Below are 231,952 nucleotides of genomic sequence, written 5' to 3' on the forward strand. Positions count from 1 at the left end.
CATGTTTGTCGCGTGTGTCGAGCTGAAGGTCTTGGCGCAGTGACAGGCTTGGATGGCCGTGTGTTCCTGTGTAGCTGTAGCTCGTAAACGCGAAAAAAAGTGGCGCCCTGGGTCATTAATAGGCTCTTTGCTAAAATGAGACGCATCCTGGAGTGCCCTCTCTCGTGGCTAATAGTGACAGGAGAAACATTAGAGTTCCATCCTGGTTGAGCGAGAGTTGACGTTCCAGAGAGCAGGAATTTAGCATGGAAAAACTGGCCCGGCTGCCCAGGTTGGGATGATGTAATCCGCCTTTCAGGGCGAGGAGAGGAGGACTGAGGAACACCTGAGCGCAGGGAGAACCTCCCCGCAGAGTGGAAGCTTCGGTGCTGTGCTCTACGGGCGAGAACTCACTGCAGGCCTTGCGGTCCTTTTGGAATACGGGAGAGCCCAGAGCGCCATACAGAAGAAGCAGGGCCCCTCCCTGCCGCCAAAATCGAAGTACCGGTGTCCAAAATTGAAGGAGAGTGAAGCCAGCCCCAACCCTACGCTGCCTCTTCCTTGCACCTTCTTTTCATGTGCCTTACACCCTTCCTTCTGTCTCTCCCCATCTGTCTTTATACTTTCCTCTTCCTCTTCTTTTCTGTAGTTTAAATAATCATCCTACTGCCCAGCCATTCTCAGTGTGTTTCACCGCGGCAAAAGCACACCTAGCATGTCATGGCTGCATAGTTGAACCTGATAGGCTGGTTCAACCTAATACAGGAGAAAACCCTGAGACATCTGGAAACGGATTGAGAGAGAAGTAAAAACTACATTTTTACACCCTGCCACCACCCCCCAAAATGTTTGTGTATTAAAATGTGATTAAAATAGGTCTTTGAGGCAGTTAGTTAGGGTCATCATATTTCAGTCTCCCATTTTTAAAAGGCTTGGCTTGCATTCTTTCTTCCCAGCCACCCGTAAAGCTTCAGTACTGAAAAAATACTTGTCTTCTTTAATACTCCTCGCCCTTCAGTTTGTTTCTGTGATTGCTCTTGTCACTTAAACCTTATCCTCTATGGATCATTTTTTCTCCAGTTGGGGGTGTCTTAAGATAATACCAACAATTTTAATATAAGCTAGCTATGCAAATCAAAATGAGCTATGGTCAGTGCTACACAGGTTTGTCCTCAATTGAGGCATTACATTGAGCACCTCAGGGAATCTTCAGTGTTAGCATGATTTTCCCGTTCAAAATAAATTTGATTATGGGGGGCGCCTGGGTGGCACAGCGGTTAAGCATCTGCCTTCGGCTCAGGGTGTGATGCCGGCGATCTGGGATCGAGACCCACATCAGGCTCTTCTGCTATGAGCCTGCTTCTTCCTCTCCCACTCCCCCTGCTTGTGTTCCCTCTCTCGCTGGCTGTCTCTATCTCTGTCGAATAAATAAATAAAATCTTTTTAAAAAAAAATAAAAAATAAATTTGATTATGGGGCACCTGGGTGGCTCACTCATTAAGCATCTGCCTTCAGTTCAGCTCAGTCCTGGGATGGAGCCCCACATCTGCTTCTCCCTCTGCCCCTGCCCCTGTTCGTGCTCTCTCTTGTTCACTCAATCTCAAATAAATAAATAAAATTTTTTAAAAAAGCAAAAAAAAAAAAAAAGTTTGATTAACTCAAGTCCCAGTATTGTAAAGCATTTTCAAATGTTATGGTTTTTAAATGTAGAAAGCCTAATTAATTCCACTACATAAATTTTGGGAATTAGGGCAGCTAAATATGGAAAATAAATTTTAAAAACTATGCTTTATCCCAGTTGTTTCGAGCAGTTACATCAATGAGAGCCTTTCCTCCATGAGCTCCATATTCTGAAACCTTAGGAGTTAATTACACTTATTAAGAAATTTTATTTATTATTGGGTCAAGATCATAGAATTTTAGAGTTTTCATATCCTTTTTTGAAGATTTATTTATTTATTTGAGGGAGAGAAAGAGAGCATGCAGGGGGGCAGGGGCAGAATCCCAAGCAGACTCTGCTGAGCTCAGGGTGCAGTGCGACAAGGGGCTCGATCCCACAACCCTGAGATTACAACCTGACCCAAAACCAAGAGTCAGATGCCCAACCAGCTGTGCCACCCAGGTATCCCAAGCTTTCGTATCTTTAAATCATAATTCAACTCCTGCACGTAATTTACAGATAAATCTAAGGCTTAAAGAGGTTAGAGACTTGGCAGAGGTCACACCGTGAGTAGCAGAGCCAGCACTATATGCAAGGGAAAAGGGAAGAAAACCTCTACAGGACATCACACTGCATGGAGGTGGAATTGGGAGGCTCAGCCAGTACTTAATGTTTGGCTTCTATAAAGTTAATTGAAAGTTTTGCCAGAGTAAGACATAAGCATCAAGCTGTATCCACCACTGAAAGTGCCTGGAATGATCAAGGCATGAAAGATCTCTGACTCTAGGGGAAAAAAAGAATAAAATGGGGGTCTATGTAGGCCTAAAAGGTAAATCTAGTGTTGCAAAGTAGTATTTGATAAATGCTAAAACTTAGTGAAAGAAAATGCCAATTCAGTACGAGCTTAGGATTTATGCCTTTTAAAACATCGCTCTGTAAAGACTCTAACCCAAATATTTGCAAAGCCAAGAAAGAAAATAGGTATATTTATATATTCGTATTATTAGTTAAGGTATTTTTTCTGTATTTTTCTAGGAAACACACAGCTGACCAAAGTCATGTTTTCAGTCTTTAGCTTCAACTTTCAGGACCTGCCTCTAAAGCTACAAGAAATCCCTGCCTCAGGGCACCTGGCTGGCTCAGTCTGAGGAACGTGTGACTCTTGATCTTCGAGTCCGGAGTTTGAGCTCCACGTTGAATGTAGAGATTTACTTAAATACATAAATACATAAACTTTAAAAAAAATCCCTGCTTCAAAAGATATTGACTCAGGATCATCTTTACTCACCTTCCTGCATATATTTTCCAATCTCTATACCTGATTTCTTCCTCTCGTTTCTCCCCCCCACCCCTTGCTCTCTCTGTTCTCCTTGAAAATGGGAGTTCTTCCCTTGAATGGCAGTCCCACTGCTATGTCATCGCCTTGCTGTCAAAACTACCACTCCAATCTCAGGGATTTTGCCCATTCGATACTGCCTATTTCCTGTGTTCATGCTCCCAATCTTGCAGGGACATCCAGGAGGAAGGTCTTTGTTAGACATCCCTGATGCTGAGTGCCGATTGCCCAGAGGCTGCAGCTGTTCTTATCACCATCACCTGCCAAAATTCTGCTCTGCCTACATATCTTGACTGAATCCTACCACATGTTAGAGAATGATTGCCCCATGAGCCTTCCCCAGCCCATTGGATGTGTTTGTTCTAATCTTCTCCAGGGATACCTCAGTTCTGAAATACCGGACTCCTGAGCCGGCACTTAAGGGCAGGCTTTATTTCCTAGCCAGTGAGCTTTATTTCCTATCCTAGCTTCCACAGACTAGTCTCCAGACAAGCTGAACTAGTCATCTTTTCTGCAGTTCCTATGCATCTTCTTGATTTCATGCTTAGTTTAATGTGGTTCTCCTCATGTGAAATGCATCCTCTCCTCACCCCCCCCCCATATCCCTTCAGCATTCAGCTTAAATGCCCTCCCCATAGCCTCTTCCCCAACCCTTTTACTGGGAGGAATTTGTTTCTCTTTTGAACTCCCATAGCACTTTCTTTTTTTAAGATTTTATTTATTTATTTGACAGAGAGAAAGACAGCCAGCGAGAGAGGGAACAGAGGCAGGGCGAGTGGGAGAGGAAGAAGCAGGCTCCCAGCGGAGGAGCCTGATGTGGGGCCTGATCCCAGGACTCTGGGATCACGCCCTGAGCCAAAGGCAGACGCTTAACGACTGAGCCCCCCAGGCACCCCTCCCATAGCACTTTTATTCTTTTTTCTATTTTATTTATTTGCCAGAGAGAGGGAGAAGGAGGGAGAGAACACAAGCAGGGGGAGCAGCAGGCAGAGGGAGAAGCAGGCTCCCTACTGAGCAAGGAGCTGGACTCCATCCCAGGACCCTGGAATCGTGATCTGAGCTGAAGACAGATGCTTAACCCACTGTGCCACCAAGGCATCCCTCCCATAGTACTTTTAAAAATCAATTGTTTCGGGGCGCCTGGGTGGCACAGCGGTTAAGCGCCTGCCTTCGGCTCAGGGCGTGATCCCGGCATTACGGGATCGAGCCCCACATCAGGCTCCTCCGCTATGAGCCTGCTTCTTCCTCTCCCACTCCCCCTGCTTGTGTTCCCTCTCTCGCTGGCTGTCTCTAACACTGTCGAATAAATAAATAAAAAATCTTTAAAAAAAAAAATCAATTGTTTCCCCTTTCTTATTTCACAAGTAATACATAGTTATTTTTAGAAACTTAGAACTGTAGATAAGCAAAACAAAAAATATTAATTATTAAAAATTTTACCTCTGGGGCTCCTGGCTGGCTCAGTTCATAGAACATGTGACTCTTGATCTCAGGGGTGTGAGTTTGAGCCCCATGTGGAGCACAGAGCTTACTTAAAAAGGAAAAAGTCTGGGTGCTTGGCTGGCTCAGTCGGTAGAGCATGCAACCCTTGATCTCAAGATTATAAATTCAAGTCCCACGTTGGGTATGGAGATTACTTAAAAATAAAAATATTTAAAATAAAATCTACCTCCAGAGATAACCACTATTAGTATTTTGGTGAATAACCACGTCTCCTTCCCATTGCTCTTTATTTAAACATTTCTTGTGATACATTTTCCACATTTTATAGAGGTATTTATGTACATATTTTATTTTCTCCAATTAAACTCTCCTTGAGAGATGTGACTATTATATGCATCACTTTGCACAGGTCTTAAATAGATCAGAAAGTCAAAACATGTTTATTGAAGGAAAAAGAAAATGAAACTCAGAGGTTCACTTTTTTCCCCCTAGAAAACAATACTAATTTGGAGAAATTTTCCGTGTTGGGGAAAAAATTGAAAACTCAGAACAAGTAAATGCAAAGATAATACCTTTGTAGCAGATTTTATTAATTTTAGCAAATACGTGAAGAACTCCTCTAACTCCGTTACAGAATTTATGTTAGTAAACAAGAAATACTATGAAGGCTAATAGAGCAACTGCCATGTGGACAGTGGAATGAACACTAAACTTGGAGCCAGATAATGTAGACTCAGGGGCAACTCAACTACTGACTAGCTCTGTGACAATGGATTCATTTAACCTCATGCCTATTTTGCCCGTATGTCAAAAGGGTGTGGTACTTCATGAGATTGTTTAAAAATTAAATAAGAGAATGCAAGTAAATGCACTTTGTATAGCATAAAACACTATGTAAATATAAGTTATTACTATTACTCATAATAGGTAAGGGTGAAGAATTGCACCATAAGTAAAAAGAAAGAAAAATTACAAGTTAAGTTAGAATACTTAGAAATAAAGCAATAAGCCATCATGGAAGAAATATGGTGCTAAAAGAATTGAACTAAGAACAGAAATAGGTCAGAAAAGGGAGAAATGAAGGATTAAAATTGGGAGAAGCAAGAATCAGAACTGACTTCAGCTGCAAAGTTTTAATGATATCATCAAAAGGAATAATGGGACAAGAAGGAAAGGAGAAAAGGAAGGAAGGAAAGAAAAAAGAAAAGAAAAAGAAAGAAAGAAAGAAAGAAAGAAAGAAAGAAGAGAAAGAAAGAAAGAGAAAGAAAGAAAGTGAGAAAGAAAGAAAGTGAGAAAGAGAGGGCGGGAGGAAGGAAGAAAGAAAGGGAGGAAGAAAGAAGGAGGGAGGGAGAAAGGAAGAAAGAAAATCTAATGGCTGAAGACAGCAGATTCCCCCTTCCCTCCACCCCAGCAAAACAAAAACAAAAACAACAAAAAAACCCCACCATCAACTCCAGGAGGTGAACCCACCCATCTATGTTGGAACAATTGGTCCCGCACAGTGATTTAAAATATGGACCTTGAGTTGGCTAGATCTAAGGTTCTATATCTGTCCCTTTGTTCAAAAGAGACCTTGGGTGAGTTACTTACCATCTCTAAATCTGTTTTCTCATCTGTAAAGTAATAATTAGATAGAAACTACCATAAGGTTGTGTGAGGATTAAATGAGGCTCAGTGTTTGGCCTTCAGTTAAGCCTCAGCAATGTTATTACCACTACCAGAACTGAGAAAACTTTTTCCAGTTGAGGATCATTGACTTGTTGAAAAAAGCAAACCGAGAGGGACATAAATCTTAACAAATCACATATTTTGAGACATGAAATGTGTTCTGTTAATCCATGGGGACATCCTAGAAGGGAAGGGACTTCCCCTAAATCCATCTTTGCAACTTTATGCCTCTTTTTTTTTTTTAAAGATTTTATTTATTTATTTGACAGAGATAGGGACAGCCAGCGAGAGAGGGAACACAAGCAGGGGGAGTGGGAGAGGAAGAAGCAGGCTCCCAGCGGAGGAGCCTGATGTGGGGCTCGATCCCATAACACCGGGATCACGCCCTGAGCCGACGCTTAACCGCTGTGCCACCCAGGCGCCCCACAACTTTATGCCTCTTCTAAAGTGATTGTGGATCCAGTGGGAACCCTAACCAGTTTAGGGGTTGTATATTTACATATAAAAATGTAAAATATGTAAGTTAACTTTTTTTTAAGGTTTAAAGAAAAACAAAAAAATCATTCAAGGCAAACGATGATTTTCAAATAACTGGCTATTCAACTAGGTATTAAAGTAATAACTGCTCAATTCAGACCACTTAGAAAATGAAAGCAGCAAGAAATGAACAAACGTAGTGGTTCTCTTTTAACATGAAGACATGCAGAGTAACCCCTTGAGTGCATCAGTGCAAAACAGGGCTATAAGGCACACTTTGTCCATCACAGGAACTAGAATTTTTATAGCGGCAAAAATCAGAGCTCTGAAGAGCAAAGAAGGCTATAGATAAATTGAGAGAGAGACAGGAGGGGAAAGAACAGGGTATGACAACTTGACCTGCATGAGATGGTCGAAAAACTGATAGAAGCACCAAAAGTCGGAAGAGAGAAAAGGCACTTTCAAGTGCCTGGGGACAGGAATGCTTTAACCCTTTTCCAAGCCGAGAAATCTGAAGCTACACTTGTGACTTACGAGTTCATAGACTCATGGCGTGGTACGATGGAGTCACAGTGATCCGATCTTAAATCCCTGTTCCATCTCACTTAGCTGGGTCATCTTAGACAATTACTAATCATCCTGAACTTCAGTGTCTTCACCTGGCAAGTGGGGTTATCAGCTGCTAAAACCAGCTATGGTGAAGATTAAAATAATCCATGTCAAGAACTGGCAGTGGGACTAGCAGTCAGTGGAAGGATTCTCTTAAACATTGATTCTCTTCCGCCTGAAAGACGTAAACCATGTAAGGAACCACTGTTGCATCTTCTATAATACCCAGACCAGTGTCCTGCATGTAATAGGGGCTCTCATGTAGATGAGATTGAATCACGTCTGCATTAGAGGAAATCTTGGAAGGCATCTAAACTGATTTCCTGCTCCATGCAGCAATGCTCTAAGCAACCAGTGGCCAGTCCAGTGTCTGAATGGGTCCAGTGCGTTTGCTGATGCCAAGAGGACTGATTCCAGTGCTGGGTGTTTCTGACAGAAAAGCGTTCCACACACTGTGTCTAAGTGAGCTTCCTCCCATTCACACGCAGCTCTTCAACTACTTGAAGACAGCATTGGTGTTTTCCTTTAAGCTGCGCCAAGCTAACTCTCTTCAGTCAGATGACCCTCTGGTAACTATCAGCACTATCGTTTTGGTTTGCATACGTCCCTCCAGGGGAATGTGGCACTCAGAACTGAACATTATTTGAGTTGAGGATCTAAACCTATGAGAATGCCCAAATCAGGCTACCACTGTTAGGTTATAGAAATCAGGGCCAAATGGGACACTCCCTAAGACTGAGGTGATTTGGTACTTGATTGACAAGAGTCTCCCTTCCAGGTGAACCTTGTAACCATTCTTTAAGTTACTAAAGCTATTCAATAAATTATAATAAAAATTACCTCTTATATATGCAAATTTGAAATAAACAAAGGAAAGAAATGGTAATTCACAGGAGTATAAGAAGAATGTATGAAGAAATGTTCAAATTCACTTGTAATCAGAGGAATTCAAATAAGATAGTATTTTCTGCCCGTCAGAATGACAAAAATTAAAAAGATGGATAATACCAAGTGTTGGCGAGGATGTGGATGGACAAGAACTCTCATGCATAGCTGGTGGGAGTGCAGTCTGGTCCAGCCATTCTGGAAAACAATTAGGCAATATATAATAAACAATGTACATGCCTATGACCTAGTAATACCACTCCTGGGTGTGTCCATGAGAAATCTTCATATAGGTTCATCATGGTTTTGTTTGTGGCAGCTAGATGGAATCAGTCTAAGCATCTGTTACTAGTGGAATGAGTAAATAAAATGTGGAGGATGCATATTAAGTTAATCCAGATCACAAAGGGTTGGCTTGTGGTTGAAAATCAGCTAATATCAGGCACGCGGGTAACCCAATTGGTTAAGCATCTGCTGTCAACTCAGGTCATGATCCCAGGGTCCTGGGATCGAGTCAGTGGGGAGTCTGCTCCTCCCTCTCCTTCTGCCCCTCCCCTGGCTTGTGCTCTCTCTCTCAAATACATAAAAAAAATTTTTTTATTTGGCTAATATATTGGGGTGCCTGAGTGGCTCAGTCAGTTAAGCATCTGACTCTTGATTTCAACTCAGGTCCTGATCTCAGTGTCGTGGGATCGAACCGCCCGTTGGGCTCCATGCTCAGCACGGATCTGTTTGTACCTCTCCCTCTGCTCCTCCTCCTGCTCACTCGCTTAGCCCGCTCTCTCTCAAATAAATAAATAAATAAAATCTTTTAAAAAAAGAAAAGAAAACTGGCTAACATGACACCTCAGACCCAAGGCTACATTGTTATCACTTTAGTTCGCTAATATACTAGCGACCGAGTAAAGCAAAGAACAAAGCCTTCCAAGTTCCTCGCATTCACATGCCCAAATTCTGATGATCGGTGCAGGCCATTTAGAGGGAGAAAGTTTTGGAGATAGATGAAATCAATACTGATACGCCTCATAGATGTGAGTGATAGCAAAGTGAGAAAAAAAAAACCTAAATAATTTGGTTTGGTTTGAAAAAAGAATAGATTCTTGCTGCTTGTTTTTATGCCTAATTACCAAATAACATAACAGTTATTCAAATTTTAGAATTGGTGACAGATTTCTTTGATCACATCGATTGATTACGGAAGCTCAGACTTCATGGAATTGTCCACTCATGAAGCTGGGAGCTCAGCTCTCAGCTGTCACCTGTCAGCCCTTACCCAGTCCTGCTTCCAGGGCTTTGGACTAAGCACCCAGTTATTTGCAGGCTGTCCCACCTCCTTCCTGGAGCCCGAGAGAGGATGGAAGCATGGGGTATCCAAAGCCTCCACGCTACATACAATTGAGTTAGACACTGCCAAGATAATATCTGAGGGCAGCCATCTCAACTGTCCAAACTACTCCGAGAGGAAACCAGGCCTTTGCCACGTAGCTTGTACAACCAGCATTCCACTACCTTTTGCCCTGCTGTGAGCAATGGCATCCGTGACAGCCATGTAGAAATCCTCCGTGGATTTCTTTGCCTTGTTTCCATCACTGCCAGTCCCCCAGCCCTCACCCATATTCACACTCACTTCCTTGTGGAACAGACATTTGTCAGGTGTTTGGCTGCCCAACATTGAACCCCCTTCCTTTGACAAGCAAACCTCCACGGCAAGCTGCCGGGATGCAGAGCCCTCCTCCCACTGTATTTGCCTTCCCCAGCACCCATGCCCCCTCCCCCAAACACACATCTGCCAGCCTGAAGCCCCAGCCTAAAGCTTTGGTACAGGGGCTGAGGACACAGAGCAGAAGGCACAGTGGGGCATGTCCTGAACAGGCAGTGGGGTGCAGCAGCAGTACTTGGTTCCCAGCGCCCCTGTGAGCCACAGAGCCGGACGGCATCCCAGGCCCAGTGCTGTCCACCCTGGCACTGCAGGCTGTATCTCTTTGGTGTGCACGGAGCAGTGATGGCCTCATGCAACCCCTGCATGTGCAACCTGCTTGTGCCCTAATTCCTTGGCCTGTTTCTCCAGCTTCAGTAATTCTGAGAGCTTCCCAATAACCCTTCAATAAACTTAGTGTCTGCTTCTATTTACCAAAGTCGGTTTGTGTTGCAACCAAGATCCCAGACTATCACACTTATTTCCAGTAGAACTCCTATGGTGGGGGTGCCTGGGTGGCTCAGTCGTTAAGCGTCTGCCTTCGGCTCAGGGCGTGATCCCAGCATTCTGGGATCAAGCCCCGCATCGGGCTCCTCCGCTGGGAGCCTGCTTCTTTCTCTCCCACTCTCCCTGCTTGTGTTCCCTCTCTAGCTGGCTGTCTCTTTCTGTCAAATAAATAAATAAAATCTTTAAAAAAAAAAAAAAAGAACTTCTACAGTGACTCCAATTTTGCCTGATGTTCCTGCCACGTTCACTTTCCCCATCTCATTTTCTGCTGACCTTGCTGCGAGGACCTGCCACACCTCTGCTCACACTTGGCCTGTGTCTGCCAGTCTCTCTCATAAGGCTGCTGTACCTTTGATCTCTCTTTCCCATGACTCCATGGCCTCCCTCTAGCCCCCTCCCTAGGACTCAGGCACCCTGTGCTCCCAGCCCATCCTGAGGCCGGGAGAGCTGGGCAGTCATCTAACCCTGTCGCAATGTCAGCACTGGACTTAGTGCTGAGAGGCGAGAGAGTCCTTAGATACTACAAGGAGGGGCCTCTAGGAGGACAGAGGAGGGCCGGCAGGGAGATGGGAGGATAGCTAGACTTTTCCTATTGTTATTATTTTATTTAATAATGCAGGTTTTCATTTACTAAGTTCCTGCACTGTGCTGTCCCTTTATATGCATGATCTCATGTTAATACCTCAAGGTAGGGACTAGGATAATCCCCATTTTCAGATGAGGAAACAACAGTTTGAAGAAATTGGGGTGCCTGGCTGGCTCAGTCTGTGTGAGTACGCCACTCTTGATCTCGGGGCCTTAAGTTCAAGACCCATGTTGGGTGTAGAGATTACTGTAAAATTCAAAAAAAAAAAAAAAAGAGTTTGAAGAAGTTTAGAGGGATGGGAAAGATGATACCCGGTATCTCCTTCAAAATAATTGGAGGGAGGGGAGACAAAGCAAGGTGTGATGGAACAAGACTGTCCTCAGGTTGGTAATTGTTCAAGCTGGATAATAGATATACGGAAATTCATCACACTATTATGTCTAATTTCTCCATATTCGAAATTTTCCATAATTAAAATTATGTGTTGTTTTCTTTGAAATTAAGAAACTTGATCAAAGTTATAAAAATAATAAATGATAAAGTTGGGTCTTGATTCCAGACCCTCCAGACTTCAACACCCGCTCCCTTAACCTCCACACTGGAGTCTTGACAAGGTACCTAAAAAGATCTAAGAGGAAAAACTTGGTGATTTTTCAGAGGATTCAAAGGGGATTCAGAGGCCTCTTGGCTAATTTCTGCTCCTGTTTTCCAGGTAAATTTTGGCAAGGATCAACAGAGTATGGCCAGATATTAATCCCCCATGCCTAGAGCTTATTAAAGAAGATGTCCTCATTTCCTCTGCCTGTTTCTGAGGAGATGCAGAAGCAGCCCATGAGGCTCTGGCAGCCAAAGTCTTCTAAAAACACCCAGGCAACAGCTGTCCTTGGACTGTCACCTGACTTGCCAGGCCCTGAGTCAGCGCCACTCCCCCGGCCCAGCCCCCACTCCTGAGCCAGATCTGACTTGCCCTTTCCTGGCTGGACTGAACCGGTTGGGCCAGCCCAGCCCTGCCCTGTCCCAGCATCCTCCTCAGTGGGTTCCTCTTGCTCCCTTACTCTCACCTAGGGTGCCCACCTTTGCACCTCTCTTGTCATCCAGGACAGCAAACTCATGCCTGAAACCTGAACTCTGAAGGGAGCCAAAAGACCCCCTCCCAAATGTTGGAGACTTGGACAGGGCCCTGGAATCTGTCCTTGGACAGAAAAAATGAACTGCGTGCCAGCATCTCCTACTATCTGCAAAGGAAGTCTTCCTTCTCTGGGTGACTCTAGGATTTGCTTTAGGAGAAAAGCAGAAAAAAAAAAAAAAATATATATATATATATATATATATATATATATAAAATATTTATGTATAAAAATCATCGATATAATTTATAAATATATAAATATATAATTCATATATGATTTATTAATTAGATAAATTTACTTAATTAAAATAAATTAAATACAATTTATAAGTATATAAATTTATAATATATAAATAAATATATATACAAATATTTTTGTATATATATATTTTGTGTATATATATATATATATATATATAAAGACACTGCTCCTCTGCTGTAGAGGAGGATTCCACCCCTAGGCTCAAACCCAGAAGAGTCTGGGTCTGGGGAAATATGGAGACCATATTTTTGGTCTGTGTTTCTGTGGAGAAACTTCTGTGGGTCCTCCCATCACTGCCTTTTTTTGGTCTAGACATAAAGCCAAAGGAAGTGCTCATATGACATACTCCCCAGGTGTTGACGCTCATTAAGCCCGGCACTGGGCGACTGGACAATGCAGACACTGGCCGCCCTGCTAGGTCACCAGAGTTAGCTTTCTCCCTGATGTCAGCTCCGTCCCTCAGGCCTCCAGGCCAGCCTGCTCTGAATCCTGGCTGTGCCACTTAGGCATGTGTGACCCTAGGATAATAACTAACCTCTCTGAGCCTCAGTTTTCATCATCAGTAAAATAGGAATAAAATACCTACCTTGCAGGTTTGTTGTGAAGGTCAAACAAAGTCGCATATGTAAAGCACTCAGTAGGTACACAGCACACGTTGGTTTCCTTCACCTAGCCTTGGAATTGCCTTCATCTTGCCTTTCCTGTTCAAATTAGACTGATAGCAAAGGTTTCAGGCCTGAGATCAAGCACTGCTCTCATGTCTTAATACTGGACATTCACACCAACCTTCCCGTGGATTCCCACACGGGCCAGCTGTTTCTGATCATCAAAATGCAAAATTCCAAGCATTATTTTCTTAAATTAAGAGTTTTGATCCATTTGTCCATGTCAATTAATGTTGGTTCCAAGTACCCATCTTTTTTCCCCCAAGCACCCAAAGGTCATTTATTTTATTTTTTCTTTTTTTAAAAGATTTTATTTATTTATTTGACAGAGATAGAGACAGCCAGCGAGAGAGGGAACACAAGCAGGGGGAGTGGGAGAGGAAGAAGCAGGCTCTGACGTGGGGTTCGATCCCAGAACGCCGGGATCACGCCCTGAGCCGAAGGCAGACGCTTAACCGCTGTGCCACCCAGGCGCCCCAAAAGGTCATTTATTTTAAACAACCCAATGTTGAAATGTATAGCATCAACAAAAACTCACTATAGTTTGTTTCCTAACATGAAGCTGGGCCAATCACACTCCATGGCCGCACACATGACCCAGGCCATGACAGTGAAAATCTAATTCTGAATTTTAGTTGGAAAGGCAAAACTTGCTAACTTGGAAGGTTGTAATCTTGTAGACATTGGTGGCCATTTACTACCACTTGGGGAGAGTCTGCCTGAGAATGAAACCAACATAGAGGATAGCAGAGCTGAGAGATGGAAAGAAAGGGGTTCTTGGATGACATCATTTGAGCCTCTAGACTCAGCTTTCCCTAAAGCCAACCAACCCCTGTAGCTTTTGGCTATGTGAGCCAATGCATTGTATTCTTTTTATAAACCGGTTTAAGCTGGATTTTTGTTGCTTGCAAAAGAAGTCCTGACTAATACACTATGAGTGTTGTTAGTTGAGCAATAGAATATATCATCTAAAATGTTGTGTTTTAAAGTTTTTTTATTTTTATTTTTTTAAGTAGGCTCCACACCTGGCATGGAGCCCAACACAGGGCTTGAACTCACAACCCTGCGATCAAGACCTGAGCTGAGATCAAAAGTCGGTTGCTCAACCGACTGAGCCACTCAGGTGTCCCTAAAATGTTGTGTTGTTTTATTTTATTTTATTTTATTTATTTATTTGACAGAGAAAGACACAGCCAGCGAGAGAGGGAACACAAGCAGGGGGAGTGGGAGAGGAAGAAGCAGGCTCCAAGCGGAGTAGCCTGACTCAGGGCTCAATCCCAGAACGCCGGGATCATGCCCTGAGCCAAAGGCAGACGATTAACAACTGAGCCACCCAAGTGCCCCAAATTCTTTTGTTTTTTAAATATGGTGTGAGGTAGGGGTCCAAATTCTTTTTTTTTTTTCTCACATGTGGATATCTTGTTGTCCCAGCACCATTTGTTGTACTTTTCACCCACCGACACAACATTATTTTTGTAAGCATGTTACAGAAAATATTAATGTGAATTTACATTCTCTGAACATACCCTAGTTGCTTCTGTCAGCAATGTTGCATGGTAGGGACTGGGAGAAGGGTGATTCTCTGTGGGCAATTAAACATTTGGCCAGAGAATATTATAAGTATGTGTACAATGATGTCCAAAATTTGGTGCATATCACAATCATCTGGGGAAATTTTTTTAAGTGGGAATCCCCAAGCCCCACCCTAACCTACTGCATCAGAATTTCCTGGAGGCAAGGTGGGGAGATAGGCAAAATAGGTGAAGGGGATTAGGAGGTACATACTTCCTGGGGCACCTGGCTCATTCAGTCAGCCAGCATTCAACTCTTGATCTTGGCGTTGTGAGTTCAAGCCCTGCATTGGGTGTAAAGCTTATATTTTAAATAAATAAATAAAAATAAAGGAAAGAAAGAAAAAGAGAGAGAGAGACGCACTTCCAGTTATAAAATAAATAAGTCATGGGGATGAAAAGTATAGGATAGGGAATATAGTCAATAATATTATAATAACTGTGGTGACAGGTGCTAAGTACATCATCATGGTGAACACACCATAATGTATATAATTCTCAAATCAGTATGTTGCAAACCTGAAACTATACATTATATGTCAACTATAATTAATTTTTTTTAATTTTTAAAAAGAAGTTTAAAAAGTCAGTTAATAAAATCTGAAAAGATCATAGTTCAGAAACAAACAAAAGAGGAATTTCCTGGCAACAGTCTATTCCATATATCAAATCATAAAATATTAGGGCTGCAAGACCCCATAAGACTACATATCATCTCTTCATTTTTAAATTGATTATATAACTGGAAGATGATTGAATTTTGCCCTCACTCCCTGTACACATCATCCACGTCAAAGCCAGACTGAGCACTCTGTTTGCATCCCCCTAATACATTCCAATTCCAACGTATTTAGGACTAATGAGATTTTACTGAAGACTTCATGGGAAGATGGAGAAGAAGATTACATCACATACCACAAAGCAAAACTTAATTAGATCCCTCCATTTGACCAGTTAGACCTGTTCTTCCTTCAGAAGTTTTCTCCGGGGGCACCTGGGTGGCTCAGTTGGTTAAGCATCTGCCTTCGGCTTGGCTCATGATCTCAGGGTCCCGGGATCAAGCCCTATGTCATCAAGTTCCCTGCTTGGCAGGGAGCCTGCTTCTCCCTCTTCCTCTGCCTGCCACTCCCCTGCTTGTGCTCTCTCTCTCTCTCTCTCTCTCTCTCTCTGTGTCAGATAAATAAATAAAATCTTTAAAAAAAAAAAGTTTTCTCCATTACCAGGTCTTTTCTCTCCACCCCTCCTACTACATAACTTCTGGAATTCCCTTTTCTTCCCCAAACCATTTAGCTATGGTATCAAGTTTCTTTTTTTTTTTTTTAAGTTTGTTTATTTATATATTTATCCTTAGTAAGCTCTACATCCAACATGGGGCTCAAACTCACAACCCTGAGATCAAGAGTCACATGCTCCTCTGACGCTTCTGACGGAGCCAGCCAGGCGCTCCCGGTCTCAAGTTTATATACCATGCTCCACAAAGTAAAAGCACACTAGTTGCCTAAAAAAGCAACTGACTCTCTTTCCTCAAGCATGCTCCTTGGGAAGGTGGGGAGGTGTCTCTGGTCATTCTATGGTCATAGGGCCATATCAAGATTTCCTGCTTATTAAGAACAAGACGCTGGGCTAAGTATCAGACAAAATGGCTTACTTAATGTCACTGTAGCTCCTTAGTGGCAAACTGAGTGTGGAACTTTCATTATAAGGGTTGAAGCACAAACTCTGAACCACCTGTATTCATCATCTTCAGGTTTTTTTGCTCCATAGCCTGTGGGACATATGGAAAAGGTGTTATTCCTTCATTTTCTAAAGACAGAGAGGTAGAGTGATAATGAGTGACTTTGCAACTCAGATAGAAGATGGTCTCGGTCGGAGGTCTAGGATTGTTCATCTGTAGCAGGATATATGAATTGTAGCTGAAATCTCACTGGGAAGCCACAGCGGGAAATGTAACCAGGAAGGGACACTGTGTAATCCTGGGCACAGTAATTTGAGGGAAAGTCTAAAAAACCCAGAGCATTAAGGCTGATAAGACGCACTGAGAAAGGGGAATGGGGGCAGACTGTCAGTGTTTCTCCCACAGTGACAGGAAAGAGATGGCAGCGTTGGGCAAGGCAGGATCCTGTTTGGCAAGGAACATCTGTCCTCATGTAGGAAAGCATGACTCATCAGGGTGCCCCAGCTCAGTGACACAGTCTAAGATCTTCCAAGTCCCCTTAGTCCAACTCTGTATTTACCAAGCAACTCTCAGATCCACTTTTGGCTTCCGCAGCACGCCTTCCCACAGAGTAAAGAATGTGCTGACTGGGGTTTCTTCAGCCCTATTGTCAATTATGTTTTACAGGATGAATGAATAATGCTGCATCTGGGCTCTGTCTCGTGGGCCTGCTGGAGAGTGAGTTTATTCATTTAACATTAATTCAACAAATATTTATTGAGTGCCATCTACGTGTGCTCTTGTGATACAAGATAAGGACCTATCCTCACGGAGTGCACTCGCTAATGAGGAGTGACACAGAACAAAACAAACAAATCAATAGGTGACTTCAAACTGTGATACTCCACACCTATGTTTATTGAATTCCTTCCAACAGGCTCAGCTGGACCCCAGGTTCTGCAACCCTCCCCCTCTCATCTTCCCCAGGATGACTTAGGAAGTTTTAGCCCAATCTCAGAAGACTCACCATGAAATTTCCCCTCTGGTCTGGCCTGGACCCTGAGAAGCTGTTTCAGTAACTAAGCTTAAGACCCATGGCATTCTTCATCACCATAGCTCTGGCCCCTGGGCCACCGTCTCGTTTCCTACCCACGACTTGATAACCGCGTCCATTTGTTCATCCCACAGACACTTTCTGAGCTCTTACTGAACACTAAGCAGTTTGCTTGGGGCTGGAGATTCGGAAATGAGTAAGACATGGTCCCCGCCTTCTAGTTCACAGTCCAAGGAAAGAGATACACATTAATGGTTCCCCTGCTTCTCCTATGGGCTCGGAGGGACGGAAGTGCGGGGTGACTATGTGGACAGAAGGAAATCCCAGAGTCATACTGGAGAGTGGTGTGGTCAGGGAAAGTTTCCCTGAGGAGAGGATCTTTAAATTGAGGTTTTGGAGGGTTTTTTCCTAATTAAGTTCTATTTTCTTTACAAAAATAACAAATGTTGAAACTTTAGAAAATACAGAAAATGAAGGGCACTTAGAGCCAACCCATAGAGCCACCATTGATAACACTCTGGTGGCATGGACCTAAGGGTCTCGTCACTATTTGAGCCTCATTTGCTGTTTTGTTTTGTTTTTAAAGATGTATTTATTAATTTTTAGAAAGAGTGTGAGTGGGGAGGAGGGACAGAGGGAGAGGGAAAGAGAGAGAATCTCGAGCAGACTCCCTACTAAGCAGACTCCCTACTGAGCGTGGAGCCGGATACAGGGCTCAATCTCACAACCGCAAGACCCTGAGATCATCTGACCTGAGCCAAAATCAAGAGTCAGACACTCAACTAACTGAGCCACCCAGTCAGCCCGTATTTGAGCTTAGTTTGGTGGTGCAAAACTTTGGAAGCAGGGAGGAGAAAGTATATGGTGAAGGCAATTGTCTTTAGGTTGCGTCTAAGAACCAGACGTAATAGATAAAGGTAAGAAATATATATATTTGCTTTGTTCCCTGCAATATTGCTGGCACCTAGCCAGTACAGGGCAGAAGGTAGTTGTTCAACATGTACTGGTCCATTAAAAAAAAAAAAAGAAAGAACAAGATGTAATGGAAAGATGAGCCTTTGGATATTAAAGCGTAAGAATGTAATTCCTTTGGGATGTGTGGGTGGCTCAGTCAATTAAACGTCTGCCTTTGGCTCAGGTCATGATTCCAGGGGATTAAGTACCACATTGGGCTCCTTGTTCAGCGGCGAGTCTGCTTCTCTCTCTGCCTACCACTCCCCCTGCTTGTGCTCTCTCTCAGACAAATAAATAAATTCTTAAAAAAAAAAAAATGTAATTCCTTCTCTGAGGCCCAACATCTGCAAAATCGAAAAGAGAAGGTCCTGGGGTACCTGGCTGGCTCAGTCAATAGAGCATACGACTCTTGATCTCAGGGTTGTAAGTTCCAGCTCCACGTCGGGTGCAGAGATTACTTAAAAATAAAAAAAAAAAATTATGGGTGCCTGGGTGGTTCAGTCCGTTAAGTGTCTGACTCTTGGTTTTGGCTCAGATCATGATCTCAGGATTGTGAGACTAAGCCCCACATTTCGCAGTCTGCTTAAGATTCTTTCTCTGTCTCTCCACCCCCTTCAAAACAAACAACTAAATAAATAATAAAAATAAATTTAAAAAATAAAAAATGTTCAAAAATTATGAAAAGGAAAAGAGACAGTCCTGAAAAAAGGCCATGCGAGGCCAGGGTCTCTTGTCATTTGTTACCAAATTTTTATTTTATAATTTGTGGTTTTGTTATCATGTTCTTTGCCTAATCAAATGTCACAAAATGTTCCTTTCATACGTTCTTCTAGAAGGTTAACAGTTTTAGGTCTATGATCCATTTTGAGTTCAGCCTTATACCTGGTATGAGGTATGTGTCAAGGTTCATTTTTTTTTCCATACAGATATCCTGTCTCTACAGCACCATCTGTTTGAAAGAATATCCTTTCACAGTGGCACTTTCGTAAAAAAATCAATTGATTTGATGAATAGGAGTTTATTTCTGGACTCTGCGCTGTTCCTTTGATCTGTATCCTGCCAACTCCTGTTTTTTTTAAATAAAGTTTTATTGTAACACAGCCACACTATGCATTTCTGTGTTGTGTGTGGCTGCTTTCATGCCACAATGGCAGTTGGGTAGTTGTTACAGAGACCATATGGACTGCAAACCTAAAATATGTTCTATCTGGCCTTTTAAAGAAAAAATTTGATGACCCCTAGTCTATATGTTTATCCTTAGGGAGATACCACACTCTCTCGACTACTGAAGCTTTATAGTAAGTCTTTTTTTTTTTAATTTTTTATTTAAATTCAATTTAGTTAACATATACTGTATTATTAGTTTCAGGGGTAAAATTTAGTGATTCATCAGTTGCATATAACACCCAGTGCTCATTACATCACGTGCCCTCTTTAATGGCCATCACCCAGTTACCCCATCCCCCTACCCACCTCCCCTCCAGCAGCCCTAAGTTTGTTCCCTATAGTTCAGAGTCTCTGATGGTTTGTCTCCCTCTCTGTTTTCCTCTTATTTTATATAGCAAGTCTTGATCAGACAGTGTAAGTCCTCTAGCTTTATTTGTCTTTTTCAATATATTTTAGCTCTTCTAAGCCCTTTGCCTTTCCATATAAACAGATTTTGATTGGGACCACATTAAATCTAAAGAACAAACGTGGGAGGATTGCTATCTTAACAATACCAAGTCTTCTTTTTTTTTTTTCAGTTTATTTAACTATCATCTCTACACCCAATGTGAGCTCGAACTCATATGACCCCAAGATCAAGAGTCACATTTTCCACTTACTGAGCCAACAGGTGCCCAACAAGATCCAGTCTTCCAAACTATAACATTACATTCCGTTTATCTAGTTCTTCGTTAATTTCCCTTTACAATGTTTTGTTGTTTTCAGTGTACAGATCTTTTTCGAGATGTATTCCTAAGTCGGCTTTTTTAATGGTATTATGAGTGGAGTTGATTTTTAAATTTTGATTTTCTGGTTATTTGTTGCTGGTGTATAGAAATACCATCAATTTTTACATATTGACTGTGTGCCCCGTCTAACTGGTAAGTTTTATTTATTGTAGTCGGTTCTTCTTGGTAAATTCTTTTTTTTTTTTTTTAAAGATTTTATTTATTTATTTGACAGAGACAGCCAGCGAGAGAGGGAACACAGAAGGGGGAGTGGGAGAGGAAGAAGCAGGCTCCCAGCGGAGGAGCCCGATGTGGGACTCGATCCCATAACGCCGGGATCACGCCCTGAGCCGAAGGCAGACGCTTTAACGACTGCGCTACCCAGGCGTCCCCTTCTTGGTAAATTCTTAAGGGTTTTTTTTCCCCCCCACACAGCAAGGTCATCTACAAATAAAGACAGTTTTACCAAACACAGAACTATTTGAGCTTTCTATATCTTTACTCATTTTATCAATTGTCAAAAGGGAGAGTTTAAACTTCCAACTATGATTACGGGATTGTATGTTTCTCCTTTTAATTCTATCAATTTTGCTTCAGTTTTGATTTTTCTCTTGAGAATATGTTTTATTGCAGCACCTGGGTGGCTCAGTTGGTTAAGCAACTGCCTTCGGCTTGGGTTGTGGTCCCAGGGTCCTGGGATCAAGCCCCGCATTGGTCTACCTGCTCAGTGGGGAGCCTGCTTCTCCCTCTCCCTCTGCCTGTCACTTCTCCTGCTTGTGCGTGCTCTCCCTCTGTCAAATAAATAAGTAAAATCTTAAAAAAAAAAAAAAAGATTAACATTGAAATCGGCGGACTTTGAATAAAGTAGGTTGTCCTCTACAATGTGGGTGGGCCTTGTGTAATCAGTTGAAGGTCTTACTAGAACAAAGACTGACCTCCCCTGAGCAAAAAGGAATTTTGCCAGCAGAGCTACTTCCTTAAAATCAATTTATTTCTCCCTCTCTCCCCATGTCCACACACAGACACACAGACACACAGATCTGACTCTGTTTCCCTGGAGAACCCTGACTAATACAGCTATGTTTCACCAATGAGTATTATTTCCTTTGTTTTAGCAGGAAATTTTCCTGGCTAGGCTGGAATGGCAAATCCCACTTCTTGTGCAGCCTCTTCATTCTCTGTCTGTTCCATGCATGAGTGGTTCAAGCATCAGTCAGAGATATGTGTAGAGGCTGCTTTTAGGCAACAGGCTTGAGCACTGGAAACTTGAGCAAAGCAAAAGGGTCCACAGCAACCACCCAGCTGACTGCAAACAGGTTCATTAAGTGAACCACCTTAAAATAGCCATGGACCCTAACTGACCAACCACAGCCAGGCACAGTTCCTAAGGTTACCAAAGAAGGGAAAATTCCATGCGTCCCCATACTCCCTCACTCTGCCCTATAACTGTGGCCCCTCACTACCACTTCGTAGCAGATAGTCTCTCCTTTGCTGTCCTGCACCACCACCCCCCCAGCTCCCTTCTGGTGCACTCAATAGACTTCTATCTCCTTCGTTCTCCCTTGTGTGAATTCTTTCACCACCCAATTGCCGATCTCCACCCAATTGGGAACATCCACAACATGGCTAGATAGTTAGGAGATCTCCTCTCTGGTTCTTTCTTTTTCCTTTCTTCTTTTTTTTTTCTTTAAGTTTGTTTGTTTGTTTTAGTGATCTCTACACATAAGGTGGGGCTCGAAAAGACCAAGAGTCACGCTCTTCCCACTGAGTCAGCCAACCGCCCCTGCCTCTCTCCTCTCCAAGGTTCCACTCTCGTCGGTCTTCACTGTTTTCCTGGCTCCTTTTTTTCTGGTTTCCCACATCAGAAGGACTATGTATTTTTCTCTGTGAAGCCGAGGCCTTTTGTGTGCAACGTGGGATGCACTCCTCCCTGAGCTAAGAGAACATCTCCGTCTGACTCTGCCCACCTGCTTCTACTCCCTGATCACCCTGTGCCAGCCCCAGCCTCACTTCGGTTTGCCTTTGGCTGAGCCTGCATTGTGTCTGCCCCGTGCACGAGTCAGCGAGGTGGGTCAGAGGTAGAGACAGAGTGGATCGGATTCTGTTCACTCTCCAGCATCTTCAGGTAGTTCCTTTTTGTATTAAGCCCAGGAGCGATCACTGTTTTCTGCAGGGAAGAGTCACATGGTAAAATCTTTATCCCATTCGGAAGCAGAGTCTCAGCTTTTGTATTTCTGAAAAAGTTTATTTCACCTTTATTATTGAAAGCTATTTCTGTTCTGAGTTGGCAGTTTTTTTCTTTCAGTGCCCTTAGGGATGTGTCTCCATTATCTTCTGGCTTGCACGTGGCCAACAAGACGGCTGCTACCATTCTTATCTTTGCTCCTCTGCACAAGCTGTGTTTGTCCTTCTGGCTGCTTTTAACGTTTTCTCTTGATCATTGTGTTTTAGCCATGTGACTATGCTGCGCCTTGATGTGGTTTTTCTTCACGTTTTCTCTGTGTGGGGTTTGTTGAGTTTTTCTAATTTGTGGGTTTGTAGTTTTTGCCAAATTTAAGCAATTTTCAGCCATTATTACTTGCAATATGTTTTCTGTCCTCTCCTCACCTCATTGCCTTTTTCTGGGATTCCAGTTACGTGCATGTAAGGCTGCTGAATGCTGCCACCACTCACTGATGTTCTTCTTCTTTTCTTTTCTTTTCTTTTCTTTTCTTTTCTTTTCTTTTCTTTTCTTTTCTTTTCTATTTTTAAATAGACTCCACACCCAGCATGGAGCCCAATGAGGCTTGAACTCATGACCTTGAGATCAAGACCTGAGCTGATATCAAGAGTCCGAAGCTTAGGGGTGCCTGGGTGGCTCAGTCGTTGGGCATCTGCCTTCAGCTCAGGGCGTGATCCTGGAGTCCTGGGGTCAAGCCCCACATCAGGCTCCTCCGCTGGGAGGAGGAGCTCCTCTCCCACTCACCCTGCTTGTGTTCCCTCTCTCCCTGGCTGTCTCTCTCTCCGTCAAATACATTTTAAAAATATTAAAAAAAAAAAAAAAAAAGAGTCAGAAGCTTGACCAACTGAGCCATGCAGGTACCCGCTTATTTTGAAAATCAGTCTTTTATCCCATCAGTGTTGTATTTTGGATTTTCTGCTGCTATGTTTTCATAGTCAAGAATGTTTTCTTATTTAATGTCTGATCTGCTATTCATTCCATTCACTATATTTCTCATCTCTAGGATTTTGATATCTCTTTTGTACCTTCTATTCACTCCTCCTGATGCTTACGCTTTCCTGTACCTTCTGGAATATATGGGATATATTTGTAATGGCTGTTTCAGTGCCCTTGTCTACTATTAGCCGTGTCATTTCTGGATCTGTTTCTATCGATTGATTTTTTTCCTACTTTTTTGAATGACAGGTAATTTTTTATTAGATACCAAATATTTGTGGGGTTTTTTCTAGTTTTATTGAGATACAATTAACATACAATATTGTATAAGTTTAAGGTGTACAACACAATCATTTGATACATTTGTATGTTTTGAAATAATTACAAGTTTAGTTAACGGGGCGCCTGGTTTGCCCAGTTGGTTAAGCATCTGCTTCGGCTCAGGTCATGATCCCAGGGTCCTGGGATAGAGCCCCATGTGGGGCTCTCTGCTCATCAGGGAGTCTGCTTCTCCCTCTCCCTCTGCCCCTCCCCACCCCCCAGCTGGTGCACATTCTCTCTCTCTCAAATAAATGAAATCTTTTTAAAAAGAAAAAGTTTGGTTAACATCCAAGAACTACTTTAAAAAAATTTTTTAAATATTTTATTTATTTATTTGTCAGAGAGAGAAAGAGAGAGAGAGAGCACAAGCAGGGGGAGCAGCAGGCAGAGAGAGAAGCAGGCTCCCTGCTGAGCAAGGAGCCTGGTATGGGACTTGATCCCAGGACCTTAGGATCATGACTCAAGCCGAAGGCAGCCGCTTAACCAACTGAGCCACCCAGGGAGCCCAGAACTACTTTGTTTAAACAGCATAGTGACTGGACAAGCCTACACGTTATGCTATGCCTGCTACAAGTGTAGCTGCCCTCTGTCACCACACAACACTAGTACAATCCCATTGACCAGATTCCCTGTGCTGTGGCTTTCATCCCCGTGACTTACTCATCCCATACCTAAAAGCCTGTATCTCCCACTCCCCTTTTCCCATTTTGCGCATCCCCCCACCACACTCCCCTGTGGCAACCACCAGTTTGTTCTATTTATGGATCTGTTTCTGGTTTTGGGGGGGTTTTGTTTGTTCATTTGTTTTTGCTTTTTTTAGATTCCATATACGTGAAATCATATGATACCAGATACTTTGAAATTTATATTGTTGGGTACTAGACTTTTTAAAAACTCTTTTAAATATTTGGTGACTTTAGTATAGGATGCAATTAAGCTACTTGGAAACAGTTTAATCCTTGCAAGGCTTGCTTTTCAGCTTTGTTAGGTGGGTCCAGAACAACTCCTAGAATGGGACTAATCTGGCATTCACAACTGGGGTCATTTTTTTCTGAGGACTCTCTGCCCAAGGTGCTGGGAGGTCTTCCTGCTCCGGCTGGTGGGAACACCAGCTCTTCCCAGCCTTGCATAGCTGTGCTGGCTCTCCCATCTCCTCATCCTCTACAGGAGGAAATGGCCCAGTGGCGGCCATTTCTACACACACATGTACTGTTTGGTACCCAAGCAAAAATTCAAGGAGACTCCTCTGCGGATCTCCAAGAGTTCTCTCTCTCTCTCTCTCTCTCTCTCTCTCTCTCTCTCTCTCTCCCTGTGTGCAGTAGCCTGGAAGCTCTCTCTAGGCAGTGAACTGAGACACCGGTAGGACTCATCCCATTTGTTTCCCTTTACATAGGGATCACTGTCCTGAGGTGCCTGTTGTCCAACGTCTTCAAACCATTGCTTCACATATTTTGTTCAATCTTATAATTGACTAAGGCAGAGGATACATCTAGATTCTGTGACTTCATCATTGCCAAAAGTAGATATTACTTTAACTCTTTGAAGCAATCTTTTTTTATTGAAGTGTAGCATCCACACATAAAAGTGTCCAAATCCTAAGTGTCCAGCTCAACAAATTCACAAAGTAAACTCATCCGTGTGACTATCCTGTGTTAATAAATTCATGTTCTTTTCCAATCATCTCCTGTCCTCCCAGAGTAAACTTCATTCTCCTTTCTAGCACCACAGTGCTTCTTTTATATAAATGGAACCATGTAGCATGTATATTCTCTTATGTCTGGCTTCTTTTGCTCAACATTATGTTTGTCAGATTCACCCATGTTGTTATGTGAAGCAATAATTAATGCATTTTAATTGCTGTGCAATATTCTATTTTACGAATATACCACATTATTCCTCTATTCTCCCATTGGTGGGCATTTGAGTTATTTCTAGTTTGGACCTATTATGAATAGTGCTGCTATGATCATGTTTGCACGTGTGTGTGTGTGTGTGTGTGTGTGTGTGTGTGTGTATACGTATGTATGTATTTCTACCAGAACTGCTAAGTCATAGGCTAGGCATCTCTTCCATGTTAGTAGATACCCCCAAATAGTTATCCCAAATTTACACTCCTACTAGCATTGTATGTGCGTTCTAGTTGCTCCATATCCTCACCAACACTTGTTATTATGTCTTTTTCATTTTAACCATCTTGATGGATTTTACTTACATTGCCTTTCAGAACACCCCATGGGCACAATAAAACTACCAAGCGGAATGAATATACAGTGTGCCAGTTTGAGACTCCTGTATATATGGTGTTTCTTCCCAATGTCTGTGAGCATTTCCCAAAGCATTCCATTATTACTTTTGTGTTCATCAACATTATTTGAGCAGAATTTGAAAGCTATGTTAGATGATTTACCAAGTGAATATATGGTGAGAGGAAGGACCAACAGGGCCATTCTTGGCAGTGGAAGTAATATATGGGAAGGAAGTCATAAAAGGACCTGGCTCAGGGCTGCCTGGTAAAATTGGCATGATTCTTTCCTTTGTCTATGGAAATGGCACCTCCAAGAATTGCACAGTGCACAACCCATGAATCTGTACACAGCAGCCATGCCTTTCATGGTCAGGAATGATAAGAAATTTGTTACAACTGGAGGGCAAAGTGGGTAGGGTAGAGAAGCAGAAGAAGATATACCCAGAGTTGGGGCAACATAACCGACTTGGATTTTGCCAGAGGCTTACTTTAAAAGTCACCCCACCCCCACCGCTACTAGATGAAGGATTGTATAGACTTCTTCCTCTTGGATCCCTCAGCCCCCTGAACCAACAGGGCTGCCACTGAACTGGGGCTAAGGTGAAACCCAATCAGGAAGGAGAAATGCTGAGCACACTCCAGTTTGTCTTGCTACACAACTCTGGTCTCAACAAGTCGAGGAACCAACGCCCTGTCCTTCCTCTATTTTGGGCTTCCTCTCTTGCCTACAGCCTCAGCACACTCCTCTGCCTGGTAAAACTGGGTAAACCTGGATGGGAAGTTGTGCCCCACCTACCTGACCTTTAGGTTTATGTTACTGAGTCACTGGGGGTGGATTCTGGGAGCACAAGAAAGTGAAAGGAAAATCCCAGGGTGCCCACATATCTTCCCTATGGCCTGCCAGAATGAAAGGTATCCCTCCAAAAGAAAGAGATTCTTTGGGTTGACATTCTTTGTCCCTAAGTCCTCCTTACACTTTGTACATATGTGTGTCTTGTACACTTGTTCAGGGCATTAGATGATTGAAGTAGACCCCCCATCAGGCTGGAAGGAAGGGACTATCTACTGTGGACTAGAGAAAGCAGGGTGTCTTTCAGAAGGTGAGGTTCATGTTGGAGCTCTGCCTTCCTTCCAGTTACTTGAACAACGTGTATTCCATAAAGTAGAAACTGGGACTGATGGAAGAGTCCCAAGGAATGTCAGAAGGAGACTCTCTCTTGGCTCTGGTTACAAAGGGAGTAACTCTGGAGAAATAAGTGGTAAGAGGGCACATCCCCAAGGAGGAGACAAAAGCCAGGACATGGAACCCAGGAAAAGGGCCCGGAGTAACACCAGGATTCTGAGACCAGAGTAAATATCATGAGACCAGAAGTCAGTGGGAGATTTGCAGGCCCTGAGACTAAGTTAACTATGACATAAGTAGAAACCCTTCCAACCTGGCTTTTTTCTTGCCTACTTTTCTCCTTCTTCGCAAGATCAGCTTTTTAAAAATTCTTTTTTGGGGCGCCTGGATGGCACAGTGGTTAAGCGTCTGCCTTTGGCTCAGGGCGTGATCCCGGCATTATGGGATCGAGCCCCACATCAGGCTCCTCCGCTGTGAGCCTGCTTCTTCCTCTCCCACTCCCCCTGCTTGGGTTCCCTCTCTCGCTGGCTGTCTCTATCTCTGTCAAATAAATAAATAAAATCTTTAAAAAAATAAAAATAAAAATTCTTTTGTTTTATGTTTTAAAGGTTTTTTAAATATATTTTAAAGAAATCTCTACACCCAGCATGGGGCTTGAACTCACAACTGAGAGATCAAGAGTTCCATGCTCCACTGAATGAACCAGGCAGGTGCCCACAGGATCAACTTTTTTTTTTTTTTTTAAGATTTTACTCATTTATTTGGAAGAGAGAGAGCGTGCGGGAGTAAAAGTAGGAGCAGGAGGGAGAGGGAGAGCAGGCTCCCCACTGAGCAGGGAGCCCGACTTGGGGGGGGGGGTCAATCCCAGGACTCTGGGATCATGACCTAAGCCAAAGGCAGATGCTTAACTGACTGAGCCACCCAGGCACCCCAAGATCAACTTTTTTTTTTTTTTTAACAGAGATAGAGACAGCCAGTAAGAGAGGGAACACAAGCAGGGGGAGTGGGAGAGGAAGAAGCAAGCTCCCAGTGGAGGAGCCTGATGTGGGGCTCGATCCCACAATGCCGGGATCACGCCCGAGCCAAAGGCAGACGCCCAACGACTGCGCCACCCAGGCACCCCCCAAGATCAACTTTTAAATCGACTAACAGAGATACACAGTACACTGAAAATGTGTTCAGTGTGGCTTGGTCTTAGGAGGTGAAGTAGAGAACAAAGACACAGTTTCTCCCCTCAAGGAGGCTACTAAGTAACTGGAGAGAGAAGAACAAGGCCTGTGAAACTCCTAAGCAACAGTGCAACTGATAGGATTTTTTTGTTTCTCTTCTAAGCCAAAATTAAAATTATCATGAACTCCAGGAGCACACACCAGCTAGGCAACAGTAAGAGAGTTAAGCATCCCAGGCAGAGAGGAGGAGCTATCCTGGGACCCAGAATTGTCTCCTGTTCATCCGTAAGCGTTGATGATCCTTGTGTGAACTGTCAAATAAACTGTAATATTCCTAAGAAACAAATAAACAAGACAACGAAGACCACATCTAGTTAAATATTAAACGACGTGGGTTGAGGGGTTCCACAGGCACCCAAGAGGTTCTAGGTGCTGAAGAAGTTCCCTTGTCCCTGGGGGTGGGGGGGAGCGGAAAGGAGGGCAGGCTTTGGATAACCAAGCAAAGGGCATTCTCAACAGGGGAACAGTGTGGGGGAAAGGCAAAGAAATCATCACCTTCAAAATCACTCCCATTTCTCTTGAATTTTTAAGTTTTCATACAGTTTTCATAGCCCTGATGTATTTTTGATTTTCCCAGTAGCTTTGAGCATTTGGCAGAACAGAGATTCCCATCACAAGGGAAGTGAGAACTGGAGAGTACCTGTTGATCTTGTTTGCTGTCTCTCATCTTCTGCAACAGGGACCCCGCTTTTCCTTGGAAAGCACCTTCTCCACTCTCAGACTCCAACCAGAGCTGGCCCACCACTTTCCACAGTAGTTCAGGGATGGGCACGTGACCCAAGCAGACCAATGAGACACATCCAGAACCTTTGCTAGAACTGAAGAAGAAAATAAATATCCTAAGATTTTTCAGAAAAGTGAGCCATTACATTTCTTTCTTGATTTAAGCCAGTTCGAATTTAGTTTTTGTTACTCACTATTGAAAGAGTTCTGATTGAGGGGCCCCTGGGTAGTAGTTGGTTAAGCATCCAACTCTTGGTTTCTGCTCAGGTTATGATCTCAGGATTGGGAGATCCAGCCCGCTTTGGGGCTCCAAAGTGTGTGGAGTCTGCCTGGAATTCTCTTCCTTGCCTTATGCCCCTCCCCCCACTCACGAGTGCTCTCTCTCAAATAAATAAGTAAAATCTTTAAAAAAAATAATAAAGGGTCCTGATTCAGAAAGCTTAGCAGTATTTTTAAAATCAGACAGTCAATAAATGACAGGGAACTAGAACTAGGTTATAGATTTTGTGTTTCTGATCCTATGCTCTTAGACAAAGTGTAATGCTTAGAGTCAATTAGTGTGGAAGGCAATTATTAGGCCCTATGGGGCCAGCCTGATGGGGCCTGGCTAAAAGACATGTTAGGGAAATTGGACAAAGAGTAGGAGGCCTCAGAAGGTTCTGGAACAATTTAAGAGACATTTAAAGAAGATAATGGCACAAACAGTGTTCTGTTTCCTAACATGGGGGATGGTTACAGCCCACATACATTCGTGCTAAATTAGGCATATATGTTTTGTAAGTTTTTCTGAATACATGGTATACTGAATACTTTTTAAAAAGATTTATTTACTCATTTATTTGAGAGAGAGAGCGCGCACAAACGCACATGAGTCGGGGAAGCGGCAGAGGGAGAGGGAGAAGCAGACTCTGCACTGAGCAAAGAGCCTGCTGCAGGACTTGATCCCAGGACCCCGAGATAATGACCTGAGCTGAAGTCAGACAGCAAACTGACTGAGCCACCCAGGCCCCCTCCCAATAATTTTTTTAAACAAAAAAGAAAACAAATAATGTGGTGGGACTGGTCTATAGAATGGGGTGGAAGGGAGACACTCTGGCATCAGACACGCAGGAAGGAAGCTGGTTCCAAGGGGGAGGCTTGGGGTAAGGAAGGGATGGAGTAGAAGGGGGGCGGATAGGGATGGAGGAGGATGGAAAGGTCAGAGCCGCTTCCTCGGTGAATGAGAGCATTAGAAAAATGAACTCCAAATACTGGTCATGATGGTGGAGACAGGGCAGCTGAGAGGGAAAGACTTGGCTGGAGATGTTAAAGGGCAGCGTGGGAAGGTGGTTTCATTTGGAATCCACTCAGGTGGGAATTTCCAAGCTGTCCATAGTATTCGGTTGGAAGGAATGGAAGCCTCCTCGGTCCAGCTCAACTGGGGAACTGGAACGTCAAAAAAAGAAAAGGCTCTTCCCTCTGCCCTTCTCTGCCCCTACAGACCACTTTCTTCTGTTTACTGGGAGGGAGGGCACACCTGGCAGAAGCTGGAGCGCCCTGGGAGCCCCACAGGCAAGCAAGGTTACTATCAAAGCAGCCAAGCAGATGTGCCAGCTAGAAAGGCTATTAAAAGTGTGTAGAGGTGACCAACTGGGTGACAAACAGTCCTGGTGTGGGCAAGTTCTAAGGTCTGCGTTCGAAGAAAGCAGGAGAAAAGAGAGACTGGCTTCAGTCTGGGAAGGAGAGGCAGGCGAAGACCTGAAGATGAGGGTGCGAGAGGGTCTGTAGCCAGTGACATTCTCTCCAGGATTCTTGTTTTCCCATCCGCCCGCCACCCCCACCCCCTCCCACTGCCCTGCAGCCTCCAGACTCCTTAAAAGCTGCCCCCGCTCCCTTGCAGCCTGCTTACTGCTGGGACTCCTTAGCGATGGGTTAGCGAGGTCTCCAACTTTCTGGCTGCCATAGCCAGGCCCTAGACACCCTCCAGTTCATTCACTGTTCGTTCATTCATTTACTCAGAGAATATTCGTTAGGTGCCAACTACTTGCCCGGGGTGGGGCCGTGATGTTGAGCAACATGAATGAGGCAGAGGTTCTCCGTGGAGACAGCGTGAACCTACCTCTTCCTCCCAAGACGCCACACGCGCCTCACGCACGCACATGCACGCATGCGCGGCGATCGGGCTTGCCTTCTGGGTGTGGATCCTCCCCAAAGCCTCTGACTGGGAACCCAGCTGCGGGGCACGTGGTCTCTGTGGGACACACGCAAATGGAGAGGAAGTTAGGCCTGTAACTTAAGGCAGCTGGGGAGGAAGAGGGTTCAGACATCCTGGAGGGGCCACCCCAGATGTACACATCCGCCACCTGGCCATTTGCTGGTGGCCCGGGGAGCGCGTAACCCTGAGTGGCAGGCACACCCTGGGAGAAGAGCACCCTGCCGCGATCTCGGGTTCTGGGCCACTTCAGGCAGTTCTGCAGGCAAGCCTCTTTCCAGAAGGCCAGGGAGGGACCCAGGGACCCGGTTCGAGCCTGTACATGCCTGCTACATTGTATTCCTTCGCCGAATCCTGGCCTGGCTCCCGGAGCATGAAGCTCCCCTCCTGGAGAGGAGAGTCTCTGGGCGGGACCCTGTGTCCTATAAATGCAAGGAGCCAGTCAGTTAGGGCTCCAGCTGGTTGAATACCCAAGGGTTTTGGTGATGGAAGGTCCCGGAATTTTCTTTTCTTTCTCTTACTGGGGAATTATACAAAGTAAATGAAGAATAAAGAGGAGAAGGAGAAAGAAGAGGGGAGAAGGAGAAAAGGAGCAGATAAGGAAGGAACAGGTGGAGAATTCTGAAAAGCGTTTTTTTAACAAAACACAGCTCTGATCACAGTATTTCCCCTGCTTTTAGTAACTTCCCATTGCTCATGAGATAACCACAGCCTTCTTTACTCTCTCCCTGACCTCCCCATCCCTTCCAGTCATATGGGGGTTCTGGGGCCTGCTAGGATGTGTTCACACGTCTTATGGGAAATTGCCCCATGGGGTTGCAGCAACTGAAACAGGGAGTATCATAATGGGGCCCATCCTAAGAAGCAGAGAGAGCAACAGAAAGGGGGTTTTAGTCCTGGTTCTGTGACTGTAGGACCATGGGAAAATCATGGTCTCTAAGCCTCCCTCTCTTCACCTTCTCAGTGGTCAGGGCGAATAATCCCTGCCCTGCTTCGCTGGTTATTGTGGGGCTCAGGTGAGATAAAGAGCCTAGAAACCCTTTGTGAATTCTCAAGTACTGAACAAATAAAGGATTGTTCCTACCACTGAGTAAAGTACCTCGAGAAGTGTCAGCGGCCCACCCCTTTCCGATGTCAGCGCTCTACTGTCTAATAATCCTCATGTCATTACAACACTTTCAGCTGTTCCAAGTACTTTTGTATACATGTGCTCCTTGTTCTGACTCGGTCACGGTGCGGGGCCTGGGCAGGGCTGCCCCTTGCTGGGCCTATCCGGGCACCAGCTCACAGGGGTGAAGTCACCAGGAGGCCCAGTGTCACGGGGCACCAGGTGACCGAGCCAGGCTGGAGCTCAGGTTTCCTGACTCCAGCTCAGAGCCTGCTCCCAGCTCCTGGGGCCACTCTGCTCCCTGCTCATACCAGCTGTTGTTCTCTTTCGATTCTAAACCTTCGGAGGGTACAGACAGGATCTTCTCAGGGGATTAACTTCCCCTTGGCAGTTAGCATGGCCTTTGGGTGGAAATATCACAGAGAACACCTGAGCCTTTACTGGAGACACAGGCTTGGGTTTTGAAAATCTACTTGCCCTGGCCCATGGGAGTTTGTCCCAGCTCCTTTGTCGCTCCTCTGTGACAGCAGTCAGCCAGCACTCAGGCCAGAGATGTGCATTTTGGACCACCACGGAATCCTTCCTCCAAACACCATTTGATGGCTCCCTCTCACAGCTAGAGGGTGTATTCCGTGTCAGGCTGCGGGGCTGGGGAGAGGCAGAGAAACACACGCATGCTCCCTGACTCGCAGCAGGAGAAACAGCATCGCCTGAGAAACAGCAAAGAGGATGGTGTGAGCGCCCTTTCGGGGGGGGGGGGGGGACACGATGACCCTCCAGGATGAGAGACGCTATGAGCTCAGAAGGTCAGAGATCCCCCGGGTACATGGGGAGGCAGCGAGGAAGCTTTCTGGCTGAGGACACCCTCGTCCCCCTCCCCCAAGTCAGTGTCTGTGTCAGACTGAAACATTCCTGCAGTGTGTGAATCACACCAGGAAACCGCCCCTGCAACATTCCAGGACACAACAGCCAAGACCTTGGTCTGACTGCCGATTGGTGGTGGGGGACCAGGGGAAAGGGCACCAGACTGGGCAGTCTGCAGATGCAGGATTCTGTGCCTTGATCTCCAGACAAGTCAAAGAGAGTCGAGTGCTTTTCCTGTCAAGGTCAAATGCCAGGGTGGCTGGAGTTTTGTCTCAACCCAGGTCTCTTGACTTTCCCCTATAGGCACCCCCCACTTCGGTGATGATGGCAAACGTGGCTGACAGGCATCAGGAGAACCATCTGGAATTCAGGAGCAGAGCAAGGCTAGAAGGTTAGCGGGCAATGCCTCCCACCCCCACCTCACCCTTGCTTCCTTTTCCTGAGTCCCAGAGGGCTTGCATGAGGTTGTTCCCACAACATTTAAAGTAGTATTTGAAAAAACAAAAAGGTCACGCTAAATGTGCAACAATAGGGAGAATGGTCTGAAATAAATTATGATCTGAAATAAATTATAAAGTTAAGTTGCCATCTAAAACAATAATGCTTTTAGAGTCTAGATGACAGTTGAGACTTCACTGCCAAGCTGGAAACAGGGCAGATGGCCGAGGCTGACCCCAGCACCCACAGGATCTCACCTTGGTCGTGCAGACACTCCTGCAATAGATGCAAGATAAATGTCAGACTACGTCCGACCAGATCATGGGAAGAATTGAGGACATGAGTTGTCCCATTGATGACCTGGAGAAAAACATTGCAGACCTCGTGACACAGGCTGGGATGGAAGACCTGGCAGGTGAAGACAAGATACCTGCCACAACAAAGAGTTGAAGGTTGCTAATTTACATGGAAATCCGGAATACCATTTTTACAAGCCAAGAGAAGACCGAATAGCTTTTTGAAGCAACTACTATGTGTAGACAGGTTTTCTCTGATAAAATGTGCATTCTTCTTCTTCTTTTTTTTAAAGATTTTATTTATTTATTTGACAGAGAGAGAGAGAGTCAGTGAGAGAGGGAACACAAGCAGGGGGAGTGGGAGAGGAAGAAGCAGGCTCACAGCGGAGGAGCCTGATGTGGGGCTCGATCCCAGGACCCCGAGATCACGCCCTGAGCCGAAGGCAGATGCTTAACGACTGTGCCCCCCAGGCGCCCCTGGAGTGTGCATTCTTCTTATCACATACTGTCCAGTGAGTTTATAGGGTGATTCTCCCAGTTTCTTGAACATGGTAACTTCACATCTTGGACCTTGGTCAGTTATGCTTCTAAATATTAAACACTCAAACCTGACAGTTTCTATATAAAATTGTCAAACTTTTTAGTGTAAAAAAAAAACACAACAGTTTTAAAAAATAATATAGGAATATATCTTTGGGACCACGGGTAGAGGAAGAGTTTTAAAGCAAAACAGGAAAAGTGCTAATCAAAGAAAAAGATGGAGAAGTATGTCTGCATTCAATTTAAGGAATCCTGGATGTAAAATGGCACCACGGAAAGAATGAAATATCAGGCCACAGAGATGTTTGCAACACATCTAAGAAACAGAAGGTTCAAAGCCAAAATATGAAAGAACTCCTATGAGACAATAACAAGACAGGTAACTCAGCAGAAAAATGGGCAAGAGGGGCGTCTGGCTGGCTAGTCGGAAGAGCATGAGACTCTTGATCTCGGGGCTGTGAGTTTGAGCCCCACGTTGGGCATAGAGATTACTTGAAAAAATGAGCAAGAGATATGAAGAGGCAATTCACAAAAGAAGATATGAAACATCAGCAGGCATATGAAAAGATGTTTAATTTTATTTGCCATCAGGGAAATCCAGATTAAAGTCACAATCCAAAACTAAGAATGCCCATATTAAGTGTTGGTTCTGATGGGCAGCACCTGGGACGCTCATAGAGCGTCAGTGCAGCATGTTACACCCAGTTTGGCAAACAGTTTGACATCATCAACTGCAGTTGAAACTTGCATGCTCTATGACCCAGCAATTCCACTCCCAAGGATACGTGAAACAGGAATGGGTTCAATGCGCACAGGAGACACAAACAAGAGTGCTCATAGCAGTATAACCTGTAATAATCCCACATTGGAAACAACCCAAATGTCCATCAAGAGTAGATGATAATTTGGGGGTGCTGGGTGGCTCACTCGGTTTGGCATCTGGCTCTCGACTTTGGCTCAGATCATGATCTCAAGGTCCTGGGATCGGCCCCACACATCAGGTTCCTTTTTCAGTGGGGAGTGTGCTTGAGGATTCTCTCTCCCTCTCCCCCTACGCTCTCGCCCCTCTCTTGCTCTCTCATTCCCTTGCTCTAAAATAAATAAATAAATCTTAAAAAAAAGAGTAGGTGATAGGTGGTATAGTCATACAATGAAATACTATACAGTAATAACACTATACACAACAGACACAGCATGGATGGATCTATCAAATAAAAGAAACAAGAAAAAAAGCCAGGTACAAAAGAATACACACTGTATGAATTATAAAACCTCAAAAATGGGCAAAACTGGGGCACCTGGCTGGCTCAGTTGGTAGAACATGTGATTCTCAATCTCCGGGTCATGAGTTCAAGTTCCACACTGGGCGTAGAGTTTACTTTAAAAAATGGGCAAAACAGGGGCACCTGGGTGGCACAGCGGTTAAGCGTCTGCCTTCGGCTCAGGGCGTGATCCCGGCGTTACGGGATCAAGCCCCACATCAGGCTCCTCCACTGTGAGCCTGCTTCTTCCTCTCCCACTCCCCCTGCTGTGTTCCCTCTCTCGCTGGCTGTCTCTATCTCTGTTAAATAAATAAATAAAATCTTTAAAAAAAATAAAAATAGAAAAAATAAAAAAAAATGGGCAAAACAAAACTATATCTTTAGATGGTAAAAGAACAAAGAAAACAAGCAAATGAATATCATAAAATCAGGAGTGGCTACCTTAGACGGGAAGGAGAGAACTGCGACTCAGAGGGTCCTGCAGGGGACTTCCGGGATGCTGGTAATGTTCTGTGTTTAGCCTGGGTGGCTGGTACAGGAATGTTGGGTTTTTTGGGGGGGGGGTTGTTGTTTTTGGGGGGTAGAAATTATTGTTTTATAATAATTCTTTAAGTGGTATATTCATGCAATGCAACTTTCTGAGTGTGTTTTTTTCAACCAAACTATGTGAAATTGCCAATATCAACCATTTTTAACCTACAAAATGTCAATTTCAGATGGATCAACCTAGTATTTCACAATAAAACCCAGTTTACATTAAGATAAGCTGCCTTCAAACTGATGATTGTAAAGGCCATTAATAACTACATTTCCTTAATTACTTTATTTAAATATTTATTTATTTGAGAGAGAGAAGTGCATGTGAGCGAGTGAGGGGAGGGGCAGAGGGAGAGAATCCTCAAGCAGACTCCCGGCTGAGCAGGGGCTCGATCCCATGACCCCGAGATCACGACCTGAACCAAAACCAAGAGTCGGAGGCTCAACTGACCGAACCCCCCAGGGGCCCGTCATTTATTTATTCAACAAATGTTTCCCGAGGGCTTCTGATGAATCAGGCATACTTCTAGGCACTGGACTAGAGACTCGAATTCTGTCATGGTGCTCTCAGTCTAATGGATTTGAAAACGCAAGTGAATGAAGTGGAGGAAAGAGGCCACGTGAAGCCACGGGAGGAAAACCCCGTGGCAGAAGGAAGAGCGGGTGCACAGGCCCCATGACTGGAATGTGCTCGGCAGGACTGAAGAACAAGGAGGCCAGTGTCACAAATTCAAAGCGCACCATGGGGAGAGTCTGAACACAGGAAACGGGAGAAGGACTCAGGGAACCATCACGAAGGCCCACGTGTCCAGCCAAGGGACTCTGGATTTTATTCTGAGAGCGCAGAGAGGCCATTGGAAGGTTGAGAGCAGGAAGTGGTATGATTTGATTTATAGCGTAGAAGGAAGAGTCTGGCTGTTCTACGGACAAGGGGAAGTAGGGGGTGGAGGCAGGGATTCCTGTCAAAATGCTGCTGCAGTGTCCAGGTAAGGGATGAAGGTGGCATGGACCAGGGTGGCCGTGGTGGCAGCCCACAGTGTGTGGGAGTCAGGACTGGTAGGTTTTATAGGTAGAACCCAGGTAGGATTTGTTGATGGGTTGCATGGACAGTAAGCAGAAAAATAGTTGATAATATATATAAATATATATTTTAAGATTTATTCTAGTGAGAGAGAGAAGAGTGAAGAGGGGAGGGACCGAGGAAGAGAGAGAAACTCAAGCAGACTGTCCGCTGAGTGTGGAGCCCGCCCGATGCAGAGCTTGATCTCATCACCCTGAGATCACGACCTGAGCCAAAACCAAGCGTCGGACGCTTAACTGACTGTACCACCCAGGTGCCCTGATAATGTGTATATTTTTTTAAAAATTAGGACGCACAATTTTATATATGGTATGGTGAAAACTCTTCAAAACATGCTCTTGGGGCACCTGGATGACTCAGTCGGATCTTCTTGATCTCGGGGTTGTAAGTGCAGGCCCAACGTTGGGTATAGAGATTACTTAAAAATAAAATCTTCAGGGGAGGGGGGTGGGGGAATGGGATAGGCCGGTGATGGGTAGTAAGGAGGGCACATATTGCATGGTGCACTGGGTGTTATACACAACCAATGAATCATTGAGCCTTGCATCGAAAACTGGGGATGTACTGTATGGTGACTAACATAAATATAATAAAAAATCATTATAAAAATAAATAAATAAATAAATAAATAAATAAATAAATAAATAAATAAAAATAAAATCTTCAGGGGCGCCTGGGTGGTTCATTCAGTTAAGTGACTGACTCTTGATTTTGATTCAGGTCATGATCTCGGGGTGGTGAGACGCAGCGCCACATTCGGCGCTGCACTCAACACGGAGTCTACCTGATTCTCTCTCTCTCCCTCTCCCTCTGCCCCCCCCCACTTGCACACTCACCCTCTCTCCCTCTCTAAATAAATAAATAAAATCTTTAAATAAAATAAAATAATAAAAATAAAATCTTAAAAAAAAAAACAAAATATGTTCTTAAAGCATTTTCCTAACAAGAAGCTCAAGTATGGAGAAGTAGAAGAAATCCGTTGGGGAGACAAAATATTTTCATCAATGGATGGATAACACGATTAAAAAGCCAATGCTAATTAGACATAGTCCCAATGGCCATAAGAGGGAAGGAAAGAAAGAGACACCCCCTCCCCCACTGCCCTGCCCAGGCCTGGAGAAGGCAGGAAAGTGTTTACTGGGGAGGCAGGATTTGATATGGGTGTTGAAAGAAGGTAGAGCTGGTCCAGGTAGGGGACGGACTGAAAGCAGAGCCTCTGGGCTGAGTGATAGAAAGAGCACCACCCACTTTGGAGTCCGAGACCTTCAGCTCAAGTCCCAGGACTGCCAGGAACCACCCGGATGAATGTGAAAGTTAGATAAAACGTCTGTAATCCACCTATTAGGTGCCCAATAAAGGGTAGCTACTAAGACAGTGTTTTCTAATATTCAGATTTTTTTTAATTTTCAGATTTTTCTATATTTTGAGTGGAGGGGATGAGGAGTTGACTCATCTCCCATTTACCAGAAAATATAGCAGAGAAAGGAGAAAATAAACTGTTGGGAAAAGAAGAGCTGCTAGCAATCTAGACTTGGACAGAGCCGGGGGTCTCCAGTTAGATAATCTCACAGCGGTGGATAGTCCAGACTAGGAGCTCAGCCGGTGCTTCTGTCACATAGTCATGTCTCCCTCTGCTGGCAGAAGTTGGTTTTGCAGGGTAACCCCAAATCCTGAATAATTTGCGTCTGAAAATTTGCAGGCCCCTGGATTACTAAAGAGCTAACACGTTTTCTTGGTATAATCTCACCCTGACTGGTTCCTGGGACTGCACTGGAAGAAGATGCTTTTATGGGAATCCCCTGGGAAAGAACTGTCATTGTCACAGAAAACACAGGGAAGGGAGTTTCTTCCTCTCACCAAGCCAATAATGGGTCTGGGCTCCTATGAAACCGTTATTCAAACCAGTACTGAGAAGCAAGCATCCTGCCACGTCCACACGAAGCTCGCCTTGTGGCATAGGAGACAGACCACCAGGGTTGAATGTTTGGAGTCTGAAGACTGACTGTGCCACCTGATGGTGGGCTGTCCTTCCCTAGTCACTTAGACTGAAGCTTGGAGTCCTCCTCTTAATGGGATATTAATATTTGCCCCTCTCCTGGGGTGACGTGGGAATTAAGTGAGAAATACATGTGATAACACTTTATTAACTGTAAATCATTCTACAGATGTAAGGATTTTTTTTTTTTTAATCATTGCTTCTTTGTCTTGCTTCCCCATTTCCTTCCCTGAAGGTCTTGGAACATTCATTCATTCATTTGCTTAACAACTGATTTTGATTACCTAACGTGAATATAGTATCATGCTAGGTATGGGGAAAGGAGACACAGAGACAAAGAGGATAGCTCCTGTCTTCAGGGGGCACACGTTATGGGGGGGATGGGAGAGACTCAGGTAACCATAGTACAAGGCAGACTGATGAGTACTATAAGGCTAATTACACAAGGAGCTATAGAATTACGAGGAAAGGGAAGATTAATTAGAATAGATAGAATTAGGGGAGTCAAAGTAGACTTCCCAGAGGAGCTGATATTCATACAGGGCTTTCATTTATTTCATTTATTTATAAAATATTCCCTGAGCACATGCTGTGTGCCAGGAACTGGACTAGTCATTGTGGATACAAGATGAACAAAACAGAGGCACCTGACTCGCTCAATTGATGCAGCAGGCCGCTCTTGGTCTCAGGGTCGTGAGTTTGAACCCCATGTTGGGCATAGAGTTTGCTTGGAAAAAAAGAAAAAAGAAAATGAATGAAACAGTCATGTTATATCTTCACAGAACAACAAAGTGGTCAAATAATTATTTAATTACAATTATGCTATGAGAGAAAGTACAGGGAACAATAAGAACATATTACAAAGGGATATTAACTACGTGGGAAAGTCAAGAGATATACCCTTAGGAATTGACATTCAAACTGAGAACTAAAGCATGAAGACTGGTGTCTAGGTAAAGTTGGTGAGGATAAACATCCTATGGAGCAGAAACAGATCCTGTGTAAAGGCCCTGTGGTAGGAAGTTGGAAGGGAGATAAAGAAGGCCATTGTAACTAGAGCCCAGGGAGCAAGGTGAAGAGTGCCATGAGATGTGACAGGAGATCTGGCAGGTACCAGACTGTATAGGTCTTTGGGGGCTACATACATGATTTGGACTTTAACTTAAGAGCAGTGAAGTTCAGACGTCTATTTTTAAAAGATTACTTTGTAAAGAATGGATGAGTAGAGGCGAGAGCATACCTAGGGAAACCAGACTGGAAGCCATTGAGGGACGCCAGGCCAGACAAGATGGTGGCTTGGGTCATGATATTGGCTGTGGAAGTGGAGAAGAAGTTGATAGATCTGACAAATATTAAGAAAGTTGAATTGAAAGGATTTGGTGTTTGGAGAGATATATGGAGGGCGGAAGAGCTGTTTACAGAGCTAGGGACCATTCTTGGAGGACAAAGTTTAGAAGGGAGGATGATGAGTTCAGTGTGAACAAGTAGAATTTCAAACACACGGGAGCCATCCAAGTGGCTATGTTCATCAGAGAACTGGATATATAGATTTGGAGCTCAGAAAAGTCTGGGCTGGAATATGAATTTAGAAATCACTTAGACATTAATCAAAGCCATGAGCTATAGTGATCATTATAGGGTGACATTGAAAGAAAAAGAGGGCTTAGGACCTTAATGAACACCATGTAATGTTGGAGTTGAATGAGGTCAATTGGTTAGGGAGACTGAAACTGAGCAACCAGAACTCATGAGAGCTGGAGGAGGAAACCCAGAAAAGCGTAGGGTCATGAAAACCACAGGAAGTGAGTGAGAGTTTGCTGAAGAAGGAAGAAGTGAGTTATGTCAAAGGCTCCTATTGAAAGGAGCCTTCTAGAACGGCACCACGGGGTTACTGATACCCTTGGCAAGAGGAATCTCTATTGAGCAGTGGTAGGAGAAGCTATAATGAGTTGCAAAACAAATAGGAGGTGAGGCTGTGTGGGCAGAAACAAAGTTAGGAGAACATTGCAGAGATGCAGCATGAGCAAAGTCATATGGAGGCCCCCAAATTATGGTGTGTTTGGAGGACTTCAAGCAAACCCAAGTGTCCAGAGACTTGAGTGTAGAACAGGGAGAGTGAAGGAAGAATGGCTGACAAAGATGATGCAAAGGGAAACACAAGATGTGAACAACCTTGAATACGAAGGACAAAAGGAGGGAAGACTACGGTTTCTTGAACGCCTTCTACATCCTCGGAATTCTACATGGTCTCACTTAGTACTCGTGTAAACCCTGTGAGTAACGGCAGAAGTCTTATCTTCACTTTTCCCACTGAGAAAATAAGCTATTCAGAGAGGTGTTACTTTACTCAGGATCCCACATCTTGTGGGCAACAGGATTCCAGTGTCCCTCCCATGTAAGAGGATCTGGGCAAGTACAGTGCCAGGTGGTGGGATCAAGTGGGGACAACGGGGCCAGAATCCCTTTCATCCAGCAGTGCCATAGTGTCAGGTGAGTTAGAAAGAGCAGAGAAAGGGTAGTCCAAAAACCAAAGCCAAGTGCAACAAGAAAATAGTCCAAGAGCCAAATGGTTGGTCCATCTAGAACTCAGGTTGCCAGAGCCAAGAGAGGTTAGCCTGCAAAGCCAAAACCCCACCCAGTCATTGATCCAAAAGCCAAGGTAGTCACAACATGTAGAGCTTGATCAAAGAGAGGGTTGGGGAAATCCAGGACGCTTCACAAGTAGGCAAGCCAGCAGCTCAACCTCAAACTTCCGGTCAAACTGCCATTCAGGTCCTGGGGATTTGAAGATGGGGAGGAGGTAGAGAACTAAACGAATAGGTCCTCTAGAGAATAACATGATTGGAAATGTTTTGTGCAAAGATCCTTCTGGTGTCTCTGTGGAGAGCAGCCTTGAGGTTTCAGATAACACTACCTCCTCAATCTGGATCTCAGAGAGGAAGGACAACTCGGGCTCAGTCCACAGAGGCAACTGCCCTCTGCAGAGTAGAACATGGGAAGGACAGTGGCTCAGTCCTCGGACTTGAGGAATTATACCTAATTTGTACCCTAGAACAAAAATACCAAACCTGGACCTGGTCTATCGAGGATACTCAAGAAAGCGAGAGCTGTCAGGCAAACCAAGCAGGCCACAAGTTTGTGTTAAGGACTTGCTTCAAAATAAGTCTTCTCAGGGACGCGTGGGTGGCTCAGTCAGTGAAGTGTCTGCCTTTGGCTCAGGCCATGATCCCAGGGTCCCGGAATCGAGCCCCTGCTCTGTGGGGAGCTTGCTTCTCCCTCTCCCTCCGCCTGCCGCTCTGCCTGCTTGTGCTCTTGCATTCTCTCTCTCTGTCAAATAAACAAAATAAAATCTTAAAAAAAAAAAAAAGTCTTCTCAGGGGCGCCTGGCTGGCTCCATGGGTGGGGCATGTGGCTCTTGATCTTCACTAGTGAGTTTGAATCCTATGTTGGGTGTAGAGATTACTCAAAACTAAAATCTTAAAATAAAAGTCTTCTCATTGGCAGAATAGTTTATTCATTGTTTCATTGTTTCACTACATAGAGTATTATTGGTCTTCCCCTCTCCAACTGTTTTATTTTTTAAAAAGATTTTATTTATTTATTTATTTGTTTATTTATTTATTTATTTTACTTAGGGAGGGGAGGAGCAGAGGGAGACGGACAAGCAGACTCCCCGCTGAGCCCCCCCCCGGGGGGGGGGGGCTTGATCCAAAGACCCTGAGGTCATGACCTGAGCCAAATCAAGAGTTGGAGCCTTAACTGACTGAGCCACCCAGGTGCCCTCTAATTGTTTCAAACAGATGAGGAAATTGAGGCTAGGGCAAGGTAAGCGATTTCCCAAAGTCACACCATTGGATGGAGTTCAGAAGTGCAAGTCGAACCCAAGCTTTGTTTTATGCAAATTCTGCCTCTGCTACGGAATAGAAATTGATCAGGGAAGGCGTCCAGGAGGAGAAGTGCCTGGACTGCGCCAATGGCATGCCACCAAGTATAGAAGGGTGACAGCGCCCTCTGGGCAAGGCGCAAGGATGCAACACAGCACAGCCAGTTAAGAAAACAAAACACGGTTCTCAGAATGTGATCTCCTTGTGGACAAGAAGGTCCAGCTCCTAGAATGGGGCCTGGGGCTCAGCAGGCACCGGGTAACTGTTTGAAGGAATGAATGTCTGGAACGTAGATTCTCTGTGGGAGAGTACCTGGAGGTGAGGCTGGGAAATCAGGCCTGGGGTCAGAAGATGGAGGGGCTTGTATACAATATGGAAGGCTAGAGGAGGAGGAGGGAAGGGGACCTGGGTGCATGTGCAGAGAAGACGCGAGGAGAGAATCAGCTGGAAGGTGGTTCCAGGAGACAAGAGGAAGGCCAGAAGTGAACCAGGCTAGGGAAAGGGAAGGGCAGAGTCAAGAAACATTCAGGAGCCAAAGTGCCTAGCAACACTGAAGCGAAGGAGTGACATGTACACGTCTGCAGGCTGAAAGGCAGGAGCAGTGGAGAGATGGAGGATGGTGCCTTTGGGGGGAACAAGTGTGGGGGATGGATACCCCCCGTCCCAGGTAGGCTGCCACCTCAGCGGTTCCCCGTAGGTTGCGTGCCAGGGAGGGAGGGGCCTCCCGGACTGGTGAAGGCATCAGCAACCTGCCAGAACCGGGTTAACAAAGGCGGGACTACAATTCCCAGCATGCTCGGGCACAGTGGGGTGACGGCGGGCGGTGGCTGCGCCGCACCCGCCTGGTGGGCGCGGGACCTGGGTCGGCACCCGAGCCTGTCATTCCGGAGGGGTCTGCGGGGGTGCGAGCGGGAGATGCACCCCTGTCCCCCGCGCACGGGCCGCGCAGGGCTCGCGCCTCCCACCCCGCGGCCCCGCCCCTTGCCCCACCCCAGCCGGGCGGCTTAGCTGGGGCCGCAGCGCGGCGGCAACATCACTCTCGCCGCCGCTGCTCCGCCCCATCCCCTTCTGTTTTTCTCTCTCATTCTCCGGTGGCAGCGGCGGGGAAGGTGGAGGCAGGGGCAGCAGCAGCCGCGCTGGCTGCAATGAATGATCCCCCAGCGCGGGGGGAGGACTCCAGGTGAGCCTCTGCCCTCGGGAGGGCCGGGACCCCCGGCCGCCCAGGACCAGCAGCCCCCGCCATGGATCCCTAGAAGAGGAGGAGGAGGAGGAGAAGACAGCTTCGCCGCCCACCCCCATCCCATTTTCCTCTTCCTTTATCTCATTGTTGCCGTAGCTGTTTACGGCAGCGCTCCCTCTGCCCCAGCATGGGGCGGGCTCCGGGCACTGCCATTCGGCCGGCGCGGCTCCCGCGGCTGCCGGGGGATTCTGCCTAATTATCCCCTGCCCGGCCGGTGCAGCGAGGACCGGAGAGCGGTGGAGGCCCGGACTGCAGCAGCGGCGGGGCCACCTCCCAGCATCCCCACCCTAGGAGGCTGCATGCGGATTGAAGAGCGGTGCCTGGGGGCTGGGCTGGCCCCGCTGATCCAGACCTAGGGAGGATAGCAGGACCGCCCAGGCTGCGGAGGGGCCCTGGGGGCAGGAAGCACAGAGCGGCAAGATGGCCAGTAAAACCAAGGCCAGCGAGGCCCTGAAGGTGGTGGCCCGGTGCCGCCCCCTCAGCCGGAAGGAGGAGGCTGCTGGTCACGAGCAGATCCTGACCATGGACGTGAAACTGGGCCAGGTGACCCTGCGGAACCCCCGCGCTGCCCCAGGGGAGCTGCCCAAGTCCTTCACCTTTGATGCCGTGTATGATGCCAGCTCCAAGCAGGCGGACTTATATGACGAAACCGTGAGGCCCCTGGTAGACTCAGTGCTTCAGGGTTTCAATGGCACGGTGTTTGCCTATGGCCAGACGGGCACCGGCAAGACCTACACCATGCAGGGGACCTGGGTGGAGCCCGAGCTGCGCGGGGTCATCCCCAATGCCTTTGAGCATATCTTCACCCACATCTCTCGCTCCCAGAACCAGCAGTACCTGGTCCGGGCCTCCTACCTGGAGATCTACCAGGAGGAGATCAGGGACCTGCTGTCCAAGGAGCCTGGCAAGAGGCTAGAACTGAAGGAGAACCCGGAGACCGGTGTCTACATCAAGGACCTCTCCTCCTTCGTCACCAAGAATGTCAAGGAGATTGAGCATGTGATGAACCTGGGGAACCAGACCCGGGCCGTGGGCAGCACACACATGAATGAGGTCAGCTCCCGCTCCCATGCCATCTTCGTCATCACTGTGGAGTGCAGCGAGCGGGGCTCAGATGGCCAGGACCACATCCGTGTGGGCAAGCTCAACCTGGTGGACCTGGCTGGCAGTGAGAGGCAGAACAAGGCAGGCCCTAACACAGCTGGAGGGACGGTCACACAGTCCACAGGGAGTGGCGGTGGTGGAGGTGGTGGTGGTGGTGGTGGAGAGAGGCCGAAGGAAGCCTCCAAAATCAACCTCTCGCTCTCTGCCCTGGGCAATGTGATCGCTGCTCTGGCGGGCAACAGGAGCACCCACATCCCCTACCGGGACTCCAAGCTGACCCGGCTGCTCCAAGACTCTCTGGGGGGGAACGCCAAGACCATCATGGTAGCCACTCTGGGGCCAGCTTCTCACAGTTACGACGAGAGCCTCTCCACCCTGCGCTTTGCCAACAGGGCCAAGAACATCAAGAACAAGCCCCGGGTGAATGAGGACCCCAAGGACACGCTGCTGCGGGAATTCCAGGAGGAGATTGCCCGCCTGAAGGCCCAGCTGGAGAAGAAGGGGATGCTGGGAAAGCGGCTCCGGAGGAAGAGCAGCCGCAGGAAGAAGGCTGTGTCAGCGCCCGCTGGGTACCCTGAGGGGCCAGTGATAGAGGCCTGGGTGGCTGAAGAGGAGGATGACAACAACAACAACCACCGCCCGCCCCAGCCCATCCTGGAGTCAGCCTTGGATAAGAACATGGAGAACTACCTGCAGGAGCAGAAGGAGCGCCTGGAGGAGGAGAAGGCGGCCATCCAGGATGACCGCAACCTGGTGAGCGAGGAGAAGCAGAAGCTGCTGGAGGAAAAGGAGAAGATGCTAGAAGACCTAAGGCGGGAGCAGCAGGCCACAGAGCTGCTCGCGGCCAAGTACAAGGTAAGGGCCCCAGACAGCTGGGGTACTCCAGAGGTGCCCAGGGGGATCTGGGCTGGCGGGCTTTTCTTGGAGGGTCTCTGATCTGACCTGAGGGGAGGTGCCCTCCCTCAGCAAAACACACTTGCCCTCCTGCCAAATACTGCCCTGGAGCAGCCAGGCAAATTCCTGCAATTCTGGGCTGCAGGGCAGAGCCTCCCAGGAGCATGTAGGACAGACAAACCACACACACACACACACACACACACACACACACACACACGAAGCAAAGCAGGCAGGTGGTCTTTCAAGCCAACGAGCCTGGGCTGGTCTGACCGACTGCCTGTCAGTCTCTGCTGGCGGGCTTCTGTATCAGTCAGGTCCACGGGATGACCACGCAGGTCCTGGCCTCATTTGGGTGTGGGTTCTCGTGCATAGCCGTCTCCCCTGGGACCTCCTCCCTCTGCAGCACCTGCACACCTCACACCATTTTAATAACGTCTGACATTTGGATAGCACTTGCCAATCTACCCAATGCCCCTACAGACATGATCTCATTTGATCCTTAGCCATCCAGGGTCCTGGTTCTTAAATCTCCATGTTATAGGTGAGGAATTAAGACTCAGAGGTGACATGGCCAAGGTTCCATCCTACCAAGTGGCAGAGCTGAGCTGCAACACATGGACCTTGTGCTCTCTCGGTACTTGGACGGCAGGGCAGGACTAGGAACGGACCCTGCTGCCCACGAAGGCAGTCCGTGGGACCCATGCAGTGCAGGGCCCAGTGCTTGGTAGCATCAGGAAGGAGATTCAGAGATCGCGGAGAGGGTAGGAGAGAGCACTGGGCTCTACCCCGGAGAACTGGAGTCTAGGCCTCGCTATTCTATCGCTCATCGAGTGACCTTGTGTAAGTTGCCTCCTCCTTTCCTGAAGCCTCAGTTTCCCTTTTTGTAAAATTGAGGTTGCCTGGGTGATCTCTGAAGCTCTTCCAACCTGAGACACAAACTGGCCCCCACACCCAAGCCTCATCCCAGCAAGATCTTAAGTTCCCATTGCCCTGAGAGCTACCCGGGCTTTCCTGAGCTGTTCCCCTACTGATGGGGACCTCCAGGACCACGGTGGGGCTACGCTACAGAGGCCCCTGCCAGGCACAGCCACAGACCTGTTAAATTTCATTGCTGCAGATGCCACAACTCAATGTTCCAGGCATTTCCAGGTCCCTGGATTCCTTAACGCTGAGGGCTGGAGGAAAGACACAGGGAACCAGGAGCTGATTGCTTGCCGGAGAGAACAAAACATTGCTATTTTTTATGCCCTCTCAAGATTGTGGGCTGAGGAGCAGGGAACCCAGCCCGGGGAGGGAGAGCGGCTGCTGCTGGGAAGCCGGGCACATGAGCTGTATGCCATTGTCTGTGTTATGGGAATGTGCTGCTGCACCAGGGGCTCCGGCCTGGCATCGTTAATATTTAATTCATCTCCCTGAGCTCAGCAAGGGTTCTGCTGAGGTGCTTCCTCCAAGAATGGCTCAGGGGCCTGGCACCTTTGGGGCCATCTGGGGAGAAGCAAGATGTTACCCGAGTAGTTAGACTCAGCCCTCCCTAGGAGGAAAGGAATCCAGACAATCTGGTGCTTTCCACTGGGAGATCTTACATGGGCAATCTGTCGTTAGTTTCATTACCAAGGGTTCCCCCTTCCCCCTTACTTCCCTTCTCCACCCTCATTCCCCTTAAAGCTGGGAGGTAGTGGAGGCTAAGACAGTACAAAAGCACATTTCAGCCCTGAGGAAATGGGTAGAGGGGTTAGTCTGAAGGATCCAGTGGATCCTTGCCATTGGGAACAATGGGATCTCCCATTGTTGGCAACTGCCTGGCTCCCTCAGTAAAATTCTTGGATCTAAGATGGTGGGGAGCACAGTTAATAGGACAGTCAAGAGGTCAGGGCAGCCAGCGCCAGAATTCTTGCACTAGAGACACGGTCCACAGAACCCTCCTTCTTAGAGCTGGCAGAGGCCTTGGGAAACTGAGGCCTGGACTTGCCCAGGGCCACACAGGTGAGTTAAGAGATCCCAGACTCTTTATGCTTGATCCAACCTCTTTCCATTACACCAGAGTCCTGATGTTACTTGTGCTACTTGATAATCAGAATAATTCATTTTTATGTAACACTTTGACATCCTCATCTCAAGCAACCCCAAGAGATGGGTATTCCTGTTCCCATTTGACAGTTAGGAAAACCAAGACTGGGGAGCTTGGGTGACTATCTCCATGCTCCTGGCTGAGAAGTGGTGAGTCCAGGACCGGGACCCAGGTCTCCTCATGCTCCCAGACCTATGCTCTTCCCCAAGTCATCACCATCCCTCCATATTTGCTCACTGTGTGACTCAGGGTGAAGGCCTTTGCCTCTCTAGGCCTCAGGTTTCTATTCTCCTAATGAGGGGAAGTCTGACATATCTCCCTGGGGACTGGGTGAAATGGTCATTATGTGCCAGGCTTTCAGACATTAGTGAAGGGGGCAGGGTGGCTGGGAAATTCCAGGAGGAGAATGAGTCGGTATCCTGTGACTTCTTGTCACACCCAGCCCAGGACAAACAGCAACAAGCAGCTCAGAGTGGAGCCCAGACAGAGGACCCCAGCCTCTTTGTACCTCCAAGGCACTGCCTGGTTCGGTGTTGGATCTTTCTAGGATGGAGGAAACAATTTGAGGGCTTTTGAGGGATCACTAAAGAGGGGAGGAGCACATTAGAGATAATCCCAGGCCTGCCTATTTCACAGGTTTGTGCCCAAGATGAAATGAAATCATTAGTGGGAGAGCATTTGAAATAAGTTGAAAGTACCAAATAAATGGAGGGCATTAGCAGGCACGGGGTGGCCTCTGTCAATCCAGCAGGGGTCCAGTGATCTGGGGGATGACATCTTTGTTGTTAGCTTGACTGTTTTCTCCCCAGCCCTGGCCAATCCCAGCAGCCTCGCCATAACCCTACAGCTCTGGAAGCAGAGCCAGGCAAGAAAGATCTAGGAGAACTCAGAAGACTGGAGCTTGGGTCCCTCCTGGAAAGGAACTGAGCTTTTGCTCCCCATCTGCGATACACTCCTCGGGTTCCCACTTCTGAGTTCGACATCGGCTTCCCAAATCGCCTCCCCCCCATTCCCTTCTTCCAGTTCACACCACCCTCTGGGGGCAACTAAGCCGTAGCCGATACGACCTACTGCCCTCATTCACTCTCTGACTCATCTTACAGTCTGGCTCGCCTGCTTCCCCTGCCTGCCACCTCCAGGCTCCCCATTTCCTTTGTTCTCCCCTCACTGTGTACAAACACCATGCCTGTCTCCTTGGAGTCTCCTTTCATCTCTCCTTCCATATTCACCGTGGGCCCCAGGGGATGTGAGGGTGTGCAAATGTGTGAGGGCTTGTGATTGTGATCAGTGCCCGGTTTCTCACTCATCATTAGCAACCCTTCCTTACGTAGTATCCCCCAGGGCTTGATAGCATGCTCGGCCTAGGAGGAAGGGGGTGCGGGGAAAGTCACGGACCCACAACTACGGCTGTGGCTCGAATGTTCGTGCACAGTGCACGGACCTCAGTGAGGACGGGTGAAAGCGTGTGGATTGGTTGAGAGAAGGTCCACTTTACTCACATTGCATTGTGCGAGATTTTTTTTTTTTTTAAATGACTGCTTTAATTTTGAACTCAATTTTCTGAGGGATTGGACCAGGTGAACTTTGATCCTAGGTACTTCGTAGGAAAGAAGAGTGGCTGGGGGAGGTCAGGGCTGTAGAGGACACAAAATGCAGGTTCTAGAGAGAGGAGTGGAAGAGGCATTGCTTGTTGATCCCCGCGTAAGCAGGTCTGGAGGGAGAAGAGCAGGCAGATCTTGGCTGGAGCCCAGCTCTGTCTGTGGTGGGCGTAGAAAAGAGACCCTGCAGAAGCAGCCCCCACAGCCGAAGGGATGAGCTCATCGCAGAGAATACAAACTGCCCTGAATGTTTACCGTCCATTCTGTGGCTCCCTCTTTTCCCCCACCTCTCAGCACTGGCATTAACCATAAAAAGGTATGCCAGGAGGGAGTTTCAACCCCAGAAGCAGCAGTAATCACAAAAATAATGCTGTTTCCTTAACACCTGCTATGTGCTGAGCACTATGCTACGTGTTATGTACAAATGATCAAATTTCATCCACACAAGCACCTTCCAAGAACGGTGTTGTTACTCTTCCCATTTTGTAGCTGAGAAAACTGAGGCCTGTAGAGGTTAAGTAACTTGCCCAAGGCCTCATAGTTTGTATGTGGCAAATCCAGTTGAGCCCAGGTTGGTTTAACACAAAATGTGCTCTTCTTTTACCCTTCAAGATTTGGAATGTCGGTTTGGGAGCTGGTTGCTAGGAAGGTGGTGAAAATTGGCAGAAGCTTGTGCCTGGAATTGGAGGTGACAAAATCCAATGGGCAGCTGGAAATGCACCAGTGGAGTCTAAGCGCAAGCACGAGACTAGCAGTGGAGATTGGGGCCCCGTCTGTAGAAGAGAGCTCAAATGAGACCCGTGGCCTCTGTCCTTGACACTCTCTCTGTCTAGTAAATGACTTGCAGATCAGGGTCTCCCATCCTGGTCTCTCTGCTGACCTTACTTGCTAGAGTGCAGTATTCAGATCACGCGCATCAGACACGGCCAGGCCTGGGTTGCGTGACTTACTAGCTCAGTTACCTCATCTATAAAATGAAATAATAACAGTGCCGACATTGGTGTTATTGAGAGGATTAAATGAGATAATGTTAAAGCACTCTGCACACTTCCTGGCATGTAAGCACAGCTGTTTATTACTGCCTACTGGACAGTTTCACTTGGCTTCACCTTGAAAAGTCAAACACACCACATTCTAGACTGGCATTCAAGACCTACCAGAGACTGGCCGCCATATATCTCCTCCATCTTGCCCACCCAGTAGGAGAACCTCACAGCCAGCTGATCTACCCCTATCTTTTGACCCTAATATGCACCTCACTGCCTTTCTGCTGACGGCACTGTTTTTATATCCTATGTTGTCCTGGTAGCCGGGGGTAGGAATTATAGGAGCAGACTAACCTTGATATAAAGAACTCCTTGACACCTAGAAATGGGCCACTTCTAGAGGTAGCAGGCTCCAAATCCTGGAAGTGCTCAAGGAGAAATGGAGTGTCAGGGATTCATGTATCAGCAAAGCCATTGAACTAGATGGTATTTAAAGCCCTTTTCTCCTAAAAGTCCTTAATTGTTAAAAATGCTATTTTTAAAAAACTATTGTATTTATTTATTTGAGGGAGAAAGAGAGAAAACACGAGTGGGGGAAAGCAGAGGAGAGGAAAGAGCAGGGAGCAGATGTGGGGCTCGATCCCAGGACCCCGGGATCATGACCTGAGCTGAAGGCAGATGCTTAACCGACTGAGCCACCCAAGCACCCCCAAAATACTATTTTTTTAGAGCAAAATATAAAATGCTCAGTTTATCTTCTTGAAAATTAAGATCAGAGGGTTTAGATTCTAATATATGAGTTCAATCAATAAAAAATAATTTTCAGCTCTCTCTCATGGCCAATTAGAGAAAGACAATGAGACGAAGAAGAGAGAAGAGAAGGGGGAGAAAAACAGGGAAGAAATAGAAAGGGATGGGGAAGACGGGAAAGAGAAGTGGAGTCATAAAGGCAGGGAGGAGGGGGGAGAGAGTGGGTAGAGGGGTGAACAGCAGGGCATCTGGGGAGAAGCCCCAATAGGAGAGAAGGTGCTGTAGAGGATAGGTAAATACCCATCGCTGGCAGTGTGACCATTTAACAGAGCTATCACGAGCTGGGGCATTTTGTAATGTAAGGATTTGACTGCCAGGAAGCATTTAAAACTAATAGATTTCCATCAGAGGTTTGGGGCTTCAACTTACATGGAGGCTCTGCCGGCCTTTTGGTCCAGTGTTGGGTTTCTCCCAATGTGCGTTGGCCAGAGGAGCGTATTATACATTGCCCTTAGAAATTTCCAGCCCCCAGATAGCACGAGACTGGATGAAGTGGCGGTGATAATGTTTCCTTTGTGCTCTGAGGGCTAGAGGAAGGGCCTGGAATTCAGCTGGAGAAGGGCACCCTTCTCTGGCCATGCCCTGCTAGCCGGTTGCACCTGGCCAGTCTTGCATACTTCTGGAGCCTTCTGGGCCTGAGAGCTGCTGAACCTGGTGGCCTCAGAAGATAAGCAAATGGTCCCTGTTTGCATAAATGCAGCCCTTCAGCCCTGCACACTGCGCAAGGCTCACCCCTGTGCTCAGAGTTCACAGGGCACCAGCTCTTGTGGTTTGGCGGATCTAGAATTTTTAATATCCTGAGAAATTCCTGGGCATTAACCCCTGGTCAGACTAAAGAGTTTCTTCTTAGTTGTCCCCCTTTCCTGCCAGAGGTACTCGGCAGAGGAGGACCAGGCCCTGGGCTGGTCTGTCTCTGTAGCACTAGGTAATGGACCAGCAGGCTTTCTCCTTTCTCGAGGTGAGCCTGCAGAATGATAATGGCAGCAACAGTAATGATGATGACTGCTACCATTTCTTTATTATTATTTTTTTAACTTTAAAGATATTTATTTATTTATTTGAGAGAGAGAGAGAGAGAGAGCACGAAAGTAAGAGCACAAGCAGGGGGAGTGGCAGAGGGAGCCGCAGAGGCAGAGGGAGAAGCAGACTCCCCACCAAGCAGGGAGCCCGACGTGGAGCTCCATCCCAGGACCCCGGGATCATGACCTGAGCCAAAGCCCATTGCTTAACCAACCGGGCCACCCAGGCGCCCCAACAGCTACCATTTCTTGAGTGCATGTCTAATGCCCAGCATGCTGCTGTTTTCTTCTTTCTTTAATCCTCACAACAGCACCACGAAGTAGTACTATTTTAATCTCCATGTGACAAATGAGGATACTGAGCCTCCTTGAGGAAGGAACAACCCAAGGTCACATGCCTAGGAAGTGGCAGGGCCAGAATAGGAGCTTCTGTCTGCCTGACTCCAGCACCCATGATCTTTCCCTCCGCGCCGTAATACCAACTTCGGAAATGAAGGATTCATGCCAGACCCCTGGCTAATAGGCCCCAGGGGGAGCTCTTGTCTGCTGAGATGCTTAACTCAACCATCCCTGTCCTTATGATGCAACCCCCCAGCCTCTAACTCACCTGGCTCCATGTATTCATGTAATCAACAGATCTTTTTGAGTACCCCTGGCCAAGAACATAAATCAGTAGGTACAGTTAACAAAGTCTTCAAATTATTTAGATTTCTGGGAGGAATCATGAGAATTCACTAATAGTGGTTATTTCTAGGAATTTTAATGGGGAAGGGGGGCTTTTATTTTTTCACTTTATACTTTTTTTTATTTTCACTGCAGGCATGTATTACTTCGTTAAATAAAAACTAATCTAAAAAGTTTAGGGGAGGGGCGCCTGGGTGGCTCAGTCGTTAAGCGTCTGCCTTCCGCCCAGGGCGTGATTCCGGAGTCCTGGGATCGAGCCCTTCATCGGGGCTCCTTGCTCCACTGGGAGCCTGCTGCTTCTTCTCCCACTCCCCCTGCTTGTGTTCCCTCTCTCACTGGCTGTCTCTGTCAAATAAATAAGTAAAATCTTTTAAAAGTTTAGGGGAGAAAAAATAGAAAAGAAATGTTAACACCTGGTTGGAAGGTTGGCTTAAAAATAATGAGTAACTCAGGCGCCGGGATGGTTTAGCCGGTTGAGCATCCAACTCTTGAATTTGGCTCAGGTTATGATCTCAGGGTCTTGGGATTGAGCTCTCTGCTCAGCAGGGAGTCTGCTTCTTCCTCCCCCTCTGTGTTCTCTCTCTCTCTCAAATAAATAGAATCTTAAAAAATAATAAATAAAAATAAAAATTAATAAATAATAAAAAAGTGAATAATTGAGGGAGATCCAGGGTTGATAATAATTCTCAGCGGTACCTGGTTATTGGCAATCCTGTGACCTTAGACAAGTCCTTGACCCTCCCAGGGACTGTAAGAAATGACCAGTAGATGACTCCTTGCTTCCTGTATCCTTTGCTGATTCACCTCAGAAGCAGCGGGTCAGGAGGCCAGGGTTAGAGGTCAGCCTGAATGACGGGCAGTGGCAACTGGGGAGGAATGACCAAACGTTGCCCAGGAGCTGCAGGCCACATGACCCCGGATGACCCACCTAAGCCCTTGGGCCCTGTGCCGAGGCTGTCAAATGCTGAGTCTGCCCTTGATGCCTCCCTAGGTCTCAACCAGTTCTGACACTGTAGCATTCTGTTGTCTGGACGGAGGGAAATAGGGGAGAAGGAGGAAGGTGGGGATCAGGTCTGAGGTGCTCGTGGATTCTCACTGAAGTGGATGGGCCGATCTTTTTCTTCCTGGTTTTCTCTGAGGGGCATCGAAGCACGAGTACACCCAGACCCTGTCCAGGACAAGGTTGCGAGTGGAGCCCAGCTCACCTCACTCCCCAGCCAATACGGTTCCTGATCCCAAAGTGTTTCCTTCTTGATGAGAGAATTCCTAGCATTTGAGAGACCCACCATTCCTGTTGTGTTTTGAGCCATCCAAGGAGACTCAAGGTGGGAAACAGACTGGGGTCTCCTGATTTCTATTCCCCAGGGCAGAGAATCACTGAAAATAGCACTGTTCTTCCGTTTACTGTTGTCTCTTTTGTTTCTTTTCCCTTACTGCCGGCTCCTTGAGATCTATCACCAGGGAGCCCCAAAAGGCGAAATAGGTCTGTGACAGTCAGAGTGGCTGTAATAAGAGATAGAAGCAAAGACCAGTCCACTAATTGGGTTTTTTTGTTCTTTGTGATGAGTCGTGAGTACCGGTTAATCAGATACTGATTGACAAGTAACCGCTGACCTGTGATTGTACTTTATAACTTACCAAGTACTTTCACGTCTGTTATCCAACTTTCCATTCTTACCCACGCCTTCAAGGTTGGTGGGTATTCTCTTCCGTTTTACAGATAAGAAAACTGAAGTCCAGGGGCGCCTGGGTGGCACAGCGGTTGGGCATCTGCCTTCGGCTCAGGGCATGATCCCGGCGTTATGGGATCGAGCCCCACATCAGGCTCTTCCGCTATGAGCCTGCTTCTTCCTCTCCCACTCCCCCTGCCTGTGTTCCCTCTCTCGCTGGCTGTCTCTATCTCTGTCGAATAAATAAATAAAATCTTTAAAAAAAAAAAAAAAAAACAAAACTGAAGTCCAGGGGCTGACGCCCTAGATTTCAGAGCAAATAGGTGGCAGAGTGTGTGCCAGCCTCCAGGCTGCCTGACGTGCCCAGTGCTCCGTACATCGTCCCTCTACGAAACCTGGGAGGTGGCCTTTCTCATGAGCATCCCAGGACTTAGCCTCTCTCCCAGATGCCAGCGATCCTGACAACCTCCTCCAAGCCCGTGATTAACACTCTAACCCACTCATCTCGAGGCCCCCATAAGACGCCTCAGGCAGAAGCATTTTCAGCAGAGACCTGCCTGCTTGAGCTCGCAGAGAAGGGAATGGTGCCCTGAGCTTTCCTGGTGGTTCCTGAGTTGGCAAAGGTGCAGACACCACATGCCACTGCTGGCTCTCCAAGGCTCCTTCCTGCCTGAACCCAGGAGACAGCTGTGGCACAGGGACAGGGCCACCAGTGGGATTAGGAGGCTGCCGTTTCCTGGCTCCGTAACCTGGAGGGAGTCAGTTCACCTGTCTGAATCTTAGTTTTCTTTTAAGGCGAATGGGGATCATACTTGTTATCTCGCGTGGTTCTTACGGTGGTTAAATAGGATGATTGATTTAAAAGGACCCAGCCCAGCTACAGGCGCATGTCAGGCTGCATCTGAGACCCGTGTCTCCTGCGGCATGGGAGAGATTAGCTGGCAGCGGCCGAGCAGAGCCTGTCTGGCTTCTCTGTGAAATCGTACCTGATGGTATCTTCTGAGAGGCTGGCTGGGCCCGGCTGTCTCCACTCCGGCTTTCCAGATCAGTCCTTCATGAGTACTGGGGCCTCCTCCCTCCTCCTTCTGGTCTTGCACCCCAGTTACTCCTGGAATAGGAAGGGGTGAGCCTCTGAATATCCTGGGCTGGGTCTGTAGACTTGCATGGTCCGTGTAATGAGCTTGACTGTTCATTGTCCCGGCCGCTGACCTGCCTCTAATACCTGGAACCAAGACTCTGATCAAATTGGGAAATTATTCGGAAAGAACATAGTCAATGTAGGAGCAGATACACATAAAAATTCCTTAATTATGAGACTCCAGGCTTAGACTACTCCATCTCTGGGCCTCAGTTTCCTACTCTGTAAAGTGAAGGGGCTCGGGGTCGAGGATTGCTGAGGTCGCCTTAGTTACGCTGTGCTTTGTAGCAGTCTCTCAAGAGTCAGACCACGGCCCTGGAGCTCCCCGCCCTCCCTCTTCCAGCCCCTCAGCGGCTGCTGGCCTTTTAGTTACACTGGACTGATTGAGAACCAGTAGGACCAAACCCAGTCCTGTCTGCTGGCCCCACCCACCTATCTTTTGCCTTGAGGGATCACAAAGGCAGCATTAACTCTGGGGGCTAAGAACTCCAGGGAACTTTTCCTGGGGACTAGGACCCCTGTATTCCCAGCCCCTCTGTTTAGGATCCCCCAGCCCGAAGGGGACCTAGGGATTTGAGACCTCCCTGTCCCTCCCTGCCCTCCATAGATGATAGTAAGAGCAGAGATCTGAGGAAAAAGAGCAGATGGCCACTGGTATCCTCAGAAAAATGGAGGAAAATTAAAAGCAAAAGCAAACAAAGCAAAACCAAACCCTGTTTCTAAGCAAAGAACCGAAGTTGTGCATGGTGTATTTCAGAACGTGAGGGTGATGCTGACAGCATGGGCTGAGCCTGGGGAGAGGGTGGGGGCTGAGACCTTGCACCTGGATTGGGGCCTACCCACAGATTTTGTGCCAGGACCAACCCCCTCTTCTAGCACAAGACAGGCTCTGTCAGGCAGGCTTGGCCGATAGTGTGGGCTAGGCAAGTGGGCAAGCCTTGGCGAGTCACCAGAAAGGCAAATTCAGTTGTCATGCAGACCACGTCTGTGCTGGGTCTCAGCGGGACCAGCAGAGAAGCACAGGGGCAGTGGGCGAATGGAATGGGGTGATAATGGACAGTCAGACATATCCAGAATTCTCTTCGTGGAGCCCAGGACCCAGCCGGAAGGAGAGATCTTGAAGCAGAGTTTCAGGTCCAAGGAGGAGAACTAACCTGAAAGCCGACGAGCAAGATCCAACAGAGAGAAGCCTGTCCTGGGCATCACATCGCGGGGGTGGGGACAGGCTGAGAATTTGGGGTCCCTGGTAGTCTTGGCTGATACATCAGATTCGAGGCCTGATTGGCAGCTCAAATTCCTCCTGACAATGTCCAGATGGGTTTCTCGAATCCAGAATTTTGAATGAGAAGAACATGGGACTAGGTGTGGGTAGCTGGAGAAGGTGAAGGCTGAACAAAGAATTGTTTGGAATCAGAGGTCTTTCTCCTTCCTTAAAAATCACCAAGAGGGGCGCCTGGGTGGCTCAGTCAGTTGAGCGTCAAATCTGTAAAAAAAAAAAAATCACCAAGGAAGAAAAGTAATTAAAAAAAAAAAACACATAAAGGGGTTTGTCGTGAAAGGAGAGATCAGACCTCCACAAGTCCACCTCAAAGGTATAGAAAATATAAAATCAATGGGGAAGGGTGCCTGGGTGGCTCAGTCAGTTAAGCATCTGCCTTCGGCTCAGGTCATGTCTCGGGGTCCTGGGATGGAGCCCCGCGTCAGGCTCCCTGTTCACTGGGGGTCTGCTTCTCCCTCTCCCTCTGCCCTTCCCCTGCTTGTGCTCCTTTGCTCTCTCTTTCAAATAAATAAAATCTTTAAAAATTTTTTTAAATTTTAAAAATAAAATCAATGGGGAGGCTCAATTTTATATCTATAATTAGAGCAAATTTTTAAAATAATGATAATCATGCCTATGATACTATAGTAAAAGTTGATCCATTATTTATTGCTGGCGGTAATTTAAGTGGTATAATCTTTTTTTATTATTATGAACATTTTGTCTGTCTTAGAACATACTGCCAGGTTACCTTTCTAACAGATTATACCGCTTAGGGGCGCCTGGGTGGCTCAGTTGGTCAGGCGGCTGCCTTCAGCTTGGGTCATGATCTCAGGGTCTTGGGATCGAGCCCCACATTGGGCTCCCTACTCCGTGGGGAGCCTGCTTTTCCCTCTCCCTCTGCCTGCCGCTTGCCCTGCTGTGCTCTCTCTCTCTGTCAAATAAATAAGTAAAATCTTAAAAAAAAAAAAAAAAAAGTCCCTGCTGGGGCTCCTGGCTGGCTCAGTCCGTAGAGCATGCAACTCTTGATCTCGGGGTCCTGAATTCAAGCCCCACGTTGGGCATAGAGCTCACTTTAAAAGAAAAAAAATGCATCCCTAGAATCCCTTAATAGACTCTTAGATATTTAATACAGTCCTCCTGAGATAACAAATTCCATAAATTTATTACCTTCTGTAAACAGTAGAACTTCCCTTTATTTATTTTTATTTTTTTAAGATTTTATTTATTTATTTGACAGAGAGAGACAGCCAGCTAGAGAGGGAACACAAGCAGGAGGAGTGGGAGAGGAAGAAGCAGGCTCCCAGCAGAGGAGCCTGATGCGGGGTTCGATCCCAGGACTCTGGGATCACGCCGGAGCCGAAGGCAGACGCTTAACAACTGAGCCACCCAGGCACCCCAGAACTTCCCTTTATTTGTCCTAAAAGTCCAAAGTATAAGCTCTCCCTCTATGTACCAGGATTGATTGGAAAAGTCTGGATCATTCCTTTTCACACCTATTTTATTTTATTTTTTTTAATTAACTGAGCTGTATGCCCAACCTGGAGCTCGAACTCACTACCCTGAGATTAAGAGTCGCACGCTCTGCAGACTGAGTCAGCCAGGGGTCCCCACACCTATTTTGATCATGTAGTTTCCACGTCTATCCTCTTAACCTTTCTTTGTCTTTGCACACCAAAGAGTCCTATTTTTTAATAGCCCTTGGATGGTTTTAGCCGTCCTTCTCTGGATCTCTCTCTCCTGCCTGTCCCCAGAGACGCACTGAGGGAACTACACACAGCACTCCAGATCCAGCTGCATCACCATTTTATATTAGGGTAGGATGATTTTTGTTTTGTTTCCAAAAAGCCTTCATGATGGTGGCTGGCCAGATGCTAGTGGCTTTTTTAGCTCTGGCAGCATATTAAGCCAATGTCTTCTGGGAACAATAATTACTCCCCCACCTCCTGCCTTTCTTTTTCTTTTTTCTTTTTATATTTCATTTTATTTTATTTATTTATTTTTTATTTAAAAAAAAATTTTTTTTTAGCTTATCACTGACGGCGCTCCCAGCTATCATTTAATGAGCAGAGCTAGGATTCCTTTTTCCCAGAACGTAAAACTGTAATTGAAGCTCATCTGACATTTTTTGTCAGCTCAGTGGCCTAGAATGCTCTCGAACATTACCACTTAGGAGGATCTGGGGGCATCTGTGGAGCTGGGTGTCTGGCCAGTGCTCTCTTTCTTGCATGATTTCGAATGGAGATCAGTCCTGTCTTTTCATATCTGAACATTTTTCCATCCAGAGACGTGCCTGTTTCTGTTTCCTTTCCCTAATCCACCCCCACCCCTGCGTTATGAGAAAGTACTTCCCTTTCTCTGCCTCCTCCCCTTCCCCCCCCACCCCCCATCTAACTTTGACTAATCTCTGATCTAGAACCATGCCATTTTAACCTCTAAAGGGCTGGCCACTGGCTTCCCCGAGTACCGGAATAACCGTGGAGATTAGTCAGACATGATTTCCTCCTGCTGGAAACATGTCGCTTTTCTTATAGCAGGTTTTGCTCCCTAAAACATTGAACAGAACAAATGTCTGGAGTAGAAACAGCATGGGCTTTGGAGCCAGGCCGACCTGGACCTGGATTCTCCATTTAAATTGAATGGCCATGATGCGACCTTGCATGGATTCCTTACCCTGTCTGAGCTTACATGAGGAAAATGACGGTGCCTTAGTGTGCCCCTTAAAGCGTGTCCCACAGGCCACCTGGGGATCTCATTACAAAGCAGATTCTGATTCACTAGGTCTGTGTAGGGCCTGAGATCCTGCATTTCTTTTTTTTTAAGATTTTTATTGAGAGAGCGAGCACAGGTAGGGGGGAGGGGAGAGGCAGAGGGAGAGGGAGAAGCAGGCTCACCACTGAGCAGGGAGCCCGATGCCGGGCTCGATCCCAGGACCCTGGGATCATGACCTGAGCCGAAGGCAGACATTTAACTGACTGAGCCACCCAGGCGCCCCTGAAATCCTGCATTTCTAACAAGTCCCCAGGTAACACTGATTCTGGGGGATCTCAAAAAGCCCTGATTCTTTAATGTGAACTTTTAAAGACCACTGATGCCTGGGCCTCATCACAGGCTCCCCAGCCCCTTTGCAGTTTGATTGGCCGTGGGGTGTAGTCTGGGCGCTGGGCCTGGGAAAAGCTCCCCAGGTGAGTCTACTATATATCCGAGTTTGAGACCCACTTCTTTTTTTTTTTTTTTTGCTATAAGGTAACTGAATTTCTTTTTATTTATTTATTTATTTATTTAATGATTTTTTTATTATATTATGTTAGTCACCATACAGTACATCCCCGGTTTCCGATGTAAGGCTCGATGATTCATTAGTTGCGTGAGACCCACTTCTTAAAGGGTTATTAGAAGTCAATGTGGAACACCCGACATGCAAAGACAACGATGGTTTTTCTTCCTCCTTGTTCTTTGCCCTGTTCTCTCTCCACCCTAGTCCCCAGCCCTTCAGTCAGTCAGTCAGTCAGGAAAACCAGGGCATCAGCAGTTGCCCTGTGCCTTCCTCACTAGACCCCTCCCCGGAGCACCTGGCGTGGGAGTTTCTACAGCCACTCATGAGGGGAAGGGCCCAAGACAATAACGCGACGTGGCCCGGCCGTGGGAATTTTAAAAGCTCCCCAGTGATTCTAATACAGCAACCAAGTTTGAGAAGTCATGCCTTTATGCGGTGGCAAAGAGTGACGAATGCTAGAATGCTGTAAGTTACCAAGGGGAGTGCAAGGACTCAGGGCTGGAGTGTCCCAAAATAGGAAGCCAGGCCAGGCACCAGGTCCCTAAGATCTCATGACCCGGTAGTTAAAGGGATCAGTTATCCATGGCTCCAGCAGGAGGGGGTTTCCTGCCTTGTCTCCTTCCTCCCCCATCTCCACCCTCCTGCCAGGTTTCCCAGATGCTCAGACCCTGCTGCTCTGCCCCTTTGCCCTGCAACAGTGAGTGTGGGTTGGTCCATTGATGGAGGAGAAGCTGGGATCAAGGGTCAGTTTTTTTTGTTTTGTTTTCAAAGATTTTATTTATTTGATAGAGAGAGACAGCCAGCGAACGAGGGAACACAAGCAGGGGGAGAGAGAGAGGAAGAAGCAGGCTCCTAGCGGAGGAGCCTCATGTGGGGCTCGATCCCAGAACGCCGTGATCACGCCTTGAGCTGAAGGCAGATGCTTAACGACTGTGCCACCCAGGCGCCCCGTCAAGGGTCAGTTCTATTCTGGATAAGAGAGCCCAGGGAAAGGACTTGGAACCCCCCTCTGGGACGACCCCAGGGATTCCTTTCAGTTCCTCAAACATTCATTGAGTACTTGCTATGTGCCAAGCACTGTGCCAAGCCCTGGGACCCTGAGGTCTGAGTAAGACAGGATCCCTTCCCTTGAAGTTGCTCACAGGGGAGACAGGATGTAAGCAATAATGGGCCACCAAGGGAAAAGAAGAGCAGTGTGTGCTGGTTGTTGAGGAGGCCCAAAGGAGGAAACGTGCAGATGTGAGGGGATTGGAGAACACATCCCAAACACTCAAGCTGGGTCTTGCAGGACAAGTAGTGGTTTTCCAGGTGGACGTGGAGTGGGAAGAGAAGCCCAGTGTTGTGAAAAGGCCCAGCACATTGCAGGAGCTGGAATTCTTTTGGCGGAGCGGGTGCGCAGAGCGTGCGTAGTGAGTAAGCAGTAAGAGGAGGCGGGGAGGCCGGGCCAGCCCACCGGGCAGGGCACCGCGGCAGACTTTGGGTTTCATCCTGCAAGGAATGGAGGCCTTTGAATACTTCGCAGCAGAGGAGAGGCACGCTCTGACTTGTGTTTCTGGTGACTGCCCCCGGGCTGTCATGTGGAGAGCGATGGAAGGGGACGCTGAGGCAGGAGGGAGCTGATGGACTGTCGGGGGGAGTCATGAGGATTGAGGTGAAGTCAGCAGGTGCACTCGTGGATGGAAAGGTGGGAACGGTGGGAGCCCTAACAAGAAGGCAGACCTGATGGGATTTGATGACTGGCCCAACGTAGGGGAGGCATAAGACGCACGCAGGGCAAGGCCTGGGGCGAGGGACGTAAGGTGCACAGGGCACAAAAGTTAAGGAATCGTTCACTCAAAGGATCGTGCAGGTGCTGGCCTTGAGTGAGAATGAAGCGTCTAGGCTGGGTTCAGGCCTGTGCTGTGGGGGTGGACCGGATGGTGACACAGCCCCCCCCCCAGCAAGGCCTGGGGGGAGGTGCATAAGCACAGCTGGTGGCAGTGGTGTGACAGTGAGGACCGGCAGCTCTCCAGGGCCCCTGGCTCTGCGGCAGCTCTGCCCTTGGCCTCTGAGGACGCGTGGGGCCGCTCTGACTGGCCCACCTTCGCGCAGGGTCCCACGGCATCCTCACACAGCCCAACCTCTGACCCCCCAAAAGCAGCCCTCCACCCCTGTCCCGCTCTGTCCCCAGTGGTGGGGCCTCCACAGGTGGCAGAAGGGCCCCCTGCCCCCACGTGGCGACCGCACCCCCTCCTTTGAGAGCCCGCAAGCAGGTCAGCTGGTCCCACTGGGAAAAATTCCAGCGGGGAGGCAGCCAAGATCTTCTAGTGGCTTCCGGGTGATCTCAACCTTCCGGGAAGCCTGCGATGAAATCAGAGGACAGCTGGAGTGCCCTGGGGCAGCACCCTCCGAGCGGCCCGAGTGAAAATGCATTTTATGGAGTCCCAGTTTACTCAGTTTCTGCGAATCCATGATCCGCTAAGCCCCAGAGTCCACCAGCGCCTACGGCGTGTCTGTGCCAAGCACCGGGCTGGGGGCTTTCACACAGCACAGTGGCTTACGGAGTGGGACTGGGGATGGTGGGTTCGAATCTTACCTCTTCGTGAACTAGCGGCATGACCTTAGGCTAGTTACTCTCGATTTCTTCAGTTGTTGAGTGGGGAGAGGAAGAGTAGCTTTCTCTCAGGGTGAGGACGGAGGTAGTGTTTGCTCAGGGCTTAATTCAGCCCCTCGACGGCAGTGCTCAGCAGTACTTGTCCGCCATCCTGGAACAGAGGCTGTTCCCATGTGACAGATGTGAGAGCCGAGGGGGCTAACTTGGTCTCGGCCTTGCATTTAGTGGGCCGAACCCCGGTCTCCCGGCCATCTCCAAAGCTCATGTGGCTTCTGGGGCCTCATACTGCCCCTTAGTGCTGCAGAGTCTTCTCCCTTTGGCTTTTCTTCCGCTTTCCATGTCAGCTGAAGATTACACCTGTGCTGAGAGCCCTCTTCTTGAGTCGGGAGCCAGTTAGCTAAAGAGCTGGGCTGCCCGGGGACGGTATCTGTGCTCCCCACCCTGGAATACCAGCTGGGAGCTCAGTGCCAGGATTCAAAAGCCTCCTCATGGTGAACCAACCTTCCATCTGTATCCAGAGCAAACAGATCAGGTGCCTATATTCCCCGTGGGATGCCCTCTCTTTGCCTCACCTAATGGTCTTACCAACAATGGGAGCCTTGGGCTGGAGCCTAGGAGACCAGAGGGGAAACTTTGTTTTGGTGAGGGCCACGAGGCCCCATCTGGGACACATCTTTTGTCCACTTCTGGAAGGACCACAGAGCAGGGAAGCCAACCCTCTCACCTGGTGATGCTGTGGCCATCTTTGAAAAGCCCGTCTCTTAACCCCTCTGTGTCTGCAGGCCATGGAGAGCAAGCTGCTCATCGGGGGCAGGAACATCATGGATCACACCAACGAGCAGCAGAAGATGCTGGAACTGAAGAGGCAGGAGATTGCGGAGCAGGTAGGGCTGGCGGCTTCAGGTCCCGTGGGAGCGCATGGCCTGGAGGTCTTGTCTGGAGGACACAGGGCAGTGAGCCATCAGACGTGCTACCCTGGGTCCCATGGGTCCACTAGCCCAGGGGCCTGCCTCTGTCAGGGACACAGCCAGCTGGGGGGTGAGAGGAAGTGTTCCCCGTGATGTCAGCTGCTACAGCTTGCCCGGTGTTAATTCCTGGGCCTTCCACAAGGGTATAAGTTCTTTGCCAACTGTATGATGATGTCCTGAATCGTCAAGAACCACACTTTGTTCGTCCTACCAGTCATCTATGATACCACATGGGGAGAGGGTGAGGCAGCTGGGAAGCCAGTGTGATGGGAATCTATGTCGGCTTGACACTCCTAGAATGTGCCAGCTATTCGGGCTGGGGTCTCCATCCACAGGGGGCAATGTGCGGCAAAGACATGGCCATATGAGCTAAGAAGAAGGTTCAGAGAGGCTCCACTGATGATGCGTAGGAGCAGGGGCCATGGGCCGCTCTCTTCTCCTTCCCGGCATCTGTGGCCGCAGTGGAGCCAGATCCCGTGACAGGCAGAGTGAGCTTGTCCCCTGAGCTCCTTGGCCCTCCCCGGTACACACCGCCCCACTGAGCCCCTGTGCCCTGCCTTGGCCTAGAAACGCCGTGAACGGGAAATGCAGCAGGAGATGATGCTCCGTGACGAGGAGACCATGGAGCTCCGGGGCACCTACACGTCCCTGCAGCAGGAGGTGGAGGTCAAAACCAAGAAACTCAAGAAGGTGAGAGGCCGCAGGGGGCTGAGGGCCCTGCAGCCTCTGCCCAAGACAGTCACCCACCCGAGGGGTCTGTGCTTTAGGGCCCCTTCCCCGCATTGCTCGAACTGTTGGAACCCTGAGTGACTTCGCCGGGGCTGCCGGGCGGAGGAGCGGGGGGAGGCGGGGTCGGTGCTGGCGTGCACCGGAGCCTCTTCTCCTGGGCCAGGCTGGGCCTGGGGGGCCGGGAAGGCCTTCACTTCCAGTCTCCCATTGCCATCGTCACAGCAGTGGGTAACGTCCCCTGCACAGTGTCATCAGTGGGTCCCAGCTGGGTAGCCGGGCCCAGGATAGGAGTGTCAAGGAGGCCTGAGGAGACGCAAGGCTGGGGGAGCGGGGGAAGGGAAGGGATGAGACTGTCTGATCTCAGGAACCCTGCAAAGTCCACAGTCAGAGAAGGGCATGTATAGGGACAGGAAGCGGCGAACGCCAGCCCAGATTCTGGGAAGAACCTGGAAATCCCATTGGGTTGCCCATGTGGCTGGCCCAGAGCAGGCTAGGCAGAGGCCCAGCCACAGTGGTAGTTTCCAGGGACAGAGCTACCTCCTGAGGGTTAGGAGCAGGACAGCAGGCTCTCTGCTGCCCTCCACACCCCCACTCTTGCGGACTTAGGCCCCCTCCCCTCCGGAAGCTCTGCACCAGCAGTTCTGTGCTTGGGTCCTGATTCGGACTCTTCTCTTACCTGGTTGTGTGACCTTGAGCAACTGTGTACCTGAGTCACCTCTTCTGTAAAAAGAGGGGGTTGGGACTAAAAGGTCTCTCGGGTCCCTTTCAGTTTGAACGTTCCCCAAGGCTAACGGCAGCAGAGAGGGAGCGGGGAACAGGCCCTAGGGAAGGAGGGACAGGACGGCCCTTTGAATAACCCGGACTCGACTGGTGGAGCCTGAGCCTGCGGCTTTGGGGCCCAGGCCGGGTGACGGGGGCCTCGCCGCCACACCGCGTAGCCTCTGAGCGGCGCCTGTCCCCACGCAGCTCTACGCCAAGCTGCAGGCGGTGAAGGCAGAGATCCAGGACCAGCATGACGAGTACATCCGCGTGCGGCAGGACCTGGAGGAGGCGCAGAATGAGCAGACCCGGGAGCTCAAGCTGAAGTAGGACCCCCTCCTCTTCCCCTTCCTGGTCCTCACAGCCGTCCTTCGCTGCCCGGCCTCTCCCCGAGGGGCTTACTTGCTTCCTCAAGGCCTCGTTCCAGCCCTTTCTTCCCCCAGGAGTCCAGGTGCCTTAGGAATAGAATGTGTCTGAGGGGTGAGGACGAGGTCTAACTTCCAGAGTTACGTGTATCTCCTCTGTTTCCTTCTCCTTCCTCTGCTCTGCCATAACGATGAGCCCCCAGAGTGCATGGTGGGTACTGGTCAAGAGTAACCCATAAGGCCCTGAGCCTTCAGTCTTTGCACTGGAAGCAGGGATTTCAAGTTTTGTGATTGCTGTAGGGATCCTCTCTTCCTCCAACTTTCTGGTTTTTCCATCTCTTCCATTCCCTCTGCCTCTTTGCTTCTTGCTTCCACCTTCGCGTGTCCCGTGTGGCCTCTCACTCCCCAGTTCCCCATCTCTACCTCATTCCTGCTCCCAGGTACCTAATCATCGAGAACTTCATCCCCCCTGAGGAGAAGAACAAGATCATGAACCGGCTTTTCCTGGACTGTGAGGAGGAGCAATGGAAATTCCAGCCACTCGTGCCCGCCGGAGTGTGAGTCTCTCACTGCCTGGTCTGGGCACCCCCCCCCCACTAGGTTGGGGGTGGCCAGGGGCCTGCGGGGAGACAGAGGTCTCTGTGCATTTGGAGATGGGTAGGAAAGATGCAGGTGGAGGATGGATTTCTCAGGACCTAACGTAGGGGACTTCACGAAGGAAGGGTGTTCTGCCCAAAACAAAATGTCTCAGGTGCCCCGCGAGGGCCCTAAGGAGGGGAAGAGCATCTTAGCCTTTTGGCAGTCCCAGTGAACGATAACATTTTGGTCAGTCTGGTGAATATTCATTTGTCAGGTGCTAAAAATAGCAACAATAGTTAATATTTGCCTTACTGTGTTGGGCACTGTGTACAGGACTGTACGGACAGAAGGGAAATCAGACACAGTCAGAGGAATGCAGGGATGTGATCAGATCAGGAAATGATAGTGGTGTGACCCAGGCTTTATAACCTCACGCAGCTCAGCTTGGTGATTCAGCATTTCCACCTGTTTCCATATAGCCTCGCTCCTAGGTACCCGTTGCATCCACTGGCTGGGTGTGTAGCTCCCTCTGCTGGTGGCTGTGAAGAATAACATGCTACTCAAACCCAACACAGGGACTGCCCCACTCAGCTGGACCACTGTCCCTTAATTGAAAATCTGTGTACAGAGCTGTTTAGGAGGCTGGATACCAAAGCACTTCCCTGGAGTTTCTTTGCTCTCTCTGTCTTAGGAATATTAATGACAAGATAGCGCAAGATTCTCCCCAACACTGGGTGGGGAGCTAGCTATAAAGGTCTGTGGCTTCCCACTGGGGCATCACATGCCTACTCAATCTCTCTACTGTCTAAAAGGCTGACCCGGGGGCGTCTGCCTTCGGCTCAGGTCATGATCCCAGGAGTCCCACATCAGGCTCCCTGCTCAGCGGGGAGCCTGCTTCTCCCTCTGCCCCTCACCCCACTCGTGCTCTCTCTCTCTCCCTCAAAAATAAATAAATAAAATCTTTAAAAAAATAAAACATAGAAAAATAAAAGGCTGACCCCACCCAAGCTGACACTATGCTACTTTGTAAGTGGTAAGTTCATGAGTTGAGGACTTTTCAATGGTGTCGCTTTGGACTTTATTCAGAGCTTCCCGGTGATTCTGCAGGAAAGCCAAGTTTGAAAGCCTCTACTCTAGTGCCCTCTACTGGAGGGAGATGCTGGAGAGGCTTCTGATCAATAGGTTGATTTTGTACTTAGAAGAGTTCCTCAAATGAAATTTTGCAGGGGCTCCTAGCTGGCTCAGTTGGTAGAGTATGCAACTTTTGATCTTGGGGTTGTGGGTTCAAGCCCTGTGTTCGGTGTAGAGATTATGTAAAAATAAAATCTTTTTTTTTTTTTTTAAGATTTTATTTATTTATTTATTTATTTATTTATTTATTTATTTATTTATTCATTTTAGAGAGAGAGAGCATGGGCAGGGTGAGGGGCAGAGGGAGAGGGAGAGGGAGAGGAAGCGGACTCCCTGCTGAGCTTGAGGCTCAATCCCAGGACCCTGAGGTCATGACCTGAGCTGAAAACAAGAGTCAACCACCTAACGAACTGAGCCACCCAGGTGGCCCCGGAAAAGGTTTTTAAACCTCTCCGAACCCAAATTGCTTCACCTGTAAAGTCGGGATAGTAAATGTACCCTGTAGCATTGTTGAAGTTGAAATGAGATAATGTGTGGGAGACTCCAGGCCACAGAGGAGATAATCAATAAATGGGTGCAGTCACACCAATAAGCCAATATTGTCATTACAGGGACTCCAGAGCAGCCAGTTTGCCTTCATCCTTTAGAAGTGTCAGACAAGGGCAGTTTGGTTTACTGCTCTTGTTTTAGATTTTGATTTTTTTACCCAGGCATTCTCCAAGTTTAGAGAGGGAGCATTCCTTGCTTGAAATAGAATCAAGATAGTTAAACCGGTTTTGTGATAGAGGCAAAGTTTACCTCAGTGAGAACATTCTCAGCTCTGGGTTGAGTCCCTAGCTTTATTCACAGGTCTGTGACAACTGAGCTGAATCTGAACAGGGAGAAGTTCCAGCCTCCCCGGGCAGGGTAGGGCAGTGCGGAGGGAAAGAGAGTAAGCAGAGGGGCGCCTGGGTGGCAAAGCATCTGACTCTGGATTTCAGCTCCGGTCATGAGCTCAGGGTCCTGGGCCCAGTCCCGATCTGCACTCAGAGGGGAGTCTGCTTGAGGATTTTCTCTCTCTCCCTCTTCCTTTGCCCCTCCCCCTGCTCGTGTTTTCTTTCTCTAAAATAAATGTAAAAATCTTACAAAGGGGGCGTAAGTAGACATGCAGGAGAATGCTGCAGGGTGGACAGCTGGCCTTCGGGGACAGAGGGACCACATCACACAGACAAATCAGGCTCGCTGTGGCAGATGATTGGGAATGACCTGGAAGGAAAACTCACCCTATGATGTTGGATGCCAGTTTTCAGAACAGAAGAGAAAAAGGGGGAGATAAGACAGTGGATAATGACATCGGGGTCATCCCCTAAGACAGAGCTGAGAGATACCTTTATAATATTAAGGGGAAAAAATACTAGGATAGCAGCCATATAGCAGCCAGGGTGGGTCCTGGGACAATTCTTAGGATCTACTCAGCATATAACTATTGTGGGTCTCTGCTGGGAGGGGTGGATGCAGGCAGAGCCAGGCCCCTGCTCTGGGCTGTTAGCCACAACCTGCCTACTAGAGAGGGATCAATCATGGAAAGTAGGCCTGGGGCAGAAGAGGGAGTAGATGGGAAGTTTGGTGTCCCAATTACAGACTGCCCTCCCCCAGCCCCTTCTTCCCGAATGCCACCCAGAATAGCCCTGGCATCTTTACTGGGTCAGGCTGCCAATTCACACTGATCCACTGCTCCGCTCGCCCAGCCCTGTCCCCCGGTCCTATTCCCAGAGCTTGCAGTCTGCAAGCCGCTCCCAGCCCCAGCCTGGCCTGGTGTTCTCCTGAGAGACAGTACAGCATCCTAAAAAGAGTATTTGGGCAGATCCAGTTCCAAGTGTCTTCCTAATCGTTTGACCTCAGGCACAAAAGGCATTTTGCTGGTCTGAGCCTCAGGCTCCTTGTCTGCCAGGTCTACATCTCAGGAGGTTGTGGCAAATTCAAATGGGATATGTAGACACACCTTCTAAATGAGAAGAGGTGACGTCACTAACTCCCCACCCCCCACCCCCCCCACCCCCCGTCCCCTTGAGTTGCGATGGCCGCTGCTGCAGTGTGCAGGCACAGCCTCCCCGCCCCGCTCCTCTCCTCCCCCTCCCCCCTCCTCTCCTCCCCCCCCTCCTCTCCTCCTCCTCCCCTCCCCCGCCCCCCCCCAGGGGCCACACAGCTGCAGAGTGAGCTGGGGCTTCTACAGTTTCACCCTTCCCTGTTTTTTTCCCTAAAGTGGGGTCAGAAGGGCCCCCTAGGTGGGGTCCAGCACTCTTATGTGCTTGATAAAATGAACCACAAGAATGGCATTTCTGCGGCAGAAGGCAGGCACTGTTCCGTCAGCTCCTGCTCGTGCCACGAGTCAAGGACAGGATGTCCTATCTGTGAAGTACTCGGCCTGTTTCTTCTCTTCTGTCTGCCTTTTGGTTTTTTTGCATTGCTCCTTTGTATCCCTGCTTGAAATTAGCAAGTTGCGTAGAGAATAAATAATCATCACAGCTGCGGGGGTTGAGCCTTTGCTGTGTGCTCTGCTCACTGCTTGTCTCGCTTCATCTCAGCAGTTCTGTGTGACGCGGGAGGGGGTGGGGGGTGGGGACAGAGGTTTTCAGCCACTTCCCAAGGTAACAAAGCTGTAAGAGGCAGAGCCAACATTCAATCTCAGAGAGTCTCACTCCAAAACCAGTGTTACTTTGTTTTAATGGAAATACTTTCTTGCTTTCTTTCCTATCTTTGTTTTGAATCGTAAAAGCAATACACCACACTCGTCACACTGCTGAAGGGAAGAAGTCTGACATACTGTGAGTGGCTAGGATAGAGAGCAATGGAAGCTTTCATAGGTATAACCACTTTGAAAAGCAATTTGGCAATATCTAGTAAAGTTGAAAATATACATACCTTACAATGGAACCATTCCATTCCTAGGTATATACCCCAGGGAAACTGTTGAATATGAACTTGAAGATACCTGTATAGCAATGTTCACAACAGCACTGTGATAGGAAAAAAAAACAACCTAGATGTACATCAATAAGAGAACATTATACATATACATATATATGATGTTATATTGCAACCTTAAAGTAGTTAATATAAGCAAACTTGAATAATCTAATCTAGGGGTGCATGGATAAATCTTAAAAAAATGTTGAACAAGCAAAAAAAAAAAATGCATATGTATACCAGACAGTACAAATTTTAGAAATAGGCATACAAATACCCATGTATATTGTTTATGAATATCCACATAGATAAGTAACTATAAAAACATGCACTGTGTTGATTAGTGCCAAATTCAAGAGAGTAATTAACTCTGGGGAGGGAAAGATAGGAGTTTTCAAAAATGCCTACATTTTACTTCTTAAAAAAAAATCTGGGGGCGCCTGGGTGGCACAGCGGTTAAGCGTCTGCCTTCGGCTCAGGGCGTGATCCCGACGTTATGGGATCGAGTCCCACATCAGGCTCCTCCGCTGGGAGCCTGCTTCTCCCTCTCCCACTCCCCCTGCTTGTGTTCCCTCTCTCGCTGGCTGTCTCTATCTCTGTCGAATAAATAAATAAAATCTTTAAAAAAAAAAAATTTGGCATAAGTATAACAAAATGTTAAATAGATGATTTGACAAAGCTGAATGGTAAGCATACACATATATATTGTTTTCTATACGTTTCTGAATGTCTGAGATAATTAGATATAAAGTGATATATTTTCATTATAAAATAGTTCAGATTTTGCAGAAGGGCATAAAGATAATAAAAGTCACCTGTAATCATACCATCCAAAAACAACAACTATTAACATTTTGTTGAATATGCAGACTTTTTTCTAAACATACATACACATCCACACACATTTCTTTTTTTTTTCTTTTTTCCCCCTTATTTATTTATTTGAGAGAGAGAGAGAGCACAAGCAGGGGGAGCGGGAGGCAGAGGGAGAAGCAGACTCCCCGCTGTCCACGCTGTATCCCAGGAACCCTGAGATCGTGACCCCAGCCAAAGGCAGATGCCCAACCGACTGAGCCACCCGGGTTCCCGCCTAAACATTACTTTAAAAACAAAACAAAAACAGGGTACCTGGGTGGCTAAGCATCTGACTCTTGATTTTAGTTCAGCTCATGATGTCAGAGTTGTGAGATCGAGCTCCGCATCTGGCTCTGCTCTGGGCAGGGAACCTGCTTAAGATTCTCTCTCTCTCTTTCCCTCTGCCCCAACCCCCGTCCCAAGCAAAAAACAAAAAATGGGCGCCTGGATGGCTTAGTCTTTAAGCGTCTGCCTTTTGGCTCAGGTCATGGCCCCAGGGTCTTGGGATTGAGCCCCACATCGGGCTCCCTGCTCAGCAGGGAGCCTGCTTCTCCCTCATCCCCTGCTTGTGTTCCCTCTCTCTGTGTCTCTCTCTGTCAAATAAATAAAATCTTTAAAAAAAAGAAAAACAAAAAAACCCACAACCGTCATCCTTTTATTTGCTTTTTTATTTATTGTGTTGTGGAAATCTTTTCATGTGCACATGGAACCACACAAAGATTTTAATGACTCCATCATATTTCTTTACACATTTTTTGGTCCCTATTCCTGCACATTTGGGTTGTTTCTAGTTTTTTGCGATTGTAAATGATATCGCAGTAAACGTTCCTCAGCCAAATCAAGAGTCAGACACTAAAACCAACTGAGCAACCCAAGGGCCCCAAAAGCTTTTCGTTTCAGCGAAGTCCTATTTATCTATTTTTTCCTTTGGTTGCTTTAGCTTTTGATAGCATATCCAAGAAACCGTTACCTGCTCTAGGGTCATGAAGATTTACTTCTGTCATTTATTCTAAGGGTTTTATAGTTTTAGCTCTTACATTTAAGTCTGTGGTCTATTTTCAGTTAATTGTTATAGATGATGCAAGGTAAGGATCCAACTTCATGTTTTTGCCTATGGACATCCAGTTGTCCCAGTACCATTTGTTAAAGAGACTGTTCATTCCCCCATTGAATGGTCTTGGTACCCTTATAGAAAATCGATTGTAGATATAAGGGTTTATTTCTAGACTCTCAATTCTATTCCATTGATCTGTATGTCTGTCCTTATGCTGGTACCACACAGCCTTGATTACTGTAGGCTTTGTATTAAGTTCTGAAACTGGGACATGCGAATCCTTCAACTTTGTTCTTTTTCAGGATTGTTTAGGCTATTTGGGGACCCTTGCATTTCAAGCTTGATTTTTTAATCATTCTTTTTGTACTAACTCTTAAGAAGAAAAATGAAAAGAGGAACCACTAATCATCAATGGTCTTGCATAGTGGGTGAAATCAGCATATGAATCTGAAAGCTAAAAGAAGATTGGATTTCCTTCATTTCATCCCTTAGTCAAACCTTTTTATTGTAGAAAAAAAATAGAAAAAAAAAGTAAAGAAATATATGCTTTCTTGTGTTATAGTGTTTATTTGTCCGGCTGTCTTAGAACAATGAGAAGAAAATTCCTGCAAACGATGTGCAGAGCCTCCTGCCTACTTTGAATGATACTTAATTCTTCAGGATATTATTTTCCCCATTTTCAAAAGAAATCCGCTCTAATATAGCCTCTTCCCCACAGCAGTAACAGCCAAATGAAGAAGCGGCCAACGTCTGCAGTGGGCTACAAGAGGCCTATCAGCCAGTATGCTCGGGTTGCTATGGCCATGGGGTCCCACCCCAGGTACAGGGTAAGAAGCTGGGAAATAGAAGGGGGAAAGGAGAGAAAGCCCAAGGGAGGCAATGCTCATCATCTCTGCTTGCTCAACTTACCTCGCCAGCTTTGCTATACCCAATATTGACTGGGCGCCTAAGAGCTAGGATCATCAGGGCCACTGCTCACGTCTGGTCTGATGTTCTCACCGCAGGCTGAAAACATAATGTTTCTGGAGTTGGATGTGTCCCCTCCAGCCGTCTTTGAGCTGGAATTCTCTCACGACCAAGAACAAGACCCCCGTGCGCTACACATGGAGAGGCTCATGCGCTTGGACAGCTTTCTGGAAAGACCTTCCACATCTAAAGTTCGAAAGTCCAGGTCCTGGTCAGTACCACTGTGGTTGGAGTGGGCAATGGACTTAGGAGGCATGGAGACCCTATGGGCTGGTTGAGGCCGAAGAGGGTTTTGGTTGTACCTGTGAGGCATTAAGGGAGGGAGAGAACTGGGGTCATCCGGGAGGAGGTCCCACAGCAAGCAGATGAGGGAAAGGCAAGTCCTCACTTTTCTGTTTCCTGCTGTTTCCCAACCTCCGCATTCACCCACCTCACCCCTACCCTCCGCAGGTGCCAGAGTCCGCAGCGGCCTCCACCATCTACCCCACATGCCTCACTGGCCTCCGCTGCTCTGCGCCCCACAACAGTGCTTGACCACGAGTGACAACCCTCCATCAGGCTGCCCGTCCAAGAGCCCCCTGGGACGGGGAGCCAACCCTGGATCATCTCACCAACACTCAGTGTGCGTGCGTGTGTGTGCATGTGCGTGTGTGTGAGGGGGTGAGAATCTGGCAGACCATGCCTCGGCCTGCTCTTCTTAGCCTCCTTTATTTAATTAATGTTATTTATTTGTGGAGCTCGGTTGTGGGGGGAGACGCCCTCGCCTGAGCCTGCCGTGGTCACTGCATAGCCTCCTTTCCTTCTGACTTTAGACCCTCCCCATGTCAGACCTCAAGCTCCTCCCGTCAGCTGCTCCCACAAGGGAAGGTAGCCAGTGCCTGAGAAGAGAGTACTTTTTCTACCTGTCTCGCTCCATAATCCATCCCCTCCTATGCTGACGGTGAGCAGTTCCTAAGCACTTTCTGGGACTAGAAAAATGCTAGATGTCCACAAAGGACCAGAGACGTCCTGGCAGTGTTGGGCCTATGCTCCCGGCGAAAAGAGCCCTGCACTTCACTTTCTGGACCTCAGACAACCTCTTGTGGCCTCTTGGGCTCCTTTTCAAGGACTTACATGACCTCACCGACACAGCTCATGCTCTTCGGCTTTGGCAAGAACTCATGGCTTACCAAACTCGGCTTCCTGGCCACCTTCCCAACCTTTGGATGGGAATTGTGAACCAGCCGGTTGCTGCCTCTTCGGGACCTGCAGAAAATGAAACAGTCGTGGAGACAACATGGACAGTCATCAAAGGAAGTCCCTTCTCTGAGTCCCTTCGTTTCTGTCCCCTTGGAGAAGTAACTTGGATCAACAAGCGATCAAGCCAACTCCCCATTTTTGAGAAGCTGCTCCTTCCTGCTGTGGTCACTTTCCTCTGCAGCTGCCTGGATCCCAGGTCATAGTGGGGGAATCAATGTCATTCTCCCCCTGGCTACACAAAGGTATTGGAACCTGTTGCTTCCCCCTTCACTTAGCACAGGAGACAGAGAGCCGGGCACAATCTGCCAGCTTTGCTTCTGCATCACGTTTGTTGAGCACTGTTTTGTTGAAAATGGATCCCTTCTTCAGAATTGTGCAAATTGGTCCCTAGGGAAGTACTCCCCACCTCCTTTTGTGACATCCTAAGATATCTCCAGGTATCTCAAGTAATAAGTAAATTTCTACCAAAAGAAAGAAACTAATTTTCATTGATTTACTTTTTAAGTGTGTATTTTGGTAGAGGAGTGAAGAGGTAATCATGAAAGAAACAAGTGATTTAAGATCTCAAAATGCCCTAATAGTGGCAATCTCTGGTTTCCAGAAATACAAGGATTTTAGTCATTGTAGAAAAGCATGAAATTGACAAAGCTGCTTGAATTTGGTGAGTGGGAGGTGGGGGCGGGGGTGGGGGCTGATTACCTGGTTCTTCTCTTTCCATCAGGAGGTGAGTCCTTCTTGCACAGTTCAAGTTCTGCTCTAAGGACCAAGCTACGGTTTGGTTTAATTCAATGATGCTATCATTTCTGCCGTAGTTACTGGACTAGATGGTTGGACAACTCAATTGCCATTTGCTCCTGTCCTTCAAGGAAGTACCGTTCTTCATCGGAGCCCAAGAGATTATTTGAGACTCAGGATTCAGATCAGAGGTTTGGCTGTGTCTGGGACAGGAATTATGTGTAGAAATCCCCCAGGTGGCCTGGGCCTCGGGGGACTTCATGCCCACATCGAGCAGCCTCTCCCACTGACCTTTCTTGTTTGTGGATGAAACCGCACGTATCACCCCCATTCATCACTTGGACACATCGACTCTGCATCATCTGGTCACTTGACCCTCACAGTCTTATAGCACAAAATACCCAGTTTCACCACCCCCAGTCTGCGGGCTGGGCCCGAGGTGTGTCGGAGGAGGAGCTCCTGCCTGCGGCTTTGTGTAAATGTGTATGTGTGTGTGTGTTTGTGTGTGTGTGTGTTTACCTCCGCTCTATGCGCTGGGGACACTCTGCACTCGGTGTACGCTATGCTGGGAACAGGGCCACCGGGGTGGTTGGATCTCAGTCTCTCTGTCTCTCTCCTTTCCCTTTTGATGTATCAAACATTTGACTGACAAAGTGAAGGCCTTGATAAGGACCAAATTTCCATGTCTGTTGCTATGGTCTTTATTTAGGATAACAGTTACTGCAGTGGCCCATTCTTGTCACTCTATACATATGACTATACGGGGACATATGTAATATATAAATATATATAAAAGAACATTACCCTCTGTCTCCTTGGCTTCAGATGAGGCCTCTCTGTTGAGCTGAAATGCACCTGCAGCTCGCCGCTGCCGGCAGCCTGCAGCCCAGCCCTGTTCAAATTAACACAGTCGATAATAAAGGAATGAGTATCGTCACAGAATTGGTCGCCTACCTTCTCTTCCCTCTGTTCTTACTTACACTGTCTCATGCACTTTCTCCTTTCTCTCTCTTCCTTGTCTTTCCAAGGGGGGTGGAGGGTATTCGGAGCTCAGCTGCGGCTATCAGGACCTTGGGGGAGAATGGGCTGCTTAAAAGGGACCCGTCTGCCCAGTAGGGCTGGGAGGCAGGTCCGAGGCTCTAGCCTGAAGTCTGTGCCAGAGCCGTGGGCAACAGCTGTTCGTGTTCTGGGCGAACGGCCCCACCCAGTTCACCCTGAGCTAGTAGCGGATGTCAGAACAGCCTAGATGTCCGATTAACTGTCGATATCATTTCACAGCTTTGCTCCTCCACGGATCGGCCAGGAGAGATGAGAGCGGGTAGTCATGAGCGAAAAGCACATAGATGTGCCTGGCATGTGGTGGGCGCTGAATTACAATTGTTCAAAAGACTAACATCCCATTGGGGTCTCTTCCCAGGGCTTCTTTCCCTTCCTCTGGGTTCTGGCTATTGGTTCCCTGTAGCATGGAGGTCTCATGGGAAATGAAAAGTACTCGCTGCTAACACACACACACAAACAGAAAGCTCCTGACTCCCAGGGAAGCGCTGGGGTTGGCCTGGTGTCCTGAGCCAGTTGGTCTGGCAGGGAGGATGCTTCTGGAGGGGCCCCCGGCCTGCGTGCACTGCGCCCGCCCCCAGGGCCAGCGCTGGAGTGGCTCTGCTGATGGAGATCTGCCAGGTGTTGTGTTAGGGACGTGCCGTGCACACTCACTTCATCGTCCCACGTGGAAGGCGTTGTCACCGGTTTACAGACGAGATTTAGGAAAATTAACTAACTGGGCTAAAGGCGTGGTTAGCGACGAGGCTGGATTTCCACACTCTAAAGCCTGTGCTTTTTTTCCTTCTCTGCCACCCCTCGAGCCCAGCCGCACCTCAGGAAAACGGATAGGCACCCCGTGTGTTTTATAAGGAGTGAAGGCCGGGGACGGAAGCGCAGTGGTGGGAAATAAAAACCAAGGTCCTATTTTAAAGCCACTCATTTCTCCTGTTAGCAGTGGGGCCACCTGTATGGCTGACACAGGTGGTTTTCTAGAGCTTCCCAGAAAAGCCGGAGCTCTCCCTTGGTGCCTGGGTCTTTTGTTAACTGTTTGTTGATAAAGAAGCTGCCAGGTTTCACTTCCTCCAAGGCCGGGCAGGGGTGTGTGTTAGTCATAACGCTTGGCCACAACTAAAGACGCATTTAAGATGGCCTGAATGAAATGAGGACACAGAAAAGCGTGCCATGGACCCCAAGGGCAAGGACAGAACCAGTCCTCGGGAATCATGGAGTACCGGGGACTCCAACACCACAAAGACCCTCTCTAGGTCACCAAACTTCTTTCTGTGTGCGGTTCGCGCTCTTTCCTCGGCTGCTTCAGTTCGTGGTTCAGACAATCCATCTACCAGCAGCAGCTCTCTGTTGACACTGTCCCGTCGTCCGGAGAAACTTGAATCTCAGTCCCAGGGCCAAATTCATGGGAACGTGACTCTAATACGGTGCTTTGGGTCAGGTGGGTGGAAACATGGTATCTGACCAAGACCTCCAGAAGTTCTACTGCTGTAACCATGTGTAGGGAGGAGGGGTGGAGGTGAAGATTTTCTCAAGAAAGATGGTGGGGGTAGCAGTGGGGATGGAGTGTGTTCCGCTCGGCCAACGTAACAGCCGTCCATGACCAGCGCATCTGTGACCCACAGTGGCTTAAGAAAGGTCGTTCTAGGCTCATCCTATTATGCTGATTAGTTTTCTTACAACATGGTCCAAGGCTCACGTGCGTCAAAATTAACACCCTCAGAGATTCCACTTCATTAAGTCGAGGACAGATCCATGGGGGAGACACTATAGGCTGCCTTTCCAATATCTGTTCTTCTTTTCTTCCTTATTTACAAAAATTGTGCAAGGAGAGCCGTGTACCCAAGTAAAAATATTCATATTCCTAGACTCTCCTGCAGCAACAGGTGGCCATGTGATATGGTTTTGGCTAAGCAGACATAAATGGAAGTCGTTAGGAATTTCTGGAAATCTGTTTCCTCTTCCCCTTTCTTCTTCCTTCCTAAAAGTCACATGTACCTCCTGGAAATGCATTCTCTCTTTGAACAACTATTTATTGAGCACCTGTTACTCATACATTCATTCCAGGCATTGTTCTAAGTGCTGGGAATATAGCAGTGAATAGAATAAACAGAAGCCCCTGCCCCCCCACCCCTCCCCCGCTGGTGCTTACACTCTAGGGTGGGGAGAAAAAGACACTGAACAAGAAAAACACATTGCATGTCAGATGGTGATAGTGTGGTTGAGAAAAATAAAGCAGAGAAGGGAGACGGGGAGTTCCCAGATGGTTGGGGTGGGACGGAAGGAGTTGCAGTTTTAAAGCCTTTACTAAGAAGGTGACATTTGAGCAGATTTCTGGAGGTGCAGAAGGGGACTCCAGGAGAGGAAAAGCAAATGCAAACTTCGTGGGTGGGAGTACGTCAGGCTTGTTCAAGGAGCAGCGGCCATATTTCAACCCTGAGGCATCAAGCACAACATGTGAGGGTTGATGGAGCGGAAGATGTGGAGAACCAAGTTCCTGATAAAGTTTGTGCTGCTGTACCAGCCTGGGTCTGTCCACCTCCGGATTTATAATGACGGCAGACAGGGGCACCTTGCTGGCTCAGTCAGTGGAGTGAAGCTTGCCACACTTGATCCCGGGGTTCTAAGTCCAAGCCCCACATTGGGTGTAGAGATTACTTAAAATCTTAAAAAAAAAAAAAAAAAAAGAATAATAATGGTGGCAGACAAATCCCTACAGATTTAAGCTAGTATTAGGGGGATTTGCCAGGAATTTGCATTTGAAATGAGCAGCTCCAGGTGATTGCAGTGAATACTCACTAAAGTGTGAGAATCTCCATTGCAACCATTTGCAATTCCAAGCCAAGCTCACAGTGGGCCAGCCTTTCAACACCTGCCAGCGCTGGGGCCCTGGGCCTGTGTAGACACCAGGACCACGCTCGAGGATGGTAGAAGAGGAGGGCACAAAGCACCCCTCAGAGCCTGTGGAGCCCCTGTACTCAGTCATGTATCATTTTTTCTAAACAACTGGGCAGAGGGAGGGGTAGTGTGCTACCTTCTTTGGGCTAGAAAACCAAAGTGATTATGTGTTCACATCTGAAGCTCCTACTTGGCAACAAGCAAAAGTAGACCCAGAAAAGGAAAGTGATTTCCCAAAGTCACACAAATGGTTAGCAGGTGAGATGGGCCTGGAAGGCATAAGGATTTACTAATCTAGCTCACTGTTTATGTTTTCTGTTGTGTGTTGATTTTATTTTTATTTTTTAAATAATTTGAAACTCACAGAACAGTTGCAAGATTGTACTAAGAACACACATAGACTCTTTTTTGTTTTTTTAAGATTTTTTTTTTTTTTAAGTAGGCTCCATGCAGGGCTTGAACTCATCACTGTGAGATCAAGACCTGAGCGGAGATCCAGAGTCCACTGTTCAGCCGACTGAGCCACCCAGGCGCCCCCAACTCCTCCACTTTCAACCCAACCTCTCAGGGTTCGTTTTGGTGTTCCCATTTTTTCATAATATAAAGTCCTTTCCCTGACAGATGAGACACCTGGCTTCCATTAACCCCAGTGTATTTACTTATTTGCCCAATTCCCTTGTGCGTGGCCAATTTCTTGACCCCCAGAGGACTGCCACCATGCTCAGTTGTCCTCCTCTCGTGGGTGCCGAACTTTGCCAGACCCCCTTCGCTGCACAGCCATGCCTGGTGGCTTTTTAACTCAATCGATAAGGAAAGGAGGGAATAAAGAGGGACGAGGGGAGAGACATATTCTATTTGCAGCAGGAACCCTCCCTGATTTTACATTCCTTTCCATGTGCAGCAGCAAATTTCGAAAAGTACAGGAAGATGAGAAAAGAAAAATGTGAGCTGCCCCTGCTCTAGGGGTTTACAAATAGAACAGTCAGGTGTGAATATTAAGAGCAAAAAGCCAGGGGACGCCTGAGTGTCTCAGTCGGTTAAACGTCTGCCTCCGGTTCAGGTCATGATTCCACAGGCCTGGCATCGAGTCCAGCATCAGCCTCGTGCTCAGTGGGGAGCCTGCTTCTTCCTTTGCCTGGTTCTCCCTCTGCCTGCTCTCTCTCTCTCTGACAAACAGACAAATACAATCTTTAAAAAAAAAAAAAGAGCAAAAAGCCAGCACGCTCATCACCCACACTGATGCCCAAAGTGCACCCATCAGTTTCCGTCTGGCACTCGTCCCCGCTGGTGAGGTAGCTTTATCAGAGACCCTCTCCTGTATGCTCCAGGCAAGTCAGTCAACATCCTGGGCCTCAGGATCCTCATAGAAAGGGTCAAAGTGATGACCTTCCCCTACCCCACCCGCTCACCAGCAGTTACTGATAATAAGAGACACTTCAGAATTTTATAAAGAATAAAGAACCCTATGTTATTATTATGGTTGTATCAGTTAGGGTTTAAGACTAGCTGCCTAATGGCAATCCACAATAATTGGGGCTTAAACAAGACAGAAAATGTATTACTCCTTCACATAATATTATGGGTCTAAGTGGACCAAGGCTAGTTTGGGGACTGATCAGGCTGTTCCATGAGATTAGAGACCAATACTCCTTGCATATTCTTGGTTCAACATCTTTAGAGTGTTGTCCTTGTCCACATGGCCGAGACACTCACCACCACACCTGCATTCCAGTCACTGGAAGGGAAAAAAGAGGTAGAGGGCATGCCCTGTTCCTTTATGGGAGCCTGGAATTTGCATAATCCTATTGGCCAGAACTTTGCCACACCTACCTTCAAGGTGGAAATTTGTGTCTTTATTCTAAGTGGCTGATTATCAGGGATTTTATTATGGTACTTACTACTGCATGTATTGGCCCTGTTCCCGCTCGCAGGGTATGCTGTGTGTTCTTTTTTTTTTTTCTTTTAAGATTTTATTTTTAAGTAATCTCTACACCCAGTGTGGGGCTCGAACTCACAACCCTGAGATCAAGAGTCGCATGCTCCACCAACTGAGCCAGCCAGGAGCCCCTGCCCTGTATTCTTTGGGCTTTTCATGATGGCCTCTGCAAAGTCCAGATGTGTCTCTGCCAGGAATAGCAGAGACAAGGTTTGCAGGATTTGGACCTTATACAATTTTGGGGAGAGGGGAGGAGAGCCCTTATTAAGAAAAAGGACAAATATTATGAAACAAAATTAAATATCAAAGTATTTGTTTAGAATGAGAAAATAAACCAAAACATACGACATAGTTTAAGAGCTGAAAAATACCACCTTGCAAAATTCAGAAAAATAATACAATATTGGTATTATTTAAATACCTGACGGCCATCTCTAAAACCTTTTGCCCTGAATTTCTCTACTGTGCATTTTTTGGATGCCTCTGTCTTTGACAGCAATTTTGTAATGTTTTCTAGCCAAAAAATAGAAAAATAATTCAGTCTTTTTGTTATTGAGAGTTTAGAAGCTTCTTTCAGCTTCAACTCTTTATTGGTAATGCCATGTAAATTCTTAGAATTATGGTTAAAATTGGGAAAACCTCTATCAAATTTGTTTTTCATCTATGAGCTCTAAGATTTCAGGGCATCCTGAGTTGTGTGTGTGTGCAGTAACTAATCTTAAACACCATTTGAAATAATAATGCTTATTAACCAGTTTGTTGACAATGTTCTAACTGTGATGGCTTCATATGAACTTCTGGTATTATTTTCACATGTCAGTATCCGTGGGGATGCAGAAAACACGCAACATACCCACAGATGTACTAGCTCTTTTAGTATGGCTACAAGATTGTGCCTGTAAACACAAGAATCCTGATAAATTCTCTTGTGCACAATTTCCATCAAAAAGAGGAAATACAATGAATTTTAGGCTTATGGTTACATACACTGTGTCATGTATATTCCTAACGAGAGGGAATTTCCAGTTTGATCAGGCATTGCAGAGAACCAAACCATCCAGTTACACGGTTTTGCACATCTGATAGTTGGAAGAAATTTCTGCAGACTAGCTCTTCTCTGTAAATGTCAGCCTTGTCTCTCCTTCACTACCCACCAACGTCTGGTGCCAGGCACTGCACGACTCTTCATTATCCTTTTGTAACGTCTGGCCTGGCGTCTTCACGTTTTGCCACCAGGTGAGCTGGCAGAGTGGATGACAGACATATTCCCGGCAGCCCTTCCTGCACTAGGTCAGCGAGCCATAATGTATCTATACACGCAAGTGACTGTGAACCACAGAAATACATCCCGCTAAACCAGACTAAATTTGTCTCCAACTCAACTTCTCTTTAGTTAGATCTCAAAAATGCTGCAGCCATGCCATGAGGGTATGAAGGAAGTGGGAGTGGAAAGACAGTGGTTTTAAGTAACTGCAGTTACAGTATCTTTTTTTTTTTTTTAAGATTTTATTTATTGAGAGAGAGAGAGAAAGAGCAAAAGAGAGCAAGAGCAGGGGAGGGGCAGAGGAAGAGGGAGAAGTAGACTCCCCGCTGAGCACGGGGCTGGATCCCAGGACCCCAAGATCATAACCTGAGCTGAAGTTCAGACCCTTACCCGCCTGAGCCACTCAGGCGCCCCTAATATATCTTTGAGAATTTTTTAAGGAATATATGACCATATAAATACATTGTTAAAGCCCCTCACTGGGCCCTGCAAGCAGGGGTGTCCTGGGGTTTAAGCTTCAGCAGCTTCCGAGTAAATTTACCTCAGTCCCTGCAGCCACAGCGCAGAGCTTTTAAGGCAAGGGCTTCAAGTTAGAAAGCCTCACATTCCCCTTGGCTACCTTAGCCCCCTGGTTTTTCTGCTGTCCCCTCCATGGCACTTCACCTCCCCAACCTCCATCCCAAAGCCGGCTCTCCTCTGGATAAAGAAAACATGAATAGGCAAGTATCCCCATGGAAAAAATTCTTAATGTGAAACAATTTTTTTTCTAAGTTTATTTATTTTCCTAGTAATCTCTACACCCAATGTGGGGCTCAAACTCACGACCCCAGGACCCAGAGTCGCATGCTCTTCCAACGGAGCCAGCCAGGTGCACCAGAAACTAGTTCTTAAAATTTAAGAGCAATAGATGCCAAGTTAGAAAATGTGAAATAAATAAATAAACATACACATACACGCACACATATACACAGGAAATTAAACAATACCTAGATAAGTAATTTTACTATTCCGATCTATGTATTTGGGGGACTATAGAGACGGGGTAGCTAAGAGCTGCGCAACCCAGTCTGGGAAGGCGCCTGGTTCACAGGCCGCATTCCCGCCGGCGGAGCTCCTCCCGCGGTGCGGCTGAGCCTGTGGCGGGGCTGAGCGGCGCGCATGCGCAGGCCCTCCTGCGCTCCCACACGGGTTAGGCACCTGGGCTACACATGTGGTACTGCGTGGAACGTGTGTTCTGTTTGGCTAGCGCTCTCCTTTCCACGGTGCCCTTTGAACACATGCTTCCTCACCCAGCCATCTGTTCGGTCTCTCTCCAAAGGAGAGGATGAACAATTTCGAGAGCCACATATTCACGCAAACGTTCACTTGTGATGCCCAGTCTGTGGGACCTCCCTTTCCTGAGCTAGTGCCAACCCTGCACTGTAGATGATGAAACAACATCTTTATTTAAAAATAGGCATAGGGGCGCCTGGGTGGCTCAGTCCATTGGGCGTCTGCCTTCAGCTCAGCTCAGGATCCCAGGTCCCTCAGTCTGTTCCTTGCTCAGCGGGGGAGCCTGCTTCTCCCTCTCCCACTGCCTGCTGCTCCCCCTGCTTGTGCTCTCTCTCTGACAGATAAATCAAATCTTAATAAAAATAAAAATAGGCATAAAGTCTGATGACACAATTAGGAGACCCCCACAAAAAGGAATCTAAGTTCATAGAGATTCTTCCCTCCCTCCCTCCCTCCCTCCCTCCCTCCCTTCCTCCCTCCCTCCCTTCCTCCCTCCCTCCCTTCCTTCCTCCCTCCCTCTCTCTCTTTCTCTCTCTTTCTCTCTCTCTGGTCAGTGGCCCACAGGGGATAAACTCGTAATTTAAAAACAAAACAAAAATAAATTGAAAAAATAAAAACAAAACAGATTTTTTTCCTATTTTTGAGAAAGAATGCTAACACATCTTACGTACATTTTTTTTTCTTACGTACATTTTTAATGAGGAACTGAGAACATAGAACTAATAGTTAAATATATTTTTAAAAACCCTACTAAAGTTCTGCAACTTGTTGCGTTTGTATCTGCCTGGTTAAGAGACGTTAGAGAGAGAGAGAAATGGGTTTGCAGGAAAGAGAAAAAAAGAAAGGTGTGAGAAAGCTCTCCAGGGGCCTCATCCAGAATGCCCAGGATCTGGAAAGGACGACGCCCGGGAGGCAAGGACTCGGTGGGAGACAAGAGGGAGCTCAGCGGGAAGCCCTTTGTGCTCACGCAGCTCCAGGGTGCTGGGAGCTAAAGGAAGTTAAAGCTGACCTTTGAATCCTTGTGACTGGTGCAAGAATTTCAATGTCACCGCTACAAGGAAAACTAGGCTTTTTCCTTTTATTATTATTATTATTTAACTTTTGAAACTGAATGCTAAAACAATAGCTCAGTCTAAAACGATGGAATTGTTTGAACTGGGAATTCTAAAAGTTTTGCCAGCATCTGAAGGAGTGACTTGTGTTGCAGATGATTCCCCCCACACCTCAGCTTCCTCCGTAGTGCAATTTGACAGCTCTCCTTAATCTGCAAAAGCTGCCTGACTCATCTTTGTTCTTGCAGAGATCAGGGCTGTCGTCTGCCACAGTACTGACAATTTACAGTTGCTCGTGGCCCTTTCCCCTTGTCAATTAAATCCATATTTTGATTGCATTTTGTTCTAGCAGGATCAGATGCAGTGGAAACGGTAATAAAAACAGCTCAGTGAAATGACTTGGAGGAATAAATTGATTTTGCCCTCAGTGCAGCAGGGAAGATGGTGCTCATCACTCCCAGCCTCTCCCAGCAACCAGAGTCCCCAGAGACCAACCAACGCCTTACACCTCCCGGGGGAATCGCAGAGCTCCCAGGCCGCCCCCTCTCAATTTGCTTTACAAAGGGAAAATGATTCTCAGCGAGGTGTTGGAAACTTGCATTCTATCCGGCAAAAGGGGGGAGGGTAGTAGTGAAATATTTTAAAAGAGAGCTAGAGAGTGAAGGGGCAGAGGAGAGCCAAAAAGATTTCAACTAATGCGCACCCCCGCCCCCACCCCCAGCTCTACAAAATCCCTGTGACCAAGTAGGCAATGGAACCCAGTTTGGGGAATGATGATTTGCAGAATTCTTCATTTCACCAATGAAGGGTTATCATTGTGTCATTTCAGAAGGGAAGGGAGCTGCATTCTCTCATTCGTTTGGTGACTATCTGCTGATGCTTACAAGGAACCAAGCAGTGTGATGGGTTGTTCCGACAGCCTATAGCTCACCATTTCTCACCATTTCCCCTGTCCCCATCATGAGCCTCCTAACCGGTCTGTCAGCTCGGCCTTGCTGTCCCCTCCTGCCCCTCCCCCATGGTACACCATCCCCACAGTAGCTAAAGAGGCATTTCACAGCAAACAGGTTGTATTTAAAATGCAAAAGGAGGTCACACTCATCCTCTGCTTCGAAGTCTCCAATGGCTTTATGCGGCACTTCAGAAAATCCTGTCCGCTTTTAGGACCGTCTTGTATCCCTCTACCTTCTTCAAAACATCCTGCAGCTACACTGGCATTTTTAAAGTCCTATTTTGTTCCTCAAATAGGCTCTGCTTGTTCCCTGCTCGGGGCCTTTGCACTTGCTGTCTTTTTCCTGGAATTGCCCACACTCCAGATTTTTAAGTGGCTGGCTCCTTTCCATCATTCAGATCTCAATCAAATATCACCTCAGAGAGGCGGGCCCTGGTCAGCCATCTAAAGTGGCCCCCCCAACCAGATCATGTTCCACTCCCTTCCCCTTTTATATTTTCTAAAAACGTAACAGTTAACCATTATCTGAAGGTAATTTAGCATTTGATTATTGACCTCAGTTCGCAAAGTGTGGACCCGGGACCAGCAGTTTTAGCATCCCCTGGGAATTTATTTGAATTGCATATTCTCAGGCCCTACTCCAGGCCTACTACATCAGAGCATCAGACCTTCTGCAGGTCGGGGCCAGAGATCTGCATTTTAACAAACTCTCCAGGTGATTCTGGTGAAAAATGAAGTTTGAGAACCACTGCCTTACACTAAGTATTGCTTCTCTCCCCTGTGCCCCGCCTAGAATGCAGACTCCAAGAAAATAGCAGCCCATCTCTCTTGTCCTGCGCAGTGCTACCAGCACTGAACTCACAGCACACACTCGATAAAATAAATTGTTGAATGGTGACAGATTGAATGAATGCTGGATCTGGTGCATTGCGTTCTGCCTCAGGGGCCACGTGGGAGAGACACAGCAGAGAGGGGGGAGGGTTCTCGGGGTCTGCTGGTCACCTTTCCACTAGCGCTTTTATCTGCATAGCATACTGATCTTGCAGGCTAGAAAAACACGAAGAAGGGGTTCTGAGATTAAAGAAACACTTGAAAACTGTGGTTCAAAGTGTTATTAGTTACAGTTTGGAAACTTCAAGTGTGTTCAAGGTCCTTCTGAGAGAGCCAGAAGGTCTGTAGATTTGTAAATGGTATTCAATTAGAGGGGAAGGATAATATCTTTTTCTTTCCAGTTCTGTAGAGCTCTTAGAGGATTCGACCCGGAGCAGGCTGCTGATTGACAAAGTGGCTTTGTCTTCCCTCAGTCTTTCTGCTTTGTATCAATCTTGGAATCTTAAAAATAAATAAATAAATAAATAAATAAATAAATAAATAAATAAATAAATAAATAAATAAATAAAATGGGGGGTGGGGCTCTAAACCAATTAATCCTGTCTCCAGTGCTTTCTAAAAGCTCTCCGACTGCAAACACCAAGTCAACACCCAGTCCAGATCAGGGAGGAAAAACCCTATCTTTGCAGAAGACATTGAACTTTAGGAAAGGTTAGATCAACACCAAGAACAATGGAAGGGCCTTGGGAGCCTGGCCTGAGAAATAACATGCTGGCTTGAAGCAAATACTACGGGCCAGGCACCACTCTAGATACCAGGGTTACAAAGACTCAGAGAATAAAGTTCATGTCTTCAAGGAAGTCACAATCTGGGGAGAGACAGGTGTGTACACAGACCAGTGTCAGTGCCGTAGGAGTGACCAACTGCCTAGTTTTGCCAGGGAAAGATTTCTGAAGGAGGTGATATTTGAACAGATTTGGAAGGCTGTGTCTTGCTCAGGAGGTGAGAAAGGAAGCACAGTCTAAGCAGAGGAGGTAAGTGTAAAAGCAGAGATGAAAAGGGGCAGGCAGGGTTCAAACACAGTGAACAGAAATGACTGATTTGTTAAAATATATACACACACACACACACACACACATTTAGGGAAATTTGAATACTGACTGGCTAGTTAATGAGATTATGGAATTATTAATTTTTTAAAATTTATTTGATAGAGATAGGAAGTAGCAGACTCCCCACCAAGCAGGGAGCCCGATGCCCGGCTCAATCCCAGTACCCTGTGATCATGACCTGAGCAGAAGGTAGAAAGACACTCAACCAACTGAGCCACCCAGGAGCCCCATGGAATTACTTATTTTTAAAGTATGTTAATGATTTGTGGTTATGTTGTAAATGAGTCCTTATTTTTGGAGATACATATTGAAACATTTCTGGATGAAATGATGTGATATCTGGAGTTTGCTTTAAAATAGTATGGGCCTAGGATATACCATTTAGGCAAAATTTAAAAAGATTTTGGGAGGAGGTGGATATAAAATATAACCCCCACTTCTCTCTGAAAGAAGCCTCCCTGGAAAATTGGAACACCCAGACAGGGCTGAACTACTTTATAGGTAGACCAGATGACCCTCTCTTGGCCAGTTGGAGAGACATCAGGGTAGGTTCTCTAAACACAACTTCCTTAAACACTACAGAGATTAGAAATATCACTATTGGAGAGTATTTCTTTGATACTAAAATTTATAAGAGGGAACATACATTGTGCACTTAGCAGACTATAATTATTAATAACTTTATGCTAATAGTGTCTTAAATTCATGTCGTATCGTGACATTTACAATTGACTTTTGTTTTTTTTAAAGATTTTATTTATTTATTCGACAGAGATAGAGACAGCCAGCGAGAGAGGGAACACAAGCAGGGGGAGTGGGAGAGGAAGAAGCAGGCTCATAGCGGAAGAGCCTGATGTGGGGCTCGATCCCATAACGCCGGGATCACGCCCTGAGCCGAAGGCAGACGCCCAACCGCTGTGCCACCCAGGCGCCCCTACAATTGACTTTTTTAAAAAAGATCTTATTTACTTATTTGAGAGAGAGACAGAGTGAGCATGGAGAGGGGGGAGAGGGAGAGGGAGAGAGAATCTTAAGCAGACTCCATGCTGAGCACAGAGCCCCACATGGGGCTCGATCCCATGACCCTGAGATCATGTCCTGAGCTGAAACCAAGAGTTGGCCACTTAACTGGCTGAGCCACCCAGGTGCCCCACAAGACATTTTTAAAGTTTATTGTTTTGACTAATCTCTACATCCAACATGGGGCTTGAACTCATGATGGGGAGATCGAGAGTCACATGCTCTTCTGAATGAGCCAGCCAGGTGGCCCAATACATTTTGATTTGCCTTATCTCATCCAGTACTCATGAGGGGGCCCTACGTTAACAGACAGTATTCCTTTCATTTCTCACCAGATCCTATAACTACTGGGGTTTGCATTCAAAAAAAATTTTTAAGTTTTATTTATTTAAGTAATCTCCACACCCAGCATGGGGCTCAAACTCTGAACCCCAAGATCAAGAGACACATACTTCCCTGACTGAGCCGGCCAGTTGCCCCAAATTCAAACTTTTTAACTCCCAGAATAAACTTCCTCCCTACATGTTTCAGTCAACGATCACTGTATAACAGACTACCAGAAAACTCGATTCTCATACATCTGTGAGCCGCCAGAGGAGTCCCAGTCCTGGGTGGAGTCACTCATGTGCCTGCACTCAGCTAGTGGCTGGGCTGGGGTGGCCTGCTGGGGTACCTTGCTTCCCCTGGCTTCTCCCTGTGGCCAGTTTGGACTTGTTCACTGTATGGTTGTCTTAGGGTTAGTTGGACTTTTTTTTTTTTTATAAAGATTTTATTTATTCATTTGACAGACATAGAGACAGCCAGCGAGAGAGGGAACACAAGCAGGGGGAGTGGGACAGGAAGAAGCAGGCTCCCAGCGGAAGAGCCTGATGTGGGGCTTGATCCCAGAACTCCGGGATCACGCCCTGAGCCGAAGGCAGACGCTTAATGACTGAGCCACCCAGGCGCCCCAGGGTTAGTTGGACTTCTTACATAGCAGCAAGATGCCAAGAATGAAAGTGGAAGGTATAAGGCCTCTTAAGACCGCATTCAGCGGTGCCTGGGCGGCTCAGTTGGTTAAGTGCTGCCTTCAGCTCAGGTCATGATCCCAGGGTCCTGGGACATGAACACTGCCTCAGACTCATCCTGCCCATTGTTGCACTTTTACATAAACGGAATAAACAGTATGTACTCTTCTGTGTCCGGCTTCCTTCACTCCACATTATGTTTCTGAGATTCGTGCATGTTGCTATGCTTGGTTGTAGAGGACGCCTTCTTGCTATGTAAATTTCCCACCCTGGCCTCCCCACCCCAAGAGTCTGAAATGTACCATGTTTATCAAATTTATTTCATTGCTGTCTGAGGTTGGGGTCCTCAAAAACAGACTCTGAGACACGAACATAAGTGCAAGGAATCTATGGGGAGTTGATCGCAGGAAGCACTGGTCAGGCAGTGAGGAAGGAAACTGAAGAAAGGAAGCCAGGCAGAGGAGTTAACGAGCAAGCAGAGCTCAGTCATGAGGGAGATCCAGCCAACTGTGTAGAACCTATCTCAGCGGGGTCCCCCAGAGAAGCAAAGAAGCCGGGGTGTGTATATACCACCTCCTTTCAGTTACTGGTTCAGAGTTGCTTCTGAGTACATGAACACTCCGGCCATGGCAGTCTGCTCCAAATGTGGGCTAAAGAGGCACCAACAGAGAAATCTGGCAGGCAGAGGGTTGCAGGTACTGGCAGGAAAAACCCATCAGAATGAGGAGAGGTGTTGGCCAAGGGAATATGCAGGGCACAAACACACCGTGTCCCACTCTGCTCTACTCCTATCCCACCTGAAGTCCGTTCTGTCATTGACTCTTCAAGGTGGTAGCTGGCAACGATATATAAAATTTATATAAAAGTAATTGAGATGAGTTCAGAGAACAGCCTCACTCCATGTGATTGCACGAGTCCTACAGCTGTCCTGATGTCCAACATCTCCCTCCTCTACCACTCATTCTGGTCTCCCTCACCCGCAGTCTGGTCTTCGCTGGTCTTCGTTGCTTGTCTCCATCCTTGAGGAATCTGTTTGAATGTTTGGTTATGGAGCCCTTGCCTGAGAACCAAGTGCTCTGAACCACACTGGTGTTTTGAGTTACCTGTTATCCGTGTCAACTCATAACTCTTGAAAGGTCAGGATACTCCCTTTTCCCCATTGTTCAGTTATTCTAATAAATGGCCAGTCCCCCTGTGGAAGGAATAATGGCATCACTACTGTATATAATTGTTGCGGCATTGTAGGGTCCTTCCTCAAGGGGACTTGGCATCCCCTTCAACTGATGGGCTCCAGATCTGGAAACTGGGTGAGGGTTGATGATTTTCCATCATAGTGGCTGACCTCAGCTTTCTACTCACTCGTATAATTTTATGTCGCTGCATAACAAGTTACCACAAACTTAGCAGCTTGGAACACACCCTATTGTACTCACGGTTTCCATGGGTCAGAAGTCTAGATATGGCTTAGCTGGTTCCTCCCCCTAAGGTCTCACAAGGCTGTAATCAAAGTGTCAGGTGGGCTATTTCCTTTCTGGATGGCGCTCCCTTCTGGACTTTGGAGCACTCTTCCAAGGTGAAGTCTTTATTCATGCAATTCGGTTTCTTTCAGTTGTAGGACAAAGCGAGCGCTCTTGACACATGGCCCTGTCTCTTCCAGGTAGTTCACCTCTTAGCCGCTTCCTTATTCAAGGCCAGCATCTCAGGGCCGTTGACTAAGATGGTGTCTTTCATAACATAACCTAATTGAGGAAGTGACTCTCCCATCACCTTTACTATACTCTATTGGCTAGAAGCAAGGTGTAGGTTCTTGAGAAGATGGGATTATACAAGAGTGTGACTCCTTGTGGGGGTGGGGGGGCTCACCCTAGGCAGAATGTATCTCTTTCACATTCATTCTTGATCTTTTTTGTTGTTATGTAAGTTAAGCAAGGCCCCTATTTTCTGCCCATCTTTCCTGTTCCTAGGTGTCTAGGAGCCATTGCCCCTTGACTCTGGCATGATCTTGTGACTTGCTTTGACCAATAAAAATGGCAGAAGTGATGCTGTGCCTGCGACAGAGCCTACCCCTCAAGGTGCCTGGCGGCTTCAGCCTCTGCCCTCCTCAATGCTGAGAACTCTGTGTACAGAAGCTGGTGTAGCCCAGTAAAGAAGAAAGGCCATGTGGAGGAATACGGAAGTGTTCCAAGCCAACAGCCAAAGCGAATTGCGAGGCATGTAAGCGATCCCAGGTTGGACCTTTCCGCCCAGCTAACCACAGTTGAACGCAGCTACGTGAGTGAGCCCCGGCAAAACCAGAAGAGGAACCACTGAGTCCACCCACAGAATCATGAGAAATAACAAATCGTTGTCTTAAGCCACTGGTTTTGGAGTGGTGTGTCACACAGCAAGAGGGGACGGAAGCACGTGTTTCTAGTCGAGCTCCAGTCAATCGTTGTTGGATGGTTGCTCTGGGGACATTAAACCCTGGCTTTTCTGGTCTGCCCCGCTCATGAGTCAAGCGTGCTCTAGCGATTAGGGAAAACTCTCAGGCTGGGAGTCCCACATGTTCGCAGGAAGGAGCTGTCAGCATATACAGGAACACTGCTTCTTGGGCGGATGTGACGGAACCAGCCGCATTTCCTACAACCTCAGTAGCTCTTCTTCTCCAACTTGTATGTGGAGTGGGGGTGGGAGGTGGAGACGAGGAGGTTTCTTTGAGGAACTGCAGATACTGGAGAGGATGATACCTCCGGGAGACAGCACCAGCTCGGGGAAGAGTTTGCAGAACACAAAGGTGGGGGCTGTCCAAAACTGCGACGGTGGGGGGGTGTCTCCTTCATTCCTTCCGACTTATCTAAGAGCTGGAGTTCTCACAGCCTGTTCTGAGCCTGCATGCCTAGAATCCCACATTTTGCCTGCTCTCAGATTCCTCTCCATTGCTCCCTGCTTCCTAGTGGGCGAGCCCACTTACTCACCCTGGCTGGACTCCTCACTAGCCTCCTACCAACCCACCGTTCTTCTCACCTCTCAGCACCTCCCTGTCTTTCAGCCTCTGTCCTTGAGGTCCCCACCCACTCCATGTCCCTTCCTGTTCAAATCTAATTCATCCATATCAGCTTTTCCCATATCAGGACATCTAAACCTTAAGGAGTTTTAAAAAGGGATTTGTCAAAAACAGATCTCATCAGTGAGATGAAATTACAGAAAATCTCAGGTGTGATTTTCTCCATTTCTGCCATTGCAGAGGAGATGATATTTAAGGTTGCAATAGATGCGATATCCTCAGTTGCAGAGCTGTTCCCAGGTATCAAATGTTGTGAACGAACATTTCAAAACATCTTGGAAAGTTACCAGAAGAAATCTTTCTTTTGTCTGAACATGCAAATAGATAAAGAGAAGGGGCGCCTGGGTGGCGCAGTCGTTAAGCGTCTGCCTTCAGCTCAGGGTGTGATCCCAGCGTTATGGGATCGAGCCCCACATCAGGCTCTTCCGCTATGAGCCTGCTTCTTCCTCTCCCACTCCCCCTGCTTGTGTTCCCTCTCTTGCTGGCTGTCTCTATCTCTGTCAAATAAATAAATAAATCTTAAAAAAAAAAAAAAGATAAAGAGAAGCAAATTTTGTGCATATACTGACATGAGCTGTGTTCCTGGACTTGGAATATAAGGAAGTGGTTCTACAAGAGACTGATGAAAGAAATTCACTTCCAGTTTATTAAGACCACAAAAGCAAAAATCACAGCATTTTGCATTGGGTATCAAAAACACGCAGGTTTAGAATATCCAGATGCAAAAAAAATTAGAAGAAAAATTTAGTCTGAACCCAAGGATCAAAATACATAGTATATTATTTACCACTCCTCTGAATTGCAAATGGTGGCAAAAAATAAATGAGTTGGTTTAGTTTTCTCCATCTTAACGTTTTCTCCCTCATAATAGCTAGTGAATGTTTTTGAGCATCTACCACGTGTCAAAAACTTCCATTCACTTGATCTCATCCTCAGAGCAACATCCACTATGCCAACTAGTTCTAGTTGAAATGCATGACCACACATCTCAAAAGGAGTCTCAATGCTGCCAAGCAACCCTACTACACTTCTCCAGTATGTTCTCTCCCCCATTCTCCTGAACGAGTATTTCACACATTCTCATCTCTTCTCAAAGCGCTCACATCGTCCTCCACTTCCTCAGTCCTGCCTACCTCTCCCATCTCTCCCCAGACCTCTCTCCACCTCACTCCCTTCTAGGTCTTCTTTACATTCCAAGGACACACCAAACTCTTTCTTCTGCCTCAGGGCTTTCAAAAGTCTCTTTCCCTCTAATTGGAATGCTCCACACCCTCATCTTCACAAGGCTAGTTCCCTCTTGTCTTTCTCCTCTCCTGTCTCAGCTCAAATGTCAAATTCTCGGAGAGGCTTTCCTTGTAATCCAAAGATGCTCCAACTTAGTCACTGTCTTGCACATCATCTTGCTTGTTTGTCTTCCAAGAATTTATCAACATCCAGTACTGTCTTATCTCTTTATTTCTCCTGGGTCTTCACTTAAACGAAGCTTTCCTACATGGTTTTGTTCTGTACTCGCAACATCCAGATGTGAGCCTGTCACATAATAGGGACTCAGAAATGAATATCTACTGAGTAAATTACCCGAATTTTGGGCAGATGAGGAAGCTGAAGATTACAGATTCTAAATAAACTGCTTATGTTCACTTGGGTAAATGACAAAGTTGGGACTTGAACCTAAATCTACTTAGGTCCAGGCTGTGTCCCCATCTATGTAAACAATCTCTTGTTAGGACGAACATTTAAAAATGTATTTGGCCTCCGAGGAGCATTGGTGAATGTGGACAGCATTTAAGATAACTTCAGAATGAATAGTCAAATTCCTCAGGCAGAAAACCAAGGAGATGCTGAGGACATCTGGCTGGACAAAGCCCATGGTAACTAAGGAGCAGTGCAGCCCGGCTATTCCCAGCTTGTTCCTGGCTGGCCTCCAATTCCTCTGCCTTCCTTCCTGCTTCCTGCATCTCTGAGCCTTTGACCACCTGCAGTACAACACAGTTGAAGCTGGGCTCTCATACCCATGAAGTGAGCTAGTTCATGCCTGTCAGTAGCATTGAGATTTGTGCCTTAGAAAACCTGGAACAAGATACTTTCTGTGGGGACCTGTCAACTCTAAATCTTTGCTTATATGTCAGCCTAAATTCTCAGGAGGTTGCCTTTTCAGTTGTTTGCAGAAAATGGGAAACTTGTGTTGACATTTCATCGATCCTCGAAATGACTAATAGAGGGGCGCCTGGGTGGCTCAGTTGGTTAAGCAGCTGCCTTCGGCTCAGGTCATGATCCCAGATTCCTGGGGTCCAGCCCCGCATGGAGCTCCTCAGTAGGGAGCCTGCTTCTCCCTCTCCCTCTGCCTGCTGCTCCCCCTGCCTGTGCTCTTTCTATCAAATAAATAAATAAAATCTTTTCCAAAAAAATGCCTAATAAAAGGTGAAGGAGAGAAAATGAGGACCCTTTTAGGGCACCTGGCTGGCCCAGTCAGTAGAGTATACAACTCTTGATCTCCGGGTTGTAAGTTCAAGCCCCATATTGGGCATAGAGCTCACTTAAAAAAAAAAAAAAGGGGGCGCCTGGGTGGTTCAGTCGTTAAGCATCTGCCTTGGGCTCAGGGCATGATCCCAGCGTTCTGGGATCGAGCCCCACGTCAGGCTTCAGGCTCTTCCACTGGGAGCCTGCTTCTTCCTCTCCCACTCCCCCTGCTTGTGTTCCCTCTCTCGCTGGCTGTCTCTCTCTCTGTCAAATAAATAAATAAAACCTTTAAAAAAAAAAAAGAAAAAGAAAATGAGGACTCTTTTCGTTGTTATTTTAACTAGCATTCAGGAGAATCTTCACAAGTAGTTTATAGCCTCAAGGAATGCTGGATTTAAGGGATTATTCACTGGATTTTCTTCAGAAACCAAGATCCAGACAGGTTATGATATTTAAATGTTTATCATATACCTGACATTATTTTCAGTTTTCAATGTGTATTTATTTTATTTTTACAACACCTTATGAAATAGATACTATCACTATTACACCCATTTTCCACATGAGGAAACTGAGGCCCAAAAAGATTTTGAAAATTTGCCTAAAGTTACACACTAGTACGTGGTGGAGCCAGGAATTCATTCGCTTGGTCTGACTCTGGAGCAGGGATTCTTAACTACCCCCTATTTTTGTTTTCATTTGTTTTTACTATGGATTCCTTAGGCAGTTTGTGGAAGCCTGTAGACCCCTTCTCAGAATCTCTTCAAATGTGTAAATAAAATACATGGGATGACAAAGAAAAACATTTATATTGAAAAATAGTGATTAGCTTATTAGAAAAGCAAATTTATGTTCTACTGATACATGTGCTTCATTATTAATGCATCAAATAAGATGCAGTGGCCGTTCTAATAATACTCAAGTTGTGATCAACGTAAAAGTATTCCTGGGTATCTCAACTGCAATATAACATGGAAATATCTGTGACTCCTGTTCGTGACAAAGTCGTAAGTTTAAGGTTAGTGAAAATAAAGATGTACTTTAGTCTAAGCTAATGGACCCCTCCCCTGGACTGCAAGTTAGGACATAATGCCCCCTGAAGTATTACAAGACTCTCCTAACTGGTCTCCTTGCTTCCGGTCTCATTCACTCTCCCTGCCCTGTCCACTTTCTCACTGGTTGCCATTCCTCCATGGAGACTTGCTGGATACCCTCCCTTGCCCTAAGATCCGTAGAGTTTATCACATACTCTTCCGTGTCACTTTAGGATCTTGTATGTACGTTTATGATTGCATGTATAGCAATGTATGGGATTTGTTAGTAGGTCTTTCTTAGGGTGCCTGGGAAGCTCAGACATTAAGCGTCCGCCTTCGGCTCAGGTCGTGATTGGGATTGAGGTGTGCATCGGGCTCCCTGCTCAGCGGTTAGCCTGCTTCTCTCTCTCCCACTCCCCCTGCTTGTGTTCCCTCTCTTACTGCCTCTCTCTCTGTCAAATAAATAAATAAACTCTTTATGAAAAAAAAAGGTCTTTCTTATTTTATTATTTTTTTAAAAGATTTTATTTGACACATAGAGAGCGCACAAGCAGGGGGAGTGGCAGGCAGAGGGAGAAACAGGCTCCCCGCTGAGCAAGGACCCCCCCCCCCCAACGCAGATACAGCTCCATTCCAGGACCCTGGGATCACATGACCTGAGCCCCAGGCAGACACTTAACTGACTGAGCCACCCAGGTGCCCCGGTCTTTCTTATTTTAATATGAGCTATTTGGGAGTAGGGACAGTGTCTTGTTTATTCATTCCTTTATCTACTTATTCATTCAATAAAAATGTATTGAGCACTTCCTGTTACAAGGTGCTATTCTGGGCACTGCAAATATAATAAACATGACAGACTCAGGCCCTGTCCTCCCTGTTTGCGGGCTTGCACTCATTTCTGGTCCTCAGTATTTGGCTCATGGTTGAAATATACTAAATTAACCTGTTTAATTGAATTGGATTGCGTATTTCAAAGATCATATTACCAGCTGGCAGAAATTGTCCCTAAAAAAAGGTTTCTTTTTTTAAAATTTTTAAAAAAGATTTTACCTATTTATTTTAGATAGAGAAAGAGAGACTACACGTGGAGGGGCAGAGAGGGACAAGCCGACTTTGTGCTCAGCATGGAGCCCAACTTGGGGCTCAATCTCAGGACCCTGAGATCATGACCTGAACTGAAATCAAGAGCTGGAAACTCAACCGACAGATCCACCCAGATGCCCCTAAAATAATGTTTCTTTCTTTCTTTTTTTTTTTTTTAAGATTTTATTTATTTATTTGACAGAGAGAGAGAGACAGCCAGCGAGAAAGGGAACACAGGCAGGGGGAGTGGGAGAGGACGAAGCAGGCTCCCAGCAGAAGAGCCCAAAGTGGGGCTCAATCCCGGAACTCCAGGATCACACCCCGAGCCGAAGGCAGACGCTTAACGACTGAGCCACCCAGGCGCCCCTAAAATAATGTTTCTTGAGAAGTTCCTCAATCTTTGTATCTTCCTATAAATTGCCACATATATAGCAGACATTCAAAGATTCCTTTCCTCTAGGCTCCTGCTGGCCCTGCCAGCAAGTAAGCTAAATCTTGATGCTTAGTAGAGAAATGGGAACAGCCAGTTATTTATAAGTTTTGCAGGAGGGAAGAAGAGTTGAGAAGGTCGGATATAATATTTTCTGGTCGGATATAATATATAAGATATAATAGCCAACATTATGGATAGCTTCCAATGTACCAGACACTATTTTGGGTGCTTTACATGTTACACCTCATTCAGACTCAGAATAATCCTTGTAGAGAGAACATAGGCTTAAAAAGGTTCAGTGGCTTGCCCAACTTCTGATAGGTAGAAGTACGCAGGCATGGGAATTCCGGCCCAGTCTGAGCCTAGCACCTCTTCTCCTATGCAGCAACTGCTACTGACTGATGTAGGGTCAGAGGTGAGGACTTGAAACACCTACAGCGTGCCTCCTGGTCATGACCTAACTCAAGGCAAGCATGTTTGAGATGGCCAGCTGGTTAAAGCTGAAGTCCGTGGTGAGGGCACAGTTAATGAGAGCAGAGCTAACAGTCCCTGTTCTCTGGCACATTCAGACTGCACTGTTTATCTAATATTGCATTTTTATAACAATTGCTCAATCTATTTCCCTCTGGAACTAATGTTGGTCCTACTATCTGTGAAGCTACAGGAAGAAGTCTCTTAAAAAGGAAATTCTCTTTGGATTGTCATTAGACAGAATTGGATAAATTCTACCAAGCTGGGGTATTTATTTAAGTTAATTGCAATGTATTCTGATATAATGATATAAATAATACATGTGCATTATTTACCTAATTTACCAAACTGAAACGTAAGGCAGAAAAACGAGTACCTGGGTATCTTTTTCACATATGGACAGAAGTATGGGACGCCTGGGTGGCTGCCTTCCGCTCAGGTCATGATCCCAGGGTCCTGGGATGAGTCCCGTGTCGCATTAGCAGGGAGCCTGCTTCTTCCTCTGCCTGCCGCTCCCCTTGCTTGTGTGGTCTCTGGGAAATTAAAAAAAAAAACAAAAAACAAAAAAACAACTTTAACATATGGACAGAAGTAACTTCAAAAATGGTTTTTTTCCTTCCCCAGTCAAAAGATATAGAGTGGCTGAAAGGATAAAAAAGTAAAACCCAATTATATGCTGTCTAGAAGAGACTCACTTCAGCTTTAAGTGCACAAATGGACTGAAAGTCAAGGGACGGAAAAAGATATTGTATGCAAATGGAAACCAAAAGAAAGCAGAGGTAAGCTATACTTACATCACCCAAAATAGACTTTAAGCCAAAGCCCGGAACAAGAGACAAAGAGAATCATTATATAATGGTAAAGGGATTAATTCATCAAGAGGTTGTAATATTTGTAAATATTTACCACACAACATGGAAGCACCTAAATATATAAAGCAAATATTAACACTGAATGGAGAAATAGACAGCAATACAATAGTAGGGAACTTCAATATCCCACCTGCAAAAAAGGATAGATCATCCAGACAGAAAATCGATTAAGAAACATTGGACTTAAATGATACGCTAGACCAGATGGACTTAACAGACATTTATAGAACAGCAGCAGCAGCAGAATACACATTCTTCTCAAGAGCACATGGATAGATCATATGTTAGGTCACAAAACAAATCTTAATAAATTTAAGAAGCTTGAAATCTTGTCAAGCATCTTTTCTGACCACAAGGGTATGAAACTAGAAATCACTTACAAGAAGAAAACTGGAAGCTTCGCAAGTATGCAGAAATTAAACAACATGCTCCAGAACAATCAATGGGTCAAAGAAGGCAAAAGAGAAAGAAAAAACCATCTTTGAGACAAATTAAAATGGAAATATAATATATCAAGACTTACAGAACGCAGCAAAAGCAGTTCTAAGAGGGAAGTTTATAGCAATTAACTCCTACATTAAGAAAAAAGGAAAGCTCTCCAATAGAGAACCTAATTTTATATCTCAATGAACTAGAAAAAAAAAAAGAACAAATGAAGCCCAAAGTTAGTAGAAGGAACAAAATAACAAAGATTAGAGCAAAAGTAAATGAAACAGAGACTAAAAGACAATAGAAAAGGTTAATGAAACTAAGAGACTTTTTTTTAAAAGATAAACAAAATAGACAAACCTTTAGCTAGACTAATCAAGAAAAAGAGAGAGGACTCAAATAAAATTACAAATGAAAGAGGAGATATTACAACCGATACCACAGAAATTTGAAGAGTTGTAAGAGATTATTATGAACAACTGTATGCCAACTAATTGGAAAACCTAGAAGAAATGGACGAATTTCTATAACACACAACTTCCCAAGATTGAATCATGAAGAAACAGAAATCTGAGCAGAATGATTACTAGCAAGGAAATTGAATCAGTAATCAAAAACCTCCCAACATGGGGCACCTGGGTGGCTCAGTTGGTTAAGCCTCTGCCTTTGGCTCAGGTCATTGGGATCCAGCCTTGAGCCTTGCATCAGCTCTCTGCTCAGCAGGTAGCCTGCTTCTCCCTCTCCCTGCCTCTCCCCCTGCTTGTACTTTCTCTCTCTGTCAAGTAAATAAATAAAATCTTTAAAAACAAAACAAAACAACAACAACAACAAAACCAAAAGGAAAACCTCCCAACAAAGAAAAGTCCAGGACTAGGTGGGTTCACTGGTGAATTCTACCCAACATTGGGAAGAATTAACACCAATTCTTTCCAAGTTCTCGAATAGAGAGGAAACACTTCCAAACTCATTTTATGAGGCTAGTATTACCCTGATACTAAGCCAGACAAGCATACTACAAGAAAAGAAAATTACAGGCCAATGTCCCTGATAAACTTGAATGCAAACATCCTTAAAAAAAAAAAAAAAAAAAAAAAAAAAAAGCAAACCATAGAACAATGAAACCAGGAGCTGGTTCTCTGAAAAGATCAATAAAATTAATAAACTGCTGGGACGCCTGGATGGCTCAGTTGGTTAAGCATCTGCCTTCAGCTCAGGTCATGATCCCAGGGTCCTGCTTCTCCCCCTGCCTGCTGCTCCCCCTGCTTGAGCTTTCTCTCTCTCTAATAAATAAATAAAATCTTTAAAAAAATTGATAAACTGCTAACCAGGCTCATCAAAAAAAAAAAAAAAAAAAAGAGAGAGAGAGAGAGAGAGAGGACTCAAAAAACGAGCAAACCAAATTCCACAGTACATTAAAAGGGTGATACACCTTGAATAATTGAGATTTATTCCAGGGATGTTCACTGTCTGCAAATCAATGTGATACACCACATTACCAAAATGAAAAATAAAAATCATATGATCATCTCAATAGATGCAAAAAAAGCATTTGACAAAATTCAACATTTTTTCATGATAAAAACTGTCAACAAACTAGGTGTACAGAGAACACACCTCAACATAATAAAGACCATATTTGACAAGTCCAGAGCGATCATCATACTCAATGGTGAAAAGCTGAAACCTCTTCCTCTAAGATCAGGAACAAGACAAGGATGCCCACTGTTTTATTTATTTATTTATTTATTTATTTATTTATTTATTTATTTATTTATTTATTTTTAAAGATTTTATTTATTTCTTTGACAGAGAGTCAGTGAGAGAGCACAAGCAGGGGAGCAGCAGGCAGAGGGAGAGGGAGAAGCAGGCTCCCCACCAAGCAGAAAGCCCAAAGCGGGGCTTGAGCCCAGAACCCTGGGATCATGACCTGAGCCCAAGGCAGACGCTTAACCAACTGAGTCACCCAGGCACCCCTAATTTACTTTATTTTCCCTAAGTAATCTTTACACCCAATGTGGGGTTCAAACTTATGACCCTGGATCAAGAACTACATGATCTACTGACTGGGCCAGCCAGGCACCCCAAGGATGCCCACTCTTGCCACTTTTATTCAACATAGTACTGGAAGTCCTAGCTAGAGGAATCGGGAAGACAAAGAAATAACAGGTAACCAAACTGGAAGGGAAGAAGTAAAATTTTCTCTATTTGCAGATGACATGATATTACATGTGGAAAAACCTAAGGATCCCAACAAAAAAACTGTTAGAACTAATAAACAATTTAGTAAAGTTGCAGCATATAAAACCAATATATATGGAGGGCCTAGTGGCTGTCAGTTAAGCATCTCCCTTTGGCTCAGGTCATGGTCCTGGGGTCCTGGGATCCAGCCCTGCATCAGGCTTCTTGCTCAGTGAAGAGCCTGCTTCTCCCTCTCCCTCTGTGTTCTCTCTCTCTCTCTCAAACAAACAAATAAATAAATGTTAACAAAACAAAACAAAACCAATATATAAAAATCAATTGTGTTTCTACACAGTAACAATGATCTATCTGGAAGAGACATTAAGAAAATGCCATTTATAAAAGCATCAAAAAGAATAAAATACTTAGGAATAAATCTCACCAATGAATGGAAAATCTGAACACTGAAAACTGTAAGACATTGACGAAAAAGATTGAAGAAGACACAAATAAATGAGAAGGTATTCTGTGCTCATGGGTTGGAAAGATTGTTATTTGTTAAAATGTCCATACTACCCAAAGCTATCTAGACTGAATAAAATCTCTATCAAAATTCCAATGGCATTTTTCACACAAATGTGAAAAACAATTCTAAAATTTGTATGAGACCACAAAAGGCCCTAAATAGACAAAGCAATCTTGAGAAAGAATAAAGCTGGGGGCATCACACTTCCTGATTTCAAGCTATATTTTACAAAGCTATAGTAATCAAAACAGTATGGTATTGCTACATAAGACATGTAGATCAATGGAGCCTAATAGCCCGGAAAAACACCTACACATATATGGTCAACTAATTTATGACAAAGGAGCCAAAAATACATGCTGGGGAAACGATAGTTTCTTTAATAAATGGTACTGAGAAAACTGGATAGGAAATGTTCCTGGTATCAGACAGACTTGGCTCTACAATGGAGCTCTTTTTTTTTTTTAAGATCTTATTTATTTAACAGAGAGAGACAGCCAGCGAGAGAGGGAACACAAGCAGGGGGAGTGGGAGAGGAAGAAGCAGGCTCCTAGCAAGAGAAGCCTGATGTGGGGCTCGATCACAGAACGCTGGGATCACGCCCTGAGCCGAAGGCAGACGCCTAACAACTGTGCCACCCAGGCGCCCCTACAATGGAGCTCTTAGCCGATGAGAAAGTTAAAGATTATGTGAACTAGGGGTTCAATATCCAGGATTCAGGGGTGCCTGGGTAGCGCAGTCGTTAAAGCGTCTGCCTTCGGCTCAGGGCGTGATCCTGGCGTTCTGGGATCGAGTCCCACGTCGGGCTCCTCCGCTGGGAGCCTGCTTCTTCCTCTCCCACTCCCCCTGCTTGTGTTCCCTCTCTTGCTGGCTGTCTCTCTCTCTGTTGAATGAATAAATAAAATCTTTAAAAAAAAAATATCCAGGATTCAGTTCAATATATAATAATATCATTGTCTACTTTGAAGGGACAATCAGAAATTCAGTCCATGCGGGTAGAGAGGTTGGGATAGTGGGAATCCATGGTTGTAATTGTGAAAACTTGAGGAACTGGCCTCAGGAATTGCCAGTCTTGACTTCTTGCTTATGTGAGCAAGGAAGTGAAACTAGAATGACTCCTCTCTCATCCCATCCGGTGGAAAGCCAAAAACTCTAAAAGAAAGAGCACAGAGGGAGAGTGAGAGGGAGAAAAAGTCAAAGTCAACTGTTCTATTTTGTTAAAAAAAAAAAGAATTTTTTTTTTTTTTTTTTTTTTTTTTTTTAAGTAGGCTCCATGCCCTCACTGTGGAATCCAATGCAGGGCTTGAACTCACAACCCTGAGATCAAGACCTGAGCTGAGATCAAGAGTCCAATGCTTAACTGACTTAGCCACCCAGGTGCCCCAAAGATTTTTTTTTTAAACGATTTTATTTATTTATTATAGAGAGAGCACAAGTGGGGTGAGGGGAAGAGGGAGAAGCAGACTCCTGCTGAGTAGGGAGCCTGACGCGGAGCTTGATCCCAGGGACTCACCAATCATGACTCGAGCTGAAGGCAGATGCTCAACTTGACTGAGCCACCCAGGTGCCCCAACCCCAAAGGCTGGCTTTCTTTTTCTTTCTCTCTCTCTCTCTTTCTTAATATTTGTCAGAGAGAGAGAGAGAGAAAGAGAGAGAGCACAAGCAGGGGGAGCGGCAGGCAGAAGGAGAAGCAGGCTTCCCTCTGAGCAAGAAGCCCAATGTGGGGCTCAATCCTAGTACCCCCTGGGATCATGACCTGAGCCAAAGGTAGACACTTAACCACCTGAGCCACCGAGGTGTTCCCAGAGGCTTTATTTTTATTTTTTTTTAAAGATTTTATTTATTTATTTGACAGAGATAGAGACAGCCAGTGAGAGAGGGAACACAAGCAGGGGTAGTGGGAGAGGAAGAAGCAGGCTCACAGCGGAGGAGCCTGATGTGGGACTCGATCCCAGAACGCTGGGATCACGCCCTGAGCTGAAGGCAGACGCTTAACCGCTGTGCCACCCAGGCGCCCCTACCAGAGGCTTTATTTTTAAGTAATCTCTACATCCGAGGTGGGGCTTGAACTCACAACCTCAAGAGTTCACGTTCTATCACTCTACTGAATGAGCCAGCCAGGTGTCCCTAGACCTAGGGTTTAGAGGGAGATGGTACGTATCTTGAGTACTATGGATAGTGCTAAAAGGATTTGTGAAAATATACCCATTTCAATAGCTGTTTTTGTTTTTGTTTTTTGGTGTAACAGCTCCTTTTGAAAAATTTAGTTAAAGTTATGAATCCTTCTTTTTTAATTAATTAACTTATTTAAAGTAGGTTCCATGCCCAATGTGGGGCTGGAAGTCAGACCCAAGATCAAGAGTCACACACTCTACCAATGGAGACAGCCAGGAGCCCCCTGAATCTTCTTTTCAAAAATGCACTACACACAAAATACTGCTTACAATTTTAGGAGGTCCGTGAACTTCTGACACCAACCTGTGGACTACAAGTTAACTACTGCTCTCACCATTCTTTCCTCCCAAGAGGCAGCCTCTCAGTCCTATTTTAGAATACAGTAGAGGGCTTGGTTTACTAAACTAGACCAGAAGCAACTTCTGGAAGCAGATGTATTTTGGAGAACAGGAGGTGTTAGTACACATATTCTTTTTGCTTTGCAAAGTATGAAAACATGGATAACAACGATGGAAGATGCCACATTCTGGATTCTTCAGGAGGCTGTTATGGACACTACAAATAATGATTTCTGGCCACAGACATAGCCGAACCGTTCAGCAAATATTTACTGGGTGCCTGATATTTACAGGCACTGTGCCTGTGACTGAGGTCACCCAGATAAAAAAGACACCATTTGGGTCCTTGATGAGACTCTTCACTGAAGAAAGAGCCTGAACGTAGTTACTGGCAGCCTTTAAAAAGGAGGTGGAGAGGTTATCTAAATTTGAGAGGCATTGTGGGAGATGAAAAAGAGGCTCTGAGCTGGCCATTTGATTCTTGGTTTCTCCACGTCCTTGACAGGTGAGCTTGGCAAGTCACTCAAACTCATCTATCATCTATCGAAAGTGTTAATAAGCAGACAAGAACTGCTGCAAATCGTCAAAAAGATAACCTTTATAAAAATGAAGATGGACAAACGAAAAAACGCAAGTACGAGGCTTATTGGAAGTGACAGCTAGGAGGGTCGCCCTTTGATGGAAAAGCCAGGCTCTTCCAAAGCTCTAAACCCACCACGGAGCCCAGCATGCGGTCAGAATCTGCTCAATAAGCCTTCCGGGATGGATCAAGTTCCGCTTCCGCAGGCAGATTTTCGCTGTAGGCGTGAGCGCAGGACGGCCGACGCACATCAGCGTCGGACCTCCCTCCCGCGCATGCTCCAAAGAATAGGCGGAGAGCGGAAGGGCGGGGGAGTGAGGAGACGCAGCCGATCGCCGGCTCGTTCGCCCTGAAGGCCCGCGCGGGAGGCGGGGGCGCGCGCGCGCACGTTCGCGCGGCCGGCTGCGTACAGTAGTGACGGCCGCGCGGGAGCGGTCACGTGACCATAGCGGCTGCCTGTACAGTAAGGACCCAATATGGCAGCGGCGGTAGCAGTGGCAACGGCAGCAGCAGGACCGGCCGCCCCATAGACCCCCGCCCCCCCGCGCACCACCCCGCCGCTTCCTCTGCTTGGGTGCTCCTCCGGCCTGACTTCCCCTTTCTCCCACCTTTCCCGGCACCGCGGGAAAAGCATCGCAGGGCAGAGCAGGCAGGGCGGGCGGCCGGAGCCCGGACACAGGAGCCTCCCAGTCAGTTCAAGACCCGACATGAGGGAAAAGGGCCGTAGGAAGAAGGGCAGGACCTGGGCGGAGGCCGCCAAGACGGTAAGGGGGAGGGAGCGAAGGGGAAGCCCGGGAGAATTTTGTTCCCTCGCCGCCTGCCGGTCGCAGGGGAAGGGAGGTCATTGGCCCAGCGACCCGGCTGAAGGGGGCACAAAACCGCGCGGAGAGGGCGGCGGTTAGTGTCGGGGTTGTGATCCCTGTGGGAATGGAGGCGCCTAGCGGAAGAGGGTCGCCGCGGGGCTGTGGCTTTTCCTTGCGTCTGCGACGAGTCCCTTTGGTGTTTTGAAGCTGCCTTTCGGGGTCACGTCGCTCTCACCTCCACTCTGTGGTAGCTCGCGCCCCGGCATGGGGAAGTCGGTTGTGCTTGCACAGTAACCGGTTCTTCTCCCTTGTGCGGCTGAAGAGCCCCCATTGGATGCAGATAGGAGAAGGCTTGTGCGTGCACCCAGCCCCGGAAAGAAGAGAGGAGCGCTGGATCTTGGTAGAATTTACCCGCTATAGCGGACATGCCGCCTGACCCCGGGTTCCCTGCTCGTCTGGGCTCCCAGATCCAACGTGAGGTCACGAGGCTCTTGTTTTTGTTTGCTGTTGAAGCTGAAAGTGCAGGAGGTGTTTAGAAACGAAGTAACAGGTGGGACTTGTAGAATTTTTTTTTTTTCTGTTTCCGTAGAGACCTACTCTGAACAAGGCAGCAATGCATGGTGGGACGTGTAGTTTACCCGGCCTTGACTTTTCCGTAGCTAAAGTGATGGTGGGTTCACGAAGTTGTAATTAGTAGGTAAAACCATCTTTTTTCCCCCCTAATTTTTAATAAGGAGATTTAGAGGTAGGATTTAAGTGATGAGTGAGACTTTTATTGTGTTGTATGAAAAAATGAAAAGCGTGTATGTATGTAGAAATGAAACATTAGGAGATGCAGCAGAAAAGTAATAGGACATAAAACAGCAGCATGTTAGTGTTGGCAAGTGAGAAAGTGTGGAGACGTTATCTTTAACGGTGAATCATGTCAGTAATACTTGTATAATATGGAGAACCCTTCTGAATGAACCCTTTTTATATGATGTACGGTTTATTTTTTAAATGAGGTGTTTTTTTCTGATTATGAAAGTAATAAATGTAAACCGTGGGAAAACTTGGAAAATTATAGGAACGTATAACGAAGAAAATAAGAAATCACGTATTTCCCCCCTCAGCTATATTTGCTAATGTTATTTGTTATATTACCATCCAGTCTTTTTATTTCCCCACATTTGGATCCTGCTGTTTATTCAATCTTGCGCATTTTTGTAAACCTTGTGCGTTTGTTTTGTAAATTTGATGTGATAGGGTATTTGATGAGTCTTAAGCTTCTATTTCTGTTTTAGTTGGAAATGTGAAAAAGTTAGTAAATAAATAAAAGCACATTTTATTTATTGAGTGTTATCACTTAACAGTCTTTTCATAATTGTGGCTGTGCTAATAGTTTTCTTCTAAAAGATAAACCCTAGAAATTTTTTTGGTCCTGAGGAAATTGCTTCTTCACAGAAGGCTGTTACACTTTATTCTACTTGATGAATACCTCAAGGCTTTTTCTTTTTATTAAAAAGATGGCAAATTTTAATTGTAGGTAAACAGACCACAACCCTAATTATGTTAATTAAGTCTCTAGAATCTTAAGAGTACTTTTGAATTATGGTCTCTTTGGATAAAATAGTCTAATCATTAGGAGATTGTGACAAGTAGGAAAATGTTTCTTCTGCTGTTTAGATTTTCCTATAATTAACATATTTGTTCATTCATAATAAACATTTCATGCCTGGCTAGCTGTGTGAAAAATAGTATCTAAAAGATGGAAAGTCTAGTTTATTAAGTAGAATACTGAGTGAGTTCTTGAAGGGATCAGTGTATTAGCAGCTTGGTATTATTATTTGGTTCTGGCAAATGTAAGGCCTCAATCTTAGTAAAAATGAATTTTAGAAGGAGAATGGTTACACTAAAACTTTTTTTTCCCCTAGTGGGCAAAATGTAAAAAACACCCTACTCATTTTGGTTTGTTTTATCATCTGTAAAGTGAGGAATTAAACTAAACCTCAGTATTTAAAAGGTTTCCGTTTGTAGAAAGGACTATTTAGAAGTAAATGTAGAGGGAATAGATAAAAGTAAATCTTTATTTTTTCAGAATATTGAGTTCGGAAAATTAGTGATTTGACAAATGAAAGTAACTTTGACCTAAATTAAGAAATGTTTCATATATTTATAAGATCAAGAGGACTAGGAGAAGTATGTCTTAAGAAACTTATTTCATAGGCATTAAGGTCAGGTGTTCTAGGAACAGTTTGAGCAAGGAAAGAATAAAATTATTTATGAAAACAAGCAATAGCCGCTTCTTGTTTCGTTGTGTTCTTGGTACCTGCATTGTAGAGCTGTCCAGTTTTAGGGAGCACTTATTAAAATGGGGCTGTATTTCTGAGCAATAATATAGCAATAGATAAATAAAATTATATATACACACGTATGATGTGGAGGGTATGTGTGTGGATGTGAGAGCTATGGGTTGATGTAAGGTTATTATAAACAATCTGAAAAATCAAGAAAATAAAATTCATAATTACTGTAAGATAGTAAAATTATGCCAAAAGGCTGATTAAATCTAAAGTATATAGACTGGTTCCAATAACTAGGGACACCAAAGAGAGGGATAATGAGTTGAGATTCCACAGAACTTGAATGCTCATTCACTACACTGGACCATCTCCCTACTGATCTTATATTTGCCCTATATAAATACATTAGTTATAAAAATCATTACTCAAATATTTAGTTAACAGTCGCACATGTTTTGAATTTTAAGGATGGCAGTGATGGTGATGAAATGATTTGGGGTTAGATCTGTAGTATAGTGTTTGGTTCAATTTGAATAGAAAAACTTAATAGTAAGCCAGAAATCTTTTTTTTTTTTTTTAAAGATTTTTTATTTATTGGACAGAGATAGAGACAGCCAGCGAGAGCGGGAACACAAGCAGGGGGAGTGGGAGAGGAAGAAGCAGGCTCCCAGCGGAGGAGCCTGATGTGGGGCTCGATCCCACAACGCCGGGATAACGCCCTGAGCCGAAGGCAGACGCTCAACCGCTGTGCCACCCAGGCGCCCCGTAAGCCAGAAATCTTAAGAACCATTACACTGATTTTAGAATTGTGGGCAAAGTTATGCTCATTCTTTAAACAAAACCAAGCAAAAAACCCCCAAAATATGAAAACATAAAACCTCGTATCATCTAAATATTTAATGACACCCTGAGGAGTTTAGCTGTTTTAATAAAGCAGAGCTTTGGAAATAGTACAATCCTGTTGATCCTGTTTTTCTTTTGACTTTTCCCTTGTTACGGACCACAGCTAGGGAAGCATTGTCCTAAAAAGACAAGTTTGTTGTGATTTTAAGTGGAAGGGACAGAGAGGCAGACCTTAGAGATTGTACATTAGAGGTACTTTTGGATATCTTGGGAATAAGGTGGTTAGAGTATGAGAAGTGAAATAAGTATGGGTGTTACAGGTGAGGAGCGCAGCAGTGTGTCTTGTAGATCTTTAGCATGTGGTTTGTAGACTGACGAGAAGGTGTTTTTTTTTGGGGGGGCAGGATGCTATCTATATAGCTTTCCCTTAGTGGTTAATACTATTTTGAATGAACATAGATTTTTATTTTTGTCGTTTACCTAAAGTCATTTAACTTTGGGGAATAAGATGAAGGATAGAAAATTTCTGTTTAAAGGAGTAATCAGAGTCTAATTACTTTGTGTAGGAAGTATAGAAAATGAAAAGTAACTAAAAGTATAATAGGTGCGCCTGGGTGGCTCAGTTGGTTAAAGCATCTGACTCTTGATTTCACTCAGGTTATGATCTCAGGGTTGTGAGATCAAGCCTTGCGAAAGGCCCACACTAAGTTGTGAAGCCTGCTTAAGATTCTCTCCCTTTCCCTCTGCTCCAGTCTTAACTTAGAAATTTTCAGGACCCTTAATCTTTATTTTGAGTAATTTTTTTCTTAAAAATTATAAATACAGGGCTGCCTGGGTGGCTCAATCGTTAAGCAGCTGCCTTCGGCTGGGGTCATGATCCCAGGGTTCTGGGGTCGAGCCCCACATTGAGCCCCACAACGGGCTCCTAGCTCAGCGGGGAGCCTGCTTCTCCCTCTCCCTCTGCCTGCCGCTCTCTGTTCATGTGCGCGTGCGCTCTCTCTCTCTCTCTCTGTCAAATAAACAAATAAAATCTTAAAAAAAAAAATAACTGGGGCACCTGGATGGCTACCTTCCACTTGGGTCATGATCCCAGGGTCCTGGGATTGAGCCCCACGTCAGGGCTTCCTGCTCTGCTGTGAGCCTGCTTCTACTCATCCCCCGCTTGTCCTCTCTAGCTCTCTCTCTCTCTCAAATAAATAAAGAAAATCCTTAAAAAAATAAAAATAAATTATAAATACAAATACAGACTTAAAAGCCAGGCCTGGTTATGTCCCTTTGGATATATATTGACCAGTCCAGAGTCATTTTTAGTCTGTATTTGTATTGTATTTGTAGTTGTATTAAAAATCTCCAGGAGAGAGCATGTGTTTTGGAAAAACATAATACATCTATTGCATTTATTTATTTATTTATTTATTTATTTATTTATTTATTTATTTATTAAAGATTTTATTCATTTGACAGACAGCCAGCGAGAGAGGGAACACAGGGGGAGTGGGAGAGGAAGCAGGCTCCCAGCCTAGGTGCCCTATGCGGGACTCGATCCCAGGACTCTGGGATCAAGCCCTGAGCCGAAGGCAGACGCTTAACGACTGAGCCACTCAGGCGCCCCTATTGCTTTTATAATACAGACTATGGAAGGTAAAACTGGGCAAAATCTTGGTTTGTGGAATACATAGAAAATAGAATGAGAAAGCATTGGGATCATGGGTTAAAAATTGAGAAACTGCTCTGATCCATAATTTTCAAAATACTAACTGCATATTTATATTTATTATTCCAGCTTTATTGGGGTTTAATTGACATAAAATTGTAAGATACTTGATACATTCATGAAATTGCTATTTGCAAGTCTGTTTGTGCTAGGTGATTTGACGTAACACTTTTCACTTGACTGATCCTCCTTCTTGCCATAACATTAAAATTACCCTGTCTTTGCTTCTTGAATTTTGTATTATTTTCATTTCACCCTTATTTCTGTCCTGTTTTTATGTGCCTGCTTTAAAAGCCCACAAACTAACTAGTTGAACGAAAAATCAAAATCTTTTTTGAACACATAAATTAAAAATTTCTATGAAACATACTGCTGCTACTGCATCTCCTAGAATTCCGACAGGAGCTGAGAAAATAGCATCCCATTTGCAGAATTCTTGCTATTTCCTCCTCTACAGATTCTGTCTTCTCTTAAAAGGCTGTGCAGTTTTGCTGTTGGTGAAATTTTGCTGTCGGTGTTTTCACTACAAAAGCTGTTTGGAAGGAGACCACCGTGTGGAAGATAAAACTACAGGGAACTGAGTAGTATGGTTTGTTAAAACCTGCCTTGTCTTTTTTACCAGAGACCTCTGAATGCCCCTCTAGTTCTATAGTCTTTCCTTCCATGTTGCAGAGACCATCCTCATAGTTTATAGTAGTGTGCAATTTAGTATTTTTCTTTTTCTTTTTCTTTTTTTTTAAAGATTTTATTTTTAAGTCATCTCTGCACCCAACGTGAGGCTTGAACTCAGAACCCTGAGATCAAGAATCATATGCTCCACTGACAGCAGGTCGCGCACCCCTTTAGTACTTTTAGTACAGTTTGATTTATCACGTTTGTAATGTTGTTTAAAAGGTTATTGGATATACTAAATTTTACAAGAGATATCCTAAATTTTAGAACTCTTCAAATATGACTTAAAAACAATAGTATTACTTGCTTTGAGTTTCTATTGAAGTTATATAGGCTCATTCTTAGAAAAAGATGGAACAGAAAAGTGTAAAGAGTTAATCCTTGATTAATGAAAATGGGAGTAAGTGAAAGTCTGCATACTGAAGTAATTGCAAATGGAGTTACCATACTGAAATTATGGTTGGTAGTTCAAATATAGCTTTCTGGACTTTTAACCCTGTATGTGGAGATAATACATAAATGTGTGTATACCTATTTATATTTTATATACAGTTCTGCAACTTGTTTTTTAGTTATGAATATCATGGATGCCCTTTTTTTTTTTTTTTAAAGATTTTATTTATTCATTTGATACAGAGAGAGAGAGAGCGTGCCTGCGAGCGTGGGTGCGCGTGAGCACAAGCAGGGGGCGTGGCAGGGAGAGGGAGAAGCAGGCGCCCTGCTGAGCAGAGAGCACCATGTGAGGCTTGATCCCAACACCCTGGGATCATGACCTGAGCTGAAGGCAGCTGTTTAACTGACTGAGCCATCCAGCTCCCTATCATGGATGCCTTTTAATGTCATGACTTAACATATCTGCCTCATCACTTTAATGTTTTCTTAATAGTCCACTGTTTTTAGATGTACCATCATTTAAAAAAAATTGGTCCTTGAGTTTTTGACGTGTAGGCCATTTATAGGTTTTTTCCTTCAGTACTTAAGTATCTGCATGTGGGCAAATATGTATGTATGCATGTACATTGCGTGTGTGTGTGCACGTGCATTTGTGTGAATGGAATAGTTAAAGAGTTTGTAAACTTGAGTTTGTGCCAATTTATATTCCCCTCCAAAATTTTGAAGGTTACTGGTTTTTTCCTACTTTTCTCTTTTCCAAGGAATTTATCAGTCTTTACTCTTTGCTACTTTGATTTACATTTCTTTTGTTCAGTAGAACCTAGTGGAAATGTTCTATATCTGTACTGTGCAACACAGTAGCTGCTAGTCATATGAGGCCATTGAGCACTTCAAATGTGGCTAATGTGAGTAAGGAACTGAATTTTGAATTTTTCTTAAAAAACATTGTATTTATTTATTAGAGGGAGAGAGAGCACGGACGCACAACTAGGCAGAGGGGCAGGCATAGGGAGAGGGAGAAGTAGGCTCCCCCATAAGTGGAGGGTCTGACACAGGACTCAATCCCAGGACCCTGGGATCATGACCTGAGCCAGCGGCAGAGGCTTAACTGACTGAGTCACCCAGGTGCCCCTGAATATTTTTTTTAATAAAGATTTTATTTATTTATTTGAGAGAATCCTCACAAGGTAGCTTGAGCAGTGGCAGGGGTTGGGGGGAGAGGGAGAAGCAGACTGCTTGCTGAGCAGGGAGCCTGATGATTCAGTGATGTGGGGTTTCAACCCAGGACTCTGGGATCATGACTGGAGCTGAAAGCAGACACTTAATGGATTGAGCCACCCAGGAGCCCCTGAATTTTCAATTTTGTTTAATTTTAATTTAAGTTTAAATAGCCTCATTTGTTTAATGGCTGCCATTATTGGACATTGCAATTATAAAGTCACTTCCTATACTTATTGACTCTCTGGATGTTTTTCAGTAAACTTGTCTGTTCAGATCTTTTACCTTTTGTTTTTCTTCCTGGTCTTTAAGGAAGTAGTTTTTTTGTCATACGTGTTCTCTCGATTCCATTTTTGTTTCTTGATTTGACTGATACAGGCTTTTTTTTTTCCTGTCCAGATATTTTTAATTGTAATGTAAACAGATTTGTCAGTCTTTACTGTTTGTGCTTTTCTAGGTTTTGAGTTGTTTTCCCCACTTAAAGATTGTAAATTGAGTATACTTTTTTTTAAAAAAAAAGATTTATTTGTGAAAGCCGATGAGCAGGGGGAGGGGGCAGAGGGCAAGGGAGAGAGAGAACCTCAAGCAGACTCCCTGCACGGGCAGAGCCCAATGGGACTCTATCCCAGGACTCTGAGACCATGATCTGAGCTGAAATCAAGAGTTTGCAGTTCAACTGACTGAGCCACCCAGGCACCCCAAATTGAGTGTAAATTTTAAAAAATGTTAGATTCAAAGGCATATCTTCCTTTTTTTTTTTTTTTTTTTTAAGATTTTTATTTATTTGTTTGACAGAGAGAGACAGCCAGTGAGAGAGGGAACACAAGCAGGGGGAGTGGGAGAGGAAGAAGCAGGCTCCCAGCAGAGCAGGGATCCGAATGCAGGGCTGATCCCACTGGGACCACGCCCCGAGCCAAAGGCAGCCGCTTAAGGACTGAGCCACCCAGGCACCCCAAAGGCATATCTTCAATAAAATACATGTTTTATTGTGAACAAATAAGAGGAATTCAGTTTATATTTTAGTAAGACTGCTGGTGGAAGACAGACTTTTTTTTTTTTAATGTGTGCTCCATGCCCAGTGTGGGGCTTGAAATCATGACCCTGGGAATAAGAGTTGAATGCTCTACCACTTAAGCCAGCCAGATGCCCCTAAAGGCAAGACTTTTACCTGTTTTTATCTGCAGAGCTTAACTCACTTTATTGCACGAGTGCTAAGTCTTTTTTTTTTTTCCACCTTTTTTTATTGGAGATAAAAAAGAAGACCCCGTTCTTTCAGGAGAGCACAATTTGAATAAAGTTAGTCAACTATAATCAGTATTGTTAGCTAGGAAAACTGTTCAGGTATCTCTTGTTCTGAGAAAAATGATTCCAAGATACACCAGGGTATCCAAAGACCCTTTTGAGTTATGGTTGGACATGGGGAATTTTCTTTTCTTTTAAAAATTTATTTTAGAGCAAGCACATGGACATGGGTTGGGGGGGTGCAAAGGAGAGGGAAAGAGAGAATCTTAAACAGGCTTCCCGCTGAGCGTGGAGCCCCACGTGGGGCTTGATCCCATGACCCTAAGATCACCCTGAAATTACTACCTGAGCCAAAATCAAGAGTTGGGCTCTTAACCTACTGAGCTCCCAAGGCACCCCTTGACGTTGGGAAATTTCTGTGATGATTCTTACTTCTGACCTTGCTTAACAAAGCTAAAATTGGTTAATGGTAAACGCGCATGTACTTAGTACTAGGCATCAGGGAACACTTATAAAATCTTATAGTGTCTTTTGAGTAATTTGATCCATCTTTTGGTAAAAATCATGTGAAGACTTTTCATTTGAACATTCTTTGGCTGCTGACATTTAAAATTTGATACTTCCTTTAGAATTGACTGTCACTGGAGTTCACAGCTTGGGATGGCCCAAATCATCTTGAATCTTTAACCCACTGATACCTGAATTATTTAGTAGCTGGTTTAGCTATATTCAGTTTCAAATAAAGTGCTTAATGGTGTTAGTGACTGACTTCTAAATAGTAACATAAAAATTTTAATGTGTTCCTGTTGATTTATAGAGATTAGTATACATTTGATTTGAGTGGTTTAGACAATTTTTAAAAAGGATTTATTTAGGGGTGCCTGGGTGGCTCAGTTGATTAAGCGTCTGCCTTCAGCTCAGGTCATGATCCTGGGGTCCTGGGATTGAGCCCCACATCAGGCTCCCTGCTCTGTGGGAAGCCTACTTCTCCCTCCTCCTCTGCCTGCTTCTCCCTATGCTTGTGCTCTCTCTGCCAAATAAATAAAATCTTAAAAAAAAAAACCCCAGCGCTCAAATATTAAAGTAAGAATTATCTGGGGAGCTTGTTATAATGCATATTTAAAAAAATTTTTATTTTTAAGTAATCACACAATGTGGAGCTCGAACTCACAATCCTTAGTTTGGATCACATGCCCTACAGACTGAGACAGCCAGGTGTCCCATATAATGGATTTTTATTAAGTAGGTCTGCAGTGTAGCTAGAGATTTTGCATTTCTTTCTTTCTTTTTCCTAAGATTTTATGCATTTATTTATTTGAGAAAGCAAGCACATGGTGGGGAGGGGGAGGAGCAGAGGGAGCAGGACAAGTAGACTATGCGCTCAGTGCAGAGCCCGGTGCAGGGCTCAGTCTCACAACCCGAGCTGGAACCAAGAGTCGGGACGCACAACCTACTGAGCCACCTAGGCACCCCCCAGAGATTCTGCATTTCTAACAAGTTCCCAGGCGATGCAGGTACTTTGGTCTAAGGACCAGATTTGGAGTTATAGGGATTTACACTATGCTTTCTCAATTTTCCTGATGTTAAAATAGAGATAATAATAGAATTTACCATTTGGGGTGTTAGGTGATCAGGTTAGAATGTCTGAAAAGTTCCTTGTATAATCCCTAGTATAAGTACTATTTGTTGATGTTACTGGAAAGTTAATAAATACATATTTTTTATTTTATGTTTTTTGAATGGGAAAATGAAATACTGTGAAGTTACTTCTTAGCAAATAAGCACAGGTTTGAGACTATTGTAATGAAAAGCCAGTTTAACCTCAGGGACCCCATTCGCCCCCCGTTTCCCAAGGTGAATGAGACACAGAGTGAAACTAGCTTTGAACAACTTTGGGAACTGACTGAAAGATCCATCTCTTGCTTCAGGAGATTCTGCACAAAATCCCACTCTTGACTTAGACACTGTGAACTGCCTATGGAGAGGGCCATGTGGCAAGGAGTGGCAGGCAGCCTCCAGGAGCTGAGTGACTCCTGGCCAAGAGCCAGCAAGGAAACAGAAAGAGACTTGAAACCTGCCAACAAGTAAGCTTGTTAGTAGGCTTGGAAAAGAACCCAAAGCCTCAGATGAGTTCACAGTCCCAGCTGATACTTTGATTTCAGCCTAGTGAGACCCTAAGTGGAAGACTCAGTTAATCCATGCTCAGAACCTGACAACATAGAAACAGAGATAGGGTCGCCTGGCTGGCTCAGTCAGAAGAGCTTTTGACTGTTGATCTCAGGGACCTGTGTTTGAGCCTCACATGGGGTGTAGAGATTACTAAAAAAAATAAACTTAAAAAAACTGAGATAAATTTGTTTTAACCTAAGTTTCATAATTATTTATAAATAAGCACAAAATAAATTTGTGTTATAGAGGCCATATAATAGCAAACTAGTAGTAATACTAAAATTTGGTGGAGAGGGGAGCATGGCAGGGTTGGTCTCAGAATATTTTGCCTGGGTATTAAGGGATGATGGATAAAACAGATGAATATGAGTAAGGGCATTTTAAGCAGAGGGAAGAGCTGAAAAGAGGAAAAGAATTAAAAAATGTAGGGAATGTTTGATGCATGGCTAATTTACCTGTGAGTATTGTAAAGTATAGTGAAAGATACGGCCAGAAAAGGTAGGTTGGGGCTAAAATGTGGAGAGCTGTAGAAGTTGGGCCGACAACTATTTTTATTCTAGGAGCCATAGAGCGTTTTTATGTAGGAGATAACATCACATCTGTATTTGAGCAGTTTGGGTCATTTGTGGGATTTATTGTAGAGAGGTTATGAGGGTGAGAGTAGGGCTCTCTTGAATTAAACGGGTAGGAGGTATACATTTTCTATATATCATTCAGAATTTTTTCTCATTTTATATCTGGTATACCTACACCTATCCCATTTACAGCTCTCCAACAGAAGCCTTTTTTTTTTTTTTTTTTAAATAAAGATTCTACGTATTTATTTGATGGAGAGAGAGGGGAAACACAAGCAGGGGGAGTCGGAGAGGGAGAAGCAGGCTTCTTGCTGAGCAGGGAGCTCGATGTGGGGCTTGATCCCAGAACCCTGGGATCATGACCTGAGCCGAAGGCAGCCGCTTAAATGACTGAGCCACCCAGGTGCCCCTCCAGTAGAAGCCTTTACTGAAGTTCTGCTAGTCTTCTGAAGTTTTCACACGTACAGGAGGTTGTGGAATGCTGTTGAGCACAACAAAATGTTACTATTTTTAAGATGAAAAAAGAAAGCAAAACTTTCCCAGTTATTCTAGCTCATGTTGATTTTTCTTATTTCTGAATTCCTGAATGACTGTTCTTTCCATACTACTGTCCTCTGTACCTGGTCTTCAGGTTCGGGCAGGTGGTAGAATCAATCAGGGCTGTGTGTTGCACAGCTCCAAGAAGGAGCCATTTGTACTGTATTTTATGTGACTACTACTACCTGGAGTCAGATACCGCGGTAGCTCTGGGATGCATGATGCTCTTTGTGAAAACACCATTAAATATTGATTATTTCCCATTTTTTCATTTAGTACTGGATTTGCTTCATACGTATTTCCCAGGTTTGTTTTCTAGTTGACAAGAGGTAGCAAGTGACGCAGATTTAATGAAAATGATTGTTTAACTTTCTGTGGACCTCCCACCAGGAATTTGTAGATTATTTAAAGGGGTTTTGAAAGTTGTCTATGACGAATATATAAGTCTTATGCTTTAAAGCTAATCTTAAAAGTTGTCTGAGCATGTTTGTGATTTGAATTGTCTGTGCCTCGAAACCCTGTAATTTGTAAATGGCTTCACTCTACTTTGTATCATTTTTAGATATTTTCTTACTCTTTATTTAATCAAACATTTTTGTCAGTCTTTTTTCTTATTAATGATCAAGGTGAAGTTTGATGTTTTATAAATTTTACTTCACTTTATTGTTTATGAACCTTGGTTCAGAGTTAGGATTACTGTATTTTTCACTCTGTTGAGATTTGCTTATTATTGAAGAATAATTAACATACCATATTGTATTAGTTTCAGTTGTACAACACAGTGATTCAATATTTATATACATTATGAAATGTATATAATTTGTCATCAAAGTTTTTACAGTATCATTGACTGTATGCCCTATGCTGTACATTATATCCCTGTGTCTTACTTTACAACTGGAAGATTGTACCTCTTTTCTTTTCTTTTTTTTTTTTTAAGATTTTATTTAGGGGTGCCTGGGTGGCTCAGTCGTTAGGTGTCTGCCTTCGGCTCAGGTCATGATCCCAGGGTCCTGGGATTGAGCCCCTCGTTGGGCTCCTTGCTCAGCGGGGAGCCGCCTCCTCTCTCTCCAGTTCCCCCTGCTTGTGTTCCCTCTCTCACTGTCTCTGTCAAATAAATAAAAATATTATAAAAAAAAGATTTTATTTATTCATTTGACAGAGAGAGAGTAAGCACAAGTAGGGGGAGCAGCAGACAGAGGGAGAGGGAGAAGCAGGCTCCCCGCCAAACAGGGAGCTGGATGCAGGGCTCGATCCCAGGACCCTAGGATCCTGACCTGAGCTGAAGGCAGACATTTGATGACTGAGCCACCGAGGTGCCCCAAGATTGTACCTCTTAATCCCCTTCACCTATTTGGTCCATCCCCCACTCCCCTCTCTTCTTGCAACCATCAGTTTGTCATCTATATCTATGGGTTTTTTTTTTTTTTTTTTAAGATTTTATTTATTTATTTGACAGAGCCAGCCAGCGAGAGAGGGAACACAAGCAGGGGGAGTGGGAGAGGAAGAAGCAGGCTCCCAGTGGAGCAGGGAGCCCGATGCAGGGCTCTATCCCAGGACCCTGGGATCACGCCCTGGGCCGAGGTCAGATGCTTAACGACTGAGCCACCCAGGCGCCCCTCTGGGTTTGTTTCTTCTTGTTCTGTTGGTTGGGAAATCATACGGTGTTTGACTTCACTTAGCATAATACCGTTTAAGTCCATCCATGTTGAAATATAAAATAAATATATTTTTGTTATAGTAATATGTCACAGGTTGCCTTAGTTTTGCAAAAGTTTCATGAATTATTTAGATTATGGAAATAATATTAACTTGGAAAAAATGCTTATTCTACTGTTTGACACAATGTAAACATTTTGGGATATTTCCTTCTAGTCTTTGATACTTTTTTTTTTCTGTGTGGTCGTAATTAGTCTCTCAGTTTCTATTCTGCTTTTTCATGTTAAAAAATACTTTTATGTGTTATTTTGTGGTGTTGCTAATATTAACCCTTTTTTATCGCTGAAGAATATTCCATTATGTGGTTATGGCATAAATGCTCAACAGTATTTAAAATAGAAAACTTAAAATGGCCACTTTAATGCTGTAGTGACTATCTTATTTTCTACTTACACATAGCTGTGGTACCTCACTCCAGTATTTTGATTTAGAAGTTTATTTTAAAAATTACCATATAGTAAAAAATTGACCTTTTTGTTACACGGTTGTGTTGAATTTAACACATGCAACCACCACCACAACCACAACAGTCAGTTACAAGCCAGGAAACTCTTGTCTTGCTTTCCTGCTGTAGTTACCCTCTACTTGTCCATAACACTTGGCAACTACTGATACGTTCTTCATTACTAGTTTTGTCTTTCTGAGAATGTTATAAATGGTATCGTATAGCATATGACCTTTTGAGACTGGTTTCTTTAATTCACTTTAATGCCTTTGAGATTCATCTATGTTGTTTTGTGTATTAATAGTTCATTCCTTTTTCTTGCTGAGTGGTATTTCATTGTGCTAATGTATAATGGCTTATCCATTCACTGTTCAGGAGTTTATGGGTTGTTTCTGTTTTTGGCAAAGAAGGGAGTTGCAGTAAATATTTGTGGGCAGATTCTCTTTCGAACATTAAGTTTTCATTTTTCTAGGGTAAATACCCAGAAGTGGGATTGCTGTATGATTGGTAAGTGTATGTCTGTCTTTGTGAGAAACTGGGAAACTTTCAGAGTGGCTATATCCTTTTGCATTCCCACCAGCAGTCTATTTGAAATGCAGTTGCTCTTCATCCTTGCTAGCGCTTGGTACTGCCAGCATTGATTTTAGTCATTCTTTTTTTTTTTTTTTTTAGATTTTATTTATTTATTTGAGAGAGAGAGAGAACATGAGCAGGGGGAGAGGCAGCGGGTAGAGGGAAAAGCAGACCCAGACACCCCCCCCCCCCCAGCAGGTAGCCTGATGCTGCAAATGGTCCCAGGACCCTGACAGCCAAAGGCAGATGCTTAACCCGCTGAGCCACCCAGGCGCCCCATTTTAGCCATTCTAATATGTGTGTAGTGGTAAATCATTGTGGTTTTGATTTCCCTATGGCTTATGTTGTTGAGCATCTTTTCTTTTTCTTTCTTTCTTTCTTTTTTTTTTTTTAAACTGAACTAAGTGTCTTTATTGGGGAAAGCCAGGATTACAAGGGACGACTTCAGAGTTGGCACTGGGGCCCTTTCTCCTGCCAGAGATGGGCACAACATTGACAAAGCGCCGGTTGTACTGCATCCGCCACTTGGCTCAGCCCGTCTTCTTTTTCTCCTGTTTGGCTACCTTAGGAGTCTGCCCTCTTACTTTCCCAGCACGGGCCAGGGAACCATGGACTTTACCTCCAAGCGTGAGGCCGGTTACTTCCAGGGTGGTCAGAGCCTCTCCGTCACACTGACCCACAGTAGCCTCATCCTCTAGAGGCATGGCTGCCGGGAACACGACTTGATCTTGTGGAGCAGTGCCCTCCGGTGAAGCTATATGAGCCTTGATCTGGGCGACTGTCTCCTGCCCAGTCACCTTATGGGTGTGTAGCTCCTGGGCGCCGATAGAGAACTGCATGTTGGAGACAGAACTGCGGCCACTGCAGCTGCTGCTGCAAAGATGGAGTCACAGAAGAGGAGGGAGCAAGGGTGCTGTGTCCTTACCGCCAACTGTGTGCCACGTCACTCTGGAGCGTCTTTCTTCGTGCTTATTTTCCAGCTGTATGTCGTCTTTGGTGAAATGTCTGCTCAAGTCATCTGCCCACTGTTTAACTGGGTTGTTTATTGTTCTGCTGATGGAATTTGAGAATTCTCTATGTATTCTGGGTACAAATCCTTTTTTTTTTTTTTTTAAAGATTTATTTATTTGACAGAGAGAGACAGACAGCGAGAGAGGGAACACCAGCAGGGGGAGTGGGAGAGGAAGAAGCAGGCTCCCAGTGGAAGAGCCTGATGTGGGGCTTGATCCCAGAACGCCAGGATCACGCCCTGAGCCGAAGGCAGACGCTTAACGACTGCGCCACCCAGGCGCCCCCTGGGTACAAATCCTTTCCTGGATATGATTTGCAGATACTTTTTTTCTCATTATAGGGGAAAGCATTCTGTCTTTGATCGTTAAGTGTACTAACTGTAGGTTTTTTGTGAACACTTATTATCAGGTTGAGGAAGCTCCTATATAGATACAGATATAGATATAAATATAGATATAGATATAGATATTTGTTTGTTTATTTTTAAGAGTTTATTTATTTGATAGCACAAGCAGGGAGCCAGCCTGATGTGTGGCTCAATCCCAGGACCCTGGGATCATGACCTGAGCTGAAGACAGACACTTAACTGACTGAGCCACCTAGGTGCCCTGTAGTTTTTATTTCTAGAGAGAGAGCATGAGCAAGTCTGGTAGGGTGGGAGACAGAGCGAGAGGGGGAGAGAGTCTTAAGCAGGCTGCATGCTGGGTGTGGATCCTGATGCAGGGCTTGATCTCACGACCCTAAGATCATGACCTGAGCTGCAGTCAAGAGTTGGAAGCTTAACGGACTGAGCCACCCAGGCGCTCCCTAAAGTTTACTAACACCGAAATCAATACTCATGACATTTTTCTGGTCATTCATGGACATGTACAGTGTGACAAAAATTTGATTCACCTGATGCGTATATTCCCACCTGAGGTCCCTGCTCTGCCTTTTCTTATCAGATACATCATTTGAAATATTTTCTCCATTCTGTGGGTTGTTTTTTCACTGTTTTTGTTTTTTGTTTGTTTGTTTTAAAGACCTGTTTTTTTATTTATTTATTTATTTATATATTTTTTAAAGACCTGTTTTTAAATTATCTCTCTACCCAGCATGGGGCTTGAACTCACAGTCCCAAGGTCAGTAGTCTCATGCTCCCACCACCTGAGCCAGCCAGGCACCCCTATTTTTTCACTTTCTTGATATCTCCTTTGGCATACAAAAACTTAAATTTTGAGTAAAGGTCCCCCCCCCCATCATTAGATAATTTGTTTTTCTGTTTTCATGTTCACTTCCTCTTTTGCTATTGATTCATTCAGTGAGGTGTTTTTTTTGTTTGTTTTGGTTATTTTTCAGTTCTAAAATTTCCATTTGGTTCTTCTTTATATTCCACTTTGTATCTTCCTCTTCCTTCAAGAGTGTTTACCTTTACTTGGAACATTTTATAATAATTGCTTTTAAGTCTGTGAAACATTTCCCCTATCAGGGTTATTTTGTTGCTTCTATTTCTTGATTTTCTTTCCCAAGCAAGTTGAGGTTTTCCTGGGTTTTGCTATACCAAATAAATTTAGATTGTAATTGGTACTCTGTGTCTTGTTTAAATTTTATGGAGAATGTTAATAGTTTTGTTTTAGCAAACAGTTGACTGAATTGTGTTTAGGCTTCAAGTTTTGACCAGCCTTCTGTGGGTTGTTGTTTAAATGCCAGTTAACTCTTCAGGGACTTTTGACTGCTATTTGGATTTGTCCTTTGTGTGAACCATCATAGTATCTGGGATTTGGGTAGTGGTCTTCCCTGTGGGTTGTGAAACTACAGCCTGTGGGCCAGATCCAGTTCACTGCCTATTTTTTTTTATTTTTTATTTTATTTTATTTTTTTTTACACTGACTATTTCTATAAATGAGATTTTATTGGAACACAGCCATGCCCACTTGTTTGTATTTTTTGTGGATGCTTTCTCACTTTAGTAGTCACAGTTGAACAGTTGCGATGGAGACTGTTGGGCCCACAAAACCTAAAGTATTTACTATTTGGCCCTTTATAGAAAAGTTTTACTGTCCCCAGTCTATCCTATAGTTCATTCTCAAAGTTTGTCTATACTGTTTTAGTATCCAGTCCACTATGCACAGCTCAGGTGTTAGCTGAGGAGTTCATACACAATTTTAAGAGGTCACTTTCCTGAGTTCTTTTGTCTGATTCTGTGGGACTCCCATTTTTCATCTTTGGCCAGAAATTTTCTTTATTCCACTCTGTGTTTTTCCTACACATGTGTCCCTCTTGGGTCAAGCAGCAGGAGACAAGAGAGGTTAAAAGAGCAATGGGGTTTTGTCTCATTGTCTTGGTACTGTAACTCCTCTGATATGGTGGGAAAGGTTTCCCTCCTTTGAGAGTTTTAGGCACCTACTTGACTCTGTTATTGTTGTTGCCACAGAATTACTTGGGTTTGATGTATGAGAGAACAAGGAAAATTAAAAGTAAGAAAGAAAATGGGGAAATTCTTGCTTTGTTGCTGTGCATTAGGAGACTCCTATCCTAATGGAACTGTCTACACTGATGCCCATCCGTTTCCAGGTTTTGGGCTATGGTGAGATCGAATTGAGAGATACTAGAGGGGGAAATTTGTTAAACTCATTGCTAGTTGGTGGTATTTTGAATTCTGGTCTTTTCCAATCTGTCTGCTACCATAAACTTCATTGGATTTGATTTGTTAATATTTTGTTAAGGATTTTTGTATCTGTGTTAATGAGAGATATTGATCTGTAGGGTTTTTTTTTCCCCTTCTGGTTTTGGTATTAGGGTATTGCTGGCCTCAGAATGAGTTAGGAAGTTACTCCTTCTGCTTCTGTCTTCTGGAAAGGATTGTAGAGAATTGGTATAATTTCTGCCTTAAATGCTTGGTAGGGGGGCACCTTGGTGGCTCAGTCATTAAGCATCTGCCTTCATCTCAGGGCGTGATCCCGGAGTTCTGGGATCGAGCCCTACGTCAGGCTCTTCTGCTGGGAGCCTGCTTCTTCCTCTCCCACTCCCCCTGCTTGTGTTCCCTCTCTCGCTGGCTGTTTCTCTCTCTGTCAAATAAATCAAATAAATCTTCAAAAAAATGCTTGGTGGGGTGTCTGGATGGCGCAGTTAGTTAAACGCTGACTCTTGGTTTCGGCTCAGGTTTTGATCTCAGGGCCGTGAGATGAAGTGCCTTGTCCAGCTAGTTGCTGGGAACAGAGTCTGCTTGAGATTCTCTCTCTCCCTCTCCCCCTCCTGCTCTCTCTCAAATAAATAAATAAATAAATAAATCTTAAAAAAAAAATGTTCAGTAGAATCCACCAGTGAACCAATGTGGGCCGGGTGTTTTCTGTTTTGGAAGGTTACTAGTTATTTATTCTATTTCTTTAAAAGATACAGGCCTATTCAGGTTGTCTTTTTCTTCTTGTTGTATTTTGACAGATTATGCCTTTCAAGGAATTGGTCAGTTTCATCTAGGTTATCAAATTTGTGGGCATTGAATTGTTCAGTGTTCTTTTTTTTTTTTTTTTTAAAGATTTTATTTATTTATTTGACAGAGATAGAGACAGCTAGTGAGAGAGGGAACACAAGCAGGGGGAGTGGGAGAGGAAGAAGCAGGCTCCCAGCGGAAGAGCCTGATGTGGGGCTCGATCCCAGAACGCCGGGATCACGCCCTGAGCCGAAGGCAGACGCTTAACGACTGAGCCACCCAGGCGCCCCTGTTCAGTGTTCTTTTATTATGCTTTCAGTGTCCATGGGATCTGTAACGATGTAATGATGTCCTCGCTTTCACTTATGATACTAGTAATTTGTCTTCTTTTTTTCTTAGTCTTAAGTTTATTGATTTATTGATTTTTCAGAGGACCAGCTTTTGGTTTTACTGATTTTCTCTATGATTTCCTGTTTTAAGTCATAGTTTATTGCTCTGATTTTTGTTACTTCCTTTCTTTTTTCTTTTTTTGAATATTTTATTTATTTATTAAAAGATTTTATTTACTTATTTGTCAGAGAGAGCGAGCAGAAGCAGGGGGAGTGGCAGTCAGGGCAGGGAGAAGCAGGCTTCCTGCTGAGGAAGGAGCCCAATATGGGACCTGGGATCATGACCTGAGCAGAAAGCAGATGCTTAACTGATTGAGCCACCCAGGCATCCCACATTTTATATATTTATTTATTTGAGAGAGAGAGAGAGAGAGAGCAAGAGCATGAGCAGGGTGTTGGGGAGAGGCAGAGGAAGAGGGACAAGCAGACTCCCTGCCCAGCAGGGAGCCCGACTTGGGGCTCGATCCCAGACTCTGGGATCATGACCTGTGCCAAAGGCAGACACTTAACCAACTGAGCCACCCATGCACCCCTCATTTCTATTATTTCTTCTACTTAAATTTGAATTTACTTTGCTCTTTTTCTAGTTTCCTAAGGTAGAAGCTTAGATTATTAATTTTGGATCTTTTTTTTCCTGATGTATGAATGTATGCATTCAGTGCTGTAAATTTCTAAGCACTGCTTTTCCTGCATTTTGAAATTTTGATTACTTGTATTTGCATTTTCATTTAGTTCATAATACTTTAAAATTTCTTTTGAGATTTCATCTTTAGTCTGTGTATTATTTAAAAGTGTGGTGTTTAATCTCCATGTATTTTGGGACTCTAGTTGTCTTTTTTTCTTTTTTTAATGGCTGTGTGTGTGTGTTTTATTTTTTAATTTTTTAAGTTTTATTTTTTAATTTTTTAAGTGAGCTCTAGGCCCAACATGGGGCTTGAGCTTACAACCCCAAGATCAAGATTTACATATTCTACTAACTGTGCCATCCAGGAGTCTCTCTAGCTATCTTTATGTTACTGATTTCTAGTTTAATTCCATTATGGCCCAAGAACAGACGTAGCATGATTTCTCTTTTAAATTTATTAAGGTGTGTTTTATGACTCACAGTGTGCTATATTTTGGTGCATGCTCCATGTGAGCATGAGAAGAAGCCATTTACTTTGCGAGTCCTCAGCTGCTCCTTTCATTCTGCTCAAGTTTTTTAGGTACATTCCAGTGGGAGTGACAGGGTGGAATATATTTACCCCATCTTACCTGGAATTGGAACCTATCCCTGTTTTTGGAGTATTTCCTTTGGGGAGATTAGAGATATAGTTGGTTATAATTTGCTCTTGGACTTACTGCCCTTTTTTAAGGGTTGTATTTATATTGATTGCTACAAGCAATGTATGGGATCACCAGTTTTGCCACATAGTGGATACATTTTAGGGCTAACATTTTTTTTTAAAGATTTTATTTATTTATTTGACAGAGAGACAGCCAGCGAGAGAGGGAACACAAGCAGGGGGAGCGGGAGAGGAAGACGTAGGCTCCCAGCGGAGGAGCCTGACGCGGGGCTCGATCCCAGAATGCCAGGATCATGCCCTGAGCCAAAGGCAGATGCTTAATGACTGAGCCACCCAGGCGCCCCAGGACTAACATTTTTTGGAAGTTATGAGATAGCTGGGAAGTTCAATTATAATTAAATAATATTGCCTTACATGGCTAGAAAAGCTTAAAATATAAGAAATTATTATTTTTTAAAGATTTTATTTATTTACTTGACAGAGCAGAAGCAGGGGGAGCAGCAGGCAGAGAGAGAGGGAGAAGCAGGCTCCCTACTGAGCAGGGAGCCCGATGTGGGGATGGATGCCAGAACCTTAGGATCCTGACCTGAGCTGAAGGCAGATGCTTAACGACTGAGTGACCCAGGCACCCCCAAAATATAAGTAGTTAAACACATATATCAGCCTGAAGTTTTCGTCTATAAAATTCTGGTTTCTTTTTTGTTTTATTTTTTAAAAAATATTTTATTTATTTATTTGAGAGAGAGAGTGTTCATGCGTGCGTGTGCACATGCATAGGAGCGGGGAGGGGGGGCAGAGGGAGAGGGCGAGGGAGAAGCAGCTTCCCTGCTCAGCAGGAAGCCAGAAGGGGTCTCATCCCAGAACCCTGGGCTCATGACCTGAGCTGAAGACAGACTCTCAACCGACTGAGCCACTCAGGTGCCCCATAAACCCATATTCTTTTATTGTTACCCCTTCCTTCCTTTACCAACTTCCCTCTTTTTTTTTTTTTTTTAAAGATTTTATTTATTTATTTGAGAGGGAGCGCAAAGAGCACAAGCAGGGGGAGGGGCAGAGGGAGAGGGAGAAGCAGGCTCCCGCCAAGCAGGGAGCCTGGTACGGGGCTTGATCCCAGAACCCTCAGATCATGACCTGAGCCAAAGGCCGACGCTTAACCGACTGAGCCACCCAGCTGCCCCTGAATATTGTCAATTTTAAAAAAGTCAGGTCTTTAGATTTGTAAGCTAATGGAAGGAGCAGTTCTTAGGTGAATATCTTAGGTTGGCTTAAGTTAGGATCAATTTGCAAACACTATATGTCACTGTCATATCTTTGGAGATTCAGTCTATGGAACATTTAATTTATTTAAATATTTATTGAGGACTTAACCATATGTCAGGCACCATTCTGAGATCTGTGGATGTAGGAGTGAACAAATCAGGGGGAAAAAATCCCCGTCAGCATGAAACTTTACAATATGTGGGTGGGTAGAAGACAGGCAACATAGTAAATACGTAAATTATATATGTATTATATTAGTGATAAGTGCTGTAGGCAAGAGGAAAGCAGGATGGTTGGGGAATGCTGGCTGGGATTAGAGTGTTTGCAATTTTAATTGCGTATTCAAGGAAGGCCTTGCTGAGAAGTTGACCTTTGACCAAACCTTTGAAGGAAGTGAAGGATCAAGCTTTGCAGATACTAAGGGAAGAGTTCTATACGGAAGGAGCAATTAGCGTGAAGACTGAGGCAGTAATGTGCCTGCTTGGTCTAGTATTATTGGTGAAGAGGCTGGTGTTGCTGGAGTACAGAGATAAAGTCATGGAGGTAAGATGTGTCATTACTAGGACCAAACTGTGTTCTCTGGGATTCTTGGTAGGTTTTACTTCCTTTCTGTCTCAGTTTACTCTAGCTCCTCTCAGTAGGACATGTTGGATGTTCTACCAATAACCCAAGATCTCCTGGAATGATCTGGATTGGCACTGGCCTGTGGAAAGTAGTTTACATAGGGTATCAGTCTTCCTCCTTGTGGCATGTAGTGGCCAAGGTTTCATCAGAAAATTTATAGAGCCCTTTAAGGGCTTTAGGAAGATTATGGCATTTTAATTTTAAGTTTTATTTATTTATTTTTAAGATTTTGTCAGAGAGACCGTGCACAAGCAGGGGGAGCAGCAGGCAGAGGGAGAAGCAGGCTACCAACTGAGCAGAGACCCCAGTGCGGGACTCAATCCCAGGACCTCATGACCTGAGCCAAAGACAGACACTTAACCGACTGAGCCACCCAGGTGTCCCAAGCTACATGGCTATTTTTGTAGTGGAATGTGAACAGGAGTGATGTGTGTCACTTCAGAGTTAAGCTATTTAAGGATAGGGTGTACTCTCTCCACGTGTTCTCAGGTTAGATATAGAGAACTTCATGGCCTAAGGCATGGTGAACCACATACTGGAAAGACTCTGGTTACTTGAATTACTTGCGTGAGAAAAACTGTGCAATGACTAGGAATCAGCTGCATTGAACTGTTAATAACATGTCATAACTGAATAGCTGTTGATAACCAAATAACAACCTGTATTGTGTTAAGCTAATGAAATTTTGAGATTTGGTTACAGCATCTAGTGTTACCAGACTAGTGTTATCTTATGTGTCAAAAAGGCAATTATTAATATTCACTATCTGTTTAAAATCTTTTAAGTAAAAGAAAGTATTAAATATCTACATACCCAGGTGGATAAACACGCATAGAATTTCTTTGTGTGGGCAATTTCGATATAGTTGACTGTCTTGCGAATAGTGGAAATGAAACTAAGCATATTGCTTTTTAAAAAATTTATTTTATTAATTTATTTTTTTTTTAAAGATTTTATTTATTTATTTGTCAGAGAGAGAGGAAAGAGAGAGCACAGGTAGGGGGAGCAGCAGGCAGAGCAAGGAGCCCAATTCAGGACTCAATCCCAGGACCCTGGGATCATGACCTGAGCCGAAGGCAGATGCTTAACTGACTGAGCTATCCAGGTGCCCTTTTTTTTTAAATAATGAAGCACAGCAAGCAATCCATTGTCTGATCACTTTAATTTTGCGTTTGGGCAGAAGGATACATTTAACAAAAAGATTTCTTTTTTTTTTAAAGATTTTATTTATTTATTTGACAGAGATAGAGACAGCCAGCGAGAGAGGGAACACGAGCAGGGGGAGTGGGAGAGGAAGAAGCAGGCTCATAGCAGAGGAGCCTGATGTGGGGCTCGATCCCATAACGCTGGGATCACGCCCTGAGCCGAAGGCAGACGCCCAACCGCTGTGCCACCCAGGCGCCCCAACAAAAAGAATATTTCAAACTAACAGCCAACATCATAATGATGGTGAAACTATAGAGACAGATATGTGAAAAAGTTGGAAATATGACAAAACTTGCTATCACGACTTTTATTCAGCATTGTTTTGGAAATTGTAGGTATATCACATGAAAAGTGAGGTATAAATATTAAAGAGAAAAAGTATTGCTGTTTGTAGGTATTGTGATTGCTTATTTAGAAATCTCCAAAGAATCAACCAAAACCTGTTAGATTTAGGTAAGAGTTCAGAAGGTGATTGTTAGGGTAAATATAAACGTTTCAGTAGAGGGTGCCTGCAAGGCTCAGTTGGTTAAGCATCCGATTCTTGGTTTTGGCTCAGGTTGTGATCTCAGTGTCATGAGATCAGGCCCTAAGTCAGGCTCTGTGCTCAGTGCAGGGTCTGCTTGAGATTCTCTCCCTCTCCCTCTGCCCCTTAACTCCTGCATGCGCTTACACAGACTCTCTCAAATAAATACAATCTTTAAAAAGTTTTTCTTTCTTCTTGTTTTCTAAAAGATTTTATTTATTTGACAAGAGAGAGAGAGGGAGCAGGAGAGCGAGCACACAAGCAGGGGAAGCAGCAGGCAGAGGGAAAGGGAGAAGGCAGGCTCCACTTGATCCCAGGACCTTGGGATCATGACCTGAGCCTAAGGCAGACGCTTAAGTGACTGAGCCACCAAGGCACCCCGAAAAGTTTTTCAGTAGAATTCCTTTATACTAATAATTAACAAAATATAATGAAAAATATAAAGTATTTAGAAATAAGTTGAATAAGAATTGTGTAGGATCTAGGTGAAGAAAACTGTAAAATCCCTGAAAAGGATGAGGGAAAGACTTGAAAAATTGAAGAGATCCAATTTGTATCTGGGTGGGAAGAATCAGTATGATAAAAATTTCAGTTCTTATCAGGTAAGTTTATAAATTTAAAACAGTTCCACTGTGCAAAACAAAATAAAAAGTTCAGCAGGGTTAGACTAAAAATATTTTTTAAAAGAAGTGTAACATTAAAAGAAAGGTATAACATATTAGTAGATGTTAAAATGTATTGCAAAGGTACAGTGATTAAAGCAATGTGACACTGATGTGGGACAAGACAAGACTGGTAAATACTATAGATGTGAAAATCCAGAGACCGTGACATATATTTAAGAAATCAGTATAAAGGTCGTGTTGAGAAACCTAATCATCTTGGGGGAAAATGTATATATCTGCCTTCTGTTACACACCAAAACAAATTATAGAAGAGTTGAGATTTTTAATGTAAAAAAAAAAAAAAACGAAGCCATGAAACTAGATGTCAGTAATGAATATTTGCTTTGTAATGGGGAAATGAATGGTGGATAAACCTGAATAAACATAATATGTATACAATACAAGTAATAAATGCTCTTGGCAAAATTTCCAAATATTTAAGTGTGTAAAGACTTTTACAGGAGCTCCTGGGTGGCTCAGTCAGTTAAGTGTCTGCCTTTGGCTCAGGTCATGATCCTGGGGTCCTGGGATCGAACCCTGAATCGGGGTCCCTGCTTGGTGGGGAGCCTGCTTTTCCCTCTCCCTCTGCCCCTCCCCGCTTGTGCATGCTTGTGCTTGCACGCGTGCGCACGCACGCGATCTCTCTCTCACGTAAATAAATAAAATCTTTAAAAAAAAAAACAGGGGCGCCTGGGTGGCTCAGTTGTTAAGCATCTGCCCTCAGCTCAGGGCGTGATCCCGGAGTTCTGGGATCGAGCCCCATGTCAGGCTCCTCCGCTGGGAGCCTGCCTCTTCCTCTCCCACTCCCCTTGCTTGTGTTCCCTCCCTCGCTGGCTGTCTCTATCAAATAAATAAATAAAATCTTTTAAAAAAATAAAAAATAAAACAAAAAAGACTTTTACACCTCCAACTCTTTCCAGAGGTAAATATTGATAATGACTAAGGTCATTAAGATGTAAGGACAGAAATTTTCTTTCCATCTATGTAATTCCACCCCCCCAAATTTTAGAGGGTAAAGCAGTTAAACTATATATAATTCTGCAACTTGCATTTTTCACTTAATAGCGTGTGACTGTTTTCACATACCTGCTCAGAGTGCTACATTGTTGTTTGTCCTCAGAATATTTTATTATGAAAATTTAAAATGCAGCTAAGTTGAAAGAATTTTACAGGGAATACCTGTATACCCACCACCTAGATTCTATCATTAATGTTACTGTCTATCAATCACATTGCTCTTTTTAAAAAGTTGTGGTAAAATACATATATTTTACATTGAATGTGCAGTTCAGGGAGCTCTCTAGTGGCCCAGTTGGTTGAGCATCCGATTCTTGATTTTGGTTTGGGTCATGTTCTCAGGATCGTAAGTTTGAGCCCCGAGTCAGGTCAGTCTCCGAGCTCATTGGGGCTTGAGATCTGCTTGAGATCCCCCCCCCCACTCGCTCTGTCTCAAATAAATAAATCTTAAAAAAAAGGGTGCAGTTCAGTAGCGTTAAATATATGCACATTGTTGTGTGATTAATTTCTAAAACTTTCCCAACTTATAAAACTGATTTTTCTGTACTCATTAATATACCTCATTCCTCCTCCCCCCACAGTGCCTGGAAGCCACCATTCTATTTTCCATTTCTGTCAGTTTGACTACTCTGGATACCTTATATAAGTGAAATCATACAATGTTTGTCATTTCATGATTCACTTTTTTTTTTTTTTAAAGATGTTATTTATTTGAGAGAGAGGGGGAGAGAGCATGGGCAGGGAGAGGGAGAAGCAAGGAGCAAGGACCCTGAGACCCTGACCTGAGCCGAAGGCAGATGCTTAAAGGACTGAGTCACCCAGGTGCCCCTATGATTCGCTTTTTTTAATGTAGTATGATGTCCTCAAGGTTCATCACGTTGTAGCATGTGTCAGAATTTCCTTCTTAAGGCCAAATAGTATTCCATTGTATGTGCATATCACATTTTGTTTATTCATCTGTAATGGGCGCTTCCATGTTTCGGCTATTTGATAATGCTGCTATGAACATGGGTATACACATATCTCTTCGAGACCCTGCTTTTGATTCTTTTGTATATTAACCAGAAATGATATTGCTAGATTCATTTTATAATTCTATTTTTAGTATTTTGAGGAACTGCTATACTCTGTTCCATCAGCAGTGCACAGTGCGTCAACATCCTTGTCAACACTTGTTATTTTTGTTGTTGTTTGTTTTGTTTTGGCAGCAGCCATCCTAGTGGATATGATGTGATACTGCATTGTGGTTTTGATTTGCAATTCCCTAATGATTAGGATGTTGAACATCTTTTCATATGCTTGTTGGCCATTTGTATATCTTTTTTGGAGAGATGTCTGCTCAAGTCTTTTGCCCATTTTTGAATTGAGTTGTTTGGTTTCTTTGTTGAATTGTAGTACTTCATATATTCCGGATACTAATTTTTTAATTTTTTGGAAGTTTGAAGTTTTTATTTAAATTCCGGTTAACATAATATTAGTTTCAGGAGAATTTAGTGATTCATCACTTACATGTAACACCCAGCACTCATCACAAGTGCCCTCTGTAATACCCATCACTCATTTAATCTATCCCACTGCCCACCACCCTTCCAGCAATCCTCAGTTTGTTCTCTGTAGTTAAGAGTCTATTTTATAGTTTGCCTCTCTTTGCACCCCCCATGTTCATCTGTTTCGTTTCTTAAATTCTGCATACGAGTGAAATCATACGGTATTTGTCTTTAACTTATTTCGCTTAGTATAATACATCTACGTTGTTGGAAATGGCAAGATTTCATTCTTTTTGATGGCTGAGTAATATTCCATATGTGTGTGTACACACACACATATGCACACACACCACAACTTCCTTATCCATTCATCAGTTGATGGACACTTGGGCTGTTTCTATAATTTGGCTGTTGTAGATAATGCTGCTGTAAACATCAGGGTGCATGTGTCCCTTCAAATCAGTGTGTGTGTGTGTGTGTGTGTGTGTGTATGTGTGTGTGTGTGTGTGTGTGTGTTTTAAGTAGGCTCCATACCCAGTGTGGAGCCTGACGCTGGGCTTGAATTCATGACTATGATATCAAGACCTGAGCTGAGATCAAGAGTCAGATGCTTAACTAATTGAGCCACCCAGGCCTCTCAAATCAGTACTTTTGTATTCTTTAGGTAAATACCTGGTAGTGCAATTGCTGGATCATAGGGTAGTTCTATTTTTAACTTTTTGAGGAACCTCTATACAGTTTTCCAGAGTGGCTGCACCAGTTTGCGTTCCCACCAACAGTGTAAGAGGGTTTCCCTTTCTCCACATCCTCGCCAACATCTGTTGTTTCCTGTGTTGTTATATTTTAGCCATTCTGACAGGTGTGAGGTGGTACCATTGTAGTTTCAATTGGCATTTCCCTGACGAGTGATGTTGAACATCTTCTCATGTGTCTGTTAACCATCTATCTGTATGTCTTCTTTGGGAAAAAAAATATGGAATGCTTCACGAATTTGCCTGTCATCCCTAATCTTCTCTGTATTGTTGCAATTTTGGTATATGTGCTGCTGAAGTAAACATTAGCTGTTCTGAATATTAGCTCTTTAGCATACATGATTCGCAAATAGTTTCTCCCATTCTGTAGGTTGGCTTTTCACTGTGGTGATTGTGTCCCTTGATGCATAAGTTTTAAATTTTGATGTAGTTCAGTTTGTCTCTTTTGTTATCGGTTGTTTTGATGTCCACATTGCTCTTTTTCATGGTGGCATATTCCTCCTTTATTTGGTTAATTATAAATCTGTTTTACTAATTACTTACTGGAATTTAGGCCATTCCAGTTTTGTGATGTCGCAAAAATATTTTAAGTAAATGCTGTACATATTTATTTGTGCTCTTATAAGAATATAGCCATAGAATTAACTTTTATATTAGAATTGGTGGGTCAAAGATATAGCCATCCAGGGCTGTAGAGTGCCAAATTGTGCTTCAAAAGGATTGTTCCATCTTATGGCAATGGATGACAGTATCTGCTCCCCACACCCTGACAAATAATGGGTTTTTCAGTCTTTTTCACTTTGACCAACTCCGTAGGTGGAAAAAAAAAACTGGTTTTGATTTCAGTTTCTGTATTTATGGTTGTATGGCTGTGGTCGAACAGCTTTGTAATGTTTACTGACCACTTGTATTTGTTTCTCTGAACTACCCTTTTATACCCTTTGCCAGATCTTTTTTTTTCGAATTGTTTTTCTCATTTATTTATAACAACTTTTTTTTTTTTTTAAGATTTTATTTATTTGAGAGAGAGAGCACGAGCAGCAGAGGGAGAGGGAGAAGCAGGCTGACCGCTGAGCCTGGAGTCATGGCCTGAGCTGAAGGCAAACACTTAACCAACTGAGCCACCCAGGCATCTCTATAACAACTTTTTCTGTGTGTGATATATTTTCCAATTTTTTCCCTAGTTTTTCTTTAGATTTTGTTTATTTGTTTGTGTGTGTACATGTGCATACATGTGCAGACATATGGTACCAAGTTTTTCATTTTTATGTAGTCACATTCGGTGAGATTTTCCTTCTTGTTGCCCTGGTTTTGTGTCATTCTGTGGAAAGCATACTTAAAAGCAGAATCCATAAAGGACAAGATTTGACTGCATAAAAATGAAAAATACTTTTGTGGGTCAAAATAATAACTTGCACATGCTAAAAAATATGGGGACGGTTAAAAGGAAAAAAATCACACATTGACCTACTACGCAGTGGCAACCACCGTTGGTATATCAGGTTAATTTGTTTCATTCCCCCCCCCCAATTTAATCTTGTTTTGGTTTATGGAGAATTATTAGTATGTAACATGGTCACTAATGTTGAGATAACACTGGGCTTACTAATTGTGGAGGAACGATGGCTCTTATTTCTCGTATGACCTCTAGGAGTTCGCTAGACCTCCTGTCAGCTGGTAAGGAGGTGGAAGGGCAGGCGCTGGAGCAGGGAGTATTGGTCTTAGGAGGTCGTCATGGTGAGATTCGTCAGTCTGTTCATAGAGAAGTGACTGAATTATGTTGTCTTTTCCTTCCTTGTATTGTGCAAATGTCCCTCATTATTTAATAAAGTTCTCTTTGGACAGTGCCTGCAGTTTTGTTTTGTTTTTTTTTTTTAAACTTTGCAAGGGCAGAAAAAGGGTATTTTAATCCACTTTTTCACGGAGCTTTAAATAGAAATTGTACGTCGGGGGGGATCCTGTGGGGGTGGCGGTATTAATCACAATGAGAAGACTGAGTTTTCTTTAAAAGGCGAAATTCAGTAAATCTAGGTTGGAACTACCTGGTTACCTGTCCTCTTCAGGAGCTTTTTTTCTAGTTCTTCTTTGATTAAAACCTGGACTGTTTCATCTCTGTGAATGAGTGCATTTCAGTATGTGCAGACAAGAGTAAGAGACTAAGATAAGTAGGAATGAGGGGCGCCTGGCTGCCTCAGTCGTAGAGCACGTGACTCGATCTTGAGGTCATGAGTTTGAGCCCAATGTTGGGTGTGGAGCCTACTTAAAAAAATAAATTAAAATATTAAGAAAAATAAGTAGGAATGATAAAAAATGTGTAGTTAGCTCCTGAAATTGCCCATTTTAAGTACCTAAGATTGAGAGGGAAGTGTGTCACTGAGGATGCGAGCAGACTTCATGGGTGAAATGAGACTTCAGGTTGGTTCTTTGGAGCAGGGATTTAGAAGCCCAGATTCTGTTTGATGTCTGTGCAATTTCTCAGTCCTAAGACAATTACCTTGTCTTGGTAGCTTCAAAGCATTGCTTTCACTGGTTTCTGGGAATATTTCATCATATAGTTAAGTAATTTACAAAGCTTAAATAAAAAATAATGTTTTTTTGTTTTTGGGTTTTTTTGCTAAACTAGGCTAAAAGCTTTTTGTGACTAGTAGGCTCTAATTATTGCCAGTGTATTCACCATAATTAGCTTTACTGTTATGAACCCGTGTGTATGGATTCAGAATATAGATTTGTTATCTACTTCAGGAGATCTTAATCTTGACCTAGGAATGGGCTCTATGTCGGGACTATTTTGAAAATGGTAGAAAATTTATCCCAAAATGGTAGAAGAAAGGAAAAGAGAATTTGTTGTCATTGGAAAATCTGGGGGAAGAGCTTCAGGTATGGTTGGATTCATTGTTTAAATAAAGGCATTATCAAGATTTTGTATCTCTTGCTCTTTCTCTTTTTGTTTGTCTTTGGGGTGTTTGAACACTATTAGCTTCAGTCTCCCATCATCTAAGTTTAAGTCCAGTAGTTCCTGGGGCAGAAAATGTCTTTCACGTGTTGTTCTGCTCCTATAGCCCTAGTTTGAGTCTTCTGCCCATTTCTAAGCGAATTACTGAGGCCAAGAGGTTGGAAAGTGCTCATTTGTTTCCTGCTTTATTGCTAGTGTTGGTTCCCACCATATGGACTGAGAATGGAGGAGGGAGGTGGATCTCCAAAGGTAAATCAAGGCCTTTTAACTAGAGAAATGTTGAATGGTACATAAGTGGTTAAAATCACAAATCTACCGTAAGCTTCATGGGGTCTGTGGACCCATAGAAACTAACCATAAAAATTAATTTTTTTTTTTTGAGAAGAGTTTTCATAGCTGTCATCAGACTCTCAAAGGGGTATGCACCTGTAAAAAAGGTTAAGTTTTTGATACGGGTCTGGAGAGAAAAGGACATTTTTAACAGAGGATAACTTTGTTACCAAAGATGTATGTGAGAATGATTTTTGAGAGACAGTGGAATTGGATTAACTTAATCCTGTGAAGATAGTATGTTGAGGATAGTAGAGTATAAATTTGGATATTTTAGATGACTTGTTATGTGATGGAACTACAGTTGACCCTTGAACAACATGGGTTGGGGGCACTGACCCCCCACACAGTTGAAAACCTGAGTGTAACTTTGGACTCCCCTGACCTTAACTACTTATAGCCTACTGCTGACATATGCCTTCCCGATAAAACAGTTGGTTAACGTGTGTTTTGTATGTTATATGTAGTACATACTGTGTTCTTACAATAAAGTAAGCTAGAGGAAAGAAAATGTTAAGGAAATCATAAGAGAAAATACATCTGTAGTACTTTATTCTATAAAAAAAATCTGTGTGTAAGTGGAACGGTACAATTGCAACCCATGTTGTCAAGGGTCAGCTGTATGGAAGGTGCTTAGATATTTGTTGAAATCAGTTAATATTTGTTGAAATCAGTTAATATTTGTTGAAATCAGTTAAATATAAAAAAAATTCAAGTAGTTTAAGAAAATAAGAGAAACACTTAAAAATAATAAGTTGCTTCCTTCTTTTCCATAATTATGCCTTTCATTTACTTTTTTTTTCTTTTGTCTAGCTACTATAGTTGTGATTTCCTTCTTGGTCCAACATTTTTTTGGGGTAGGGATTAAAAACAATTTTAAGGGCTTTATTTTTTATGATTTATGGTTTTATTGCATTACGATCAGAACAGAAGTTTGAACATCTTATGGTTTTTGTAATTATTGGGCTTCCTTAAAAACAGGCAATTTTTCTAGCCATTTTCACTAGTGATTGTGAGAAAAAGTAGTTCTTGAAAAGTTTGAAGTTTGATATCTTCGAAATCAACCTTATTCATTTTATTATTCATATACTCCTATCTGTCTTGTAATCGTAAGTGGGAATTGTAGTGAAAGGAAGATTGGGAGAGACGTGCACCCTAAGTTTAATTAGGAGCTATACCAGCTCCAGTTTTTAATTTTTATTTATTTATTTTTTAAAAAAGTATTTATTTATTTTAGAGAGAGTACGCGTGTGCGCACCCCCAAGCGGGGGGAAGGGCAGAGGCAGAGGGAGAGGGAGAGAAATCCTTAAGCAGACTCTCTGCCGGACCCTAGGACCCGTAGATGATGACCTGAGCTGAAACCAAGAGCTGGTTGCCCAACCAACTGAGTCACCCAGGCATTGACTACTCCCCCCCCCCCCAGCTCCATTTTTTTAGTGTGTGGTTAGCTTACTTAATTTTATTGGAAGTTTTTATCAGGGATGGTCTAACAACCCTAGAATTTGGAACCTACTTTTTATCTTAGAATCCTTTTACTGAAGTACTTTTCCGGTAGTAACACTTTTGTAGAGTGGTATTACCAGCGTTGTTTGCCTATTCTTGTTCCTTCTCCTTTGATAGCTGGCTCATCTCTTTGAGGGTTTGTAGCTTACAGAGGGCTCAGAGTTGGCCTTTTTTGATGACAAGTTTTGGATACTCCACAGCAGCAGTAGCTAAGCTTTATCAGTTTTCATGAAAGGAAGGCTCTATGCTGTTGGGTTCATAAACAGCCTTCATCCCTGTCATCATGACTTCTTCATTTGTGGGTCTTTTGCATGTGTACATAATGGGTCAAGACAGTCTGGAGCATTTTGTTCAACCTGGGAGGGGTTTAGAATTTCTGGTAGGGTTGCTAACTCCTCTGCACTCGTGGGCTGCCCTGCTGCTGTTTGGGCTTCCTTGGCTTTGGAGAAAGCCCTGAGACAGAAAAGTGGAGAGACTCATGGAAACTTGAGATAGGCCTATTATCAGCATGAGGTGGCACACTGTTAGTGGAAGTGGGAATTGTCCACAGCAAATGTAGCTGAGTTCACCTGTGGACTCGGGATATGATACAGGGCACCAACTGTTTCTGCTACATAAGATGGGAAACAGTCCCCAAATTGGAAATGGCTAAGTAAATCATAGTGTGTCTATGCAATGGAATATTATGCAGCTATAAAAAAAGAATAGATGCTTTCCATATAAACATAAGGACCTTCAAGATATCCTAAATGGATAAGGTCATATAGTGAATATTGTGTGTGACTTGCTGCCTTTTTTTGTTCAAAAGTGAGAGTGTTTGCTTATGATTCTTTTAATGTTAGGAGGATATGTAAGACATGGGGAGAATAAGGGTGGACAGTGAGGGGGAGGAGGGAATAAAACTTCACTGTCTATTTTTTGTTTTCTTTAGATGTGTTGTTTGTTTCTTCTTTTTTTTTGAGCGCGCACACAGGTGCTGGGAGAGCAGCAGGCAAGAGGGAGAAGCAGGCTCCCCGCTGAGCAAGGAGCCTGACGTGGGACTCGATCCCAGGACCCTGGGACATGACCCGAGCCAAAGGCAGACGCTTAACTGACTGAGCCACCCAGACACCTCTGTTTCTTTGTTTTTTAAGTAAAACCACCCTGATGAAATATTTATTACTGAGTTTGAATTTTATTTTCCATGTGACTAAGTAAGCTAAAACTTTTCGTAGCTTTTGAGCTAAACTATTCAAATGGGCCTTTGCCTTTGTTTTGCCCTTAAATATTCCCATGTCTGGCAACTTGTCACTCAGTTCTCAGTTACATGTCGGGTAGTCACTGAGACCTGACTACTCATTGAAATCATTTCTCTTACCATTTGCTGTCAGCGTTATCATCCTGTTTTATTTTGTGTATTGTACTTATCAGTATGTGAAAAAAAAAATTTTTTTCTTACATACTTGTTGCCTGTTTCTACCATTAGAAAGCTCGCTTGCCTAAAAGCAGGGCCTGTTGTATATCGTCTGCTGTCTCTTGGCATCCTACTTTTATTTTTGTTTGATGGCCATACAATTATATACAAATAATCTTTTTTGTAAAATATCTTTTTATACAAATATCTTTTTTCCTAAAGATTTATTTATTTTTTCCCCAGAAAACTTGATCCTTTCTGCTTCTCACCCCTCCTTCCCTAACTTTTTCTGTTGGATATCCCTTCACTGTCTCTGTTGTATGGTCATTTCAGGCATAAAAACAGTCTGATTCTCAGTATGAATAAGTTGAGTTTAATACAGATCATTTCCATCCTAGCCCATTTTCAAATTTTCTTCCATAATTTGTGCTTACTCTTGAATTTCAGGGAGTGTGGTATGTTTTTCCACTATTCCTTCATTTTGCTTTAATTTTGTTTTTTAAGATTTTATTTATTTATCAGCACAAGCAGGGGTAACAGCAGGCACAGGGAGAAGCAGGCTCTCTGCTGAGCAGGAAGCCCCACTTGGGGCTCCATCCCAGGACCCTGGGATCGTGACCTGAGCCGAAGGCAAATGCTTAGCCGATTGAGCCATCCAGGCACCCTAATTTATTTAAAAATCAACTAGTTGAGGTTGTATGCCAGCTTTATTGAGGTGTAATATTTATTTCGTGTAATGCACACGTTTTTAAAAGTACAGCTGAATTCATTTTGACAAATGTGTGCATCTCTGTGTTACCACCTTAGTCTAGGTATAGAACATTTCTGTCTTTTTAGAAGGTTCCTTCATTTTCTTTTGCAGATTAGACAAAGCTTGTCCATACGTAAGTTTTCTTTTATTTTGTAGTTTCCTCTATATTTGAAATATTGCATAACTTTCATAGGAAGAATTAAATTTGTTTCCATGGTTCTTTATATCTTTTTATTATTTTTTATCTAATAGTTGTCCCGTCCTTTCTGCCACTCTCTCTCTACCCTAGTTGTGAACTATAGGACTTGTTGTTACTCATCTTTGCAGCCCCTGGTTTTGGCACTTACAATTATAAGTAATTGTAATTGTAATGTATTTTAATACAAGTAATTGTATGTTATGGTAACAGTTAATTTTAGGAGTAGTATGCATGTGTAACTGATTGAGAGAGGCAGTATAGCGTAATACTTAGGAGCAAAGAATCTTGTCCTCCATCACTTACTAGCTGATGGGACCTTGGGCAAGTTACTTACTTTCTCTGCCAAAGTTTTCACATCTGAAAAAAAATGCCATAATTATATCTACCTTATAGGTTTATTATAAAAATTAAATGGGCTGATGTATGTAAAGCACTTCAGACAGTACCTGGCACTTAACTGCCAGGTAAGTATTAAATCAAGAATTTTGGGAGAATTAGGTTTTGAGAATTTTTTTTTGCTTGAACTAAGGTGTGTGCATAACATACAGACTTCTTGGATAATCAGGTAAAAAGAATCTAAGTGGAATGAACTAGATCAGAATGACTTGATAGAGCTGTTCAGAATTGAGGGACCTTTAAGTAAAACTATACTTGTGAGTTTACGAAGCCAGCCTATGTAGTAATCTTCTCTGGCCATCTCTAGCTGTCTCTTTTTATTTAGATATCCTCAGCCACTTCTTGCATTTAAGTTTCTGCCCTGAATCTATAAACTTATTTGCATTTGCATTCAACCTTTCATCCTTCTTTCTTATTTAAAACAAAACAAATATTTTTACTATTGTCTAAAGCCAGTTTTGCCACCCGTGTTCTAATTCTGTCAGTCAGCCACCACGTTTTAGACCTACCATATGATAGGCACTAGGGCTACTGTGTGAACAAGACAGAAGGTCCCAGCCCTTATGGGGCTTATGTACCACTGGGCAAGACCAATGATTTAAAATGCAGTTATAAAAAGTACAGTGTGATAAGCACTACTCAGGTTGTATAGAATACTGCTGTAGGAGAGCATTGATTTTTGAAACCATGTGAGGATGAAAATGTGCAAGGAGATTAGAAATTAAGAGAGAATCCTGAGGAAGATCAACATTAAAGGATTGTGGAGAATGAAAAGTCCGTGGAGAGGTAGGAGGAAAAGGGGAGTCTGGTGTCACAGAGCTGAACGGAGGAGTGCATCTCAGGACAGAGGTAGTGATCAACAGATATTGCTAAGCAGCCAGGTAAGGTCCTTTTCCCTCTTTTCCTTTTCAGATATTTGGCTCTATTATTCTTTCAAAATTCCATGGATTGTTATTATCTGTTTAGCTTCTAAACTCACATAGAGAGTTTTTGTATGGTTAGTTTGGTAGGTGGGGGATTCTGCATCCTCGGAATTCATCTTGTTCCCAAGTGTGAAATTCTAAGTAGCACAAGGTTGGATAATGAAGGATTTGTCCAACTTGATCTGAGTAATCTATTCGCCTCTCATGTTGGGATGGGGGAGAATTGGGCAGCTAGGGATACTTTCATTTCCTTTCATCCTGGTTCCGTAAAACTTGTTCAGGTCCGTTTGACTAAACAGTTTTTCCTTGACTCCTTCATTTCCTTCACTGTTGTAGGAAGAATTGTTTTAACTCCCTGTTGCCACTTCTGGACCTCCCATTGAGTGCTTAGACCCTCTCAGGTTTGATTTCTTCCCTCTTGATTAAGTGGAATCCGAACTTGTAAAGCTAATTGAAGAGCTCCTTGTTGCAAAATACAGTGGATTTTGAAGTTGTTATCTCAACTCGTAGTCGGTTTTTGAAGTTGCTGACCATTTCATCCTTCTTAGAATGCTTTTGTCTTTGCTGAGGCACCATGTTCTTCTGATTTTCTTCCTATTCTGGCCACTCCTTAGTTATTTGCTAGTTTTTCTTCTCTGACTCTTTAACATTGGTATGTTGGTTCTATAGCATAGGCTTTCATCATTCTGTATATATCCTGCGTGACCTTATTCATTACTGTGACATCAGTCACACCATTTGAAGCTTTTGGATAGTAAGCCATATAACACTCATATAAATCTATAAAGATGATCATATTTTCATCTGTACATTTTAAGTGCAAAGTGAAATCATCTAGATGATGTAAAATTTGGGCTCCACATATCTGCATATCTGGAAGGAACTCATAAGTGCAGCAATAATTGAAATACTGCTGTTATTTACTCTAGAGTTAAACTCGAATCTTAGGGGCTCTCTGGATTATTCCTGGTACTCAAAGTATAATTTTAATATCTTTTTTATTAGCTGGATGTGAGAGTCTGCCAGTAAACAGATGTATTAAGCACACTTTATTTATTTATTTATTTATTTATTTATTTATTTATTTATTTATTTATAAAGATTTTAGTTATTTGATAGCACAAGCGGGGAGTAGCAGGCAGAGGGAGAGGGAAACAGCAGACTGAGCAAGGAGACTGATGGCGGGTCTTGATCCCAGGATGCTGGGATCATGACCTGAGCTGAAGGCAGATGTTCAACTGACTGAGCCACCCAGGCGCCCCTTAAGCACACTTTAAAAAACAATTTATTTTATCATGTTTCAATTCAGTGTGGTGTTAATTTTAATTCTTCTGAGCAGAGGAGCGTGGCTGGTGACTCTTGATCTTGGGGTCGTGAGTTCAGGTCTCACATTGGGCAAAGGGTTTACATTGAAACAAAAAATTCTTATGAGTAGCTACTCCGATTGTCATAAAGTAGTTCTAAAAATTGTGTTTTGTAAGTAGTTCCATGAACAATTCCAAAGGAATGGTACTTTTGTTTGATAAACACTGCCCTCCTGTGGTTAAAGTAAGCTAAATGTTTTGTAAAAGCACTGTGATCTTTTTGTTTACATTAAACTTGCGGTAAAATAATGTAATAGTAATAGTAATACAATATCGTAATAGTATGTAATAGTAATTTAATGGAATACAGTGTTTTTGCTCAGATATATATGTGACCATTTTGTTCCTTTCTCCATCTCTCACTCTTGGGTGTCTCTAGTGTGCGTACCTTTTTTTTCTCACTCTGTGCATATTTTCTTATTGAAAATTAAGTGAATTCAAAGTTAGATGTAAATGAAAAGATGGAAAAATATTAAGCTATCGAAGGGAGAGGAGATAAATGTAGACGTGCTAAAAGAAATAAAAAGAAAAGACCAGTCAGTTGTAATATGTGAAGTTAACAGAAACCTCCATTGAAAAGCAACAATAATGGAAAGATGAATAATAAACTGGAAAAAATATTTGTAATAAATGTGACAGTAAAAGTTTTATTATTTCTTTATCTTAAAGTTTTACTATGTTGAATGTGAAGATAGAACTCATACAAATGGAATATATACTAAATGGACAATGGTCATGAATAACCAGTTTGCAAGTGAGGAAATACAGAAATTAATTCACAAAAATATATTAAAATTCATAATGATATTCCATAAGATGGTATTCATAATATATCTGATGATGCTTCCAACAAACAACCCGACTTCACTGGTTACCTTTGGAGCATACTACGAAAGCCAGCTAATTCTCAAACTCATTAAAAGAAACAAGGACTTAGCCTTTTTCTGTGTGAGCAATGTCGTTCAGGTAACCAAATAGTAGATGGAGGAAAACCTTTCTTTTTAGAAGTGTTCTAGCTGATGAATGAAGAAGGAATGGTAGACTTATCGCCATTGTGAACACCTAAATAAAATAACAAGTCTAGATGGTGATCATCAGTGGCTGCAAAAAGAACTAGGTTGGAATGATGGTGGGAAACTTTATAATAGTTTATTGTTTATAATTTAAAATAGTTTGTAGTTTATAAAATGAAACTTTATAATAGTCATTTCGGAAAAAGAGACCACAGATATTTTGTCTGTTCTGATGTGGTGTGACAGGAAGTATACAACACTTCCTATGAAGTGTTTTTGCTAAAATAAAATCTGAATCTGAGTAGGCCTCTAGGTGTTAATTCTGATTTTCAGGAAATACAGAGACAAAGAACTATACAATTAGCAAAATACAGAATGTGGGAAACTATAGTACAGTCTACCTGGTTTCTTCAGTAAATAAATTGGAAGAAAAAAGAGAGAAACCCATAAATTAAAAGAGAGTTTAAGACCTGTGTTAAGTGATGTGTAGGGGTCTTTGGATACTGATTTGAGCAAACCAACTGTTAAAAAAGTTTGTTTTGGGGGCACCTGGGTGGTGCAGTCTGTTAAGCTCGGGTTGCGTTCTCAGGGTCATGAGATTGAGCCATGGGTCAGGCCTTGAGCTCAGGGCAGAGTATGCTTGGGATACTCTCTCCTTCTCTTTCTGCCCCTCCCACTCGTGTGTGTGCTTGTTCACTCTCTGTCAAATAAATCTTTAAAAAAAAAGTTTTTTTCATGAAAATTGGGGACATTGTCTAAATAATTTGATATTAAAGAACTATATTTTTTGAAGGTTTAAATGATATTTTTCTTTTTTAGAGAATGAGTCATTTTTTTGGCGATTTAACTAAAGTATTTATGGATGAAATGTTTGAGATTTGCTTCAAAATCATCCAGTTTGTGGAGGGAAAGAAGCTGGTGGTATAGATGAAATAAAATATAAGCCATGTGTTGTAATTGTTAATTGTAGTGTTCTCTTTACGTTTGTATATGTTTTAAAATTTCCATAATAAAACATTTAAAAATAGAGTACTTCAGTCTTTAATTGAAAAACATTTCTGTTTCTCCCCCTAAATGATTTATATAGCTCTAAATATGGAGAAAATTTAGCACAAATAATTTTCTTTTGTGGGTTTTTTTTTTTTTTTAGATTTTATTTATTTATTTATTTGTCAGAGAGAGAGAGAGAGAGAGCACAAGCAGGGGGAGCAGCAAGCAGGGAGAAGCAGGCTCCCCGCTGAGCAAGGAGCCAGATGTGGGGCTTGATTCCCGGACCTGGGATCATGACCTAAGCCGGAGGCAGACATTTAACTGACTGAGCCACCCAGGCATCCCCACAAATAATTTGCCTAGTATTTATTTTTATTTATTTATTAAAATATTTTATTTATTTATTTGAGAGAGAGTGCCAAGTGCGTGGAGGAGCCGGGGGGAAGGGAAAGGGACAAGCAGACTCTGCATTGAACGCAGAGCTCCTGAGATCATAACCTGAGCCAAAACCGAGAGCCACCTAAGTGCAGTATTTAAAGGAACTAGTGATAAACTTTTTTTTTAAAGGAAAATAAGTTATCTCTTATGCAGTTTTAACTAACGGATTTATATTTTATTTTATTAAAGAATAGTAGACCTAGAAAATCTGTGAAGTCCTCACTAAAAGGCATACAAAAATTTTAGGTCTTCAGTTTTAATAACTTTAATGTCTTGTGTTAAAATAACGTATTTTTGTATGAACAGTAAAATGCAACCATATTAAAGTAATTCCTTGCTCTGGGTAATAAATGAGAACATATTAATTTTTATCATTACCATTACCATGAATAATATAAATGTTTTAAATTCTGAATATGCCTCATTTGAATAGTGGCTTAGTAGTCACCTTTTTTTTCTTTAAAGATTTTATTTATTTATTTTTAGGGTGTAATTTTATTTTATTTTATTAACACATAATGTATTATTTATTTCAGTGGTACAGGTCTCATCAGTCTTAACACAATACACAGCGCTCACCACAACACATACCCTCCCCAAAATATTTTATTTATTCATTTGAGAGAGAGAGAGAGCACGAGTAGGGTGAGGGGCTGAGGGAGAAGCAGGCTCTCTGCTGAGAGGGGAGCCTGATGCAGGACCCAGAACTTCGGGATCATGGCCGAGTCCAAGGCAAATAAATGCTCAGCCAACTGAGCCACCCAGGCGCCCTAGTAGTCACTTTTCAATTTAGATGTGATATGTCAGAGAAATTTTTTTAAGATTTATTTATTTATTTGAGAGAGAGAGAGAGAACGCGCGCGCGTGCGCGCGCACACGCATGCAGGTGTGTGGGAGTGGGGGTGGGGGAGGGGCAGAGAGAGGGGGAGAGAATCTTAAGCAGACTTCCCGATGAGTGCAGAGCCAGACTTGGGGCTCCATCTTCATGACCCTGAGATCATGACGTGATCCAGAATCAAGAGTTGGATGCTTATCTGACTGAGCCACCCAGGTGCCCCTAGAAATTTTTATTTTTAAGATATTTTATTAATTTTTTTAAAAGTTGGCTTTACACTCAATGTAGGTCTCAAACTCATGACCCTAAGATCAAGAGTTGCATGTTCTGACTGAGCCAGTCAGCTGCCCTGTCAGAGAAATTTTTATTAATTTCCATTTTCTAGCTCCTTGGGCAGACAAGCCTTATTATGATTAATTAATCAAAATATTTTTGCATATGAATGCGACTGCCTTATTCAGTGATATTTCACTCTTGTTTTTTTCTTGCAGAATAGTCTTATATCTGGTCTTTTATAGTTGGATATCTGTAATGTAAACAGGATTTAAAGTCTAGAGAAATGACATGATTGTGAAGTTCTTGGCATTTAATGTAAAATTATTTCATATCGTAAATTTTGCTTCTTGTGTAATGTTTTTTTTTGTTACCAGCAGGAATTAGTGTAGGGTATTGTTAATTATCTGAGATGAAAATATTGGAAAAATCAAAGGGCAGGTAGCCTGAGAGAAGCATGCTATCTTCTTTGTTTTTCTTTTTCTTTTTTTTAATATTCGGCTTTTTAAAAAAATATTTTATTTAGGGGCGCCTAGGTGGCTCAGTCATTAACCATCTGCCTTCGGCTCAGGTCATGATCCCGGGGTCCGGGAACGAGCCCTGCATTGGGCTCCCTGCTCAGCGGGAAGCCTGCTTCTCCCTCTCCCACTCCCCCTGCTTGTGTTCCCTCTCTCGCTGTCTGTCTCTTCGTCAAATAAATAAATAACATCTTTTTTTTTTTTTAAAGATTTTATTTATTTATGTGACAGAGAGACAGCCAGCGAGAGAGGGAACACAGCAGGGGGAGTGGGAGAGGAAGAAGCAGGCTCACAGTGGAGGAGCCCGATGTGGGACTCGATCCCGGCACGCCAGGATCACGCCCTGAGCTGAAGGCAGACGCTTTAACAACTGCGCTACCCAGGCGCCCCAATAAATAACATCTTTAAAAAAAAATCATTTATTTATTTGACAGCGTGCATAAGCAGGGGGAGCAGCAGGTAGAGGGAGAAGCGGGCTCCCCACTGAGCAGGGAGCTGATGTGGGGCTGGATCCCAGGACCTGGGATCATGACCTGAGCCGAAGGCAGCCGCTTAACCCTGACTGTGCCACCCAGGCGCCCCTCTTTTGCATTTTTCATCCCCCTTAATGAACACTGGTGAAATTTTAAATGAGGGTAGTATCAGAAATGTGAACTGGCAAACAGTTTTGTCATATAGTTGATTAATAAAAACAAAAGCCACTTTGGTTTATCAGCCACTTACAGTAACTTAAGAATACTGCAGAATGTGTTATTTCATTTTCCTATTTATGAGAATGTTATAACCCTCACTCTACCAATGAAGGATTAGGGTTTAGAGCCTTTAGTCACCTAGGATGTATTCTTAGAGCTATTAGAAGCAGGCTGTTTGACCTCTATACCTATGCTTTGAAATACTTGAATGTTTTCCATTAATTAAAATTTTTTTTCAGCCGAAATTCCTTGCTTATATTAATAGCTCTTACAGAGACCACAACAGAGTCTCAGTCAGTGTACTATTGTGTGTCTGTATGGAGAGGAGTGTTTGTTATAAGCACGTGATACCATTTAAGAAAATCAAGCAGATTTGTGCTCTTATTTAAATTTGTATTATATGTTTTTAGTATTCAGGATTTCCTAATGATAGTAACAAGGTGAAATTTAATTGCCCCCTGGATGATTTTATCTGTTTCCCTAGAAATCCCTTCTAATTCTTGACCAAGGCAAGCAATAACATCTGTTGGACAAACTGGTCTTCTTTTGTCAACTCCTGGGTTTTCAGTATGGTTTACAGAAACCTCTACATCTTCCCACTTTCCCAAGTAGAACTTGCAGCAACAGAGTTCCTCATAGATTTCAGTAGCTGTGTGTTTTCTTCCAGCAATCAAATGGGTTGTTTGAGGGGAAGTTCTGTGTTGGAACTGCATCTGCCTAGAATATGGAGCATGATTTATACCCGTAACAATGCTTTTAATGTAGTTTTCTGCTTTGGGCCAATAAGTTGTACAGTTTTACTCTTTTAACTTGTTGATAGAAATAAATTTAGTTTGGTGAAATCATTACTTGGTGAAATCATTGGTTCTACCTTCTGTAATGGAATAAACGAAGTGTATTTCTAGTTTTCAGACAACTCTGTCATATTTCTGTGATGTAGTTGCTAAGTTTTTTTTTTGTTTTGTTTTTTGTTTTTTAAGTAGACTCTGCACCTAACATGGGACTCAAACTCATGACACTGAGACCAGGAGTCCTGTGCTCCACTGACTGAACCAGCCACGCACCCCTGTGGTTGTTAAATTTTATATATTTTTTATAATTCTATTTTTTTTTTAAGATTTTATTTATTTATTTGACAGAGATAGAGACAGCCAGTGAGAGAGGGAACACAAGCCAGGGGAGTGGGAGAGGAAGAAGCAGGCTCATAGTGGAGGAGCCTGATGTGGGGCTCGATCCCAGAACGCCGGGATCACGCCCTGAGCCGAAGGCAGACGCTTAACCGCTGTGCCACCCAGGCGCCCCTATAATTCTATTTCTTTAATCTGATTTTTATTATTTAGATCAAGTAGCTTATTCCCTCATGTCAGGGTCATTAACAGAGGAAATGTAAATGTCTAATGATGTGAAAAATCCAACCTCATTAGTAACTAACATTTTAAGCTTATAGTATATGTATATTTAAAATAGTTACCAAGGATTTTTAAAATTATACAAATGCTGGTTAATGGTATGGTTAGACTCTATACTTCTGGTGGATAGCAATTTGGTAATATTAAAATAACTTTATGCAGGAATTCCACTTGTTAGAAAACTTTAAAAAAATAATCAGAAACATTTGGCATTTGTTGCAGTAAAAAAACCCCAATAACACACAATTATTGACAATATGCTATTTCTTCAGTTCTAAGCAAAGCAGCTCAAAATAAAATATTCTCTTTGATGCTCATAGTTGTTCCATAAGTTAAAGATGTTCTTATTTTAATTTTACTGATAAAATTGAGGCTCAGAGATTGACTTTCCAAAGTCACAAAGCTTTATTTTTATTTTTATTTTTTTTAAAGATTTTATTTATTTATTTGACAGAGAGAGAGACAGCCAGCGAGAGAGGGAACACAAGCAGGGGGAGTGGGAGAGGAAGAAGCAGGCTCCCAGCGGAGGAGCCTGATGTGGGGCTCGATCCCAGGACCCCGGGATCACGCCCTGAGCCGAAGGCAGACGCTTAACGACTGAGCCACCCAGGCGCCCCCAAAGTCACAAAGCTTTAAATGGTAGAGTCAGGAATAAAGTTAGGATCTGTCTCACTTTCTAAGCCTGTGTTGGTATAGTGTCTCAGGATATAGTGCCTCTTTAAGTGATTCTAATATGCAACAACAGGAAATAAGGATTAAGTGAATCAGGGTGTATATGTGTATACACATTCAGCGGAGTATTATGCTGCTATGAAATATATCATTAGTATCTCAAGATTTGCAAGAAAGGGCTTGTGATAATATTAAAACAATACCAACTGGTATATGCAGAAGAAATCTCAACTGTGTACAGTGTTACTGAAAAACTCCTGGAAGGGAGTATGCCAAAATGTTAAGTCCTGTTCTCTCTTGGCAGAATCCCTTTATACATACAATCAAACAAAACCTTTTTTTGTTTTGTTTTGTATGCTTTAATTTTCTAGAATGAATATGTTTTATCATTGGGGAAACCCGTGTTACTTCACATATGGTGCATATGACTTTGTATAGTAACTCAGCACCTGGAATTAATTTCTTTGTGGAATACCATGAAATGTCATTGGAAGTTGGTGAAACACCCTTGTCTAGCTTTTATTTTTTGTTTTTATTTTTAGTGGGGGTGAGGCAGAGGAGAGAGAGAATCTTAAGCAGGCTGCACGCCCAGCCCAATGTGGTGCTCTGTCTCACAACCCTGAGATCATGACCTGAGCCAAAGTCCAGAGCAGGGACACTTAACTGACTGATGTTACCTAGGTGCCTGAAGCCTGATTAATAATAGATTTTGAGAAACACACCCAAAATATTTGGAATCTTCCCAGGCCCCACCAGGATCTTGTTTTTCATTTTTATGTACTTGCTCGTTACTAAAGCCCGAGCCAGGAACCTACCTCTTGAAGTATCGACTTAATTATAGACATATGTGGAGGCTGACGTTTTCATTAAGCTTATCTTGTCATGTTTCAAAATAGACCTGTAAGGAAAAGGTCTCTGTCTGATCTTTATAGTTGAATGTCCCATTCCCATCTTAATCAAAATAGTAAGTGACATTTCTGCAATCCTGTTAGGTTTTTTTTGCCTCTGCAAGTAAGAACCTACCCATCCAGCAGAAGCACAGTTTTTATCATTCCAGTGCATATTTTAGTTAACAAAATAAATATATTTTTTAAATCATTGAACTGTTTGCTTTGTATAAAGTGTTATTATTATCTTCTTTAGCTTAGGGAATTAAGATTTTTACCATCTAAGTTCAGGCTATGCTTCATAACTTCTCTGAGTCTTACTGTAAAATAGACATAACTAAACCTCTTCTGCTCTTTCTTGGATTGTTGTGAGGATGAGATGAAACAGAATGGCTATGCAATATTTGTAAACCGTAAGGCAGTTAGAAATATTTACAAATAAGGGAGAAATGTAAAAATTTTGTATGTATTATCTGGGCAGCACTACAGGAAGATAGTCTTTATAGGAAGATACTTTTTTTGTGGGCTCGGGTTTGTTTTTTTAGTAGCTATATCAGTCTTTTTTGTTCTTATTTGACCTTCTTTTGTGTGTATATCTCTATATAAAAGCTCTTTTTGTGCTACATAAGTTGGTATAACCATTATGGAAAACCATATGGAGTTTCCTCAAAAAATTGAAAAGAGAACTACCAGCAATCCTACGTCTGGGTATATATCCAAAGGAAATGAAATCACTATCTCGGAGAGAGATCTGCACCCTTGTATTCATTGCAGCATTATTCACAATAGCTGAGAAATGGAAACAACTTTATTTTTTAAATTTTTATTTTTATTTTTTAAAAACGATTTTATTTATTTATTTGACAGAGAGATAGCACAAGTAGGCAGAGGGAGAGGGAGAAGCAGGCTGAGCAGGGAGCCCAATGCGGGGCTCGATCGCACTACCCTGGGATTGTGACCTGAGCCAAAGGCAGACACTTAACCAACTGAGCCACCCAGGCGCCCCTGGAAACAACTTTAGTGTCTATAAACAGATAATTGGATAAAGAAAATTACTATATGTATGCAGTAGAATATTATTCAGCCACAAACAAGGAAATCTGTCATCTGTATATTAGCTGTATACAGAGTGAAACAAGTCAGACAAAGACAAATAGTGCGGATTTCCCTTAAAAATCCACCCCCCCAATCATTCTCCGTTGGATTTAAAGTCTGATCCTCAGACTACAGTAAGATAACATAACATCAGAATGCCTAATATACAATCCAAAATCACTTGACAAATGAAGAACTAGGAAAATGTCAAGAACTCATAAGGAAAAGACAACCTACACACAAATGTTGGAATTAGCAGACAGACTTTATTAAAATATTTTATTTATTTGTCAGAGAGAGAGATTGAGTACACGTGCACAAGCAGGGAGAGTGGCAGGCAGAGGGAGAAGCAGGCTCCTGCCCAATTTGGGATTCGATCCCAGGACTCTGGGATTATGACCTGAGCCGAAGGCAGACACTTAACCAACTGAGCCACCCAGGTGTCCCCAGACAAAGACTTTAAAGCAAGTATTATAACTATGCTTTAAGAAGTCAAGCTTAAAATCAGTAGAGAATGACGGGGGGGGGGTGCGGTGTCCTTTTTTTGAAGTAGGCATTTTACTTCGTTAGGTTCAGATGACAAACTTCCAACCCATTTTCTCTGCACTAAAATTCCTATGTTTTCAAAGCGTTTGCAGAGCTGTTCTGATCTATTCTGCATGTGTACCACCTAGTGGCTGATTTGGGAACCTGGTAGTATGATTGGGGTCAGATACACATATGCATAGTTCTAGACTGACCCCAGGAGTGTTTATAGATCTTCACGGTATCACTTTCTCGAGCTCCTTTCTCTTTGCAAGTTCCCTGATACTTTTTGGCTCCTAGTGACCCTCTTCCTTGTCCCATGGCTAGACAGTTGGGGCTTCATTTCTCTGCTTTGCTGTATACTTCCACAACGTCTGCCTTTGATGCCAGACAACAGGATGGCAGAGAAAGCTGTGTGGCTTCCCTTCATATTTACGGGAACAGAAGGATTCTGCTTTGTTGGAGTTTTAGGGCCCTGTTCAGCCACTGCTGATTTTATCACTGCCAAGACTGCTGCCCTTGGCTTGTTTGGGGGCATAGGTCAAGAGGAAGAGGGAAAAACCCAGAAAACTCTGTCTCCTTAGGGGCCCCTTTACTGATCCTCAGACTAAAAAAAGAGAATTCTTTTGGAGCCATTTCTGTCTGCACTTAGTGGACAATTCTGAATATGTACTGCCCTTGAGTCTAGGCTGAGTGGTCCCAGAGGAAACAAAACCAGGAAACTCACTTTGGGGTTAGTATAATTTCTAGTTGTGGTTTCCTCCTCCAGACCCACTGCTCCCATTTTCAGAGGCCTTAGATAGCTGCTCCATGCATTCTGTCCAGGTTTTTAGTTGTATTCAGCCTGAGAGAAGGACAAACTATGCTTAACTCCTTTTTTTTTTTTTTACCAGAACCAGAACATAGATACCTTTTAATATTGCTACAACTGTATTATTCATTTGTTTTGGTTAAGAATTTACTGAGCATTCATCCCCTACCTAGCTTTGCTGGAAATGTAAAGATGGATAGTCTTTACCTCTAGTAGATCCACAGTTAGGCGTGTGATATGGGGGTGGAGGCAGAAAATAAACATTTCATATTGCACATTAATAATAATTTAGTTATTAAACTTATCCTTTTTGATCCATTTCTACTTTAGGACTTGACATATTGTTTGTGGCTGAAAGAGAGAAAAACCTGTTTATATTCCATTAATTTTCTGTTTTTCTTAATGTCCCAAAATATAAGGGATGGAAAGTCTCTGGATATGTATGTGCTGGATGAAATTAATACATAGTTTTAATAAGAATAAGAAACATAATTACATATATAATTATAATAACAAAGTAAGAAGAAATAATTTATTATTATATACTTGTTTCTCAGGTCTTAGAAAAATACCCCAATACACCCATGAGTCATAAAGAAATTCTTCAAGTTATCCAGAGAGAAGGACTAAAAGAAATCAGGTGAGTTATTTAAATATTATTAGTAATAATTATAATAATTGATTAGAATATTTCATAGTGTACAGCAATATACAGTTAGTCCTGAAGATTGATGATTTCGTAATAACTGCTTTGCTAATTTCTGATTTGTTCAGTTGTCAGATCTTTGAAGTTTTCAGTCATAGCACAGTTACAAAAACATAAGTAAGTTAAAAAAAATTCTTAGCTGTGTCCAACCCATGCACTTTAATTCTTAGGAGGCCTGGAGCCATCTTCAAGTCTTCATCTATGAGTTCAGGCTTTTGATTTAATAAGCTTGGTCATTAGCAGGTAAAAAATATTCTCTAGTACATGGAGAATGCCAGAGGTGGACAGACTAGGAAGAAATAACCTTGGCCAAAAGGAATAAAATGGAAAAGATACAAACAAAGCAATATATATTTCGAATAATAGTTTTATGTACAACAAATAAAACAGCTTGGGGTCAGTTAATACAGGACCAAAGATAAAATACACTTTAATTTCTAAGAGCCTTATATTAACAATAGCACATAATAGTCACTTCATAATCAAGACCCTCTGCCATCAAGAAATGTTAAAATTATGGTCAACATACTTGGTATTGTAAATGTGGAAATCGGGGAGTCTACCTGACAGATATTTATTAAGATGGAAAACATTGCAGTGCTTTAAAATTGCGACCAGTTGTTCTCGAGTGGGGGTGGTATTCTGTAGATGCCGTTAGGGAAAGTGTTCAGAATTTATGGGGTTATTTTTGATTTTCAAAGTTTCTAGAAAGAAGTGGAGCACTGTAGCATTTAATGTTCAGGAAACAGGCATACTAAATGTCTCACATTGTGCCAGACAGTCCTTCACATGAAGAATTGTTCAGCTCAGATGCCAGAGTAATAGTGAGATATGCTGAAATATTTGTAAATGGACAATAACAAATTTTTTGATACATAGCTATTGCATGTTCCAGATTTTAATTCTCATTTTCTTTAATACAAAATTGAGTTTCTGGCCCTTTGCTAACACAGCTTAAAAATTTTTGTTTTGACTTCTGGCCAAATGTCAGTAGGCTGGGAATAAATTAGGTTTGTTTTATTACTATGAAACAGTGAAGTATAAGTTAGTATTATTTCAGTTTATGTAACATATGTCTCTGAGAAGTTGTGTGAACATTTGTAAATTAAAACATTGAAATGCATTTGAGGAATTAGCTTTTAAACATTTTTGTAAATTAAAAAAATTGACTATCAATGATACAATTCTAAATTTTTATTTGAATTAGGTAAAATTTATTAGATTAAAATTAAAGCATAATGCCTATTTATTTTTTACTTTTTTACTTTTTTAAAAATTTAAATTCAATTAGCTAACATACAGTGTATTAGTTTCAGAGGTAGAGTCCAGTGATTCATCAGTCTTATGTAATACCCAGTGCTCATTACATCACGTGCCCTCCTTAATGTCCATCATCCAGTTACCCCATCCCCCCATCCCCGCATAATGCCTGTTTAATACCACCAATTTGTACAAAGGTATAGGAGAAAAAGACAGTGATTTTCGAGATCTGATGAACGGTTCTGCTAGGGTATTCTAATATTCTTTTATACTGCTGTTGACTTATAGAATAGGAATGAACAAGAGATTTCATTTTTTTTCCCTTAAAATTAGACTTTTGATACACTGGGGAAATTGACCAGGATATCTGGTGTATAGAGACCAGACTCCCATCAGCCCCTTAGGTCTAAATTCCAGTTGCAGGTCATCTAGCTCCAACATACTAAGGCTCTATGACTTTACACTTGTCATTATCATTTCTAGGGAGCAGGCAAGAATAGTAAGTAAAGAATAGTAAATGAATAAAGAAGGGAAAAAGAAATCTAGAAAAGTAGCAAGATGGTAGAGTCATCAAAAATAGCTTCTGGCTTTGCTTAGTGATAACTTAGATTTATAAGTAGCTGTTCTTGGTTAAACTATATTGTTGTGGGGGCACCTGGGTGGCTCAGTCATTAGGCGTCTGCCTTCGGCTCAGGGCGTGATCCCGACATTCTGGGATCGAGCCCCACGTCAGGCTCTTCCGCTGGGAGCCTGCTTCTTCCTCTCCCACTCCCCCTGCTTGTGTTCCCTCTCTCGCTGGCTGTCTCTTAAAAAAAAAAAAAAAAAAAAAAAAACAACAACTATATTGTTGTGATGCAGTTATATGACCACAAAGCAGTTCTAAGTCACCAGTGACTTCCATTTTGTTAACTCCATGGAACTTTTAGTTCCTGACTCTTATTTAACACAGCTGAATACTGCTGCTTTCTTGAAACTCTGTTTTGTTACTTGAAGCGACCACGGACATTCCTTCTTCCTTTTCAGCTTTTTTGCTCATTACCTTCTAATTTAGGTGCAATTTTGTCCATTCCCCATAGCTTTATTTATTTATTTATTTATTTTTTAAAAAGATTTTATTTATTTATTAGAGAGACAGCCAGCGAGAGAGGGAACACAAGCAGGGGGAGTGGGAGAGGAAGAAGCAGGCTCATAGTGGAAGAGCCTGATGTGGGGCTTGATCCCATAACGCCGGGATCATACCCTGAGCCGAAGGCAGACGCTTAACCGCTGTGCCACCCAGGCGCCCCCATTCCCCATAGCTTTAAATATTATATGTTGTCAGTTCTCAACTAGGTAGGGAAGCTGTTTCGCACCTCAGCCTTTGTATATGCTGCCTTCATAGTGGGGAATGTGAGTTCTCTCAGTTCCTTCTTATTTTTCAGGTGTCAGTTTGAATATGTCTTTGTCAGAGAACTTTGGCTGACTATACGAGCTAGAACAAATTCTTTTTTTAAAGTGTATTATAGTGTTCTGTTTATTTCTTCATACCAATTAAGGATTGAAATTACGTATTTTTGTGATCTTAAAAAAATCGCATAGCTTCTCTATAGCTTACATTAAGGTAGCTCCCTGAGGCCATTGACATCTGCTGTTTTTTCCCCCTTCTCTTTTATGCTTGGTATATGCCAGACATTGAAAACCTACTTGTTAACACATATATGAAATATCAGGGGTTGGAAGATCTTATTCAGGTGCAGTTACAGCATATGCTCTTGCTGCAGTGATGTGTTAAATGATAGTCTTATAATCTTTAAAGTTTTTAGATAGGTTACAGAATGAAATAGTTAATTTCTTTATTGAGGTTGTGCTACTTCTTACAGTTAATTTTCATTCTTCAGTCTTTAGTACATGGCTTTCAATTCTTTTTTCCATTTGTAGTTTTCCCTGTGTTTCCCATTCTGAAGAAGCTCACTTAATTTTGATTATTCCATATTATGTTATTTTATTTTAAAATACATTAAAGTGGAAATAGCCCAAATGTCCATCAAAAGATGAGTGGGTAAGTAAAGTGTAGTATATACATTCAGTGGAATATTACTCCCCCTTAAGAAGAATTGAAATTCTGATACATGCAGTGTGGATGAACCTGAAAAACATTATGGTGAAATAAGACAGACACAAAAGAACAAATAGTGATGTGGCAGCAGGGGAAAAAAAAAAAAGGACAAATATTGTACAGTTCCATTTATATGAGATACTTAGAACAGGCAAACTCATAGAGACAGAAAATAGAATAGAGGTTACCAGGGGCTGAGAGTAGGGAAGAACAGAGAGTTATTGTTTAAATTAGTATAGAGTTTCTTTTTGGGATGATGAAAAAGTTCTGAAAATGGACAGTGGTAATGGTTGCACAACATTGTGAGTGTACTCAGTGCCACTGAAATCTACACTTACAAATGGTTCAGATGGTAACTTGTATGTTACTTATCTTTTGCCGCAAGCAACCAACAAAAAAATATTAAAAATGAAGTGATTGGCTCCTAGCTGAGAAAGACTGAGGTACTAGTAGTCTTAAAGAGTTTTTCAGAGACGCTTTCTGCAGTCTTTGAGCTATACAGTTTTATAAGTCTCGGGGTCTGGTCAGCAGACAAAAGCTACATGGTAGTTTGAACAGGGAAGTTATTCAGTTAACTGGCTAAGTTATTTCTTGGTTAGCCAGAAATTAACTATTTAAAGGGAGGAAACAATACCTGTAGGGCTGAGGCACTGTGCCCTAAGAAAGAGTAACTTTCGAGATCTCCCTCTATGTCACAGGTTGCGATTCAGATCTTGATGGAATAGGTGGGGCTCTGGCCCAAATGATGACAAAGTTCACTGGTGCTGTAGCCTGGGCTGGCAAATAGGAAGCTGCCTACTGGGTATTAGTAGAACTTGCTGGAAAGCCTCCTGCTGGCACCTATCCCACATTCACAGGGGAGACAGCTGAGGCACCAGCAGAATTTTCTGGGAAGCCACCCACAGTCATTCTGCTGAACCTTGCTGAAGGTTGGGTGCCATTGAGTGTCCTTCATCTTGCTGGGTGCTGCCTGTCATAAGAGCAGGCAGGCAAGAGCACAGTAAAACCTGGAAGAAAAGCCCCCTTTTACTCTGCAGTGTTCTTCCAGCGCTTTGCTGACAAAACTTAGTATCAGGCCAGCTGGCAAAGAGAAGTGTTATAGGGTCTAGCTCCATTACCACAGAGAAGAACAAAGAAGGTTGGATTTGGAGCTAAAAGTCAATAAATTGATAACTAGCACAGCAGCCTTCAGTAGTTTTTCAGTAGAATAACAGATCATTGTCTGGCCCTACACACCACTTTGGTTTACTTGATTTGTTTCCACCTGCACTCTAGCTAAACGGTTACGCGGCTGTTCTCCGTATGGGATCTAAGCTTTCTCACCTTAGGACGTAGATCAGTCTTTCATCTTGACTTTTTTATGAAAAAATCTTGGCAGTCTTTCAAAACCAACTCATATTTTTTTTTCTTATTTATCCTGTTTATCTGGTAGATTATAGGGGTTGGGTTTTTTTGTTTTTGTTTTTTTAAGATTTTATTTATTCATTAGAGAGGTGGATCACAAGCCAGGGGAAGAGGTAGAGGGAAGGGCAGAGGCAGAGGGAGAGGGAGAAGTATACTCCCTGCTGAGCTGAGAGCCTGGTGTGGGGCTTGATTCTAGGACTTGGAGATCATGACCTGAGCTGAAGGTAGACACTTAATCAGGCTGAGCCACCCAGGCTCCCTCTCTCAAATAAATAAATAAATCTCTTTAAAAACAAAAACCAAAACATTCTATCTGATAATCATCCCAATCACATAGGGATGGTTTACTGGTTTACTGTTATTAATTTTACTAGTTTGTCTGTCTTTTTTTTTTTTTTTAAGCTTTTATTTATTTGAGAGAGAGAGAGCACATGAGCATGAGTCGGGGGCAGAGGGAGAGGGAGAAGCAGATTCCCTGCTTAGCAGGGAGCCTGATGCAGGACTTGATCCCAGGACCCTGAGATCATGACCCACTTGGAAGGCAGACACCTTACCGACTGAGCCACCCAGGCGCCCCTTGTTTTTCCTTCTTATTTTTTAGTTTACTGTCCCCTCCCTGCGTCCTTCTTTTGAATAATATGAAGGTTTTGCAGTATAATATATTTTATTTCATTTATATTTTAGTTCATTTCTCTTTACCTCACAGAGTATAGTAATATTAAATGCTTTAAAGTTTTTGTCTAATTAAGTCTGACATCTGGATAATCTCAGGGTTGGCAACTGTCGATTATCTTTTCCCCTGAGAACTTCTTACATTTTCCTGGATTGTCGTTTATTGAGAAATTTAAGGTTGTATTCTGGACATTTTGAATATTATGTTGTTTTAGGCTCTGTTTTTCTGTTATAAACCTCTGGAGAATGGTGATTCCTTCCTCTGTTCCTTCGTTCCTTCCAATCTATCCAGTTGTCCTCAGACTACATGTTCTCTCTTATCTTCTGTAGGTGTTGGTTCAATAATCAGGTCGTTTTCAAAGCGTCTGCTCTACTGTTCTGGATTTGTTTCATGCACATGCCACTCTGGATTATTAGTCTGAGATGTGAGCTGTGGTTCAGTTCTCAGAGCCTTTCCTGTGTCGGTTGGGAATGTCCCAAGTATGCAGAGCTCCAGAATGAGCCCATGCCTTGTGTGAGAATTAAGATATTTCCTTCCCCTGTTCTCTTCTCTCTGGAATACCATCTCCCCTACCTCCAGCCGTCAATGTCCTTTTTCCTGTCTTGGCCAGAAAGATAGAGCTTTTCTCAGAATTTTATCTGTCCCTTACAGTGGTATGTCTCTTCAACCAGAGTCTGCTCTTTAGTAAAATGGTGAGAAAACCCCCAGAAAACTCACTATGTGAGAATTTAGCCAACTGCAATGTTAGATGGAACAGTCCACATGATTGACTTCACTTATTAGTCCCAACTGCTTAGTTCAAGGAACCCCAAGACTACTCTCAAGGCTCGATAATTTGCTGGAAGTACTTGCATAAATCACTGAAAACTTATGATTATGGGAAGGATACAGGGAAAGGATACAGATGAAGATTAGCCAGGGAAAGAGATATATAGAGCAGAATTAAGGTAAAGTACCAAATACAGACCTTCCAGTCATCCTCTCCCTATGACTTAGGATAGTGTTAAATATCAACATCAATGTGTGGTAATATGCATGGATATTGCCAATATCACTCAAGCCTTGGTGTCTAGAGTTTTTATTGATGGTTCATCACATAGGGATGGTTTATGACCTATTTGGCTGATTCCAGTTTCTAGTGTCTAGCCCCTCTAGAGATAATCTATACTGTGTGACCCAGGCCCTCACTCTTTTTTTTTTTTTTTAGGCCTTTTTTTCCCTTTTATTTATTTATTTATTTTTTTGAAGGTTTTATTTTTTTTTATTTTTATTTTTTATTTATTTTTATTTTTTTTATTAATAATGATTTTTTATTATATTATGTTAGTCACCATACAGTACATCCCCGGTTTTCGATGTAAGGCTCGATGATTCATTAGTTGTGTATAACACCCAGTGCACCATGCAATATGTGCCCTCCTTACTACCCATCACCGGTCTATCCCATTCCCCCACCCCCCTCCCCTCTGTAGCCCTCAGTTTGTTTCTCATAGTCCATAGTCTCTCATGTTTCATTCCCCCTTCTGATTACCCCCCCTTTCTTTATCCCTTTCTTCCCCTACTGATCATTCTAGTTCTTATGTTCCATAGATGAGAGAAATCATATGATAGTTGTCTTTCTCTGCTTGACTTATTTCACTAAGCATTATCTCCTGCAGTGCCGTCCATGTTGTAGCAAATGTTGAGAACTCATTCTTTCTGATTGCTGAGTAATATTCCATTGTATATATGGACCACAACTTCTTAATCCAGTCATCTGTTGCAGGGCATCTCGGCTCCTTCCACGATTTAGCTATTGTGCAGGCCCTCACTCTTAATCCTGTTGTCAGTGTGGCTAAAAGCTCCTACCCTAAATTACAGTGTTGCTGTCTGACTGTCTTCAGTCTCTCATAGGGCCTAGTGATTATTTCTTAGTCCAAAGGAAAAGGCCAGACCTCTCTTTGGGTAAAGGTAAATTGTTTACTACATACTCCCATATGAATCAAATTTGACTTCCCAAATGTGCCAGCTTTCTTAATTTTTAATGTTTAAGATAGTTGCTTTTTGTTTATTTTTATTTTTTTATTATATTATTATTTTTGGATAAGATAGTTGCTTTTTAAAAATTAACATATAATGAATATACTGTAAAAGCATTTTAAAGCATACAGTTCAATGTTGTTGTTGTTTTAAGATTTTGTTTATTGAGAGAGAGGGAGAGAGAGGGAGAGAGAGCACAAGCAGGAGGAGGGGTTGAGGGAGAAGCCAACTCTGTGCTGAGCACAGAGCCTGATGTGGGACTTGATCCCAGGACTCTGGGATCCTGACCTGAGCCAAAGGCAGACGCTTCACCGACTGAGCCACCCAGGTGCCCCACAGTGGTTTTTATTTAATGTATTCACCCAAAACATTTCTATTACCCCCAAAGAAACCCTGCAATATTAGCTGTCACTCCCCTCCTTGCCTCACCCCTAGTAGCCTAGCCCTAGGCAACCAATAGTGTAATTCTGTCTCCATGGACTTGCAGTTTTGGATATTTCCTATAAAGGAGTCGTAGAATATGTGGCCTTTTGTGACTGGCTTCTTTCATATAGTGTAATGATTTGAAGGTTCATTCATATGTAACATCTATCAGTACTTCGTTCCTTTACTGCCAAATAGTATTCCGTTGTATGCACATGCCACATTTTGTTTATTCATTCATACATTGATGGACATTGGGGTTATTTTCACGTTTTGGCTGTTATGAATAATGCTACTGTGAACATCCGTGTACATGTTTTTGTATGAGAAGTTGCTTTTTGTGTTTTTGTCCACAAGCTTTAGTTGAAACCAGCCAGAGGGTGAGAGGCTGTTTTGGGTCTGCTCTATGTTTACCAAGTCTCACTCACTCAATCTTAAATCATGAAATTGGATTGAGCCTTAAATTCATGGAATTCATGGAAACATGAATTAACTCACAAATTTCAGTTCAAAATCATTTGTGTTTTTCTTTGGCTTCGACAGAATTCTGGATTTTGGTGTAGCTTTTGTGTTCTAGTCATTTTTAAATTGCTGTAAGGGGGTTTATCATGGATAATCTGGTGTAGGCTATTTAGCAAATGTTTTATGACTAGTGTTTAGAACCTCTGTGTTGACTAGTTCCATAATTGAATCTTGTTTTTTATACCAAATAATAAGTGGATGTGAATAGAACACGGCAAACCAATATGAATCCATTGGTGTGGTTAAATGTTTGCGCATTGCTCTGTCCAAATTTGTAGTCAGACCTCAAAGGGAAATAATACACCTGCCACAAAACATTTGTATCTGATAATTACAAGATGGTGTGTAGTCTGAATTAATGATTTAGAGAACTGTATGTATGTAGATGAATATAGTTTATGAAGAACGGACTGCAGCATTCAGGAGTTGAAGGGGTTAAGGAGACTAATAAAGGTTCTGTTTTACTAGAGTAGATGAAATGTGGTTTGGATTACCTGAGTAGTGCTGGAGACAATAGACTGATTTGAGATACATATTTCAGGACTTGCTGTTGGATTGGATGTGGGAAGTAAAAGGAAGGAGGAAATAAATGATTTCTAGGTTTCAGGATTACATAGCTGCCATTTACTATAGAAAAGAACCGAGGAATTAAACTGGTCAAGAAAGGAGCTGATAAGGATTCACTGAGCATATACTTGTGGGTTCAGAAAAGAAGTTTTGAACCTCAGGAGGGGTGAGAAGGTATTCAGGTGCAGGGCCTGGCTATGTTATAAATCTCAAGCTAGCAGTTAAAAGGTGGAATGATCTGGAGCTGTAGAGTAGTAAGTATTTGTTGTCAGAGGTGAATACCTAGTACCTGTTTTGGACATCAGTGAGTAAAGTGTTCTCCTGGTGTGTTATAGAATCCAAGAGTACACCCTTTTCTTTTCATGATAATATACTTTCGCTTATGTTACAAGTCTAAGTTAGTAATGTGGGTACTGAAGTCAGTTACTTAGATGTAAAGTTTTACTTTTGGAAAATTGCAAATTGAAGCAAAGTATGTATCCTCCAGCTAAATTATAAATGGTCTTCCCACCCCAGACTGTTTTGCAGTGACTCTTAGGCATTTTATTACTTCAGCATTGCAGTATATATCTAACAGCTAAGAACTCAAGAGATTGTATAAGTTGAAGATTGTGGCTTATTAGAGAGCATCTAAGCACAGACATTAAGTACGCATACTATGGGTAAAACATACAAAGAATAGTCTGTAAATCAAATGCTTATGTATGCTGTGAGACCATTCCTGCTAATCCTTGCTGTTACCACTCATTACTTCTTTTTTCCTTAGTCTTTTGTACAACAGGTTTTCCCCCTTCATCAGCTGTGGCAGCCATTGATGTTTACAATGTACTTTTACAGCATTAAGTTGGGACTTCAAGTCTTCCTTCTAAAGTAGCCATTGCTTTTAGTGCCTGCCCCCCACCCACCAAGTTTTCTTAACGTGCTCTGTTCATCCTATTAACTATATTACCTTGACTCTTCTTTTACCTGCTAATAGAGTTTTTAGGAAAGAATAGAAAAATAACAAAATAATTATTTTCTGAGACCCTGTTCTCTTACGGGTTTTTCTTTCCATTCATAATTAGAAGAGGAAAGACAGGTTAGGAAGATACTTGGTTTTATGAATTAACATCCACAGATTGAGCATTTTCTGAATTTGACCACTTATGAGTGGTCACAAGGATTCTTGATATATAATAATGATTTTGGCGAGGCATGAATTTGAATCTAGTACACCATAAAATGGATGTGGGAGAGTTAAGTTTTGTAGCTAATAAGAGGGTAGTCACCTACCTAGCTCTTAAATTAGGCTGATCATTGCTTATTTGTCATCTCACAAAGAAGTGAAGTATTCAAAAGCATTGTGGTTCTTTAATGGAAAAAAACCTGGAGAGGAAGACTAAGTGCTAGTTATATAGTAGCATTGGCAGATTTGGGGACAAACAGATGACGTCCTTGTGGGTTTCTTGCAAATGAAGTTTATCTAGTTGTTTACAACATCATGGTCCCAATTAAAAGGGTAATCTCTTGCATTCCTCACCCTTTTGTCCCTCCCCAACCGCTTTTCTAAGCCACTCACATTATTTCGGTCACAAAATTTGGCTGAAAAAGATAACTGGGATATCACCATTATATCCCATTTTATTGCTGAAGAATTAAGGCCCAGGGAGATTGGTCAGGGTCATACAAGTTCTGTGGAACTAGAAACCCAGGCTTAATGCTTCTTGTTTTGTTCTTATTAGTATATCATATGGCCTCTACATGCCTAGTTCTCCCTACTCTTCTGATTCGTCTCTTTGCTCTCTTTTTCAAATCAAACTTATATTATGTGCCGACATATAATAACTTTAGGATAGTTGCTGTCTAACTGTAAATGGCTTTCTGGAAGAATTTGAAACAAAAACCCTCAGCCATTATAATAACTTGGCTTCTGAAAGGGCCAGTACTTTTTTTTTTTTTTTTCTAATGTGAAGCTTGAACTCATGACCCTGAGATGAAGACCTGAGCTGAGATCAAGAGTCATGCTTAACCTACTGAGCCACCCAAGGGCCAGTACATTTTTAAAGAACTTACGGTAATGGGACATTTAAATCGATCTTCATGTTGTTGTATGTTGTTGTTTTGTAGAGCTACAGTTTCTTCCCTAGCAAGAGTTGTTTTTCTGTTTTTTGTTTTTTTAACATCTCAGCCTTATATCCCAAGCTCCTTTAGAGTTGGAATTGTAAAGAATCCTGGGAACGATCTGGCAAAGATGCTCAGTAAACTTTTGCCAGATTGAAATTTTACCTCTTGGGAGGAGTCCCAGTTGAATTTGATTAGTATTAATACATTTACTTATGAACAAAATAATCGCTCTCGTATGGTCTTAAAGTATGTTTTAGCTCATCTCATACCAAAAACTAATCCTAGCACCAATTTTTTTCCTGTCTGTCCTTTCGTAAAATACGTAGCAAGGGAAATAAAAGTCAACATTCGATACTACTTTTCAGCAGAAATCATTATCTCCACAGAATAGGTCATTGGACTGTTCACCAAGCTGAATTGTCTTAAGGTGATTTACTAGAAAGAGCTCAGTTTTAAGAATGAAGAACATTATTGATTAAATTGATAACATACTTATCTAAAAATTAACTGACTTTGAGTTTAGCCTGTGTTTACTTTATCTGTCCATTGCAGTCTACTTTCAAGCACACAAACCTTGTAGGGATGTCAAAAAGGATTAATAATGAAAAAACAAAAACTCCCAAATGCTTACATATTGACAGAAAAGAGTATTTTTGTCTATTGTATTCAGCTTCATGGTAGTGAGTTCATTATGGATCAGAGGGAAGCTAATAAACCTTAGGGTCCATAGCTGAGGGCTTTATGATGGCTCCTTGAAATTGAAATGCATGGGAAGAATATTAAAGAATATTCATTGTATCCACATTTAACTCCAGACTGCTTTAATAGTGTTAGTATGCCACATAATTAAGGTACTGCAGCTGCTATCTGAAATGGTTTAGACTATTTAGCTGAGTTTAACTGTGCGTTTTTAGACAAAGTCATATTTTGGGCTAACTTGTAAATCCTAAAGAATAAATGAATGTTTTATATAGCAAAGTGGAGGGAGGGTGCTAATTTGAAGAATTGTGGATATTGCTGGGAGGGGAAGGGAGAGTTTATTTTTTGACTTTATTGTTAAAATTAAAAGTTTTTTTTTTCTTTCTTTCATTTTCTTGGGTGCATTCCAACTCCAGAAGGTAAGAAGTATTACTTTATTCTAAGGAAGTATATACAATGATAAAGTCTCTTCTACAAGTTAAATAGAACTCATCTTTGGATGCATGATTTCTATAAACAGTCCAAAAACTAAGTAAGAGTGAAATTACTATGTAAATATTTATTCTTTGTGCCCTTTTTGTCCTTGCTGTTTGTAATAATCATATTTGGTCATAATTTTAGAAACCAGTCAACATTAAGTTTTAAAATTATCATTTGACTTACTAGCATTGGGATACCTAGTGTTCTGCAGAAACTATTTCAGATTGAAACTGTGAACTCACATTTGGTTTATGACTATAAGATTGGAAATATATATGTTTTTGCTCTGATTTAGAGAGCATATTGGTAAAATCCTCTGTGGGAATGGCACTTAATTAAAACCAGGCTAGAACAAGTTAAAATTCATAGTTCGGATGCGTTACTGAATTGGCTTTTTTTCTGTGTTGACATAGCATTTTAGACCCTCTGTTTCAACAGTTCCTGTGTTATAGTTAACATATTATAATTATCTGCCTTGCCTGTGAGACTTGAGAACAGGAACCACAACAATGTATTTTCACGTAACTTTTTTTTTTTTTTTAAAGATTTTATTTATTTATTTGACAGAGATAGAGACAGCCAGTGAGAGAGGGAACACAAGCAGGGGGAGTGGGAGAGGAAGAAGCAGGCTCATAGCGGAGGAGCCTGATGTGGGGCTTGATCCCATAATGCCGGGATCACGCCCTGAGCCGAAGGCAGACGCTTAACCGCTGTGCCACCCAGGCGCCCCTTCACGTAACTTTTTTTTAACTCCTGCTAATTTGCATTCCATTAAGTTCATTTACAAGAATCTATTCATTTTTGAGTATCAGTTTATGGAGAAAACCTTAATCCAGGTTGTACAAATTAAAAATATTTAAAACTAGATAAGAAAAGTTTCGTGTGTGTGTATGTATGTATGTATGTTTTGAGGGGGACTTATATTGATTAGGTTCTTTAGGTACAAATAACAGGAACCAAATATGAATAATTTAAACAAAATGGGATTTTTTTTGAAGATTGTGGGATAGCTCATAATCTCAACGGAAAGAAACAGCTTCAGAGATCATGATGGTAGCTAGAACTAATGGATGGGGTCATCAAGACTCTCTAGCTGGGATGAGTCAGTCTATGTCTACTCTGTTCAAGGTTAAAATTTAAGGAAGAGTGAACCTGGCTGGCTTACTGTCTAGGTGTGGTGAGATATCTTAACTTTCCAGTGGGGTAGGTCATAGTTCCCCAGAGCAGAGTGCACATTCTTTCCAGAAGAAGAGAAACAGCAGATGTCCACTGTATTGCTCACTGCAGAAAATTAGAGTGCAAAAGAAGAACATAAGCTACAAGCAATTGTAAGAAATAACCCTTTATACAGATTGTCCCAGTGGTAACATATGCAATACCTGAGTACAGTATCACAACCAGAATATTGCTTTTGCTACAGTCTACTTTGTTTTACTTGTACTCATTTGTGTATATGTATGTATATGCACATGTGGATGTATATTCGGCTCTGTGCAGTTTTATCACATGTATAGATTCATGTATCTGCTACCAGTCAGAGAACAGGTTCATCAACAAGAGGATCCCTTGTGCTGCAAGTTTCACAGCCACACCTCCCTAGTGCCACCTCCATCCACTCCCCTTAACCCCAGCAACCACTAATGTGTTCTATATTTCTGTAATTTTGTCATTTCAGGAATTTATATTAATGGAATCGTATGAAGTATGTAATTATTTGGAATTGGCTTTTTTTTTTTTTTTGGTGTAATTCCATGTAGATTCATCCAAGTCGTTGTATGTGTCAATATTTCATTCCTTTTTATTGCTGAGTAGTATTCAGTGACATGGCTGGTACCACAGTTTATTTAACCACTCACCCATTGAAGGACATCTGAACTATTCCCCCCCCCCCCCCCCGTTTTCGACTGTTACAAATAAAGCTTCTATGAAAATTTGTGTACATGTTATTGTGTGAACATAAATTTTCCTTTCTCTGGCATAAATGCCCAGAAGTCCAGTTGTTGGGTTGTGTGGTAAGTGCATGTTTAGTTTTAAAGAGATTTTTACATTGTTTTCCAGAGTGGTTGTACCATTTTACATTCCCACCAGCATTATATGTGAGATCCAGTTTCTCTGAATTTGAAATTAATTTCTTGTAAATAGCGTATAGTTGGGTTGTGGGGTTTTTAAGCCAACTTTGCTAGTCTTTGCCTTTTAATTTGCATATTTACATCATTTATGTCTAAGGTAATTGTTGATAGATTTATGTCTGCCATTTGATTATTTGTTTTCCGTTTGTTTCCTCTGTTTCGTGTTCTGTTTTTCTTTTCTTGCCTTCCCATGGGTTATTGTTTTTAGGATTCCATATTGGCTTATTTATACTGTGTTCCCTTTTTATCTCTGCATAATTTTCTCAGTGTTTGCTCTGGGTATTAAAGTGTACATACGTGATTTATCAGTCTGATGGTATGAACATTTTACCACTTTGAGCGAAGTTTGGGGAAGCCAGTCCATTTAGGGTCTTATCACCTGGTGTTGTAATTTTTGTTTCAATCATCAAATATTAGTTAAAAATTCATGAGAAGGGTAGTCTCTTGCACGTACCCTTATTTCTATTCTACCTTCTTTCCTGATGCTCTAGTATCCCCCTTTTTTTAATCTTTTTTTTTAAAGATTTTATTTATTTGAGAAAGAGTGTGCAAGAGTGTGGGGGGAGGGGCAGAGGGAGAGGGAGAAGCAGACTCCCCCCTGAGCAGGAGGAGCCCGATATGGGACTCAATCCCAGGACCCTGGAATCATGACCTCAGCCAAAGATAGCCGCCTAACTGTTAACTGATTGTGCCACCCAGGCTCCCTCTAGTACCCCTTTTATGTTTTTCTTAATGTTTGAAGAAATTCCTTTAGCCATTCCTTAAGAATGGGTCTGCTAGCAACACATTTCTTTAGTTTTACTGTTTCTGAGACTGTCTTTATTTCTCCTTTCCTTCTGAAGGATAGTTCTTCAGATATAGAATTCACAAGGAATTTTAGAATTGACCATTTTGTTCAACATTTGTAAGACATTGTACCACTTCCTTCTGGTCTGTGTGGTGTCAGATGAGAAATCTGCTGTTGATTAAATTAGTGTTTCCCTACAGGTAAATGTGTTGTTTCCCTCTGACTGACTGCTTTCATGACTTTTGTATTTAGTGCTCAGAAATTTCATTATGTGTCTTTGTATGTGGACTTCTTTGAGTTTATTTTATTTAGATTTATTGAGTTTCTTGAACAGTTTTGTTTTTTTTTTCACCAAGTAAGAAAGCTTTTAGCCAGTAGTCCGTTGAGTATTCTGTTTTGCTTTTCCTTCTGGAACTCTAATGGTATGAACTTCAAATCTTTTGTTATTATCCCACAACTCCCTCAGGTTCTGTTAATTTTTTTCAGTGTTGTTCACATCAGGTAAATTTTGTTGATTTGTCTTTAAGCTCATTGATTATCTCCTCTGTCATCTCCATTCTACTATTGAACCCATCTAGCACATTTTTACATTTCTTATTGTACTTTCCAGATTTATAACTTCACGTCTTTTTACAACTTCAATTTCTTTGCTGATATTTGTTACATTTTCATTTGTTTCAAGAAAATTTGTAAGTGCTTATCAAAGAATCCTTTCCTTAATATTTCAACATCTATTTTAGTGTTGGTGTCAGTTGATTGTCTTTTCTCATTTGGGTTGTAATTTTCCTGGTTCTTGGTATGATGAATGATTATTACATTTGGATCCTGGGTATTTTAGTTGTTATGTTAGGAGATGTTGGGTCCTGTTAAATTCAGATCTTTCATTTAAGCGGGCATTCACCCTGCTTGGGTTTACCATGTGAGAACTAGACTCCTTTGGTGGACTGTGGTTCAATAACGATTTAATTTTCAAAGCCTTGCTATGCTATTTTGGTCTTCTTGTTTTATCTGGTGACAGAGGCTCCCAGTGATCTCTGCTGCCTTTTTTCTGAGGGGTAGAAGGCATTTCCACAGACCTGGCTGTCTAATGCCTCTAAATGTGGGGTAAAGGGAGTCTCCAGCCTGTGGGGGCAGAGAGGCTTTCCAGACCAAGTGTTTATGATGGGACTGTCTCTTCCTTGTGCCACTGGGCTGCTCAGCATCTCTGGGGAGAGGGCTAGTATTCCCAGGCCCACAGGGATATAAAGAGACTTCCTGGGCTGGCCTGCTGCTTGTGTTTTGATCCCACTTGCAGGTGCCACTTTGCCTTTCTGTTTGTACTCTTTATTTTAATTTTTTAGAGGGGGAAGATAAAGGAAGAGGGAGAGAGAGAATCTTAAGCAAGCTCCACACCCAGCACAGAACCCAAGGTGGGGCTCTATCCCATGACCAAAACTGAAACCAAGAATCTGATGCCTACCTAACAGCCACCCAGGCACCCCTAGACTTTATTTTTGAGGTTTGAGGGAAGCTCATTTGCAGTCAAAACCATTTAATTATATAAGCTTTACCTTAACTCTGAGTTACTTCTGTGAATTGGAAAATGCTAGGAATCGGTAAAATCAATGAATCAAGTGGCTCCTTCAAAATTTTGAATCTTGAGGTGCCTGGCTGGCTCTGTTGGTAGAGTGTGCAAGTCTGGATCTTGGGGTCGTGAGTTTGAGCCTCATGTTGTCAGGTTGAACATAGAGATTACTTTAAAAAAAAAAAAAGTCAAAATTCTGAATCTTGATGTAAGTGACTATGTCAAGACCGAGAGTTCCTGTTCAAAAGCAGAAAATAATTGTAATAAGTAGCTTTGGCTCATTAGCTATATAAACTATATTGCTAAATGAAAAAATGCCAAATAGGACAAAGATACAAAATTACAACAAATTCTTTCTTCTTAAAGTCCTTAGGATTTTTAAAAAAGATTTTATTTATCTTTCTATTTTGAGAGAGAGAGAGAGTGAACGAGCACTACTTGGGGGAAGAGCAGAGGGAGAGGGATAAGCAGACTCCGTGCTAAGCGCAGAATGCAACATGGGGCTCGACCTCACATTGAGATCACAACCTGAGCCGAGATCAGGAGTCTGTCGTTCAACCAACTGAGCCTGCCAGGCACCCCAACAAATTCTTGTTTTTTGAAGTACTTAATCATATCTGTTGAATTTTATTCTCCAGCTTATTTCTTTTGGAACTATGTCCATAGCTTATATTGACAAGTATTCTGTTTTTAGTTTCTATTTTCTTCACTGCTACTTCTTTTACCCTGAATAGTATGCCCTCATATGCAGCCCTCTCCAACTCTTTAGTTCTGAGACATGCCGTTCAGAAACTTGGCGCAGCCAGGTAAGACACGTTAGCATCCTGATGACCTGAGATAAAGGCAGTTTGGTGATACTGTTTTATATGTAGTAATTTCAGAGTGACCTTTCTTAGAAGGATTGTGTTTCTCTTAAAGTCTCTATTTTCTTTTTGTTATGTATTTCTCATAAGATTGAAAAGCAAGATGCTTCAGTTAATCAATAGTGGAAATGGCTGCTGGCTAAGATAGGAGTCAGGTACTTTATGCATATGATCTGTTTAATCTTAAATAAACCCTCTGAAGTCTTTATTTCTTAGACAAAAAGACATTGAAGCAATGAAAAATTACATAACTAGTTAGTGCTAAAACTTGAGTCCACATCTGTCTGACTCTAAAATATAAGTCCTGCTTCTGTTGCCTCACTTTTGAGTGGGATGAGGAGACTGAGTAAGGCTCTTAAAGAACTCTTTTGTATTTCTCGTTAGGTGAAAAGTTACGGTGTTCTCCGAAGTCCTTCTCTATCGAAAGTTTGTGATTTTCTTTTTCTTTTTCCTTTTTTTAAAAGATTTATTTATTTATTTATTTATTTATTTATTTATTTATTTATTTATTTATTAGACAGAGACAGCCAGCGAGAGAGGGAACACAAGTAGGGGGAGTGGGAGAGGAAGAAGCAGGCTCCTAGTGGAAGAGCCTGATGTGGGGCTCGATCCCAGAACCCCGGGATCATGCCCTGAGCCGAAGGCAGACGCATAATGACTGCGCCACCCAGGCACCCCGAAAGTTTGTGATTTTCTAATCTAAATACAGTTGAACCTTGTTGTTCCATTTATTTACTTTAAAATAAAACAGAATCAATCAATGAAGTAAAACAATCACTGGACCATATTTTTGTCCCCCCCCCCCCTTTGATGAAATGATTTTGCTCACATCTTACTGGTACCGGACAAAGCATGCTTTTGAAAAAAACAGTAGTGGGGGGAAAGGAAATAATGGGAAGATAAAGATGAGAGGATAGAGAGCGTATACAGACAAATTTTTTAGAGTCTGTGTTTATTTCTGTGACCTCCCTCTCCAGGCTAGTCCTAGATTTACTCTCTTACTTGTTTTATGCCCTTTCACTACTCTGCTAATCCACAACTCTCATTTTGGGCTCCCAACTGGGCTTCTCCAAAAATGCCTATTTAAAAATTTCCCTGCACACCCTTTCCCTCTCCCGTGATTCTTTCCCATTTGTTTCTTGGTATGTCTGGGGAGGAAAATAGTTTGAAGAAAAACTAAGTCATTAAAGTATGGATGGGTCAGATGCTATTTTTAAAATTTAAAAACTTAAAGTTATTTTCCTTTTAAAAGTAGATTCGTTGTTATCCAAATGAATTTCTTGTTGGAAGAATTGCTGGTAACATGACCAAGAGAGAGCAAGCAAAAAACTTAAATGAAAGAGTTTTTTAGAATACACAATTTCCAGTGAATTAAAAACCTACCAAGATTATTTATTAATTTGGTGATTTATAAACTCCCTATGTTTCAACGTAAGGGTGCTGTTGAGTTTGGTTTGGTTCTGTGTGGGTAGGTATGCCGGAAAAATCAGTTTTTAAAGTTATGTGGTGCTGAATTTTTAGTTTGTATGTGGATAATGATTACTGTACACGTGTGTCTGTGTTTGTATAGGTAGATGTATACGTGTATTGTGTGAGTGAAATATTCTTATGTGTTTATTATCTCTGTATATTTAAAATTGACCTGAAATAGGACATTCAAGCATCTGTTGGGGAAGTTAGATGACTCTACATTTCTTTTAACCTTGGAAGTCTGAGACTGTTATTTAATCCTATTGAAATTAAAGAGATTGAGCTTGGAAGGATAAATATAGAGTGTGTAATAGTTTAGTCAGAGATAGGGAAGCTGATTAATTGAGGCCTAGTTTTGACAAGCCTGTTCTGTAGGAGGGAGTACCAGAAAAATGAACAAGAGATTGGGATTAGAGATTAGGCTAGGTAATTTATTGCAAGGGGAAATATCAGTAAGAATAAATAAGATTGGTGAAGTCTCTTAAAGCTTTTTTATCAATGGCTTGAAATGGGCATAATAAATAGTGGAGGACATTGGTGAATTTTATTTTATTTTTATTTTTTTAAAGATTTTATTTATTTGTCTGGGAGAGAGAGCACAAGGAGAGGGAGCAGCAGGCAGAGGGAGAAGCAGACACCCCACTGAGCAAGGAGCCCCACACAGGACTGGATCCCAGAACCCTGGGATCATGACCTGAGCCAGAGGCAGATGCTTAACCAACTGGGCCACCCAGGCATCCCACAGTGGTGAATTTTAAGGATGGACTGTAAAGTTTATTAAATTTCTCTGAATTGGTTGCAGGAGGGGATGCTAATGAGAAGAGAACCAAAAATGCAAAAAGGTGTAGACTTTAGGATTTTTATGAAGAATCTTAAAGTACATGAAGGGCTGTCCTATGGAATAATGAAACAGTGTTAAATGGTTTCCCTCACTCACAGAGATAACTTATTGCAAGGTCATTTTGGAAAATTCAAAGTACAGAAAATCACAGATTTTTTCGCCATGATAGCCACTGATTCCCAGGAAAAATCAAGACTAAAAATGGAGTTACAGGAAGACGCATACTTGGCTTAGCTTAAGGAAGAATTGATGAATTATTGGAAATGCTTGAGGACTTAGTTAGCCTCCACCACCTGATATGCTGTGTGAAAGATTGGACGATTACCTATTGATGATTTAGGAGGGGCTTTAAGCGCCTGTAGTAGATGAGCTAGATGACCTATGAAGCGCCTTGTCAACCTGTAGATTTGTCTGATTCTTATCTGTAGGTATTGCCTAAACTGAGAGTAAGGTAAAGAATGAGTAAGAGTTACAGGATTTTATTTGACCTAGCAAGTCTATTTTTGGGTATATACACAAAGGAATTGAGATTAGGGACTTGAAGAGATCTTTTTACACCAGTATTCCTAGCGGCAATAGTCACAACAGGCAAAAGACAGAAACAACCCGGATGGCCACTAATGGATGAATGGATGAATAAAATGTGGCATATATATTCAAGGGACTATTATTCAGCTTAAAGAGAGAGGAAATTCTAACATATGCTACAATATGGATGAACTTCGAAGACACTGTACTAAGTGAAATAAACCAGAGCCAAGAAGGGAAATATTGTGATTCCACTTCTATGAGTCCTATTTATAGAGACAGAAAGTAGAAGAGTGGTTGCCGGGGGTTGGTTTTAGGGGAGAAATAGAGAGGTGTTTAATGGGCATAGAGTTTGAGTTTTGCAAGATAAGAGTTCTAGAGTTTGGTTGTATTAACAGTGTGAAGGTACTTAAGTGTAAGTGAAGTGTATACTTAGAAATGGTTGAGTTGGTAAATTTTATGTTTATAGTTACGTATATAGTTATTTCTCATTGTGTTCAGTTCTTGAATTGATAGCAGAATTGCAAATATGGCTAAATTTTTTGTTACTGCACATTTAAAATTAGCACCAACTTGCCTCATCTCTCTGGTGGGAAGGAAATATCAGTTAATCATAAATTAAATGATCGTTTAGTGTGTGTGCACACACTAGGAAATAAAGGCGTACCATCTGGCTCTGCTCAGTGCCAGTTCCATTATTTTTATTTTATTATTTATTATTATTTTTTTTAACAAGAGATTGTGTGCATGCATGGCAGCAGGGGGAGGGGCATAGGAAGAGGGAGTGGGAGAGAATCTGGGCTTGGAGCCCAACTGGGGGCTCATTCTCCATCCAGAGGTCATGACCTGAGCCCAGATCAAGAGTCAGATACTTAACCTACTGAGCCACCCAGGCACCTTCTGTTATTTTTGCATTAAAAATGTAAGAATATGGGGCACCTGGGTGGCTCAGTCGTTATGCGTCTGCCTTCAGCTCAGGGCGTGATCCCAGAGTCCTGGGATCGAGCCCCACATCAGGCTCCTCTGCTGGGAGCCTGCTTCTTCCTCTCCCACTCGCCCTGCTTGTGTTCCCTCTCTCGCTGGCTGTCTCTCTCTGTCAAATAAATAAATAAAATCTTTAAAAAAAAAAAGTAAGAATATGTACTTACGGAAACCTCTTCTTCCTTTTTAATATCACCAACACTTACTACTTTGTGCTTACATGATGGCTCCTCTGTAAATGTTCAGTGAATGAGATACTAGATTAACTTCTTTTCCACTTTTTCAAAGCAACTTTATTGGTGTGCCTGGGTGGCTCAGTTGGTTGAGTGACCAACTCTTGATTTGGGCTCAGGTCATGATCTCAGGGTCATGAGATCAAGCCCTGCATCAGGCTCCGTGCTCAGCAGATTCTTTCTTCCTCTCCCTCTGCTCCTATTCCCCCTCATGCTTTCTCTCTCTCTGAAATAAATAAAATCTTAAAATACAGAAGCAACTTTATTGAGGTATGGTATACGTACTATAAACTTCACCCATTTTAAGTGAACAGTTCGATGATTTTTAGTAAGTTCACTGGGTTGTGTAACCATCACCATAATCCAGTTTTAGAATACTTCCATCTCCCAGTAAGATCCCTCATACATGTATCCAGTTAATAGAAGTTTCCACCATCAGGCCCTACTCTACTTTCTGTCTGTAGATTGAACATTTCTGGATATTTCATATAAATGGAATTATATATGGTAACTGAAGTTACTTCTGTTCTTGGGCCTTGTGGATAAAACATCTTAATTGTATTTCCTTACATGAGGTGGATTCAGCATAAAACTGTAGCACTGCACTTTTTCCTTTCCTAACCCTCCTCCCCAACTCTGCCATCTTGAGCATGGATAAGAAAAATTAGAAGCTGCGTTGTCCCATGACAATTATGTAATCTTTTGAGGTGTTCTTGTTTAGCTGCCTCAGGTGTCAGGACTTCCCTTGTACTATACTGTACTTGGCATTGATCTCCTCAGTACCAGGGTATTACTGCATATTCAGACGGTAACTGTTTCTTTGAGTTATTCAGTTATTGTTATTTCATTATATAATTCTGGAGTTATTTTCCTTGAAGATCTATTCCTGCCATCATGGGAGGTGTAGCCTGTTGTACTTCTCTGCCATTCCTTCATTATTCATAAAAATAAACTCTGCCAGGATTCTGACTTTTTATATTTTCCTGAAACCAAATCTAAAGTTTTGTTTTAATTGGTGTAGTGTTCTGGGGGTGCCTGCGTGGCTTAGTTGGTTGAGTGTCTGACTCTTGGTTTCGGCTCAGGTCACGATCTCAGTGTCGTGAGATTGAGCCCTCATGTTCTGCTTGAGATTCTCTCTCCCTCCCTCTGTCCCTCCCCTGCTTGTGTGTGTGCTCTCACTTACTCTCTATCAAATAAAAAAAACAAATCTTAAAAAAAATACAGTATAGTGTTCTGTATATCTTATGGGTTATCCAAACTTCTGTTTCCTTTAAAGGAAAATTATACCCAGATTTGCAAGGAAAGGATTGTGATGGCGTTTGTATGGCTTTTACCACATCTTTTTACCAGATGTATGTGTCATTTACTTTCATTTCTTGAGTTTTACTTTAAGGAGTTTTTTTTGGTTTGGGTTGGGTTATTTTGGTTCGGTTTGGTTTTGGTTTGCTTTTTTGGGGGGGGCGGGTTCCTAGGTACTAGATCCTAGATCCCAATATTTGTTTCTTTCTCTGAGTTAAAGTACTTTATTATTTAAAAAAAATCTTTTTAATGATTTTATTAATTTTTTTGACAGACAGAGAGGGAACACGAGCAGGGGGAGTGGGAGAGGGAGAACAGGCTCCCCGCCGAGCAGGGAGCCCGATGCTGGGGCCGATGCCAGGACTCTGGGATCATAACCTGAGCTGAAGGCAGACGCTTAACAACTGAGCCACCCAGATGCCCCTATTTTTTTTTTTAATTTTTAAAAGATTTTTAAAAATATTTTTATTTATTTTACAGAGAGAGAGAGAGACAGAGTGAGCACAAGTAGGGTGAGAGACAGAAGGAGAGGGAGAAGCAGGCTCCCCACTGAGCGGGGAGCCTGACTTGGGGCTTGTTCTCAGGACCCTGGGATCATGACCTGGGCCAAAGGCAGACACTTTACTGACTGAGTCACCCAGGCAACTCAGAGATTTTCTTTCTCTTTTTTTTTAAAGTAATCTCTACATCCAAGATGGGGCTGAAACCCGGAACCTGGAGATAAGAGTCGCAGGCTCTACTGACTGAGCCAGCCAGGCCACCCCTGAAGTACTTTAAATACACAGATCGCAGTCTCTATTCCATAATTCTAAAATCCAAAATGCTTGAAAGAATTTTTTCATACATTTGATAGCAAAACTCATTTGACAATAGCACTTCTCTTAAACTGACATAAAACTATATATATTATTAGTTTATCCCACTTAGCATAAATACTTGTTTCAGTTATGGGATGCTGTCCTTAATCCTCCTGATGGTGTTACATAATAGATGGCATATCATGTTACTTTTCTAAAATTCAAAAGATTTTTATGCCTAAAACACTTGTCCTTAAGTGTTTTGGGTCAGGGATTGTGGACCTATGTCTCTATTTATAGCTGATTACGGTGTGCTGTGGCTTTGTTCCCCTGTTTGTCTTTGCTTTTCTGAGCTAAGAAAGATTTCTGCCTTGGACCTATCCACAGACCCTAGTTTATTGGCCTAAACAAAGTGTGTACTTACTACTGAAATTGAATACCATTAGATGGGGCAAGCTTTTACCAGATGGATTATTGAACTATTTACTTGGTCTTTCTTTCTTTCTTTCTTTCTTTCTTTCTTTCTTTCTTTCTTTCTTTCTTTCTCTCTCTCTCTCTCTCTTTCCCTTTCTTTCTCTTTCCCTTTCTTTCTTTTCTTTCTTTTCTTCCTTCCTTCCTTCCTTTCTCTCTCTCTTTCTTTCTCTTTCTTTCTTTCTTTCTTTCTTTCTTTCTTTCTTTCTTTCTTTCCTTTTCTTTCTTTCTTTCTTTCTTTCTTTCTTTCTTTCTTTCTTTCTTTCTCTCTCTCTTTCCCTTTCTTTCTCTTTCCCTTTCTTTCTTTTCTTTCTTTTCTTCCTTCCTTCCTTCCTTTCTCTCTCTTTCTTTCTTTCTTTCTTTCTTTCTTTCTTTCTTTCTTTCCTTTCTTTCCTTTTCTTTCTTTCTTTCTTTCTTTCTTTCTTTTCTTTCTTTTCTTTCTTTCTTTCTTTCTTTCTTTCTTTCTTTCTTTCTTTCTTTCTTTCTTTCTTTCTTTTCTTTCTTTCTTTCTTTCTTTCTTTTCTTCCTTCCTTCCTTCCTTCCTTCCTTCCTTCCTTCCTTCCTTCCTTCCTTCCTTCCTTCCTCCCTTGGTTTTATTTATTTATTTCCAGAGAGACAGCCAGCGAGAGAGGGAACACAAGCAGGGGGAGTGGGAGAGGAAGAAGCAGGCTCACAGCAGAGGAGCCTGATGCGGGGCTCAATCCCATAACTCCGGGATCACGCCCAAGCTGAAGGCAGACACTTAACGACTGAGCCACCCAGGCGCCCCTGGTCTTATTTTCTTTCTGAGCAGTCTTTTTCCTGTTCTTCTGTTTTCTTCTTACTGGAATCTTGGCTCCACCATTTACTAATTATATGGTCTTGTTAATTAACACCCTTATATGTTAGTTTTTTCATTTATAAAAATGGCATAACAATTTTGCTTGCCTCAAAGGATTGTTGTGAGGGCTAAACCGAATGCTTCTTAGAATTTAGCACTCCTTTTGTTGTTAATGTAGTTGTTACTGATTCATACATGTCCTGTTGGTTACTTCACTAACATATGGTCAATCGTTCCCTTATTAATGGACTTTGAAGTCATTTTCAGTGCTTTGACACTTTTAACAATGCTGTATATGATCCTTCCATATATGGCTGTAAGTCCTTGTGGCCTTATTTTTGTAGGATAGATAGAAGTGGGATTGTTGGATCAGTGGGCCCTAATATTTTTCATTTCAATAGATACTTCCATGTTACTTCCCTAAGGCAGAATTGAGATTGGGTGGGAAAGGCACCAGTTTTTAGTTCTGCCAACAGTCTATTAAGAGTGCTCATTTTCCCATAACTGTACTAGCAGTGGATTTTATCATTTGCTTCTTTGTTTTTTATTTAATTAACTTATTTATTTATCTTTAAAGATTATTCATTTATTAGAGAGAGAGAGAGAGCACGGGTGCACAGTCACAGGCGGGGTTTAGGGAGGGGCAGAGGGAAGGGGACAAGCAGATTTCCAGCTGAGCGTAGAGCCTGATGTGGGGCTCCATCCCAGGACCTCAAGATCATGACCTGAGCTCAAGTCGGATGCTTAACCGACTGAGCCACCCAGGTGCCCCTGTTTTTTATTTTAAAGTGATTATAGACTCACAGGAAATTGGAAAAATAGTCCCATGTATATGTCATCCAGCTTCCTCCAGTGGTAACGTCATATAACTATAGTACAATATCAAAATCAGGCAGTTGATGTTAGCACAGTACTGTTAACTAAGACTTGGGTTCTTTTGGTTTCTTGCAGTCTGATCAGTGGTATCTTGATTTTTTTTTCCCTTTGATCACTAGTAAGTTTGGGTTTCTTCATGTGTTCCAGTGACCATTTATGTTGCATGTTTTATGATCATTTATTCATATCCTCTATCCATTTTTTAAAATTAGTTGTGTTGTTTTCCTAAAAGCAGCGCTCTTAGGATTATTCATTGTTTTGTTTGCCATTTGTTTTGCAGTTACTTATTTCAGCTTTGTATATACTTTCTATAGTTTGGTTGATCTTGTTTTTTTCCCTACGTAGAGCCTTTTATTTTTATTTAGTCAATTTGTTTCTCTTTTGCGGTTCTTAGGTTTTCTCTCTTAGTTAGAAATTTATCCATCTGGCAGGATATATACTATTTTCCTTTTTTTTTTTTTCCACCCTTTAGATTTTATGTATTTGAGAGAGAGCACAGGCAGGGGGAAGGGCAGGGGAGGGGGAGAAACAGACTCCCTGCTGAGCAGGGAGCCCAAGGCAGCTTCATCCCAGGACTCTGACATCATGATCCAAGCCGATGGCAGACCCTTAACTGACTGAGCCACTCAGGCGCCCCCCATTTTCTTTTTAATACCTTCTACTTTACTTTTTGGTCTTTAATCCATTTGGAATGTGTTTTGAATATATTGTGAGAATTATTTTTCCCATATGTATAACACGCTATTCCAGCACTATTTAACATGAATTATTTTATTTACAACTCTTTCAGTTGCTTATGACTTAAAATCTCAGCAATTCCAAAAGTAGGAATGGATCAAGGCAAGGCTTGATACAGTGGCAAAAGTAATATTGCTAAAATTATTGCTGTTCCCCCCCCCCCCCCAGGTTCAGTGCCTTTTTGGGTGTTCTTTTTCCCTATAGTCCTTACCCAACCCTTCCTTACATAACCCTTACAGTTACGGGAAAATGAGCATGGGTCCTGTGTGTTGTTCACCCCAGTCCCAGATATTTTCCTCATGGTCACATGATTGAAAGTTTTAGGCATTACTTCCTCTTACTGCTCAGGGGAAGAGAAGGAGTTTCTGAAGCTTCTCAGCAGAAATGCCCAAGTAAATAGCTCCTTAGATTGTTGCCCCAGATTGAGTCATGTGTCTGTTCCTGAATCTACACTGTGGGAGTGGGGAAGAATGGGGGTGCACACAAAAATGCTGATTGGCTTTTTCAACCAGGAAATGTGGTTTAAGAGTTTGGATTTACACCTGTGATGCGCATGGGATTAATTCTGTCTCAGCCACTTGTATGAGTGTGGGAAAGAGATAATGTTTTTGGGAAATTTTAGGTATTGTCTCCAGAAGAGGGTTTGGGTCGATGCTGGGTAGTCAAACCACAGGTGACCAGATCATGACCCTGTTTCCTTCCTACTACACAGATAATACGGAAAGGTACAGAATTGTACAAAAGTCCCAGAGATTGTACCTTTTACATTTATTATGATCTGTTTCTGTGTTTTGTTTTGTTTTAGCAACAGTCTAGAGTGTTCGTTTGCCTATTTATCCTGTCTTAGAAACATACTGTTTCAATAATTGTAGCCTAGAGTACATTTTAATATCTTCTTAAGAAGGCTCCCATCATTTTTCCACCAGAAATTTCTTATATATTTATTTGATACAAACTTTGGGATTCTGACTAGAATCGCATTATGTGCATTTTTAAGATGGAAGTTCCAAATTATATAAAAATAATTATGAGAATCAACCTGGAGACTCTCAGAACTTTCTTAACAAAAAAAGTTTTTTTTAAATTTTCTTGGTTGCCCTCCGTCGTCTTTACGGTTTTTGACCCTCAACAGTTTTGTAAGTACCAAAAGATAATGGACCCCTGGTCCTGCTCTCCCCTACAGAGAACGCCTATCTCTAAGTACATCCAGGATACCTAGCAGCCTCTTCTAGCAGGCTTATTTGGGTTGAGCGGTACTGGCAGAAAACTAAGAGGGAGAACAGCTGGAGATGTGCAGATAAGCTGCCTTATCCCTCAGGTATTAGGAGAGAGTTTTTTTTTAATTAACGGTGCCACACATCTTCCATTACATTGCTATTTGTTATGTTAGGTAAGTACAAAAAGATAGGAAAAGGAAATGCAGTAACAGGAAAATAATACATATTTTTTACAGATATTTATTATATGCCTAATACTCTAGAAATACAGTAAATGTATATTGGAATTAGTAAACATTTAACCAAGGTGCTGCATAGACGATAAATATCCTAAAAACCTACTTTATACCTCTTTAAGTGATACCATGATGGGTACGTGTGTGTGTGCGTGTGTGTGTGTGTGTGTGTGTGTGTACACACACATGACATCACTGTGTTGTACACTTGAAACTAATATGTCAGTTATATCAATAAAAAATATTAAAAAATAAATACAAGAGACCATAGAAATGTGTTCATTTCACATCTCAGGTTCAGTCTGTTGCAGCAGTGTGCACGGAGAGATATATATACATATATATATGTATATATATACATATATATATATATGTATATATATATAAAATTTTTCTTAAAGGAGACTAATATTGTTTATTTGAATCTGTAGGTATGTTCTTTCCTCCCCGTTTTACTTGACCTGTAAAGCTTGTATTAAATGAAGGAGAATGTTGTTATTGTTTTTTTTTAATTTCAGCTTTACTGAGGTATAATTGACAAAATTTTAAGTGAAATACAATATTTACAAAATATATTTGTAAGACTTCTGTGAGGTCCATGTTTTCTTAAATGTTAAATACTAGATCAGGATTAAGAAAATGAAATATGGGGATGAATTTTGCATCTGTTTTCTCCGTGGCAGCCTCTCTGTAGATTGATAGACTTTTTATAGTTTATAAAATGTGTTTATGTCAAATGATGTTGATCAGTTAACTTTATCTTAAGTCAGTGTTATGTAGGATACTCAGAGACAGAAACTAATCATTGTGTTCCTCTTGTTCTTTTTTTTTTTTTTTTTTTTTTGCAGTGGGACTTCCCCTCTTGCATGCCTGAATGCAATGCTGCATACAAACTCCCGAGGTGAAGAGGGCATCTTCTATAAGGTTCCAGGTAGAATGGGAGTATATACTTTGAAGGTAAATATTTTTGTTAGGGCATCATTTATAAAGTAAAAACAGGAAGTGACTACATCTAAATGATACTTGCATCATAGAGACAGAGCTCTGTTCAGCTTATTTTCAGGAAGAGGTAATATGTTCAACTCTGTATCCTGTACATTTTTATACTAATCTGTGGCCATCTGTAGGTAGACCAGAGAGCTAACTTTACTTTTTATTCTTTATGATAATGCTGTCTTGAAAGGATGAACTGAAAATGACTCCCAGTGACTTTTTAAAGGACCTCAAAACATTTGAATAATGACTGTTACCTCAGAGTATACAGCCTTGATGCTTTATATCACTTTGTTATTTAATTCTCTGTTACAGTTCAGAGCTGCTGTTCTTTTTTTGTAGTGGAGAACACCCAAGTTCAGATGATTGGATTTTCTTGTTTTGTATTCCCCAGATAGTGTAAGAACTGGAATGGGGACCCAGATCTGACTGAATTCTTGAGCTCATGTTCTTTTTACTATAACAGTCTTGCTGATTTCTAATTCTGGCACTGAGAAGGCACCATGACTTATCAGTGTCCCTTCAGTTACAAACAGGAAAACCAACTCAAATGAGCTTGATTAAAACAGAGAGTTTATTTGTTCATATAACTGTAGATTCTAAGAAAACTCAGCCTGGATCCAGGAGCTCAAATGACGTCATCAGGGATTGATCTCTCTGCTTTCTCTTGGCTTTGTTCTCAGGCAGGCTGTTTCCTATCATACATGTCAGCCCCCACTCTGCAGGCTCTTAAGTCTGGAGAGAAAAGAGTCGCAGGAAGTGGGAGCCCTTCAGTTAGATTGGTTTGGCTTGGCCCATGTGTCTATACCTGAATAATTGCTGTTGCCAAATGCATTGAGTCTTCTGATTGGCTATACATAGGTTCATGATCACTCTTGACGTGAGGTTGGGGGTAAGCCCTCTGCCAATTGAATTCAGGAAAGGGATTGTTTGCCAAAGGAAATTATTAGCAGAAGGAGGATTAATACGCGGCATGCACTGACTATTGTCTGTGTGTATGTGGGACTCTGTCCCCTTTCTTTTTTTTAGCTTTGAGCTGTAGTCATTACTATGTTCAGTGGTTGTGTGTAGCCTACTAATGTTAGGAAGTTCTAATTTACCTATAGTACCTCCTTCTTATACACTTTGTTAAACTTGCTATGATTACAGGGCTCTACTTCCGTAGGGAGCTTTTTGTGTTGCTTTTAATTTTTAGCTGTTCTAGACCTTCCATATTGTTAATAACATTAATTAAATGCCTACTCTATGCAGGACACTGTAGAGACTATGAAGAAGAACAAACTATGGTCCCTGAACTCTTGATGCTCACATAGTTATTGAAGTTACTGCACACAGACAAAACGTACTGTGATATAAAGTACTGCGCTATAAGACATCATCACAGTGTAGAGAAATAAAGATTAATTTTGAATAAGGGGATCTAGAAAGCTTTTGCTTTTGTTTTAACTTATAAGATTTGAGTTGAACTTTGGCTGATAAGTAATGAGGGGAAGGACCTTTTAGGATAAGGAAATAGCTTAATCAAAGGCACAGATAGAAGGATTCAGAATGGATTTGAAACTAGGGTAGATTGAAGTGGTTACGGACATCTGTGTGTGCACTAGTGTGGTAAGGAGTTGGGCGGGGTAAACTTTGGTGAAGATCAAATTTTGGAGGCTTCTTGGAAACCTGACTTAGCAGTTTGAGAGAGAGAAAGAGAGAGCTGAGGAGATGGGAGAGGTTTTTCAGGTGAATAGTATGATCAAATCTGTGTTAGGAAGATAATTCAAATTGGATAGATTTAAGGGTAAAACAGGGGTCATTTGCAGCAGATAATTGGCCTGAACTACGAGAGTGGTAGAAGAGAGAGAGGCAGGGGACATTAGAGAAATAAATGTATACTATGGAGCGGGTAAAAGGAGGGGTGAAAAGATTTTGAGATTCGGGGCATGCGCAATTGACCAGTTGATCCTGTAAGGGTTACAAGTTTAAGCTTAAGAACAGTTATATTTGTACTTAAAATACTTGTTGAGCCTAGGTCAGGAGGTCTGGCTGGCAACTAACTCTGGAAAAGTTGCTCCACATTTTGGAGGAGAGGGTAGAAAAGTATGGGGTGTGTATTTTAAGAAAGTATATAACGTGAGAAATGGCTTTGAGAGAAATGGCAGGAGGTCATAAACCTAAGTGGGAAGTGACAGTTCCTTACTAGATCAGAGGTTATTATCTTGGCTATAATGTTGTGACTGTCAGTTGTAGGAAGGAGCGTCACATGTCAGAATTAAATATTTTTTTATCTGATTATAAAATGTGGGAAAATAAAATATATTGAGAGGAGAAAAATAGTCATAGTTTCATAACTTAGAAATTCACTAATATGTTTGTTTACATGTGTATATTTTTATATACTACATGAATACATAGTAGCTAATATTTATTGAGCTCTTATTATATACCAGGCACTGTTCTAAGCATTTTACATTTAACTCATTTGATTTCAGAATGATCTTTTAAGGTAGGTACTATTATCTCCATGTTATAGACAGGGAAACGGAGGCATAAGAGGTTAAGACTTTGACCAGACTCCATAATTAGGAGAAGATAAGACTAGAATTCAATTCCAGAAAGTCTTAATTTTCTAGTTCTTGATCTTATGCTTATCCTACTCAATCTCTTACATACTGTGCTGACACAGGTATCTTTTCGGATTAGCAGTCTCACCATTCATTGTAGAAATCAAAGATTCCTATGAGTTTTTAAAAAAATTATTCCTTTTGGGGTGCGTGGCTGGCTCAGTCAGTAGAGCATGCCAGTAGAGCCTGCGACTCTTGATCTCAGGGCTGTAAATATGAGCCCCACATGAAGAGTTTACTTAAAAATAGAAAAAAAATTTGTTTATTCCTTTTATATTTGACTCTTGCTATTTATTAATCAATATTTGGGAATCAGTTAGATTCAAATAATGCACTATTTCTTCCTATCCAGAGTCAACTGAACTCACTTAATGGTACATACACACAAACACATATCTGTGGATAATGAGTATATCTACCTTTTACAAAATTGTTATTGTAGTTTTTTGTATTCTGAACATCTTCTCATTTACTTGGACTTATATATACCCAGTTTTTTCTAATTTAAGCCTCTTTGTTGTGCTTTCATGTAATTGTCATGTATAATTTTTATCTTTGGATGTAGATGGAAACATTAGCTAATTTGACCCAAAGAAGAGAGATGACAGGAATTCAGAAAATATTGCTGGTTCTGCTACTGAATCCTATATTACTAAAAATTAATCAGCACAGTTAAGTTGCAACAGTACATATCAGAAATTTAATTCCGATTTGTTGAAATGGTAATGATTAATCCTAATTGGATGCCTACATTTTCAGAAAGATGTGCCGGATGGGGTGAAAGAGCTATCAGAAGGTTCAGAAGAAAGCAGTGATGGTCAGTCAGATTCCCAGAGTTCTGAGAACAGCAGCAGCAGCAGTGATGGTGGCAGCAACAAGGAGGGAAAAAAGAGCAGGTGGAAAAGGAAAGGTAAATCCACCTGATCTCTCAATAAAGTACTGAATGCTATAGGACAAATGCCCTTGTTAGTAGTTACTCTTTTTTCAGACCCCAGGACAGTTGGTCTCTTTCCCTTCCCTTTAGATTGGTACCATTCAATGGAGTTTCTTGCAATGATGGAAATGTTCTTTATCTGTGCTGTCCAACCCAACACAGCCAGTAGCTCAGTATGTCTGTTGAGCACTTGAAATATGGCAGTTTGACTAAGGAACTGAATTTTAAATAGCCACACATGGCTAGTGGCTGTCAGTTGGACAGTGTGGCTCTCCAGGTTTCACCTGGGTTTATATTCAGCTCTTGGTCATCCATAGCCTTTTTGAAGGATGCTCTTATCTTATTTGCCTCTTTAGTCCTCTCTTCTAAAATTTGAGCACTTATTACTCTAACAGCTATCTGCTTACCAGGAAAATAATGCTTTTAATTTCTACTGGCGAAGACTAAATTTAGTCTGCTGTTCTTTACTCTCCCCTGCTTGGTGTCTGCTTCATAGCTTACCCAAAAACATATTTTAGGGAATAAGTCTGTTGCTGCAGCTTCCCTGGGATGGATTTTCCACTTAAGGATACATTTTATTACCTCTTCTTGCTAATTATCCGTAGCTTCTTGTCAGAGTCTTCTTGAAGAGGGCAAATTGTTTTTACCTCAATATTTATAAATTTAGCTGTACATAGCAGGACAGATTTAAGCCGACTCATGATGGTTCCTTTACAAGGATTAATATAGTGATATTCTGGAACAAAATGACATCCAAGAATTTCCCTAGCTTGGATACCCTCTTAGGTTTGTGTTACAGGTGAGCTGTCTTTGGATCTAGAAGCTGGAGTTACGTTTTTGGGAATACTTGATTCATTAAGTGCCTTTGGAACTGTTGATTTGGAACTGTATCAGAAAAGTAGTCTGATTCATTACCATCCCTGCATTCTTTTGTCTGCTACTCCTGGAGAAAACTGAGATAATTGGTGGTATCATTTGTGTTCTCTGGTAAAGCTACCACACATGCAATTTGGGCAAATTTTGTAATAAGAGGATTTTAGCTTTAAGATCACAATCACTTGGAAAGTAACCCAGACCTCAGATGTTAGGAACAAATGGAATAAAGTCAAGATAAAGCTAGCTACTGTGACCAGTATTCTTAGAGAGAGAGAGAGAGAGAATATTTTTTTTTTCTCTATCAGTAGTGAAAGGAGGTGTGGTCCAGGGCCTTACATTTCTCAGAGTCCACGAAGCATCTTTTTTGCAAGGATGGAGCCAAAAGTGTTAAGGACTCTGCCTCTCCTCCTTGTCCCCAGTTTAAACTTTTTTTTTTTTTAAAGATTTATTTTTATTTATTTGAGAGAGAGAGCACAAGCAGGAGGAGCAGAGGGGTTCCCACACTGACTCCATGCTGGGTGTGGAAGCAGTCACAGGGCTTGATCTCACAACCCTGAGATCACGACCTGAGCTGAAACCAAGAGTCAGACGCTTAACTGACTGCACCACCCCGGTGCCCCACCTAGTTTAAATTTTTAATTTTGGAAGTCGTTGATCTAAGATTAGGAACCAAGCCAAATCATCAAGCAAGAGAAACGGTAAGATTCATAATTTCTGAATGTGGCTAGAAACAGGAAAATCAGTAACTAAGCAGGCCAGACAAGTGAATTTGGGAACAGAATTACAGTCTCAGAGGTCATTCCTTTTCACTTTTCATTAGCCACATATGCTGCAGTAGCTAATTTGAGTAGTGGCTGTTACATGTTTGGTAAAGGCGATCTCTAAGAAATTATGGTGTATGTATGGCGATATAGGAAGATCTAAGAAATAACAACAGAATCCCATTGTCAATAGGTTAATAGATGTAAATAGCATAACCTTGCACTATAATTGGCGTTATAATAGAAGATATTTAACAACAGAGTAATAGGAAATTCAGAATTGTGGTTCAGATAAACTGTTATTTTATTTTTTATTTTTTTAAGATTTTATTTATTTATTTGACAGAGATAGAGACAGCCAGCGAGAGAGGGAACACAAGCAGGGGGAGTGGGAGAGGAAGAAGCAGGCTCATAGCAGAAGAGCCTGATGTGGGGCTCGATCCCAGAACGCCGGGATCACGCCCTGAGCCGAAGGCAGATGCTTAACCGCTGTGCCACCCAGGCGCCCCCAGATAAACTGTTATTGAACTGCTTTTGTATTCATTCCACTTCTAGAAATTATCACATTATTGAATATTTATCCTCAATTTACATTAAGATGAGATGTTCTGTAAAGATCATTTCTGATTATAGGTAGTCTATTAAACTGAGAGTAGAATGGGCTTTATATGGTGTTTGGAAGGTGAAGGTAAGAGGTGCACATAATGTCATATTGAATTCATATGACATTATTTGCTGAGCTGCCAACAATGAAGAATGATTTAGTTTCTCATACAATGTACTTCTCTCGTTCATGGGTCATACCTATGACATGTGGCATAGATACATAAATTTTTAGGTATATCTTATATAATCTGTGAATGTTTTTGTAGTCCAGTGCAGATTAACGTGGAAAACTTGTAGTTAGCAGCATGCAACAGAGTAGTTCTAAATCAGTTAGTTATTAAAGGTAAAGCAAAGTAATTGTGCCTATTCCTTTGTCTTATTTAGGGCTTTTACTCTCAATCTGACATCACTTTATTTCAAATGCATTGTAAGACAGGAAGAACACTGAGATAGTATCAAAACCCACTTCCTTTTATGTACAAAAATAAAGAGCTCTGACAGCAAAACTGATACTTCTAGTTGAAAATCGATAGAAACTGTCTTGATAATAGGTATACCTTTCAGCCAAATAGGAAGAGAGAGCAGAACTTTGAAATTTAGTCCAATATTAAAAGTAGTTTATTGATTTCCATGTAAAGTGGAAGAAATTAGAAGTTCATAGTTTTGGTTCCTAATTGTCAGACAGGAAACAATGTTCAGAGAAGAACTTTATGGAATTCCAAGCCAAGGTAAGGTGGAATAAATCCAGAAAAAAAGATTAAAATCAACTCTTTCTTTTGCTTTTTTTGTAGAATCATAGCTAAGCAAAGTCTCTGCCTTTTCCCCAAAATAAAATATAAATATTGCTGCATGAAGCAACGATAGAAGTATTATTTTTATCTTCTGGTAGAAGAAAGTTTTGTTAAATTTTGGCCTTTTAAAGTGTCTTAAGAAAAAAGTTAATTTTGTAAAATATACCTTTTTACTTACAAGAAATTACTAATTCTTTCCAGAGGCATAATCTGATGTTAACCTAATCACTTGTTCAAAACTACTTTAAATCAGGAATTTGATAAACGCTATGTTTGGAGTTATTTCAAATACCAGAGACTTGCCTGCCCTCTAATATCATTTCTATATATAAGTTTACTGAATGGGGATGATTATGTATAGAAATGTCTCCGTTAAAAAGTATACTTGGGAGAGAAACTCCCTTGGGCAAAGTTAACATATATGGAGAGAGATCTTTGAGAGAGATCTTTGTCTTCTGTGGTGTGGTTGGTGTCTGAGTCAGAGATTATAGCTCTGTCATGTATTAAACATGGCTCCACTATTAGGACTTGGGTAGGTAAGGTACCCAGAAGCAAGGAAAGTGCTCAGGTATGGCCTTGCCATCTTTGATGAGGGGATTGTACGAATATTAGTCAGTAGTTGCAGCCTGCCATGTTGGAGGTAGACCGCACTTGGTGAAGAAGGTACTTAAAACTGAAACAGTCTGTTAACTTCTGGAGATGAAATTCCTCAAAAGACAGACTATGTTGAAAATAAAAACCCTCCCTTAAGAGAAGGATTGCTGTTTAGGAAGATAAAAACAATTTTGGATACTTCAGTTCTTAATCACTATTAATCCTTCAACTATAGAAAGCTGAGCTTCAATTTTGATGTTACTGCTTCATTATTTCTGATAGTATTTCTAATACTTGGGAGGGGCCCATTGAATGTCTTTAGGAAGAAATAAAATAGTCAAGGATTATTCATTAAAGCCTTTAATTTGAAGGCATCTAATGTGGATAGTCTATATCCTTTTGACCTTGTTCAATATAATCATCATCCATTGAAATGGAAAATTCTCAGTGCTGTAATATATCTGAAAAATAGTACGTTCTGAATGTATACTCCGTAGTTAGTACTAATTGTCCAACAACCCGAAACTGCTTCAGGAAACTGTGTAAAACTGGCTTTAAGTGCCACAAGTTCTAGGGTGGGTGACTCAATTGGTTAAGTGTCTGACTCTTGATCTCGGTTCAGGTCTTGATCTCATGGTTGTGCGTTCAAGCCTTAGGTTCTAAAATTTGTTTTAAATATTTCTTTAAAAATAATTTTAAGCTTAAAAACTCATTTCTCTACTGAGGTACTGGGGGCAGGTTTTGGTTTTTAAATCAAACGACAAGTAACTGCGGGTCTTTTGATCAGAATTTGTTAATATTTAAAAAATTTGTTAATATTTTATGTCTGTGTATTTATATGAAAGCAAGTGTTTTTATTTCTTTTTTTTTTTTTAAGATTTTATTTATTTGACAGAGAGAGACACAGTGAGAGAGGGAACACAAGCAGGGGGAGTGGGAGAGGGAGAAGCAGGCTTTCCGCTGAGCAGGGAGCCCGATGCGGGGCTCGATCCCAGGACCCTGGGGTCATGACCTGAGCCAAAGGCAGAAGCTTACCGACTGAGCCACCCAGGCGCCCAGCATTTTTCTGTCTTTCTTTCTTTTATTTTAAGATTTTATTTACTTATTCGACAGAGATAGAGACAGCCAGCGAGAGGGAGCATAAGCAGGGGGAGTGGGAGAGGAAGAAGCAGGCTCACAGAGAAGGAGCCTGATGAGGGGCTCGATCCCATAACGCTGGGATCACGCCCTGAGCCAAAGGCAGACGCTTAACCGCTGTTGCCACCCAGGCGCCCCAGCATTTTTATTTCTAATCAGATATTTAATATGTTCCTAAATGAGAGAGCTTTTAAGTGTTAAGCAGTCTACATTGGAGGACCGTTAGATCAGGAGATAATATTGAGAGGTATTATTTAGGCCATTCATTAGTTCATTTAACAAAATCAAAGAAATACCTCTATTTAGACTGCTTGCCACACTCATTCTTTCTCCAGTACATATGTACTATTGGCCAGGTATTTGGGAAACCAATTTAAATAAGGTGCAGGTCCCATCCATATCTAAAGGTATAGAAAAAGAAGCAGACAGTTAGCAAAGGACTTTAATAAATAACAAGTATTTATATGTGTCATATTATGGCAGCATTAGAGAAGGGAGCTGTTAACTTTACCTGGGTTAGTAAGTATTGTCTGAGCTATAGAATATTTTAATATACTTCCTTCCATTGGGAGTATAACCCCCAAGGAAGACAGGATGTATCATGGAAAGAAAACATATATAAAGACAAGAAGGTAGAAAGGAGGCTATATGAAGATAAGTTTTGGTGAAAGAGGACATTTGTGGAAAGAAAGAAAGGGAAAAAGGTAGGGATCAGGCTATTAATCTTTAGTGCTGATCTCCATTATTTATAGGGTACTGGTGTGCATAAAGTGATTTCTTAGGAGAATTAAGAAATGTGATATGTATGGATCAGAGAATAGCAACCTGCTTGACTATTTGCAATTTTCATAGCCGCATACCAAGAGGAACAAAAAAATTTTTTTAAAGATTTTATTTATTTGACAGAGCACAGCAGCGGGGAGCGGCAGGGTCCTGGGATCATGATCTGAGCTAAAGGCAGACGCTTAAACAACTGAGACATGCAGGTGCCCCAAGGAACAAAATTTTTGTTTATAGATCTTTTGCTGTTGGTTTCTTCCTCTTGTCCATTTAAGATCTGAGTTAATATGCTAGCTTTTTTTTAAATTTTAATTTATTTTTTATTTTTATTTTATTATTTTTTTCTTTTGAGTTATTTAAATTCCAGTTCATCAAATATATACTAGCTTTGATTTGTTTTTCTGTTATTATTTATTGTGGTGTCTCTCCCAATTGGATGGGGGCCCCCAAATGTGGGATGGCAATCAGGTGGAAGCTGGTGGTACTGGTGGCGCTGGTAGTCCTGGTGGTGCTGGTGGCACTGGCAGTCAAAGAATTCACCTGAGGCAGAACGAAGGAGATAGAAGTTTATTGAATACATTGCAAGGGAGCAGCAGGCAGGACAGCAAAGGAGAGACTATCTGCATGAGGTGGTGGGTGAGGGCTGTTTTTAAAGGGGGAGAGTTAGTACATATGGGGATGTATGGTATCTTCCTCCTTTTTGGTAACTGTGCCTGGTCGTAAGTAGCGCATTGGTCAGTTAGGGCTTATGGATATTTCGAGGTGGGTCCCCTGATGGGCCCTTCCGTATTCAGCCAGGGGGGCGAGGTGGGCGCTTTTGCCTTGTTCTATATTCCATTGCTCAAGCCTGTTGCCTAAAAGCGACCTCTACATTTATGTTAGTTCAGTTTATTTCTAATCACTGGTATTTGGTTTAAAAGAACTCATTTCCATTTCACTCTTGAAAATCATTTGTTATGGGTAGTAGATTTCCTTGACACAGGATGAAATTAATTGGTGACATTAGTTTGGTTTTACTTGAAGTAAAAACAAACTGGTAGTACAGAAGTGTGAGGGATTATTTTTCTCCAGGTGCCACTTTATAAGATAGGATTATGAACAATGTCTCAGTCCTTGTGGGATTTTGTTGGCCAACACACTGGTGTCCCAGCACTAACCAGTGGTCTATGAAACCCAGGAAATGTTGAATGAAGGGAAAACAAAAAATCATAACAAAGGTTTGATTTCCCTCTGCTTTTTGTTGATTTGAGAACTTTGTGCTCCCTTCTGCTAATAACCATTGCCCCAAAGTAACCACTGTAATAATTTCTGATAGTATAGACAAGACCTGTCTGGAGCGGAATCAGAAACTGTTTTTAAACTTAAGTCAAATCATACCTTTTTTGGGGGGAGGGACAAATAACGTTTGTAAGTTTTCATCCATGTTTTGTGTATATTCGTCAGATTTTTAAAACTGTATAGTATTCTGTTTTATAACTATTCCTCAGTACCTCTGCTTATCCATTCTACCACTGATGAGCATTAGGTTATTTCTAGTTTTTGCCTATTCTATTGTGAATGCTTTTGTATCTTTCTTTTTGTACTCTTTTCTTCTGGGTATGTACTTGGGAGCAGAATTAACTGTAGTGTATACTGCCAGACAGTTGTTCAGAATGGTTGCACCAGCTTATACTTCCACCAGTAATGTGCGAGAGTTCCAGCTATTTCACGTGCTCACTAATTGTCAGTCTTTTAAATTTTAGACTTTGGTTAGTATGTAATAGTGTTCCATGTGGTTTTAAGTTGTATTTTCAGGATGGCCAACAGAATTGGAGCCTTTTTCATTATGAATCATTTGGATGTCCTCTTTTATGCAGTGCCTTTTCCAGTCTTTTCTTTCTTTCTTTTTTTTTTTTTTTTAAGATTTAATTTATTTATTTGACAGAGATAGAGACAGCCAGCGAGAGAGGGAACACAAGCAGGGGGAGTGGGAGAGGAAGAAGCAGGCTTCCCGTTGAGCAGGGAGCCTGATGCAGGGCTCAATCCCAGAACTCTGGGATCATGACCCAAGCCGAAGGCAGACGCTTAACGACTGAGCCACCCAGGCGCCCCATCCCATGTCTTTTCTATTTTTCATGAGTCATCTTTTCCTTAGTAACTTGTAGTTCTTCATATATTCCCTAATTGAATATATATCTTGTAAGTAACTTCTCTCTCTTTATGGCCTGTCTTTTTACTCTTTGAAAAGTATCTTTTGATGAATACTATTTCTCCCTTTTAATATAATCCGGTACATCCTTAAGAAAATTGCCTCAAGGTGCCTGGGTGGTTCAATCGGTTGGGTGTTCGCCTTTGGCTCAGGTCATGATCCCAGGATCCTGGGATTGAGCCCGTGTTGCTTCTCCCTCTCCCTTTGCCACTCCCTCTGCTTGTGCTCTCTCTCTCTCTGTTAGATAAATAAAGTCTTTAAAAAAAATTGCTTCTTGCACTGACATGAAAATAGTTTCTTCTGGGCCATAAAACATGCCTTAACAAATTTAAAGGAATGGAAATGATCTGATATCTGCTCTCAAATCACAGTTAAACTAGAAATCAGTAATAGAAAGATAACTGGAGGGGCGCCTGGGTGACTCAGTTGGTTAAGTGTCTGCCTATGGGTCAGGTCGTGATCCTGGAGTCCTGGGATTGAGCCCCAGATTGGGCTCACTGCTCAGCATGGAGTCTGCTGTCCCTCTCCTTCTGCCCCTCCCCTGGCTTGTGCATGTGCACTTGTGTGCACGCTCTCTTTCTCTCTCTTAAATAAATAAAATCTTAAAAAAAAAGAAAGATAACTGGAAAATTGCAAAATACATGGAGATTAAACAGCACACTTTGAGTAACACATGGATCAAAGACGAAATCTTAAGAGAGATTTTAAAATATTTTGAACTGAATGAAAATGAAAACAACATATCAAAATTTGTGGTTTGCAGTGAAGAAAGCACTGATTCACCTTTTTTTAAAAAGGGAAAGGACCTAAATATACAAATTCAGGCTGAAGTAATACCCAAACAAGAAAAATGTAAAACTATGAGGCTTTTTCACAGTGCTTTAAGAACTTAGATGAAATGGGATGATTTTGTAGGAAAATGGAACGCATAAAACAAATTTTTCTAAACAATTTTCTTACAAATAGGGATATAGAAGAGCTCCCCTTCAAATGAACACCATACTTAAATGGTTTTTTAGGGAAATTCAGCCATATGTTTAAGGATCAAACAATCCTAATGTTTTAAAAACTATTCCAGTGCAGGAAAAAAAGATTATCCAGATTCTTTTTGGAAGTAAATTTTCAAAACTTTAAAGAGAATGCAGCACTCTTTTGTGAATACTAAGGGAAAATCATGAAGTTAGCATATAGAATCCAATCATACACTAAAAATTATAAATCCTAAACAAATGGGGTTTTAGGTTGTAAGTATGATTCATTAATGGGAAGTCCGTTATTATTCATCATGTTAATAGAGCTGATATGGAAAATCCTGTTGCCATCTCTGTACTTGCTGAAAAGGCCTTGTGTAAATTCAGTACTCAACAAAATTGAGAATTGATGGATACTTCTTTAACATAACAACTTAGTCAGAAAACCAGCATCTTAATGGGGAAGCACTAGTGGCTTACTCTTTAGCTAGAAGAAGTGAAGAACAAGGTGCCCAGTATCTCAGTTCTTATATTTCAAAACAAGGAAGCAAGAGAAAGCAGTTGGAACAGTGAGGGACAAAAAAGGGGAAAACTGCTTCTATGTGCGGATGGTACAGTTACAGATCTGACAAAAGAATCAGTGAATGAAGACTGATGAAGAAGATAAAGAATTCAGTAAAGTAGCAGGTGTAAGTAAAATTAGTATTTGGCAACCAGCCATATATATATGGAAAAAGGGAATACATTCAAAATAACTACAACAGCGGCAGAAACTCTGAGCATGGCCGTTGTAAGATATGTGTAAAGGTGTTAGAACTGAATTTCCAAGAAGATGAAAATGGGTTCCTTTTTCACACCATACTCCAGGATAAATTCCAAACAAATGAGAAGTACAGTGTAAAACATAAAACCAAGTTCTAAAGGAAAACATGCGTGAGTTCCTTTTAAAACCTGAGAATAATGAAGCTTTTTTAACTTTCTGGAAGCCTATGATTTTATCCCCTGAATCAACAAACCCACCTCTGAGAGTCGATCCACAGACACACCGTCAACAATACAGAATAGCATAGTTTAAGACTAATGCTTCTCAAACTTCAGCATGCATCAGAATTACGTGGAGCTTTTTATGACACAGATTCCTGGGCCCTGCCTTCAGAGTTTCTGATTCAAGATCTAGTAATTTGCATTCCTAACAGAGTTTTTGATACTGATGGTGTTTTTCTTAGTGTAACACCTTAAGAGCCACTGGTTAAGACATTGTACTAATAAAAGTCCAGAAAGAACCAATATACTCATCATTCTGGTTGAAGAAATTATAGTACATCTGCACAGTGGAATTCTGTGTACCTATTAAGAGGAATGTGGAAGATCTCTATATTCTGTTCTAGAATATTCCCCAGGATATATTAATTATATTAAGTTTAAAAAAAAAATCCGTATTCTGGACAGCTTATGGTACTTGATTTTTTGCTTAAAGCAGTGAGTGAAAGTATAAAATAATCTATACTATGTTTTCACCAAAACAAAAATAACAAACAATGGAAGGCTACAAATTAATATAAATGATTTCCTAAACAGGAAGAGAAGTAATAAAGGGGTATAGACAGGGGAGGGAGCTAGACTCATATGGAAGTAAGTGGTTTACAACTTGAAGACTCTCCCACAAAACCAAAAAGGGACAGTTTGAGTGCCAAATTTGTAATGATTGTTTTCGATTCAAACATTTAAAAGACATAAACATCTCTGGGTTGATAATGACACTTCAAAATCACTTTTACATACTATTAGCTTTCAGAGACTGCTATAACAAATTACAACAAACTAGATGCCTTAGAACAACAGAAATTTATTTTCGGGGGCGCCTGGGTGGCACAGCGGTTAAGCGTCTGCCTTCGGCTCAGGGCATGATCCCGGCGTTATGGGATCGAGCCCCACATCAGGCTCTTCCGCTATGAGCCTGCTTCTTCCTCTCCCACTCCCCCTGCTTGTGTTCCCTCTCTCGCTGGCTGTCTCTATCTTTGTCAAATAAATAAATCTTTAAAAAAATAAATAAAAAATAAAAAATACTTATATATTAAAAAAAAAATTTATTTTCGCATGTTCTGGAGGCCAGAAGTCTGGAATCAGGGTGTCCACAGGGCTCTAGGGGAGAACTCTGTTTCTTGTATTCTTTAGCTTCTGGTGGTTGCTGACTTCCTTGCCTTGTGGCCACATCACTGCAATCTCTGCCTGTCTTCACATCACCTTCTTTTCTGTCTGTCCTCTGTGTCATTGGATTTAGGACACTGAGATAATCCAGGATGATCTCATCTCAAGATCCTTAACTTAATTACATCTGCCAAGACTCTTTTTCCAAATAATGTAACATGCACACATTCTGGGGATCAGGACATAATTTTTTGTTGGCCACCATTCAGCCCACAACAAGTACCCACTCATTCTGAAAATATACTGAGTTTGGATCTTGGCTGTGCCCCTTACTGTCTGAGTCCTCTGGCAAACTAATTAAATTTCCTGATATGTAAAATTTAGATGATATTACAATATACAGAAGATGATATTACAATATACAGAAGAATGTGTATATTTGAAATTTATATATAAATCTATGTCCTTGGATCAAGCCCAGCATCAGGCTCCCTGTTCAGTGGGGTGTCCGATTCTCCCTCTCCCCAGGTACCCCCACTTGTGTGTCTTTCTCTCTCTGTCTCAAATAAATAAAACCTTAAAAAAATAAATGTATGTCCTTAAAAATCTTCCCATGTTTTAATTTGTGTAGAAAAGTGTTAGGATGCTAGCCCAAATACATTATTATTTCTGAGGGTAGAATTGGAAGAGTTTGGGAATAGAAAGAGGACTTGTACCCACTTTAGAGGGTAGTTCAGTGAAGTCCTGTTCAAATGAATCTAGCATGCTATTAGATGCATATAAGATAGTTACTTTTGGTTGCTCTTATTAATAAAATTGTGTCTGAAGACAGTGTAGCCACTAAAAGTAATTACGAAAAAGAAGTTTCTCAGCATGTGTTTAAGCCTTAAATATTTAAAAGGTAGGACAAAATTTAAGTTTCATAAAAGTTGTGATACCTATACTTGGTATTAAGTCAGTTCTGGGAGATGTTCCTTACTGGTGAATCCTGAAATTTTCATCATTTATTTCAAGCTGGCTTTGAGATATGTTTATGGTTCAATTGTTAGAAAGGGCTTTTGCCTTATGGGGGAATAGTCCAAATAGTTTGCCCTGGTAATTAGAGATAGCTTTATTGTCTTTTTTTCAGACTGCAAAGTGGAATTCTTATATACGCTAATAGAATTATTTTGTTTGTTTTCTGTTTATTCTCAGGCAGTATTTGAGGCAGGTAAGGAAACGTATATTTTCCGATTTCTGTAAGCCATTACAAAGAAGGAACATAGTCAAATATTAATGGTCTTTATTTTTGTTATGTCACTTTAAAAACATTGGTCAAATCAAAAAGGCAATAACAAGTGTTGAGAATGATTAGAACCCTCATACATTCCTGTAGAATCGTAAAAATGGTATAGCCATTTTGGAAAATATTTGACAGTTCCTTAAAAAGTTAAACATAGAGTTGATAGAAGACCCAGCAATTCTAGAATTGAAAATACATGTCCAACACAAAATCGTGCTAATGAGTGTTCTTCATATCATAGTTCAGTGACCAAAAGGGGAAACAACCCAAATGTCTATCAGCTAATGAATAAACAAAGCACAGCATATGCATACAATGGCCTATTATTCGATGATAAAAAGGAAGTAGTGATCCGTGCTTCAGTATGGATCAAACTTCAAAACATGCTCAGTGAAAAAAGTCACTCACAAAAGAGCATGTATGGTATGATTCCGTTTATATAAAAGGTCTAGAATAGGCAGATGCATAGGGACAGAAAGTAGATTAGTGATTGTATAGCACTAGGGGCATAGTTAGGGAAAAGCTTTTTGTGGGTGGTGAAAATTGATTCTGGTGATGATTCATAACTTTCAACCAAAGTGGTTGAATTTTTACACTTTAGGTGAATTGTATGTTATATAAATCTTAGTAAAGCTGTTGTTTTTTAAAATTGGTCAACATAAGTAGACTGAGGATGTGGTTTCTTTTCTCTGCTCAGTTATCTCAAGAATTATCCAACCTTATTTTTGTATGATACATCACAACGAATTTTTTCTTAATGTCGCACTTTATGTCAGTTCTTTCCCATAGATAAACCTTATTGTAAGGGTGGGAGTGCAAAGCCAGGTATCCCAAGTATGATAAGTCACCTTCTTCGTATTTTCTGCTGTTGGCCTCTTTAAATGTCATCTACTCTGTATTCCTTCCTTAGGACTTATAAGAATCCGTTGAAAAGCTGTTTTCCTAAACTGTGTATTCCAATGAACCATGCTTTTGCATTTTTATGTCAGGTAGCTACCTACCAACATACTTTATAGTATCTTCAACTCTTTAGCCATACCATGGAATGCCATGTTGCTATCCAGGCCTTTTCAGTCCAATTACTGTGGAAAGGAGAAGGTGTTAGTAAGCATGTACTCCTCCAGAGTCATCACTACCAGTAGCAATTATTATTTTATTATTTCTGTCATTAAAGGGTCTTAATCAGCATTTTCTTTGTTACCTCTTATCATGAGAAATGCACTGCTGAACTTTACAGAACATAAAAGTCTAATTGGTGTGTTAGTATAATAGGGTATAGGCTCCTCAAGGGAAAACGCTTATTCACATAAGACTGAGGTTTGGCCAAGCTCCGATGAGGTATAAAACAAGTAGTGATGAAGTAGAGAGGGGTTAACCCTGTGCAAACGTACATTGCTTCCCTGAGAGAAATCCCTTTTTTTTTTTTTTTTAAGATTTTACTTATTTATTTGACAGAGAGCCAGCGAGAGAGGGAACACAAGCAGGGGGAGTGGGAGAGGAAAAAGCAGGCTCCTAGTGGAGAAGCCTGATGTGGGGCTCCATCCCAGGACTCTGGGATCACACCCTGAGCCAAAGGCAGATGCTTAACGACTGAGCCACCAAGGTGCCCCCCATGAGAGAAATCCTAAAGTACCCTCTCACACGGGTAGGCCTGAAACTCTTGATTTAAGAGATGAAGGAATATAATAGGTAAAGCTATAGTAGAGTTTTTGAGGTGGAGTGGCCTTATTGCCTTCATTTTAAAGATAGGGAAAACTGGGACCCATTCTGTCAGTCGACGGCTCTTTCACTATATCATGTTGTCATTAGATTTACCTTAAGAACATACATACTATCCAATAGGCTCTAGAATCTTCTCTAAGTTTTATCTAATTTGATGACTCATGGTTTGTATTCTGCTTCCTGTTTCAGTCAGTCTATTGAAAAAAATCAAATAGTGAAAAGTAATGAATACTAACACCCATCCCTTCCCCATCCTATCATCCTTCACTAGAGCTTTCTGAGGAAATATACTGAAAAGGGAGGCTGTTTGCAGTAGAACTCCAAAAAGAAGATCCTTCCCAAAAGTGTTTGGTCACAGTTCTTAATACAGGTAGCAGCATATGATTGGGGAAGGAATGGTGCTTGATATCAACTCTGATAACCTCATTATTTATTGTCCTTTTTCTCCCCACTAGTATCGTCTAGACTGTCACAGCCATCTTCTCCCCAGTCAGGCTGCCCATCACCTACCATTCCAGCAGGTAAAGTCATTTCTCCATCACAGAAGCACAGCAAGAAGGCACTAAAGCAGGTAATCATGCTAGCCTGTGTTTATCAAAAGTTTAATCTCCTACATTAACAATTCAAGATTCTAGAAGTCATTGAAAATTTCTTGAAAGGACACTAGGTCCTTTTAAGGAAAACTTTCATGCAGTTTCCCAATTTGGATTTAATAATTTATGTACTTGTGTGTTATAGGTTTGTGGTAGCTAGTCTTTTTATCACATTTTAAAAGCTCTTCATTTGTTCCTAATTTGCTAAGAGGTTTTTGTTTGTGTGCATGTTTGTGGTTTTTAAATTATGAATAGGTGTTGAACTTTTCAGGTTTCTTTTCTTCAGCATTTATTGAGATGATCAGGGAGCTTTTCTCTTTAAATTCACTAATATACAGACTTCCATGGCTGGATTTTCTAATGGTAACATATACTTAGCTTTCAGGAATAAACTCTATGTATGTTTGTTACGTATTTTTTAATATGTTATGGATTTTTCTTTTTTAAGATTTTTGTTAGATTTTGCTGTTTTCTTGTACAGTTGTACAATTTTGGAATCAGGGTGGTTCTAGCATCATAAAATAAGTTGGGTAGCTCTGTATTTTTCTAGACTTTTGGAAAACAATTATAGAATTCTTTTCTTAGCATTTCAGTTTCATCTGTTACTGGTCTTATTTGATTCCTGCTTTTTGAACTAATTTTGGAAAAAATTCTTTTCGTAATTTTGGGTATTTATTTCTCTTAGAAAATGGTCCATTTCACCTGACTTTTAAAAATATTTGCATAAAGTTGTAGTAGCATTCCTTTATGTTTCTTTTTCCTTCCCCTCAGTGTTGTTCATTTATAACTTTTTTTTTTCCTCCAGTGTGCCTTGCCATTGGTCTGTGTTATTGGGCTTTTCAAAGAACTTTTATTTTGAAATGCAAATGATCAATAAATACAAATTCACTAGTAATTAACTGAACATTGACAAACTACTTTTATCCTCAGATTGGTATAAACTAAAGAACCTAATTATCAGGCATTGGCAAGTGTGTAGAAAAACGGCTACTGGTAGTTTGCTGGTGGAATATAAATTACTGTACTTTGGAAAGAAATCTTGTGATTATCTATTAAAGTTGTAAATACACATGCCCTAATGACTAAGCATTTGAACATTTTGGAACTTAGGTTAGAAAAATACAAATATATATATATATATATATATATATATATATATATATACCAATTACACACACAGAAAAATATTTGCGTTAAAGTTTGTAATAGCAAAAACTTGCAAGTAACCAAATACGTATCAGGGAATTCCTTCATAAATGATGCCATTTTTATGTGCTGGATATAATTGTGAAAGATTAAAAGTTTGTAATGTGGTCGTTACATACACATGGAAGCATCACCACACTATAATGTTGAATCATTAAAGTTAAGTTGTATTACAACATGTAGAGCATGATACCATTGATAAAAATAAACACATACCCACAATACAATATTACATTTTAAATAGAAACATACACTGTTAGTGTAAAAAAGAAAGTTAAGTAAGGAAAAATAAATTGACTGTAGTTACTTCTGAAGATTAGGGGACAAGACTTGAGTGGTGGTCAAGAGAGCTTTATGTTCGACTTAAGTGGTAAAGATGTAATTATGTATTATCTTTGTAATTGAAATTTTAAAAATTATGTAGGTCTTAAAGTATTAAAAAAAGTAAAGCAAAAGTGCTTTTATTGAAAGAGTTTCAGAAATTTGATAGGATTAATTGCTGTCTGCCTGGATAATCTCATAGCAGTTGTATTTTTATAAATTCTTTGGAAGATTTTAAGAAGTATAAGATGCTTATTTCTATAAGAAAAGGCATGTATTTTCCTAAACCTTGTTAGATAATGCATGACATGTTTACTGCTCCTGTATTATACTCCTATAATCCCAAGAGTCAAATGTATTTTCTTTAAAGAATACCAGTATGGAAAAATAGGTAAATAGATTATTGGTATGTAAAGTAAGACCTTGCCTCCAGTGTATGTTTTTTATAGTATTAGGTGAGAAAAATTATTTCAGTATAAGTTATCCTTTAAGGTTTTTGTTGTTGTTGTTGTTGTTTTTAAATAGAATTAGGAACAGTGTTTGTAAACTACTGAGAGAGGAAAAAACTGAGTACAGTTCTTAAATAGAAAGGCTATAAGTTACTCTGTTTCCATCATGTGTCTGAATTTACACGATCACAGCAGGAATAGATGAGATCAAATGGTTCTATTAAATTTTGCATTAACCTAGAATGATCTGGATATTGTGAGTGACACAAAGGAAGATCCAGTGGCTGCCACCCAGGAGGCCTATGAACATTTTCTGTTCTGATTGCAGAGAATGAGAGATAAGCTGTAATCAGTGATCAAACAACACTGACAATTTCTTATATATTGTGCTCTGCCTTGGCTGTTACAAATGTTATAGGTGAATATAAGCCGGATCCCTGACTCCCTCAGTTAATTTTTTCCTTTGGCAGCTTAGGTCAAGATCAGTTGTTGCACCATGCCTGTATAACTTAGCCAGAGATGAGTGTGAAGAGGCAATGGGAATCAAGTAGCCAGTTATTCCACACTTTTTTTGCATGATAGTCTTGAAGGTTAAAGCTTGAACTGGCAATTTGCAAGGTCATAGATTTCCAGTCTTTTCCTGAAAGCTTTACTTTCTTAGTTTCTATGTTTTGTTTTGTTTTTTAAACCTTGAGTTTAAAAGTTGCTTTCATATATTTTCATGACTAAACTCTGGGAAGTTAGCTGTCTTCTTATTTATTTTAAACAGTTTATGGTGGTGTATTCTGTAAACTAGAAACATTATAGAAATAAAAATATGCTGAAATAGCCTGAAGAAATTATACCGTTCTTAGAACCAGTATTTTCTAACTTTCCTTTCCTTCTATTTGTTGTGTTGCTGTAAATTGCTGAGGATTTGGTCATTGGGCCAAATCTTACTGCACTTACAGGAGATCAGAATCAGATAGGTATTCAACACAAATTGTTCAAATGTATCATCTCTGAGAAATATGGAAGCTAAATATTTACACTTCTACATAGAGCTGATGCAAATGGGACTCTTTTTGGTCAAGGATTTGGAAGCCTCTAATTTTCTGTTGCTCCAAGTATGGAAAGTCCGTGCCTTACTGGTGATTTTTTAACTTCTAAAAATGTTCTTGACTAATTTTCACATTTATACACAAAAGTCATACTGCCAGAAAATATTCAGACTCTTAAGTATCATTTTGGCCTTGCATTTAATTGGTTTCATTTAGGTTTTTGTTTACTTTGAGGGCTTCAGAGAAATTGGACGATCATCTTGCTCTTCACCACTTAGAAGGCAGTCATTCACTTTCTGTTATTACTAAAAATGATTTTATTTTGTTGCTTATAGTCCGTTTTCTTTTTATAGGCTCTCAAACAGCAACAGCAGAAGAAGCAGCAGCAACAGCAATGCAGGCCAAGTATGTCCATCTCCTCCAACCAGCCTCTGTCTCTGAAGACGGTCAAAGCAACCAGTGACTCTGTACCTGCCAAACCTGGTAGGCAGACTAGGGTGTCTTTTCAATGGGAATTTCTATTTCCATTATTTTTGTGCTGTTTTTCTAATTTGTATACCTTATCATTTATTTTTAAATTACTGGGTTTATTTACATACTCTTTTACTGCCAGATCATCAATATAAATCCTTTCAGGAAAAATGGGAAAATTTATGCAGAATCATCATGCAGTTATGAAAAAATAAATCAGCGAGATTTGCATGTTAGAATGAAATCAATGACTGACTTCCAAGATGTCTAATCTAGTAATATTCGGAAGCCTTGAATTAGTGACCTTACAAAGCTGATGTTGCCAAGACACTCAGACTAAACCCTTCACCAGTTCTCTCCTTTAAAGATAAAATGTTTTCGTAAGAACATAGGCTACATTTGAGTTTCCATTGGATATAAACACAGGCCTTTGGATTTTTGTTGTTTGTTGTTTTTCATCTAAAGCAGATTACATACAGACTTTGTATTTTATTACACAGTTCATTCAGATACTAGCTGATTGTAGGACCTGCCAAATTTAAACGGTATCTTGAAGAACTTTGCATTTTTGTTAGGAAGGAAATTTACCACCAGAAGCAGATAATGTGCTGGGGAGAAGGAAGTGATTTTATTTAACTTTTAAAACCTGAATTTGGAGACTCAGAACTCATTTGCAGGGTCACATTGCATCATACGTAACTCCTTTTAGTTTGTGTTGAATGATTTGATTGATTGATTGATTGATTTCTATCTATAACCTCAGTGTCACCAGTCTTTGATGTATTTTTTTCTCTTAGCAATATGGGAAGGAAAGCCATCTGATGGGCAGTCAAGCAGCCCACAAAACTCGAACTCTAGCTATTCTTGTTCAGTTCAAGTGGAAAATCCCTTGCTAGGCTTGGGGAAGAAGTCATTCCAGAGGTCTGACAGGCTCCACACAAGTAAGTTAGTTTACAAAGATTTCAGTTCTGAGTCTTAATTTGTCACCTCTGTTTGAAATTCATCAGTTGTTTTGTGGTTTAGTTCTTTTTCTGACAATAGGTTGCTCTGTCCAGCATTATTTATGTCTTATTTCTGTGTACAGAAAAGTAGGACTCATAATTAAACATGGCGAACTGACCCTTTTCTCCTGCTGCCTCTGAAATCCCACTAAGATGGGAATATGGAAATCCAAAAGATTAGATCCAAAAGGGTGAAGAAAACAAAGAGACAGCAGATGGGCAAGCAGTGTCAAGAAATTTTGATGAAAACGATGCTGAGCAACAGATGCCAATAAGCCAGCCAGCTAAGGCTGCAGAACAGCAGAAAGATTCACGAACGGGAGACACCATGTGTCATAGTGGGGAAGGGTAAAGCCTGGGGTTGAAAAAAAGAACCTTTTTAAAAAGTTAATGAGAAGCAGTTGATGCCTCACCTTAGCAGGATAGATTGTTTATTTTTGAGGTGAAATTAAACCATACAGACTTCAAACTGAGAGATACCACTCATGGCTGAGGGCAGATAATGAGACAGTGAATTGAAATCAGGGAAATCAAGAAAGATATAAATACTAATAGTGTTCCTTCTGCTTGGCTTCCAGAACGCTACTAGTAAGGCATATTTCTGTCACCACAACTTCCTTCCTCCCAGCCCCATATGTGTTCCAGCAGGAGACGGGTGGGTTGGTGCCTAAAGAAATTGATTAGCCTCAGAAGAAGATCTGCAGGCAAATTTATAGATTCCCAAATAGGAATCATCTTGGTCAAACTTCTGTGAAGCTCACTAGTCTGTAAGACCCACCTATGCACCCAGAATTTTGAGTGAGCCTTTTTAATGCCTTTTCCTTGTGATTATTTGTGATTACCTTTGAAGAAGATCTCCATCATGAGACACAGAATCTGAAATACAAATTCAAAAGAAACAGACAATTCAGGAAGATTTAAAAGAAATAACTTTAAAAACTGTAATATCCACAGAAAGATAAAAAGGCGATATTGCAGCCATGAAAGAACAGATTGCTATTTTAAAAATCGAAAAATAAACGAAGAGTTCCAGGGTATTAACTAATATGGCAGCCGAAGTTTAAAAAAAAAAAAAGGTGGGGCCCCTGGGTGGTTCAGTCAGTTAAGTGTCTCTCTTCGGCTCAGTCATGATCCCAGGGTCCTCACATTGGGCTCTCTGCTCAGCAGGGAGTCTTCTTCTCCCTTTCCCTCTGCCTGCTGCTCCCCCTGCTTGGTCCTGCTCTCTCTCTCTGTGTCAAATAAATAAATACAATCTTAAAATACTACTACTAATAATAGAAATACTAAAATGCAGGCCGCCTGGGTAGCACAGTCAATTGAGTGTCTAGCTCTTAGTTTTGGTTCAGGTTGTGATCTTGGGGTCGTGGGATCAGGCCCACATTGGGCTCCACTTTCAGCATGAAGTCTGCTTGGGTTTCTTTCTCCCTCTCTCCCTGCTCTTCCTCGCCCGCCTCCCCTCCCCCCACTTGCTTGCTCTCTCTGTCTCTCAAATGAATAAATAAATCTTAAAAATACTGAAAGGTGAAGAAATTTCTGTGAACATAGGTCAAAAGAGAGATTCAAATGGAGTGAAAAGGTAAAAAAAATTGGAATACCGTTCTAGGATGTCTGCTGTCTAAAATAGTAGAACCATCAGAAAGAACAGAAATTGAAAGGGGGGTTAAGATAATAAAAGAAATAATAAAAGAAAATTCCAAAGAATTGAAAGCCACAGATTTCAAAGATGAAAGTTCATAATTGGTGTGAAGAAACATGTATAAAAAGAAACCCTATTCCAAGGCACATTCCTTAAAAATTTCAAAACATCTGGGAAAATGAGAATATTCCAAGGAGAAAGAAAATACTCCACATAGAAAGATGTAAGAATTGGAATGGTAAACATCTCAGCAGCAGAATAGGAGCTAAAAGATGTGTAGCAATGTGACAAAATTCAAAGGATTAATTATTCTATACCCATTAATATGTTCCAGACCCTTCCAAATTATTGTGTGAATTAATATTTTCAGACTGCTTTATTTTTTTGTTGTTTTTTGATTTTACAAAATTATTTATTAAAAAATAAGTAAGATAGCTGCCTGGTGGCTCAGTCAAGTTAAGCATTTGACTCTTGATTTCAGCTCAGATCATGATCTCAGGGACATGAGATCGAGCTCTTGAGCTCTGGGTTTGGCATATTAGTATACCTTCTATAAGTATTTATGTAATTTATGAATATTTTTGATCTTTGGCACTGGAATTGATGATCGAAGAATATGCTCAGTTTATGGCGGATACTTCCTCTAAGAAAAACGCACCATTTTATAATCCACCCAGAAGCAAACCGGATTTTTACAAAGAAGTTGTCTGGTTCCTGGAAGGAAACCAATAAGACAAAGAAGCTGGCATTCCCAGCAACTCGTAGACTAAGTTCTTACATTTCATTGCTTCTGTTGTGCCTGGTAATCTTTACATTATCCCCCTTCCTGCCTCACACCTCACTTCAGTGTCTTCTTGGGGAGCAGGAACAAATGAGATAGGTTTTGCTCTCTGCAGGTACCAGGACCCCTGAGCCACAGTTCCTGCAGGACTGGAAAGGCCTCTATATCTCCATAATGTAGTACAATTTTCCAAAAAGCACTATAAGTAGAATTTAAATCAATCCCAGAAAGGCAAATGTTGGATTTCAAAATTCTTTTTCCTTTTATTTTTTTAAGATTTTATTATTTTTAAGTAATCTCTACACCCAACGTGGTCTTGAACTCACAACCCTGAGATTTAGAGTCACATGCTCCACTGACTGAGCCATCCAGGTGCCCCCAGATTTAAAGAATTCTTGCTTATTTATTTATTTATTTATTTATTTATTTATTTATTTATTTATTTATTTTAAAAATATTCGTTTATTTCAGAGAGGGGTAGGGGAGAGAGAGGGAGGAAGGGAGATAGGGAGCACGTGCATGTGCGAGGAGGAGGGGCAGAGGAAGAGGGAGAGAATCTCAAGCAGATTCCAGGTTGAGCTCAGAGCCCAACTCAGGGCTTGATCCCAGGACCCTTGAGATCATGACCAAAACCAAAATCATGAGTTGGACACTTAACTGAGCCATCGCCCCCACAATGAATTTTTTTTTTTTTAAAGATTTTATTTATTTATTCGACAGAGATAGAGACAGCCAGCGAGAGAGGGAACACAAGCAGGGGGAGTGGGAGAGGAAGAAGCAGGCTCATAGCAGAGGAGCCTGATGTGGGGCTCGATCCCGTAACGCCGGGATCACGCCCTGAGCTGAAGGCAGACGCTTAACCGCTGTGCCACCCAGGTGCCCCGACAATGAATATTTTTTAATGTATGAAAGAAGCTGTATATTTTGTGTAAAACAAATGATTAAATTAGATAATTTACATGAAATCTGTATAATTTGTTTTAACTTCAGTAAAATAGTGTATATCATATATTTTTACATCCCAGATTTAATCAGAAAAAAAAACATAGCTCAGATTTCAAGTATAATACAATAGAATACAGCAACCTCAAGTGGGAAAAATAAAAGAAACAAGGTCAACACCAAAATTGGAGGACTTAAACTTTAAATTCTAGAAATGAGCCAGTTTGTGTGAGGCACATAAAAATATCCTCGGGCACTATTTGATCAATAATAGATGAGAATAATTTATAACTCCTTCTCAGTCTTGTTTAAAGAGTTAAGAGTTCAAATTTTAATGGTGCACCTGGCTGGCTCAGTCAGTGGAACATGCAGCTCTGGATCTCCGGATCATGAGTTCAAGCCCCACATTGGGCGCAGAGCTTACTTTAAAAAGAAATTTTTTTTTTTTTAATTTTAACTAAAGTTTGACTCCGATGTGAAGGTACAAAATGAATGAACGAATAGTGAAAACTATTCAAGGAATGCTGACACTATCATTTCATCAGACATATGTGAGAACAGAACTAGAATGCTGCTCTCAGTCCCTGGAGCCATTGCAACATTGTTTATGCAAACCAGAAAATGGTAACAACCTATGGGTGGGTGTCTAATTAAATGAATCGTAATACATATGTTGGAATATGGTGCAGCTTTTTAAAAAGAAAGAGGTAGGGGCGCCTGGGTGGCACAGCGGTTGAGCGCCTGCCTTCGGCTCAGGGCGTGATCCTGGCGTTACGGGATCGAGCCCCACATCAGGCTCCTCCGCTATGAGCCTGCTTCTTCCTCTCCCACTCCCCCTGCTTGTGTTCCCTCTCTCACTGGCTGTCTCTATCTCTGTCAAATAAATAAATAAAATCTTAAAAATAAAAAATAAAAAAAAATAAAAAAAAATAAAAAGAGGCAGCTTTGTAGGTAATAGTTTGGAAAGTACTTCAAGATAGTGAAACAAAAGACAAAATATTGGCATGTATATTGTTTCATTTATTCAAATTAAAAATGTCATCTTTGGTAGGAAGCCAGGGCTTGAATGTTGAAACCTTTACTTTTCATTTTATATATTTTGGTACTATTTCAGTTTTGGGGACATTTACCTTCACCTCTCAAATGCTTCTTTAATATGATTCAATTTGAAAAGTTTTAAAATATTTTATTGTGATTTCTCCTTTGTCCCAGGAGTTATTTTGAAGTTTTAAAAATTTTCTTAAAATATTTAGGGATTTTTGGGAAAATTTGACAGCTACATGCAGAAGAATGAAATTGGACCACTTTCTTACACCACAAACAAAAGTGAACTCAAAATGGATGAAAGACCTAAACGTGAGACAGGAATCCATCAAAATCCTAGAGGAGATCACAGGCAGCAACCTCTTTGACCTTGGCCACAGCAACTTCTTGCTAGACTTGTCTCCAATGGCAAGAGAAACAAAAGCAAAAATGAATTATTGGGACTTCATCAAGATAAAAGACTTTTGCACGGTAAAGGAAACAGTCGACAAAACTAAAAGGCAGCCTATGGAATGGGAAAAGATATTTGCAAATGTCTTACCAGATAAAGGGCTAGTAGTATCCAAAATCTGTAAAGAACTTACCAAATTCAACACCCAAAAAAACCAAAAAAATAGTCAAGAAATAGGCAGAAGACATACAAATGGCCAATAGACACATGAAAAAAGTGCTCAACATCACTCGTCATCAGGAAAATGCAAATCAAAAGCACAATGAGATACCACCTCACACCAGTCAGAATGACTAAAATGAACAAGTCAGGAAACAACAGATGTTGGCAGAGATGGGAAGAAAGGGGAACCCTCTTACACTCTTGGTGGGAATGCAAACTGGTGCAGCCATCCTGGAAAACAATATGGAGGTTCCTCAAAAAGTTAAAAATAGAACTACCCTATGACCCAGCAACTGCACATACCCAAAGGATACGAACATAGTGATTTGAAGGGGCACAGGCACCCCAGTGTTCAGAGCAGCAATGTCCACGATAGCCAAACTATGTTAAGAGCCCAGATGTCCATTGACAGATGAATGGATAAAGAAGTGTGTATATGCAATGGAATATTACTCGGCCATCAAAAAGAATGAAATCCTGCCTTTGCAACGACGTGGATGGAACTAGAGGGTATTGTCCTAAATGAAACAAGTCAGTCAGAGAGAGACCAATACCATAAGATTTCACTCATGTGGAATTAAAGAAACAAACCAGATGAACATAGGGGAAGGGAAGGAAAAATAAAATGAAAACAGAGAGGGAGACAAACCATAAGAGACTCTTACTCTAGGAAACAAACTGAGGGTTGCTTGAGTGGAAGTCCCTTGGGGGGATGAGGTAATTGGGTGATGGTACTAAGGAGGGTACTTGATGTAATGAGCACTGGGTGTTAATGCAGCTGATGAATCACTAAATTCTACCTCTGAAACTAATAATACAGTATATGTTAATTAAATTGAATTTAAATAAATTGAAAAGTATATATTGGGATTTGGGGGCATCCGGCTGATTCAGTGTGTAGAGCATGTGATTCTTGATCTTAGGGTTGTGGGTTCAAGCCCCACAGTGGGTGTAGAGATTACTTAAAAATAAGGTCTTTAGGGGGGGAAAAATATATATATATATATTTTATGTTTCTGTTGTGAACTTTTAACTTAAATACCTAGTAGTCAGAGATCATGCACTTCATGGTAGCTCTGCCTCTATATAGTGATAACAACAGACTCTGAAGCCACAGTGCTGAGTTCAGATTCCTGCACTGTAACTTAATAGTACAGTTTTGGGCAAGTTACTTACCAGGTCTGGGCCTCATTTTCTTCATGTGTGAAATGTACAATAATAGTGTCTTACTTCATTAGGGTTATGTGAAAAACAAATGAATTAACACATGTCAGTGTTTAGAATAGTACCTGACACTACTGAAGCCTTATCAAAAGTGTGTGCTGCTGCTATTATTGATCATTACATGAAATTTACTGAGACCTGATTGTGTTCATTCCTGATTACTTTATCCCCATCTTTACAGTCACATTCTTTATTTCTTTAATCATTTTATGCAGCACTGTTCTGTATTTTATCTGTGACAGTTTCAGTGATAACAGTACTTTTAAGTCTAAAGCTTTTATTTTTGGTTTCTATTGACTCTGTCATAGTAGCATGTCTGCTGGTTTGTCAGGGTAATCTGTGTGAGATAGTGCAGGATTTTAATTTGTAGGAATCTTACGGGCCTAACTTACGGGAAGTCCTTTCCTCTTAAGAAAGGTTACTTTTGCTTCACCTTCAGCCAGGAGCAGAGGTTATCCACATTCAAGATTGTGTAGCTTTGTGCATGTATTTCTTTTTTTTTTTTTTTTAAGATGTTTATTTATTTATTCGACAGAGATAGAGACAGCCAGCGAGAGAGGGAACACAAGCAGGGGGAGTGGGAGAGGAAGAAGCAGGCTCCCAGCAGAGGAGCCTGATGTGGGGCTCGATCCCATAACGCCGGGATCAGGCCCTGAGCCGAAGGCAGACCCTTAACTGCTGTGCCACCCAGGCGCCCCTATGCATGTATTTCTAAATGTAAAATTTCTGGGTCTTAGATTCCTACGCACGTTAAATTTTGCTATATATTATCAAATTTTCTTCCAGTAAGATTATATTAATTTGGGACCCATCAGCAGTATTTGAAAGCTGTCTTTTCTCTGTGGAGTCTCATCGCCATTTTGCAGTATTTGCCATTTTGATAAACAAGGAATGTTCATTGGTTTAACTGGGATTTAAAAAATACTAATACTATAGCATCTGTTTATGGTTAGTCAGCTATGAATTATCTGTAATTCCCTGTGCTCATTTTTGTCATGGTGATATTTCTTTTTCATATTGATTTTATAGATGGACTTAAAAAATTTTAAAAATATCTATCTACCGATCTGTTTATTTACTTAAAGTAAGCTCTGCAGTCAGTGTGGGGCTTGGACTCACAACCCTGAGATCAAGAGTCACATGTTCTACCAACTGAGTCAGCCAGGTGCCCCATGTAGATGCACATTTATTTGTTTGTTTATTTAAAAGATTTTATTTAATTATTAGAGAGAGAGAGTGCACAGCGGAGGGGGGATGTGCAGAGGGAGAGGGAGAAGCAGACTCCCCGCTGAGCAGGGAGCCCCTGTGGGGCTCGATCCCAGGACCTTGAGATCATGACCTGAGCTGAAGGCAGACACTTAGCCAACTGAGCCACCCAGGCGCTGCTAGATGCACTTTTAATATTAAGAATAGTAAAGTTTTGTCATGATTTGCAAATGTTTTTGGCAAGTTAGTCTTTTGTTTATAATATTTTGACTTCGTGTACTGAAATCTGTCAGTCATTTGAAAGACTATAACCTTTTGATTGTGACCAAGTTTCTTGAAACATTTTGTAACGCAAAATGTTAGAACGTTTTTAGGTAATCAAAATTAAAATTGATGAAAAAATTCTGATGGCAAAGGAAAAAGGATATCAGTACGATATATATAGGTTTGAATTTTTCTGGTTTTTTTTTTTTTTTTTTGATTATTTTGTGTATGTGTCATGCTTTGCTTTTGTTAGTCTTAGGAAATTTCTAGAACCCTTAAGTGTTCTCTTCTTCACAGTGTGATGTTTAAAGTACTTACAATTGTGATTGTTTTGCACTGCAGTGTAAGCTATAGTTTATATAGAAAGAAACATGAATGTAAAGGAGGCCCAGATGATTCTTCTCCTCTGTTTTTGTAGGGCAAATGAAAAGGACTAAATGTGCTGAAATTGATGTTGAGACACCAGACTCCATTCTGGTGAATACAAATCTACGAGCACTGATCAACAAGCACACCTTTTCAGTCCTTCCTGGAGATTGCCAACAGCGACTGCTTTTACTGCTTCCAGAGGTGGATCGACAGGTGCGTTCTTTTCAAGCATAAGCAGTTTTTAAAAAACCTCGTGAGGCTTTCTTCACTCATCCCCTTTAACACTCCTTAAGACTTTTTAAATAGTTTTTTATGTATACTTGTAAAGAAGTGGTATCAAAGGTAACTGAAACAAGAAGAATATTTTCATGTAAATGTTCTTAATAGTTTTGCCCTGTAAGTCTTAGAAAGGAAAAAACTCTCTTATCAGAATGTCAAAATTATGGAATAAAATTTGTGTAGCTATCATATTAGGAGGTAAGTTATTCATTGCATACAGTCCAGGAGGAAGAGATGTCTTGTTTAAGACCTTTAACAGGGATTTTTTTTTTTTTTTTTAAAGATTTTGTTTATTTATTCGACAGAGAGAGACAGCCAGCGAGAGAGGGAACACAAGCAGGGAGAGTGGGAGAGGAAGAAGCAGGCTCCTAGCGGAAGAGCCTGATGTGGGGCTCGATCCCATAACGCCAGGATCACGCCCTGAGCCAAAGGCAGACGCTTAACCGCTGTGCCACCCAGGCGCCCCTTAACAGGGATTTTTAAATGTATTTTTTGAAGGGAGTAAGAACGTTAATTATTTTCATTCTTTTGTTAGATTTTTAAAAAAGAAAAACATTTATTGCTTCATAATAAAGAACTTTAAAAACCCAATATAGTTTACATTCTAATAAAAAAATATAGCTAGAAGAAATACCAAAGGTTTGGGAAAGTCTAGGTATGGACCAGAGAGATTTAGGTTGGTAAGGAATAAGGTCAAAAGCTGAGATTTGGCTTTTATCAAGGAAAGAGTGACTAGTAAGTCACTCCCCCTTCTGATCATCTTTCTTCCTCTACAAAAGGAAGATAGGACCATTATGATTTTCTAAGGTTTATTCAATTCTGAGGGTTTTTTTAATTCATTATTTCCAAACACATAGTGTGTCCTAAGCAATCTGATAGGCCTCTTTTTTCTAATCATTATAAAAACAAGATGAAAGAAAGGCATTTTCTGTAGTTCACAATAAGAAAACTAGATTTATACCCTGGTTTGTGGTAAGAGATTAAAGGAGAGTAACTTACACGCGTCATCCTAACTGACTATCAAAACAAAATATTTCTAATTCTTAAAATTATCTTCCTATTGAACTGCATCGATACTAGTTTCAGTCGCATAATGATGTGAATCAGCACATAGGAAAGCAGGTCAGACTCCCTTCCAAGGAGACCAGGTAAGTGAGGTACACTACCAGTAGTAGGGCAGAGAAGCAAGTAAAGCTGATCCTTCCCAGCTACTGCTTTTCCCTCCTTAAAACTTCTTGGGGGAAATTTCAGCTTTTGGGATGCCCACCTTTTGGTTCGAACAAGTTAGGAGACTGATGTTTCTGCAGAGTTTTTAAAGAACTTCTCACTGGGGATTGCTCTCGTCTTTTTTAAAGGCTCGGGTTGTTAGGTTGGGACTAAGATAGGACCTAAATGAAGGCCTATCTCTAGAATTCTAGTGCAGGTTCCTTAGAACTGTCTTTTGTCTAAAGGTCCTTATCCTTTCAGAAGAAGGATTGCACATAGAATTTTAGGAGGAGAAGGAACCTTACAAGTTATCTATTCAACTTCCCATGGAGTACAGTCCTGTGGGGAATTCTTAATAGGACGTTACTTGGCCTTTTTGAGTATGGTGAGAGCACACAGTAATCTGAGAATTAATGTCCTTAAGCATAGAAGTATGGAGCCTAAAACACTGGAAACAAGGTGCATGTTTATGATTAAGAAACTGGTAAATGAATTGAGGTGCATGCATACAATGAAATATTGTATTTCGTTGTATGTACAGCCCCCAGCTGTCATAAAGGGGCTAACACTATACCAGTTGACTTGGAGAGACTTCCACAAGGTATTACGTGAGAAAAATAAGATTCAGAGCTGTGTGTGGAGCTTGGTCACAGTTCTACTAAACAAATAATAGACCTCTCAGGAAAAAGATTTCTTGCATGTAGATTGTTTGTGGATGATTCTTTGAGTATAATTAATGGGAAATGGAATTGAAAGAAGAAGAAGAAGGGAGGAGAGGTAAACGGGAAAGAAATTTATTAGAAAAAAATGATATGTTATAAAAAAAAAGTATCCATAATGAGCAGCATGGTATGATATAGTCATGTTTCTATAAAATTAAATGTATATACATTCTTCTCTAAAATGAAAGAAAGTACAATTCCACATGTTACATTTGGCTTTCTTTGTAAGCTTCTCTTGGCGTATTCTTTGACTTAGGTTGGTCCAGATGGTCTGATGAAGTTAAATGGCTCAGCCCTTAACAATGAGTTCTTCACTTCAGCAGCCCAGGGCTGGAAGGAAAGACTCTCAGAAGGTAAATGTTCAACCTTATGTGCCTCCTAGATTGTATCTGTACTTGGAGCTACTGTGAGGGCGTATTGGCACCTTTGTGCCTCAGTGAGTTCTTGAGCAGTTTTAGTAGGCTAAGGACGGGATGTCTCCATAGGGTGGAACTAGCTAACCTGTGTGAAACACTAGACTGACTTTTTTCTGGAGCCGGTATAAGGAGGTCCGGCTCCAAATGAGGTCTAACAATGTCTCTTTAAGGATGCAAAGTCACCTTTGAATTTAAGGAAACTAAAAAAATACAGATTTCTAGGACCTCTTCTTAAGATTTTGATTCAGCGATTCTAGGTTAATGCCTAGGAATTGAAATTTTAATAAGCAGAGCGAAGCATTAGAGTTACAGTGTTCTCATGTTTGTTTTTCGGTAAACTAACACTTGTAAGGTCATATGAAGTTATACCAAGGCATAGCTGAACAGAAGTGTGAGAAGCTTTAAAATGAATACATTTGTAAGGAGAGCATGAGGAATGGTATTCATTGCTGACATTTTGTCACCTCAGTAGCATTTAGAGTTAATTGACCAGCTAATTAGTGTCTGTGTTATTCACTGCAGTTGTTGACATTTGCCTTTCTGTTGTTCTGGGGGTTTTTTGTTGTTTTTTGGGGGGGAGGCAAAGTCTGTGTAGAAAGGCTCTCTCACTGATTACTCTGGTCCTGTCTCTTTCTTAAAGATTTCCTTGAGCAGAGACCACTTTTTTCTGAAAGAACTGCAATCACAGAAGCACTTTAAAACATATGCGTTACCATTACCTTTCTTTAAGAATAATTTGATGAAGGGTTTATGCCCTGCCCAACCACCCCGTGTTTTGTTTTTTGTTTTTTGTTTTTGAGAGAAAGAGCAAACTGTGGCAAGGGTGAGGGGGGCAGAGGGGGAGAAAGAATCTTAAGTAGGCTCCACACCCAGTGCGGAGCCGGAAGCGGGGCTTGATCTCTTGACCCTGATATCATAGCCTGAGCCAAAATCTGGACTTAACCAACTGAGCCACCCAGGCTCTTACCCCCCTGGCTCCCCCCTCCACCCAGTTTTTTTAAAGTAGGCATTATCAACAGTGATAACCTTGATCGTTATCAGTGTTCCTTTTTTTTTTTTTTTTTTGGCATATGAGTAGTCACTGCTATGCCTAGTCATGTGATCATATTTTTTGGGCAGCAGAAACTTTGTACACATGTGAACAGAATTCAGTACTTTTTATTCCATTCTCTTGCGCACAGCAGACTCAGTGAAAAAGTAGTTCTGGGTTGGATTCTGACAGGCAAATTCCTCTTTTCCTACTCCTATGCTCAGGACTGTGTCCTTGAACACTTTTCTTTTCTATCCTCTTACCCCGAAGAGACCTAAACTTCAAGTCTACAATTCCTACCTCTTTTTCCTTGCCGTCCTGGGTATTAGAATAGAAAAGAGAGCAACCTTTCTGAGCCGCAGTTTGAGGATGGCCTGCCCAGCAGGTCCTCTGCTGTTGTAGTGGGAGGGATTGAGGTGATTGGTGGTGTATGTCAATAAATGCCATATTTGGAGTGGGAGGGATTGAGGTGATTGGTGGTGTATGTCAATAAATGCCATATTTGGAGTGGGAGGGATTGAGGTGATTGGTGGTGTATGTCAGTAAATGCCATATTTGGAGCAGCGGGGTCATTGGCATGTTGAGCGCCTTACTGCCAAGGCACTAGATGCAGTTTCTGGAGCAATTAGAAAACAACTTCCGAGTAATTTCCTACATTTTTACTGGAACCTCAAATGCCTGTAAGCAGGGTCACAGGTCACAGCTGTTCATTATGCAGTAAGAGATCAAAGGCACAAAATACAAGCTGCCTGAGAGAAACAGAACTTGAAAATAACAAAATGCCCAGTGGCATTGTTTACTGAAACCACATGACTCTCTTTCCAGTGGGAAAGAAGTGACAAATTCAAGGTTAGTGATAAAAAAAATCTGTAGGGAATATGATGTTTGGAGCAGGAGGGAGGTGCAACAGGAGAGCCCAGAGAAAAGGCACAGGTGGCCTCAGCTGAGTACTGGAAACTGCATGGAGTGGTAGGCAAGCATTGTATGTCCTTCGATGGCTTCCAGGGGCTCTTTTCCAGTGAGGAATTGTGGGAAATTTCTCTTACTTTCACATGATAGTATTCTGACTCCTGCATGAGTCTTTCATGATTTACAAATAGTTACAAACACCATATTTTTACTGAAGATCCTTTTTTTTTTTTTTTTTGGGTCATTACAGGTGAGTTTACACCTGAGATGCAGGTGAGAATTCGACAAGAGATTGAGAAGGAGAAAAAAGTAGAGCCATGGAAAGAACAATTCTTTGAAAGCTACTATGGTCAGAGGTAATACCAAGACAGGTTCTATAAACCAAATGTGAATTCCTAAATATATGTCACATGGTGTTTCATCTTAACTACCTTCTAGAAATCTAGTCCTCTATTTCCTTCTATTATTTCACCAATTCTTTTTAACTAAGAATTTTTTTTCTTTTTATGAATCATGGGTGCATAGTACTGGGTTACTTGACTCCTGACACATTACCATTGTGGGTTGGATGGTTTCATTTAAAAAAAAATTATTATCTTGAATTGGAGTCCCTTTCTTTGAATAGGCTGAATAGTTCTTCCAGTAATTTTGTAAGATTTAGAAATACTGAAGTTCAGTACATTCTTTCTAGTAGTTAATTATCCCACAAAATGGTAATTTATCCAGAATCACCAAGGAGTCCTTGGAATCCCCTGATATAGACTGTTACACCCCGGGCATCATTAGACAGCCTCTCCTCTGTAGAAGGCGTCTGGCAGGTCTTCATAGCTGAATGAAGATACAAACCCTGTTTTCAAGGGGATGTACTTTAAATCATTTTTCTCCTAATAAAAAATCCAAATAAAATGTTAATGGGGACATTTATATAGATGATGGTGGAGCTATATTGTTTGAAGTAGAATTGAACATCCAGAGATTTATTGGTTTGTTGGTCTCCCTTGTTGCCTTCTGCATACCTAGCGGCAGTCCTTAAAGACACTCTGTAACCAGAGTTTGACAAGTCGTGGCTCTTTTTCTTATCTCCCAGTAGTTCACTGATCCCTTTATGGTCACAAAGGAAGTGATTCCTATTGTGATAAAGGGTCTCACGTATGGGCATGCCTGACTGGCTCAGTCAGTGGAGTGTGCAACTCTTGATCTTGGGATTGTGTGTTTGAGCCCCACGTTGGTCTTACAAATAAAATCTTTTTTTTTTTTTTTAAGATTTTATTTATTTATTTGACAGAGGGAGAGACAGCGAGAGAGGGAACACAAGTAGGGGGAGTGGGAGAGGAAGAAGCAGGCTCGCAGCAGAGCAGGGAGCCCAATGCGGGGCTCGATCCCAGGACCCTGGGATCACGTCCTGAGCCGAAGGCAGATGCTTAATGACTGAGCCACCTAGGCGCCCCATTAAAAATAAAATCTTAAAAAAGAGAGTCTCACATACTGATATTTCTGCACTCTTGCTATGAGCTTTGAGTCTTTCTGCAGAAATGATGGTGTATCCATTTAGACTGTTCCCACAGGTAGCTGTCTCTCCATAAATATTGTCATTCCCTCTGTAGGCAGATAGAGCGTTATAGTAACTTTTGGGTCTTTCCGTTTTCAGCTGTTACTTTTTTTTTTTTTTTGGCCAGTTTTTAGAGGAGGACTGTTTTTTATTATTGTCTCGTTTTGTTGTTAGCCACTCCATTTCGGAGGTGCAGTACTGATCATTGGAAGTCACCAAAGAGGGTCCCTTGCTTTTGCCTGTTTAAACAGTATTCTAAAACATTAAGAGGAGTCTCCAGTGACCGCTGCTGAGTAGCCTGCTCTAGAGAGGCCACACTGTGGAAGTCCCAGTTGACCTTCACTCCCTGGGTAGTTCTGAGACATTGGTCTCAGAATTATAGAGCTATACTAAGTGAAATGTAAACAGACTTTCCAGAAACTCCACAGTTTTAATTTTCAACCTCTGGAGAACGTTGACCGCCACCTCCTCCTCTCTCCTCAGGGGCCTATAGATTTCTTGGGCCAGGCTTTCTACAGGTGCTGTAGAGCAAAGTTGATCAGGGGGGATCGGTTTTGGCCTTCTTTTGCTTCCTTTGTGGGTAGTCTGTGATGCTTGCCTCTAGACAAGGTGGCCCCTCTTATAAGCATAAGGAATAATGACAATTAACATTATTGAGCTTTACTATGTGCTAGGTACTGTTTTAAGTACTTTATATACACTAATGTAATCGTACCAACAGTATAAAGTGATAAACCTCAGGGGCGCCTGGGTGGCACAGCGGTTAAGCGCCTGCCTTCGGCTCAGGGCGTGATCCCGGCGTTATGGGATCGAGCCCCACATCAGGCTCCTCCGCTAGGAGCCTGCTTCTTCCTCTCCCACTCCCCCGGCTTGTGTTCCCTCTCTCTCTGGCTCTCTCTATCTCTGTCAAATAAATAAATAAAATCTTAAAAAAAAAACAATGCTTAAAAAAAAAAAGTGATGAACATCAGTATATAATTGAAGAAACTGAGATACAAAAGACTGGCGACTTACTTAATATCACATGGGTGTATCCGAGCCAGGATTTGCATCCAGGCACTAGAACTCAAGAACCTCACTAATAATAGTAATAATAGTGATGGTACATGAGGAATACCTCCTACGTGTCAGGGTTTCTTCTACGCATTGTCATATACTATTATCTTCTAATTCTTTCAATGACATAAGGCCATTTCTCAACTAGAATATTTTTTTTCTTCTACCTTTTAGTTCTGGCCTGAGCCTTGAGGATTCAAAGAAATTGACAGCCTCGCCCAGTGATCTCAAAGTAAAGAAAACCCCAGCTGAGCAACCAAAATCCATGCTTCCTTCAGAGGCCTCACCTGTCAGTATAGTCCCAGTAATTCCCCAGTTAGGGTCTAAAGAAGAAGTGGTGCAAATGCCGTCCCCAGTAAGAAAAGAAGAGCATGAAAGCCAAGATACGGTGCAGCCAAACCCCAAATCCACAGAGCCCCTACTTCCCTCAGCAAGCAATACACAGGAGCTTAGCAGCATTCTTCCCATCAAGTGCCCAAAGGATGACGTGCTCTTGGAGCAGAAGCCAGTTGCCTCCGCTGAACAGGAGTCTGAGAAAGAGAATCATCTCACTACAGTTTCTAATTATAACAAAGATGAAGGCCAAGAAGCTTTAGTGACGTCCCCAAACAAACCCAAGAGTCCTGGGGTGGAAAAGCCAATAATGAAGCCCATAGCAGAAATGGGTCCACAGGAGACCACTGCGAAAGAACCTCCATCAGCTATGGTTGATCACAGCCCAGAGAGCCTCAAAAGGAAATCTTGTCTCATCCAAGAAGAGTCCCCTGTCAGCTGGGAGAAAAGGCCACGTGTCACGGAGAATCGCCAGCACCAGCAGCCATTTCAAGTCTCGCCACAGCCCTTTCTCAGTAGAGGGGACAGGATCCAGGTGCGAAAAGTACCACCTCTCAAGGTAAGAGAGTGGGAAGAATTGAAAAAAAAAGAATGTCTGAACACGAAGTTTCTGGTCTTACTTATTAAATTTCAAGTTACTTGTGGTATTTCTTAATGCAGAAGCAGTTGTATATATTTGATAAGCATGTAACTGTGTTCTTACATGAGCAAAATTATTAATAAACAGGCTTTTAGAACTGCATTCCTGCAGGTCTTTCTTAGTGCTTGAGTAAAGTAAGGTACCTGGGCATCCAATGTAGACCGCCTCCACCCACCCTCCCTGCTGGCTCCTTTTGCATCTTAAGATAGGTGTGCAAACTATTCTGTCTCATGCGACAAAATAAGAAATAAACAGAAGGAAGCCATTGATGTGATCAAGAGCTCTTTGTGGCAAGAGCCATGATACTCGTGTGTACCTCGGCCTTTTCCTTACTGCCGTAACTGATTTGATGATCTGTGGCTCTAGGACTACCTTTAGTTCCATCTTTTTAAAGGAGACCTGTGTGGCTGCCATGAGTCACTGCCGGGTACTTGAGGGACATTAGTAAGGTGGGACCGCCTTGCTGAGCTCTACTGCTTAGGCTGTGTCGTTCACTTTCATGTTAGCGTTGTATCGCTGCTGATCAGATCTTGCACATTCATAAAGCGGTCCCCTTATCTTAGCATATAAAGAGTGCATCTAACCAGGAGTGAGCCCTTTAAAACCCAAACACATTTTACTTCTGATCTAAAGGTTTACCAATACTTGGGCTTGGGCTTAATATCAGTTTGCAGTTCATTTATTCATTTAATAAATAGATAATATGTGTTAATAAATTTTTACTAATGGTATTTATTAATACTACTATAAGCCCAGGCACTGGATATTATTCGTTCATGTTAGGATATAAATAGTAAAAGAAGCCACATAGAAAACTCTCCCCCCCCTTTTTTATTTTTTTTATTTTTTATTTTTTTAAGATTTTATTTATTTATTCGACAGAGATACAGACAGCCAGAGAGAGAGGGAACACAAGCAGGGGGAGTGGGAGAGGAAGAAGCAGGCTCATGACGGAAGAGCCTGATGTGGGGCTCGATCCCATAACGCCGGGATCACGCCCTGAGCTGAAGGCAGACGCTTAACCGCTGTGCCACCCAGGCGCCCCTCCCCCCCCTTTTTTATTTAACTTAGGTGAACCAAAATTAGTTCCATTGGGAAATATCCCTTAGAAACATTCAGTTGCTAGTACTTGACCCATTTCATTTACTATGTACTTCTCTCTCATTTTGTTTCTTATTACTAATCGTATGACATCCTCATTCCTTCTTAATTTTAAGATTTGTGCACTTAGGAATCTCCCCTTTTAAAAAATGTTTGCCACTTTTCTACCATTAACATACCTTGCGTGCTTTGTCAGAGATTGTGATTTTTTATGAAAATCACTTCACTATTCTTTTTTTTTCCCCCCACTTTTACTGTTATGAAAGTACTAGAAACCTCTCTGTAATGAATGTCAGTCAGAACTTCTATGCAGACCTGAGAGCTGAGTTAGAGTTTAGGTTTTACTTCATATAATACTGGGTGAGATTCTTCATTCTGTTTCCTCATCTGTATAGAGGCTGAATTACGTCCTACTTGGTCTGCTTTCTCTAATCCAGAGAGGCTCCACACTGAAAACTTAAGTCCACCATGACCATGTTACTGTTATTTAATTTTTTCTCTTTCTTTTGCTTTCTTCTTCCTCATCCCCCTCCACCCCCTGCAGAATACTTCCTACCAGAAGTTGTTTTAATAACTCTTACCTTAGGCCGTATCTCAGATCCCACTTTCTTAGACAAAATGTAATGTAACTTACAAGAGAGCAAAATCTTTTAACCAAAACTTAAGTAGAAAAATAAAATATTAATTTTATTACAAATGTTTTATGTGTGTATATATGTTATATATATGCATATGTATGCACATACATTTTACAACATGGACATCTGTAAGAATATGTATGGAGAAAGGGAGAAGGAGAGAGGATGGAAAACTGTGTTTCCTATTTGGTATACATTTATTTTAGTTTATTTTTTTTAAGATTTTATTTGAGAGAGAGAGCGAGAGAGAGCACAAATGGGAATGGGGGCGGGGCTGGGGGTGTGGGAGAGAGGGAGAAGCAGACTCCCCACTGGGCAGGGAGCCCCATGCAGGACTCAATTCCAGGATTCTGTGATTATGACCTGAGTTGAAGGCAGAAGCTTAACCAGCTGAGCCACCCAGGCACCCATCTATTCAGTATACATTTAAAAAGAAAAGAATCTACCTTGCTCTACGAGGGTAAGGCTTCTTGGTGTTAAACCAGTGCCCAGACAACATTGAGCCCTTAGTGCTTGGAAAGTGTAACATCTCATTTATTCCACATAAACAGGTAATGGAGCTATTTACATAAATAACTGAAACTTACTATTTTTACATATAAAAACTTTTTATTTGAACCATTTTTAATGAATTTAATCAACATGTTAGTAGTGATTTTCAGTCAGTGCAATAGGTATTATTTATTGTGCTAGGTATGTTATTATTCTCCAGATTATTCTTACGTAAGGTTGTTTGTCCCTACATACAGTTCACCTAAACAGCTGTACTTTTACTTTCTTGGATTTAATTTTCTGGTTTTATCTATTTTCTCCCCTTCCTAGTGGTCTCTTCTAGAAGATATTACCAAGCGGCAACAATTGCTTCTTTCCCTCTATTGGTAGCTTCTGAAATACTGTGCAGTTAGATGTAAAAGGGATTCAGTGTTAAGAGAGAGATTAGGTACATCTGATGTGAGACGTGTGGACTGTGTGACGGCTATGACACGATCCCACAGCTTTGACTTCTGAATAACAGAGAATCTGTTTCTCAGGACTACTGACCTTTTGAGAAATGGATATTGCAAATAATGAAAAATTTTTAGTGACTTTATTATTCTTAATTTAAGGAGTTCTAGGAAGATGACATGCATTTTCTTAGAGCCCTGTGACTTAATTTTTCTTTTTTTTAATTAAATGACCTAGAACGTCTGTAACAGTTCATTTGCTCCTTTAAAGTCTGGCAACTACTAGAAGGGTCCAGACTTTGATGCATTCTAGTTAAACTCTGATAGCTTCCAAAGTATTGTTTCAAACAGGAGTCAGATTCCTTTCAGATATGGTATTTTATGCTATGAAAATCAGTGTTTTCAAACTTGGTGATGTATCAGAGTTTCCCAGGAAGTGTTTCAGAAAAGCGTATTTTCCCTAGGGTTCTAATTTGTCAATTTTGGGATAGGACCCAGAGCACATATATTTTTAAACAGCTCCCCAAGTAAGTGTAAAGGCATCAGGGATGAAAATAACTATGGTGAACATTATATACATTATGTATATATCCCCTCGTGTGGCTGGACGGAGTGGGGCACCTCTGTGAACCACACACTGTCTGCCTTCCAGTGCTATCTAGAAGCCTCTGTCACTGAGATAATTCAGCCTGTGTGCTTAAGTGTGCATGTGTGTATATGCGTAGAGCAGAAGAGAGCAAGAATTCTCTTCAGAGCTTGGAAGGAGAGCTAAGAAGAAAAAGACAATGGTATGCTTTCTCTCTCACACACACAAATTCGAGAGAGCAAATACCCTGCAATCTTAAGTAATAAGCAGTCGCGAGTAGTGATGCCATTAAGAGGGAGCTGTGTTGAGAAACGAGGCCTGGCAATGTGGGGTGGAGAGGGTGTCGGGGGAGGAGAGGCTTTGGCAGGAGGTGGAAGGACCTTGGAGACAGAGTCATGTTGCTGTCTCCACTGTCTGGTCTCTCGGCCACGGACCTCCCATTTGTGTCACTGGTGTGCAGTGGTTACCCTCCTGCAAACATTCGAGTGTTCAGGAAGTTCTGTTTTTCTTGTCTATGAAAACTAAGCTCTGGGTTTTTTTTTTCCTCCCTCCTCCTTTCAGATCCCGGTCTCCAGAATCTCCCCCATGCCTTTTCCTACATCGCAGGTCTCTCCCAGGGCTCGTTTTCCAGTCTCCATCACTAGTCCTAACAGAACAGGAGCCAGAACTCTTGCAGACATCAAAGCAAAAGCCCAGCTGGTCAAAGCACAGAGGGCAGCCGCTGCCGCCGCCGCCGCCGCCGCCGCTGCTGCCGCCTCAGTTGGAGGGACCATTCCAGGACCTGGCCCCGGGGGTGGACAAGGTCCAGGAGAGGGTGGTGACAGGAAAACGGCTCGAGGAGGGAGTCCAGGCTCAGACACAGGCAGCGAACCTGGAAAGGACCCCACACTGGAATTGGCAGGAACTGGAAGCAGGGGAGGTACGAGAGAGCTTTTACCCTGTGGTCCAGAGACTCAGCCCCAGTCTGAGACCAAGACCCCAGACCAGGCACAGCCTCATAGTGTCTCTGGAGCACAACTACAGCAGACCCCCTCAGTGCCTCCCACATCTGCCAGCGGCGGAGCACGCACAAGTGTCCCATCACCAGCCCACACTAACGCACCCCCACCAGCTGTAGGGAAGCTGACTAACGAACAACTGAATCCCTCCAGGGCAGCAGCCGCAGTGGCCTCTCTCACCTACGCACAAGGTCCCGGGACCTGCAGACAGGAGAAAGCGCCTTCTACTCTGACAGATGCTGCTCTCATCTCAGGTGCCTCACCTGTCCGTTTTGCAGCTAATGGCGCAGTTGAACCCAGAGCAGGTTCTAGTAAGAATATGCCAGACCCTTCAGCCTCAGCAGAGACAACTGCTACTACTTCAGCGGCTCTCACTCCCTCTCCTTTAACATCTTTATTGACAACAGCCACTTTAGAAAAGCTTCCTGTGCCCCAGGTCAGTGTAACTGTAGCACCTACGGGATCAGCTCCATCCTTGAGCACTTTGCCAGTAGCTTCTAGCCTTAAAACTCCAGGAACGTCTTCAAATTTGAATGGACCCATGTCAAGGCCAAGCTCTAGTATCCCTGCGAATAATCCTTTGGTCACTCAGCTGCTTCAGGGCAAAGATGTTCCCATGGAGCAAATTCTGCCTAAACCTCTCACCAAAGTTGAAATGAAAACTGTCCCACTGACTACGAAAGAGGGGCTGGGGGTAGGAGTGCTCACAGGCAGCGGCGCGGCAGAGAACAGCGGCAGAGAGGAAGTCCGTGAGAGGCAGTGCCACCCAGCTCTGCAGCAGCTGGGTAAAGCCTTGCAAAGTAAGCAGCTCCCCCAGGTTCCAAGACCCCTTCAGCTCTTTTCAGGTAAGGAACTGAGGGACTCTAGCATGGACGCACACCAGTACCAGGAAGGGCTAAGTAAAGCCACCCAAGACCAGATCCTTCAGACTCTCATCCAGAGGGTTCGGAGGCAGAACGTTCTCCCATTTGTGCAGCCCTCCCAGTTCAACCTCAGTCACTCAGGTTTCCAGTTAGAAGACACCCCCACAAGCCGGCGGTTCATGCTGGGTTTTGCCGGCAGAAGGACATCGAAGCCTGCAATGGCAGGCCACTACTTACTTAACACCTCCACCTACGGCCGGGGCTCCGAAAGCTGTAGGAGGGCCCACCCTGTCAGCCCGGAAGACCGTTCGTGTCTAAGCAGCCCCGCAGAGGCCTTGAAAATGGGATATACGGACTGTAAAAACGCAACAGGAGACAGTAGCAGCGGCAGAGAAGAAGATACCGATGAGGAGAGCACCGGTGATGAGCAAGAATCCGTCATGGTGAAGGAAGAGCCCCAGGCTGCCCAGGGTCCTGGCAAGTGTGAAGCAAGGTCGGGACCCCACAGTAGAGAAACCCTATCCACCGATGATTGTTCAACAAAAAAGAATGTGAAGGCGGAGACACCAGTGCACGAGCAAACCGCTTTAAGCAAGGAGAATTACCTGCTCCCGAGAGGCCAAACATTGGATGAGAAGACCCTAGCCAGAGATTTTATTCAGGCCGCACAGAAGCAAGTGGCTCATGCAGTGAGAGGCAAGGCGATGCGTAGCAGCCCTGAGCTTTTCAATTCTACTGCTCTTCCCTTGACTGCAGACAGTCCCACCCATCAGCCTCTCCTCCTGCCACCACTGCAAACCCCAAAGCTGTATGGAAGCCCCACCCAGATCGGGCCAAGCTACCGGGGCATGATCAATGTCTCCACCTCGTCCGACATGGACCATAACTCTGCTGTCCCGGGGATGCCTGACTGTAGCCAGGTGGCTAGCAATGTAGGCGATGTCATGTCCTTTTCGGTGACTGTCACTACTATCCCTGCTAGCCAAGCGATGAATCCCAGCAGCCATGGCCAGACCATTCCTGTTCAGGCCTTCCCTGAAGAGAACAGCATCGAGGACACACCTTCGAAATGTTACTGCCGATTGAAAGCCATGATCATGTGCAAGGGGTGTGGAGCATTCTGCCACGATGATTGCATTGGCCCCTCGAAACTTTGTGTCTCCTGCCTTGTCGTTCGGTAACGAGACTAGAAAGACAACACGCTGTAAAGGAGGCAGGGAGGGAAGGGTTGATGAGATGTGTTTTTTGCATCCTTTTGGAATCACAGAAATATTTAATAAGTAGGTTTCAGTTGTCTTAAGAGACAAATGTTACTTAATCAGGAATACAGAGTACAGATCTTACATTTTAGAGGAAGAGCACCTTGTATAGTAAGTCTAGGTCAAGCAAGACTTTGTGAATTTGTGACAAGTTTGCACTTACAAAATCATGTAAATATGTCACATTTTGTTTTAACATTGTTTTCCCAAGTGTTTAGGTAATGATGTATTTGAATTCAGATTTATGTTCCACTTCACGTGACTCTGAGGAAAGTTTAATGCCATGCATGGTTAAAGGAAGCTGTCTCTCTTCTCCTTTCCTAAGAGGCCAGGAAAAGGAAGGAATGAAGGAATGGTCTGGAGAAATGACCATTCAAGCTGATTATGTCATGACGGTCTGACTGCAGGCTTTACGTAGATTAGTCGGCCTTGCAGGATTTGGATTCAGGGTTTACTCAGTCGCTTTACCTTAGACAGAACCTTCTTATATTCAAATTTTTGATACCATATTCATTTCACAGGTAGTAATTCAGACTCTGAAAGCTCTTGACCTGGTTCTTGGCTTCCACAAACCAGTACTGTTGCCAAGCTCTCTGCTTGCGATTTGTGGCCCCCTCCCGTCAAGTCCCCCTACCCTGCCCTGAGACCGTGAATGTGGCCCATGAAGGGTGTGCCGCCCTGGGCCCCTGCCGTTAGCAGAGCCTGTGTGGGGCAGCAGTTCTGGCAGTAACATCCGAGTACTTCGTCAGTCATGGGAGCTTACAAACAGGTGTGAAATGCTCGTAGAGCAGTAACAAAAAATATTAGTGATGGGGCGATTTGAACTATGTGTTTTGTTGGGCAAGGGAGTAAAGTGCAGAAACTGTTAAACCTAACATAAAGAACTTTGGAAAACGATTTTAACACTAGAAACAAGGTAGCCTCTTTTCCTCTTCTTGCCCAACCCTGTTCCCTTATGTTCTGTAGTCCGCTGTTGTGCAGGAAGGAAAGCTCCTTGTTGCCACACTTGCCCGTTCTGCTAAGCCTGTTTTGACCCCCCAGGCATCTGAGGAGTATGGAGTAATCTTATTAGATGTTACTTTGAACACAACATGCGCGCGTGCACACACACACACACACACACACAGTAAAAGTTAGACACTTCTCCTGTTTCAGAAAATATGTCCTCTGTTTTGGATTACTGCTGTCTATGCACTGGAAATCTCTTAATATAAAGAGGCTTCAGTAAATGACTAAGGGAACATCTAGAAAGGAAGAGAAACTAGCTCCAGAGTTTTGTTGCTTGTTTCTGTTGATTCTTTCTTTCCTTCGTTATTGTTTTTTAAATCTTGTCGCTAGTGACTGAAGAGTTTATGAGTACATACATTTAGGTCATGGTTAAAGAACATTAAAATAAATCTACAGTTTACCAGAATTTGGTATTAAAGAATCGGGTATTGTCAATGTGCATCATTTGCATATTGATTTTAAGTTTCCTGATTTCAAGTGTGTAAAGTAAAAATATTACTGCAACCTAGTACACTTGTAATTGTACTTAGTATTCAGGATGTGATATTTACCATATGCAGAACAGTATAAACTTACTAAGTCACATTCCAGATTAGGAGAAAGTAGACAGTAATACTCTTTGCTCTTCCCCATTCTGTTACCCTTTCTTCCTCTGCATTATACATGCTTTTAATACTTTTGAACTCCATAAGAAACTTACTACTTCACTGTTTCCAGTTTTTGCCTCTGGTATTTTTTGTGGCTCAAGGTGAATTTAGGATTAATATCTGTGTTTTAGTTCAGCCAAGGCAATAGGATGTCCTGCTAACTCTCCTTTTTCTTCCAGCACATACATAGCTTAAAAATACAAAGGCTACAAGGATCCAGGGATAAGGAGTAAGTTCTCCAGCCAAGATCCAGTAAGAAACAAACATGGTTCGGTTCCACAAACTTTCAGTACTCTGGGGTGATCCAAGGGCAGGGGCTAAAAGGACCTGTTGCTGGTTAAAACTCTCCATGCTCAGCTTCTTCACTCCTCACGTCAGTGCCAGGACTGAGAGCTGGTCTGTGTGCTGGAAGTGCCTGAGTAATAGAACAGACCCCATGCTAAACACTGATTACCAATTTGGATTGATCAAAGTGAACTTTCTTCTTTGCACCTTTCTTGTTGTAGAAAGTCAGTCCTCCGTGGTTCCCATGATCTGAGGTTGGACAGACTAACCAGGAGGGGAGGGGAGGGGAGGGGAGGGGAGGGGAGGGATCAGGGATTTTCAAGTCCATTGGGAGAGCAAACCGTATCGTGCCTCTTGTTGACCAGGCTCTTGCAGATAGGTCCTAAGCATTCTTATTCCCCAGCTTCTCTTAACAAATAATACTCAGCTAATAAAATATCTGCATGTATGAATGAATGTCCCTATAACAGGATTTGTCAACTGGATACACTTCCTCAGTCTTGACAAAATGAGAGAGTAGGTTGTCTCGGATTGATAGTCAACTGAATACAGTCCGTTTGTCAGTTTGTTTCACAACAGTGGTTTCAGGTAGAAAGTCATT

At 42.4% G+C, this 231,952-nt stretch overlaps 2 protein-coding genes and 3 pseudogenes across 10 annotated transcripts; 3 read left to right on the plus strand and 2 right to left on the minus strand.

Moving 5' to 3' along the window:
* Positions 1 to 32,466: 32,466 nt before the first annotated feature.
* Positions 32,467 to 34,426, plus strand: LOC123799734 (heat shock factor-binding protein 1 pseudogene; annotated as a pseudogene). Its single transcript, XR_006781680.2, has 3 exons — positions 32,467 to 32,900; positions 33,334 to 33,421; positions 33,641 to 34,426. The product of XR_006781680.2 is annotated as a heat shock factor-binding protein 1 pseudogene (transcript).
* A 9,518-nt stretch (positions 34,427 to 43,944) lies between these two features.
* KIF3C (kinesin family member 3C) lies at positions 43,945 to 76,674 on the plus strand. Of its 5 annotated transcripts, none has more exons than XR_015725313.1 (9): positions 43,946 to 46,263; positions 64,189 to 64,290; positions 64,942 to 65,064; positions 66,070 to 66,188; positions 66,668 to 66,784; positions 73,511 to 73,619; positions 73,797 to 73,969; positions 74,209 to 74,380; positions 74,571 to 76,674. XR_015725313.1 is itself a non-coding variant. In XM_045809258.2 (8 exons), exons 1-8 carry the CDS (start codon positions 44,725 to 44,727, stop codon positions 74,300 to 74,302), a joined length of 2,373 nt encoding a protein of 790 aa, XP_045665214.1. In that variant the 5' UTR covers positions 43,945 to 44,724; the 3' UTR covers positions 74,303 to 76,674. The 5 variants fall into 5 exon arrangements, 2 of the variants coding, with proteins under 2 accessions (XP_045665214.1, XP_045665213.1); XR_006781763.2 differs by having other exon boundaries at positions 43,947 to 46,263; positions 74,209 to 75,239; positions 75,719 to 76,674; XR_015725315.1 differs by having other exon boundaries at positions 43,947 to 46,263; positions 74,209 to 75,239; positions 75,810 to 76,674.
* Positions 76,675 to 106,069: 29,395 nt separating this feature from the next.
* ASXL2 (ASXL transcriptional regulator 2) lies at positions 106,070 to 231,642 on the plus strand. Of its 4 annotated transcripts, none has more exons than XM_045809262.2 (12): positions 106,070 to 106,509; positions 155,087 to 155,169; positions 184,179 to 184,287; positions 187,692 to 187,842; positions 202,178 to 202,293; positions 205,685 to 205,814; positions 206,600 to 206,743; positions 214,932 to 215,095; positions 217,346 to 217,442; positions 219,695 to 219,800; positions 222,224 to 222,941; positions 226,853 to 231,642. In XM_045809262.2, exons 1-12 carry the CDS (start codon positions 106,453 to 106,455, stop codon positions 229,331 to 229,333), a joined length of 4,356 nt encoding a protein of 1,451 aa, XP_045665218.2. In that variant the 5' UTR covers positions 106,070 to 106,452; the 3' UTR covers positions 229,334 to 231,642. The 4 variants fall into 4 exon arrangements, with proteins under 4 accessions (XP_045665218.2, XP_087719925.1, XP_087719924.1 ...); XM_087863798.1 differs by lacking the exon at positions 106,070 to 106,509 and adding an exon at positions 106,516 to 107,098; XM_087863799.1 differs by lacking the exon at positions 155,087 to 155,169 and having other exon boundaries at positions 106,464 to 106,509.
* Positions 121,341 to 121,769, minus strand: LOC148109720 (ubiquitin-like FUBI-ribosomal protein eS30 fusion protein pseudogene; annotated as a pseudogene).
* Positions 134,775 to 134,865, minus strand: LOC123799984 (U6 spliceosomal RNA; annotated as a pseudogene).
* Positions 231,643 to 231,952: the final 310 nt, after the last annotated feature.

This window comes from Ursus americanus, chromosome 7 (assembly GCF_024610735.1).
Source record: "Ursus americanus isolate L20-20 chromosome 7, mUrsAme1.1.p, whole genome shotgun sequence".
Classification (NCBI taxonomy): Eukaryota; Metazoa; Chordata; class Mammalia; order Carnivora; family Ursidae; genus Ursus; species Ursus americanus.

Coding starts and splice junctions, on each gene's coding strand:
- ASXL2 (XM_045809262.2), top strand. CDS start 106,453: ATGAGGGAAAAGGGCCGTAGGAAGAAGGGCAGGACCTGGGCGGAGGCC. Junction 202,294..205,684: donor GCAAGAAGGCACTAAAGCAG/GTAATCATGCTA, acceptor TTCTTTTTATAG/GCTCTCAAACAGCAACAGCA. Junction 205,815..206,599: donor CTCTGTACCTGCCAAACCTG/GTAGGCAGACTA, acceptor TTTTTCTCTTAG/CAATATGGGAAGGAAAGCCA.
- KIF3C (XM_045809257.2), top strand. CDS start 44,725: ATGGCCAGTAAAACCAAGGCCAGCGAGGCCCTGAAGGTGGTGGCCCGG. Junction 46,264..64,188: donor TGCTCGCGGCCAAGTACAAG/GTAAGGGCCCCA, acceptor CTGTGTCTGCAG/GCCATGGAGAGCAAGCTGCT. Junction 66,189..66,667: donor ACCCGGGAGCTCAAGCTGAA/GTAGGACCCCCT, acceptor TCCTGCTCCCAG/GTACCTAATCATCGAGAACT.